Below are 288358 nucleotides of genomic sequence, written 5' to 3' on the forward strand. Positions count from 1 at the left end.
ATTTTTGTATGCATTTCTGTATTCCACAATACCCAAAGCAGTCATGTACATATTTAATTAAGATATCAATGTATTGTTTAGGCCAACATAATCTCCAAAAGCCACAGTCAATACTGTTTTACCCAAACGTGTGTACCTTGTATACTTTATAACAGGGCTTCCCAACCTGTTCAGCTGGCGGACCCCTTCTTCAGTCGAAAATCCATACCCCTAGGCAGTCAAGAGCACAGTAACTTTAAATTTCAGAGCGAAACCCAGGGGAACTGAAAGCTTCTTAATGCAAGCTGCCGCTTGTGATCTGTTCACTTCCACTGTTTGGCTACTGTGGTGTAAGGAGCATACATATTTCGTAACAGTCGTGTGTGTGTGTGTGTGGTTTTTCGTGAAATCCGAAGAAAAATGTTCAAATGTATGTAAAGTCTATGGGACTTAACTGCTGAAGTCATCAGTCCCTAGTCTTACACACTATTAACCTAAGTTTAATTTCCGCTAAGGACAACACACACACACACACACACACACACACACACACACACACCCGAGGGAGGACTCGAACCTTCGGCGGGAGCGGCCGCGCAATCCGCGACGACATGGCGCCCTAGACTACACGGCCATTCCGCGTGGCTGTGAAGAAAAGAGGCAGACCCATGATTCGGGATACAAACACATCACGAAAGAAAAGAGGCCAAGGAATTGCCTTTAAAGGACTGTTGTGACATCTGTTGTGCAATGTGTGGGAATACATTCACCCAGTTTACATGCGTTTCCAAAACCGGATTTCGTGAGCCGATATCCCAGTTCCGCTTTTGGTTGGTCAGGTAAACACTTCAAAATCGATTCTGGAAATCTGCTTTTATAAAGCCGTTTTACAGTTCCACAATCTATTTTCGTGCCCATGTAAACAGCTCGGAAAGTCTAGTTATTTTTACATCTTTGGGTATCAAATGAACAGCAGCTGTCAGTCCATAGCCAGCAGCTAGCAGGCGGCGTTTCAACAGTGTACTGTCAGTTGGTAGCTGGCAACTGGAAGGCGGCGTAGCAACAGTTTAGCCACAACTGGCAATTGCAACTACTACTTGGACAGTACATCGTGGCAGTCAGCCTCGACTGTAAACAAATTAGGAAAACAAACAAACAGACTCTCTTATTTCTATATAAGAAGACAAAGCATTTCACAGAATGTAAGACTTTTTTCTCAAAGGAAACAATTCTGGCAGAGGAGGTTTGCCTTTTACAAGGTGGCACGTGAAAAGTCCTCATTTGTCTACACTCGCAGCCAGTTGCCACAATATAGTGTTAGATTAATAGCAAATAATTGTAATTGAAGTATAGGCAGGCCATACTTTTAACTGAGAGGACGGAATATATTATAAAGAAAAGAAATTAGCTTTAGAGATCATTTTAATTTTCGTAACAAAAATATCAATGCCAACAGAATCCAATTGATAATTATTTAGTAAATGATAGAAGACAGAAACAAAATTCCTACAGATTTACAGTTCAGGTACGTTCACTGAGCATCTACGAAGAAAAATACTTTCTTCTTTACTATAGATGAGTCTGTGGGAATAATAATGGAACCCTAATGTGACGGTTGAGGGTGCTTCTGCTGACACAATTTGGAAAGTTGGTTAAATTCTTGACAACTGGAGACGGATTTCTGGTTCCGCATTTAGACAGCTTCGGTACTTAGTTTTGTGGGCAGCATGGATCGAGGATCCAGATTCATACATGTATGTTGTGGCAAATGGAAGAAGTACACGTTTTGCCTTTTGAACAAGGGGATAGTATTTCTTGTTATCCAAACGGATCCAAAAGTGTGAGTAACTGTTAATGTCAAAACTTGATTTTAAGTTAGGGTCTGTGGCAATTTCTATGAACAACTCATATTCATTTGATGATAGAATGTTCGGCTTTTTGGATACAGTGAATGGGTTGACCACCCATTCGTATTTCTGCAGCTTCTCATTTTCAGCTTTTGGGAAATAATGCACAAACAATGACATCAAGCTTCCGAGATGTTCCAGAATTTGATGAAACAAATTCTTCCCAAGCGCCAATGTTTTGTTTTTCAAAAACTCCTTGAGAAGCGGAAAACACTCGACCTCCCCTTCCTCGACACTCTCTGCCGAAAAATTGATTTTCCTCTTGAATTCTCGAACTTTGTCTATAGCAGTGACCTTTGTTTCACTTTGCCCTTGGAGTGACTTATTCATTTCATTCATTTTGGACAAAATATCCGACAAATAGGCAAGTATACACTGCCAATTTTCGTCATTAATAAGGTCTGCTAATTTGGTGTTATGCTCCAAAAGGAAAGCTAAGACTTCCAATCTTAATTCGTACAAGTGCGAGAGTCCATTCCCACGTGAGAGCCACCTCACTTCTGTGTGGAGAAGCAGGGAACGATGAAGGCCTCCCATATCACCGCACAGTATTGTTAAAAGTCTTGGCTTCAATGGCCCTGATTTTATGTAGTTAATTATTTGAATGGATTCGTCTAAAACTTCCTCGAACGAAACAGGCATTTGTTTCGTAGCTAAAGCGTATCTGTGGAGAGCACAATGACTACTGCGGCAATTCTTGGCGTTTTCTTTTATTTTCGTTATTGTTCCGACTGTAGGACCTGTCATAGCTTTTACACCATCTGTGCACACATCTATGCAATTATACCATGAAACTTTGTTAGTCCTTAAAAAATCATCCAATAAACGGAATATTTCAGCACCTGTTGTGTTGGCAGGTAGTGGTCTGGACAGTAAGAGGTCCTCCTCAAAACATTCAGAATATTCATAACGGACAAAAGCCAATAAAATCGCTAATCCCACAACATCAATGGATTCACCTACCTGCAGAGAAAATGAATTGTGTTGGATGCGAGAAACAAGAGTGTGTTTCACATCATTTGACATGTCAACAATGCGTATCTTGACAGTACTGTTTGATAATGGCACCGAAGATACAAGCTTTACTGCCTTTTCGTCTAGCATGCAAGAAACAATATCATTAACACACGGCTTTATCAGATATTCTGCAATGGTATGAGCTTTGCCTATTTTTGCCACTTGATAACTAACCAAGAAAGAAGATTTTAATGAATTTTCATTAATTGTTTTTGCATGAGTTTTCATGAAATGCTGAGAAGCAGCTAGTTCAGCACTCTTCCTATTGAAGAAATCGATGTCTTAAGGCTGGAAATCCGGGTGAGTACCTTCAAAATGACGGCGCAATTTAACTGGAACCATTGAACTGTTCGAAGGACTCGGGCACAAATTACACACTGAGCTTTACCCTCCTCTGTCTCCATAAAGCCCATTTCTAAATAGCTTTCGTTGTACTTACGCTACTTGGTTATTCCACTTCCACAGGATATTGCAACCAATGGAGTACTTGCAGCGTTTTCACATAATAAATCCGGCCCAAGGAGCTTCTTGTGATTGTTCGTCCTTTGGTCTTCCTCCCTCCTCATTCATTTCAACTGGAAACTTCCCTTGTTGTGAAGGCGATGGAGAAACTGCACTCTTCTTCAATGATCCTGACTTCAGCCACGATCCATGTTGGAAGTAATAAACTGGTCAAAAATCGACTTATGAAATAGGTAGTGCACTGACAAAGCAAGTTTAACATTTAATGATGCGTGGGGCCGCATACGTGCGAGGGAGTGCTGTGATTGGTCGACAGAGTTCGCTCCACGCATGCATAAAAGGTTTCAGCGCTTCTAGCGCCGTGAGCCGGCGCACAAACGACCCTGTATTGTTGCGAAACAGGTCGATCAGAGAAGCCGCATTCTCTGGCACTAAATTGTGAATGCGTTCTCACTTAGGAACAGCAAAGGCTGCTTGGGAATAAGACCTGAAGTAAAAGTACACATGTTTTTTACAAGAAAAAAATAGTGATGAATTTGATTTTCACATTTTTATTCAATAATTTTACTCATTATTTGACACAGTTTGGTGAAAGGTGGCCGCGGACCCCCTAGAAAGAGCTGGCGGACCCCTAAGGGGTCCGCGGACCACACGTTGGGAAGCCCTGCTTTATAATATTCCTCTATATTTTTATGTCCCTTTTTCCTAAATAACTCTTAACAATCTTCCAGTTTTGATAACAGTTTTGATCCCTACAGATATCATTACAAATGCACATAATTTCTTGCTCATCACTTACCCATTTTATATATATGTAATTTTGAACTTTTTCTCGCTCTCGCCACTACTGTGTTCAAAATCGCACACCCCAAACCCCCAATGGAAGTCTTGATAGTGTATCAGCGATTAAGTTGTCTTGTGTTTGATATGCTTAATGGTGTAACTAAAATGTTGGAGGAAAAGTGCCCACCAAGTTATATTACTATGATGTAACTTACACCCCGGTATATAGATCAGTACTTCATGGCCTGTACAGACCACAACCTGATGCCCTTATAAGTAGTTTCTGGAGTTGGTAAAAGCCCAATAAATAGCCAATAATTCTTTTTCAGTCACATTGTAGGATTTCTCAGAGTTTTGTAAAGTACAGCGAGTATAAGCGATAGATATGTGTTCTACATGCTCATTTAATTCTGATTCTTGCAAAAGATGAGCTCTCAGACAATAGTGATTTCTATCTGCCATGACATAAAGGGAATGGATAAATTGGGCCTGTACAGTATTTTGCTGTTACACAATTGTGTCTCAACATTATCAAAGGCTTCTTGGCAACCTTGGTCCCATACTCATATAGCATTCTTCTTGAGACATTTGTTCAAACTGGGTGCATTTAAAACCTGAGTACTCATGAATTTTCGGTAATATCCACACATTCCGAAAAAGGACTTAAGGTGTTTCTTAGTCTTTGGAATTGGGAATTTTGCTATGGCTTCGAGTTTCTCTTGGTCCAGCAAAATTCCCTATTTTGATATGCTGTGGAGAAGAAATTTTAGTTTTTTTCACAGCAAATTTACATTTGGCAAAGCTTAGAGACTTCTCTACTTGCCTTAATTTGTTGCAAACGCGTTTGCCACAACATCCTCGATCCATGCTGCCCACAAAACTAAGTACCGAAGCTGTCTAGATGCGGAACCAGAAATCCGTCTCCAGTTGTCAAGAATTTAACCAACTTTCCAAATTGTGTCAGCAGAAGCACCCTCAACCATCACATTAGGGTTCCATTATTATTCCTACAGACTCATCTATAGTAAAGAAGAAAGTATTTTTCTTCGTAGATGCTCAGTGAACGTACCTGAACTGTAAATCTGTAGGAATTTTGTTTCTGTCTTCTATCATTTACTAAATAATTATCAATTGGATTCTGTTGGCATTGATATTTTTGTTACGAAAATTAAAATGATCTCTAAAGCTAATTTCTTTTCTTTATAATATATTCCGTCCTCTCAGTTAAAAGTATGGCCTGCCTATACTTCAATTACAATTATTTGCTATTAATCTGACACTATATTGTGGCAACTGGCTGCGAGTGTAGACAAATGAGGACTTTTTATGTGCCACCTTGTAAAAGGCAAACCTCCTCTGCCAGAATTGTTTCCTTTGAGAAAAAAGTCTTACATTCTGTGAAATGCTTTGTCTTCTTATATAGAAACAGGAGAGTCTGTTTGTTTGTTTTCCTAATTTGTTTACAGTCGAGGCTGACTGCCACGATGTAAAAATAACTAGACTTTCCGAACTGTTTACATGGGCACGAAAATAGATTGTGGAACTGTAAAACGGCTTTATAAAAGCACAGCATCTCCGAGGTAACAATGAAGTGGGGATTTTCCCGCATGACCATTTCATTGCACGAATGGGACCAACGACAGCTGAAGAGAATCGTTCAACGTGACAAAAGTGCAACCCTTCGGCAAATTGCTACAGATTTCAATGCTAGGCCATCAACATATGGACTTTCAGAGCCAGTGGCCCATTTGTGTACCCTTGATGACTGCGTGACACAATCTTTTATGCCTCACCTGAGCCTGTCAACACCGACATTGGATTGTTGATGATTGGAAACATATCAGTTGGTTGGACGAATCTTGTTTCAAATTGTATCGATGGATGTGTACAGGCATGGAGACAAGCTCATGAATCCATGGACCCTGCATTTCAGCAGGGGACTGTTCAAACTGGTGGAGGCTCTGTAATGTTGTGGAGTGTGTGCAGGTGGAGTGATATGGACCCCGATATGTCTAGATACGACTCTGACAGATGACACATACATAAGCATAATGTCTGATCACCTGCATCCATTCATGCCCATTATACATTCCAATGGCTTGGGCAATTCCAGCAGGACAATGCGACACCTGCACATCCAGAATTCCTACTGAGTGGTTCCAGGAACACTCTTCTGAGTTTCAACACTTCTGCTGGTCACCACACCAAACTCCCCAGACACGAACATTATTGAGCATATCTGGGATGCCTTGCAATGTGCTGTTCAGAAGAGATCTCCAGCCCCTAGTGCTCTTACGGATTTATGGACAGCCCTGCAGAATTCATGGTGTCAGTTCCCTTCAGATATTGGTCGAGTCCAGATGGAACTTCTGCGTGTTAGTGGGGTCCCTACACGATATTAAGCAGGTGCACCAGTTTCTTTGGCCCTTCAGTGTATTTATTCCAAACCGTTTCCAGTATCTCCTCAGACACACTGTCTTTACTATTAACACCCATATCAATGGATGTATTACTGAGCTGCACTGGAAGAATTTGATTCTCAGGTTGAAGATTTTTCAGAATTCTATCATTGCCAACTACCTCATAATCATTAATTACGTCTTCCTTAACTTCAACATATGATGTTCCATCCAGTCCTCCATCAAACTCTTCTATACTACTATTATCATCATTATAGCTATCAAAACAACTCTCAGGTACCACATTCCCATCATCATCTTTATTCAACATTAATACATCATCTACTACTTCCACAAGATCATCTGATCCGCCACTAACAACATCATTAACAACACCATGATGTCCTACAAACTTTTCTGAACTATTCATTATCCTACACAGACCAAATTCATCAAAATCACTGTCTACATTAGTGTCTTCTTCACAACGTAAATTCTTACTCTGATCGTAGAAGTTTGCAATGGTCTCCTCATGTGAAATTATTTCTTCTACTGATTCATGTTTGTATTCATTATTACTGTCTGTACCTTTCCTCACTACGTTCTGGAACTGTTTATTGAACTGAATCTTGTTTCTCTGGTATTTTCTATTGCAACCTCTACTAACTGGTGGTCTAAAATAATTCTGTCTATGAGACACAGGTCCATCATCATTATCATGTCTTATCTAATTATGCCAAGCCTGGTTTTGGTTCAAGTATCATGCCCCAGGCTTCAATGGGATGTCTAATCATTTAAAGTTCTATTCCTGTCATCACCTGGACTTTGGTTATCATTTTGTCTGTTGTTGCCCCCACCCATTCACCCCCATGTTCTATTTCTGTTGTCAGAATCATGACTCCAGTTTTTGTCTCTATCACTGCCATTAAAATTTCGTCTGTTTTCAGCTCAATGTTGTGGTTGTTACCATAATTTCTCCTCCCCTGGTTTCCACCACTGAAGTTCTGATCACATCCTCCATGTGGCAGCTCTCCATAGTTATTCTAACTGAAATTTCTTTCGAAAGCTCTGTTTAGATTGTCCACATACTTGAGGAATTGTTCAGAAGACTTGTCTGGCCCACAGAACAGTCCCCATTGAACTCTTTTCGGTAATCTATATTTCAGTGCATAAATTTGTGTTATTAAGATAAATTAACTTTCGCTTTTCACAGAACGATTTCATAGTACCATAGCTGTATCTATAGACTGGACCATTCAGAAATTCACTTTTAATTCTCGCTTGTTCTGCTGATACCAAAATTTGGTTAATAATGTCTTTTCTAAATCATTAAATGTCATTTCGGAACTGGTATTCTGTTTGGCCCACAGAAGTGCTTCTCCATCTAGCAGATTAAAAAAAATTATATTGAAAGTATTGGTCATGTGATACGTAAAGTTTTCGTTACAGTTTTGAATAAATCATGTACGATGCAGTTCTGCATCCCTGTGGGAGCTTTTGATGGGCAAATCCCACATGCACCACCACAACTGCCATAGAAACTTCTTTGCTTATCCCCTCCTGAAACTCTAAGAATTTTTTGTTAAGATTCTCCATATTGTTATTAACATCTTCTTTGACATTACTAACATGACTACTAATTGCCGAATTTTGCTGGTAAGTGTTAGTATTAAAATTTTTAACCTTTTCCTCAAAAAATCCTTTCGTGTGAACTATTTCTGTTCTCAACAGAGAATTTTCTTGTCTAACAAAAGTGATAATATTCTCCAATTCCTTATCTTCTTCGAAATCTCAAGTGTCAAATTTGACTCTACATCTCATAATTATCTTCCACTGTTTCCACACAAATATTAAGCTGTTTTTGCTCAGACTCGACCGTGGATTTCAGTGCATGTAGTCCCGCGCTTATCGCCACGACCTACATACTGTTTCCTGTTATCTGATCTATTAGTTCCGAGATAGCCTGTTTCATCTTCTTTTCGATCAGGTTTCTTATACTGATTTTTAGTTCACTTTTTGTTGTTTCCAGTTCATACATTACATGTTTTTCTAATTGGGACTGTGAGCTTTCGATTTTTGTACTTAGGTCCCTGAACATTTTCTCCAGTCTTGTGAACATGTCTCCGACTGCTTTTATTTGTGAATTATTCATGGCTGCACTTTTCCCTACTACTGCAGTACTAATAATAACTCCTGTTCCTACTAACGGATTGCTAGTGTCTACAGTTGATGATTCCAAACGGAAACTTTGGTCGAACCCAACGTTTACTGACTTATTTTCCTCACATTCCTGCTTACTCACTTTGAATATCAACATGCAATATTCTTTTGAAATATAAATAACTGTTTCTGATAATACACACATCAAAAAAAGTTTTGCATAGTTCTGGAACCTGTACATAAAATTCGAATAGACATCATCTTAAACGTTACTTCCGCCCTTTTTACTGCTCATGAAAACCACACGTTGCGTGTTGTACCACCATACAGCGAGACCTTCAGAGGTGGTGGTCCACATTGCTGTACACACCGGTACCTCTAATACCCAGCAGCACGTCCTCTTGCATTCATGCATGCCTGTTTCGCCATAGCATACTATCCACAAGTTCATCAAGGCATAGTTGGTCAAGATTGTCCCACTCCACAAGGCGATTCGGCGTAGATCCCTCAGAATGACTGGTGGGTCAGATCGCCCATAAACAGCCCTTATGGATCTATCCCAGGCATGTTCAATAGGGTTCATGTCTGTAGAACATGCTGGCCACTCTAGTCGAGGGATGTCGTTATCCTGAAGGAAGTCATTCACAAGATGTGCACGATGGGTGAGCGAATTGTCGTCCACGAAGACGAATGCCTCGCCGATATGCTGCCGATATGGTTGCACTATCGGTCGGAGGCTGGCATTCAAGTATCTTACAGACGTTATGGCGCCTTCCATGACTACCAACGGCGTACTTCGGCCCCACATAATGCCACCCCAAAACAGCAGGGAACCTCCACCTTGTTGCACTCGCTGGACAGTGTGTCTAAGGTGTTCAGCCTGACCGGGTTGCCTCTAAACACGTCTCCGACGATTGTCTGGTTGGAGGTATATGCGACAGTCATCAATGAAGAGAACGTGATGCCAATACTGAGCAGTCTATTCGGCATGTTGTTGGGCCCATCTTTACCACACTGCATGGTGTTGTATTTGCAAAGATGGACCTCGCCATAGACGTTGGGAGTGAAGTTGTGCATCATGCAGCCTAGTGCGCACAGTTTGAGTCGTAACATGAAGTCCCGTGGCTGCTCGAAAAGCATTATCCAACATGGTGGCGTTGCTGACAGGGTTCCTCCGAGCCGTAATCCGTAGGTAGCGGTCATCCACTGCAGTAGTATCCCTTGGGAGGCCTGAGTGAGGCCTGTCATCGACAGAGACAGTCTCTCTGTATCTCCTCTATGTCCGAACAACATCGCTTTGGTGCACTCCGAGACACCTGGACACTTCCCTTGTTAAGAGCCCCTCCTACAACAAATTAACAATGCGGACGCGATAGAACCGCGGTATTGACCGTCTAGGCATGGCTGAACTACAGACAACACGAGCCATGTACCTCCTTCCTGGTGGAATCACTGGAACTAATAGGCTGTCGGATCCCCCCCCCCCCCCCCCCCCCCGTCTAATAGGTGCTGCTCATGCGTGGTTATTTAGATCTTTGGGCAGGTTTAGTGACATCTCTGAGCAGTCAAAGGGACTGTGTCTGTGATGCAATATCCACAGTCAACGTCTATCTTCAGCAGTTCTGGGAACTGGGGTGATGCAAAACTTTTCTTGATGTGTGGATAATAGAAAATACAGTATTTATCTTTGCATCCGGAGTCTGATCTCTTTAATAACATGATTCCTTAAGATCCTATGTCAGTTTAATTACATATGATCTCATAAAAAATTTCGAATTGTTAATTTGGTTTTACATAAAATAATCGAAACTTAGTGATTAATTTGCTAATTAGTTACAACCTGGAATTTGATGCTAACATTATTATGACACATTCACTTACTGTTTTCAAAAGTTACTTAATCAGTTTTCCGATAACCGTTATCAAATTGCTGGTTCTGAAATAATGTATTACTAGTATTTACCGAATCTGGCTAATTACTTTTGCATTGCAAACCGATAAGCTGATTAGTTATACTACATAATGCATAAAATGTATTGCTGGCTAGTAAGCTAATCATTTACACTACATCATGTACATAACGTTTGCATTACTATCCTATAATAAATTATGAAGCAAAAGATGTTTCATTACATACTGTGTTTTGTGTAATGTGAATTGGTTGATATTCCGAAAAGATATCTTAGTTGGTATTGTACAGTTCATAATGTGTCCCTCACTAGTCCCAATTACAAATGGTGTCCCAAAGTCGAACACTACAGTGATAGTTTATCAAAGTTAAACATAAACGAGAACTGAAATTGATGAAGTAATTTTCACTAAATGACCTTTTTCAGCACTGAGTAGTCAGATGTAATGAAGGAGAAAAGTAGTTGCCTTTGATATCGTTATGTACTTAGAGAGCAAAAAGAAACACAGTGTGTAAGCTAAGCAAGCACTTTACCATACAAATTTCATCAAGAACAAGCATTATGATGTTTCCTTTGATCATTAAGTTTACAGCAGAAGTTCGTGATATTTGTTGGCAGGTAACAACAGGAAATAACATTGATGTAAATAACAAAGTCTCTAATTTCATTGAGAGACTCAATAATTTGTAAAATAAGTATGCTCCCCTGAAAACAGTAAGAGTAAGTGGAAGCCTGCGCCATGGCTCACAGATCATCCCAAATTCCTCATGAGAGTTAAAGGCAGAGCACACAGGTTAATACAAGCGACACCCAACATATAACAATCACACCACATAAAGGCAGCTATGCAACTGAGTAAGTCAATTCATCAGGAAAGTGAAACTCTGGTAAGCCCACTCACTAACTTAGGACTTACACAGACCTACTATACTGTGAAACATCTACAAGGGCTAGGAATAGGCAAACTGAAATCTGCTGGTGAACATCTAGTTCCTATTGAAGACCTAAATGAGTATTTCACAATGCCAACATTTTACTTGACCAACACACAAAGGCGCAACCTATCGATTCCCTTAATGCATCAGTGGTCAGGGGATATGAGAAGTTTTCTCTGCAGATTGTAAGCCCTAACAAGGTCAGGAAGTCAGTTGTTAGAATTCATCATTCAGCTGCAGGACAAGGTAATATTACAGTGCAAATGATCATTTTTCTCGGTGATCCACTGCTACCTATAATTACAGACATTTTTAACAATTCTTTAACCTCGTGCCCATTCCCATCAGACTGGAGGCAGTGACTCATAAAAACACTACGAAAGAAGCAACCTGCCAAAGAACCCTTCGACTACAGACCCACTTGTATTCTACCATCGTTATCCAAGGCTTTAGAATATATAGTTCATGGACAACTCATTAATTATTTAACACCACACATCCTTTTAGATGAGTACCAATCTGATTCCCAGCAAAATCGCAGCATCACAACTGCTTTTATAAAAGTAACTGACGATTTAAAACAGGCCAAGGACAAGCAGCGGGCGACTATTAAGTGCTTTTTAGATTTCAGCAAGGCATTTGGCACTGTTGACTTTGTCATTTTACTTGCTAAATTCAAAAGCCTAAACTTTTCTTCAAATGCTGTAGAACAGTTCCATTTGTTTCTTACATCGCTTCAGCAATGTGTAATGGTTGGAGCAAAAAGATAACAACAGAGGAATGTAGTATCAGGAGTCCCTCAAAGATCAGTTTTGGGCCCACTACTATTCTCATTATAAGTTCTCTCCCACTGTAAAAACACTTATACATTGATGATCTCCTGTTATATCTAACTGCAAACCCAACAAACTTGTACACAGCCATCCAGCATGTAAATGCTGATTTTCGTGCCTTGTCAGACTGGGTGCAAAAATTAGGATTGAAACTTAACACATCTGAAACACAAGCAATCTTAGTCAATCATGAAAGACTCATTACCTGCCAATACAGAGAATCTCTTCCACCATTGATCCTAAACAGCACATAAATAACAGTTTCTTCTTCTTCAAAGAACTTGGGAATAATTCTGGACCATCACCTAGACTGTACTGCACACACAACTGCAGTCGGTAAGAAGATGTTAGTGTCACTTAATTCACTACAGAAATATAAAATATAAAATTTTTTTCCTTTCGAGTTTAACAATAAGCTTGCAGAGTCACTTTATTCCCTATACTCGACTATGGTAACGCTTTTCTCCAAGGACTTTCATACGAAAACTCGTGCAGGTTGCACAGGACGATGAATGCTTGTGCACGATACATTAGTAAGATTCGCTTTTTCGACCACATCAATCCTGCCTAAAAACAATTACATACCATGGCTACATGCCAATAAGAACAGAGACCATCGTACCCTATGCTTGCTCTATTGTCTTCTCAATCACTGCACTTCCTCTTTTTTTATTGTCAACTTTTACACTACCATCTGAATACCACACAAGAAACACCCACTCTCAATTCAGTAAAATCCTCTCTGCACCAGCACATAACACTGCCATATTCTCTAAATCAGTCTCTGTGCCAGGACCCCTACTCTGAAAAAAATCTTTCACAAAATATTAGAGAACCCAAATCCCTTCCAAGCTTCAAGAGACAGCTAATGGCCCATCTTCTATCCCATACTCAGATCCACAGCTTATTCTTGCTAATTACTTCTAACCCCTCTTCTCTGCAGAGTTCTCTATTTGTATTTTATTGTTTCCTATCTTCGATTGTCACTCTCATTTCAATCGTCTCCTTCATCTATATTCCTTTTACTCCTGATAACTCTAATCATAGACTCAAATGCATTAAAATAATTTTATTATTCCATTTGCCATTCACTATTATTATTATTATCATTATCGTTATTATTGTTAATATTGTTATTAGTGTCAACTATTACTATTATTAGTACAGTCATTCTTAATATTATTATGACTATTATTACTGTGAGCTTTTCTAAGAAATCTTTGATATGTTTTGTTCCTGGTCAGATGTGAGACAGAGTCTTAAGGCTCTAATCTACTTAGGCAAAATAAGCTTTAAATAAATAAATAGTTAAGAAACTTTATCATTGCTAGTTTCTTAATTATGGCATTGTATTCCAACTTTTAATATCACAAATGGGAGCTCATAAATTCGCTTTCATACTTTAGTTCTGAGATGAACAAAACAATACCGTGTTGTAATTCTGTCTAGATTGAACATAACAGCATTTGACATTAACGACATCAACTGTTCCATTCCACTGATGTTGAGTGTGAATCAGTCTTTAAGGAGTTCATTTTACTTTTTGAAATGATTCCCATTATTACAGAACCGCTAAAAATTTTTATTTCTTATTCCTCAATAAACATACATTGGGTGAATAAAATATTTCACATCAATTACAAACAGCTAGCGTCTATGGTTTTCTGTGGAATTACACTCCTGGAAATTGAAATAAGAACACCGTGAATTCATTGTCCCAGGAAGGGGAAACTTTATTGACACATTCCTGGGGTCAGATACATCACATGATCACACTGACAGAACCACAGGCACATAGACACAGGCAACAGAGCATGCACAATGTCGGCACTAGTACATTGTATATCCACCTTTCGCAGCAATGCAGGCTGCTATTCTCCCATGGAGACGATCGTAGAGATGCTGGATGTAGTCCTCTGGAACGGCTTGCCATGCCATTTCCACCTGGCGCCTCAGTTGGACCAGCGTTCGTGCTGGACGTGCAGACCGCGTGAGACGACGCTTCATCCAGTCCCGAACATGCTCATTGGGGGACAGATCCGGAGATCTTCCTGGCCAGGGTAGTTGACTTACACCTTCTAGAGCACGTTGGGTGGCACGGGATACATGCGGACGTGCATTGTCCTGTTGGAACAGCAAGTTCCCTTGCCGGTCTAGGAATGGTAGAACGATGGGTTCGATGACGGTTTGGATGTACCGTGCACTATTCAGTGTCCCCTCGACGATCACCAGTGGTGTACGGCCAGTGTAGGAGATCGCTCCCCACACCATGATGCCGGGTGTTGGCCCTGTGTGCCTCGGTCGTATGCAGTCCTGATTGTGGCGCTCACCTGCACGGCGCCAAACACGCATACGACCATCATTGGCACCAAGGCAGAAGCGACTCTCATCGCTGAAGACGACACGTATCCATTCGTCCCTCCATTCACGCCTGTCGCGACACCACTGGAGGCGGGCTGCACGATGTTGGGGCGTGAGCGGAAGACGGCCTAACGGTGTGCGGGACCGTAGCCCAGCTTCATGGAGACGGTTGCGAATGGTCCTCGCCGATACCCCAGGAGCAACAGTGTCCCTAATTTGCTGGGAAGTGGCGGTGCGGTCCCCTACGGCACTGCGTAGGATCCTACAGTCTTGGCGTGCATCCATGCGTCGCTGCGGTCCAGTCCCAGGTCGACGGGCACGTGCACCTTCCGCCGACCACTGGCGACAACATCGATGTACTGTGGAGACCTCACGCCCCACGTGTTGAGCAATTCGGCGGTACGTCCACCCGGCCTCCCGCATGCCCACTATACGCCCTCTCTCAAAGTCCGTCAACTGCACATACGGTTCACGTCCACGCTGTAGCGGCATGCTACCAGTGTTAAAGACTGCGATGGAGCTCCGTATGCCACGGCAAACTGGCTGACACTGACGGCGGCGGTGCACAAATGCTGCGCAGGTAGCGCCATTCGACGGCCAACACCACGGTTCCTGGTGTGTCCGCTGAGCCGTGCGTGTGATCATTGCTTGTACAGCCCTCTCGCAGTGTCCGGAACAAGTATGGTGGGTCTGACACACCGGTGTCAATGTGTTCTTTTTTCCATTTCCAGGAGTGTATTTCTGCATTTACAGTTACCTAATTCTCACATATTTGGAAACATGTAAATAAATTAAAGGGTCATTAAATTCAATATACCCTCAATATTTACATTATTGTATGAGGAACACTAGCTAATGTGAATATGAATCAGACATGATATGTTTAAGGCATTATACTTGGCAGAGGCAAGCCTTTGAAAACACATATGATTAGAAGAAGATTTGAAACTAGTTTTTCCTGAATGTATGTCCACTGTCCCAAGCACATATTAAAAGTTCAAATGAGCCGCATTTGTGTTAATTGCTTTGCATTGATAATGGTTCACGAATGTCCCTGAGAAAAATTTTGATAGCCAGTATGTCGGTAGATGGTATCATACATGATTACTGCGACTTTAGCAGGGCCGCTATGTACACAACTATGCAGTTTCATGATATTTTATCACAAACATTATACATATTGTTCATATTTGCTGCAGATTTCAAGATAGCTCAAACTACAAGTTTTTTATCAAAACTTTCAACAAATGTAAGTAAACAATTCAAAGTATTTCAGCATAAGTCATCTAAGTAAACTATTTAGTGGAAAACAGTAATTATTTTAATAACACACTGTAAGGGTTACAGGCTCGACACAGCTGCCTCATATGAGTATGAGTGTGAGTTGGTGCTATCTTGGAGTGCTGACGAAATGCTTCGCTGGCTGCCTGCAACAGCAGAACTGTTTCAATGCACTTGATCTTGACGTGGAATTCAGAGCTTTTTCAGCTCACAATGGAGTCTTAACAAATCCACATTTATTTGTGATAGGTCGTCAGACATAGTTACATCGGGTCAGGAAGGAGAAAGTGTTATAATAAACGTTCTTATAGATATAACGTGGTGATGGTTAATAGCTCGTATTTGGTGTACTTCTGAAACTCATGGACCCAATGTCTGTGACAGTTCTGGCAGATAGCAAGGGAGGCCCACAGCTGAGGATACAAACCTCATAACCGCCTTCTAGAAATGGTGTCAGCATGGGGATCAGTTATCGAAATGCTACAGTCCTGAGCAGGTGCACCAATTTGTGAACTTCAGAGAATTTCAGAGTCTTTGTCTTTACTCCATGGCGAATCAGCAGCAGCGGCAGCAGCCTGGAATCATCTGACAAGGCGGGGGTATCCAACACTGAAATTCAGATTACTCTACTCAAATTTGGCTACAATGGTGAGAGAGAATGTCGCTAGAGTCCCAATAACTATAACGAGTATGAGTAACGAAAACGTTGTATTGCTATGAGGAACGAAAGTTGCTGAAGTGTCAAGCATCAGTAAACGTGATGTCATACAGATTCCAAATGAAGTTTCAAATATTGCAGTAACAAAGAGAGATTTTTGTAGTGATACTGAAAAACTGCAGTCAGGATTTGAAATTAATTAAGAACTAAAGAACAAGATTTGGCAGAAGATAGATGTTTGACAGCTGAAGAACAGAAATTTTAGCGCCTGTTTTATTGGAGTATACTGATCTTTTCCGAGAGCATTCAAATTTAGCTGTCACTCATCTGATTCAGTGTCATGTACATTCTGGAAATGCAGCACTGGCTACCCAGAAACCTTCCAGAATACCATTCAGTACTGATATAACAAAAGGTTGAATAACAAATGGAAGCTGGAGTTATAGAACCAAGAGATCCTGCAGATCCACCATGGTATCCACTGGTTGTCATTGTCAAGAAGAAAACTATTTACAGGGAACCACAGTTCAGTTTTCGTGTGGCTGAGATCTACCAGACCTGGTAGGAACCCTTGGTTACTCAGGCAGAAGTCGAACTTTTTTGGTTTGCGATCTAATAGATGACTACCATCAGCTGACAGCGCATCTAGATGATCAAGCAAAAACTTTATTTGTTACAACAACAGGAGTGTTTAAATACTCACGTATGGCATTTGGACTTTGCAATGCATCCGACACATTTCAGCACCTGATGAATTCAGTTTTATGAGGGTTCCCACCAACACAAGGTCTTGTATGCCTCGACAACATAATAAGTTCTAGTGAAAACGTGAAGCAGCTTAGACTTCAAGCAGTTTTCGCGCATATTGGAAGCTGAAATCTGTGTTTGTCAATAGATAAATATCATTTCACAAAGCCAAGACAACTACTTTGACATGTTATAACTAGTAGAGGAGTCCATCCTGATCCAAAATTAACTGAATCTGTCAACACCTTCCCGTGCCACAGAAATTAAAGGAATGCAATAATTCTTGTGAGAAGCAATTTTCGATAGCTGTTTAATAGCCGGTTATGCATATATAGCATGTCCAATGACACAGCCACTCAAAAAGGGAACTACATTCAATTTGTCAACAGAATGCACAAAGACAGTGGAAGAATGTAAAACTAACCACAGCTCCAGTGTTAGCCTATCCACATTCTAAAATGTGCGTCATTCTTTCAACAGATGCTTCAAATTGAACTGATGGAGCTATTTTGTCTCAGGTAAATGATGGCCATGATCACCCAATACCGTTTGCACCCAGGTGGTAAAACAAAGCAGAATACAAATGTACTACCTCAGAAAAGGAGCTCTGTGCTTTGGGTTTTGGTATAACATGTAACATTTTTTTTGACAGGAAGGAAATTCACAATGACACAGAACATGCCATACTTAAATGGCTATTGAGCTTAAAGGGCCCAAGTTCCAGACAAACAAGGTGGGCTCTGTGACTGAGTGAGTTTCAGTTTAAATTTATTCATCGACCTGGCAAACTACACATAAATGTTGACGCAATGAGCCGAAAGGTGTATGTATGTGCTACAATAAGTAGTGAGGAAGAGTAAGTGCAGCTCAAGAGGAAGATCCACAACGCAAAATATGGAAAAATTGTCAAAGATTTGTCGAAATAAATGGGTTGCTATACAAAATCACTAGATAAGGAAAATGCCTAGTTCTTCCAGAAAGGATGAGAGAGCAAGCCATGATGGAATAGCATTATTATTATCTGGATTGTTATTGTCTTCAGTCCTGAGACTGGTTTGATGCAGCTCTCCATGCTACTCTATCCTGTGCAAGCTTCTTCATCTCCCAGTACTTACTGCAACCTACATCCTTCTGAATCTGCTTGGTGTATTCACCTCTTGGTCTCCCTCTACGATTTTTACCCTCCACGCTGCCCTCCAATGCTAAATTTGTGATCCCTTGATGCCTCAGAACATGTCCTACCAACCTGTCCCTTCTTCTTGTCAAGTTGTGCCACAAACTCCTATTCTCCCCAATTCTATTCAATACCTCCTTATTAGTTATACTGTGGTAAAAAAGCAACCAACATTGAAATAGCTGAAATATATTAGTGTCCAATTCGCAAAATAGATATCTACACTTTAGGTCATGTAAATGCAGTTGACATTGAGGCCCAAGGTACCATCATATGTGATACCCAAAAGTTTAAGGGTGATAAATCCTTTATAACGTCAATTTACAGTTCGCTATTTAAGTGGGGCATATCTGTACAGTTTTAATACGATATTAAAGCATGTGAAAACTAATATAGGTAGAATAAGATACGACTTTTCCTGTATTTTGCGGAGATATGCTATGCTTTTGAAGAATCCGAAGTTTCCAGTCAGTGCTGTCAACACATAGCACTTGCTAGAAGAACGAACAAGTGAGCTACCACTAGCATGATGTCCTTTGTACATGATGCCACAGCCAGAAAAAGGTCAACTGTATCATGCCCAAGAAAAAAAAATGAAACCTGGAAATACCATATATGATATCTTGGGATTGAACAGATCAAGCACTGCACAACAATGTCTATTTCTTTCATGACTGTAAATAATCTTCACTCGACAGTTTCCCGCAGCAGGAAGGTCGTTCAGATTGTTGACTGCAGTCTGAGCTGGGTCTTTTTTTATTACTATTTTTTGTTTTAGGTTCCACTTAAGAGGAAACAATTTTTCCTTTTTCAATGCAGACATGTTTTGCCAAAGTTGCAATATCATAGTAGGTAGTTTTTATTTTCTTTGGTTTTACTACATGCCAGTTTTCTGTATTTTGCATTATACTTGTTTTTCTTTCATTTATTGTCATTTCTTCTGATTTTCTCACTACCGTCAATGTAGAAACTGAGTGTGTTAAATTTTCGCTGCATGACTGTTTACAGGATACGAAAGCATATACAGAAACAAGCTTTAACCTCAAGACTAATATTTCAGTGTTATACTAGGCTGTTTTGTTTGTTCTGTACTTTTTTCTTGCAGTGCAGCGATGAAAAAATATGTTATATATTGTTATTAACTATTTCACTGTTGTTATACATCTACAGAAGTATGCCAGCAATCATTTGAATAACTATATAAAATCATAACAGCCAAACCTGGCGTAATCAGGTGACAGAGATAAGCGATCTGATGTATTTCTGAAACTTTAAAAAATCTTACATAAAATCTTTTAATTATCTTGATCAAAATAATACATTGCTTTACAATTGATAACTAGTATTGGTTACTAAACAACCATCTTCAGATATGTAAAAGTAATAAGAAACAGGAAATTGCCTTTAGGTTAAAATGACTTTTACAATCTTCAAGAACATACATATTTCAAAGTAATTGCCATTAGGCAGGGAAGTCATATCACTCATGCTATGAAATGTGTTTCCATACACTGCCACCATCTGATAGTGTATTGTGGAATCATGTAAATAAATGGAAAATACCTGTAGGGTGATTCTGAACAATTAACAATTTCATGACACTTATTATCTGTTTATGTTATGAATTGAAAACACATGAAGTCAAGATTGCATATGAAATCTTCTTTATTTGAGCTGATTACGTTTTGGCTAACAATATAGTCATCTTCAGATATTAGATATAAAACAGATTTTTTCCATGTTAGCATCATGTAACAGCTTACAGAACTGCACATACTGTAGCAGAGTTCAAGAGTATATTAACAAATTAATTTCATAATATGTACCATAAGACATTCTTGATTACTGTTAGTGCCATTATGGCTGCACACATTGTTAAAAACTATCTTCAAATGACAACATCCATACATGACAATTAAGAACAGCTTCTCATTGATAGTAGCCAGAGTGTATCTTAGCGATGGTTAAAACGAAAATTATATGTTACTGTAGAGAATATGCAGTGAAAAAAAGCATTATTTGCATAAGGAACTACCCACTAAAATGACTCAATGTAAAAGATGTCCTTACCAGATATGTTACACTATTACAACTTAGTAACTGACAAAATAATTATTTACATCGTTTTGTAATCGTAATAGATATATTGCTGTGATGTGGTACATGTGAATAGTAAGGCAGCTGTTGCCCATTACAATGAACAAGAAACACAACATTCGGCATATACATAGTATACACATGTGTGGCCAATACAGTGGTGACATGGGACTCATAGCTCCTAGTTTATGATGTGTTGACTGAGAGGAATACTGCTGAGTGACGTTAGCAGCAGGCTACAGAAGTTTCATAAAATCTACATGTTCTAATAATAACTTAACAAACAAGATGTAAACATAACCAAATTTAAATAGTCGACATCAGTACAGTTCACTTATCTAAAATCCAACACGACTTTAACGACAGTAGATAGCAAGAGAGGAATCTGCTGACGTTATATAACCAAGCAATCAACTTTTTTCAGAATTTGGCCAATTATAGACCGTTAAACATAAGATAAAGGTACAATCTTTTTCTTTTTATCCTCCTAGAAAAACTTGTTGCATTGGCTGATGGCCTGTCTCTGTTCATTTGACTTCACCCTTTTAGGTTGTGAATTTCATTGCTGGACAGGAAATTTTTAATATTGATCAGTAGCCTGAACCTTTCACTGTTCTGTATGGTTTTTTTTTGCGGCACTCAATTTTCTCAAGTTCTTTCTGGCAACCTACTTTTATGCAATACTTCATTTATTGATAGTTTACAATACATTGCTGGCCTTAACTACTGCCTCAAAAATTTTTATTTTATTTTTAATATGTGTCTACGCATGAATGAAATTATAAGGAACATCTCCAACATCCAACACTATGGGCCACAATTGAGGTGGAACTAATGAAGGACAGTTTTTTCATCACGCTAATACCATAAGATTATACAACTATAAAACTGAAAAGGATGTAAAATGTGTGACAATGCACATGATGATGATGGAATGACATTTTTTAAAACATGTTATTCTACATGACTTAATAGCAAACCATGTTTTAAGCAGCTTTACTCATACACAGTATTAAGGACCTTAATGGCGGTCCAAAAGACTTCAGACAATTTTTATATCCTAGCAATGGTACTATGTAATGACAACGGATTCAGTTTATTAAAATGGAAAAGTGCATATGTATGACACTATAAGTAATATAAAGAGATGTAATAAAAATATAAAAACTGCATTTAGCTCTGTGGCTTGATGCTTACCAAGTTCATACATAAAAGTGCAATACATACATTCTTGGAATTCACCATAATCTTGCACATTCTATGTCATTGTTCGAGATCAACTTACAGAAATACATGTATTTGTAACTAAGTTTGTACCACACTCCATCACATGGTTGGCATTCACTCTCTTATGAGAAAACCTTACATAATCGGGCTTTCTACAATTTCTCCAACGAATCACTGAGATTTTGTCATAGAGTCGTCCCCATCTAGGTTGCAGCGTTGGCTGAAGTCTAAATTCAAATAGATAGAAGGTGGAAGGCATTAACTTAATTATCTTCCTAATGCAAAGCTTACTAATAATATTTATATACCCGTGTACTGTATGTGCAATACATTTATTGGATCAAACCTTTTTAATATTGAAAGGACATGTGTGAGTATACCGATATGTTGACTATGTTGGCAGTTACTAAACCATTACTCCTTCTACAATTACATTGATAGTACATGTATTTACATCTCTAACTTTCATAGGAATGTAAAGCTTATAAATTTATAATATACATGACTAATAGGCAGAACTGGTAAAGACTGAATCAATTATCATTTATGGACATGGAAGTAAAGTTGCCACGGTCTACATAATACCGATCTGTACTCTCCAAACTTTTATTGATTGAAAATGTCAACATACCTGAAAAGATTATTTAAATAGATATTAGAATACAAACAAAATTTATGAAAACATTTTTTGTTCACTAATGAGGCAAATTTTCAGTACACTGTTGGTTATAACAACAAAATTACAGAGTGCAATTCTGGACCCAAGGAAACAAACAAAAAACTTTAGAATCATTAAAATAAAGGCATTTGAACAACTCATACTATAAATTAACTTTCAAGCAAAAGAATACGAAAAATGTAACAAGAAAACAATACCATTCTTATTAAGAACCACATCAGAGTAAAAGGTTGGAATATTTTGTTATGCATCATAGCATGTCAATGGTAGGAACGTAAAATACAAAAAAGAAAGTAAAAATTAGGTCATAGATCTTTTGCTACCATTTGAAGCCATCAGAATACTAACCACTGCATAGACTTGTCACCACCAACCAAATTAGCCAGTAAAAGGTGGCATGTAAGGTGCAAGTACACTCAGTTCCAGTTCCAAGAATCAAATAAATTACTAACAATGTGATAATAAATACAATTTAGAAATAAATAAGAGAACATGAAAAACGTGACTCACAATATAAATGTCAAGTTCGCAGCAACTGTGACTGGATAAGAGCACACAGTAGGTATCAAAAGGTAATCATTTAAACAAGGATTAAAATCAAGTATTCTAACAAGCATTTTTTTAGCCAAATGAGTACAGATAAAAAGTATTACGATCTAAAAATAAAATAACTATTAAAGGCCAATCGACTGCCCTGCTACTGTGATTGAGATGCCACCTCTCAGCATGCATATGCAGTTGAGCCAGTGTCGATGCACACACACAGAGGGCCATAGGGGAGGTGGTAGTGTATGTAACAGACTACTGTGCAGAACACATTCAACATGGTCTATCAGGACTATTGCTTCCAAAACTCCAAACTTGAAATACATTTTTAAAGTAGGTCAGCAAAAGTACTGAAAAAATAGTTTTGATTAAATTCACGTTGCTCGTTTAATAGTAGTTTAGGAGATTTTTCTCTTCTTACTGTATTTTTATTTTTATTTATTTATTTATTTATTGTTCCGTGGGACCAAATTAAGGAGAAGTCTCCATGGTCATGGAACGAGTCAATACATGAAATTATAACACGATATTAGAAACAGATAAAATGAAATATAAAAAAAACATATTCAGGTGACAAGTCGTAAGTTTAAATGAAGAAAATCAACAATGTAACACTGGAATTTGCTTAATTTTTTAGCTCTTCCAGGAGCTCCTCGACAGAATAGAAGGAGTGAGCCATGAGGAAACTCTTCAGTTTATACTTAAAAGTGTTTGGGCTACTGCTAAGATTTTTGAGTTCTTGTGGTAGCTTATTGAAAATGGATGCAGCAGAATACTGCACTCCTTTCTGCACAAGAGTCAAGGAAGTGCATTCTACATGCAGATTTGATTTCTGCCTAGTATTAACTGAGTGAAAGCTGCTAACTCTTGGGAATAGGCTAATATTGCTAACAACAATATTCTATACTTTGCAACAAATCGAACCACCTTTCCTTGGACGCTGTCTAGTCACACACTGCACTTGTCAATGTCTTCTGTGTGCAACACCAACATGATCCTCAAAAGGATCTTCACTTCATGGTATGGTTCCCATTAAGACAAACTATAGCAAGTTGGAACAACAGAGACCATAAAATGCACTGTTCATTTACGAAATGAAATTGGCAGACCTATAAAACTGTGGCATTATTTTTATCTCAATAATTATCCAAAGGGGTACACAGACTGTGCAGGCTCTTCTACCACAATGAGAAAATTCTTCTGATACTAGTAGAAGAAATATGAAGAAATAAAGTACCAAATTTAGAAACAAAGATAATGCTCATGTACTTGCCTTACAGACGAATGGAACAGAGACAGATACATATGGCACACCATTATTATTTATGCAGCAGATTAATTACAAGACATTGAGTACACTGAATGAATAACAACAGTATTAGCAAGGTCTTCAAAACCAGGGAGTAATTATAAACATTAATCAGCAGTGACAAGAGGGTATTCCTTTTTTTCATTCTGAATCTGAGTGGCTTATTTGTGTGTTTAAACTAGCTTCAGAACTCAACTTCCTCTAGGCTTCTTGGACAGGTTATGATAAAAGATGAATTTATGGTGAGTATGAGTGTACAGTATTCCCCTTACACCAGGTATTTCACTATGTCTTACAATAGTGTGGGATCATTAAAAGCTATTGTTAGGTTCAACATGATTTTTGTGGTATTAGATGAGCACATATAATAGCATGAAACCCTCATTTACACACAATTGCACTCACAGTCGGTTCGAAAGTTCCAAAAGAGATATATCACTGTTGCCATTACCAGCATCCTCAAATCTCATTGCATAGGAGTCAACACAATGAAAGACATCCTTTGTTAATTTAATTCTATTGTATATACTGTTGTCCAAGTATTATGTGCAAAACTTTTTTTCTTGTGCTATACTTGCTGTGAATTCTCAAATCTTATAATCAATATAAGATCGATTGTAAAAATTCGCTCTATATGATTGCTTCAGACCATAATTCACCATAATCTAACTCTTCACATGGTAAACGTTCGTTCTTGCATAAACCAACAGACACTTTTCGCTAAAACATGAAGTTAAGTAGCAAATATCACTTATAATTATAATATTCTAATTAATATCAGTTAATTAAAACACCAATAAAATGCAAAAACCTTTAAAAATACTTGGCATCTACAAAATACGAAAACATGCTTGTACACTCCCTAATCAAATGCCATCATTTGATCTACATAAGAATAAAATTATGTTCAACTGTTATTACAATATTTTAAGAAGATTTTTATTTTTGTATCTTTTTAGCTATTCTATCCATATGTCAGTCCATTCACTCAATGTATTATAAACATGGTATAATAAATATTTTGCAGTAACGATGTATATTATACCAGAAACTGCCTCTGCTGGCTTGATCAGACTATTGGCAGAGTAGTGATAGAGTGAGGGGTGTGTTAAATGGTGGTTGTTCTGGTGCTTGTCACTTCAGATGCGTTTTGGGTCATGGTGTAATAGCAACATTAGTGGAGCCATATTAGATTGATTCAGATATATATTTTTGTGTAGAAAATTAAGAACAAGCAATCATTCTGTAAAGTCTTTTGTTTGTTACTCATACCTCAGTATCACCATGGACATCAAAGAAAGCTGTGGACCAATAACTCAGCACTGAACGACATCATTTACGATAAAATATATCCAAAGAAGGTGTAGCTTTGGGTATCTCCTTACTCAATTAACTATCGAGTAATTTGATTAAATGTCATAAAGTAAACATAGGTAAATCTTGTACTCGCCACTCTCAAATACTAACCTTGGATTGAGCATTTAGAAGTAACATAAATTCAGCACTTGCAGGCAAGACAATGTGGTAGTAAAATAATTACCATCTTTCCACTATGTTCTGCAAATAACAGATGTGGTATGCTACATGTGTCAATAATTATCTGAGGGTAACATTACTAAATTTCAACTGCTAATTTGAAATAAATAGAAGCAGTCCAAAGGTGTATCGTCTAGTGACTTGCCTCCCACTACATGCATATTACACAAACAAATGTACAGTGCATGGCAGGGTTACTTTGAACCAATATTATCGCTTTTTTACCTTGTTCCATTCGCATATATAGCTCTTCCAGCTTGCTAACTCTCATCATTCCTATGTAGTATCTACGATGGTGGTAGAAGGATGGTCACAGTCTTCCTCAAGTAAATATTCGCTAGATTTACCAAACAGCTCATATGAGAACTACATTGTTTTTCTTCAAAGAATTCTCACAGAAGTTCCTAACCATTTGTGTTACAGTTTTATAGTAGCAGCACCATTCAATTACGATCATAATAGCAAGTCTTTGAACTTATTCGGTGTTTGTTGTCATGTCTTCTTGATAATGGATAGAAAATACTCTGCCATTGCTCACGTCAGCGTCCAGTAGGCGATTTCGTTTAAACAAGCATTGTACTGTTTCAGAGCGCTTCCAAAAAATCAAGTCTTCCATTCATCTCTCCTCATACGAATTTTTACGTGAACATCACATTTCAAATTGCTTCTTAGTATTGCGCCCTAAACGCTTACACAATATGACTTTACAAGATATTCGACACGCATCTTGTAATCATAGATTGTAAGATGAATGGATGGATTAGATCCCTTTATTGACCTTACAGATGCACAGAACTTTGTAGGATTTTCTAATAGACCTTCTGCCAAGACCTCATAGTGAATATAAAAAGGCGTCACACATGGCCCTTCTTATGAATGCTCAATTTGCTATTAGTTTTCTTTATACTTCCTTGCCATCTCTTTTGAAGTGAGTGCATAGCAGTCTGTTGAAATAATTGCTTCACTTGATGCTGGGTTTTGTACTGGAGACACAGAGTTTCACCTCTTCTAAGAAAAAAGGTACATGCATTTCACTTCACCACTTATGTCATCACTTCCACTGCACAGAGCTCACCTGTCTTATTCAGGACATTTTTATAAGTCAGCACGTAAGTATGGTGTAGGTTGAGGAACATACAACTGACCTGATTACAGAACTAACAGAGCCTCTGGTTTAGATCCTCAAGTCAGTTCCAGTCAAAGGGGCCCTGACTAATCCCCACAACACTGCTGCAAATCAACAGCTGCCCAGAGACGTCATGCGTAAAGCTTGCTGCCTTCACTGTGTTCGCCAGTTTATGGATGGAGCTAGGAATTGCCTCAGAGCCCAAGTGTTGGATGTTTTTGGTGTTGATGTGATGACAACTTGTGCTTTCGACTGTCCCTGGGATGGCCTCTTCCATCTGGCAGATACTTCCTCCTCTGATACACATCATGTACACGTTTTATTCGTTTCGTTCCCAAAACGCTGTTTACCTAAGAAGGGCCATCGCGTAGCTAACAACGGAACTGCCTACAACTAATGGCCCCTTTCTTTCCCCTCTAAGGATCTGAAGATGCCTGGATCCCAAAAGAGGAGAATCCCTTCATGAGCAGGGGAGGCAATGCTTTCAGCATGTAGATTGGATGTTGCAAGATTGTAGCATGGATTAAACATTATTGATATACACTAAAATAAGCAGTGGACTAAGATTTTAGAAGTAACCATCCTCATGAAAAGTCCTGTTTATTCACTATCTGGCATAGTTTCGTTTCAGTCATTTGAAATTATTATTAATTACTGTAACAGCCTCGATTCCTCTTCTGAGGCTGGGATAGGGAGGCGAAGGCCCACATGCCATATTGCCTGTGCTGATGCTGTGGTGTCAGCGCTGATGTTGTTGCGCTTCCCTGGTGAACAATGAGATTTTACCAGCCAGACTGGGCAAGGTGTACCTCTCTCTGTGAGAGGCCTTGGAACTATTCAAGACTAAAGTTGCCTGCAATGCCTCCTCCTATGTAGGACCTCTGTATTCCTTCTTTCCAATAAATCACTTTGGTGTCATTCATGCCTTAATCTTATTACCCCTAAAATCACTGTCTACCCTGTCATCCACACTCCTAGCTTGGCCATTCTGTACATTGGTGTGCAGAACTGGGATCTAACCTGAACCTAACCCTTTAGACTGTTCATGGCTATTAAAAGACATCCAGAATAATACAGTCATGTGGAACACAGGATATCCTCTCAGCACAAGAGCGTGCTGGACTGCCCTACTGTGCTAAGATTTCACTTTTCTCTGATTTCACTACATGCATGCACACTGCAAAGAGCAAGTTCTCGTTTTCGTGCAGCCAAAGGCCGTTCGGAATAATAACTTGCTGCCGTCTGTTCGAATCGGCCGGGCATGACACTGCGTTGCCTATCCATACGTCATAGTGGAAGGTCGATGGGTCGCTTTCTGTTCCACCACACATCAATCACGCATAGCCAACTATCTGTGATCCGCTGTGACCACCACAACATCATCCGTGTCACAGCCTGAAGACGCCGACCGTAAGTGTTGAATTGTTATTATTATAAGCCAGCTTGATGATTGTTGAGCCAGAAAACAGAATAATAGAACCTGAGAATATCTATTTCAAAATATAGCGTCATTTAGAACTTGATAGAGCCATGAGATGAAGCTTAACTACTTCTACTTCATGGAAGCAACATTTGCCTAACAGTATTTGTTTCTTATCATTAGTGATTTGTTGGTTTGTGTAATTGAAGTGTGGCACTACTCTAGTTTTTATAAATTCTCTCTTTGTGTGAAAGTTGAGAAAAATTTTATGATGTGGGTTAAGACAATGAATGTTTATGACTAGAGCTCACGGAAACGGTGCATGGAGCCAAAATACTTCAACTGCGTATGGAATTATTAATAATGATTGTGTTGTGAATGAGGCAATTATGGACAATTAGATCAGTTGCGTAAGTAAATTGTTGCGTTTATGTTAGAAAACAGACAACTGAAGGAAAGTTTAAATCAGGCGATTCGGCTGCAGCAATGTTTAGTGGGGACGCTAAATCGCAAACCGATCCCACTATAGCAAATGTGTCAAATCCACAAGCACGTGTGGCTTCACCACCTGTGACAATGGCAGTTAATCCATTACTAAACGTTTTCTAGAGTCATTTTATACAGTCTTTTTCAGGAAAGTCGAATGAAAATCTACACACATTTCTACAGAGTATTAGAGATGTGAGGTGTATGTACACATGGTCGAGTGAGTTCCAATTGAATATATTCGATTTAAATTTTCTGATGATACCAGGAAGTAGATAGTAGGTTCCCTCAGAAAGGCTTTCTCTTTCCAAAGGATTATGCACAAGTTAGTGGAACGTGTCGCAGACAGAAAAAGGGGAATCATTTGTAGACAGAAGCCAGGAATATTTGTTAACAGAATGCCAAGGACATAATGATGTCTTACTCTGTGAGGCAAAGACAGAGGCTCATGTAGCTGATGTCTTTGTAAAAGGGATTGATCCTAGGATCCGTGGTGAGATGAAGTTCACATCCCATAGTACCTAACAAGAAGTGGTGTGGCTTGTTCTATTAGAGTGAAGGCAAACAAAATAGTAACAGCTGCAAGTCATGCAACAGATGTGCGCCACGCTTTCGTAACCAGTACCAGGTGTAGTCACTGACAGCAACCAGGACATTGTGCACACAATTTCCAAGTGCTGAGTTGCCTGCATTGCAGAGAAATAGGTAATTCGCAATAGGCATATGTGGTGAAATGAAAAAGATTCTCAGGGTGAAGGTATCCTAGTGGATCCAATCCCCAGGAATAAGTTACTCAATGAGTTGCAAGTGTGCGCAAACAGATATATATGTCAACCATCAAATGAATTCGCAATTACGAATGAGGACTACTATCAGCTGTAGAATAGAATGACAATAGTGAAAATTTGTGTCGGACCTGGATCCGACCAGGATTTCTTGCTTATCGCGAGCGGTGGCCTTACCATTTGGCTATCCATGCACGATTCATGGCCAGACCCAAACTCCCATATATCGTCAACCACATGTCTGCGACCTGTGTTCGTACATCCGCACAGGTCAGACGTTGTGCTTGAAATTTTCATTGTCGTCTTTCCATTCTACAGCTGATGGTAGTCCTAATTCGCAACAAATTCTTTTGATATGTTTCGTAATGGCAATGGTCACCGCAGTGCCTGTGCATGTCCAAAGGAACTTTACATCGTAATCAGAATAACACATGCACTGCAATATCGTATATGCCAACCGATTGTATTGAATGAAAAATGTTTTCGCCAGTTAGTACTGATAATTTTGGAAGAAAAGATGCCACAATATCCACGGGAACAGTATTAGCAAGTAAACAAGAGTTGGTGTCAAATGAAATTGTGAAATGAGAAGACAAATGAAAAAAAGGAACAGGTGGAAAGTAAGATGAAAAACAGTATATTTAAATAGTGTAGATGCCACTACACCTTAGAATAGAAATTATAGGAAAAGTTGATACATCTGCCTGAGAAGGATAGAAATTTGTTGTATTTCGTACATGAGGAATTTAGTACCATTTTTGAGCACTTCAGGATTGGTCTGCTACAAATTTGGCGCAATATGAGAATCCTACTGGAGATGCTGGACCAATCAGACAAAGCCATATAGAATTCCACAGCATTTGCAACCTGTTGTTGAACTGAGCGTTAGAGAACAGTTGGAAGTGAGGATAGTGCAAACATAATGCAGTCCCTGGTCTTCATTTACTGTCATCAGCCGTAATGGACGCAAGATAGAGAAAAAGCTTACCAAATACCCATCAAGGCATGAATTTTAATAAGGTAGCTATGCACTTACATCCACTCACAACAAAGGATTAAACATTGGACCACTTCGGCAACTACCAATATTTCTCAACCCTACAAATGCATTCTGGCTGTCGCCAAGTACTCTCGCCCAGCAGATCATGAAAAACCTGTATTTCTAGAATCGTCACGGCTCTGTGAGTATCTGAGAATGCCTTTTGGGTTATGAAATGCACCTGCAACATTCCAGCAGTTTGCGGATTTATTGCTGTGGGGACTAAAACCTTCAACATGTCTAACCTTTTTTGATGACATTATTGTGTCTTTCAGTTCCCCAGAGGAACATGCACAACAATTATGTCGTGGTCTTATGCATACACAAAATGTGAATCTGAGATCCAAACTGGAGATATGAAAATTTGCAGAACCAAAAGTTAATTATTTGGGCCACTTAATTTTGGGCGCTGGAGTTCAACCAGATCCACAGTTAACTGATGCAGTAAAAGACTTCCCCTCCCCTAGTAATATGAAGGAATTAGTCATTTCTCAGTTCAGCAAACTATTACCATAGTTTTGTGCCAGGATACGCCATCTTTGGCAAGTAACCTAATAGCAAACTGACAAGACGGGTCCTTACGTTGAGCGGTTATGGTTATTTAAAGAGGCACAAGTCAGCAAAGCTTCTTCAAAATGCTGACTCCTTAAGTAGAAAAGTTCAGTATGTAGAGGCTGACGAGGTTCTGCTTGCTGAACTAGGGAAAGAAGCACAAGAGGATGAAGATTGAGTGCAATCTGCCACATCCGCAGACATCATAGTTGTTGAGAAAATCCTTTATCATAAAACACCACAAGGTATTAAGTTGGTTATTCCGATATCCCTTAGACAGATAATTTTGCAGCAGTCACATGAAAATTATGGCAGTTTGGTAACAAGGCCACTTATGCATGTGCGAACAGCCTCACAAATTTGGTGACGTGCTCGTATGAAGGACGTCGAAAATTATGTACAGTCTTACCTACCATATGCAGAAAGAGCACAACACGTATAACTAAAAATTCCCCTTTACTCTTCCAGAAGCCACTAAACCATTTGTTTTATAGTGACTAGTGTTGTAGGAATGTTCCCAATTTCATCTCAAAACAATATATCTGTTTCATCAGTTATTGACCACATACCAATCTTTTAATTATGGTACACATGACATGTATCCGCAGCTGTGATTCAGCCATCAGCTGTAAACAACAATGAAAATTTGTGCCAGACTGGGACTTGAACCTGGATTTCCCATTTTACATGAATGCTCGTCTTAACTGCTTTAGTTATCAATGTCTGACCCACTGCTAGGTGCAAACTTCTATATGTCGTCTTTCTTGTATCATGACCTGCACTCATACTCACAAGATATAATTTCCATAAAGGAGAGGACATTGTAATTGAAATGGCTGCCAGGTATCACTGGGTAAATACGAAACTAGAGTGGCTGTGTCGTTGAGAAGAATGATGCAATTTTCCTTTGGATATGCAGGCATGTACAAAGAAACAGGCAGTGCAGCCACCACAGTCGTTATGGAATACATGAAATGTATTTGCAGTAGGCCAATATAAATAACCATCAGCTGTAGAAGAGAATGACTGCAACGAAAATTTGTGCTGGACCGGGATTCGAACCTATATCTTCTACTTCTACATCAAAATCTACATCTACTTGGATACTCCGCAAATTACACTTAAATGCCTGGCAGAGAGGTCATTGAATCACCTGCACAATAATTCTCTATTATTCCATCCTCGAACAGCGCATGGAAAAAACGAACACCTATATCTTTGCATGCGAACTCTGATTTCCATTATTTTATTGTGACGATCGTTTGTCCCTATGTAGGTCAACGTTAACAAAAAGATTTTCCTAGTTGGAGTTGAAAGTTGGTTATTGAAATTTCGTGAGAAACGCCATTGTTTTAATGATGTACACCCCAAATCCTGTATCATGTCCGTGACACTCTCTTCCCCATTTACCGATAACACAAAACGTGCTGGCCTTCTTTGAACTATTTCGATGTTCTCCATTAATCCTATCTGGTAAGAATCTCACACCATGCAGCAGTACTGCAAAATAGGACGGACAAGCGTAGAAGAGACAGTCTCTTTAGTAGATCTGTTGCAGAGAGTGTTCTGCCAATAAAACATAGTCTTTGGTTCGCCTTTCCCCACAACATTTTTTGTGTTATTTCCAATCTGAGTTGTCCATAATGAAATTCCTAGGGATTTAATTGAATTTAAGGCCTTTTGGTTTGATTGATGTATCAGTAACCGAAGTTTAAGGGCTTCCTTTTAGCACTCATGTGAATGACCTCGCACTTCTCATTATTTGGGATCAATTGCCAATTTTTGCACCATACAGATATCTTTTCTAAATCGTTTTGCAGTTTCTTTTGATTTCGGATTACTTTACTAGACGATAAACGACAGCATCACCTGCAAACAACCTAATACATTTAATATAGTGTTATTGGTTAGTTAATTAAAAATATTCTTTATTTAGTTATTATTATAAACACAAATTCTTTATGTGTGCTTCTATTTTAATTATTGGTTTAGTTATTGGTTTTAGTTGATTTAGCTTAGTTCCTTATTTCCTTTTATCTTTACTCTCCTAAAAACCTGGAAAATACAAATATTTCGTTTTAAATACCACAGGTGAGCAAGAGATGTATTTCGCAGCAGTGATCTCACGGAAATTCCTTGTCGTTATCTGCTCCACCTGAAATCTCTAAAACCTTTAATCTCGCTGCGGACAGTTCGGCACAACTGTGTGCTATGTTGTTGAGTTTGGATGATGGGTCCAACAATTTAGCAAGTTAAAGTTTATTAATTCAGAGATAATCTCATAATATCTGTACTGTGACAATTAACTAATTTCAGTATGGAGATATAAACACCCTGAATACTTGATGTAAGTTATTGGATTTTATTTTGTGCAAAAAACTATTTGAATATTTACTTCATACCGTAATGGCGTCTCACAACAATACACTCTCTCTCCTCCTCTCACAAGTCGGACCTCTCCATTTCGTTCACAGAGTCCCTAAAACAAAATCTTTGGTTCGGTAAGACACAGATATGCATTCATAGCACGGAACGTCCGATTCTCGCAGTCGGTATATGCCGTTCACCACAATATCAATTTGTCGCACCCAATTTAGAGTTTTGGATACAGTGGTACACCATAGACGATTGCTCAGATTGTCTCCAAAATCATTTATATCGATAACAAAAAGCAGAGAGCCTACAACACTACCTTCGGGAACGCCAGACATTACTTGCGTTTTACTCAACGATTGTCCGTCAGCTACTTCGAATTTTAAACTCTCTGAGAGGAAAACATCAATATGGTCTCATAACTGAGACGATATTCCATAAGCGTGGAATTTGATTATAACCCATAAGAGGTAAGATGTCCAAAGCCTTTTGGAAATCTAGAAACACAGAATCAATTTGAAATCCGTTGTCGATAGCACTCAACATGTGTGAGTAAAGAGTTATGTTTCACAAGAACGATGTTTTCCAAATTCGTGTTGACTGTGTGTCAATAGACCATTCTCTTTGAGATAATTCATAATGTTTGAACACAATATATGTTCCAAAATCCTGCTGCATATCGACATTAATGATATGGGTCTGTAATTTAGTGTATATTCCTATTGCCTTTCTTGAATATTGGTGTTACCTGTGCAACTTTCCAGTCTTTGGCTATGGATCTTTCATTGAGCAAGTTGTTGTGTATGATTGTTAAATATTTTGCTATTATATCAGCACACACTGAAAGGAACCTCGACTTGCTTTTATTGATTGATGTAAGTTGCTTCCTACTCAGACGATATCTACTTCTAAGTTACTCACGTTGGCAACTGTTTTTGATTCGAATTCCAGAATATTTACTTCGTCTTCTTTGGTGACGGGAGCACTGTCATCAATAGTATTTCCATTGCTACCGTGGAGAGATGGCATTGATTGTGTCCTGTTGCTAACATACTTTACATATGACCAGAATCTCTTTGGATTTTCTGCCAGGTTTTGAGACAGTTTAGCTGTCAAAATATTATAAATATCTCGCATTGAAGTTCGAGCTAAAATTCGAGCTTCTGTAATAGACTGCCAATTTTGAGCATTTTGTGTTTGTCTAAATTTCGCATGCTTTTTTTGTTGTTTCTGCAACAGTGTTCCGACATGTTTTATGTCCCATGAGGTATCAACTCCATCGTTAGGTAATTTTTTTGGTATAAATTACTCAATGCGATCTGATAGTTTTATCATCAACACCAAAAACAGGTATCTACCAGTGCCAGAATTAAGTGGAGAAGAGCCTCAGGTAGAATAAGGTGCAGGAAATCTGCAGCACTCTTCAACCGAGGCCAAGAAGCCTAGGAATGTACAAAGTGTTAGGAAGAAGAAAGTGCTGCTGCTAGGTAAGAGTCATGGGCGTGGTGTAGGCCCTCAGTTACAGGAAAGTTTAGGGGCAGCGTTCCAGGCCACCAGTGTCTTCAAGCCAAACGCAGTGCTAAGTCATGTGATAGAGGACTTAGGGTCCTTATGTAAGGACTTGACAAAAGAGTAACATGTAGTGATAGTAGTTTGGGTGGGAAACAGTTAGGACAGGGATGAGGCATATGACATAGGTGGTGACCTGGAAAAGATAGCTTCCATGACTCATGGCACCAACATAAACTTTGTTGAGCTGTTCCGGGGTCATGATCGACCATGCCTTGATGGAGCTGTGAGGCGAATCAGTGTGGGGTTAGGGTTGGCTCTGAGGGCAACCAACTTTGCTCATGTTTCTGTGGTGCCCGTCGGGACTATCAACAGATGAGGTTTCACTAGGCATGGCCTACACCTAAACAGGACTGGGAAGGGAAGATTGGTACAGCTGATTCATGGAAGTATAGGGGGTGGATTTTGGGCCACACATGGTCAAATACCTGTGTCAGTTAGACCATCAGTGACAGAGCTGCTCGAGTTCCTGCTGCTAATAAGGCGAGTACACTGTTCGTTTATTACATTGAAAGGTCTCTGTTGGATTCCTTTCATGTTTAATTTCTTAAATATGTTGTCATTTATGGAGTAAATTCCTCTCCTAAATTTACTGTGGCGTTTCTGACTATCTGGGAGGAGACTGAGTAGTGGAACGTGTTACTTTTACACATAAACAAGAACGATCTGTCACACTACTACACTTTAAAACACAGTTTATATGTATTTCATGTCACACAGTCTCATACGGAACCTACATCCGCTTTCTTTTATATACTGTATATGATAAGATACTGTCATCCCCCTTCCCTTCTGTGTGAGAGTATGAATGAGCAAATGTATTTGTAGTTGCATGCTTGAGGGTAGCAGACAAGCCTGTCTGCTAGAGAACAGTAGGACCAACGTGGAACAGGTAGTTACGCTTCCTAAAAGCAAAGAGGTTTCTATCGTTAGTATGGTTCTGTCCGTCCGTTGTCATGTTGGTATACGAAGCTGCCCCTCTGGCCACTTCCGTTTGTCTTTGTGAGCCACCCTCAGGAAGCACGCTCGGCAGTAGGCAGTTGCTGTGAGACCGTGGCGAGCGTCTGAAGTGGTAAGATCTCTGGCTAAGCGCGTGTCTGCTAAGTCCATAGGACAATGGATTTGTTAAGTTCAGCCTAACTGAAAATTTAATCATCTTTATTTCGGGTTTAACTCTAAAATATCTCAGGTTATCTTAAATTGCAGCGTAGTGTAATTCTCGTGTGAAGTTCCTATTATTTTGCGGTAGTTGCTTTGTCATTACTTTGTGAGTAAAGTGGAACCACGTGTTGATCAGTAACTCTTAGTTCATCCATCTTAAATGTGAATGCTTGTGTGGTTATAACGTCTCGTCTTGACAATATTTTACAAGATAGCAACTTTTCTTTATGTTCAACCCACGTGGAGTGTACTTTGCGAGACCAGTACCACGTGCTTATATAACTGTTTGACCCATCAGGTTAATAGTAAGACGTTAGTAACCAGTTCACGGTTTTTCTTTTGTCAATTGCTTTTCGATCGAATTTATTTTAATTATCAAAATTACTGTGGAGTTATACACTTTCTGTAAACCAAGTTGACCACGTGGAGCATGTGGTGTAATCATCAAAGTAGCCTTCAGCTATTCTTTTTGGGAAGATTTCACAAATAGTTAATATGAATTTAGTATACCAGTGTGTGGTAATTACATGACAGACAGGATTGTGTTACAAACGTAATTTCTTTGGGTGAAAACTGAATCTGTTGGTTGTGGTTAATTTCTCCTTGCTTATGTTTCAACGTTCTTTGGGTGTTGTTTTGTGAATGCAGTGTTGTACGCAGTCTCCCAATCTTGGCTCCATATTTGATATGTTCCGTAAGATTAAAATCTCACATTTTTACAATCCTTAAACAAGGCACCAACTCAGCTAGAACTCACGTATAATATGCTGAAATTTCAATGAACAATCTTAAAATAAATTTCCAAATATAAACTGATTTCTTTCTTTTTATTTAAATTCTCCTTTTTATATATAGATATATTACCGGTTGTTGTATGACTGTAAAAGATTATAATCAATGTTAGCCTGATTGGTAATGTGGTAAACCTAGACTAGTTACCTGGTGAAACAGTTGCACAGTAATGCACGGTTAACTTCTCCCCAGACAGCTCACAGCTTTTAACCCGCTTTTATTCTACTATTAGCACCAGATTTCAGCATAGCAAATTCATGTAGCAATATTACACATGGCGACCCTGTTCTGTGATTCCGCTAGACTCTGGAATCTCTGAGACGTTAGATTGCAAGCGTTGTATAATCTTAATTTTTTTTTTTCCCTACAGCGCTCAAACAACTTCTGCGTTGTTTCTGAGGAGACTTTCTAAAGATTCACTGTGTTGTTGAGCGGCGTTGTGTTGTTTGTCTTGTTGTTTTGTTTTCTATATTTGTGTGTTTTATATGTGTGTGTGGTTTTTTTTTTCTCGCTTGTAAATTCCACTGTTTCGATCAAAGATAAAAATTTGTTTTGCGTGTGAAAAAGTGAGTACTAGGTTGGGTACCTTTCGTGTAACTGTCGAAATTTTTCGGGGATACATTTACTGTGATTAGTGTGTTGTGTACTGGGTATAAATTGAACTAATGCAGACACGTAACCAAACTAAAAGTAAGCGGTCCGAAACTTAAGCAACATGGACCAAGGGGATAATTTGATTTCGAATGTTAACGCGTCGGGCGGTTCCGAAAATGCAATGCGAAATACTTCAGACGAAATGCAGAACAGCAAGAACGGGCTCACATCAGAGCCACAAATTAATTTGCCTCCTACTAACCAAAATGATTTGGCAGAACTCATGAAAGCCTTATTGCAACAAAATAAAGAAAACGCACAGAAATCTGAAAAATCGATCTGCGAGCTAGGGGAACAAATGACGCAGAAATCTGAAAAATCGATCCGAGAGCTAGGCGAACAAATGACGCAGAAATCTGAAAAATCGATCCGAGAGCTAGGCGATCAAATGACGCAGAAATCAGAAAAATCGTTCCGAGAACAAAAAGAATCATCTGAAAAATCGATCCGCGAGCTAGGCGAACAAATAGACGAAAAACTAATCCAGCAGACAAATAAAGTCGACAAGTCGATGCAGAGAGTGTCCGATGATATCTCACAAAGAATAAACAATCTGGCAAGTGAAATAAAAAGTGATATTATGAAAGAATTAGGCCGTACATTTGAACAAATCGATGATCGTCTGCAAGCCTTAGAACAGAGCAAGCGGAGTCGTGATGCCGAATCTAAAGAAAGCGAAAAACGGCTACTTAGGAATTTCCAAGAGCTGAGGGAAGAATACCAAAGGGAACACCAGCAGGTACTATCGAGGGTCCAAGAGGCAGAAACGCATTGTCCCACGTCCGTTTGCAACACAATAGCGGACAACAGTTTAGCGATCCACGCGTTGGAACAGCAAGTAGAACAATTGAAGCAGACTGGGGCGGAGGACAAGAGACAAATAGATGATAAGATTGCTGCATTAGCGGAGATTGTAGGCACGATGAAGCTGACGGAAAGCGAGAACAATACTACACTGGTAGCGGCCACAGAGACCGAAGAAGTGCGTTCGCTTCTGAGATTTCAGAAGGGACAGTTCGAAGTGAACAGGCAAAACAAAGCTGTAACAGGCGAATTACAAGAACGCGTGGCGCATCTGGAAAACCGCATGGCGTGTGATTCCGAACTCGCCAATAGCACTAAAAATAGCCGTACGAACAGTGCAGAGAGGGACTCCGGCCACGAGGGAGATTTTGACGACAGGGAAGAATGTAATTTAAGGGGCAGACATGAGAGACATAGAAACATTCAAGGGCCTCGCCAGGAGGAACTGCGGGGATTTGATTTCAAACATTTCCTTACAGTAAGAAAGTTTGAGATATTCCGAAATTCGCAAAAAGGAATACATCCACGTGCATGGCTCGAGCAATTTGAGTTTTGTCTTCCCCCCGACTGGTCAAGATCACATAAGATAGAATATATGTGTGGCTATTTGGAAGGCGAACCGGCGAGTCGCATGAGGTCGGCAGCGCGTCACTGCAACTCCACTCGGGAGTTTCGACAAGCCTTTCTCTCCGCCTATTGGTCGGAAGCGGCACAAGACAGGGTCAAACATGGCATAATTATGCTGCCAAATTTGAACCAGTCTTGTTTCAGCAGCCCTGCACGCCCAATCGACCACATGCTGCAGGCAAATCAATTTTTATACGACCCATACGGGCCTGCGGAACTAATTAGGATATGCATCACCAAATTGCCGATGCACTTGCGGCACGTCATTCTTGCGGGACGATGCAAAGAGGACGTGGAAACGTTTAAAACACTTCTCCAAGAGTTGGAATATAATACAGCAGAATGCCCGCCTAATCAGGCACAAAGTTATTACGGGGCACAGCAGCGCGACCGCAGTCGTGGCCGTATTACGAATCAACGGCGTGACTGGTCGTCGCGACGCGAACGAAACAATAATCGGGACCGGCCGTATAGAAACTGGGGTAACAGTCGCGAACACAGGTGGAACAACAGAAATGATCGAGGACGTGGACAGAATCGTGAACGGAACAGTTACGGCAACCAGAATCGATATCACGGTGAACACGGTGGGAATAGGACTGTAGGCGGAGCACCTCATGATGTTGAAATTCGGCCGGCTAACCCTAGACATAATCCAGCAAATAGAAATGAGCAAAACCGGCAATGACAAACGATCAGCGCAGAAGGCGCCCAATCGGAACAAATGAGCGACATGGCAAAGGAGTGCATACGGTATATAGAGAGGGAAGATATTAGAGAGGATTTGTTGCAAGAAACTACGAGTGCTAAAATTTCCGGCGTAAATCCAGTCGTGACAGTTGCAGTAAACGAAATATGTTTTAAGTGTATCATTGACACTGGAAGCCCTTTCTCGATAGTGAGCGAGGCAGCATTTCAAAAATGCGAAGGGACTGGGACCTGGCCCGTTTTTCAAGTGCGAGGAATAAAGGTGAAGGGCGCAATCTACGGTAAGAGCGTAGAAATCCGAAGGCAGACTCGGCTTAATTTTACCTGCCAGGGAAGAGAGTTTGAGTACAATTTCTATGTGCTCCCAATGCTGAATGTGGCAATGATTTTAGGCAATGACTTCATGAATACCCACCATGCAGTAATTGACATGGGTGGAGGAGTAATGACAGTTCAAGTTGGGGATCAGCAAATTAATTTAGTATTTGATGAATGCATATTACGTGCCGAATCAGAAATTAGTTGCCTAAAATTTCAAGCTCAAACCGAGTCGCAACCCAGACTGGAGCTACTCGTGAACTATGTAAGTGAGTCGTGCTCTACGTCTGGTGAGCAGGGAAAAGATGTTGCTTTTGCTGATGCACTGAGAAAGAGCATCGCGGGTGTCAGAACCACGGACAGGGAAAAGGAGAAATTGTATTGCCTACTTAGGAATCATGAACGGGTATTTTCTGAGACTCCCGGGGCGATTAAGGGTTTTACTTACCAATTCAGAGTACGTGACCATCAGAAGTCTTCTGTTAGACCATACCCTATTCCCGTGGCGTATAAAGCCCAGGTGGAGAAGGAAATAAACAAGATGTTAGAAGGAATAATTGAGCGGGCAGTAAGCTCGTACAACTCACCCCTGCTTGTCGTGCCAAAACGCGACAACTCGGTTCGTTTGGTGCTAGACTCGAGACAGATAAACACAATTATTATGTCGGAAACGGACAGGCCTGAGAGCCTTGAGGAACTCTTACAACGTTTCCACGCGGTAAAGGTACTATCATCTGTTGACCTCCGTTCGAGTTTTTGGCAAATCGTGCTACACCCATCTTGTAGATTATACACAGCGTTCCTGTGTTACGGAAATTGTTTCCAATTCCGGCGTCTCCCGTTCGGACTAAACGTCTCATCAGCTGCTTTTATAAGGGGATTAAATAGCATTTTACCTGATGATTTGAAACAGCGAGTGACAATTTACGTGGATGACATATTAATTGCGGAAAAGTCGTGGGAGGACCATAATGACGTTCTAAACAGACTACTGGATGTTTTTGAGAAGGCAGGTGTAACAGGCAACTTAGATAAGTCACAGTTCGGACGAGAAAACATAAAATTCTTAGGCCATATTGTCTCAGCAAATGGAATACAACCTGACCCGGAGAAAATTGCGGCGATAGCGGAGTGTGCAATGCCGACAAATAAAAAACAGTTGCGAGCATTCTTAGGCCTGTGTAATTTTTACAAGCGATTTATAAATTTTAGTGTACTTGGTACACCCCGTCTATGTGGACTAACAGGGAAGAACGCTTTGTGGGTCTGGGATCAAGAGGCACAGGATGAATTTTATAAATTGAAAAAGGCATTGGTAGAGGCTCCCATCCTCGTGCATCCCGACCTGACACAAGAATTCTGTTTAATGACGGACAGTTCCTTGTCAGGATTAGGTGCGGTACTGTTTCAAACGGAAGGAAATGATGATATTACAACTTGGAAAACAATCTCGTTTGGGAGCAGGGTGCTCTCTCGATGTGAAAAAAATTATTCTGTGACGGAACTCGAAGCACTCGCGATAGTTTGGGCATTCTCAAAATTTAGGTATTTTTTATTTGGGAGGACCACCAAGGTGTACACTGACCATCGTGCACTCCAATTTCTTATGAGCACAAAAATCACGCATGGAAGACTAGGACGCTGGGCACTATACCTACAGGAATATAACTTCACTGTAGAATACATTCCTGGACAGAAAAATGTAATTGCTGACGCTCTATCGCGCATTCCTATAGGTTTGGTTCACACTGAAGAAAGGGAACTGGGTGAAAATAATTTTAGCATCCTATACTTACAGAATGTAGCGTTCGAGAATTTTATTACCACCTCTTTAGGGAGTATAGCGGACGAACAGGATAAGCACGCAGTATTGAAAGATATAAAGACGAAGTGGGAGGACAAGGAGAATGTAGGAATACGCCAGTACTACTTAGTGCGCAATAGAATATTATTCAAGAAACGAGCCCCGGACGACTCCAGATGGGTGTTGGTGATTCCGGAGGAACTCGTAAACAAAATTATATGGTACATACACTTGAGTTATGGTCACTTCGGAGCACAGAAATGTTGTGAAAAACTGAAAGAGACATGCTATTTTAATAACATGCTACGGTGTATTCGTGGTGTACTTAGAGTGTGCGGACATTGTCAGTGAGCAAAGGCAGCCACAGTGACTTATGCTGCATCATTGCACCCGATAATACCAAGCAAACTTTGTGACCTCGCGGCCGTGGATCTATTTGGGCCACTAATACGATCTAAAGCAGGTTTTGCGTATGTTTTCGTAGCGGTGGAGCTAACCTCCAAGTTTGTGTGTCTGAATCCGTTGAAGAGAGCCATTGTGTTGCTAACGGACGTGGGACAATGCGTTTCTGCCTCTTGGACCCTCGAGAGTACCTGCTGGTGTTCCCTTTGGCATTCTTCCCTCAGCTCTTGGAAATTCCTAAGTAGCCGTTTTTCGCTTTCTTTAGATTTGGCATCGCGACTCCGCTTGCTCTGTTCTAAGGCTTTCAGACGATCATCGATTTGTTCAAATGTACGGCCTAATTCTTTCATAATATCACTTTTTATTTCACTTGCCAGATTGTTTATTCTTTGTGAGATATCATCGGACACTCTCTGCATTGACTTGTCGACTTTATTTGTCTGCTGGATTAGTTTATCGTCTATTTGTTCGCCTAGCTCGCGGATCGATTTTTCAGATGATTCTTTTTGTTCTCGGAACGATTTTTCTGATTTCTGCGTCATTTGATCGCCTAGCTCTCGGATCGATTTTTCAGATTTCTGCGTCATTTGTTCGCCTAGCTCTCGGATCGATTTTTCAGATTTCTGCGTCATTTGTTCCCCTAGCTCGCAGATCGATTTTTCAGATTTCTGTGCGTTTTCTTTATTTTGTTGCAATAAGGCTTTCATGAGTTCTGCCAAATCATTTTGGTTAGTAGGAGGCAAATTAATTTGTGGCTCTGATGTGAGCCCGTTCTTGCTGTTCTGCATTTCGTCTGAAGTATTTCCCATTGCATTTTCGGAACCGCCCGACACGTTAACATTCGAAATCAAATTATCCCCTTGGTCCATGTTGCTTAAGTTTCGGACCGCTTACTTTTAGTTTGGTTACGTGTCTGCATTAGTTCAATTTATACCCAGTACACAACACACTAATCACAGTAAATGTATCCCCGAAAAATTTCGACAGTTACACGAAAGGTACCCAACCTAGTACTCACTTTTTCACACGCAAAACAAATTTTTATCTTTGATCGAAACAGTGGAATTTACAAGCGAGAAAAAAAAACCACACACACATATAAAACACACAAATATAGAAAACAAAACAACAAGACAAACAACACAACGCCGCTCAACAACACAGTGAATCTTTAGAAAGTCTCCTCAGAAACAACGCAGAAGTTGTTTGAGCGCTGTAGGGAAAAAAAAAAATTAAGATTATACAACGCTTGCAATCTAACGTCTCAGAGATTCCAGAGTCTAGCGGAATCACAGAACAGGGTCGCCATGTGTAATATTGCTACATGAATTTGCTATGCTGAAATCTGGTGCTAATAGTAGAATAAAAGCGGGTTAAAAGCTGTGAGCTGTCTGGGGAGAAGTTAACCGTGCATTACTGTGCAACTGTTTCACCAGGTAACTAGTCTAGGTTTACCACATTACCAATCAGACTAACATTGATTATAATCTTTTACAGTCATACATCAACCGGTAATATATCTATATATAAAAAGGAGAATTTAAATAAAAAGAAAGAAATCAGTTTATATTTGGAGATTTATTTTAAGATTGTTCATTGAAATTTCAGCATATTATACGTGAGTTCTAGCTGAGCTGGTGCCTTGTTTAAGGATTGTAAAAATGTGAGATTTTAATCTTACGGAACACATCAAATATGGAGCCAAGATTGGGAGACTGCGTACAACACTGCATTCACAAAACAACACCCAAAGAACGTTGAAACATAAGCAAGGAGAAATTAACCACAACCAACAGATTCAGTTTTCACCCAAAGAAATTGCGTTCGTAACACAATCCTGTCCATCATGTAATTACCACACACTGGTATACTAAATTCATATTAACTCTTTGTGAAATCTTCCCAAAAAGAATAGCTGAAGGCTACTTTGATGATTACACCACATGCTCCACGTGGTCAACTTGGTTTACAGAAAGTGTATAACTCCACAGTAATTTTGATAATTAAAATAAATTCGATCGAAAAGCAATTGACAAAAGAAAAACCGTGAACTGGTTACTAACGTCTTACTATTAACCTGATGGGTCAAACAGTTATATAAGCACGTGGTACTGGTCTCGCAAAGTACACTCCACGTGGGTTGAACATAAAGAAAAGTTGCTATCTTGTAAAATACTGTCAAGACGAGACGTTATAACCACACAAGCATTCACATTTAAGATTGATGAACTTAGAGTTACTGATCAACACGTGGTTCCACTTTACTCACAAAGTAATGACAAAGCAACTACCGCAAAATAATATGAACTTCACACGAGAATTACACTACGCTGCAATTTAAGATAACCTTAGATATTTTAGAGTTAAACCCGAAATAAAGATGATTAAATTTTCAGTTAGGCTGAACTTAACAAATCCATTGTCCTATGGACTTAGCAGACACGCGCTTAGCCGGAGATCTTACCACTTCAGACGCTCGCCACGGTCCCACAGCAACTGCCTACTGCCGAGCGTGCTTCCTGAGGGTGGCTCACAAAGACAAACGGAAGTGGCCAGAGGGGCAGCTTCGTATACCAACATGACAACGGACGGACAGAACCATACTAACGATAGAAACCTCTTTGCTTTTAGGAAGCGTAGCTACCTGTTCCGACGTTGGTCCTACTGTTCTCTAGCAGACAGGCTTGTCTGCTACCCTCAAGCATGCAACTACAAATACATTTGCTCATTCATACTCTCACACAGAAGGGAAGGGGGATGACAGTATCTTATCATATACAGTATATAAAAGAAAGCGGATGTAGGTTCCGTATGAGACTGTGTGACATGAAATACATATAAACTGTGTTTTAAAGTGTAGTAGTGTGACAGATCGTTCTTGTTTATGTGTAAAAGTAACACGTTCCACTACTCAGTCTCCTCCCAGATAGTCAGAAACGCCACAGTAAATTTAGGAGAGGAATTTACTCCATAAACGACAACAGATTTAAGAAATTAAACATGAAAGGAATCCAACAGAGACCTTTCATAACCTGACCATCGTGCACTCCAATTTCTTATGAGCACAAAAATCACGCATGGAAGACTAGGACGCTGGGCACTATACCTACAGGAATATAACTTCACTGTAGAATACATTCCTGGACAGAAAAATGTAATTGCTGACGCTCTATCGCGCATTCCTATAGGTTTGGTTCACACTGAAGAAAGGGAACTGGGTGAAAATAATTTTAGCATCCTATACTTACAGAATGTAGCGTTCGAGAATTTTATTACCACCTCTTTAGGGAGTATAGCGGACGAACAGGATAAGCACGCAGTATTGAAAGATATAAAGACGAAGTGGGAGGACAAGGAGAATGTAGGAATACGCCAGTACTACTTAGTGCGCAATAGAATATTATTCAAGAAACGAGCCCCGGACGACTCCAGATGGGTGTTGGTGATTCCGGAGGAACTCGTAAACAAAATTATATGGTACATACACTTGAGTTATGGTCACTTCGGAGCACAGAAATGTTGTGAAAAACTGAAAGAGACATGCTTTTTTAATAACATGCTACGGCGTATTCGTGGTGTACTTAGAGTGTGCGGACCTTGTCAGCGAGCAAAGGCGGCCACAGTGACTTATGCTGCATCATTGCACCCGATAATACCAAGCAAACTTTGTGACCTCGCGGCCGTGGATCTATTTGGGCCACTAATACGATCTAAAGCAGGTTTTGCATATGTTTTCGTAGTGGTGGAGCTAACCTCCAAGTTTGTGTGTCTGACTCCGTTGAAGGGAGCCAATATTGGGACACTGCGTACAACACTGCATTCACAAAACAGCACCCAAAGAACGTTGAAACATAAGCAAGGAGAAATTAACCACAACCAACAGATTCAGTTTTCACCCAAAGAAATTACGTTCGTAACACAATCCTGTCCGTCATGTAATTACCACACACTGGTATACTAAATTCATATTAACTCTTTGTGAAATCTTCCCAAAAAGAATCGCTGAAGGCTACTTTGATGATTACACCACATGCTCCACGTGGTCAACTTGGTTTACAGAAAGTGTATAACTCCACAGTAATTTTGATAATTAAAATAAATTCGATCGAAAAGCAATTGACAAAAGAAAAACCTTGAACCGGTTACTAACGTCTTACTATTAACCTGATGGGTCAAACAGTTATATAAGCACGTGGTACTGGTATCGCAAAGTACACTCCACGTGGGTTGAACATAAAGAAAAGTTGCTATCTTGTAAAATATTGTCAAGACGAGACGTTATAACCACACAAGCATTCACATTTAAGATTGATGAACTTAGAGTTACTGATCAACACGTGGTTCCACTTTACTCACAAAGTAATGACAAAGCAACTACCGCAAAATAATAGGAACTTCACACGAGAATTACACTACGCTGCAATTTAAGATAACCTTAGATATTTTAGAGTTAAACCCGAAATAAAGATGATTAAATTTTCAGTTAGGCTGAACTTAACAAATCCATTGTCCTATGGACTTAGCAGACACGCGCTTAGCCGGAGATCTTACCACTTCAGACGCTCGCCACGGTCCCACAGCAACTGCCTACTGCCGAGCGTGCTTCCTGAGGGTGGCTCACAAAGACAAACGGAAGTGGCCAGAGTGGCAGCTTCGTATACCAACATGACAACGGACGGACAGAACCATACTAACGATAGAAACCTCTTTGCTTTTAGGAAGCGTAGCTACCTGTTCCGACGTTGGTCCTACTGTTCTCTAGCAGACAGGCTTGTCTGCTACCTTCAAGCATGCAACTACAAATACATTTGCTCATTCATACTCTCACACAGAAGGGAAGGGGGATGACAGTATCTTATCATATACAGTATATAAAAGAAAGCGGATGTAGGTTCCGTATGAGACTGTGTGACATGAAATACGTATAAACTGTGTTTTAAAGTGTAGTAGTGTGACAGATCGTTCTTGTTTATGTGTAAAAGTAACACGTTCCACTACTCAGTCTCCTCCCAGATAGTCAGAAACGCCACAGTAAATTTAGGAGAGGAATTTACTCCATAAATGACAACAGATTTAAGAAATTAAACATGAAAGGAATCCAACAGAGACCTTTCAACATATTTTTAAGAGCTTCGAACAGGAGTGGCTTATTTTCAGTTATCTGCGTAGTTACTAGTTTGTTTTTGTAATTTCTTGCGTGTTTGAATGCTTACTAGGCACAACCTTTTAATTTAAACACAGTGTAATGTACAGTACAGCCGTTGCTATTGACCCTTGTATTGATCCTCGTATCATACAGGCTTTTGTTTGTTTTGGTTAGAACAGCTCAGTATCGGTTAGACTGTCAGTGACATAGCCCCTTGAGTTCCTCCTGCTAATAAGGCGAGTACACTGTTCTTTTATTGCACATTTTTACGAGTTTCAAACAGGGGCGACTTCAGTAATGGATTGGAATTGTGATTACTGTGTACAGATGCGATCTGAGTTGGCGACCCTTCGCTCACAGCTCCAGGCAGTCTTGATTCCATCACACTGCTTGAGGTTGCTGCCAAGGGGCATCACTGTGGGGTGTCAGACACGGGAAGCGAGGGACATTGACACATCTCACATGTCCCCCAATCGGGCCACTGCTGTAGCCGACCCAGGTACTGCCTACACTGAGGTTGACCCCTCACCCGTGGTCGAGTGACAGAGCATTCCAAAGTCTGGTAGGCAGAAAAAGACTTTCTGAGGGGATGATCGTAGAACCTCCCCCGTTCGTTTGACGAACAGGTTTCGGGCGTTATCTGTGGCTAAAGAAGTCTCTAAGCGAGATGCAGTCGTCCCACCTGTTCCAGAGGAAGCTTCTCAGGCCACAAGGTCTGGGCATTCAAAGAGGATGGCCGTGCTGGTAGTTTGGAGCTCCAACATTAGGGGCATAATGGGTCCCCTTTGGAACATGACTGCCAAGGAGGGGAAGGAAGTCAGTTTTCCCTCCATGTGCATACCAGGGGGAGTCATTCCGGACGTGGAAAGTATGCTCCCGGATGCCATGAAGAGTACAGGGTGCAGCCAACTGCAGGTGGTGGCCCATGTCGGTACCAATGACATGTGTCACTTTGGATCGGAGCAGATTCTCTCTGGTTTCGGGCGGCTAGCGGAAATGGTAAAGATTGCCAATTTTGCTTGCGAGATTAAGGCGGAGCTCACCATCTGCAGCACCATCGACAGAATCGACTGTGGTCCTTTGGTGCAGAGCCGAGTTGAGGGTCTAAATCAGAGGCTCAGGCGATTCTGTGACCGTGTAGGCTGCAGATTCCTTGACTTGCGCCATCGGGTGGTGGGTTTCCGGGTTTTGCTTAATAGGTCAGGAGTCCACTACACACAGGAAGCGGCTACACGGGTAGCGGGGGCTGTGTGGAAGGGACTGCGTGGTTTTTTATGTTAGAGGGTCTCAGGAAACCACAGAAAGGGCGTCCATCTAAAAGAGGGCAGGTAAAACACAGTAAGGTAGTTGTATAAACGATCGGTAATGTAGTTGTAAATTGTCTTAGCTGTGTTAGGAAAGAACCAGAGCTTCAAGCACCAATAGAAAGCACTAAAGCTCAAATAGTTATGGGAATGGAAAGGTGGCCAAAGCCGGAAATAAGTTCAACCGAAATTTTTTCAAGCGACGTAACAGTGTTCTGAAAGAATAAATTAAATACAATTGGTGGTGGAGTATTTATTGCTGTCAGAAGTAGTTTACTTTGTAGTGAAATTGAAGTAGATAGTTCTTGTGAAACAGTATTGTAGAGGTTGTACTTGACAATCTGACTAGACTCTTAGTTGTATCGTTTTACGAAGCCCCCGACTCAGAAGATATAGTTGCTGAACAGTTCAAAGAAAACTTGGGTCTTATTTCAAATAGGTACGCCACTCGTACAATTATAGTCGGTGGTGACTTCAATCTAACCTCGATATGCTGGAAAAATTATACGTTTAAAGCCGGTGGAAGACATAGAACGTCGTCCAAAATTGTACTGAATGCTTTTTCAGAAAATTATTTTGAACAATTAGGCGATGAGCCCACTTGAAGAGAGAATCTTTGCGAAAGCATACTTGATCTCTTAGCAACAAATAATCCTGGGCAAATAGGGAGTGTCATGACGAATATAGGTATCAGTGATCACAAGGCAGTTGCTGCTATGCTGAATACTGTAACACCCACAACCATAAAAAAACGCAAAGTACATCTATTTAAAAAAGCTGATAAAAATGCTCTTAATGCCGTTTTAAGGTACAGTCTCCACTCCTTCCGATCTGACCATGTAAGCGTAGGAAAGATGTGGAATGATATCAAAGGGGTAGTGCCGGCGGCAATTGAGAGATACATACCACATAAATTAATAAGTGATGGTACTGATCCCCCATGGTACACAAAATGAGTCAGATCGCTGTTGCAGGAGCAACGAAGAAAGCATGCCAAATTTAAAAGTACGCAAAATCCCCAAGATTGGCAAAGTTTTGCAGAAGTTCGAAATATAGCACGTGCTTCAATGCAAGATGCTTTTAATAATTTCCACAACGAAACTCTGTCTCGGAATCTGGCAGAAAACACACCAGTGACAAGACGCAATCAATATCTTCACTGCGCGATAACAGCAGTGAAGTCACTGATGACAGTGCCACTAAAGCAGAGTTATTAAACACCGCTTTCCAAAACTCCTTCACCAAAGAAGACGAAGTAAATATTCCTGAATTCCAATCAAGAACAACTGCCAAGATGAGAAACATAGATATCTTCGGTGTAGCAAAGCAGCTTAAAAGGCAAGGACTCCGGTACAGAATGTATAACAGTCAGGTTCCTTTCGGAGTATGCTGATACAATAGCTCCATATTTAGCAATTACGAGTATATACTACCGCTCGCTCAAAGAAAGTTCCGTTCCTAAAGACTGGAAAATTGCTCAACTCACACCAATACCCAAAAAGGGAAATAGGAGTAATCCGCTGAATGACAGACCCATATCACTAACGTCGATTTGCAGTAGGGTTTTGGAACATATACTGTGTTCGAACATTATGAATTACCTCGAAGAAAACGATTTATTGACACATAGGCACCACGGATTCAGAAAACATCGTTCTTGCGAAACACAACTAGCTCTTTATACTCATGAAGTAATGAGTGCTATCGATAGGGGATGTCAAATTGATTCCATATTTTTAGATTTCCAGAAGGCTTTTGACATCGTTCCTCACAAGCATCTTCTAACCAAACTGCGTGCCTATAGAATATCGCCTCAGTTGTGCGACTGGATTCGTGATTTCACTATTTTGATTAACAGTGGCAGTTAAAATACACACATCAAAAAAAGTTTTGCACTATCTCAGTTCCGATAGTTCTGGAACCTGTACAGATAATTGGAATAGACATCAACATAAACGTTGTTTCCGCCCTTTTTTCTGCTCATGAAAACCACACATTGCATGATGTACCACCATACAGCGAGACTTTCAGAGGTGGTTGTCCAGATTGCTGTACACACCGGTACCTCTAATACTCACAAGGGAACCTCCCCATCGCACCCCCCTCAGATTTAGTTATAAGTTGGCACAGTGGATAGGCCTTGAAAAACTGAACACAGATCAATTGAGAAAACAGGAAGAAGTTGTGTGGAACTGTGAAAAAATAAGCAAATTATACAAACTGAGAAGTTCATGGGTAGATAAGCAACATCAAGGACACAGGGACCCCAGGAGCGCCGTGGTCTCGTGGTAATTGAGCAGCTGCGGAACGGAAGGTCTTTGGTTCAAATCTTCCATCGAGTGAAAACTTTAATTTTTTATTTTCAGTTCATGTGACAAACTCTTATGTTTTCATCACTTTTTTTGGAGTGATTATCACATCCACAAGAAAACCTAAATCGGGCAAGGTAGAAGAATCTTTTTACCCATTCGCCAAGTGTACAAGTTAGGTGGGTTGACAACATATTCCTGTCATATGACGCGCATGCCATCACCAGTGTCGTATAGAATATATCGGACGTGTTTTCCTGTGGAGGAATCGGTTGACCTATGACCTTGCGATCAAATGTTTTCGGTTCCCATTGGAGAGGCACGTCCTTTCGTCTACTAATCGCACGGTTTTGCGGTGCAGTCACAAAACATAGACACTAAACTTATTACAGTGAACAGAGACGTCAATGAACGAGCGGACAGATAATAACTATGCTAAAATAAAGAAAGTAAAATTTTCACTCGTGGGAAGACTTGAACCAAGGACCTCTCCTTCTGCAGCTGCTCACGCTTCCACGGGACCACGGCACTTCTCAGCTCACGTTTTCCTTGATGTTGCCTATGTAGCCCTTGGACTACTCAGTTTGTATATTTTGCTTATTTTTTCACAGTTCCACAAAACTTCTTCCTGTTTTCTCAATTGATTTGTGTTCAGTTTATCAAGGCCTATCCACTGTGCCAAGTTATAACTAAATCTGAGGGGGGTGCGATGGGGAGGTTCCCTTGTCAGTAACACGTCCTGTTGCATTGATGCATGCCTGTATTCGTCGTGGCATACTATGCACAAGTTCATCAAGACATTGTTGGTCCAGATTGTCCCTCTCCTCAACGGCGATTCCGCGTAGATCCCTCAGAATGACTGGTGGGTCAGATCGTCCATAAACAGCGCTTATCGATCTATCCCAGGCATGTTCAATAGGGTTCATGTCTGGAGAACATGCTGGCCACTCTAGTCAAGTGATGTCGTTACCATGAAGGAAGTCATTCACAAGATGTGGACGAAGGGGGCGCGAATTGTCGTCGATGGAGACGAATGCCTCGCCGATATGCTGCCGATATGGTTGAAATATTGGTCGGAGGATGGCATCCACGTATCGTACAGCCGTTACGGTGCTTTCCATGACCACCAGCGGCGTACGTCGGCCACACATAATGCCACCCCAAAACAGCAGGGAACCTCCACCTTGCTATACTCACTGGACAGTGTGTCTAAGGCTTTCAGCCTGACCGGGTTGCCTCTAAACACGTCTCCGACGATTGTCTGGTTGAAGGCATAAGCGACACTCATTAGTGAAGAGAACGTGATGCCAATCCTGAGCGGTCCATTCGGTATGCTGTTGGGCCCATCTTTACCGCGCTGCATGGTGTTGTGCTTGGACCTCGCCGTGGACGTCAGGAGTGAAGTTGCGCATCATGCAGCCTATTGTGCACAGTTTTAGTCGTAACATGACGTCCTGTGACTGCACGAAAAGCATTATTCAACACGTGGCGTTGCTGTCAGGGTTCCTCGGAGCCATAATCCGTAGGTAGCGGTCATCCACTGCAGTAGTAGCCCTTGGGCCTTCTGAACGAGGCATATCATCGACAATTCCTGTCTCTCTGTATCTCATTCATGTCCGAACAATATCGCTTTGGTCCACTCTGAGACGCCTGGACACTTCCCTTGTTGAGAGCCCTTCACAGCACAAAGTAATAATGCGGACGCGATCTAACCGCGGTATTGACCGTCTAGGCATGGTTGAACTACAGACGACACGAGCCGTGTATGTCCTTCCTGGTGGAATGACTGGAACTGATCGGCTGTCGGACCCCCTCTGCCTAATAGGCGCTGCTCATGCATGATTGTTTACATCTTTGGGCGGGGTTAGTGACGTCTCTGAACAGTCAAAGGAACTGTGTCTGTGGTACAATATCCACAGTCAACGTCTATCTTCAGGAGTTCTGGGAACCGGGGCGATGTAAAACTTTTCTTGATGTGTGTACAAATCCATGCCAGCATTTGCGAAGAAATAGAGGGTATGAGAGTATTTCTTCGGCATCACAAAACCAGGACTAAACTGGTGCCCCGAAAGCAACTTTTGGGATGCTCATATTTTTTAATACGAAATCGGGAGAGTCCTGGAAAACGGGGACATTTGGCAACCCTATGTCAAACACAACTGTCGGTAATTTTTCACCTATGCGTTAATGGAAATATTTGTTCATCTCGTCAATCCGATTGTGAGATACTGAATAGTGGCGGGGGAATAAAATGTAATATATATTGAAAACGGATTAATGATTGTTGTTTAAATAACTAAAAAAGAGATTTTGAAAGAATAATTTTAAAAAAATTGTTAGGTACATATATCCTGAGTGACCTTTAGCTGGCGTTAATATCAGCAGACCCTCAATATTCATATTCAATAAATTTAAATTTACGTACTTCTTTTCTCGTTAACGCCAGTGTGCATAGAGCTTGGTATGACAATACTGGTTCTGGATCGCCCCTCTTCTGCTCACGCAAGTTATTCTTGTCTGCTTCGATCCTCTTGATGCAGGATTCTTGGCACGTCGCGGAATGATGAACAGTCGGGTTTGGTCGTCGTGAATGTACGAATGAAATTTTCTGTCTCGATCAGTTTCTATTACACCTTTAAATGTACCATTGGAATATACATTTATTAACAATATTAACTCGGCGGAGCTACAACTTACAGAGACAGACAGATGAATATATAGAAATGAATTCCCATGCTGTTTGACAGAGTGTAGGGTAACGACGCGGGAGACCCACATCGTCGTACTAGGCAATGTCCTAATGGAGGTGGTTTGACGTTGCCTTCCTCCGACCGTAATGGGGATGAATGATGATGAAGAAGATGGCAGAAGAACTCCCAGTCATCTCGGGGCAGGTGAAAATCCCTGACCCCGCTGGGAATCGAACCCGGGACCCCATGCTCGGGAAGCGAGAAAGCTACCTCGAGACCACGGGCGGCAGATGACGAATATATAGAGATTAAAAAATTGAAGAGTGTATCTCTACTTGTTTTATTTGTGACCCATTACTACTGCTGGTACAAAAAGAACGAGAGAGAAAAGAAAAGAAAAAATAATAATATGTTACATTAAAATTGCCCCCCACTGTGCACTGACGTCATACAGAGGTGCACAGTTTCTGAGCTTATTTCTCTTTTTATGGGTTGATAACCCCGGCCGGTGTGGGCATAGCCTTTATTTTTCGGCCATTGGAGTTTTCCTAAATGGTTACCAATTTATACAGGGTGAGTTACCTAACATTACCGCTGGATATATTTCGTAAACCACATCAAATACTGACGAATAGATTCCACAGACCGAACGTGAGGAGAGGGGCTAGTGTAATTGGTTAATAAAAACCATAAAAAAATGCACGGAAGTATGTGTTTTAACACAAACCTACGTTTTTTTAAATGGAACCCCGTTAGTTATGTTAGCACGTCTGAACATATAAACAAATACGTAATCAGTGCCGTTTGTTGCATTGTAAAATGTTAATTACATCCGGAGATATTGTAACCTAAAGTTGACGCTTGAAACCTCCGACGTTCAGTTGCGTGTTGTAACAAACACGGGCCACGGTCGGCGAGTAGCATCTGCAGGGACATGTTTACGATGACGACCGTGTTTACGAGTGTGGCTGTAGTGCACTGTTGTGGTTTGGTCTAGCTGTCGCAGTGTCCGCATGTAGCTCTTGCTGCTATTGTTATTCTGCATTCGTCTCCGCACGCAGACCAACTGTAGTACACCGTGTACCGGACGTCTGTGATAGTGTAGTGTTGTAGGAACAGTGACCATGGTGTATTCGAACTCAGAAAAGGCGGAGATGATACTCTTCTATGGCGAGTGTCGACGAAATGCAGTTGAAGCCTGCAGGGTGTATGCAGAACGGTACCCGGATAGAGAGCATCCAACGTGCCGCACATTGCAAAACATCTACCGCCAACTGTATGCAACAGGTATGGTCGTAGCACGCAAACGGGTCCGTAACAGGCCCGTCATAGGAGAAACGGGTGCAGTTGATGTGTTAGCTGCTGTTGCCATGAACCCACACATGAGTACGCGTGACATTGCGAGAGCCGGTGGACTGAGTCAAAGTAGTGTCATGCGCATACTGCATCGTCACCGCTTTCACCCGTTTCATGTGTCGCTACATCAGCAATTACATGGTGATGACTTTAATCATCGAGTGCAATTCTGTCAATGGGCATTAACAGAGAATGCGTTGCAGTTCTACGCAGCGGCGTGATCCTTTGTGAAATCTTCGATGCGGTGACAACTCGTTTCCATAACAGCAGCCCGAGGAATGTATTTCAACTCGTCGCTCGCACTAATTCAGTGGGGACACAGTCCGTGCATCCGACATCCGCCGACGAGGTAGGGTTCTTGCCGTTTCTACGTCGTTGTCGAGCACAGAAAATTCAAGTTTTCACGACGTTGCCGAGCACAGAAGATTCATGTTACACGAAGTATTGTCATTTTTAGTTCATCACGTGCACACCCACATATCTCACACGCATACTTAATACTTTGCAGGCAGGTTTCGTATGTTTTTGCGCTTTGGTTTTGGCCTTCTTTCATACCGTTGCATTACACAAAATTTCTGTAGTGTCCTTTCCACATACTATACACATAACAAGAAAAATACAACCACAAGAATAAACTGCTCCTATTCATTTGCCGACATGCCATTTTCGCTTCGTATATACATTGCAGTCTGATTGTCTTTTGTTTTAGTACATTTTGTTAAATTATAATTTCGTTACATTGTTCAATTCCAATTAGATGAGTAAACTTTTTACTCTCATTTGGTTTTACATTCTTTACATAAGATTCATACAGCAATAGATTCGTTTTTCCTTTATGGCCTAAACTGACACATACATTTCATTTCAATTTACAGTGACTTCTTATCGGAGCATATTTATCAAGTTCAAAGAATTGAAGAAGTAAACGATAGTCGCTACAACAGATTCTACGCGGTGCTTAAATAACTACGTGTGACCTTGCCTCTCTAGTATTCTCCAGGAAGGATCTACACATTACAGGCTTGAGGAAATTTCACGGAAAGGCATTTATGTGCTCAGTTACGTCTCGTTGCTGGTCATAACTGCGTTCTCAAGAACAAAATAGCCTTTAATTGTCTCTTGTTTCGAGGAACGGGGCATCCAGTTTTTTAGGATCTGACAGTATGCCTTCCGAAGAGATTATGTATACTAAAAATTTTACCTTTTCTTATCCGAAATTAGATTTCTTGAGATTTGCTGTTGCTCCATATTCGGAAAAACGTCACAATATTTGTTCAATTAATCTTAAATGTTCTACCCGTCGGGTGTAGTGACTAAACGGTCGTCCACGTATACTGTTACCTTACTCAAAAGTTCGGGTCCTAGCACCCTATCAAAAATAAATACACGTGCACTTACGTTCAATCGAAACGGTAATACTTGAATTTCGAAGCTCCTGCCCCCACACACGAAGGCGGTATACTTCCGACTTTCTTCATGTAGTTTTATTTGCCAATATGAAGACTGGAGGTCGATTATAGTAAGAAATTTAGCACCTGTGGAATTTCATAAGCTATTCCTCTAAATTGTCTGGACGTGTTCGGACTGGTACAGTAATCTTATTAATGTTACGTGTATGAGGACCAAGCGCACCTTGCCATCTGGCTTGCTTACAGCCAAGATAGGACTACAATAAGGGGAAAATGATGGTTGTATTGAGTCCCATTCAAGCATCCTGTTAATCTCTTTCCTTATTGCTTCCCTCTTTGTACATGGTATGGGGTATGAGGTAGAACAGAAAGTTTCGTGAGGATACACTTCCTTAATAATATCTGGTCATTTTTCAAATACATCTGTATAAGCAAGTATCAATTCCGTAAGTACCCACTTGCTGTTCTTTAGACAAGCACTTTGATTCACTTACATTTGTGCTTACTGTGACGACGTTTATTTCTTCTGCTGATGACTGTTCGTTATTGTATGTGTTGACAAACGTAACTATGAGATTTACCAATTGAACTTCAAAGTCATGAGTAACTTCAGTCTTACATCTATTAGTACTTCCCCTGATTAGGTCTATTAGAAATAATTGGTTATTTACAGTGAAATGACATTGGCTTTTTCCTATATCAGTTTGTACTTGGTATGTCCTAACTGTATCCATATCGATTAAACAATCAACTATTAATATCTCTACTATCAAAAGATTGTATCGTACAGAAAACTGTCCTAATTGTACAGGAATTAAGGCTTGTATCTTGACTCCATTTCTGATCAATGGCAGTTTGTACCTAGCAATTTTGCACTGGCAGTGTGAGTATATGTCCACGTTTCTTCAATACTTGAAAGAATCCCTGTGACATCAAATTAGTCGTAGCACCTGCGTCAAGCACAATGGGTACTTCAAGGTCAAATATTTTGGCTTTAATGGTAGCTTGTACCTTGTTCTCTATCAAGGTTTTCTGCGTAACCTCATTACCTTGATACAGATCATCTCTCACATCATTACCATTATCGTGTCTGATAAAGCAAGTCTCGATCAAGCTCGTGTCCCCACTCCCCTCCAAGCTCACAGAACGGGAGCCTCCCGTGACCGGTTCGTTTTCCGGCGTCACGGTGGCATCGATCTCTAGGTTAGGCGTAACTTCCACTATGTTGACCACTGGTGTTTGGTTACGCCAATTAGTGTCCTGAGAGGCTCTTGACTGAAATTCTGTTTGGCTCTGCGTGTTATTCGGCATATTTGTGTTACTTTGCTGGCCGAATGCCGTTGTCTGTGGGCTATTCCGTTGTCTGTTATTGTTACGCGTTTGCCAAGCGATCGGCAGATTATTGCCGGTAGCTTGTGTCTGCCCATATTGTACAGGCTGGCCATAAGCTACTCGCCCATTTTAATTGTTTCTTCTAAATTTTTGCCCATTTCTTTTATATTCACATTTGTATTTACGGCTTTGTCCATTGCCGTTGTGTTTACCGTTACTATTACCATAGGTTTGTGTGGCGTAACTTTGCCATTCGTGTTGCACTACACATCCGTTGTTCACTTGTTGGTCCGTAAATCTCTGTGTCGCTATCGGCGTATTAACAGGTTTCGGCTGTACTGGTCTCTCTTCCTATATTAAATCTATTGAGTCCAGTACAGATAGAAAGTATTGAGTGCCGTGTTCCAGGATGGTAATCAGTTTTTCCCTAATGTGGGCAGGAAGACGGCTCTTTAAAATTTTCAGCATGTCTTCTTGAGATACTGGGTTCGCCTAGTATCTGGTTTTATTCAAATATTTTTCAAAATGACCCCTTAAGCTTTCATACTTGCTATTGAACGTAGCTGGGTTGAATACTTCAAGTCTGAGCCTCTCTTGTACGGCCTCCGACCAATACTTATCCAGAAATGCTCTCTCAAATTGTTCATAATATTGGCAACGTTCCGCCATGTCCGTAGCCCATAGCAGAACGTCACCCTGTGTGTATCCATCAACAAATCTAATTTTCTGGGCCTCGGTCCAGGTACGAGGTAAAACATTTCGAAACGCTCTGATAAATTCCACATGGTGTGTTCTTTTCCCTTGAAAAGCAAATATCGGATGCCTAAGTGATAGCTCATCTACAAGTAATGTTGACAAACACGCCGCACCGTTAGTGACAGGAGTGTCTGTGTTCACTTGTGGGGTGGCGCATGGCAACTGCGCTTGGTCGACAAATGCAACTGCCGGTAACTGTTGTTGCATTGTGCAACCTTCGCTATTTTCCTTCGACGGGCTAACCCCGTATTGTGGGTAACCAGTGAAGGTATCTAACTTCTCTAAAAGCGTAGGTTTGCTATCTGTCATATATTGTTTTGGAATACCAGTAGTTTCAGCAACACTGCCACGTAACGTTTCCTATTTCTTTAAAGCTAGGAGTTGACTTTCTTTCTCCTTTAGAGCTTCTTCTACAGTATCTACATAAATTTTTGCATTCTGAAACTATTTTTTCAGCAAGGGTGCTGCCCTTATCCAGTATCACATCTTCAGCCATTTGAGTTATTCCCTTTACATCTGCACATAACTTAACTCTCTGTTTCTTCACAAATTCTGACTGTAAACTTAACTGATCTCCTCTTAGACTCAACTTGTGTATTTCGGTAGTAGGTGTTTGCGTACGTCTTGCAGCTCGCTGACTACGTTCGTCACATTTTTTTACTGACACATCCACTTGGGATTGCGTCTCCTGAATATGCTTCACTGAGGTTTTGCAACTCCCCTGCAAGTTGTTCCTGTTTACAATATACGGATGTTACCTTTTCCGTTAACGTATTTATATTGCGGGACAAGTCGGTAATTATTTCTTGTTTTAGTTTTTTACCGAGTTCTGTCAACTTCCCGGATAGTGCGTATAGTTTTGCTCACTTCACTGAATTGTTGACTGATGAAAAGTATTATTTAAAGGCAAGAAAACATTTTATTAGCTTTGTAATTACACCCTGGATACGAAAAAAACAAAACACATTTACTGTAAGAAAAAAACACACAGAAGTTACACACAAGCCAAGAATAAAGATATTGACAGCAGAGTCGTGGAGCAGCACATAAATATAGACGTCAAGGAATTTTTTCTTTTCTTTTAACACTTCCTCCAAAAGAAAAAATCATGAAATTATTGCTTTGTCTCTTGCATGCCAATTTCTGAACATAGAAAATTAAATCGAACTCGTTCAAGAGGTTTCGTCAAAATATCTGCCAACTGATTGTGTCCATCAATGTGTTCCAAGAAAATCTCACCGTTCAGATATCTTTCACGAACATAGAAATGTCGGACCTCGATATGTTTAGAACGTCGATGATATTCTGGATTTTTTGCCAACTTCAATGCACTAGCATTGTCAATGTAAAGAACTGGAGGCTGCCCTGACATTTCCACTAATTCTGATAGCAGACGACGTAACCAAACTAACTCTTTTGCTCCTTCACTAGCTGTAATTATTTCCGCCTCGGTTGTGGATGTGGCCACTACTTTCTGCAACTGACTTGCCCATGACACTGCACCACCTGAGTACTTTGCAAGAATTCCAGTTGTTGAGCGCCTTGTCCGGTTATCACCTGCGAAATCTGCATCAGCATAAATCTTTAACTCTTCTTTTTTATTATATACAATTCCAAAATTCAAGGTCCCTTTCAAATACCGGAAAATGAGCTTTACTCTATTCCAGTCTTCAGTGGTTGGTTTCTCCATAGCTCGAGCAGCTTTATTGACTGCAAAAGTGATGTCTGGACGAGTTACTGTTGAAAGGTACATGAGACAATCAATTGCTTCACGGTAGGGTACAGATGACGAAACTTCTTCGTTTTGATTATTGTCCTCACGTCCAATAGGAGTTGAGATTGTATTGCATTCTGCCATTCGAAATCTTTGCAGAATTTCTTCTGCGTATTTCTCTTGACTTATCATTATTGCTCCATCTTCATATTGCTTTATTTTTATGCCAAGAAAATTGTCAAGACTGCCAGTTGTTATTTCGAATTCATGTTGTAAAACATCCATAATAATGCTTGCCTCCAAAAGATTTCGTGCTCATTGGTCCATTTACATCCGCGTGGATTAATTCACCAGTACTGGTAGCGCGTATTGTTCGTGTTTTGAATGGCAGCCTATGCATCTTTCCAACCGCACAGCCGTCACAAAATTCACTCTTGGCATCTTCCACATTAATGTTCATTCCTTTTAAAATATTCTTCACATGTTGTTTATTCTGATGACCAAACCTTTCATGGTACACTTGCAACGTTTCGGATGAAGTCATCAAGCTCATACGATTCATTTTTGCATTTCTAACAACACGCATGTTCAACACATAAACTCCATTTTTTACATAACCTGTCATAACAATATTGCCACTGACTTGTTTTCGAACACAGACATTATTATAACTAAAATTAGTACTGTAGCCTCTGCAGGCAATGGCTCTCACAGAGAACAGATTAGCACTTGCATCAGGGACGTATAAAACATTGTCCATTCTAGCATTGTACCATTTATTGTTTCGTCGGATTTGGATGTAAACTGTTCCTTGACCGTACGCACACATTTTTTCATCAGGTTATGGACCCAGTACACGTGTAAAGGCAAACAACACAGTTTAATTAAAACAATATTTGAAATGAGCGTATGTCTGTAAAGAAACATGACTGCTAGCGGCGATTATAAGGTCAGCATTGATAAGCTTGAAGGACCTGACGACTGGGCCCATAACCTGATGAAAAATATTATTTAAAGGCAAGAAAATATTTTATTAGCTTTGTAATTACACCCTGGATACGAAACAAACAAAACACATTTACTGTAAGAAAAAAACACACAGAAGTTACACACAAGCCAAGAATAAAGATATTGACAGCAGAGTCGTGGAGCAGCACATAAATATAGACGTCAAGGAATTTTTTCTTTTCTTTTAACATTGACTATTACTAATCTTGAAATAATTAAATGCGTGATTTTGCTGTGTAAGCTGTTGCCCCATATTTTCCTGATATTCTGTGAACTGCTGTGTAAACTGTTGTCCTATATTTTCCTGGTGTCTTGTGAAGTGATGTGTAGCACTCTTAAGTTACAATTTCTTGAAACTCCTGTTGTCTGGTAAGCTGTTGTGTTATTAGTTGCATGAATTGTGTCAAATTGTGGGTGTCACTAGTATTTACATTGCCTTTTCGAACTGTTTCCTTCTCTTGCGTTCGCGACGTCGTGAGCAAATAATCAAAGGAATTTTCGCTGTCGCGCGCTTGTTTCACTATTTGAAAAAAATGTATCCCGGTGAGAACTGAAAAATTGTCTCATCGATCGTCATAAAAGTGACATGATGATTAGTTATATTACCAGTGTAACCATTTTTTAATAGTGAGACGCCAACTTAGTTGTTTTGGTAGCCATCGGGCAGTTCACGAGTTGGCTCGTTACTTCCAACTGTTTCCAAGCTCGGGTTTCTGACATCTTGGCATATAGTATTTCGTAATGAGTTTACAACAATGGCCATTTCCTTTGACTCCATTGTGAACAGTGTTTAACAAAATTATGAAAAGAAAAAAAATGATTTTGTTTGTATCGGTACTTTTCAATTAAAGTAGATTTATATGAGTAGTCATTAATGCTCCTAATTATTTTCAGATACGGCCTTACAGAATTTGAATGAATTATTTTGCACTCTAGTGTTGACTTTACACAAATTTTCGTCTTTCCTATAGAAATGCACTTTTCGTAAAGGATATTAATTGGAAGGAAAAGAGATAATCTACTGCTGTATAAGCATACAGCGTAGCAGCTTCCTACATTAACCGCAGAAATTCGCATTCCCGGCGCATCTTATGTGTAGGCAGAGTTTAATTCTAATTTGCTCCTTCAAGTTTTTATTAGTCCCAATCTCACGTACATGTAACAAATGCAACAAAGGCCTCATTAGCTTCTTGTAACGATAAAATGGATCATTTATCACAAAAAAAATTTATCTCAACAATTGAAAGATCTGATCATATTTCGCTCGGCGCCGTCCTTTGAACAGTCGCCATTGAACAGTGGCGGGGGGGATTAAAATGTAATATATTATGGAGACTGACTAATAATTGCTGTTTAAATAATAAAAAAAGATTTTGAAAGAATAATTGAAAAAAATTGGAAGGTACACTTATCATGAATGAACTTTAACTGACATTAATGTCAACAGACCCTCAATATTCGATACACATATTCAGCATTTAAATTTACGCACTTCTTTTTCTTGTTACCGCCATTGTGCATAGAGCTTGGTATGACAATTCTGGTCTCAGCACACAGCCTTAAGGCGGTACTTGTACTGCCTCAGCAGTGGCTACACAGGCGCCCAGCGCCCAAGTTGAACGGCTTGCAGATGGACAGATTGGTTCTTCGTCTATGGAAGATCAGTCCGGCCTCCATCTTCAGTCAGTCACCATTGTGACCAGCAATACTGCGGATTGCTAACCAGAAGTCCCCTGCCTGGTTGGACAGTTCTAGCTTATAGCAATAGACTCCAAGTTTGCGACTGCTTGTACACATTGAATTCAGCAGAGCTGCCCACAACATAATAGAGCTGGTCTTCAATCAGTACCCATGATGCAGATGTAATGGCCTGACTATGAGAATGAGCTTGTGGAGGGTACAGGTTTTGTTGCAAGTGATGACGTGATCCGCTCCCAAACTGGTAACCGAATGTACTCTCGTTTTCTGAGTCTGCCACCGCTCTCAGCTGCTATAATATTTAACTTCAAGGTTTCAGGGCGTTCCTTTATGGGAAGTCTGCATCCTGAAAGGCGTTCTTATGACATCTCTGTATGAAATTACTATATTTAGCCTCGTTACAGTAGAGCGTTCTGTCTGCTCCACGCTGCTGCCAAAGCGCTAAATCGGTTGACCTTGGCTTCCCTCTCACATAGTCTGATGAAACGAGCTCCCAGCTTTTTGTACTTTGGGCTTCCCATGTTGACATTGGTTAGAAACTTGCGCAGCCAGCAGACGTGCCCCATTGAGTGACGTCTCAGTAGGTTTCTAACCAAATTTTATTCCTGAAATTGCTTACTGTTCTACTGTGCAACACTGCATTTCATTCTCGCTGCTGCTGACAAGTCTTCACAACTTTGTTGCTACCCACTACCGAGCATTCACATAGGTTTGTAGTGCATGGAAGCGTACGTGTGCGGAGAGGGCAGTGATTGTCATTGGATAGTATTGCGTCTGCATGTTAATATGACTGCGTTTGAAGACACACAGAGCCAAAAAAGGTATATGCATTTCTTCGCCATCTTAAAGATAATGCCAGAAGAGATGAAATCTGAAAGGCACCGCTGACTGGACTGCAACAGCAAAGATGTATAGTGTTTCACTACGAATCATACAGAAAGTTAATTGCAGAACAACGAGCAATGGAAATCTCTGTCAAGAAATGAAGTTTCAATCTCCGAGAAAAGATATTATGGGAAGAAGAATTGTCATTCGTTTTATTTTCCAGGAAGGCGTTGTTATCGTAGTATATTAGAAGATAAAAGATCTTTTAAATGACGAGACTGCTTGCACAAGAGCTTTCCATTCGAGTGGAAGAAGTCTTTGGGTTTTAGGTAGGAAATGCAATGATGGAAGGCGCATTGTGATGGAGAGATCCGATATTGTAGTAGCTAGGGCTACTTTTCTGCGAAAAAGAAACAACGCCAGGAAAGAAAATCACCATAGCTTATTATTTACCACATGAGACCTAGCACAAACAAAATCACATCAAAAAGAACATCTGGCAGGATTCCAAAGGAAGTGGAGGACTGAAGGTACCGACTGTCAGAGGAAACAGACTTAATTGTGTGTCATGCCAGATCCTCTGAATATGGCTGTATCGAAAGCGCAAAGCTATTACTTACACACTGCAAATCCGGTGATTATCATGAAGAAATGAATAGCGATGTGTTTAAACACAAGTTTTCAGATTTATTACGTGATCCAGAAGAGGTCGTGCGGTCGTCTTGGATAACGCCAGTTTTGATTCAAGAAAAAAGGAGAAAATTCTTAATTCAAGTATAGAGAATAAAGAAAGTGCACAGTGACTGGAAAAGTATTTCAATTTCAGGCAACTACATAAAAATGGAGATGTTAGAGGAATTCAGGCGCCACAAGCACCTTAATCAAGATGAACTCAGCAGTTTATCAACAGATATGTGCCACGAGGTTGTGAGTCTGCCACCTTACCAAAGCTAATACCATGCCGTAGAAAATGTGTGGGGCCTAGTACAAAGAAAAGTCGCATACAGAAACTGCACAGTCAGAATGAAAGATGTGCAGAATGTACTTTTTTGTTTATGTATTACAACATGCTCCTTTATAATATATGTAATACTACATGTATGTATTGTGTGTATGGAGTGCAGCGTAATGTAATGTTTGTGTTGTATGATGATGATGATGATGATGATGACGATGATGAGAGAAGGGAAGGGGCGAAAGCCGGTGACAGGACATAGACTACTCCTCGCCAATAGCACCAAGAGGGCCGCCAAGTTTTACGTCCCCATCCTACAGACGAATCACCATCAACAGTCTCACATAACCTCACTTCAACTCTCTACCTCGTCAGTGACGGATGGAGGGCTGGACAGCCTTATAACTAACGGAATAGTGCTGTTGGGACGTGATTGGATTTCGAGAGGATTAGCAGGGGTCTGTGACTTGGCAGGGGACATCTCTTACTCGTCGAAATCATGTGCATTCAAATGCTATGTATCGAAGAATGGAAGATTCGTGAGAATATGGCAGATAAGCGATATTCTGACGAAAGGGGAGTTGAGATGTGAGCTCTATACCGCTTCTTATAAGTTGTGAGGTAACGGGCGAGTCGTCGTGCCCTGAAAATATAAGTTCGCAGGAAGCAGTGGCCGCACGGACCGCTCGACCAGCCGGGGCCCGGCACCAAACAAGTGGTGCCGAACGTTAGCCGGACGAGAGGGGTAGCCCCAGCGCGTGGTCCATCGAGCAAGTGGCTGGGAATTCCTTGGTGAGGCTGTGCGCCGGAAGGGCCAAAGATGGCGGACTTTGTGAAACCTTAATGGCAGACATTTCACAGTTCGTATCGAAATTAATAATAGCCAGATGAATCATGATACCTCAAAAAGAAACATGAACATTACTATTATTTGCACGACGATTCTGATGGTGTAATCAGATTTTCAATATCTTTATTACATAAAAAGTTCTCTGTTTACTTGCTGCGTCAAATTTGGATAAAAGCCCAAGCTTTTGATGACTACCTCCGTCATCTTCGTTAGGGGTAAGACTGACAGTCGTGGACCAGTGAGGCTTCAGCTTTTATAAGCAGTGGATAGCTTCTCATTGGCTGGATGACGTCACGGTGAAAACGGCGAGTACGGAGCTGGCAGCCTCTCTGTCCATAGGTTTTGTTTGTGCACTGTATCCAGCGTTGCTTGCAGCGCCATCCATCGCAACAGGCGCAGAAATGCGAGGAATGTAAGAAGTCTCCCTCTGCACTCTTTCTTTATCAACTGCGCGCTTCCATGCATTGCTGAGTGCATATCCGAAGTCTCTGTTGAAATTATTTTCACATAGTCTAATTTCAACTGCTTCACTGATGACAGAGTCCCAATAGTTTGAAGCGGGAGCGAGTATTCTTGTTTCATCGAATAAAATCTTATGTTTATTTAACAAACTGTGCTCAGCCACCGCTGATTTTTCTAGATACCGATATTTCAGGTGACGCTGATGTTCCACAAAGCGATCGGCAACAGTTCTTATAGACTGGCCCACATACTTTTTGCCACACTCCCAAGGAATGGTGTAAATTCACGGTACTCTCAGGCCGAGATTATCTTTCATGGGTCGCAACATTTCCTTAATCTTCCTGGGTGGCCGGAAGACTGGTCGGATTCCCTGCCGGCTCAGGACTCTACCGATCTTTGATGGTCGTTGCACCGCAGAATGGTAGCCGCGCGATCTGTTGGTCACCTTAATCTGCTCGAACAGCGTCCTCCCTAGGTTTCTTAGCCAGAGTAGATCTGATATCACGATCAGAATATCCATTTTTTCTGAATACCTTCGTCAGATGGTTAATCTCGGAGCCGAGATGATCCTTGTCCGAAATAGTCCTTGCTCTGTGTACCAAGGTATTCAGCATACTCTCTTCTGAGCTGGGTGGTGAAAACTACGTGCGTTTAGATATAAATTCGTATGCGTCGGTTTTCTGTCCACAGAATGTCCGAGACGTCCATCTGATTTTCGCTCCACCAGCACATCTAAGAAGGGCAACTTCCCATCCTTCTCCATCTCCATTGTAAATCTTATGTTTTGGTGTATACCATTCGCCGGCCGGAGTGGCCGAGCGGTTCTAGGCGCTAAAGTCTGGAACCGCGCGACCGCTACGGTCGCAGGTTCGAATCCTGCCTCGGGCATGGATGTGTGTGATGTCCTTAGGTTAGTTAGGTTTAAGTAGTTCTAAGTTCTAGGGGACTGATGACCTCAGAAGTTAAGTCCCATTGTGCTCAGAGCCATTTGAACCATATGTATACCATTCAAATGATCAACAAACTGCTGCAGTGTCTCATTGCCATGTGTCCTGATTAAAAATGTATCATCAACATACCTGAAGAAGCAGGATGCAGGTAAGGGAGCACTGTTCAACGCTCTTTCTTCGAAATCCTCCATGAAAAAGTTAGCTATGGCTGGTGACAGTGGCGAACCCATGGCTGTTCCATCAGTCATTTCATAATATTTTCCTCCATTCAAAAAATAGATGGTCGTCAAAGTGTGTCGAAATAACTTCAGTATTTCAAGAGAGAAATGAGCAGCCAACAGTTTTAACGTATCTTCCACCAGTATCTTTGTAAACAAAGAGACCACATCAAGGCTGACCATGATGTCATTCAGACCTATCCTCATTTGCTTTATGATATCAACAAACATTTTGGAGTTATTAATATGATGGCTACAGTGGCCGACTATAGGTGCTGATAATTTGGTTAAGTATTTTGCCAACTGATATGTAGGAGACCCAATAGCACTAACAATAGGTCTCAACAGGACACCATCTTTATGGACCTTGGGTAGACCGTATATCCTGGGTGGCCTTGGTGCTCTTGGTCGTAGATTCTTGACTAGTTCTTCTGGGAGGCCAGAGTTCTTCAGTAGCTCCCCTGTCTTCCTGCTAAGTGCTGCTGTGGGATCCCGTTTAAGAGAAGCCGTCCACTGCTTATAAAAGCGGAAGCCTCACCGGTCCACGACAACCACAACAGTCAGTTTTACCCCTGACGAAGATGACGGAGGTAGTCATTGAAAGCTTGGGATTTTATCCAAATTTGACGCGGCAAGTAAACCGAGGACTTTTTATGCAAGGACTCCGTCGTGAAAGACTTCGTAGTAATATCACTATTAGTTTAAAGTTTAGTATCTGACGGTAAATTATACAAATAACACCCAGCAACGAATTTCCAAAAATCTAAACAGTTCTTCCGATTTCGTCGATCTACGTGTCTTTAGAAAGCTGTTAGTATAAACCTAAATTGGTATGAATTACAGGCATGTAACTTAAATAGTACATGAGTTATTGGAGGTCAAAGTCACCGATTACTATCGATCGCGTCAGGCCATAAGCACTCCACAGTGACAAGAAAAAACGGTAGCAGCATGCTTGTTAATATATTTATTCCTCTATGTCTTTGTTTACATTCGGTATATACTAGTGATGAAGAAAAGGGTTAAATATTTACTGTTTTTTAGAAATCACAGAGACATTAGGCTACTGGCCTACCTTTTGTTCTATTTCTTTGATACATGTTTATTTAATTTCTTTATGTATCTAATAATATGTGTTAGAGCGTGTTTATGGTCCAGCCATAGAAATATTTATTTAATTTAAAGTTATTTAAATGTACAGCTTCTACAGTGAAGACGTAGTGTGCGTTTAGAATTGAATATCTCGCGAGCTGTGTTGTTGTTCATAACTAATTGTGTGCTATAGGAATCTATTGTTTCCCTGTTATTCAACTTATATTTTATTTAATTGCTGGACCATCGACGCCAATAAGTGTTTTGCAGAGATATACCGCATTCTCAAAAGTACTTGTGCTACCGTTCTCATCATTTAAAGTCGTTAAGATAGTACCTGCAGATTTTATTCAATTGCAATCTTTCATTTATAAATTTATATGTTACATTCATAATTCGCAATTGCCGAGTGATAGAAACATTCGACCATTCGATTCATGTGTGTATTCTTATCGTATACTGTAGACTCAGCAGTATTTGGCTTGTAATGCGGCAACTACATATCCCAGCCCCTAGACGACGACACAAGCCAAAACTTTTAATGTTGCAACTTTGAGTTGGAGGGTACGTAGTTGAGGGCCCACATCCTTTCATCATTTTATTGTTTGAAAGTCTGCAAAGTGTTGTAGTCTAACATATTAAAACCTCCAACATACGTCTCGCAAAGTGACTGCAATAAGAAAATTGGGGGTTAACATGAAGATTTCTACAGAAAGACAGCCAGTAGCAGAAGTTGCGTCGTTTGTTTTCTCGATAAATAAGAGGCAAAAGTCTTCTGTGAGTTTTGTGTATCTATCTGACATCTTTAACAGGTAGACTAAATTTACATCTACATCTGTATGTGTACTCCGTAAAACAACGTATGGTGCGTGGCGGAGGGTACCCTGTACTACTAGTAATTTCCTTTCTTATTTCACTCGCAAGTAGAGCGAGGAAAAAAAAGGCTATCTATATGCCTCTGTCTGAGCGTTAATTTCTCGTCTCTCCTCTTCGTGGTCCTTACTCGAAATGTATGTTGGCGGTAGTAGAATCCTTTTGCAGTCAGCTTCAAATGTCGGTTCTGAGTAGCATTGCTCGACAAGAACATCGCTTTCCCTCCAGGGATTCTCATTTGAGTTTTGAAACATCCAACCATTAATTTTGCGGGAACCAATAGGAACGCTTCTACCGGGCTGTATTCTGAGGGAAGCCCAGTTCTGCAGGCTCATATACATTTCAGACGGGACAGGTATTTTACTATTGTTCACTGGGTCAGCCTTTCTGGCATATTTCGGAAACACTGTTCAGAAAATTTCGGTTTGCAGGTGGGTGGAGAGAAAGCATATTGTTCAATGTCTTGGTATTTACCCCAGCGACATTTAAGCGCTCAGTCCTTCTGAGAAGGACAGGACAATTTTCGCGAGTCTGAAATCATTAACAACTGTCTGGAATGGGAAGCGGTGTCTTGTTGGCTGGGTGCAGTACAGTCCCGACATGCGGGCAGAGGTTTGTGACCCAGTGGGTGCGGTTGCAGCTGTTTGCATGCGACGCGGTGGCGGCGCTAGGGACGGGGTGGAGGCATTGGAGGAGTGGAGAAGAGAGTGAAACATCCAACTGCCCCCATAGACCGACAGGTCTCAGCAGGATTAGTTCGGGAGCAGTATTCCGGAATTCTAAGTGACTTATTTCCACCAGGATGATAAGGCCGACATACAGAACATAATTAGCGTTGGATATCTTCAGCTATTTGACGACGGTTACCACAAAGTTTGGTATCGGAGGAAAGGACTACTTAGCCTGTGGGAAGCCCCTAAAGAAGCCACAGACGCGTCTGTTACTGTAACTAGAGAGTGTAACCCGACTACAGGAAAATAATTAAACACCATGTAAAGGGACTCCCATGATCAATTTAATTAATTAGTCAATTTTCGTTGGGCGGGTGGGAGTGAGGGCGAGAGTACCACGGATATCATTTGCGAGTTGGTGAGGTAAACAGACGTTTTATCGTTGCAGTGAGATCTTTTAACGAAATTTCAATCTCCCACCTACTCATGGAGAGATGGCCGCCGTAATGAAATCAGCTATATTACCGAATTTATAAACAGATATGAAGTAATAACCTGACATTTACAACTCCTCTGTGCAGCTAATTGTCTACCTGAAGAGACTTTGTGGATGATGAGTCACTGGTTATCTTAAGAGAGTTAGAAAGTGAGGAGGCATCCTGTGGCAGAGGTAGAGCATCGTCTCAGCAGTCAGTCGTGAGCCAAAAATGATTTTAGTGTTCTAGTCCTGTGATGCAGGACGTAACAGCTGACAAAAAGAAATTTTTTTCACGTGATGACGGAATACTAAGGGGAAATATAGCCTTTGCCATACTGTTGTACAAGACTTTCACAAGTAACGATACTTTAGCGATTTGGAAACGCGTGTATGCTTCAGTATCTTCTGTCTTCGAAAATAACTTTGTATAAAAGAAACGAATCCACATTTCGCGAGAAATTCGAGATATGTGATCAACAACATACCTGTCTCGTATTTCCTAATTTGGATTTTTTAAACTGGGGAGAGCCTATGTCGGAGGGGAGGAGGAATTGTATTTAGAAATATATGTCCAAGCCAGGCCTGCTTGTCTCGAAGAGTGCCGCAGCCTGTAGCAGGGATAGTCAAATGGGCTTGGCCGACGGAAGCAGAGTCTTAGCCTATGCTGACTGGTTATGTACAAAGAAAGGCTCCAGTTAGTCAGGACTTGCCCACAGCTGTGGGGACAAGTCCCGGCAGCAGTGCACGTGTCGCCATCTGGGTGGCTGTGTTGTGAACTAACCGGTGTGCTGGTTGAGCAGCAACAGAAGCAGACGCTTGTGTCGTGTTTATTCTCTAATTTTTATGTGGGAATTTGGGAAGATTCAATATGATGAGTATTTGCGCTGGACGATTATTTCCGCCATGTAAATTGATTGGCCTACAACCGGGTGGTCACGGTGACAGTATCTCCGGCCTCCGACCATCTGGTATGGCCAGCATGTGGATACCGGGAGATGGGCACACAACTACCGGCGTGGCTGTTACGTGTGCTGGTCTCAGTTCTTTCCTGATCGGGGCGGCCGTGGGTCTGGACAATCCTACAGTCGATATTTCACGATCATGAGTGTGTGCAATTGGAAGGTTTTTCTCCAGATATGTTCATTGTAAGCTGGAAACGTTGTGGTGGTCGTGGTGGATGTGCAGTACGTGAAGGAGGTGGCTCGTATTCTCAAATGTCGGTGGATACAAGAGCTCGGAAACGTACAGTGCTACAATTTATTTTTTGCGGAATGTTAATTACTTGATTTTGCAAAACGCATGTGCGTCATTCGCAGACGTTGAAAACATGTTCTATTGTGAAGAAGAATCATCAGAAGGTGGTGGTGAGTATTTTAAGCGATCTATTTGACTTACACTTTCGAGAGCCCTTTTCCCTACCTTGTGTCCTGTAAATTGTTAAGCAGTTGAGTGAAGTAGCCACTTGAGAGAGAGAGAGACAGAAAGGAAGACAGGCAGGAAGCGAGCTGGAATTTTCCAACCAAAGAAATGCTGCCGCCTGTTGCTTTGTTCAGGGCCACAAGAACAAAGGGTGGTCTCCCAGCCAGGTACGCATGTATTAGCACACAAGACTCCTATCGACAGACTGTGCAGCTCCTGACAGCGGTTTCTCTGCATGCAGTGTGGTCTCACAATTGGTGTGGCAGTGGACTGTGCAGCCCCTGACGGTGGTTTCCTTGTGTGTGGTGTGACCTCGTAGTTGCTGCAGTACGTCCTCATTCCATCCCACTGCATTAACATTATTTGCTGAAAAGTATTCCCCCCTACTCTCGTCCATTATCATCTCCTTCCATTCTTCGTGTAACAGGCTATAGATGCAGTCATATGTTGTACACTTGTGAGTAACACACATATTAAATCCTCTCTGTCCAACAACAAATAAGACCTTCCTTTCCGACCTTTCTCCTGTCAATTCACAAGTGGGGGAGGACCCCTGTCTCCTACAAATTGTTTAAATAAAGAATATGCAAACTGAATTTTGTGTCATAAGATTCTTCCTCTCCAGCAGCTCAGCATAGACAGAGAAGACTATTTGCTCTTGCATCAACATCCCACCAATTCCCAAGTGGAAGAGGGGAAGGAGAGTGGGGGTGGGGAGAGGAGGCCTGGGGGGGGGGTATTTTTCAGGAGGAGGAAAAGTAGCTCAGAACTGAACTGGTGAGAGGAGACAAAAAGAAGTTTCCCAGGATTGACATCCCTTTTCCCAGAGTGGTGGGGGAGGAGGATAGGGAGGGGGAGGGTGGGGGTTTCTCAGAAATGTGGATTACCTCCAGGAGGTCATAAATCAATCTCCAGAGACTCATTAACCAATGAGCATAACAATAGTTTAAGGGCAGAGGGAGGGGGATAATTTGCCCTTGCATGTATGCGTGCCCCTGAATTTATGCAACCTGCACAAACAAAATGCACCATACTCGGCTTTGCGTAGCTACCCTTCTTCACCTGTGCTGCTCAAAGAAATTGCAAGTGAGGGCAGAATGCTCCCCTGAAAAGGTGGACATGGGGAAGGAGTACAATGTCACAATAATGTTGACTGGGAAGTGTACCAAGCTCAAAGATTTTGAGATCAGGATCCCCATGCAACATTACATCTCCCCAAACCAGAACACCTCGACCACTGAAACGATCACGTTCCGACAATGTTCCTGGGTGCATTATTTTGTGTCCCTCCTGGAAGACGGCACGTGGGTCTGCTCCTGAGATCTGCAAAAAAGGTCGAATGAAGGAAGCGAGTAGGAGCAGGTGAGGCCAAGCACTTTGGTACTGCAAGTAAAGTTAAAGCACTTTTCCTAATGTATAAACATATGCAAACATATTACTTAACTTTTGGTACAGATGAGCACGTAGGTGTGAAGCTGTTCATGTATCAAAGCTAACAGTTACTAGAAGTTAGCCGGCCGCAGTGGTCTCGTGGTTCTAGGCGCGCAGTCCGGAACCATGCGACTGCTACGGTCGCAGGTTCGAATCCTGCCTTGGGCATGGATGTGTGTGATGTCCTTAGGTCAGTTAGGTTTAAGTAGTTCTAAGTTCTAGGGGACTGATGACCACAGCTGTTAAGTCCCATAGTGCTCAGAGCCATTTGAACCATTTTTTACTAGAAGTTACAAAGGCAAAGTCTGTAATGGCAAGCCTTCCTACAAGTAGAAGCTAAGGTGCTAGGTCGTCTTCTCTTGGTCAACTGGGCTGAAAGTGGAGTGGCGCTTGTTGAGCTCCACAGTGTTGGCTAGATGGCGCTGTGGTCAGCGTAGTTCGTCCGCTCTCGTAGTGCCAACCTACGAGCGTGAACCTACGCTGTGGCATCGGAACTACCGATACCACACATTATATGTTCCCAGCTGTCACCAGTTGAGAGTAGGTCCATAATTACTCCTCATACTGAATCAGCTCTGATCCAAAAAAATCACATGACTCCACACCTCATTGGTCGACTCCCTGTGCTCTTGGTACCATAGCAAAAGGTGCTACCAATGTGCAGGTATTACCAGAACACAATGTACCAGGTGTCAAGATCAGCAACATGCTGTCACCATACCACTGTAGAGCGTGAGATTCTATGCCTTGCAGTCCTGTTAAATGTAGTTCCAATTGCACCTGCTGTTTTATGTGGATCCCTTCTTGCCTGTAGTACAATGTAGCGGTCATCTGCTGCTGTATTTGCTATGAGCACTTGCTCATCTCCGCTACACTGTAAAACACAGCTCCTTTACTGAACAAGTGCTCGTAGCTCTTTAGGTAAGCATTTCAGAGCCTATGTTTACTAAACAATTTTACCTTGTTTTGATCCATACAATCTACTCCCAAAACATGGAAAACAAAGAGCTTGCACTAGAAGTGAATTGTTTCATAGTATCAAAGATGAAGAAGTGCTCATAGCTCTTAAGGTACGCATTTTGAACCGATGTTTACTAGAATTTTTGCTTCGAATGATCGTTCCTATCGTATCTGCGAATATTGGTCATTATTTCTGGAACACTCCATATACCCTACAACCTAGAATGAAATTGTTCATGTTGATGACGTAGTTATTGTACATAAGTGCTATATTTTAGCTGGGAAACATTTTTTCTCAATCCAGCACCAGTCGTGAGTAAACCGGAAACCTTTTTTGTATCACGGTTGATTGGTGGGAAAACCTCTTTAAAGCTGGTATCCAGATATTATATAAAAATGTAACCTTCAGGCAATGACGACACGAGAAAGAACAACAAATAATATCAACATTCTTAGTCATGAACTGAAAGCAAAAGTAGATAATGAGGAAAGAGCGAGCAAGTGATTTAAAAAAATTCAAAAAGCTAGCGAGCTAGAAGAGCAAATTTCATCACATGCAAGGATTATAGGTATCTGCCAGATGAAGTGGAACATTTACCACCTTGCAAGAGAAGGGAAAAGACGTGAACAGAGATATATACGTAATTACCTGTTTACAGACGGGAATGAATATGAAACTTCCTGGCAAATTAAAACTGTGTGCTGGGCCGAGACACGAACTCGGTAGAGCACTTACCCGCGAAAGTCAAAGGTCCCGAGATCGAGTCTCGGTCCGGACAGTTTTAATCTGCCAGGAAGTTTCATATCAGCGCACACTCCACTGCAGAGTGAAAATCTCATTCAGGGAATGAATATGTTAGCCGGGAGGGGATCATTTCCAAAGTCTTTATGGAGCATGACCGTCTGATTATACAAAAACAGCTCAGCTGTTACAAGATCTTATGCGCTCATATATATATATCACATGAAAGTGTTATTACTTTGTCAGAACCTGTATCTGAAGAAGAAACAGGAGGCATAATAAAAGTCATGCCAAATCACAGGAGCCTAGGAGTAGACGGTACCTCCTATGAATTTTATAGAACTTTCAGCCCAATCATAAAGAACGAGTTCTCAGAAGTAGCGAGGGAGAAACAACGCTGTAAATATTTACATTCTGGAAATGAACTCGGAATTACCCGGCTCGTCCCGAGAAAAATAAGCCACAAAGAATAATGGACTTCAGACCGATAACGGTGTTATAAGCAGACTCGAAATTCGTATCACGTGTCATACACTCAAGATAAAAAAGGACGCTTACAGCATTTGAGAGAATGGTTTAGTAAGAGAGAGTTCTCAAACACTTTAAGGTACCACCGAAGAAGTATGGCCGGCCGGGGTGGCGGAGCGGTTCTAGGCGCTACAGTTTGGAACCGCGCGACTTCGAATCCTGCTTGGGGCATGGATGTGTGTGATGTCCTTAGGTTAATTAGGTTTAAGTAGTTCTAAGTTTTATGCGACTGATGACCTCAGAAGTCCATAGTGCTCAGAGCCATTTGAACCAAGTGTACACAATAAAAGCATCATAAATGAAATCTGTTCCTTAAGAGACATAGCCTTCTACTGGCGGCAGCATCATGCATACAAACATTAGGGCTACTGAACACAGGTTTAGAGAAAGATTGCATTAAAGTCAGGCATCAGTACCTAAGGAGTTTGTTGTAGCATTTCACATTTCCATGAGCAACAATAGATTTACAGCTACCAAATGAGTATGAAATGGTTTCCAAAGTGCAAATAAATGGATATCTTGTAGCAGTATTCTCAGTGCAGTGTCCTGTCGGACATATCAGGACTACACAATGGTACACGATAGTTCACCATCAATGTCTATGATGATGATATTTTCATAATACCTGCAGAGCCCCAAGACATCCTCCAAAATCTTGGACAGCATGGATGTTTACGAGATAGCACTGTGAGGAACTATGAACAATGATGGAACACAACTCAATGAAAGTGTGATGAAACATAACTCAATGAAAATCCGCGTCCCTTGCTAAATCATTTTAACGAATGTGTTGAAATGGAAGTGATGGTTGCGAAACTAGCTGCAAGACACAAACGACCTAATTGACGTCAATTACAAGGGAATGGTACAAAAAATAAGAGTAACTCTAAGAGCGAATAGGGAAATTGAACATCATTCAAAGGACTCAATGCACTAACACATGGGCCCTGTCCAAATTGTTGCATGTTGCACATGTCATACCCACTGATAGAAAATATATAGCAAAAATAACTAAAATACATAGATTGGTTCATTTGGAAGGGTGTATTTTTCCATGTAGCGAAGGGATCAGCTGACGACATCACCTACAGAAAGTGGCCTAGGTTTCATAGACTGTGAGACAAAGTCTTCAGCCCTTGTCGTGCAAAATCTATTAAATACACTGAAATTGCCTGCAAGACGATCGGATTTACTAAAGAGTGCCTGAGAAAACGTGACAGGAAAACATAGGTTACTGACAGATGCCAGCAGCTGTATGTCGGGCATTACAAACTGCAACATATGTATTAGAGAAGATTCCTAATGAAATGTTAACGACTGGGACAACGGTGTGCTGACACACGCCCCTCCTATCCGCATCCTCAGCTGAGGATGACATGGCGGTCGGATGGTCCCGATGGGCCACTTGTGGTCTGAAGACGGAGTGCTTGCTAATGAAATGTATTATAGGTCAAAGACAATAATGGAAACATTTAGAAGAAAACTCCATGTGCAAGATGACATGGGCAAATCTTACCAACAAACCCATCAGCTCACATACATGCTCACTGGCATGCATGTTTGTAAATGATCCAATCCCAACAGTATTGTGTCGCCACAAAATGAAACAGAGTAGTCATCCAGTCCTTTGGGGCAGTTCGAGATAATTTTCCCACACAAGCAACTTACCGTTTGGCACCCAACTCCTGGCCCCTTTCCCATCTAACACTTTCACCCGCATCAAGTTCTCGTTACGAATTGTGATCTACAATGTATACAAATCTTGGATCTAGGTTCCCCTCTCAGGTTTGCACCCTAAGCGGCCGCTACTAATTCTGATATGTGCTGTATGGCAGTCTTACAGATGCGCCTCTGGCGCCCCTCTTAGCTCGGTGCCCAGAGTGGCGGCTCTTGTCGCTTGGACCTTAAACTGGTCCTGCATAGCGCCAGAACTGCGGTATAACTGACACACCCATACACTGAATAGCAAGTTGCCACAAAATTACAGGTCTGTGGAAAAGGGTAAAGTTTGATGTAGCAAGAGTGTTATCAACGAGTGTTGACGAAATAAACATGAGGAAAATAATTTATGCTACGGTTTATCAGCATGGATGATATTTGCGCCCACAGATTTGAGCAACTTTTCTCAAACCTACAAATTCCAGGTTTGCGCATGTCTCAAATTGCACAAATCTTCTGTTCACATGGGCAGATGTGATGTGTACAGACAGAACGCTGCATGTGGACTAGTCTTTATGGAAAACTTTGAACTACTTATTTGTGCATGTCAAAGAGGTGGTGGGGACATGCACATGTATAAGTTTTAATTGTCAACTGTCTGTTGGTTTCCTGTAGCACTCAGCACTTTTATCTTCCAGTGCTGTAAAAGTGTTTGTGGTCCCTAATTTATCCCTGTGCGAAATTAATTTCGGATCCAACTTTCACCTTTCATCTTCCTAGTATTTAGGTGTCACAGCTCTAATGCCATAATCTGATCTATAAAACATTGATAACCGTCAATGTGATTTCAGTTGACACCATACTGAAAGCTGTGCGAGCACATAGAATTTGTGGCATGCCATGATCTGTTAGGGATCACAGAACATCAAAATATGAGAAGTGCAAGGCCCGTGTTCAGGCCTTGGTAAACGAGAAAATTTGTTTATCAACTTCGTCTTCGTCTAGCCACGGATTTGTCAAACAAACCAGTACACATGTTCCGAAGCTGACATTGTTCGTTTCCGTGAGTATTTTGACAATAGTGAGAATGGCTACAAATGCGGACAAAGCATTTCTGGCCTTGTCTTGGGCACTGTGTTTAAAGAAGAAGAGGAAGAAGAAGAAGAAGGAGAGAAGAAAACAAGATGCTGATCCAAGGAATGACTTAAGACGAGAGAGAGATTTAACGATTAAAATCTGCTAAAGAAAATATGACTCTCAGAACCCAATGATAACATCAGCTTTCTTCGACTGGGCAATGAAGTTTTTAATATCTTGTTAAGGCCCTTGTAGAAGAAGAAACTCATTTCTCGATTCGCTCTTATCTAGCCACAGTTGTGTCAAACAAGCTTGTACACATACCAATAAAGCTTGTCAATGTAACCTTAATTCTGCAGCAGATTCTTTTTCTGTATGCTGTATTTTGACTGTAGTGGGAATAGGCTACAAATGCAGGTAAAGCATTTCTAAAACATTGACTCTGATACTGTGTTTAAAGAAGAAGAACAAAACAAAACGCTGGTCTGGGGAGTGATTTAAAATGAGAGATAAATGTACACACGAAAACCTCTTAAAAGAAATTACACTCAGACCTTGATGATTACATCAACTTTCCATGGATGGACAGAGAAACTTTTAATAACTTGTTTGGTATTACTTTGTCCTTAAACTGGAAAAGAAGACACAAGTATTCGAAAATTTATTCTCTTGTACTTGGTGTTCTAATTACAGTTAGTTAAAATATCACTATATGGGAAAATATAGCTCACATCATCAGTGGAAGAACTGGAGAAGAAATTGTTGATTTTCTCCTTAACCTCTTCCTGTATAATATAAGGCTGGGAAAGATGTGACACCACCACTATTTTGGTAACTGCAAGTGCTATTATGTTTTTATCTTTGATCGCAGTTACCATGCTTTTTGAAACTCACAATACAGTCAGATAAATTGTAATAAAACTATTTTTCACTAAACATACTCAGCGAAACGTCGAATCAAACAGCGACCGCCATCTTATCAAACTTTCTGTCAATCAAAATTTCTCACAAACACAGCAAACACGATTTAAGCTGTTGTAGCTGTTATCAAACGGAAATTATGTTCTGATTATGACCTTATTGTGCATGCTATGTTCTTTGAATTGCAATGTAACTGTGTTGCTCGAATTATGATTAATTTTTGCTCTCATCTATAAGATTGGGTGGGGTAAATGATACCATATTTGTTTCTGCTTCATATGAAATAGAACAGGGCTGGCCACAACAGGGCAAACTTCATGCATGTCGCATGTGTGGTCTGCTGGTGTGCCACAGCCCGGCCTGTCTCTGCTACAGTCTGGGACCGCGACCGCTACGGTCGCAGGTTCGAATCCTGCCTCGGGCATGGATGTGTGTGATGTCCTTAGGTTAGTTAGGTTTAAGTAGTTCTAAGTTCTAGGGGACTGATGACCTCAGAAGTTAAGTCCCGTAGTGCTCAGAGCCATTTGAACAATTTGAACCGGCCTGTCCCTCAGCTTTGTTTGGTCCTTCTCAGAGGTACTTGGAGCAGTGTGCCATTTCGTTTAGCATTATGGTGCGCCATTTCTCGGTAGGTACAACTCTCTGAGTTTAGCAAAATCGTGCTGTCAGCGCTGTTTAACCTTCGCTGTTTGTTCATGCTATGAACGACACGCACAGGTCCAAGGGCTATTTGTGTAAAAAGAGGAAGTCTAGAAATCTCGCGTTGCTGTCCCTTAAAATGAATGGGAATGACAGAAGGGAGGGATGAGAATTCTCAATTCGCATAACGACAGATACTGCATATTTACTATGAAATGACATTACAGTACTATGAAGAAAGAATTTAAAGGTTTAGCTGATAAAGCAAGAGCAAAAAATTTCAACGATTGACAGACAGGATTCATTGTTCTGTATATAAAATGCACTTTGTGCTAAATATGCAGGCCTGGATCACTTGAAGAAATTGGTCGTTCAAACTGTAAAATTTCTGAAGTCGCATTGTCAGTTGTAACTGATTTCAGTGGAAGAGTATGGAGACTTCATATATTACTGCAAAGTGTGTTGATTAAGTTTTGGTCAACTACATCTTATCTCCATCCGATGAAGAGATGCAGTGTTGTAGTGAAGCAATAACGTTTTATTTTTTCTCAAGCTCGAACACCAATCAACTCAAAACACAAGTAAATACAAATAATACTAATAAAAATCAAAGAGTAAAGCGGATCGTCTGTGCGCTCTTCGGCACAGAATAATGCTGCGTTTCTTATGCATTCACAGGTGTTCTTCTGGCGACTCCCACACAGCCTCCCCCCCCCCCCCCCCTACTGTAGAGCAGAGCTCCAGGAATGTAGGGGTATTTATATTTCACCCGACGTCCAGCTCTCGTGTGTACTGAAGGCACTGCTTGAACTTCTTCAGTGACAGTGACAGTCCTGTTACCTCTTGTGGCACTGAGACAGTGTCATTCGTGTCCAGTACTGTGGAAGGTGACACGTCATGTTCAGCGTGTACATCTTCTTTGGTCGGTAACATATGTGCAGGTTTTAAACGTTCCAATGGAACCACTTGGGTCTTCCCATTTTTATCTATACGTACAGTATGTTCATCCTGGGAGAGAACTCTGTAGGGCCCTGACTATGGGGGCTGCAGCGGTGACTTGATAGCGTCTATGTGTACATCACATGTGTACATGGCCGTAGGTCTTAGTGCACGAACATTGTTATCGCCCCATGTCTTGAGACAGCAGATGGGCGAAGTGTGGCCATATGCTTGCGCACCATTTGTAGTACATAAGGCAATTCAGTCTGTCGTGCCCCAGTTTGATTGGTGAAGAATTCTGCAGGCAGTCTTAAGGGGGTCACCATAGAACAATTCTGCAGTGGATACCCCTAAATCTGCTTTTGATGCTGTACAAAGGCCCAACAAAACCAGTGGCAATGCTGATGATCAAGACTGTGCATGGCACATTAAAGCGGCTCTTAACATTCTGTGCCAACGTTCCACCATTCCATTGCTTGCTAGGTGGTAAGCCATGGTACAATGATAGTGAAAACCGCAGAGGTTGGCCAATTCTGAGAACAGCGTCGATTCAAATTGACGCCCCTGGTCTGTGGTGACATGTAGAGGGCAGCCGAAATGTCCAATCCATGACGAAAGAAAAACCGTGCCACCATTTCCATGGAAATGTCCGATAATGGAACCGTGTCTGCCCATCTGGTGAAGCAGTCCACTACAGTGAGGAGGTAACGGTATCCTTCTGATGGCAGTAGAGGTCCCACGATATCCAGGTGCACATGTGTGAAACGTTGTAAGTGGGAAGTCTCCCACTGCTTTGTGCACGTGTCGCCCAGTCTTGGCCCTCTGACAATCTAAGCACGTATTTGCCCGACTATGGCAGACCTTCTTTATGTTGGGCCACACAAATCTTTCCATCATCAGCTTAACGCTGGCGTTTATTCCAGATGACCCAGCCCATGGATGCTGTCAAATAATTGCCATCGCAATTTCTTAGGTACAAAAGGTCTCGGTTTTCCCTGTGATGCACCGCACCAAACTCGCAAATATTCACCAGCAGGTTGTATCTGCCGCAGACGTAACCTGGATGTACTGTAGAAACGGAATTCGGGGAGTTATTGGTCTGTCTCTTGCACAGCAACCAGCTCCTTGTGGTCAATAGCCTGAGAGGTCGATTCCAACCGAGGTAGGAAATCCGCCATGACGTTCTCAGCTCCTTTTATATGCTGCAGGTCTCTCGTGAATTGGGCGATGAATTCAAGTTCTCTACATTGTCATGGTGAACATCCATCCTTGTTCCTGCTGAAGGCGAAAGTAATCGGCTTGTGGTCTGGTAAGATCGTGAATGGCCTGGCTTCCACTTGTGGCCAGATATGCCAGACAGCTTCATAAATTTATCTTAGAAGAAAGATTAAGGAAAGGCAAACCTACGTTTCTAGCATTTGTAGACTTAGAGAAAGCTTTTGACAATGTTGACTGGAATACTCTCTTTCAAATTCTAAAGGTGGCAGGGGTAAAATACAGGGAGCGAAAGGCCATTCACAATTGGTACAGAAACCAGATGGCAGTTATAAGAGTCGAGGGACATGAAAGGGAAGCAGTGGTTGGGAAGGGAGTAAGACAGGGTTGTAGCCTCTCCCCGATGTTGTTCAATCTGTATGTTGAGCAAGCAGTAAAGGAAACAAAAGAAAAATTCGAAGTAGGTATTAAAATTCATGGAGAAGAAATAAAAACTTTGAGGTTCGACGATGACATTGTAATTCTGTCAGAGACAGCAAAGGACTTGGAAGAGCAGTTGAATGGAATGGACAGTGTCTTCAAAGGAGGATATAAGATGAACATCAACAAAAGCAAAACAAGGATAATGGAATGTAGTCTAATTAAGTCGGGTGATGCTGAGGGAATTAGATTAGGAAATGAGGCACTTAAAGTAGTAAAGGAGTTTTGCTATTTGGGGAGCAAAATAACTGATGATGGTCGAAGTAGAGAGGATATAAAATGTAGGCTGGCAATGGCAAGGAAAGCGTTTCTGAAGAAGAGAAATTTGTTAACATCCAGTATTGATTTAAGTGTCAGGAAGTCATTTCTGAAAGTATTCATATGGAGTGTAGCCATGTATGGAAGTGAAACATGGACGATAAATAGTTTGGACAAGAAGAGAATAGAAGCTTTCGAAATGTGGTGCTACAGAAGAATGCTGAAGATTAGATGGGTAGATCACACAACTAATGATGAAGTATTGAATAGGATTGGGGAGAAGAGAAGTTTGTGGCACAACTTGACTAGAAGAAGGGATCGGTTGGTAGGACATGTTCTGAGGCATCAAAGGATCACCAATTTAGTATTGGAGGGCAGCGTGGAGGGTAAAAATCGTAGAGGGAGACCAAGAGATGAATACACTAAGCAGATTCAGAAGGATGTAGGTTGCAGTAGGTACTGGGAGATGAAAAAGCTTGCACAGGATAGAGTAGCATGGAGAGCTGCATCAAACCAGTCTCAGGACTGAAGACCACAACAACACTTCATAAATTGCCAGCAATTCCCTATCGTAAGTGTTCCATTTCACTTGTGATTATGTAAGCTTAAGGGAGAAGAAGCCCAGGGGCTGCCAGTGGCCTTCGACATGCTGGTGTAGAGCTGCATCAATGGCTTGCTGACTGGCATCCACAACAATTGCCAGTATCGCCTTAGGAACTGGGTGTGTCAGCATGATTGCCTGACATAGACATGCCTTGGTCTTATCAAATGCCATCAACATATCTGGTGTCCATTGCAAAGGTCGTTTGCCCACTGCTTCCTTGCTGACTAGTGCTGATGTCAAAGGTGCCTGGATGGCCACTGCATTAGGCAGATGTTGTCTGTAGAAATTAAATGCTCCAAGGAACCGGCATAGTTGATGATAATCAATGGGGTGAGCCATCTCTTCGATAATGGCAAGTTTATCTTGCAGTGTGCTGATGCCAGCTGCTGTCACTGAGTATCCCAAGAACGGCACCAGATGTCGCCGAAGTAAACACTTTGATTCATTGACCGAAATGCCATATGCATTAATTCATTGGTAAACAGTCTTTCAATGCAACTCGTGCAATTTCTCAGATGCCGAAAAGACGAGGACATCATTGAGGTATGCGAAGCACTACATTAAACCTCTTAGTAATTCATTGATAAACCGTTGCCAAGTTTGTGCCATATTTTTCAAACCAAACAGCATACGGAGGTATTCGAATAAGCTGAATAGTGTCGTGACGACTGTCTTCGGTATATCAGCAGGCGCTACTGGTATCTGGTGATATGCTTTCTGGCAATCAATAACACTAAAAATGGTCGCGCCTGCCAGCACATGCATAAAATCCTTAATATGTGGTATCGGACAGCGGTCGGGAATAGTACGGGGACTGAATGCTCGGTAGTCTCCACATGGTCTCCAGATGGTTAAGCGCCTGCCAGCACATGTGTAAAATCCTTAATATGTGGTACTGCATAGCAGATTGGAATAGTACGGTTATTGAGTGCTTGGTAGTCTCCACATGATCTCCAGGTCCCGTCTTTCTTCTTTACTAGATGAAATGGTGATGACCACGGGCTGTCGGATCTACGGTCGATTCCCGAGCGCAAGAGTTCTTCGAATTCTGCCTTCGCTGCACCGGTACAATTAGGAGCTAACTGCCGCGGGTATTGAGATACTGGTTGACTGGGTGTAGTCCTGATGTGATGGACCGTGTTGTGCTTAACTGCCCACGCACATGGCACGGATTCGCAGTTTGCTACATGTGGCGTCACTTCCTGTCTGTCATCATACGTAGGCAGAGAACCTCGTCCTAGGGTGCCTCTAATACTCTGTTTACCAAGGCAGATGCTCGACGAGCCAGCATCTTCTTCAATTGTGTAATGAAACAAAAAATCCGCACCCAATATTGCGTCTGACACATCGGCATTCAAAGAAAGTCCATGGTAAATGTTCTTGGAAACTGGCCTACAACTGTCTGGCATTTTCCATAAGTCATTATTGAAGTCTCGTTTGCTGCTGTGAGCTTTGATTGAGATGGAGGAACCTTCACTTCGCAACTTTCAACAGGCAATGCACTGATGTCCGAGCCTAAGTCGATTACATAAGCGCGGACGGGTTTAGCGTCTGTGACAAGAAGTCGGTGGGGCAGTGAAAGCAAAGAAGAAAGGTTACTCACCAGTAGTTTCCTGTCAACGCTCTTATCTCGCAGTGGTAGGCGCTGGTGCTCGAACTCGCAACTGGTGGCGCCTATCGCCGGCCTCTGTCGCCATTTGGGTGAGTACGAGGTGATGTCCATCGCGTCGCCTTATTTCCGAAGCGACGTTTGTACCAGCAGATACGTTCTTTTGACACATTGCCACCTCCCTTGCTCTTCTTGCATGCAGCTGTTGTGCCTTCCGGCAATGTCGATAGCTGTCGCCGCAAGTGGTCAATGTGATTTCGTAGTTCATCCAATTGTTGAGTAACGTCCGTTTGCTGGCGTTGTTGTATCGCTGCAGCTTCCCGAACGTATGTACTGTTGCGTTCGAACGTCACAGACGACGTATGCCCTGCATCTAACGAGACATAGACCTTGTCGGCTAGTGAGAGAAACGATGAAATACCGCGTGCGTCGAAAAGCACTACAGCTGTTCTAACTGCCTGTGGCAACTGTCCGTGCCGTACATGTTGCAGTGTTGTATCTGGCAACTCGGTGTCGTCAACTAAGCTTCGCAGGTGCCGCCAAAATTCCGAAGGCGACATGTCTCCTCTCTTTTCACCATGTAGTGCTTGTTGGATACGTTGCTCCACTTGCCGATGTAGTCGCTCAAGGAGTAACTGTTTAAAATGCGTATACTTATGCATGGAGGACGGGTGGAGTATTATATTCGTGCTGATCGTTGCTGTTTTACTGTCGAGCGCTCTAACAGCGATCAAAAATTTAGTATCTTTGTTTACAATGCCGTGGTGCTGGAAAGTGAGATACAGCATTGCAAGCCATAATTCTGGTTTATCAGGAATGAATTGCGGTGGGCGTATCTTGATCTTGCTGGTGTCATCCGCAGACGGCTGTTCCTTGACGCAATAGAAAAGTTCAAAGCAGCATTTTCCTGGTTTTCAATGTCGCGTCGTAAATCTTCGATGTCTTTCAACAAAATATCGCGCCGATCCGTAGTACTCTGTGAGTCGAGCGGACGTGCCGACTCTGAGGCAGATGACACCGATCGGTACTGCATTTGCTCGTCAAAAACGGAATTCAATATACAGGGTCACCACTTTGGTCAACTACAGATTATCTAGATCTGCTGAAGAGATGCAGTGTAGTAGTCAAGTAATAACTTTTTATTTTTTCTCAAGCTCGAACACTAATCAACTCAAAACACAAGCAAATACGAGGGTCACTCCAAAAGAAATGCACACTATTTTTGTAAAAATACAGTTTTCATTCTGCATGTGTGAAAGTTTTACAGTATGTAGATACATCCTTCCCGCTTGTTTTCAAACTTCGTTCAACCTGTTCCCGCGAGTGGCGACGTCACAGCATGTCTTCAAGATGGCTGCTACACTTGACGTTCGTCAGAAGCAACGTGCTGTCATAGAACTCCTGTGCTGTGAAAACGAGACAGTGAGAACATCCACAAGAGATTGAAAGAGGTGTATGGAGATGCTGCTGTCGATCGCAGTACAGTTAGTAGGCGGGCAAGCAGGTTACATGATGAAAGTGGGCATGTCAATATTGAGGATTGTCCTCGCAGCGGCAGGCCTCGTAGTGCACACACTGCCGCGCGGGATTAGCCGAGCGGTCTAGGCGCTGCAGTCATGGACTGCGCGGCTGGTCCCGACGGAGGTTCGAGTCCTCCCTTGGGCATGGGTGTGTGTGTTTGTCTTTAGGATAATTTAGGTTAAAAAGTGTGTAAGCTTAGGGACTGACGACCTCAGCAGTTAAATCCCGTAAGGTTTCACACACACACACACACACACACACACACTGCACACACTCGAGACAATGTGCAGAGAGTTAACGAATTGGTGACTGCTGACAGACGCTTCACAGTGAACGAATTGTCACGCTACGTTGGGATAGGGGAAGGAAGTGTTTACAGAATACTGAAAATTTTGGCGATAAAAAAGGTTTGTGCCAGGTGGGTTCCCAGGATGTTGACAGTGGCTCACAAAGAAACGAGAAAAACGGTACGCAGCGAACTTTTGCAACAGTACGAGAATGGTGGAGATGAATTTCTTGGAAGAATTGTGACAGATGATGCAACATGGCTCCATCAGTTTTCACCAGAGACGAAGAGGCAATCAATGGAGTGGCATCATGCACATTCACCCAAGAAAAAAAAATTTCAAAACCACACCTTCTGCTGGAAAAGTTATGGCTACGGCGTTTTTCGATTCCAAAGGACTCTTGCTTGTGGACATCATGCCAAGTGGAACCACCATAAATTCTGATGCATATGTGACGACACTGAAGAAACTTCATGCTCGACTGAGACGTGTTTGACCACATCGGCTGGATGTTTTGCTGTTGCACGACAATGCATTGCCACATGTCAGTCAAAAAACCATGGAAGCGATCACAAAACTCGGATGGACAACACTGAAACACCCACCTTACAGTCCTGACCTGTCTCCATGTGACTATCATCTCTTAGGGAATCTGAAAGACTTTCTTCGTGGAACAAGGTTTGAAGATGATGATACCCTTGTGCACGCTGCCAAACAGTGGCTCCAGCAGGTTGGTCCAGAATTTTACCGTGCGGCTATACAGGCGCTGGTTCCAAGATGGCGTAAGGCAGTTGAGAGGGATGGAAATTATGTGGAGAAATGAAAATATTGTTCCTAAAGGATATGTCTAGACACTATAAAACTTTAAAAAATGTAGAATAAAAGATGGATTAAAAAAAAAAATAGTGTGCATTTCTTTTGGAGTTACCATAGTACAAAGAATATTAATAAAAATCGAAGAGTAAAGCAGATCGTCTGTGCGCTCATAGCTGCAGAATAATGCTGCGTTTATATGCATTCACAGGTGTTCTTCTGGCGACTCCCACAAAGTCAAGGGACATGCCTGGAACGATTTTTCAATTTAAAACTCGATATTGTTGAATTTGTGATGGAAAAGGAGTATAGGAACGAAAATTAGAACATCTGGAATGGAATTTTAAGTGGACTAGGCAGCACACTGCCCACAGTAAGATATTGGAAAATAACTTCTTTCTGATTTGAGGGAATGCATTTAAAAAGAAAATAGCGTTGTAGAAGGGTCATATTCTGACAAAGACACTCCACTACCCTAAGCTCACTACCATTAAATAAAAGGCGAGGTCTGCGGAATTCATTGTGGCCTTGCAACAATTACAAGAATAGATTTATAAAAATTTTGAGTACGGTGTCAATCTTACATCGGTTTCTGTGCTATTTTTGTGATCATTTGCTGTTTCTGTTGCAAGCAACCCTGTGCATATGCCGATGTAACTGATTGACCTACAAGGTAATTCCAGTTGTAATATACGCGCAAACAAAGTTGACTCTCGGCACGGTGGCTGATGGGAGCGACCGTAAATGGGAAATGCCTTTACAGTCGCTACCATCAGCCACCGCACCGAGTGTCCACTTTGTTTGTGCGTATAGTAATGACAAACATTTTCACGTCAAAACTGTCCAGGACGTCTACATTGCTTTCCTCAGGTAGTGTTTCCAAGTCTCCATAACGAGATTGCAAAAGTACTACAATATTTCGATGGACGTATTTGCGTGAAAGACAATTTCGATTATGAAACTTAAAACTTCACGACTACGTGGCAACTTGGGGGCGAATCTCTTTGAAACAGTCTGTGTTTATAAATACTCATGCCTACAGTTCTGATGAAAATTGTATTATGTCTTCAGTACGCCAAAAATAATGAAATAATACTGAAAATTTGTTTCGTTTGTGACATATGTTGTTGAGAAATGAGAAATATAAGATCAAATAATATGCAGTGGGACTGCACTGCTATTTAACGCCGGCCGGAGTGGCCGTGCGGTTCTAGGCGCTACAGTCTAGAACCGAGCGACCGCTACGGTCGCAGTTTCGAATCCTGCCTCGGGCAGTCACATGGAGCCAGGTCAGGACTGTAAGACGAGTGTTTCAGTGTTGTCCATCCGAGTTTTGTGATGTGTGTGGTGTCCTTAGGTTAGTTAGGTTTAATTAGTTCTAAGTTCTAGGCGACTGATGACCTCAGAGGTTAAGTCGCATAGTGCTCAGAGTCATTTTTTTTGCTATTTAACTGCGAGCGTTCGCAGTTTTCTGCTATTCCTCCTTCTCGCGCTCTGACAGCGTGACAGAGCGGTGGGGGAAATGAGAAGCGAGGCCGAGCACTTTGGGACTCGCGCCGGGAAAAGCCACGAGCCGAAATCCTGCCCGCCCCTGAAATAGATACTGTTTTGTCACATGATATTCTACGGACTCATGTTTTTTTTTTTTTTTTTTTTTTTTTTTTACTAGTTACGTATCATATGTGAATAGGTAGATCTAAAAACACGGTAAGTATAGTGATCGTATTCTAAATTTTTGTTGCCACACGTTTTTCGTACTGTAGCATTTAAGGGATACCATAGAAATTTTCAGTGGCTTGTGCTAAGGTGTCCTTATTGCATAATTGTAGTATCTGTTAAAAACATGTGAAAACACTTGTGTAATTACTGTCGCACTTTTAGGATTGCAAGAAAGACTGCTCTACTCACCCAGACAACAAAGCGTAGGGCCTACTACCTACATCTCCTTACTCCACCAGCCACTGTGAAATGCATGGCCCTCATGGCAACAAGCAACACCATTCAAAGCAGAATTACATATTCATTCCGTGGTAAGATATAATAAGGCTGAATACCAGTACTGTCAAAATCTGCTAACAGTGAATTCTACATTAAATTTGTGAAAGTACGGGAAATGGACGCAAACAAAATATAGAGTACAATACTAGCAATATACTTGCAATCCTTTTAAATAGAACAATCGGCACTCAGATTCGTAAGTAATAACAGATACAGACCACTATGCAACGAAAGCAGCTTCTTTTATACAACAAAACAAGTTTGGAATCGTTTACACCATCCAATACTGCGAAAGCAACCACAATACGAGTAAAATATTTACAACGCAGTTCAGCGTGTGCAATACACACGAGAAGTCTTAAACAGGTGCACACTGTGATGAAACCAACGTGGAATACTAAAAATCAGCCAATAAGAAAACTAGGTGATGGATTGATATACATGCATCGCTTCAGATGGCGTGGCATCGAACCAAAGGCATGTTACCAAAGGTCATATTACTCGCACAAACAAAATTGACACTCGGCGTGGTGGCAGATGGGAGTGACCGTAAAGGCATTTGCCATTTACGGTCTCTCCCATCAACGACTGTGCCCGGTGTCAACTTTGTTTCCTCGAATATTACACGAGTTTCTGTCTCGTGTGAGCTCTCACATTACTTGTGTATATAATTTCGGCGTTCAAATTCATGCCTATGGAAATCCTACTTCATATTCTAAACTCTTTGGGCAGGGGATGTGCGATCTCTGTGCAATTGTACTATGATTGAGAGTCTCTGAATTGCCTGTCAGTGTTTGTTTTGAAAACGTAGACCATGTGTTCGAAAGAGCTTCGTAATAAAGTTTTGTTCTTTTTAGAGAACAGAAAATATGCAAATAATCTGATCGACATACTTTCCTTAATAGATGTTAGTTCAAGATTATGTCTGATTCGAGCGTTGTTTGTGTGTAGGTGGTGATGATTTTATTTTTTAATGTATGTTTCTCGTATGGCAGGGCAGTGAGAAGAAATCACAGGCAGCGATACTTGCGTTGGAGCTTGCATTTTCAGAAGTACTAAAACGAGGAGACTTGCATAATGTGCCCCAGAGTATTACACTAAATGGTAAGTTCAGCTAGTCTTCAGAATTAGTCTGAACGGACAGGTAGTAGTGCCCTTACTTATCATAGTTTATTTACACAATAGTTGAGAAAAGGCATAAACTGAAAGCTAGAACCTGTCACGTCATCAGAGGAGACAGATGTCGATCTCTCTGTCAAGTATCCTGTATGACATTGGTAAGAAGCATGTGAGTAAATTTGCTCAGGGTTTAATATTTTCACTGGGCGATAAATTGTTCTGTGCTCACTTGTTTATTTAAAGCATTAAACATTTAGATACAATGTAATTAGAAAGGTTTAGATAATTGAGGCGGCGTGCCATATAAAAACTAAACATCCTGCTGACTGAAAATGTGGAGAATTGTAATTGGATCAACATTGTGCATGTGCAACAGCATAATTAAACCTTAGGTTTGGATTGAAAGTTTAGAAAAGTTACGTGGTGGTGACGCATTGTTTGTAGTTTATGTGCAATATATTATGTACATAATGTGCTCAAAATAGTTGCCAGAGATTGGTCTATTATACAGGGTGTTTATAAATGAATATAGGAGTTTTAACGCTTTATTATATTTATTATATTAAACTTGCAATTACAAATGATATGTCAAATGAAAGAGCTACTCAAACAGTTTTACCAAGAACCTTATAAATGTTCAATGTGAGCACCATTTGTCACATGCCCAGATTGGAGTTAATGGAAACGTCCAATTCCACCCATCTACTTTGACCAATGACGTCACCAATATAGCAGAAACGACCATTCACAACTACTCCCATATCGCGACTATGACATCATTACGTAAACATGACAATAAACATGAAAATAGATCGAAAAACCATCAAACACATATTTCTCTAGTAATATAATGAAACAAGTGGGGGAAGTTGGGGGTTTTTGGGTGGGGACAAACAAAAAATAAACACACGCCACTAGACAAAACCAGTAAAATAAAATGACCACAACCTTCCCAAAATCATGTAGAAACAATATCTACTGGAATCGAACATTTCCCGTGCCCTATATAGCTCAACAGAAACTACCAATACCAATTCATAAAACCCAAACCTACAACCACTTCCACAATCATCACCACCTCAAAAACCACAAGAAAACATCAAATTTGGAATTGAACACTTCCCTTGACCTATAAAGATGAACGGAAACTCCCGATACCAATCCATAAAACCCATATGTACAATCACTTCCACAATCATCACTACCTCAAAAACTAATAAAACACCAAATTTTGAATCAAACACTTCCATTGACCTCACAGGTCAACAACAACATACAAAACCAACTCACCAATACCAGCAACACCCTCTCCCTCCCCCCCCCCCCCCCCCCACACACACACACTCTCACAATCCACGAATCATCTAACCAGATAAAAACATGAACAAAAAAAGAGACAACTCACCACATGAAAGCTCCGGTGCTGTCTCCTGTATCGGACACCACAAATACACACACACACACACACACACACACACACACACACACACACAAAATAAACCACAACCAAATAAAATTCCCAACCTCCCCACTCCCAAAAAATCAAAACTGAAGAAACAAATACTAAACAAAAACAAAAAAACATACACAGCCTAAGAATCCTCCACAACAAAAACAAAAATCCACAACTACCCCCCACCCACCTACCTCCCCAAACCTCACCAACCCCCCTCCCCCTCCCTAGAGCCACAGCCACACCCCCCCCCCCCCCAAAAACCTTACTAACTCACAACCCTGGGCCTGTACATCTTCGTAACAGCCCTTAAGGAAACCCTAAACATAGGATACCCCTCAGGGATGCTCTTTCGCCAACAATACTCATCTAAATGAAACTGAAGGTTGGAAGAGTGCCTCTTCCCCCTCCCTATAACAGATTTAACAGCCCCCCCAAAACCCCTCTTTAGTATTTGTACAGGCCCCACTCATAATTCTTAAACTCTACATTGTGATTGACTACTAAGTCATTGTAATGCTCCCAACCCAACCCACTATAAGAAGCAAGCCCATTAGAAACTACAGTGCTCCCCTGTTCTACATACTCCTGAATTAACTCTACTAACTCCCTCTTTGTACGATGTTCAGCAACCTTAAACACACTTTGAGAAGACCCAGACCCCGATACCACAGCCCCCCCCCCCCCCCCCCCCCCACGCACATAAACCAACCACAGGCGTACTCCTCCCATACTTCCTCCTACCAAACTGTGACTCATGAATCTCAACCACTACTCCAGGCCCACCCAACTGACCCCTGTATTTAATGTACTCTGAACAAACCTCGCGACAAAAAGAATACCAATCAAGGACCGTTTGCTCACTCACACCCACCTCATGCGCACAAAAACTGTGAGAGGACTGAAAACAAAAATGATAACTCATCAACACAATTTCACGCGCGCCCAACCCAGACTTCTAGAACCAGGTACCAAGCGAATGGAGCGCTAAATGTTATCATGCCGGCTCCTCTACATATAGCCGTCCCTGGCCCAAGACACCAGAACTTTCCTTAACTTTATATATTCACCACATGCAGCACATTTCACCAGCTTGGCCATAAGTCCAAACAGTTGCAGGAATTTGATAAGCGACGTAGTACTGTCACCCATCGTGCCCCACAACTGAAAACTGTTGACTTTATCGGTCATATCCATTCCTAACAATGACATAAGAAAAGTAATGTAAAAAATTCAAAGACTACACACCACATACGACACTACATTAACATAGGAATAACCAAAAATTAAACCATCAACTCACTGCAAAATATTCCACTAGAACTTCACTAATCACCAGAAGAACACCCGACAATGTCAACAACTCCAATGAACCCAATATGACACACAACACACAAACCCCACCAGAGAGCACCACCAACCACAACCACACACCACCTACAAACACATCACAAGTGCACACTAAACCAACAGCAAAACGATACCCGCAACCCATGAACACGCCACCAGAGAGTACCACCGACAGCACAACAAGACATCTGCAAACACGCAACACTCACAAACTAAACTTTGCGCCGTTGTGACGTCACACACAACAATAGACTTATGTCATGGATCGAAGCCAACGGGTGGTATTGGACCCTTCTGGTGACCCCAAAATTGTATGTCCAGCTTGACTGGTTGAATGCTGATTATGCCCTCTGCTCTCGATTGTGATGAGGGCTAATCTGTGGTCTATGTTTACATCATAATTAACACACTCATTGGTATAAAAATTAAAACTTCTAGATAAAATCAGAAAAGGTGTGTTATATAGCAATCAAATCTCTGAGAAGCCTTTCGTTGCGTATTACGTAAGTAGGGCCTACATATATTTTGCATCAATTATGAGAAAGGCAAAGGGACCACTTCATCATCCATACAGTGTATGTGTACTGTGGCACAACAAGCAATTACAGTATTCTGCATTGATACTCTACAAACCACTGTGAGGTGCATGGCGGTGAGTATATCCTGTTGTACCAGATATAAGGGCTTTTTCCCTGTTTCACTCACATATGGTGAGCAGGAAGAATGATTGCTTAAAAGCCTCTGTGCACACTGTAATTTGTCCAATCTTGTCTTCGCAGCCGCTATAGGAATGATTCATAGTGGGTTGTAATACATTTCTAAATTCATCTCTTTGAAGTTGGTTCTAGAAACTTGTGACACTCTCCTATGGCTCAAACAAAACTGTGACCAGTTGTGCTGCTGGTCTTTGTCTGTGTTTAGTATCCGGGATTTTCCACGTAAAGTAGGACACACTTTCGATATGCGAAAGTTTAAAATTTGGTACTTTTTATAAATTTTTAGGAAAGGCTGAAGTTTTTACTGTTTGGCAACAATGGTTTGTCACCCATTATTGCTTTCCCTCCACAATTTGTAGCCATTTTTATAACACCATGTATTTTTCATGCGATGAGAGTGTGAATTATTGGAGATTTTGGAACTTCATTTCAACTAATTGAAAGGTAAGAATTAACATATCATTATTTGTATTACTGTTACATATCCTAATGTATTGCATAAAGAGTATAAAACTGAAGTAGGTAAATTATAGGTTCGGGTAAATAATATAATACAACAGCATGAACTTTCATGTAACATGAGTCACTTTCATGTAATTAAGTTTTTATACCAAGAGAGATGTTAGAGGTAACTTTATCTTGTTCAGTAATTTCCTTCTTAGTGTGAATGTGTAACTAATATCACTACTAAAAATTTCCCAATTTCAACCAGTAATGTAAAGCAGAAAATTAAATGTGTATCATGAGTCACATAGTCTGAGTCACAGTTTTATTATTTTAAGGTTAGAAGAGGAGGATGCTCTTAGCAGCAGCAGAAAGGCTGAGTAAGAGGAGGGAAAAGTTAAGAGTCAAAGAAAATATGAAGAATTTAAGAATCATCTGGAAGAAGCTCAAAAAATTCAGCAGAAGCAGAAAGAAAAGTCTCTACAATTGAGTCAACATAAGCAAGGACTGTTGTTAGAAGAAAGAAAAGCTAAAAAGAGGGAGAGAGTTAGAAAACATAGGCAGCATAAGATGCAAGATCAGCAACCTAGTAAAGCAAGTTGGTCACTGTATAAGCCACATAGTGCTCTGGATAAAGCCATGACTCAAGTGCTGCAATTACTTACATTATCATGTACTGTCAACTATACCTGAAAATGTAAAGGTACTTCCAACCTGGTCAGATGGACTTGCCTCACAATTTAAAAACAAATATGTTACTGCTGCTGTACCCCAATTTTAATCATATCTTAATGTGGAAATCCATTGGAACTTATTTGCTACAACCCATGGTAAAGGAGCCATAGATGGAATTGGTGCAGTTGCAGAACGGCTAGGGGGTATGCAGTAAAAAAGCAAAAATGTATAGTAGGTGATGCATCAACTTTCGCTCAGGTAGCTGCAGGTACCACAACTATGCAGGTTTTTCATGTGTCTATTGATGAAATTCAAGGAATCAATACGAAACTTAATCTGGCTTAAATATTTTCTTCAGCGCCTCAGTACCAAACATAAAAAGCGTTCACTGCTTTCACTACAAGAAATGAGTACTACAAATATATCTGCTGTCTCCAAAGAATTGTGCTGCTGCAGATCATCATACTGAAGAAACTAAAGAAAGTATGAAAATTGGAGACTGGTACAAAGTAGAATATAACAGTAAATATAATGCTGGAGAAGTACGTGCAGTTTTTGGAAAACCTTACTTAATTAGTGCAATGGAGTGTGCTGGTTACTATTGGAAATGGCCTGTAAAATGTGCTGAAATTATAAAGAAAATTAATCGACTTGATGGTGTCAGTGCAAGAGGACATTTTCAGTTTTCTGATTTTTAGTTGAATTTACAGTTCATTTTCCCAGATTTGCTCTTATAATTTTTCATAATGTTTGAAAAGTGAAATGTTGATGTTAGGTTTATCTTATTTGGCACATAATGTCATATTTTCATTTCTCTGCTAGTAAGAAAAAAGTTTTTCGAACAAGAAGTAGCAAGTAACATGAGTCATGTAACATTGAGTCACACATCTTTTTTAATATATTACAATATTTCACATGGTATAAATATTTTTAGAAATTTGTAATTCTGTCATTTGAATGCCAACTTAATATGCATTTTCTGTGATCAAAACCAGATCCATACTCGTAATAGTTTGAGGACACTTTTGACCTGAAATGCACATTAGGAATAGGATGTCCCAAATTTGTAACGTGAGTCACAACATAAATTACATTGTTATTCTTTAATTTTAATGCTCTGCCCTGCTTAAATAACACTTCAAGATCTTTGCCTGAATAATGCAATTTATAATGATGATTTGCATAAGAAAATATGGGTTTATAGATTGATAACAAGTCAACCTAATAAAACAGTGATTTCAAAATGTAACGTGAGTTACCATGGAATCTCCCACCCCATTAGTCCAACATGGTATGAGCATGACAGATGAGCAGTATTCTAGAATGGATCGCACGAGTGTTTTGTGTGCTATCTCCTTCGTAGGCTGATTGCATTTCCTTAGTATTCTGCCAATGAGCCACAGTCTGCCACTAGCTTTACATACGATAGAGAATATTATGTGATCGTTCCATTTCATGACACACACACACACACACACACACACACACACACACACACACACACACACACACACACCTCCTGTGCATCTACATGGTGCTGGCTGGATGGACAATGCCAGGATTGCAGTTTGGCAGGTGGCAGGTTGTAAGGGGTGGGTGAGTAGATGGAGAGAGAGGTGGGAGGCAGGATTAATGGTTTGGGGATACATAGCTAGCGGCTGGGAGAGAGACAACCAGTTTGCTGGCTAGGAGTGTGGGAGGGGTGGCAGATGCACAAGTGTGGCACATGATATATGGGTGTTGGAGCTGTTGGGAGGTGACAAATGATGGTGATGTGGAGGTATTAATTGGGAGTGGGTGCTGCTACTGAGTCATTCTCAGCCATCGACCTACCTCCCTGCTTTACAGCCCTTGCAGACTTTCTTCAGTGGGAAGTCATTGACAAACTTCATTCCAGTGACCACTTTCCTTGTCACATTAACCTACTGGATGGAGGATTGCTTCAACAGAACCCACCACAGTGGATGGTCAGCAGGGCTAGCTGGTTGTGTTTGAACACCGTAATGGCATCCAGGAGTGAGTGGACCACATTACGAGAGTGACCCATCATGCTGCTGACTTATCCATCCCGAAGTCTTCACGTCATCTTAGGAGGCGACTTGTATGTTGGCGGACTGATGAGTGCCCTTCGGCAATCCAGTATAGGCATCCAGTTCTTTGATGGTTTAAATTCTGCCCAACTGCAGACAACATCTTAGCCTTTCAAATCTTGAGAGCCAAGGCTCAACATATAATTAAGGAGATTAGGAAGAGGTCATGGCAAGCATTCCTGGACTCTATCAATGGTTCCACTTGATCTGCAAATGTTTGGGAAGCCAGCCAGAGGATTTGCAGTAAATGCAGTCATTTGCCAATAGCAATAGTCCTGAAACAAAGGTGTCTCCAAACACCTCCCAGGGACATCATTCAGACACTGGCAGAGCATTTTGCAAAAACTACAGCCCATTCCAGCCAGTAACAGATGTTTCGCCACTACCGTGTGATGTAGAGAGGGGCAAGTTGGACTTTGGACCCAACAATTCTAAGTCCTACAACTCCCCTTTCTCCAGGTCACTTCCCCAACTCATGGTGAAAGGCAGTTTTGATACCTGTCCTCAAACTAGGAAAGGATCTCGTGTGTATCAGTAGTTACCGGAGTATCATCTTAACGTGCTGTGTTGGAAAGGCCCTGGAGTGGATGGTCAGCTGTTGTCTGTCATTTTGTTAGAGACCAGACAACTCCTTAGCCACTCTCAGTGTGGATTCCGGAGATTTCGGTCCACCGTCGACAACCTGACCCTGCTAGAGGTGGTCATTCATCAGTCTTCCCTACATAACCATTACTGTATCAGCATGTCCTTCAGTATCAGTAACGTGTGCGATACTACTTGGAGACACAGTACTCTCACGCAGCTGCTTCAGTGGGGCTTTCATGACCACCTCCCCATCTTCCTATGGTCTTTCCTGTGTTAGCAGTTTTTTAGGACTCGTGTTGGTGACACACTGTCCAATCGTATTAAACAGGAGAATGACATCCCTCAGGGCGGTGTTTTAAGTGCTGCCCTCTTTGCCATAGCCATAAACAGCTTCATGTCTATGGTAAGGTTCTTGTACAGTGCTCCTTATTTGTCGACAATTTTGTTGTTTTCTCTTCCTCCTCTAGTATTGCAACAGCGAGCAATCAGTTGCAGCTTATGTTGTGGAGCTTAGATGAGTAGGCTGCAAAGACAGATTTTCAGTTTTCTGCAGATAAGAGTGAGTGAGTGTGTGTGTGTGTGTGTGTGTGTGTGTGTGTGTGTGTGTGTGTGTGTGTGTGTGTGTGTTTGTTTTCATTTTAATCATTCTCATCATATTTTTAATTTACCGAACTTGCATATGAGGAACACCACCCTACATTCTTGAGTCTCAGTGAGGTTTCTGGGACTCATTTTTTGCTCCAGATTGTCGTGGTTGCCACACCTGAGAGACCTGAAAGACAGAACTCTCAAGGCACTGAACATTGTAAAACGCCTTAGTCACAGATCTTGGGGAGCGGACAGGGTACATCTGTTCCAGTTTTACAGGACTTATGTGCGTTCGCTTCTGGACTGTGGGTGCACAGTGTCTGGATTGGTGAGGCCTTCTTATTTGATCATTGGCGCTGTCCACGGCGAGGGAATTGGGCCAGCCTTTTCTCCACTTATTTGTGTGCAGCATGTGCTGGAGTCATTTGGTGTGGAGCAAGTACAACATCAAACCTAGGCTTTTAACCGTCTACCACCAAGGTTAGGGCAGAGGCCCAGAGTAATTTTAGATTTGGTGCAGTATAGGAGAGATTGCACTCCTGCTTCTGTTTTTCATGCGATATTATCTGACATTTTATATGAGCATCACAACTATGAAGCTCTCTTTACAGAGGGTCTAATCAGGAGGCCTCAGTTGGTTGCACTGTGTTTTGCCAGATTGTGTCCTCAAGGTCTGACTGCCTGAGACTTTACTGTCTTCGATGCAGGTTGATTCATGAAGATATGCAAATATTTTAATATGTTATTCTACAAGTAAAACTAAAGAAAAAAGTTCATATAAACATAGGCCCGCAAATCTTTAGTCACAGAGTTATGTCTAATAAAAGATTTTTCCTGAAATTAGCAACTTTGCTAATATGAAGCCATCAAAAAACTGTACGATGTTAAAGTAAAGCACAGTTTCCATTTATTTTGTTGTTATTGATCTTATGAATCTAATAAAACATGTCCCAGACGTGTATCTGCAGTAGTTTTCCATAACATCCAGAGAAGCAAAGACGTAATTTTGTAAAATTTTTAATTTATTAACTACTTGGCCCAATTTGTTTTTTTTAAATTCCAGACAATTGCATAAAGTTTCCAACAGAAGTTGTAGAGAATTTAATTTTGGAAAGAAGATGGTAATAACATTAACTGTAACTGTATGAATGTGTCAGATAATCTGCTTTTATTAATACCATAGCACACTTGAATTCATGTTAAACCATAAAAAACAAAAGCTCAGTGTTAAGGAAGTTGTACAGTGTACATACAATTTCACAATACATTCACAATAAATGTTCAAAAATGTCTCCACCGAGGCATCCCTATTTCATAAATAACCTTCAAACTACAACAGTTGCTATGTGGCTTCACTTAAATACACTGTCGTTATTATGTTCTTTCACTGAACGATACAGAAAACTAACTGTTTCAAGGTCAGGAAACAACTGAAACAACTTGCTAATGGTTGCCAACAGTGACATAAATGTTTCTACATTCTTAATGGAAAGTAAACAAATTTACCTGTATAATAATCTTTGCTTCTCTGGATATTCTGGAAAACTACTGCAGATACACATCTGGGACATGTTTTATTAGATTCACCAGGCCAATAACAACAAAATAAATGGAAATCATGCTTTGCTTTAGCCTCGTACAATTTTGTGATGGCTTCATATTAGCGAAGTTGCTAAATTTCGCGCAAAATCTTTTATTAGCCGTAACTCCATAACTAAACATTTGCAGACCTTTGTTTATATGAACTTTTTCTTAAATTTTACTTGTAGAGTAACATACTAAAATACTTGCATATCTACAACCAATGTACCCAGCAGATAAAGTAGTCCAGAATATCCGGGATGCCCTGCTCAAACTACCATGATTGAGGAAGGTGGTGTCTTTCTGCTGGGTACCAGGGCAAATGGGTATTGTGAGGAATGAAAGGGCGGATCTAGCAGCCAAGGAACTGTGTCATGATCCTCAGCTGTTTCAGCATGTCATCCCCTGCATCCTGTAGTCTCGCTGTTGTGCTCCAGAGTCTGGCATCAGTGGTAGGATGAGCGACCGGAAGTGAAAAACAATAAGCTCTGTGTAGTAGAGTCCACAACTCAGCCGTGGCATACCTCTTTCCAGCCATGTCGATGGGACAAAGTCCTCGTTACTCGTCTTTGTGAAGGTCACAGCCCTATGATGCATGGCTTCTTGCTCCAGCGTAGGGCCTTCCAATGTGTGGTGCTTGTGGCGTACAAATCTCTGTGCACCACATTTTTTTGGCCTGTGTTTTATTTTCGGGACCAGCGGGCCATGGTGGGCTTGCTGATGGATCTGCCCTCTATTTTAAGTAACGTTCAAACAAATGTGGTTCTAGTTTTAAAGTTTTGTGAATTGTCCAACATTTTTCCCAAGATTTTTGGGAGGTGGTTTTAATGTATTAACAGGGTAACTGTCTCACCCATATTTTTTCCAAATAGTCAGCTAGTGACGTTTGCACGTGCCTTTCTGTTACCTCCCATGTAGTTTTACTTGTATTTTAATCTGATGCATCGTTAGTTTTAATTGTGGAACAATTTTTGAGTTTTTAGCCACATCCGTCTGTTTTGATGAGTGTAAGGGCACTGATAACCTCACTGTTGAGCACCCATAACCTCCAAACACACACGCGCACGCACACACACACACACACACACACACCATAAGAAGTTATGCAGTAATACCAGCAGAGTTGGTAGATGACAAGGTTGCTTTCAAAGGTGGTCCTACCTCTGATGGAGTAGTATAAGCCTCTGACCTGACAGGAGTAGGAAGCGCAGGGTGGGTGGGTTGGGGAGCTTTTGCACCTGGGTCTTCCAAAGGTATATTATCCCAGAGGCAAAGGTTTAGGAGAGGCGAATGGTGTAGGGATGGACTAGGATGTTGTGTGGTTTGGGTGGGTGGGGTGTGGGAAGGATCTTGGTAGGATGTTCCTCATTTCAGGGCATGGTGATTGATAATCAAAGCCCAGGCGAATGACGAAGTTAATTTGTTTCAGTCCATGTTATATTAGATGATGGGGTAGGTGCTCCTTTGTGGCTGGTTCTGCGGGGTGAAGGGAGGATTAGGGGTGTGTGAGGAAATGCCACTGGGAATTTTTTTATGGGCTGGGTTTGGGGGGGGGGAGTCTCTCCAGGCTCTTGTGAAACTTTAAGCATACTGGGCAAGGGAGTTCTCATCACTACAGATAAGCCATTTGTGGGTGGCCAGGCTGTGAGGGAGGGACTTTTTGGTGTGGAAGGGACGACAGCTGTTGAAATGCAGATACTGATAGTGATTAGTGGATTTAATGTACAGAGGTGTGGATGGAACCATTGGGGAGGTGGAGTTCAGCGTACAGGAACGTGGCATGTTGGATTCAGGAGGACCAGGTGAAGCAGATGGGAGAGAAGGTGTTGAGGTTGTGAAGAAACAGTGACACTTGAGTGGATATCATGAAGATATCATTTGTGAAGCTGAACCAGACAAGGGGTTTGGGATTTTGGGAAGCTAGGAAGGTTTCCTCTAGATGGCCCATAAAAAGGTTGGCACAGGAGGCTGCCATACAAATTCCAATGGGTGTGCTGCAGGTTTGCTTGTATAATCTCCCCTGAAATTGGTAGTAGTTGTGCGAGAGGATATAGTTGGTAAAGTGTATGATGAATGAGATAGTGGGTTTGGAGTCTGAAAGACATTGGGAGAGGTAGTGTTTGATAGTAGTAAGGCCATGGGCATGAGGATGTTGTGTAATGAGACAGCATCAACATTAGGGATCAGGAGGTGAAGGGGTGGGGACGGTAGAGAGTTGTTGAAGAAAGTGGTTAGTATCCTTGATGTGAGGGGCTAGGTTTTGGGCAATTGATTTGAGACGTTGATGAACAAGAGTGGAAAACTTTCAGTAGAAGCACAATAACCATTTACAATAGTGCATCCAGGATTGTTGGGTTTATGAATTTTGGGGAGCATATAGAAGTTGGGTGTGCAGGCCATCGTTGGGAGAGGTTATGGGATGGACTTAAGGATCTCATAAGGAATTGGAGGTTATGTTGGACTTCGGGAATGTGATCACTGTAGCGGAGCTTTTAGGTGGAGGGGACAGATGGCTGGCAGAAGCCATCTGTCAGGTAGTCTCTGTGATTCATCATAAAGTGGCAGAGCCTTTGTCTATGGGGAGGATGATTCAGCCAGGATGTGTGGCTGTTCTTTCTCCTGCTGAGAGATTGGTGTTATTTTGATGGGGCCTAGGGAAGGATGGTAAGGCCAAGTTGGAGGTAAGGGATTCCTGGAAGGTGAGCAGGAGGTGGCTGGGGGGGGGGGGGGGGGAGACAAGGTCATGGTTTGATGGTAATATGAACTGGAGAAGACAAGGTTCATTGTTTGGATTACATTGGCTTTGGTTGGTAGGATTGGTGACAAAGATGTGTTCTCACTGTGGGGATCGAGAGAAAGGGAATAGGTATCTGTCAAGTCCAGTGTGATTACACTTGGGTGTGGGGCTGAGTGACGCATTTGGCTATGACTGGATGCTGCGAGGGGTGGATGAAGAGCTTTGCAATGGTAGGCATAGGAGTTGATGGGTAGCAGTGCTCCAAGCAGGGAGTGGGATGTCAACAGGTTGCACAATTTATTGATGTATTGTGTGGAATGCTCTTCCAGGTGTTAGAAGGCAAGGGTTTCAATTTTGAGATGTGTTTGGGATTGCATAGTAACATTATCTTGCAGAGGGAGCAAAGTTGTTTCTGGGATGCCTGTGCCATGGAGATATGTTTTTGCAGTATCAGGTATGTAAGGGGTACTGAACTGCCATTATTGGAAAAGGTGAAATGAAGATTGTTGCGAGAGGAGGGATGGGATAAAAAAAAATAAATAAATAAATAAATAAATAAAATAAAATAAATAAATAAAGTAAATAAAAATTATTGTATGATCAAAAATATTATAGTTAGGCTTTTGATTGGTGGTCCATTGCTTAGGCAGCAATTAAGAAACAAAATGTGGAACTGGGGTCTAGCTATGGGGAGTGACACTTTACGACTGATGACCATAGATGTTAAGTCCCATAGTGCTCAGAGCCATTTGACACTTTACTGAACAGGTGCAGATAGATGGAGCAGGGGTCCATTTGGGTTAGGTTGGTGCTAGGAAAATGGGAAATGGGCAAATGAAAGCTTTAGGTGGCTGTAAAGGTTTCTGGATAACAGACTGTGAGTTTGGAGATTGAAAAGGATGGATGAAATTGTTCCGAGGGCAATAGAATTGTTACATATAAATATTTGTATGAGATGACAGTTTCCAGCTGTGACTCATTGATACCGTAGTCATAGGATACCTTGTTGTTGTTGTTGTTGGTGGTGTTTTTTTGAGGTACACAATATTACATTTCTAAATATTTTAAAGTAAGCTACCAATTTTTGCATCACTTTGAAATCTTATCAAGATCTGACTGAATTTGTGCAACTTTTCTCAGACAGTACCTCGTTATCTGCATAAAGTCTGAGGTTACTATTAATATTGTCTCAAAGTCATTAATATACAACACAAACAGTAATGGTCCCAGCACTCTTCCCTGGGGCACACCTGAAGTTACTTCTATCTGTTGATGACTCCCCATCCAATGTAACATCATATGCCCTCCCCTCCAATAAATCCTCAATCCAGTCATGGATATCACTTGATACCCCACATGAACATACTTTTGATAATAAGCATTTGTGCAGTACTGAGTCAAATTACTTTTGGGGGGTCAAGAAACATGGCATCTTTCTGACTGCCTTGATCCGTGCGCAAGGAAGACCCCCCAATGGAAAGGCAGAGGGGGAAAGGAATAGTGGAAGTTTAGACTTGCAGTGCTGAATGGGAAGTATTGCTTGCCAAGGTGGTTTCTATTCATACCTATGAGGTGGGGCACTTATGCCTCATTGACTGCTTGAGGGGTTGCGGGGCCACTGCTCGCCTGCTCTGGCCCTGGGGACTCTGGCCTGTCTCATAACCTTCTCACCTTTTTGTCCTTGTTATTTTTTTATGGTTGTTGTTTTGTCTATCCTAAAATATTATCATCTTGTGTGAGCTGCACGTTTTTATGGGGTAATGGAGGGTGAGGTACTGGTGGTTGGATGAAGAGGGTGCATCTCCCACTGCATGCCGTGTCCCAGGGACCTCCAGCTGCATTCTGGGCAGGTCACCTCAGCCACTCTATTCCCTCTCACTCCTCTCCTGCATCTCCTTGCTTTTATCTGTGTCTTATTGCATCTTGGTTACAGTTGGGCTTCCAAGGATTTGCCATTTGTGTCCTTTTTCTGAGAGTTATTCCTGGTTCGATACATATAGGAAGAGGAGAGTTTTTGCCTCTGTATATGTCTGCTTGTGTCTGTATATGTGTGGATGGATATGTGTGTGTATGCGAGTGTATACCCATCCTTTTTTCCCCCTAAGGTAAGTCTTTCCGCTCCCGGGATTGGAATGACTCCTTACCCTCTCCCTTAAAACCCAAATCCTTTTGTCTTTCCCTCTCCTTCCCTCTTTCCTGACGAAGCAACCGTTGGTTGCGAAAGCTAGTATTTTGTGTGTATGTTTGTGTTTGTTTGTGTGTCTATTGACGTGCCAGCGCTTTCGTTTGGTAAGTCACATCATCTTTGTTTTTAGATATAAAAAACCTAGTACGGTATATAAATTAAACAGTATGACCCATTATCAAAATTATAAATATACTGAAAGGTACTAGAATAGAGTACCACACATGTAGCTCCAAATTTAGTTTTGCATAATACCTTAGATTCAATCCATCTTAAACCTAAATCCTCAATGGAAAACACCTGGTACAGTGAGAACGAAGGTTATTCATTCTTCATTTAATGAACCAATACCTGGCACTCGTGGCAAAATGAACTTCATTCAAAGTATCCAGAGATATTTGACATTGTATGTTATACCTGAATCACCACCTGGACCACAACAGCTGGCAGTTTGATCTATGTATGACTGACATTTGCTTTTCTTAGTTTTTACAATTACAAATGAGTCTTCGTCTATGTACCGATGGTGGCCTTAGCAGCCAGAGACTGCAATCGTGTGTGTGTGTGTGTGTGTGTGTGTGTGTGTGTGTGTGTGTGTGTGTGTGTGTGTTTCTATCTCCGAGGATGACCATGTTGGCTGAAAGCTCATTTTCTCACTCTTTTGTTGTGCCTATCTGCGACTCAGCATCTCCTCTCTATGGTGAGTAGCAACTATACTTATGCAAGATGGTTAATTTTTGTTTTCCTCAGTTCCACACTGTCATGGCATCAACACTTTCATAAATTGTGTGTGTGTGTGTGTGTGTGTGTGTGTGTAATCCTGGGGTAACAATGACCAGTGGTCCAAGTAAATCCAGATTAGATTAGATTAACACATTACAAGAATGTAATTAGAAAAACTTGAGTTTCATTAATTTTAATGATCCTCAGTCAATAAACAGTAAAATTATGTACATGAATTAAATTCAAACTTCTAATATTTACAACCAAGCATTGTCAAAAGTTAAAGTAAATTATTCATTTCAGTGATCCTAAGTTAAGAACAGTCAGATTTTGTACAAGATTTAAAATTAAACTTCCACTATTTACAGACTTAAGACTTCCATCTGCTTTCCGTACATCCATCATTTACACAGTAGGTGGTTACTTGGCTGTTGCAACCAAGTATTGTCAAAAATTAATGTATAATAAATGTTCATTAAAATGGTCTACTGCACTTGTTGAGAAACTCAAGGATGGAATAGGAGTTGGCCACCAAAAATTCTTTTAAATTATGTTTAAATTGTGCCTTGTCTGAAACTAAACTCTTAATGGTTGCTGGTAACTTATTGAAAATATGCTTTGCTGAATACTGGACTCCTTTCTGGGCAAGAGTAAGTGATTTTAAATCTTTATGTATATTGTTCTTATTCCTAGTATTGATACTGTGTACTAAGCAATTAGTTGGAAAAAGAGATGTATTATTTACAACAAACTTCATTAAGGAATAAATATACTGAGAAGCTGTGGTTAATATGCCCAGTTCTTTAAATAGGTTTCAACATGATGTTCTGGGATTGGGCCCAAACTCTTTGCCTTTGCATATGTCTGCTTGTGACTATATATGTGCGGATGGATATGTGTGTGTGTGTGTGCGCGAGTGTATACATGTGAGGTAAGTCTTTACGCTCACGGGATTGGAATGACTCCTTACCCTCTCCCTTAAAAACCACATCCTTTCGTCTTTCCCTCTCCTTCCCTCTTTCCTGATGAAGCAACCGTGGGTTGTGAAAGCTTGAAATTTGTTTGTGTGTTTTTTATTGTTTCTATCTACCAGCACTTTCTCGTTTGGTAAGTCACAGCATCTTTTATATAAATCCTGGCATGAAATGAGATCCATCCCTCATGAAATCCTCCCCACTCCACCAAGAGTGTCTTTCCACCGTCCACCTAACCTTCGTAACCTCTTGGTTCATCCCTATGAAATCCCCAAACCACCTTCCCTACCCTCTGGCTCCTACCCTTGTAACTGCCCCCGGTATAAAACCTGTCCCATGCACCCTCCCACCACCACCTACTCCAGTCCTGTGACCCAGAAGGTGTACACGATCAAAGGCAGAGCCACATGTGAAAGCACCCACTTGAGTTACCAACTGACCTGCCTACACTGTGAAGCCTTCTATGTGGGAATGACCAGCAACAAGCTGTCCATTCGCATGAATGGACACAGGCAGACAGTGTTTGTTGGTAATGAGGATCACCCTGTGGCTAGCACATCTTGGCACAGTGTTACACTGTCCAGGTTATCTGGATTCTTCCCACTGACACCAACCTATCAGAACTCTGGAGATGGGAACCTGCTCTTCAATATATCCTCTCGTCCCGTTACCTACCTGGCCTCAACTTCCGCTAATTTCAAGTTGCCGCCCCTCGTACATCACTTATCACTCAACAACATATTTGCCTCTGTACTTCCGCCTCGACTGACATCTCTGCCCAAACTCTTTGCCTTTACAAATGTCTGCTTGTGTCTGTATATGTGTCGATGGATGTGTGTGTGTGTGCGCGCGCGAGTGTATACCTGTCCCTTTTTCCCCCTAAGGTAAGTCTTTCCGCTCCTGGGATCGGAATGACTCCTTACCCTCTCCTTTAAAACCCACATCCTTTTGCCTTTCCCTCTCCTTCCCTCTTTCCTGATGAAGCAACCGTGGGTTGCGAAAGCTTGATATTTGTGTATGTGTTTGTGTTTGTGTGTTTTTCATTGTGCCTATCCACCAGCACTTTCCCATTTGATAAGTCACAGCATTTTTTAATATATTTTTCCCATGTGGAATGGTTCTTTCTTTTTTTTTGACAACATACTTTTACTCATCCTCATAATTTTGATGGTCCTTCTCAAAGTAGTCTCCCATGAATGCGATGCACTTGTCCCAACATATCTGACAGTCTTCAAATACATACTGGAAACCATTTTTTGAGAGGTCCTTCAAAATTGCCTCCGCAGCCTTCACCTCTGCTTCTGATGATTGATAATGCCTCCCACGAAGGTGTGTCTTCATGTTAGGGAACAGAAAAAGTCCAGACTATAGGGAGGGTGAGGGATGCATTTCATGTTTATTTTTGCAAGATATTCAGCAACAACATTGGCAATATGCGGCTGCGCATTGTCGTGGTGCAACATCCAGCCTGCTTCACGAAAATGTGGTCTTTTACACCTGATATGGACTTGCAATGTTTTCAGGACATCCCTGTAGTATTGTCCAGTTACTGATGTGTGTGCAGGTACAACATGCTGATACACCATTCCATGAATATCAAAGAATGAGATGACCATAACTTTTCCAGCAGAAGCAACCACTTTTGCTTTTTTGGGGGTTGTTGATGAAGGAGAGTTCCACAGTGAGCTTTGCTGTTTGCTTTTAGGATCAAAATGATGTAGCCAAGTTTTATCAGTAGTGATTACATTTGAAAGAAACTCCGGATCTTGCTCTAACATCAACTTTAACTGCATGCAGACCTGCACATGAATGTCCTTTTGTTCGGGAATCAACAGTATTGGAACCCGTTGTCCACAAATATGTGTCATTTGTAATTTTTCTGTTGCCAACATGTGGATGGAACCCAATGAAATGTTCAGTATTTCAGAAAGTGATCTGGTAATTCATCAATCTTCTCTCACAGTGACAGCAGCACTGCTGATGTTTTCTTCCACAAGAGCAGTAACAGGAGCACCGGGTCCACTTCCTTTGAAATTGATTGTCTCCCCTCTTTAAACATTTTAAACCAACTTCGAGCTATGCTGTAGGGAAGAACAGACTCTCCATAGACCTCCTGAGCGTCGGTGAGCTCTACAGCGGCATAAGTGCCACCCTTCTGTAGAGCACCTAATAGCCTTTAAGCAGCTCTGTGCCCGCATTCACCTGCTAATACAACGATGGAAAGAGGAGTGTTGGGAGAGGTACGTGTTGAAATATGCTCACTATTTTTATTTACTTAAATTTGGCATATTTCGTGACAGTACCTTTTCCGTAAAATGTTTACAAGGCGATATTTGTCTTGGCTTCAGTTGTCTAGTGGAAGTATGATTCCACAATGCAGTTTCGTCGGCTGCAGAAATGACCTGGTTCAATGCGTTTGCCTCATTTTTGGTGCTTCAAATACCATTTCTTCGAATGTTGTTTCTTCTTAAAGTTTATATAAAAAAAGTAGTAACATAATTCATTTTTTTCTGTTCACTTCCAAATTATTATGACGGCAACCTGCACATTGTTCTACCGTCAACACACACCAAGAGTTCACTGCCGACTGACTACAGTCAAAGACGACTCCAGCGTCAAAGACATTTTACACAACACACAAGCTTCCACTTGTAACCAGTCTCTTTGATATTCTTTGTCACATTTACTAATAGTAATCAATATGCTTTCACTCTCAAAAATATAAGTAAATTAGCATATAATAAGGCAAATTACAATAAAAAAATTCTGACAAAAAATATAAGAAAACATTTACAATTTGGTATCCGGTAGAAAATAACACATCTCCCAGATCCATTACAGTGTCGACCATTGGGTGCCATACGTCACCTTCCCAAGTCCGGATGAAGATAAGACATCTTTTTGGGTATCAGGCCCCAACAGGTGTCCGTACCATTAACATCAATAGCGTGCTCTGTACCGATGCAAACGTGATTGCCGAGCACTTTGCTGAGCACTATGCTCGAACCTCTGCGTCGGAGAACCACACCCCTCCCCCAGCCTTTCACATCCTCAAACGGTGGATGGAAAGGAAAGTCCTCTTGCTCACTATATGCCACAGTGAACCCTATAATGCCCCATTTACAGAGTGGGAGCCCCTCAGCACCCCTGCACATTGCCCCGACACAGCTCCTGGGCCGGATCAGATCCACAGTCAGATGATTAAACCTGTCTCGTCTGACTATATCTCCTTGTTGTCTTCAACCAGATCTGGTGCGACGGTGTCTTTCCACCACAATGGCAAGAGAGCACCATCATTCCGGTGCTAAAACCCAGTAAAACTCCGCTTGATGTGGATAGCTATTGGCCCATCAACCTCACCAATGTTCTGTGTAAGCTGCTGGAACATACGGTGTGTCGGCGGTTGGGTTGGGTCCTGGAGTCATGTGGCCTACTGGCTCCATGTCAGGGTGGCTTCCACCAGGGTCGCTCTACCACTGATAATCTTGTGTCTCTTGAGTCTGCGATCCGAACAGGCTTTTCCAGATGCCAACACCTTCTTGCTGTCTTTTTTGACTTCATAAAGTATGCGACGCAACCTGGCTACATCATTTCCTTGCCACATTGTATGAGTGGGGGCTCCGAGGCCCGCTCCCGGTTTTTATCCAAAACTTCCTATCGCTCCTTGCTTTCCAAGTTGGTGCCCCCCATATCTAGGAGAATGGGGTCCTGCAGGGCTCTGTATTGAGTGTATCTCCATTTTTAGTGGCCACTAACAGTGTAGCAGCAGCTGTTGGGTCGTCAGTCTCACCTTCTCTGTATGCAGACGATTTCTGCATTTTGTACTGCTCCTCCAGTACTGGTGTTGCCGAGCGGTTACTACAGGTAGCCATCCACAAGGCGTAGTCATGGGCTCTAGCCCACGGCTTCCAGTTTTCAGCCACGAAGTCGTGTGTCATGCACTTCTGTCGGTGTCATACCATTCATCTGGAACCTGAAATTTGCCTTAATAACAATCCACTCACTGTAGTGGAGACGTATCAATTCTTAGGACTGGTTTTCAATGCCCGATTGACTTGGGTACCAAGCTCCCACAGAACTATCTCTGCCTACGTAGATCAACACCTTCAACCCATTACATGCAGTCTCCCATCCTTCATCAAAGACACCAACCACTTTCTCGAACGCCTGGAATCCTATTACCCCCGGAAACCATCCATGTAACCATTGATGCCACTTCCTTATATACAAATATTTCGCACGTCCAGGGCCTCGCTGCGATGGAGCACTTCTTTTCACGCTGATCACCTGCCACCCTACCTAAAACCTCTTTCCCCGTTACCTTAGCCTGCTTCATCCTGACCCACATCTTCTTCACTTTTGAAGGCCAGACATACCAACAATTAAAGGGAACAGCCATGGGTACTAGGATGGCCCCCTCGTACACCAACCTATTCATGGGTCGCTTAGAGGAAGCCTTCTTGGTTACCCAGGCCTGCCAACCCAAAGTTTGGTACAGATTTATTGATGACATCTTCATGATCTGGACTCACAGTGAAGAAGAACTCCAGAATTTCCTCTCCAACCTCACCTCCTTTGGTTTCATCAGATTCACCTGGTCCTACTGCAAATCCCATGCCACTTTCATTGACGTTGACGTCCATCTGTCCAATGGCCAGCTTCACACGTCCATCCACATCAAACCCACCAACAAGCAACAGTACCTCCATTATGACAGCTGCCACCCTTTCCACATCAAACGGTCCCTTCCCTACAGCCTCGGTCTTCGTGGCAAACGAATCTGCTCCAGTCCGGAATCCCTGAACCATTACGCCAACAATCTGAAAACAGCTTTCGCATCCCGCAACTACCCTCCCGACCTGGTACAGAAGCAAATAACCAGAGCCACTTCCTCATCCCCTCAAACCAGAACCTCCCACAGAAGAACCACAAAAGTGCTCCACTTGTGACAGGAGACTTTCCGGGACTGGATCAGACTCTGAATGTGGCTCTCCAGCAGGGATACGACTTCCTCAAATCCTGCCCTGAAATGAGATCCATCCTTCATGAAATCCTCCCCACTCCTCCAAGAGTGTCTTTCCGCCGTCCACCTAACCTTCATAACCTCTTAGTTCATCCCTATGAAATCCCCAAACCACCTTCCCTACCCTCTGGCTCCTACCCTTGTAACCGTCGCGGTGTAAAACCTGTCCCATGCACCCTCCCACCACCACCTACTCCAGTCCTGTAACCCGGAAGGTGTACACAATCAAAGGCAGAGCCACGTGTGAAAGCAGCCACGTGATTTACCAACTGACCTGCCTACACTGTGAAGCTTTCTATGTGGGAATGACCAGCAACGAACTGTCCATTCGCATGAATGGACACAGGCAGACAGTGTTTGTTGGTAATGAATATCACCCTGTGGCTAAACATGCCTTGGTGCACAGCCAGCACATCTTGGCACAGCGTCCGGGTTATCTGGATACTTCCCACTAACACCAACCTGTCAGAACTCCGGAGATGGGAACTTGCCCTTCAGTATATCCTCTCTTATCGTTACCCGCCAGGCCCCAACCTCTGCTAATTTCAAGTTGCCACCACTCATACCTCACCTGTCATTCAACAACATCTTTGCCTTTGTACTTTCGCCTCGACTGACATTTCTGCCCGAACTCTTTGCCTTTGCAAATGTCTGCTTGTGTCTGTGTATGTGCGGATGGGTATGTGTGTATATGCGAGTGTATACCTGTCCTTTTTCCCCCCTAAGGTAAGTCTTTCCGCTCCCGGGATTGGAATGACTCCTTACCCTCTCCCTTAAAACCCACATCCTTTCGTCTTTCCCTCTCCTTCCCTCTTTCCTGATGAAGCAACCGTTGGTTGCGAAAGCTTGAATTTTGTGTGTATGTTTGTGTTTGTTTGTGTGTCTATCAACCTGCCAGCGCTTTTGTTTGGTAAGTCACATCATCTTTGTTTTTAGATATATTTTTCCCACGTGGAATGTTTCCCTCTATTATATTCAGACATTTAAATCTATAGACATGCCTAATGGTGATGGTGATAGCTTCCCATGTATGTAATTTCTTATGTGTTGCATATTTAAAAGAAAAGCAATTATCAACCAGGAGGTTGTACTGAGAAAAACTGTAGTTACAGTAACAATATTATGCAAAGGAAAGTTGCTACTCACCATATAGCATAGATGCCGAGTCGCAGATAGGCACAACTTTCCTTTTCATAATATTGTAACATTCCACCCTGGATTTTCCGTTGCAGTTACAGTAAGGAAACATGAAAAAGAGTTACAGCTACAATTACATTCGTACTGATGTTGATCTTTGTGGTACACTTGTTGTCATCTGCTTATAGTGTCTTTTGCATTGCATTCATTCTTCATTTAATGAATCAGTATCTCTCTCTCCCTCCCCCCCCCCCCCCTTCCCCCTATAAACCATAGATCTTGCGATTGGTGGGGAGGCTTGCATGCCTCAGTGATACAGATAGCTATACCTTAGGTTCAACCACATTGGAGGTTTATCTGTTGAGAGGCCAGACAAACATGGTGTCCCTGAAAAGAGGTAGCAGTCTTTCAGTAGTTGCAGGGGCAACAGTCTGGATGATTGTCTGATGTGACCTTGTAGCATCAACCAAAACGGCCTTGCTATGCTGGTACTGAGAATGGGTGAAAGCAAGGTGAAACTACAGCCGTAATTTTTCCTTAGGGCATGCAGCTTTACAGTATGGTTAAATGATGATGGGGTCCTTTTGAGTAAAATATTCCAGAGGTAAAACAGTCCCCCCATTTGGATCTCCGAGCAGGGAGTACGCAGGAGGACATTGTTATCAGGAGAAACAAAACTGGCATTCTACGGATGTCAGGTAGATTAGAAAATTTGTAAAGGTACTAGGTTAAAGTTATAGCGGAATTGGTGAAGTTCAGTGGCAGGAGGAACAAGACTTCTGGTCAGGTGAATACAGGGTTAAGAATACAAAATCAAATATGGGTAATGCAGGAGTAGGTGTAATAATGAATAAAAAATAGGAACCCAAATAAGCTACTATGAACAGCATGGTGAACAAATTACTGTAGCTGAGATAGACAAGTTTATATGCCAACTAGCTCTACAGATGATGAAGAGATTGAAGAAATGTATGACGGGAGAAAAGAAATTATTCAGCTAGTTAAGGAAGGTGAAAATTTAATAGTCATGGGGAACTGGAATTTGTTAGTAGGAAAGGAAGAGAAGAAAAAGTTGTAGCTGAATATGGACTAGGGGTAAGGAATGAAAGAGGAAGCCTCCTGCTAGAATTTTGCACAGAGCATAACTTAATCATAGCTGACACTTGGTTTAAAAATTGTGAAAGGAGGCTATATATGTGGAAGAGGCCTGGAGACACTGGAAGGTTTCAGATAGATTATCTAATGGTAAGAAAAAGATTTAGGAACCAGGTTTTAAATTGGCAGGGGCAGATGTGGACTCTGACCACAATTTATTGGTTATGAACATTAGATTAAAGCTGAAGAAACTGCGAAAAGATTGGAAGTTAAGGGGATGGGACCTGAATAAACTGAAAGAACTGGAGGTTGTTGAGAGTTTCAGAGAGAGCATTAGGGAACAGTTGACGAGAACAGGGAAAAGAAATACAGCAGAAGAAGAATGGTAGCTTTTAGAGATGAAATAGTGAAGGCAGCAGAGTATCAAGTAGGTAAAAAAGACAAAGGCTAGTAGAAATCCTTGAGTAACAGAAAATATATTGAATTTAATTGATAGATGAAAAAATATAAAAATGCAGTAAATGAAGCAGGTGAAGAGGAATATAAACGTCTCAAAAATAAGCTCGACAGGAAGTGCAAAATGCCCTAACTAGATGACAGATGTAAGGATGTAGAAGTATACATCACTAGGGGTAAGACAGATACTGTCTACATGAAAATTAGAGAGACCTTTGGAGAAAAGAGAGCCATCTGTATAAATATCAAGGGCCCAGATGGAAAACCCATCCTAAGTAAAGAAGGGAAATTAAAAAGGTGGAACGAGTATATAGAGGTTCTATACAAGATGATGTATTTGAGGGCAATATTATGAAAATGGAAGAGGACATAGATGAAAATGAAATGGGAGATACGATTCTCCATGAAGAATATGACAGAGCACTGAAAGACCTAAGTCAAAACAAGAAGGCCATGGGAGTAGACAACACTACATTAGAGCTACTGATAGCCTTGGGAGAGCCAGCCATGACAAAACTCTTCCATCTGATGAGCAAGATGTATGAGACAGGCAAAATACCCTCATGCTTCAAGAAGAATATAATAATTCCGATCCCAAAGAAAGCAGGTGTTGATAGATGTGAAAATTACCGAACTATCAGTGTAATAAGTCACAGTTGTGAAAAACTAAAACAAATTCGTTACAGACAAATGGAAAAATTGGTAGAAGTTGACCTCAGGGAAGATCAGTTTGGGTTCTGTAGAAATGTTGGAACATGGGAGGGAATACTGACCCTACGACTTATCTTAGAACATAGGTCAAGGAAAGGCAAACATACGTTTCTAGCATCTGTAGAATTAGAGAAAGCTTTTGACAATTTTGACTGGAATATTCTCGTTCAACTTCTGAAAGTGTCAGGGGTAAAAATACAGTAAGCAAAATGCTATTTACAATTTGTACAGAAACCAGATGGCAGTTAAAAGAGTCGAGGGTTACGAAAGGGAAGCAGTGGTTGTGAAGGGAGTGAGACAGGTTTGTAACCTATCCCTGATATTATTCAATCTGTATATTGAGCAACAAAAGAAAAATTTGAAGTGGGAATTAAAATCCATGGAGAAGAAATAAAAACTTCGAGGTTTCACGATGACAGAATGATTCTGACAGTGACAGCAAAGGACCTGGAAGAATAGTTGAATGGAATAGACAGTGCCTTGAAAGGAGAATATAAGACAAACATCAACAAAAGCAAAACAAGGATAATGGAATGTAGTCGAATTAAATTGGGTGATGCTGAGGGAAAGAGATTGGGAATTAGATTAGGAAATGAGACACTTGAAGTAATAGATGAGTTTTGCTATCTGGAAAGCAAAATAACTGATGATGGTCGAAGTAGAGAGGATATAAAAGGTTGACTGGCTATGGCAAGGAAAGTGTTTCTGAAAAAGAGTAATTTGTTAACATCGAGTATAGATTTAAGTGTCAGGAAGATGTTTCTAAAGTGTTTGCATGGACGGAAGACCATAACAACAACAACATCTGATACTTGTGGTCAAACAAACTTCATTTTTTGTATCCAGAGATATTTGACATTAAATGTTACACCTGACTCACTGCCTGAACTGGAACAGCTTGCAGTTTGCATATCAGGACCAGATATAGATAATTTTTGGGGTATGATAAAGACATAAAAATATGATTTTTGCATATAATGTGTTGAAATCAACTGTTTCTAGAAGTTAAATGAAATCTGGAATGGTAAATGTAGTTGCTTGTAATCAATCTGTTTCCAGTTTGATAATACATTTGTAGGAGAGCTATAATTAATTATAGAATCTGAATTGACAGGTATCAAAATTACCCACAAACATACTAAACCTCATGTTGTATGGTTATGCCTATATTATTTTACCTTTTAGCTATTCTTGAGAAGATAAAAATGAGGGAAGACAAAACAGTCATCTGAAGGTGAGATAGGTGGGTGCTACATAGACACAGATCACATAATAGCACTAGATTTGTCTAGTCTGCCAAATGCTTGCCAACCCACTGCCCCCTCCACCCTTCCTCATGTACAGATAGAGGCTAGAGAAAAGCAGAAAGCTTGAAAGCTATTCCAATTTTTGCATTAACTGCAGCCTTCAGTATTACTTCCGAAACTCTCAGACTGTCACCTTTCAACCTAACGTAGACCTGGGGCAACATTACAGATCAGTATGTCACTGCAACAGTGGGATGCCACTTCAACACATAACCTATTCTAGTAATCCCACCGGAGAAAGGAACCTTTGGCTTAATGTGGAATGCAAACAGCATATTGTTCCTGGTGAATTGAGGGGAAAGACTAGGTTAAAGGCAGACAAATATTCTGTGGTCTCCTACTACCTTTGGTTTCCAGGCAAGCACTTCATCACTAGACTATTGAACCTGACTGTTACATTCCAAAAAATAATGTAGACCCAAAAAAATGACAGTATTGTGTTCTCTTTCTGTTGGCATGCATATAACGTCACATACCACAAAACTCCATTACATCATGAGACGAAGTTAGCATCTGGACTCAGTAGGTTCATTTCACCCAAACTTTTTTGATGTGTTAAGTGTATATACACCACTTGTAAATGAACTGTAAGCTGCAGGTTGGTGCTAACTTTCCCTTTCCTCTGTAATCCGCACTTAAATATTCATTATCAAACTAACTGTGATTTAACCAGTATCATTGAGTGAGAAGAACAGTTTGTACTAAGAACTCAGCAATGCTGAACTAAATGTGTTACAAATTCAAAGCCAAGATGAGAAAGAGGAGGAGATGTCATTTTTCAAAATACCACTTCTTTTCACAAGGTGTGATGGTTTAAATGAAAACAGAGGCCCAGCATCATTTTAGATTTAGTGCAGTACAAGAGAGATTGCATTCCTGCTTCTGTGTTTAATGCGATATTTTTTGACATTTTATGTGATCACCTCAGTTATGTAGCTGTCTTTACGGCTGGGTTGAAGCAGGGGGACTCCATTCATTGCTCTGTCATTTTCCTGGATCGTGTCCTCAAAGTCAGACTGCCTGAAGAATTTACTGCCTTTGATGCAGAATTATATGCAATCTTGCGGGCAGTGAAGCATATGAGACATTCTTCCAGTGCTGAATTTCTTGTCTGTTCCAATTCTGAGTGTGCGCTTCATTCTCTACAATATTTGTACCCAGCAGATAAAGTAGTCCAGAATATCCAGGATGCCCTCCTCCAGCTACAACAACTGGGGAAGGAGGTGTCGTTCTGCTGGGTACCTGGGCACAGGTGTATTGCGGGGAGTGAAAGGGTGGATCTAGCAGCCAAGGAGGCATGTAGTGATCCTGAGTTACTTCATTGTACCATCTCCCTGCATGCTATAACCTTGCTGTTGAGGTACAAGGCACGTGTCAATGGGAAAACGATTGGCTGAAAGTGACCAACAATAAGCTCTGTCTAGTAAAGCCCATAACTTGGCTGTGTTGTACCTCCTTCCAACCATGTTAATGGGACAAGGTCCTTCTTACTCGTCTTCGTGTAGGCCACAGCCCTATGGTGCATGGCTTTTTACGCGAATGAGATAACCCTCCAGTGTGTGGTGCTTGTGGTGTGCAGATCACTGTGCACCTCATTTTATTGGACTGGATTTCATTTTCCGACCAGTGGGCCCTGGCTGATTGGCCAACGGATCTGCAATCTATTTTAGGTAACATTCAAATATATGTTGTTAGAGTTTTAAAGTTTTATGAATTCTCCAACAGTTTTTTCAAGATTTTATGGAGATGGTTTTAATGTATAAACAGGGTGTCTGGCTCACCCATATTTTACATAAGTGGTCAGCCAGTGACATTTTCCTGTGCCTTCCTTTTAGTTCCTTTGTTGTTTTACTTGTGTACATTTTAGTAATTTTATCCACATTCGTTGCTTTTAATGTGTGTTTAAAGCTGTTGACAACCTCGCCATTGAGAGCTCGTCAGCTCAAAGTCGCACACATAAGCACACAGTTCAGTTGAACATTATTGATGACAGAAATACTCTGCCTTAAACTGTGCAGGAATGTTTCAATTTTCTCAAATTAATTCAGAGACAGTTCACAAATGTAGGACATGTATTGTGTAATTAAGTATTAAAGTAACCATATACTGTAGTGCAAATGGTTTTCGTATTCAGACCCCCCCATGAAACATGGACCTTGCCGTTGGTGGGGAGGCTTGCATGCCTCAGCAATACAGATAGCCGTACCGTAGGTGCAACCGCAATGGAGGGGTAGCTGTTGAGAGGCCAGATAAACGTGGGCTTCCTGAAGAGGGGCAGCAGCCTTTTCAGTAGTTGCAGGGGCAACAGTCTGGATGATTGACTGATCTGGCCTTGTAACACTAACCAAAACAGCCTTGCTGTGCTGGTGCTGCGAACGGCTGAAAGCAAGGGGAAACTACAGCCATAATTTTTCCCAAGGACATGCAGCTTTACTGTATGGTTAAATGATGATGGCGTCCTCTTGGGTAAAATATTCCGGAGGTAAAATAGTTCCTCATTCAGATCTCCGGGAGAGGACTACTCAGTAGGACGTCGTTATCAGGAGAAAGAAAACTGGCGTTCTATGGATCGGAGCATGGAATGTCAAATCCCTTAATCGGGCAGGTAGGTTAGAAAATTTAAGAACGGAAATGGAAAGGTTAAAGTTAGATATAGTGGGAATTAGTGAAGTTCGGTGGCAGGAGGAACAATACTTTTGGTCAGGTGAATACAGGGTTATAAATACAAAATCAAATAGGGGTAATGCAGGAGTAGCTTTAATAAGGAATAAAAACATAGGAGTGCGGGTAAGCTACTACAAACAGCATAGTAAACGCATTATTGTGGCCAAGATAGACACGAAGCCCATGCCTACTACAGTAGTACAAGTTTATATGCCAACTAGCTCTGCAGATGATGAAGAAATTGATGAAATGTATGATGAGATAAAAGAAATTATTCAGATTGTGAAGGGAGACAAAAATTTAATAGTCAGGGGTGACTGGAACTTGACAGTAGGAAAAGGAAGAGAAGGAAATGTAGTAGGTGAATATGGAATGGGAGTAAGGAATGAAAGAGGAAACTGCCTGGTAGAATTTTGCACAGAGCATAACTTAATCATAGTTAACACTTTGTTCAAGAATCATGAAAGGAGGTTGTATACATGGAAGAAGCCTGACGATACTGGAAGGTATCAGATAGATTATATAATGGTAAGACAGAGATTCAGGAACTAAGTTTTAAATTGTAAGACATTTCCAGGGGCAGATGTGGACTCCGACCACAATCTGTTGGTTATGAACTGTAGATTAAAACTGAATAAACTGCAAAAAGGTCGGATTTTAAGGAGATTGGGCCTGGATAAACTGACTAAACCAGAGGTTGTACAGAGTTTCAGGGAGAGCATAAGGGAACAATTGACAGGAATGGGGGAAAGAAATACTGTAGAAGAAGAGTGGGTAGCTTTGAGGGATGAAATAGTGATGGTAGCAGAGGGTCAAGTAGGTAAAAAGATAAGGGCTAGTAGAAATCCTTGGGTAGCAAAAGAAATATTGAATTTAATTGATGAAAGGAGAAAATATAAAAATGCAGTAAATGAAGCAGGCATAAAGGAATACAAACGTTTAAAAAATGAGATTGACAAGAAGTGCAAAATGGCTAAGCATGGATGGCTAGAGGACAAATGTAAGGATGTAGAGGCTTATCTCACTAGGGGTAAGATAGATACTGCCTACAGGAAACGTAGAGAGACCTTTGGAGAAAAGAGAACCACTTGTATGAATATCAAGAGCACAGATGGGAATCCAGCTCTAAGCAAAGAAGGGAAGGCAGAAAGATGGAAGGAGTATATAGAGGGTTTATACAAGGGCGATGTACTTGAGGACAATATTATGGAAATGGAAGAGCGTGGAGATGAAGATGAAATGGGAGACATGATACTGCGTGAAGAGTTTGACAGAGCACTGAAAGACCTGAGTCGAAACAAGGCCACGGGAGTAGACAACATTCCATTAGAACTACTGACGGCCTTGGGAGTGCCAGCCCTGACAAAACTCTACCATCAGGTGAACAAGATGTATAAGACAGGCGAAATACCGTCAGACTTCAAGAAGAATATAGTAATTCCAATCCCAAAGAAAGCAGGTGTTGACAGATGTGAAAATTACCGAACAATCAGCTTAATAAGTCACAGCTGCAAAATACTAATGCGAATACTTTACAGATGAATGGAAAAACTGGTAGAAGCTGACCTCGGGAAAGATCAGTTTGGATTTCATAGAAATATTGGAACACTTGAGGCAGTACTGACCCTACGACTTAACTCAGAAGATAGATTAAGGAAATGCAAACCTACATTTCTAGCATTTGTAGACTTAGAGAAAGCTTTTGACAATGTTGTCTGGAATACACTCTTTCAAATTCTGGAGGTGGCAGGGGTCAAATACAGCGAGTGAAAGGCTATTTACAATTTGTACAGAAACCAAAAGGCAGTTATAAGAGTCGAGGGGCATGAAAGGGAAGCAGTGGTTGGGAAGGGAGTGAGACAGGGTTGATGCCTATCACCAATGTCATTCAATCTGTATATTGAGCAAGCAGTAAAGTAAACAAAAGAAAAATTTGGAGTAGGTATTAAAATCCATGGAGAAGAAATAAAAATGTTGAGGTTTGCCGATGACATTGTAATTCTGTCAGAGATAGCAAAGGACTTGGAAGAGCAGTTGAACGGAATGGACAGTGTCTTGAAAGGAGGATATAAGATGAATATCAACAAAAGCAAAACTAGGATAATGGAATGTAATCGAATAAAGTCGGGTGATGCTGAGGGAATTAGATTAAGAAATGAGACACTTATAGTAGTAAATGAGTTTTGTTATTTGGGGAGCAAAATAACTGATGATGATTGAAGTAGAGAGGATATAAAATGTAGACTGGCAATGGCAAGGAAAGTGTTTCTGAAGAAGAGAAATTTGTTAACATCGAGTATAGATTTAAGTGTTAGGGAGTCATTTCTGAAAGTATTTCTATGGAGTGTACCCATGTATGGAAGTGCAACATGGACGAAAAATAGTTTGGACAAGAAGAGAATAGAAGCTCTAGAAATGTGGTGCTACAGAAGAATGCTGAAGATTAGATGGGTAGATCACATAACTAATGAGGAGGTACTGAATAGAATTAGGGAGAAGAGGAGTTTGTGGCACAACTTGACTAGAAGAAGGGATCGGTTGATAGGACATGTTCTGAGGCATCAAGGGATCACCAATTTAGTATTGGAGGGCAGTGTGGAGGGTAAAAATTGAAGTGTCCATTTGAACAAAAATAAATATTTTCTGTTTCCTCTATCATTCTACTTCAGTTATTCTTTATGTGTTCTTTGCAAGTTTTAACACAGTTCACAGAAAAGTACTCGAATACTTCCATAATTCACAAATAGTCTTGGGCACATTCGAGTAATTTAGGAGTCCATTCAACAAATAGCAGAAGCATTGAGCTGTTGACAGGCACACAAAAAGAGAAGAAAGATTTACTAGCTTTCAGAATCAATCCTGTCTTGAACTAGAGTACAAATACACACACAAAAACCACACATACTCACATGCAAGCGCACACACATATGTATGGAGTGCAGCCATGTATGGAAGTGAAACGTGGACGATAAATAGTTTAGACAAGAAGAGAATAGAAGCTTTCGAAATGTGTTGCTACAAAAGAATGCTGAAGATTAGATGGGTAGATCACATAACTAATGAGGAGGTATTGAACAGAATTGGGGAGAAGAGGAGCTTGTGGCACAACTTGACTAGAAGAAGGGATCGGTTGGTAGGACATGTTCTGAGACATCGAGGGATCACCAATTTAGTACTGGAGGGCAGCGTGGAGGGTAAAAATTGTAGAGGGAGACCAAGAGATAAATACACTAAGCAGATTCAGAAGGATGTAGGCTGCAGTAGGCACTGGGAGATGATGAAGCTTGCACGGGATAGAGTAGCATGGAGAGCTGCATCAAACCAGTCTCAGGACTGAAGACAACTACAACAACATTCAGACATTAGTCAATTTGATAACATGAAGATCATTTTCTGCTTATGGGAGAGGGTGGGGTGGGGGCCACAAAGGGATTGATGGGTGGGGGAGGGGTGTTTTTTCCAATTGAATTGGGTCCAGCACTGTTGACGTGCATAGTGTTAGTGACAGCAGTGTGAACAATGGTGCTCACTACAAATGGTTTATAATTTTGAAGGGTATTCATAAATATTACAAGGTGTACAACTTTTCTTCCGCTGTTTGCCGATAGGTGGCGACAACGGTAAGTAGTGGTCAAAAGAAACAGATCGCAGATATCAGGCAGTTAACTTGGACCTCAGTCAACATAACATCATTCAAACATTACTCGATTTGTGTCTGCATCATAAAGTTGTTTTTGATTGAAAATGTCAGTTTACGAGCGTAATTCTCGTCATTTGTGGGAGGTGTTACTGTTTTGTTTCAGTATGAGGAAAACTACGGCTGAGTCTCATCAAATGCTCTCAAGTGCGTGTGGTAAGGACGCTGTTAGTGAAAGAACATATCGTGAGTGGTTTCAGTGCTTCAAGAATGGTGATTTTAACGTCATAGACCAGCATAGTGGTGGAAGAGAGAATGTTTTCAAAGATGCAGAATTGGAGACATTACTGAGTGAACACTCGCTTCAAATTCAAGAAGAATTGGCACGATTAGTGGTAGTGACACAGCAAGCCATTTCAAAATGTCTCAAGGCTATGGGCATGATTCAGAAAGAAGGAACTTGGATCCCATGTGAGCTGAAACCAAGAGACGTTGAACGGCATTTGTGTGTTTGCTTCAAAGACAAAAACGAAAGGGATATCTGCATTGCATTGTAACCGAGGATGAAAAATGGGTTCATTACGATAACCCTGAACGCAAAAAACATGGGGATATCCAGGCCATATTTCCTCATCGACAGCCAAACCAAATGTTCACGGCTACAAGATCATGCTCTGCATTTGGTGGAACCAGTTCGGCATCGTATACTATGAGGTGTTAAAACCAAGTGAAACAATCACAGGTGCTCATTATCGAATGTGTTTGAGGAGAGCAGTAAAAGACAAACAGCCGCAATACAGTGAGAGGCACGGTAAAGTGATTTTGCAGCATGACAACGCTCAACCCCACGTTGCAAAAGAGGTCAAAAGATACTTGGAAACTTTAAAATGGGAAGTCCTACCCCAGCTGCCGTATTCTCCAGACATTGCTCCCTCTGACTATCACGTGTTGAGATCAATAGCACATGGCCTGACTGACCAACACTTCCTATCTCATGAAGAAGTCACAAATTGGATTGATTCATGAATCGCTTCACAAGATGAACAATTTCTTTTGTGCGGGATTTGTACACTGCCTGAAAGATGGGAGAAAGTAGTGGCCAGCGATGGAAAATACTTTGAATGATACATATGTAACCAATTTGTTTCATTAAAGCCTCAAATGTTGGGGAAAAAATGGTGAAAGCAAAGTTATATACATTGTATTATTTTAAATTATTCACTCCACACTTTGAATATAGATGCTGTTTTGTACACATCTGCATCTCGAATTGTAGAAATCTTTCCTGTGTAATAGAAAATTTAATACAAATTGTAGTATGATACTACACTTGACAGAATTCCACTGTATATGTCAGCCAGTGTGTCTTGAATAAAATTGGTGCTGGTACTTTGTATTCTGCTACAAATACTGTTTTTCCTATTCTGTAATTTTTTTATGAATTTTACAGAGAATATTTTTTTCTTACATTCTGACATTTTGAAACAGACGCTGCATATAATCAACATAGTTGTGCTCCATAATTTGGTATTACATTGCAGTCATATCAAAGACAGCAAAAAGTGGAAGCATGTATAATACATAGTTTTCTCCCATTACCATTAAAGTATGATTTGGCCCTAAGTATAAACTTTTTGAACTTGGTATATAACTCACACACTTGTGACTGCTGTTGAAGTGTGTTTTGTTATCTCAAGTGGAAAGCAAAACCTCTTGTCATCAGTAAAGTACCACATGAAAATATTGTGTGGAGTTATGGGTTTCTGAATGGGGCACCTTTTATTGGGCAGTTGAATGACCAGTCCATTGTTGAAGCAGATTTATGGGAGCTTCCTTTGCTACTAACTTGGAACTCATTAGCACATTAGCAGAAACAAAGTCTGCATTATCATGTTGGCATTGAAGTATCAAGCACCCACTGAGGATTATGAGGTAAAGTATTCCCTTCACTATGTTCTGTTCAAGAAGTAATGACCCATACAACTTATTTACCAACACTGCACGAATACATTAACTTTTTGCGAATTATAAAGTTTGTAAATTCATATGACATTGTTGCCCGAGATAGCTTGGTCAACAAATTCAAAAGGCAGACACTATGAGGTAGTGGTTTTACTGTATTCTATAAAACTGTTCTTCTCAGGCAGCATTGCCTAAGGAAAGACATTAACAATTATGAGAAGGATAGATTGGTATTCACCATAAAGATGACACGTTAAGTTGCAGACAGGCACAACGGAAAGACTGTTACACACTGAGCTTCCAGCCAAAGCCATCTTCAAAAAAGAAGAGAAAACACACACACATTCACATGAGCAGGCACTCCTCATGCACATGGGACCGCTGTCTCTGACCTGAGTCTTGCCTTAGTGACCAGAGATTCGACCTGAGTCTGGCTTGAATGGCTGCAGATAGGGCTCATGTGTGCAAGTGTGTGCCTGCTCATGTTAGTGTGTGTGTGTGTGTGTGTGTGTGTGTGTGTGTGTGTGTGTGTGTGTGTGTGTGTGTGAGTGTGAGTGTGTGTGTGTGTGTGTGTGTGTGTGTGTGTGTGTGTGTTTTCCTTTCTTTTCTGAAGATGACTTTGGCTGAATGCTCAGTGTGTAATGGTTTTATTGGTGTGCCTGTCTGCAACTCAATGTGTCATCTTTACGGGAGTAACAATCTATCCTTTTCATGCTTCTTGGTATACAAACCTGGACTTTCCAAAGAAAGACATTCCTGTTTCACTAATAGCTATTGGGTGTAAATAAATTCTTTATTTGGCATTAGTGCCCAATTTTGATCTTAGGTTATTGTTGAGCTATGCTATAGGTGTGATGAAAGTGACCTTCTAAGATAAAAACCAGGCGGAAGTGTAGAATAAAGCTCAACCAAACTTCCTTTTTCAGAAATTTTGATGTCTTTGAATATGTGTTGCTATTCAGTGTAGATATCTATGATAGGTGTAGTGTTGTAATTGTGTTGAAATGTTGTCTTGTCACCAATGTCTTAGTGTCCGTCTGCATAAGACACTAAAAAGAAGAGCTACACACTAAAAAGAAGAGCTACGTGGCACCACCCTTCTCTATCACGTTTTTACTACACTTTATTCAGATGTTATAAAACTCACACTGACTAAGCAACATGATTTTTTCTTTTTTTCTTTTATGTATGTACAGACAAATCTTCCATCACCTTAGACAACTTGTGTTTTGCTTTTTTGACTTAGTTTTCAACCTTTCAAAACATACAACAAACACTGTGTTTTGGCAGCTTTCTGCCATCCCCTTCTTGCCCAAATACAAGTCATCAAAATGTTTTCCACATAAAAGATTTGAACCAATTTCTACTTGTTTGAAACCTGTTGCACCAACAGATGTTAGGAACCAAGACTGATTACAGCACTCCGTACAAAACGGCCACTGGTTTTAAATACTGTTTTGTCACAAACATTCTTTTCTGTTTCTTGAGATACTTAATTGTATAGAATGGTGATTGATAACCCAAAATAAGCCAAACAAACAAATCATTTTTCACATTTCACTGCTGCAATTCCACATGCAATAGGACAGGTAAGTTTTTCATCCTAATGTAAAGTTTGTAGAAGCTGTGGTTTTCTACCCTACTCGGTGTAGATAACAAAAGTTCAGTATCAGTCTGCTCACAGTGACTACTGGAATAAATTGCAGTTTTGAATGGTTGGTAACAATTAAGATCATGCATTGGACAGCTGGCTTGTAACAGAGTCCAAAGTGCGGTAAGGTGCTCATAAATGTACAAGATCAGTTCAGAGTGAATCCAAAAGAAAGAAAACCGTGAAACAAGCAACTGCCAATCTCAGTATCAAATGGTAACAAGCAAATGGCACTATCTGGTCGTATGCTGATATTTAAGTGGAGAACTTAGCAAAAGGGCATACCCATTTTGCTTTCGGGTTGAGCCACTGCAGAGCCACGAGTAATTGTTACTATTGCCAACCATAGCATTTCATACTCTGTATCAATTCTGCAGTAGGGCAAGGAACCCGAATAACTGTCGAACACAAGATGTATTCTATAGGCTAACATTTTCTAAACTGCTTTCATTGTTTGAAAGGTGGTTTGTAGAATTTCAAACACTTTTTGGAGCAATGTAGGTAAACTTCAGGAATATAATTCTCTGTTAACCATACAAGAACATTTGGAGATCTGAAATGTCTTGCTTTGTCCATAGTTGGAATTCCTTGTTGATGGGTATTAGATATATTATGTTGTGAAAGTTCTCAGTAGATCAGAGATTGATTTCATTTTCGCCACTTCCAGCACATACATAAAAGGAAAAAGGTAACTGCAGTAACTTCATGCAGTTATGTGATATTACAATAAAAGAGTGAAGTGACCAAATCATTTCTTCTCTACAGCAGAGTAGTTATTACATTCTTGCCAGTCTGATTAATATCTTTTTTTGAATGTCTGAAACTGCCCTTTTTCTGCTAACTGTTTGATTTTTTTATGGCAGTTTGTATGTTGTGTTTTTTTATGTACCAACATCGAGTGTCTACAGCTTTTTTCATTTTTTGCATTGACTTTGCTGTGGGAACCATCAGGTTTTGTCTTCTGAATGGAAAGGGTGCTACAGTATTTTATGAAACAAAGTGAAGCTTCACCGGGATTTAGAGGATGTGTGATATTATGTCAGTGATTACAAAATTGAGTCAAATTTACAAAGAACTTGGCAGTATGAGCCCACTTATCAGTACGATGTTGCACTCCCTTTGCCATGAATACGTATGGTTGGGAAGTGCATCGTAAATCCATTGTATCTTCTCCTGATGAAAACTCTCCCACAACTGTTGTATTTGGTCCTTGATATCCTGTATACTGGAATTGGGGTGTAGTTGACATCCAAGCTGATCTCACATGTTCTGTTGGGCACAGATATAGGTATCTTGGTGGCTGCAGGAGTACCACATCACGTTCACAGAGAAAGTACCATGTGTGGACAAGCATTATCCTGCTGGAAAATGACATAACAATAGTGTTGCATGACAGGTAACGCATAAGGATACAAGATGTATGTGACATAAGATTGTGCCATCTGAATTACCACAATGTATTTGGTCCTTGATATCCTGTATACTGGAATTGGGGTGTAGTTGACATCCAAGCTGATCTCACATGTTCTGTTGGGCACAGATATAGGTATCTTGGTGGCTGCAGGAGTACAACATCACGTTCACAGAGAAAGTACCATGTGTGGACAAGCATTATCCTGCTGGAAAATGACATAACAATAGTGTTGCATGACAGGTAACGCATAAGGATACAAGATGTACGTGACATAAGATTGTGCCATCTGAATTACCACAATCACTTCCAGCCATGTCCAGAAATCATACTCAGTGGCTCCCCACACCATGTTGTCGGAAGTAACACTGCTGTCTGTGCCTCTCCAAGACAATGGACGAATGAGACGTCTTCCGAGGTTGCCACAGCCCTCGCTGGCAATGGTCATGTGAGGTAGTGCACAACTTCATCGATGAACACAGTGCACTGCCATTCATCAGCAATTCGTGCTTTCCTGTCGTGACACCATTGCAAACACAACCATTTGTGTTGCAACATTAATGGCAGTCTATGCATTGGACAGTAATTCCATAGTATGGCTGCTGCTAGTCTCTGACTGACGGTGCAGAATGACATAGAATTTTGCCGGGAGTCTATTACTTGCTTTGAGATGGTAGGTGCAGATGAGAAGAAATTACAATGTGCTTGGTGCACAGCGATCCTCCCTTGTCTTGATCAGATTTTGTCAACCAGATCCTTGATGATGAGTTTGCCTGCCCTCACATATCCATACGGTCCAACATTGGCCGTCTGTCACATCTGGATGTCTCAGAATTTTGGGTATTGCGGGATTTGACCATTGGACCAAATGGAGATACACAATGGGGCTCCTTTCAAACTTTGTCAGGTGCTGGTAACACTGTCTCACATGGTATGTGGCACCTCCACGTCCTTCTCAGAGGTCTCTCAACAACTGATGCTGTTCATGCCCCACATATACTGGACCAGACCTAGCAGCAACACTAAACACAAACAACATTAATGTACTCTGGTAGCCATTCTACCTGTTACAGAAAATTGCAACTCTAATCATTTACATATTCGCTGACGGTGAAGTTTCATTGACATTCAACCATGTCTTCTGGGTGCTTCATAGGCAGGGTAATTTATAAATGTTACCTTAGCAATGTATTTAGCTCTTTGTGTAACCAGTGCTCTCAAACAGGTCTTTCCCAGACAGACAAATATTCAGTGATGAAGTGTCTAAACAAGAAAAAGAGAGAAAATTATAATCATCATAAATTGCAATATACAATAGTATTGTTGCTTGTTTCTTATAGTGGAGCTCTGGTTTAGCAATGGATTTTCTAATGTACAGACAATGTATTCCTTCTTCCTCAACATAGTGAAAGATATAAATGAAAATAGCTGTGCCTATTCATTATCTTTTATGACTTAACAAAGACTTTTCGACTTTGTAGACCACGAAATACCACTACAAAGACAAGGCATAAGGAGTTAAGGGCAAGGCATTCAGTTAATTTCAATATTATTTGATCAGCAACATTAGTTGATCTCATGTGGTGCAATATTTAAGGCCAACTCAATTCAGGAACAAAGAATACTTTTTGGGTGAAAAATGAGTATGTGATGTTAGTTAATAAGTTTGTGAATGTTTATTTAGTGACCAGAATGAGATTTTCACTCTAGTGAGTTGGGGATTCTTGCATTGGCATCTAATATGAGATCGTTTATCCCGCCGTGATTGTATTTATTAACAATCAAGCGACAGATCAGTTTTGACACCTTGGTCATTGTCAAGTGAACATGATCAGTTAGATCATATGTCACTCCTCATAAAATAAACATGTGTTGGTGACAGTGCATGATAGCGAACAAAAAACATTAAAGCAGTGGCAGATACAGAAAAAACTCAAGGAGGTGGTGCTAAATATTTCTGAATGTAAACTAGCTTCCTAATCTGCAGTTAGTTCATATTTATAACGCTACATATCGAAGGTTCTGTGTACAAGAAAACAATAGAATATTCATGACTTCTCTCGAACAAATGCCAGACGGAATATCGTATCGAGATCACTAGAATGGCCATGGCTTTTCTCGTAGGTATGTGTTAGCTACCAGACAGAAACGTTTAAGATACAATGACGCATGTGCTACATAGGAAAGTACAACTACTCGATAACTCAATTCAGTCGAGTCGACTGAATTGAGAAACAAACGAATAGCATGTGGGATGACTGATGAGGGCGGCATGGGTAACGATGGGGCTGCCCCCCCCCCCCCCCCCCCCCCAATAAGTATCCACCACTGCATTAAAGACAGCACTTTCAGTGGTTGACATGTATTGTCATGTCTTAATACCTTCAAATAATTTTTATTTTATTGGCTTGATCTTTTTCTAGTAGGTCTTGTATGATGAGTGACAAGTAACTAGCATAATTATTAATAAATATTGAGTAAATACTGTTGAGATATTCATTTTGTCCATTTATTGAAGTACACAAAGTACAATACATCCACCTATGAGAGTGATTGTTAAAAACATGAAATTTGTAGATGGCACAGCAAACAGTAAATATAAGACATAAGAGTATTATCAAATTCCTTTCAAAAAACAGTGCAACACTATGTCACCTACCTTTTAAACTGTTTCCAGCAGAGCTTTTAGTGACAAACCACAGGGTTTCATACCCAAGTTGAAAGCTTTTCGCCTGATAATCTGTTTTCACAGGAATGCTTTAGGTTCACTGAATAGTATTGCAACAGTGTAACTCACTGCCATTAATGGAGGAGTATGCATTGCACTTATTGCATAATATTTTCTCTGCTTGATTATGTTATGGTAACTGTTCAAATGAATACGAAAGTGAAAAAAACTGTTAATGTAAAGTGAATACAGACTTGTTTACTTGATCCAGCCATCCAGACCTTTTTTTTACCCATAGTTTTTCCTATTCATTCCAGATGAATGATGAAATAGTCCATACTTATAGACCATCGCCAGCACATTCCCCTTCAGTATCCCTTTTAAATGGAAATAAATTCTTAACCTAGCATGCCTGTTGTTGTTATATCACGGTCACTCTGTAATTTCATAATTGAGCATTTCATTATTCTGATATCTTTCTTTTAATAAGTTGCAAGTGTATTCTGTGACCTTGCGCCATTGATACAGTAGTCCATTTGAACAAAAATAAGTATTTTCTGTTTCCTCTATCATTCTACTTCAGTTATTCTTTGTGTGTTCTTTGCAAGTTTTAACACAGTTCACAGAAAAGTACTCGAATACTTCCATAATTCACAAATAGTCTTGGGCACATTCGAGTAATTTAGGAGTCCATTCAACAAATAGCAGAAGCATTGAGCTGTTGACAGGCACACAAAAAGAGAAGAAAGGTTTACTAGCTTTCGGAATCAATCCTGTCTTGAACTAGAGTACAAATACACACACAAAAACCACACATACTCACATGCAAGCGCACACACATATGTGCCCCTACATGGTGCCATCTAGATGCGCAGTGCCATGACTGTGGTTCTGCAGGTGGTCTGGGTGGAGTGGATATTATGTCAGGTGGGGTGGGTAGAGGCAGAGGAACATGGGAGGCAGGAGAAGAAGTTGGAGCGGAGTAGCTAGTGGCTCAAGGCGAGGTATCTAGTTTGCTGGCTAGGAGTCCAGGAGGGTGGGGGAAGAATGGCAAGTGTCTGGGGTTGGCATGTGATACATGGCAGCCAGCTAGTGGTGAGTTGTGCATGATGAAGATGCCATAGTGACATTAATTGGGAGAAGGTGCTAGGACAGAGAAATAGGTAACTGTTGGGTGGAGGGCATGGGGACAGTCGGTTAATACAGACTGAGGCCAGGAGGGTTAAGGAGCGAAGGATGCACTGCAAGGATAATGCCCATCTGCAGAATTCAGAAAATCTGGTGGTGGAGGGAGGAATGCAGATGACCCGGTTTGTGCAGCTGCCTTGTAATCGAGTATTTTGTGCTCAGCTACATGTTGTGCCACTGACTTGTCAGCTCTGCTCTTGGCCATAGATTGGCAGTGGCCATTCATTCTGGTGGACAGCTGCTTGGTTTCATCATACCAACGTAAAAAGCTGTGGAGTGATTGCAGTAGAGTTAGTATATGGCATGACTGCTTTCACAGGTGGTCCTGCCTCTGATGGGGTAGGATAAGCCTGTAGCCAGATTGGTAGAAAGTGCTGGGTGGGGGAATTGGGCAGGTCTTCCACCTGGGTCTTCCACAAGGACATGTTCCTTGATGCAAGGGGGGTTGGGAGTGGCATACAGATGTACTAGGATGTTGTGTAGGTTGGGTGGTTGTGGAATATCACTTTAGGAATGCTGGGAAGGATTTTGGATATGATGCTCCATTTCAGGGCATCATGATTAACAATCAAAGCTCTGATGAAGGATATGGTTCAGTTTTTCCAATCCAGGGTGATAATGGGCAACGAGGGGACTACTCTGTTGTAACTGATTCTTGGGAGTGGTGGGAGGATTAGGGGTGTGTGAGGATATGGCATGGGAAATCTTTGCAGACTATGTTTGGAGGCAATGGCTATGCTTAAACGCCCATTAAGTGATTCTGAATTACTGTATTAACATTTGTCTGTCTTTTTGCAGAGACTGATGCAGAACAAATATATAAATTGTGGCTGCGAGAAAGATATGAGGAATACTTCGACAAGTTGTTGTGGACCATAGAGAAAGGAAAACTTGCAGCACAGTTACAAGCTCTGTCGAGTGCTGTGAAACTTTACATTGTACTGGAAGGAAGATACCCATTGGAGAATACAATAAATAGTGAATACTATTTTCCTTTGAACAGGTTAAAGGTAAACCTACTTTTTTGCTTTTTGTGGCTTGCTGTGCAAGTACTATTAATCTCCCAAATTTCTTTCTTAGTGAAGAGATATTGTTTTATGTCATGCTGAGAAAGTAGGAAGATTTTCTCTCTACGCTTTTCACACTGGATCTTGTTTAGTCTATTTGTTTGACTCAGGTATTTAAATAAGTAAAAGTAAAATGTTGTGTAAGGGGTGACCAAAAAGTTTTCATTAAAGGTGCTGCTGCATTGTATATGCAATGTAGTGTAACTCTAATGTGTGTATATAAGCATTGACACGTAGTCATAGGATTAGCGTGTGATTCATGTCTTTCTGATGTGCATGTGGTAAACCCAGAATCATAAATTAGGGTGACATTATTACCAAATGCATCCATACAGGACCAAAGTACTATTATTATTTTCTGCTAAAGAACAAACATCGGAGACATCCATTAGAGAATGAAGGATGTGTGTGGAGGAGCACATCTGTCAAAAATCACTGTTGTGGAATGGTGAGACAGGGGTGATCTCCCCCATGCAATTAAAAAAAGTCCTGAAGGGTCGATGATTTCTGTCGGACAAGGATGTGCAGCAGGCACTTACAATCTTCTTCACACAGCAGGACACAGTGTTTTACCAAATGGGTATCTTCAATCTTGTGCATCGGTTGGATGATTGCTTCATTGGACATGAAACATTCTGCCTGATTGGCGTTCCGATTCTGAAGTGGAAACTTTTTGATCACCTCTTATAATTCACACCTAAAACTAGCGGAAATCTGTTGTGCCATACAGTACAAAATCTTTCAAGCATTATAGATGACTGATATATTTGACGTATTATTTCCGACTCTTGTTTTCATTACTACAAGTAATAAACAATGCTAATTAAAATTCTAATCTTGTTCTGATTTCCATGGGAAACTCTCATTAAAATTAAATAATACAAAGGTGTAATATATATGATTCTAAAAGAATGAGAATTACTTTTCTGAAAAAGTATTGTGTTTTAACTCTGCATAGATACTGGGGATAACAGTTGCTGTATTACATAGCTTGAGACCTCTATTATGCATCATACATGACAAACACAGGATATTTCATCTATTAGTGTTGCCCTGTATTACTGTATCAGCTTGCCCATTCCACCCAGATTGAGTATTAGTGTTTCAGTGTGTTGCATTGTGGCATACAGTTGTCAAATGTGAATACATTCAATGAAGCACAGGCAGTAGACATTTCAACAGCTTACAAGCTACAAAGGCAGTCACTTCGGTCCAATAAATGACTTTAAATGGCGATAATTGACATTTTGTCGTGTATGCTTCAGATCTGTCTGTCTGTCATTCATCAGTTGTGGAAGTGCTAAAGTGACACAGGTCAGGCCACAATTTATGTTGGACAACATTCGTGACTCATTACTGCCCACAGGAAGACCAATATCATGGCACACTTGTTGTGGCATTATACAACTTCTGCAAGAGAACTGCAACTACCCAGTAGGATGACCACTGATGCCATTGTGTTCAATTCAACTGTAAGGAGTGGATAATGAAAATTGATTTTACAACCCTATTAAAGTTCTTCACTCAGGTTGGCAACATAGCTCATATTCTGTTGAATTGTACCAAACCAGTGGGCAACTTGCAATAAATGACTCAAAATGTCTGCTGATTCACATTATGTGCATGTGCAGGGGAATGCATAGTGAAGTTTTAATGCAACTTGTTTCCAACAGTTTTGCAGATTTGAGCAAGATTTTATGGTGGTGTCACATGGCATAAGTAGTTCTGGCTGTTTGGATCTTGCTTTTGTCCATGTTGAGTACATCAAGGACTACTGTACTGTATGTGTTATCTACTAAGTATACTGTCTGTGCTGAATTTTTTCTACTTACCCTATAATATCTGGGCACACATCTGCACCATTATCAACAGTTTACAGAACTTTCAAGTGATACAATTCAAGTGCTGCAAAGGTCAGTGATGAGTCCTTTATCAGTGACACTGAATACATGCCAGACAGATTTGTCAGATATTGTGTTGCATCACTGACTCCTGAAGATAGTATTTCACAGACATGCAGAGGTATGACATTGAAAGACTCCAAGATGTGATGATAAGAGGAATGTAGACTAATGAAAATAACAGCAATGGGAAACTTTATATGCTACCTGTTTTGAAACTGGAGTTTGCGGCAATGGGCAGACAATACAGTACAATGCAATGCAATACAATACAATACAATACAATACAATACAATGCATACAAGGGAGCAAATGATTGTTTACTTACTGAATTTTCATGCTCCTCAGGAAGATGAAAGGATACCATTAATGTTGAAGATAAATTAAAAGTTCAGATGCAACACTTCGTAGGATCAGCAGTGTAGAAGGGGCTTGATTTCCTTACAGCATTTTGTGTAATGAATAGCTAAAAAACTGTTACTGTTATATTCAAGATTGTACTCAGGACTTGTACTTTGGTGCCACGAATGTTCACATGTTTATTTGACTCAAGAAAACAAAAACATGACTTGGTGTACCCTACAAGATAGATGTCAGTCCTGTGAAAGCCTACGTACAAAGTTTCAAGAGCCTGTGTTAACTACAATACTAGAGAAGGAAAGTTGCTACTCACCATATAGTGGAGATGCTGAGTCGCAATAGGCACAACAAAAAGATTCGCACAATTATAGCTTTCGGCCATTAAGGCCTTTGTCAGCAGTAGACACACATACGCACACGCGCGCACACACACACACACACTCACACAAACGCAACTAGCACACATGTCTGCAGTCTCAGAGAACTACAGAAGTACAGGATCGTGAGGTGTTCTTCAGCACCTATTGTCACTTCCATAGGGATTGTGAGGACAAGATTATACTAATTACAGCATGCACAGAGGTATTTAAATAGGCATTCTTCTCTCACTTCATATGTGAATGGAAGCAGAAGAAACCCTATCATGTGGTACCATGCTAAGTGCCCTGTGCCATGCATTTCATGTCATTGTATGTAAATGTTGTTAGGTACAACTCATATTATATTCATGGTGAATGGCAAAATATTTTTGAGATTTCACAACAAATGCTTCTTGCTACACTTGTTACAGGTTAACATCTATTACATCTTTTGACTTTCTTCAAACTTATATTTCTGTCTATGTGCCAGAACAGATTTGAGATCACATTTATATTTTTTGGGAGGGGGGATTGCTGTATTTTTCATTTTTTACAAACACAGTTGGATCATATAAATATAAAATTTTTCCAACAATGGAATATCCGGGATGGAATAAGCCCCCGCATCCAGAGATGTTAATGGCCATGTGGGTTTTTATATATCTGACAAAGGACTTTGTCCAATAGACTCTACTTATAAATGTGCCTGTCTGCTACTCAATGCCTCCTCTATGAATTATAGAATGTTTTTCATTCATTCATTCGTATATTTAATGAAGAATCTAAGCACAGAACCCTGTCCCATTTACATAAACTGTTATTAAGCAGTGAGGTCATTTGTTATTTGTGCAAAGCACAACAGAATAGCATTTTAACAAGAGAAAGTCATAGTCTGTTCAGCTAGAGTGATTTATATTGTTGCTCTGGGAGCATTCAGGACCTAACTTGTGTGTGTAAACTACAAAAATACTGCATTCCACAACAATTAAGTCCTTAAGTGTTGGTAGCCCTGCGCCTGCTGTACGGGCGTCTGAGTCACAGCTCTCGTACAAGATAAGTAATTTAAGTAGTAATAAACTGTTTTTAACACTTTAAACTAATTTATTACGTTAATTATAGTGCTCTTCAAGCGTACCATTAAAGGTTTTTGTCTTACTCGCGTATTTTCACAGTAATCACGTAAAGTTCGTTTTGTTTACATATCGCAGCCAGGCCGAACTTTTGAGCTTTCAGACTAAACTTCATACTGCAATTTTAAGTGCATTTACTGATAGTTTAGTGTGCTAAATACGTTTGCTGCCCTTTTATATCTGTAGAGTATCGTCATCTCTTAAGTATTTTCCAGTAATAAACTTCTGAACCACTGTTTACATTGTCGCGAGTAGGCCTAATTTTTCGTACACGTATTTTCATTGTTTTCCGGTAACTTAATTGTCTTTCTGTCACTAAAATCGATTTGTACCATGAGTGTAAAGTGCCTGACGTGCCGTAGAATCGTTAGCTCCGGGGTCTGGTGTGATGGATGTAGTAACTTTTTTCATTGGGGTGATTGTAGTGCCGTGGGAATTTGGAAAATGAGCGAGACTCAGCAGTGTTCTGTAGGCTATGCAGTAGAGACAGAAAGATTGTGGAACAGGAGGGGAAAATTGCTGCCCTTCAGGCTGAGTTAGATGAGGCTAGGTGAGAACTGGGCGGGTTAAGGGGGGAGAAGGGTAAACAGGGGTGGGAAGTGGCAACAGGCATAAGGAACAGGCCAAGAAATTCTTCTGACAGCTTTGTTATTAATGTACAAAATAGGAGTGACCTGTTGCCTCAGTCAGAAACTGATGAGCCACTCACAGAAGTAGATGTAGACAGGGCTCAACAAGCTTTCAGCAGCAAATTGAATAAGAATGTAGGGAAGTCTGCAAAGAAAAAGAAAGTCTTGTTGCTAGGTAGTTCGCATGCTAGGGGTGTGGACCAACTTCTGCAGGATGAATTAGGGTCAGAATACCAGGTCACAAGTTTTTTCAAACCTAGTGCTGGACTGGGGCAGGTTACAGAGGATTTAGGTTCACTATGTAGAGGCTTTACTAAGGAAGATACCGTGGTTATTGTGGGTGGTCCGGGCAACAGTATTGACAGAGATCCGGGGTACAGCATAGAGTGTGACCTGGCAAAGATTGCATCAACATCGAGTCATACCAGTGTTGGGTTTTGTGTCGGTTCTGGAGCGCCACGACCGACCTCATTTGAGCTCTTCTGTCAGGAGAGTTAATTTGGAGTTGGAACGGCTACTTGGATCTGGTGCAGGGTCACACATTGGTGTGGTTCCTGTTGATTCACTCTGTAGGTGGGACTATACTAGACATGGCCTACACCTCAACAAGAAAGGGAAGGGTAAACTGGCTGGGCTGATAGCAGGAAATTTAAAGGGGGGAGGAACTACATCTCATGGTGGAAACTCTTTTTTAGTGTAAGATCAGTGTCCAGTGGGAAACTCAGCCAGGCAAGTACTAAAGATGCTAAAAAAGTTCAAGATACTCACAAAAGTAAAGTGAAAAATAATGTTAGTATATTTCATCAAAATATTGGGGGATTGAAGAATAAAATTGATGAGCTTCTGCTTTGTTTAGAAGATATAGAAACTGAGAATGTAATAGATGTACTATGCCTGTCTGAGCATCACATTGTCACTGATATGCAAAAGGTTAGCATCAATGGGTACAAATTAGCTGCACATGTAAGTAGAGATAATATGATGAGAGGAGGAGTTGCCATATATGTCAAAAGCTTCCACAGTGTAAAAAATTTAGAAACTAAAAAATTTTGTGTAGAGCAACATATGGAAGCATGTGCCACTGAACTAAAACTAAATGATGGCAGTTTCATAATTGTAACAGTGTATAGATCCCCCTCAGGGAATTTCCAGCTATTTCTAGAAAACTTGGATGCTTTGTTGTGCTATCTGTCAGTCAGGGGGAAGCAAATTATCATTTGTGGGGATTTCAATGTTGATTCCCTGAAAGAGTGTAATAGGAAGAATGACCTTGTAGTATTACTAAGTTCTTTCAATTTGAGCTTCGTCATTGATTTTACTACTCGGATAACAAAGAACAGCAGGACATCGATAGATAACTTTTTTATAGACCAAGATAAGTTTAAGAACATAAATGCTTATCCTGTTGAGAATGGTCTTTCAGATCATGGTGCACAGCTAGTTACAGTACATGACATAGCTCCATGCAGTATATCAAATCAGAATTTCAAAGCAGTGCGTTCAATTAACAATATAAATATTGCAAACTTTAGGGAAAGCCTGCAGCAGATAGACTGGGATGAAGTGTATAAGGAACCCGATGCAAACTTGAAATATAACTTATTTCACGATACATTTTTAAGGGTATTTGAAAATTGTTTTCCCAAGAAAATAGTTAAACATAATTCCAAGAAAACATATAAAAAACCTTGGCTAACTAAAGGAATAAGAATATCTTGCAACCGTAAAAGAGAACTGTATCTAACAGTAAGAGGGAGTACTGACCCCGAAATTGTTCAATATTATAAAAACTTTTGTGCGGTACTAAGAAAAGTTATTAAAAAGTCCAGAAGCATGTGTATCATGTCTGAGATCAGTAACTCTGATAATAAAATTAAAGCAATTTGGAATATTATTGAAAGGGAAACATGGCAACCAAGAGCAGAGGAAGACTTTAGTGCCATAAAACTGAATGACAAGTGTACTAACAAACAATCAGAAATTGAAAATATTTTCAATAATCATTTTTTAAATGTTGTGGAGAAAATAGGATCTAGATCTTCACTAGAAGAGGCAAGGCTACTAATAGAAGAGGCCATACCTGTGCAGTTTGAAACAACTGTATTTCCACCGACCTCTCCCTCTGAAATCAGTAAAATAATAAACTCACTGAAAAGTAAAAGCTCTTACAGAATTGATGGCATTTCCAGCAAGGTACTTAAAGCCTGTTCCGCACAGATAAGTTGGATTCTCAGCCACGTATGCCATTGTAAAACCATTGCATAAAAAGGGGGATACGTCGGATGTCAACAACTACCGCCCAATCTCTCATCTGACAGCTCTATCAAAATTTTTTGAGAAAGTAATGTATTCAAGAGTAGCCTCCCATATTTGTAAAAATAAAGTACTAACAAAATGTCAGTTTGGTTTTCAGAAAGGCTTTTCAACAGAAAATGCTATATACACTTTCACTGATCAAATATTAAATGCTCTGAATAACCAGACATCACCCATTGGTATTTTTTGTGATCTCTCAAAGGCCTTTGATTGTGTAAATCATGGAATTCTTTTAGATAAGCTAAATCGTTATGGTTTGAGGGGGGCAGTGCACAAATGGTTTAATTCGTACTTAACTGGAAGAATGCAGAAAGTTGAAATAAGTGGTTCATGTAATGTTAAAACAACAGCTGATTCCTCAAACTGGGGGGCTATCAAGTACAGTGTCCCACAGGGTTCGGTCTTAGGTCCTTTACTGTTCTTGATATACATTAATGACTTACCATTCCACATTGATGAAGATGCAAAGTTAGTTCTTTTTGCTGATGATGCAAGTATAGTAATAACATCCAAAAACCAAGAACTAAGTGACGTAATTGTAAATGATGTTTTTCACAAAATTATTAAGTGGTTCTCAGCAAACGGACTCTCTTTAAATTTTTATAAAACACAGTATATACAGTTCCGTACAGTAAATGGCACAACTCCAGTAATAAATATAGACTTTGAACAGAAGTCTGTAGCTAAGATAGAATTTTCAAAATTTTTAGGTGTGTCCATTGATGAGAGGTTAAACTGGAAGCAACACATTGATGGTCTGCTGAAGCGTCTGAGTTCAGCTATGTATGCTATTAGGGTTATTGCAAATTTTGGTGCAAGAATCTCAGTAAATTAGCTTACTATGCCTACTTTCATTCACTGCTTTCGTATGGCATCATATTCTGGGGTAATTCATCGTTGAGTAGAAAAGTATTCATTGCTCAAAAACGTGTAATCAGAATAATTGCTGGAGCCCACCCACGGTCATCCTGCAGACATCTATTTAAGGATCTAGGGATTCTCACAGTATATATATTCACTTATGAAATTTGTTGTTAATAATCCAAACCAGTTCAAAAGTAATAGCAGTGTGCATAGCTATAACACCAGGAGAAAGGATGATCTTCACTATGCAGGGCTAAATCTGACTTTGGCACAGAAAGGGGTAAATTATGCTGCCACAAAAGTCTTTGGTCACCTACCAAACAGCATCAAAAGCCTGACAGATAGCCAACCAACATTTAAAAATAAATTAAAAGAATTTCTAGATGACAACTCCTTCTACTCATTGGCTGAATTTTTAGATATAAATTAAGGGGAAAAAAAACAACTTAAACATTAGTGTCATGCGATATTTTGTGTAATGTAATATCTTGTACAGACATCTTTTATTAACCAGACACGTTCCACATCATTGCGAAGTGTCGTATTCATGATCTGTGGAACAAGTATTAATCTAATCTAATCTTCATTTGACATTGTAATGGTGTGTCAGTACAAACTAATGAATGTCCACAGAAAGATCCAACATGTCTCATAAATTGTTTATTCTGAAGACTCAGCAAATTTTTGAAATATGAACTTACCATTTTCAGTGCAGATTTACTCATTTTTTACAACACAAGAGCAAATGAAACAAGATTATCAGCTGAAAATTTTGGTAGCACATGTCGAGTTAGTTAGCGCACGTAGCATTGCAGCCAAGGCAGTTATTGATGATCCAGAGATTCTTTTGTCATCAGGAGAAGGAATTCTTTGAGGCAAAGAGAAGTCACCCACTAAAACAAGAGGAAGCTCTCTTTTAATCTATATATGACAATAGATTTTTGCTTTTGCTCAAGAAAAGTATCAAAAGTGTTTACTGTTTATGACTCACTGATGTCAGTGGCACAAATTTAACATTATTTTATCTTGCTGCAAAGTGTGCATATTACTGGCCTCTTTTGTGTGTTGATGTACTGAGGGACATATATTTCATTTTAAACTTTTTATGAAAAAATGTGGAACATATTTTAAAGTTTTTGTTGTTATCAGGATTTTTCCCACAATGCTTGCCAAAGTCCTATGCTGTAAACATTGCTTGGTTCATCCTGTTTCTCTTGAAGAGAAAAGGAGACTGCATGATCAGCATACTACAAAGATTTTTGTTGGAATCTTTTTACTATTCTTTGTCCAATTAATTCAATGATATCTATATAATTTTATTTTTGTGAAATATGTGTGTAACTGATTTTGTCATTCCACATTGTTTATTAACTGTTTGATCTACACTCATTTATCCAAATACTTTCTTCTCAGATATAGAAAAGTGAAACTTAATTGTTACTATGAATAGCAGACTTACATCTTGGTAGATTTTAGTACAGTGATTACTTTTTTTTATTGAACATTATGAATGTTGGGTAGCAGCCAAACTTTTAAAATTATGTTTAAATTTTAAAAATATGTGCTCTTCTTTTACAGTTTATCATCAGCAAACTTCTGTCAAATGAGAGGGCAAACAGTCAACTAATTACCAGGCTACTTGAATATACATCTTGCAAAGACTTCTTACAGTTTACTTGGAAGGTGCTTCCTTCAATAGTTGTTATGGAAAGTAAACCCAACGAGATTTTTCTTAATAACTTAATTGAATTACTGGATAAAATTCCAATCCCAAGGAAGGAAGAGGAAGGAAAAATGACTTTGTTGCTATACAGCAGTGAAGGTTTGCTTTCCTGTGTCCTTATTTCTAGAATTATAATTCAGTTAACAATTCTAAAACCCTTACCTGCTATTTTTATAAAGATATGCAATCTAGAAGTTTTCATTTACCTTGGCATCCGTATTATGTGAAGAGATGTCCTGCAAACTGTTCAGAAGTGCCATTAGTTATATCATGTATCTCTACATCTGTACTCCTATTCATATTCAGCAAAGCATACCTGCTTGTACTAAACAGGTCTTCAGACTGTCGATAGTTATATGCACCTTTCTCAGATAATATGTGGAAGACCATTGCTGAAAAATGTCTTGCTAGGAAATGTAACGTGCTTCTCTACATTCTTCTCTATTCTTGTTTATCGGGATGAGCTCAAGTAGCTTAATTTCTTTCTGTGGCTTATTTTCACTACTTTGTTTTCGTAACAGAGACTTTGTGAATTTTTAACATGTTTATAATTCTGTCACTTACTTTATTGAGGAGCAATTACCTACAAGTCTGCTTATCTAGTACTGCATGTCCTCAAATATCCATTACCTCTCATTTTTGATAGCATTGCAGATTTCAAACAAGTGAGCATAGCAATCAATTTATGTACCAGGTGATCAAAAAGTCAGTATAAATTTGAAAACTGAATAAATCATGGAATAATGTAGATAGAGAGGTACAAATTGACACACATGCTTGGAATGACAGGGGGTTTTATTAGAACCAAAAAAATACAAATTTTCAAAAAAGTCCAACAGGTGGCGCTTCATCTGATCAGAATAGCGATAATTAGCATGACAAAGTAAGACAAAGCAAAGATGATGTTTTTTACAGGAAATGCTCAATATGTCCACCATCATTCCTCAATAATAGTTGTAGTTGAATAATGTTGTGAACAGCACTGTAAAGCATGTCCGGAGTTATGGTGAGGCATTGGCATCGGATGTTGTCTTTCAGCATCCCTAGATACGTCGGTCGATCACGATACACTTGCGACTTCAGGTAACCCCAAAGCCAATAATCACACGGACTGAGGGCTGGGAACCTGGGAGGCCAAGCATGGCGAAAGTGGCGGCTGAGCACACGATCATCACCAAACAATGTGCGCAAGAGATCTTTCACACGTCTAGCAATACTTTTTTTTTTTTTTTTTTTTTTTTTTTAAACCCCCACGTTATTCCAAGCATGTGTGTCAATTTTTACCCCTCTATCTACATAATTCCGTGGTTTATTAAGTTTTCAAATTTATACTGACTTTTTGATCACCCGGTATGTTGGGTTCCACAGCTGCTTTGAATTTGTTGTTAGCTAAAAAGCAAGGAAGGAAAATGGGCACACTTCAAAGAACGCCCTGTGGGGCACCATTGTCATGTTTTAAAGAGACAGCGAGTTACAAATTCTCTATTAAATGAAATGTTTGAAGTTGTCAGAGGGGCCTCATGTTAAATGCTGCCTGAGGATAATTTACCTACGAGTGCCAATATAGTTCTTCTCATTATTGAGATAGGGGGATATTCTATTGCGTGAAGTCTGTCAACGAAAGTTTTGTGTAGCTGTCTGCGATAGAGTTCAGATATCATTGGTGGAGGGATATTTTCTGGATCCACATGAAAACAGCTGAGAAACTATTTGGACTCCCAAGATCCAGATGAGCCAATGTCTTTCATTCCTTACTTCTCTGTGTGAGACGCACAACATGCTGTAATTCGTGCTGTTGTGACTGCGTAATGTATCACTGGCCAAAAACAATGCAGAATCCAGATCTCATATGGAAATGTATGATTTTTTGTTAAACTAATCAAAGTCCAGCTGCCACTTGAGACCCGACCCCTCACAATGTGCAAGCACGTTGGAGTGCCAGAAAGCTGGATACTGACTGAGTCGATAACTCTGACGAAATGTAACACCAGTAACACCAGTGATGGCCCATTGTCTTTGTTCAGTAATGCACCACCTGGCCACAATAGGATCAATTACAGCAAGTTGTGCACCTCACACAGAGACTGATAAAAGCAGAAGAGCAACAAGTTACAGTTACTGGAACTAACTACACAGATTCAACCGAAATGTGCACTCCATACTGCAATGTGATTAAAAGGCGAATGATATTAAGTATGATGTATTTTCCTTTGACATGGAGGTGCACCAGTTACCATAGGAACTTGGTATACCATATTTTAAAAGAACAAATGTAACAAGGGAACCTACTGATTGGCTCTCTTCAATTTTCCTTGTACTTGGAGAATTTGAAGCTCGGTGCCCAGAGAGCAATATCCAAAGCATTACAACATAGCTCTAAAATATAAATTATTTATATAGTCACCTGTAGCTAGTGCACCACCAAAAGTCTTGTGTTCATTGTAATCTTTAATGAAAATAATGTCCTTTTGTTTTTAATTACTTTTATTTATTTATTTGCATCTAAATGTAACAAAACATGCATTAGCAACAATTTTATGAAAAAGATTGCTACTTGCCATAGAGAGGAGACTTCGAGTCCCAAACAGGCACAGCAGAAAGACTGCCATACATTTTAGCTTTTGGCCGAAAGGTCCTCTTCTGAAGTAGAAAGCACGCATGCAGTCACACAAGCACAATGTGCACATGACCACTGTCTCTGGCCACTGCAGCCAGACTGATTTGTAAATGTGCATGATGGAAGCAGCAGTCTGGTGGTGGTGGTGGTGGTGGTGGTGGTGGTGGTGGTGGTGGTAAGGAGAAGGCATGGTGCAGGAATAGGAAGGGCTAGCAAGGTGGGGTGGGGGAACATATAGTATCGCTTAATGTATCATGCAAGGACAGTGTAGGGCTGGTAGATGCAGTCAGAAGGTGTGAGAGGAAGGAAAAAGAGACATAATGAAGGTGAAAAGGAATAGTGGATGCATTGGTGGAACGAAACACTGTGTTGTGCTAGGGTTGCAGTTAAACAGAGAACCGACTCGTGGCGATAACATATTAGACCTTCTGGTGACAAACAGACCCGAACTATTTGAAACAGTTGACGCAGAACAGGGAATCAATGATCATAAAGCATTTACTGCATCGATGATTTCAGCCGTAAATAGAAATATTAAAAAAGGTAGAAAGATTTTTCTGTTTACCAAAAGTGACAAAAAGCAGATTACAGAGTACCTGACAGCTCAACACGAAAGTTTTGTCTCAAGTACAGATAGTGTTGAGGATCAGTGGACAAAGTTCAAAACCATCGTACAATATGCGTTAGATGAGTATGTGCCAAGCAAGATTGTAAGAGATGGAAAAGAGCCACCATGGTACAACAACCGAGTTAGAAAACTGCTGCGGAAGCAAAGGGAACTTCACAACAAACATAAACATAGGCAAAGCCTTGCAGACAAACCAAAATTACGCGAAGCGAAATGTAGTGTGAGGAGGGCTATGCGAGAGGCGTTCAATGAATTCGAAAGTAAAGTTCTATGTACTGACTTGGCAGAAAATCCTAAGAAATTTTGGTCTTATGTCAAAGCGGTAGGTGGGTCAAAATAAAATGTCCAGACACTCTGTGACCAAAATGGTACTGAAACAGAGGATGACAGACTAAAGGCCGAAATACTAAATGTCTTTTTCCAGAGCTGTTTCACAGAGGAAGACTGCACTGTAGTTCCTTCTCTAGATTGTCGCACAGATGACAAAATGGTAGATATCGAAATAGATGACAGAGGGATAGAGAAACAATTAAAATCACTCAAAAGGGGAAAGGCCGCTGGACCTGATGGGATACCAGTTCGATTTTACACAGAGTACCCGAAGGAACTTGCCCCCCTTCTTGCAGCGGTGTACCGTAGGTCTCTAGAAGAGCGTAGCGTTCCAAAGGATTGCAAAAAGGGCACAGGTCATCCTCGTTTTCAAGAAGGGACGTCAAACAGATGTGCAGAACTATAGACCTATATCTTTAACGTCGATCAGTTGTAGAATTTTGGAACACGTATTATGTTCGAGTATAATGACTTTTCTGGAGACTAGAAATCTACTCTGTAGGAATCAGCTTGGGTTTTGAAAAAGACGATCGTGTGAAACCCAGCTCGCGCTATTCGTCCACGAGACTCAGAGGGCCATAGACACGGGTTCACAGGTAGATGCCGTGTTTCTTGACTTCCGCAAGGCGTTCGATACAGTTCGCCACAGTTGTTTAATGAACAAAGTAAGAGCATATGGACTATCACACCAATTGTGTGATTGGATTGAAGAGTTCCTAGATAATAGAACGCAGCATGTCATTCTCAATGGAGAGAAGTTGTCCGAAGTAAGAGTGATTTCAGGTGTGCCGCAGGGGAGTGTCGTAGGACCGTTGCTATTCACGATATACATAAATGACCTTGTGGATGACATCGGAAGTTCGCTGAGGCTTTTTGCGGATGATGCTGTGGTATATCGAGAGGTTGTAACGATGGAAAATTGTACTGAAATGTAGGAGGATCTGCAGTGAATTGACGCATGGTGCAGGGAATGGCAATTGAATCTCAATGTAGACAAGTGTAATGTGCTGCGAATACATATAAATATAGATCCCATATCATTTAGTTACAAAATAGCAGGTCAGCAACTGGAAGCAGCTAATTCCATAAATTATCTGGGAGTACGCATTAGGAGTGATTTAAAATGGAATGATCATATAAAGTTGATTGTTGGTAAAGCAGATGCCAGATTGAGATTGTAAGGGATCCGTGATCCCACAAACATAGATGCTAGTATCCGATGCCCAGGTCGATAGCAGACAGGACTGGATTGTCGAGCGCTGCAAGAGGCAGTGAGACCTAGTGTCGAGTGCAGAGTAGTACTAGAAAGTGTCGAGTGAGCTGTAGTGTGGGAAAGACGGGCAATAATGGTGGTCGAGTGAGTTGTAAACGTTAAAATTCACCGGAGTATGACGAGTGAGCACGTCCCCCTGATCGTCATGGGGTTGACCCTCACTAATACCGATTCGCGAGTGATATGAAACCAAAAGTGGCAAGTGCCGAATTACGTGTTTCGTGTCAACCGCGTCGGCCAGCAACAACCATGGATTGCAGTGAGGATTGTTGTGGATGTTAACCATCATCATTGCGTGTGACGAAATACCTGAAAATCAGCAACCAATAAGGGATATAACCGTAATTAGATGTGTAAGGCGAAGGTAGCAACTGCCTCAGAATTTGTGTGTTAGTAGAAAATATACAGTTTGTACATCGCAACCTTTATGGTCCTTAATAACAGACAAACTTTCAATCATTCCACTATTCAGTTGCAAAACAGCCGCACTCGGTTGAAATGCCCCAAAACTACAGCAGAAAGCCGATAGCCTTTCATCCATTAAGCACACGGTCATATAATCATAATAATTAACTGTTTGGCGGCTGCGATAAGCTATACAAAATCCAGTAAAGGAATTTAAACGGGGGTGTTTCAAGATTCATTGGAAGAATCCTAAGGAAATGTAATCCGAAAACAAAGGAAGTAGGTTACAGTACTCTTGTTCGCCCACTGCTTGAGTACTGCTCAGCAGTGTGGGATCCGTACCAGACAGGGTTGATAGAAGAGATAGAGAAGATCCAACGGAGAGCAGCACGCTTCATTACAGGATCATTTAGTAATAGCAAAAGCGTTATGGAGATGATAGATAAACTCCAGTGGAAGACTCTACAGGAGAGACGCTCAGTAGTTCAGTACGGGATTTTGTTGAAGTTTCGAGAACATACCTTCACCGAAGAGTCAAGCAGTATATTGCTCCCTCCTGCATACATCTCGCGAAGAGACCATGAGGATAAAATCAGAGAGATTAGAGCCCACACAGAAGCATACCGACAATCCTTTCCACGAACAATACGAGACTGGAATAGAAGCGAGAACCGATGGAGGTACTCAAGGTACCCTCTGCCACACACCGTCAGGTGGCTTGCGGAGTATGGATGTAGATGTAGATGTAGAAGGGGATAGATAAGTACAGGACAGGGTCTAGTTAAGATTTCAGGCCAGGGGGCTACAGGAATGTAAAATATGTTGCAGGTAGAGCTCCCCCTGCAGAATTCAGGAAAGCTGGTGTTAGTAAAAAGGATCCAGCAATCATTGAAATGAGGTACATTGTGTTGGGCAGTGTGTTCAGCAACTGGGTGGCCCAGCTGTCTCTTGACCACAGTTTGTCAGTGACCATTCACATTAACAGACAGCTTGTTATTCATCGTGCAGTTTAGTTTGTAGATCAGATGATCCCTTTCACAGGTAGTGCTGCCTTTGATGGGATAGGAGGTGCCTGTGACTGGACTGGAGTACATGGTAGTGGGAGGATGTATGGGGCAGGTCTTGCATCTTGATGCATGGACACAAGCCATGAGGCAAGGGTTTGGGGGCAGAGGTAGAGCAAGAATGGACAAGGATATTGTGTAGTTTTGGTGGGTGGTGGAATACCACTGTGGGAGGTGTGGGAAGGATAGTGGGTGGGGTATTCCCCATTTCGGGGCACAACAAGAGAGAGTGAAAACCCTGTCAGAGAATGTGTTTAGTTGCTCCAGTCCTGGACAGCACTGAGTCACAATGGTTCTGCTCCTTTGTGGGCAGGTGGTGGGTGTGTGACAAGTGGTAGGTGACTGGAGAGACAAGGCACAGGAGATCTGTTTCTGAACAAGGTTAGATGTGTAATTTCAGTCTATAAAGGCCTCAGTAAGACCCTTCCTATATTTGGAGAGAGACTGTTCGTCACTGCAGATCTAACAACCACGGGTGGCTAGGCTGTATGCAAGGCGCTTCTCAGTACAGAATGGATGACAGCTTTCGGAAGTGGAGGTACTGCTGGTGGATGGGTGGTAGATTGAATACAAACAGAGGTACTGATGTGACCATCCTTTCGGTTGAGGTCTAAATTTTGGGTTGAAGATGGACTGGAGGATCGACTAACAAGCTGTCTGTCTCCATGAATAGCCACCGGCAAACTGGCCAAGCAACAGCTGGACCACCCAGTTTCTGAACATGCTGTCCAATACAATGTGTTTCAGTTCAGAGACTGCTTCAAAGACTGTGTCATGTGGATCCTTCCTACCAGTACCATCTTTTCTGAACTGCACAGGTGGGAAATCGTTTTGCAATATATCCTACATTCCCATAACCCTCCCTGTCCTCAACCATCACTAGTCCCTGTCCTGCACTTACCCATCCCCTTCCCTGCTGCCACTCCAGCACAACATAGCCTTCCATTCCACTAACGCATCCACTAGTCTTTTTCCCTTTCAATATCACCACAGGGCCCCAGCTTTATCTATCCTCTTGCTATTCTTTTTCCCCTTCCTTGGGGAACATGTCTGGGGTGTTATTGGAAATGTTCTGCAATGTCTGTCGCTGACATAAGAACAGTCTCAGCTTTGTATTTTCCCTCCCTTTTCCTTTCTTTGTTTCCCTTCTCCCCTCGTTGCCCCGCTTCGATGTTTGAGGTTCCTCTTTCTCTTCTTCCTCCATGTGCACTTCTGAAGGCTGGTCCGCACATCTGATGTGTAACAAGTGACTGGGTAACACGTAATTCTCAGCCCCAAGTCGACATGAAGGGTTCACACGTACCCCGTGGTACAGGCCAGGCCCAGGGAGGGGTGACTGCCTTAACTGCAACCTTCCCAAATTGCCATTTGGTCCCTCTGTCAGGTGTTCGGGAGGTGTGACCTGAGGTGTGAACAATCACCTAAGGCGGATGCACCCCCATGTGAAGGGGGTGCCCCAGTTGGAAGGAGAACCCCATTGGAGACGCTGGCAATCATGGGGTATTTTCTTGCAATGATTCAGTCATCTTCACACTCAATGCCTCCGAAAGGTAAAGGTAATGAGGCTAATGATTCAGAGACCCTTCCCGCTGCACCACGGTTCCTTGTGGTCTCACGTACTGAAGACGGTCAGTCCTTTGCCACGGTAAATCCATTTATTATTCAGAAAGGTGTTGAAGCAATTGCCAGCCCTATGAAATCCTGCTTTCGTTTATGAGATGGCACTTTGCTTTTGGAGACTACTTCTGATTCTCAAGCACAACAACTGCTTTTCACCTTGCTTCTCCACAGCTACCCTGTTCGTGTGGAGGCCCATAGAACTTTAATTCTTCCTGTGGTGTCATTTACACTAGGCTGCTTGATGGTCTAACTGAGGCTGAAATCCAATCTTACCTATCTGATCAGAGTGTCATTGCCGTCTATCGTGTAATGAATATGGTATATTCCTCCTTAGTACCCAACTGCACTCTTTTTCTCACTTTTGATAGAGTGGTGCTTCCATCCAAGATCAAAACAGGCTATGAAATTATCACAGTCCGGCCATACATTCCGAACCTGATACGCCGCTACCAGTGTCATCGTTTCAACCACACTAAGATGTCTTGTCAACACCCAGCCAAATGTATCACCTGTGGTAGGGATGTGCACGAGGGTGATTGTCCGCCTCCTCCTCCTCCTCGCTGTATCAACTACAATGGCGGCCATGTTGCCAACTCTCGGGATTGTCCTGTGTATCTTAATGAGCGGGCAGTCCAAGAGATCTGAGTAAAGGAAAAAGTGCCTTACCCAGTCACTTGCAAGTTATTGGCTAGTCGCAAACCCTGCGTTCTCCCGTCTGGCACCTATAGTTCTGCTCTTGTTACCCCTCAACCCATGAAGGACATCGCCATGCGGACATGTGACGTCCAATTCAGCTCTGAGGCTGTGAAAACACCCAGTGTCAAGGTAGCATTGCCATCCCCCTGTTCAGTTGTGAAGCAAGCCATCAGACTGTCCCCCCTTCGGGTTCGGGGATCAGACTAGGCCCGCAGTATTCCTGCCTGTCGTAAGAGGCGACTAAAAGGAGTCTCAAATGTTTCGGCCTTCTGTGATGGTCCCCTCTCGGGTTTGACCTCCATCTTTCTAAATCATTCCGAAGAGCGAGCCATTTGGGGAAGGGCGCCTTACATGGTGCACTGTATCCGTCGTGCGATTAGACCTTTAGCCGGCTTTCTCGTCGTTGCAATGGCGTCCCGCTCGTTTTCGATCTCTTGGGCGAGGATACATCCCTGGGTGCGATTACCACACTGCACTCTGCAGTGTTTCTTTTAACTGCGATGACGACCTTGGACATTTTTGCACCTAAGATCCAGCACGGTAGCCAGTCCGTTGTGGTGGGGCCGCCAGGTACCCTCTTGGTTGTAGCCCCCTGACAACACAGGGATCGCTCTACTGATGCCTGCGCCGTTAACTCCCTACGTATGCCAAGGAGTAGATGCCTATCCTACTGGGGTATCGGGACTCCCGGCAACGGCCATCCTGCCAGGTGGCCTTTGCTGTGGCTGGGTGGCGCCCTTGGGGAGGGCCCTTGGTCGGAGTATGTGGCATCAGGGCGGATGACCCGCAATGAAGCGTGGTACATCATCTCTCGCTGGTGGCCAGCCGCCAGCAGTCTCTAAGCGTTCTCGAGCTCAATTTAATGCTCAGAAGTACGATCCGAAAACGTTCCCCTCCCTGGCCACGCCGTGGGAAGAGCGTAAGTCTCAGGATGGAGGTAACAGTTATTCGCCCCGATTCTTAGTTTGCACGAGAGCTGATGGGGAGTCTTTTCTCTCCACAAAGCCTCAGTTCTTCGTCGAGCATTTAGAGGACAAGTTTGGGGAGGTGGAGGGCTTGTCTAAAATGCGCTCTGGGTCAGTACTGATACAAACGGCATCCTCCGCCCAGTCACGCAGGTTACTTGCTTGTGACAAGTTGGGGGATGTTAACGTTACTATTACACCACATAAGAGTTTAAATATGGTCCAGGGTGTTATTTTCCATAGGGACCTCCTTTTGCAGTCTGATGACGAGCTGCGCGCTAACTTAGAACGTCGAGGTGTTCATTTCGTCCGGCGCGTCCATCGGGGTCCGAGGGACAATCAGGTTGCTACTGGTGCCTTCATCTTGGCCTTCGAGGGTGATACGTTACCGGAAAAGGTCAAGGTGATGGTCTACCGATGTGACGTCAAGCCCTATATCCCTCCCCCGATGTGGTGCTTCAAGTGCTGGAAGTTCGGCCATATGTCTTCCCGCTGCACTTCCAGCCTCACATGTCGAGATTGCGGACGCCCATCTCATCCCGATACTCCATGTGCCCCGCCTCCCATCTGCGTCAACTGCGGGGAGCACCATTCACCTTGCTTGTCAGACTGCAGAGTGTTCCAGAAAGAGCGCAAAATCATGGAATATAAGACCCTGGACCGGCTGAGCTATACTGAGGCCAAAAGGAAATATGACAGACTCCATCCCGTGAGAATGACATCTTCTTATGCAGCTGCTACAACAACTGTGCTAGCCCTATCAGTTTCGCGACTTCCAGCCAGCTCGATCAGCAGTAAGACTCCTCCTGCCCCCTTGCCCGTGGGGGGCTCTACCCAACCGGTTGCTCCTGCACCACCTACCTCAGGAGCAACCTCCTCCCACCCGTCGGGGACGTCCGTCCCCGCTTCTCAGCCGGAGAAGCATCTACCTTCTTCGGCTACTCTCGCCCGTAAGAGTTCCCTTGGGATCCTCCCTTCCCATGGTTCCACCAGCGGGAAGGATGACGGCCGCCAGTGGCATAAGTCCTCACCAGCGGCCGGGCGTAGGGCTTCACGATCCTCCTCTGTCCCAGAGACTGAATCGGTGAAGCCTTCCCAGCCGGTGAAACCCAAGGTTCAGTGAGAGAAGTCCAAGAGAAAGACCTCTAAGGCCAAAGAACTTATGGTGACACCAACCCCACCGCACCTTTCGCGCTCTGCGTCTGAGGATGAAGTCGAGATTCTGGCGTCCGCTGAGGACCTTGATCTCGCTGGTCCCTCAGACGCCATGGATGCCTCTTGCACAGGTACTGAATCGGTGGCAGTGGGTGAACAAGCGGCGTAAATTGCCTTCCCAGTCCTTTCACGCCTTTCTCAGCCATGGACAATATCATCCTCCAGTGGAACTGCGGCGGTTTTTTCCACCATCTAGCTGAGCTCCAACAACTTATCAGCCTTCGCCCTTTCTTCTGCATTGCTCTTCAGGAAACTTGGTTTCCAGCAATGCGAACCCCCGCCCTCCGTGGCTATCGGGGTTATTATAAGAACCGGGCAGCATATGAAAGGGTGTCAGGTGGCGTCTGCCTCTATGTCCTTCACACTCTGCACAGCGAGTCTGTCCCTCTCCAAACACCTTTAGAGGCTGTCGCTGTTCGGGTGTGGACGCCACAGGCTGTGACCGTCTGCAGTCTTTACCTTCCACCGGATGGTGATGTCTCGCAGCTTGTCCTGGCTGCACTGATAGCCCAATTGCCGCCACCTTTGTTGCTATTGGGCGACTTCAACGCCCACAACCCTCTGTGGGGTGGGTCAGTGGCAACAGGTCGAGGCGCCATCGTTGAGCATTTATTGTCGCAGCTCGATCTCTCGATTTTAAATGACGGTGCCTTCACACACTTCAGTGTGGCACATGGCACATACTCCGCCATTGACCTTTCAATCTGTAGCCCTAGCCTCTTACCGTCTGTCCAATGGAGTGTGCATGACGATCTGTGTGGTAGTGACCACTTTCCGATCTTTCTGTCACTACCACAGCGTCACTCTTCTGGGCGCCCTAGCAGATGGGCTATGAATAAGGCTGACTGGGACTTGTTCTCCTCCACTGCCGCTCTTGAGCCTCTCTCTAATGACGACATTGATGCGGTGGTTCAATCGGTCACCACCGGCATCGTTACTGCCGCCGAATCTGCCATTCCCCGCTCCTCTGGGTCCCCTCGGCGGCGGACTGTGCCTTGGTGGTCGCCTGAGATCGCTGCAGCGATTACAGATCGCCGGCGGGCGCTACAGCGTCACAAGCGACATCCCTGCATTGAACACCTGATCACCTTCAAACGGCTGCATGCGCGGGCCCGCCGCCTTATCCGCCAAAGCAAGCAGGAGTGCTGGGAGCGGTACGTGTCCACCATTGGCCTCCATGTCACTCCATCGCAGGTCTGGGCCAAGATTCGGCGCGTCTACGGCTATCGGCCACCTGTCAGCGTCCCTGCGCTCTCACTGAATGGAGCAGTTTGTACTGACTCCGACGTCATTGCAAACCACTTAGCAGAGCATTTTGCTATGAGTTCCGCTTCTGCGAATTACCCTAAGGCCTTCCGCTCCATTAAAGAGCGGATGGAACGTCGGAGCCTTTCGTTTCCCACCAACCAACCAGAATCGTACAATGTTCCATTCAGTGAGTGGGAATTCCGCAGTGCCCTTGCCGCTTGTCCTGATACCGCTCCTGGACCAGATAGCATCCACTGCCAGATGCTGAAACACCTCTCAGTGGACTGCCAGCGACGGCTCCTCGACCTTTACAACCGTATTTGGGTCGGGGGTGAGTTTCCGTCGCAGTGGCGGGCAAGTATCGTTATCCCCATTCTGAAACCAGGCAAGAACTCTTTGGCGGTGGACAGCTACCGCCCCATTAGCCTCACCAATGTTCTTTGCAAGCTTCTCGAATGGATGGTGAGCCGGCGCTTGACTTGGGTACTGGAGTCTCGGGGCCTTCTGGCTCCATCTCAGGGTGGGTTCCGTAAAGGCCGCTCCGCCGCCGACAATCTGGTGAGCCTGGAGTCGGCCATCCGTACTGCCTTTGCCCGCCGTCAGCACCTGGTCGCTGTCTTTTTCGACATGCGGAAGGCGTACGATGCGACATGGCGTGATCACATCCTTTCTACGCTTCATGGATGGGGTCTTCGGGGCCCTCTGCCAATCTTTATCAGAAATTTTCTGTCGTATCGTACCTTCCGCGTGCAAGTCACAGCCTCATATAGTTCCACCCACGTCCAGGAAAACGGTGTGCCACAGGGTTCTGTTTTAAGTGTCTGCCTGTTTTTAATAGCCATTAACGGGCTCGCTGCGGCCGTGGGAAATTCTGTCTCTGCTTCCCTGTATGCTGACGACTTCTGCCTTTATTACAGCTCTACTGGCATTGCAGCTGTTGAACGTCAGCTACAGGGTGCTATCCGCAAGGCGCAGTCTTGGGCTGTAGCTCATGGGTTCCAGTTTTCGGCAGCCAAGACCTGCGTAATGCATTTCTGCCGGCGACGCACTGTCCACCCGGAGCCGCGGCTTTATCTTGCCGGCGAACTTCTTTCAGTGGTGGAATCACATAGGTTTTTGGGGGTGGTTTTCGATGCCCGGTTGACTTGGCTGCCTCATATCCGGCAGCTGAAACAGGCGTGTTGGCGGCATCTAAACGCTCTGAGATGCTTGAGCCACACCCGCTGGGGCGCCGACCGATTTACCCTGTTGCGGCTCTACCAGGCGCTAATCCAATCCCGTCTGGATTATGGGAGCCTGGCTTATGGCTCAGCATCCCCCTCTGCGTTGCGGGTGCTGGACCCAATACTACACAGCGGGATCCGACTTGCCACTGGTGCCTTCCGCACCAGCCCTGTGGACAGCATCCTTGTTGAGGCAGGTGTCCCTCCACTGCAGGTACGACGCCAACAATTACTGGCTGCTTATGCTGCCCATGTTTTTAGTTTGCCCGGGCATCCAAATTACCGTGTCCTGTTCCCGCAGTCGGTCGTCCATCTGCCGGACCGTCGGCCCCGGTCGGGTTGTCCGATCGCCGTACGCGTCAAGGAGCTTCTCTGCGGGCTTGGGTTTTTCCCTGTTCCACCTCCTTTTCAGGCGCCTCTGCGTACACCCCCGTGGTGTGTTCCTCGCCCTTGCCTTCGGCTCGACTTGGCACAGGGCTCGAAGGACTCGGTCCCTCCAGAGGCCTTCCGCCGCCGCTTTTATTCCATCCTTGCCACGTATCAGCGCTCTGGAATTGTTTACACCGACGGTTCGATGGTTGCTGGTCGTGTTGGGTATGCGCTAACTCTAGGGGACCATTCCAAACAACGGTCCTTGGCGGCTGGCTGCAGCGTTTACACTGCTGAGCTAGTCGCCATCTTTTGAGCCCTAGAGTATATCCGCTCCTGCTCAGGTGAGTCCTTCGTGATCTGTAGCGATTCCCTGAGCGGTTTACGAGCTCTCGACCAGTGTTTTCCTCGTTCTCATCTGGTGATGGCTATCCGTGAGTCCCTGCATACTCTTGCGCGTTGCGGCCGCTCTGTGGTCTTTGTGTGGACCCCCGGTCATGTCGGTATCCCGGGCAATGAACATGTTGATCGCCTGGCGAAAGAGGCCACGTGTAAACCATCACTGGATGTTGGCCTCCCAGAGACTGATTTGCTGGCAGTCCTCCGCCGAAAAGTTTTTGCACTTTGGGACGCTGAATGGCGCGATCGGATCACACCCAATAAACTCCGTGCCATTAAGGAGACAACGACTGTGTGGCGGTCATCCATGCGAGCCAACCGCAGGGACTCAGTCGTCCTTTGTCGGCTCCGCATTGGCCACTCCCGGCTAACACACAGTTATTTACTGCGCCGGGAGGGCCCTCCTGTATGTCGCTGCGGGGCGGCTTTGACAGTGGCCCACATTCTGTTGGCCTGCCCCCTTTTAGCTGTGGTCAGGCAGACATTTGCGCTGCCTGATACGCTCCCTGCCGTTTTATCTGATGACCCTGTTATGGCTGCCTTAGTTTTACGTTTTATTAGGGCAGGGAGTTTTTATTCTTTAATCTGAGTGTTTCTGTTTTATTTTATTGTTTTGTGTTGATTCTGGCCTTTGGCCTACAGTTTTAAACTAAGTTTTTAATGTGTTTTCGGTGGATAGCTTTTCCATTTTTTTTTGTTCCTATGGTCGGCCAACCACCGTCACACTCCGTGTCATTTTATTTCGTTTTGTCTGGTCCTTGTCTGTTTCTTTTGTTCTGTGTCGTCTGTGTCCTATACCGTTGAACATTTTTTATTCTCTGTGGGTATTTTTAGTCTTTTGGAAAAAGGGACCGATGACCTCTGCAGTTTGGTCCCTTTGATCCTTAAACCAACCAACCAACCAACCAACCATCAGACTGTCGCCTCAAGAGGCGAAGCCACCAGCTACACAACCGGTAGACTGGAAAGGACAGAAGTAGTACTCCCACGAAGACATCCTCTGTCCCTCCAGCCAAGCACCATCTGAATCTTCCTGTAACGGGAAAGGCTCGAAGAAGTCCACCAAAGGCAAATGGTCTTCTCCTTTGTCAACTTGAAGATCCTCTTCGACGGTGTCGCCATGCGATAACTTAGCCCGGGCGGCCTCTATGTCACCGATGCACACCACCAACCATTTTTCAGTGTTGGACTCCACAGACCGACCGCATAAGCAAGCCAATGCTTCTGTGGACCCCATGGAGCAGGATCCTCCTGCTTCTGTGCCCTGTAGTGGTGATTCTTCTCAGTCTGGCACTCAGCAGCTGCTGAGGTAACACCACTACAGCTCTTCTTCATGGCTCTCCTCCAATGGAATGTTCGCGGCCTTCAGTCCCGCAAAGAGGATTTACAGCTGGTTTTAGCATTGCAGCGTCTCCTTGTATTCTGCCTTCAGGAAACAAAATTGTGCCCTTACGACTGCTCTCAGCTTTCACATTTCTTATTGGTTCGTTTTGACCTTCCCCTGAGGTTGACATTCCACCTGATGGGGGTGTCATGCTGCTTGTACAGGATGACATTCATAGTTAATCCATTTCCCTGACTACCCATCTTCAAGCTAGGGCAGTTCGCCTGTTCCTTCCCACTGACCTTTTCCCCCTGTATCACTTATGTCCCTCCGTCATTCAATGTCACCAGGACAGACTTACTTCAGCTTATTGGGCAGCTCCCTCCCACATTTTTGCTACGCAGTGGCTTTAATCCGCATCATCCCCTTTGGGGTTCTCCCAGGACCTGTCAGAGAGGTGCCCTCATGGCTGACCATCTTAACCAACTTAACCTCTTCTGCCTTAACACTGGAGCACCTACTTTCCTTTCTGACTCCTCGCACACCTATTACCATTTGGACCTATCCTTCTGCAATGCCCAGCTTGCCCTTCGCCTTGATTGGCTTGTTCTTTCTGACACCTACTCGAGTGAACATTTCCCCCCGTGCTATCCATTTGCTGACTCCTACCCCATGTGCATGCACATCCAAATGGCAGCTTACTGAGGCTGACTGGCAGCTTTACTCCTCCCTGGTGACCTTGGCAATCTCCAAAGAACAAGATTTCCCCAGTTGCAATGACCAGGTGGAATATCTCACAAACGTTATCCTTACTGCTGCAGAACGTTCCATTCCTCGCACTTCCTCCTTACCACATTGTGTCCCAGTCCCTTGGTGGACTGAGGCATGCCGCGACGCAATTTGCGCATGGGGACGTGCTCTCCGCATTTTTACCTGTCATCCTACGCTGGCAAACTGCATTCATTATAAACAAATGCATGCAAAGTTTCGTTGCATTCTTCGGGATAGCAAAAGAGCTAGCTGGATTACATTCACTAGTTCTTTTATAAGTTCTACCCCTTCCCCTGTCATGTGGGCCAACCTCCACTGGCTCTCTGGGACCAAGATCCACTCCCCAGTTTCTGGCCTGACAGTAGAAGACGATGTCATTGTAGACCCTATTGCCGTCTCCAACACCTTGGGCCACCATTTTGTGGACATTTCGAGCTCTTCCCACTATCGCCCTGCCTTCCTCCATCGGAAATGAGCGGAGGCGGCTCGGCTGATACCGTTCTCTTACCCAAAACATGAGTGTTAGAATGCTACCTTTACTATGAGGAAGCTCAGTTCATCCCGTTCCTTCACTCCAGGGCCAGACACCATCCTTATTCAGATGTTGCAGCACCTTTCGCTTGCGGGCAAGCACTTTCTGCTTAACACATACAACCGCATCTGGGCAGAGGGCAAATTTCCCAGATGTTGGTGTGAATCCACCATCATACCCATACCTAAGCCCGGTAAGGAAAGAAACCTTCCTTCGAGCTATGCCCCATTTCTTTCATCAGCTGGGTTTGCAAGGTGATGGAACATATGATTCATACCCAGCTGGTATGGTGGCTCGACTCTCGCAAATGTGGATTTCAAGTGCGGTGTTCTGCAGTTGACCATCTTGTTACTTTGTCCAACCATGCCATGAATGGTTTTCTGTGGAAATCCCAGACTGTGGCCATGTTTTTCGATTTGGAGAAGGCCTACAACACCTGCTGGAGAATTGGTATCCTCCGTACTCTTTACGGATGGGGCTTCCGTCGCCAGCTGCCCTCTTTCATTCAGGAATTTTTAAAAGACTGATTTTTCAAGGTGCGTGTGGGTTCTGCCTTGTCGGACACCTTTATCCAGGAAAACGGTATGCCTCAGGGCTCCATCCTGAGCTTTGCCCTCTTTGCTTCCACCATTAACCTTATAATGGCTTGTCTCCCGTCAGGCTTCTCCAGCTCCCATTTTGTTGACGATTTTTCCAATTGTTGCTATTCTCTACAGACCTGTCTCACCGAGTAGCATCTTCAGAAATGTCTTGATCATCTTTCCTCCTGAAGCATTGACAATGGCTTTTGTTTTTCCACTGATAAAACCGTCTTTATAAATTTCTGGCAGCACAGTTGGCTTCTCCCACCATATTTACATCTTGGGCCTGCTGCCCTACCATTCATTGAAAATATGAAATTCCTGGGGCTCATGCTCAATAGGAAACACTCTTGGTTCTCCCATGTGCCTTACCTGGCAGCCCACTGTACGCGGTTCCTTAGTGTCCTATTTATTATATTTTAATTAATTTATTTATTTAAGAAATTTGTTTAAGAAAATTCTCTGCTTCTTATTTATTTTTGGTATTTTTAGTTATTGGTTTTTATTCAGATTTTAGCTTCAGTCTTTTGAAAGCTGAAGAATATAAATCCTTGGTTTTAAATACCACAGGAGAGCTAGATATATGCCCCGCAGCGTCAATCTCACTGATACTCTTCGTCAGAACTGCTCCATCAGAAATCTCTAAAATTTTTATTTCGCTACGAAGATCATTCAGCACAACTAGGTGCTATGTTGTATGATGTGTATGGATTGACGTGTCTAACTTTTTTATCAACAAAAAGTTTGTTGCTTCTTCTCTCGAAGAATATTGACCATGAAAAGATGCAGACCTTGAATGCGTATTAATTTCTTGAATTTGTTTATTGTGCCATTGACTAACTAAACATTCACAATGAGCTTAATAGCGTCACACAACAGTAACAAAATCTCTCCAACGTAAAACACATCCGATCTCTGTAATCACTTCACACAGAGTCCCCAAATATACATATGTGGTTACTTATTCCAGAGAGGTGTGTCTGTAGCATGGAACGTCCAGTTCTCGCAGGCAGTTTATACTACTCTCGGCATTAATAATTTGCCGCACCTGAGTCAAAGTTTTTCACCATTTATGATCCATTGCACCTACATTTTCTCAATGGTACTTCCTGGGGTGCCGATCGAACCACCCAACTCTGTTTGTACCGGTCCCTTGTCCATTCAAAATTTGACTATGGGTACTTTGTTTATGTGTCTGTGTGTCCATCCCTCTTATGCCGTCTCAACACTATCCACCATCCATTTGGCCACTGGTACCTTTTACACTAGCCCGATTGCCGATTGAGAGTCTGTATACTGAAGCTGCTGAACTACCACCGTCCTACCACTGTGACTTTCTCCTCAGCAGGTATGCATGCCGTTTGTCTGCCATGCATGGCCACCCATCCTATGCCTCCTTCTTTGATGATTCCTTTGATCGCCAGTATGGGGCGCGTCCCTCTTCTCTGTTACCTCCTGGAGTCGGTTTTCGGCTCGTGATACAGCGACATAACTTCACACTACCTGCAACTTTCCTGGTGGGTGTGAACCCTTCACCAACTTGGGTTTGTGGTGCAGCCCACGTTAACCTTCATTCACTTCCTAAGGACACTACTCCAGCCTCGCTCTATCACCTTCAGTTTCATGACCTTCGCATGGAACTGTGCGATAGTACCTTTGTATACACTAATGGCTCTCGGACTGACCGTGGGGTTGGGTGTGCCATCATCATTGGCACCCGTGTCTTTCAATATTGGCTTCCGGCACACTGCTCAGTATTTACAGCCAAGCTCTTCGCCCTGTGTCAGGCCATAGAGTACATCCAGCGACACAGACCTTTCAATTGTGTCCTCTTCTCAGACACACTCAGCGCCCTTCAAAGTCTATGTGCGCTGTACACCACCCATCCCTTAGTGCAGCGGGTCCATGAAAACTGTCACTTGCTCAGTCTTGGTAGAGCCAGTGTGATGTTTCTGTGGGTTCCTGGTCATGTCGGTCTGCCAGGAAACGAGGCTGCTGATGCTGCTGCCAAGGCTGCAGTCCTCGTACCTCAGCCCACTAGTTCCTATATTCCCTCCCATGATCCTTGTGTTGCTGTCTGTCAGGAGGTGGTGTCCCTTTGGCATTGCCAATGGTTCTCCCTTCACAGGAATAAGCTCCGGCTTATCAGGCCTCTCCCAGCAGCTTGGACGACCTCCTCTCAGCCCTCCTCTCGGGAGAAGGTCATTTTAACTATGCTGCATGTTGGGCACTGCCTTTTTAGCCATCATCATTCGATAAGTGGCACTACCCCACCACTTTGTGCACACTGTGCCAAAGTTTTAACTGTCCGCCACTTCCTGATGGAATACCAATTTTTTAACCATTTACATTCCAGCTTGGTTTGGCCGTCTGAGTTATCTGCCATTTTAGCAAATGACGCACAGGCTATCGACTGCATTTTACTTTTTATCTGCCAAAGTAATATTGCGAAGGCTATTTAATTTTTAGTTTTGGACCTCCATTTCTGTACAGTGTCTTTCTTAGCCCTTTCTCCACGTGCCTTTTTTTAGCTGTTTTCTCTTATGTCAGTTGGGACTAACATACAGTCACTTTTTAACTCCTCTCTGTCTTCGTGTTCTATAGTTTTGACTTGGGTGTGTATGACCCCAGTTGTTTTTTGCGCCCTAAAGCAAAACAAAACCAAACCCACTACTGCTTGCATCATGAGCAGTTACACCTCAGTATGGTTGCAGCGCCCAATGACAGTGGTCGAATGTGTGCATGTTGTGCTTGTGTGACTCTGTGCGTGCTTTCAACTTGACTAGATCTTGTTGCTTGAAGCTAAAATATATAGCAGTCTTTTTGTTGTGCCTGTTTCCAGCTCAACATATCCTGTATATGGTGAGTAGCAATCTATCCTTAACATAATACTGTTCTTATTCCATCCTGTATTTTCTGTCATTTGAATTTATAACATTATACATTTAATTTTTTCATGCACAGGTCACTAGCACAATACTCTGCATTTATAGTTGAAATATTCTTTAGTTGCATGGGCATATGTAGTAATAATGAAAAACACTAATAACACAATACTTTCGATTTTACTTTTACATGACTCTGTTATTCATTTCTGGCCATATGGACACTTTGCTGTAAGCCATATCTTAAGGTCTCTCTTTTGTCTTTTGGCCGTTAACTTTTTGAATTCACTGTGCTTCTTTGATATATGGACTCCTTTCCATTAGTCTAAGTGAAAAGTCTTCCTACCTCCTTGTACTTTAACCATGAAATTCCATCTTTCTGCTAGTACCATGCAATGAGTCCAATATATATTATCTGTAATGTTTCTGATTATAGATGTTGCCTATAGATGTAGATGTTAGATTAGTACACACACTTGATGTTTCCAATACCCAATTAAAGTACTACTGACCACAGGAAAATATGAGTATTCACTGGAAAATAAAATTTGTACAAACATGTGAAACATCAGTAGAAAATAAAATATTTTGTTTGTAGAGATTTAACAGTATTATTGATGTATATAACTTTTTCATTTTAACAACAAGGCCTTTTGTATGTCTGTATACAGTTTTAATTTATTTTCATATGACCAGTAATAAAAATAAAAATGTTGTTTTTACTAAAAATTATTATTCAGTATTTGTTAACTCACACGGAATTTAAATAAAAGTAAGAAAAAGGTTATTGTTAATTAAATTTGAACAAGTTACTTTATGACTGCATAACTCTTACTCTGTACGCTAAGTTACCTGTGGCAGTGTTTAATAAGCTGCAGTCCAATTTATGAGTGATGGCAGTTTACGCAGGTCGAGGCACAGGCGATAATTGCATTGTTGGCAGTTCCAAGTGACAGTTGCAGTATGCACATGCATGTGCTTTGTACATGAAGAAAGTCCTTTGAATTATGTCTCTTTCACTTGCCTATGTAGTATTTCACTCTTACCACAACCATCAGTGGTGTCAAATTGCAAAAAATTGAATAAAAATTTACTAAATAACTCACTCTCTTCACATTGGCTACTACATTCACAGCGATTGCTCAAAACACTACTGAATGCTCATTGACAGTGCAGAACAAGCTGAAACTCGAATGCCTTTGTTTGTGATTCAAGCTATAGAAACGTTTTGTACTTAACTGTACTCTGAAATATTCCAAATTTAAAAGCAATTTTTTGAGATTGTGGTTATAAGATTTTAGGAAATTGATGTATTGCCTTTGACCGTCAAGTCCTATAAGCATCAAGAAAATCAAAGATTACCAGTCCATGAGGTCCACTTGTAAGTTTATTTCAAGATTCAAGTATAAATGTGAATCAGACCACACTCCATATTTTGGCTGATGGTTGATGAAATATGGTTTTACCAATTTGACTAAGAGGTTGAGTAGCATTCATGCATCAAGATATTTCACAATAATGTTCGTTCAAAGGAATTGTAGAGGCCAAGGAGCATAGGTAAAAGAAGAGTGTCCTTATACATTGCGCACTATTGTATTTAAAGGGAATACGAGGTCTGTTCAAAAAATTCCAGAACATTTGTAATTTAGCACCAGTGGTGTGTTGGAGCAAAATATTGTTGATATCCCTGGACACTCCTGTGTTTAATGTGTAACTGCTGGAAGTTTCATTGTTGTATGTCAGTTAGTTATTGTTCAGTGCTGTATTGAGTATAATGTTGTGTTGCACAGTTTGAAAATTTCGAGATGGCTGAGTTAGAGGAGCAATACGTATGCATTAAATTTTGCATGAAACTCCAGAAAACCTTTACACGGACATGCTGAAGTTGCAGTAAGCCCACAGTGATGAGTGCTTAAGCCATACTCGGTGTTATGAATGGTTCACACAGTAACATTTCAATTGGATCATGTCATTAAATCCTGACACAGCATCTTGGAATGCATTGTGTTGCCACAAAATTCATCCCACAGCTCATTAATCAAGACCAGAATGACCTTCACCTCACAATCTGTGAATAGGTTTTAGATCACACAAATGAGAACAAGATGTTCTTTAAGAGAATCATAACTGATGATGAGACATAAGTCTACAGTTATGATGTTCAGACAAAAGTTCAATTTTCACAATGGGTCAGGGAAGGTCCTCAAAGTCCAAAGAGAGCTCATCAGGTGAGGTCTTATGTCAAAGCCATGCTGATAGTTTTCTTTGACTTTGAAGGATTAATTCATCATGAAATCGTACCACAGTGACAAACTATCAATCGATGGTACTATCAAGACGAGTGCGAGAAAATGTAAGAACGAAACGGCTTGAAATGTGGCGAGACAATTCATGGCTCTTGCTTCACGATAACGTGCCTGCACATTCATCCCTGTTGGTGCATTACTATTGCACAAAAAATGAAATTACTGTGCTGCCTCATCGTCTGTACTCTTCAGACCTGGCTCCTGGGAAAATTTTTATTTCCAAAGTTGAAAACCTGTTGAAAGGATGAAATTTTGCAATGATAGATGAGATAAAAGAAAATTCGCAGATGGCGCTTCGTGCGATCCAGCAAGAGGCTTAGCAAGACTGCTGCCAGAAATGGGGACGGCAGTGGGAGCTGTGTATCAATTGGGAGGAGAGTACCATGCACAATAAGTAAAAGGTAAGCATAGAAAAATTTTGTGGATAAAGTTCCAGAATTTTTAGAACAGACCTCGTATTATAGTAAGTTTGATTGGTGTGCTGATTTATACTTTCCTAATCGTTCTGAAACAAGTCCAATGTTGTAGCTAAAGGGTGGTCTTTTACAACACATTCTTACCGTATAAGTGCGAAAACAAAGCAAAATGTTTATCAACAGTCTTCCAAAGAGAGGATGTTATGGCTCTCTATGTATGTATGTATGTATGTATGTATGCATCTATCTATCATGAGGGAAGCTCTGGTATGTGCGACTTGAAGGAGTACACATAATGTAATTCAGTAGATAAAAAATCTACTCACCAAGTGGCACAGAACCCGTGCTTGAAAGGAGGTGATAATTATGCAAGCTTTCAGAGGCAGTGGCTCCTCCCTCCGGCAGCAGGGTTGGAGGGGAAGGAAGAGGAGTGAAGGGAAAGGACTGGAGAGGTCTAAGAAAAGGGGCAGATTTTTCAAAAGTCATCCACAACCGTGGATCAGGGAAGACTTACCAGACAGAATGAGATGGAATTTTAGCAAAACATTAAAAAATAACCCTGTATATTGTGAGTGGCACAGTGATCAAAACATTTGATTTGAGTTCAGGAAGAAGGGGGATCATATCCACATGAAGCCATCATTGTGTAGATTTCCTGCTGCTCCCCTCTGTCACATGAAGCAAAGCCAGGATGGTTCTTTCAGTGAGATCATGGCCTTCTTACACCATTGTTCATTTGAAGTAGTACTCAATCTCTATCAATTTCAGTATCAGAATGGTGTTGAACTGGAAGCTTTCTTGTTTTCTTGAACAAGGCACTCCTAATTCATGTTTGTCTCTTGTGATTACCTTCCATCTAGTGGGGTATAACGTGTTCTGCGTGAAAATAAATTTCTACTACAGTTGCAATGTTATTGATTCTTTTGTGAGTGTTTCTGTACTAACAATAGTGCGGGATTGTTTTTAAAGCCTTCCAGTGCTGGAAATATTGTGCCCCCTTACTGATATTTCCCATAACATTGAGTGTGTCGTCTGTAAGTAAAGCAGTGTCTGTCTCACAGTACTGCGTGGGAAGTATCTCCATCTATAGTGCCACACTTGATGTTTTATCTTTGGATTATTTCATTGAATAGTGGAATGAAATTACCTAGGTTATGTGGAAAGAAGGTATTTGCAGTTATCTCAACCCTTGACATGTTATTTTGATTAATATTACAGGACTTGAGTAACCATTCTGATAGATGCTCACACATTGAGATAGTGAACAATGTCAGAATAAGAAGTTTCTTATATAATGTAAAAGTATTTGTTAAAGGAAGTATTAATTTTTCATGTTTCAGAACAGAACTGTTTTGTGCCTAAAACTCAACTTATGCAGAAGTGGCTTAACAAAGTTTGGAATTGTATGAGCAAGTGGGAGTACTGGAATTACTCTCCAGTAACTCAACGGCATTTGCTTGTAGTTTTGCTTGAGAAACTCCTTCCACATTTGGAAAAACCACTGCTTCTTACAGACTATTTTATTGACTCTATGGATGTGGGTAAGTATCCAAATGTACTTTCCATATGAAATGTGCTTGTGCTTCTAGCATCCTAGTTGGTGTCAGACAATGGAATTAAATCTATGTGAATGATATTATCTGTTGACAACTGTGTATATGGGTGTGGGGGGCATGCATGGTAGAACCAACCTCATTTGACACTTGGAGAAATTTATTTTCTAATAATTAAGTCTTTATTGCTTTGTGTTTTGTATACAAAAAAAATCTGAAGTGTACTGTTTCCTGACGAATAACTTATTTGATCTGGTTAATTAATTTGAAGTGAAGTAACCAAATCTAGTTTCACAGAACGACATTTTTTCAATGACAATCTGTTTCAAACCTGTCAGTGAACACAGCGCCATTTCAACCAGTTTCTGAGCAAACTCGCTAAGGGAACTGCATGAAACATGTGTTTGGAATCGGGTATACCTCAGAAGGCCATTGCTCACAGAAACATATTAAGTTGCTTGTGTTCAGTAGACCAAACAACGTAAAAATTGGATGTAGCTGACTGAAGGCAAGGAGTGTGGACTAGTTTTCAAATGTTTCAAGGCATTGAATGCGCCAGTGGGCATTTAACCCACAATACTTGTTGTGTGTAGTTCAGGCAGAAGTGTGCTTTTTTTAGGGTGTTTTCTGGCCCAGTCATTCAGGTTTCGTGAACATGGACCTGGGTGTTTATTTCAACATTCTAGTGTTGCCCATTCTTCTGTTTCTTCATGATGACTACTCCTTTCTTCCAAGATGATAAAAGCCTTGTTCAGCAGTCTGCATACATACATTTATGGTTTTACAAAAAGACATGCACACTATGACATCTCAGTTGGACAAATTAATCACTCAATCTTAATCCCATAGAAAATGACGGGAATTATTTGGAACAACAGGTGAACGTAGCAGTCAAGACACCTGCAATTTAGTGGTTCTACAGGGCCTAATCATGAGTGTGTGGCTTCACCTAGATATGGTTTACCTGAAAAAACTATTGGACTCATTTCCTCTTCAAATTTAAGTTGCTATCCAGACTTGAGGTGGTGTTACGTAGTATTAGCATGATGCCTTTTGGGGGGACTAATCTTTTATCCAGTTTGCTTATAATGGTAAAATAAATGTGTAAGTCACTTGTAGAAGATGACTGTCTCCATGAAGCTGAATGAATCAAGTGTTTTTTTTAAGACAGGGAAATTTATTTGCCTTTACACAAACTTTCCCCTTAGATTTATCATAGTTGCGAAGTTTGTGCATTTCAGTCTGAGCAATAACTCTATGTGACCAGATAGATATTTCTGTGCAGTTTTCATTACATCTGTTTTATTTCGTCCACGTATTGTCTCCACATTCCTGTCTTCCTAAAGGCACCGATTTCGCTCTGGAACTCTGTCACTTTTTACTACCTCAGTAGTGACCAGTAAACTGTTTAGTAGATGTAAACAATATTTGTGTAAGCTTTCGCCATTTATATTTGTTGAGATATGTACCTTTCTTTACAACTAAGCACCTGTTGTGGATGTTTAACTAAGTTGGGGGACACCCACACTTGCCAGTACATTTTTTACAGTTAAAAATCGCAGTAAAACACTTTGAAAGTTTGTAATACCTGTATTTCTACTCTTTAGACACAAAGCAATTAGGTCTGGGACAACACAAAATGGAAGTTATGGTATATTCTGTGCAGAAAGTACAATTTCCTCCTGCATCTTTAAGAGAAGTGGTTACTTAGAAGCCTAGTAGCCGTAAATTTTGAAGCAGCTGTTGAAATCAACTGTGTGATGTGTTATAGGTAGGGACAGGAAAATATTGTTGGATTTCATGACTAATTTCAGTGTTATTTTCTGCCAATTTCAGTGTTGTTTTTGCTAAATTTGTTGTTATTTGTTATGACTGGTAAGGGTTCTGCAGAACCCTCATTCTCCTTATTCTTTAGAACATAACTACACACACATTACTCAAGCCTATTTGAGTAAATAGTCATTACTTGAGAGTAACAATCTAATTTATTGCCATATTTAGATGCAATAGACCTTTTCAATGTAAAGGATCTCAAACAACTCTGTTATGTAATATCCAGCAGTGTTTTTCTGTGGAAGGCTTCTGCTTAAAGGATTCCCTGGAGTAACAATGGTGTTTGAGGTTGCTCTTCTACATTGGTCCTCATGTCAGAGCATGACCCACTGCATTCACAACAGTACATGAAAGCCAATGAATACCTCAAACAGAAATTACAAAATACAGCCAGAAACTTAATCTAGTACATGTTACAAATCAAGTTCACTGCATTTATTGACATCATAGATCACATTTATTTAAATTATTAAAAAGGAGTAATATATGTTAGATATAACCAATTAAATAAAAGTATTAATTTGCAATTTCAGTAGAAAGCATTGTTATAACTGCAAAGTTCTGTTCTGAGACATTATGTTACTCATCTGTCAACACTTCACTGTAGTCTGGAAACAGCCACCCAGAGTGTAAAATTGAACACAGAAGACAAACTACCTTCATCACAGCACCTGACATTTGACAATGCCCATATACCCTTCTGATATGGGAAGTTGCTGTTTCACTAAATTATGAAGGGAGTCGTACATGGCTGAGATTTGCCATTCAAGGTATGCATAACAGTCTCACTGCCATGTCAGCTTTAGTAAAGTTCATCATCATCATCCTATAACTAAAAGAAAAACTTAGAACTGTGAACACAGTTTACATAGATCTGCAGCAGTAAGAGTTGTTAGCCTAATTTGAAGGTGCAACTGTTTCCTTCACCTTTGCCTGAAGTATTCGTCCCTTCATAGTTCTCAAAAGTTTCCTGGTTTATCGCCAAAACTTAACTTTTCCACAATAATGCCACTGTCTTCATTTTTAACTTGGAGTACAGATAAAGTTCTGACCTGGCAATTTCATATTTCCTGATATTTTTGTGGAACAGATTGTGCCACAAACAAAGCAGTCTGGGAAGATCTGTAAGGTGAACTGCACACTTTTTGTAATACGTGAGTATAAGAATGAAACTAACCAATTACAACACTTCAGCTTCACTATTAAGTTACCCGACATAGCACCCACACCTTTTAGTTCTTTCAGCCACTCAGAGAATTGGACACACAAAATCATGCAAATGTGTTCCTGGCAGTAAAAGAGAACACTAACAAAGTTTATTTCAATATGTATCCAATTTTATTTTTACTGTTTAATGACTGAAGTTTGTGTCGACTGCATGATTTGTTGGGTAGACAGGGGCCTGGGTTAGGTCGAAATGTGATCAGATACCTTGTTGATTTACATGATTCAATAAATAATGTGCTGAATTTGGTGTTTTTCGTATTTATACTTGTATACCATGTAAATATGTAGTTTAATTAATGCGTCACATTAACAATTTCTCAAAACAATATGACTTTTTTGTGCAATCAGACTATGCAAAAGAGTCAGGAGATTTCATGGCGGTAACTAAAACCCTTACTGGAATGGTGATCGTTGGAAACTGAATATTTTCATTTGAGGTCACATCTAAAGCCATAGTTCTTTACACAGAAAATCAGCTGTCATCATACACAATTCTCAGCATTGATTACACACAATTGTTAGCATTCACAAGAAGAGACAAAATCCACTTTCAGCATTCAGTAATTGTCTGTGGTGTCGCCGCCAGACACCACACTTGTTAGGTGGTAGCTTTAAATCGGCTGCGGTCCATTAGTACATGTCGGACCCACGTGTCGCCACTGTCAGTGATCGCAGACCGAGCGCCACCACACGGCAGGTCTCGAGAGACTTACTAGCACTCGCCCCAGTTGTACGGACGACTTAGCTAGCGATGCAACACTGACGAAGCCTCGTTCATTTGCAGAGAAGATACTTAGAATAGCCTTCAGCTAAGTCAATGGCTACGACCTAGCAAGGCGCCATAGCAATTGATAGTTATCGTATGAAGCATGTCTCATCAAGAACGATACCTCACGCCATCCTGCGTGAGTTTAAGCGCGTGCCTTTCGGTTACCCGTCACTGTGGACTGGCTGTCTTGTCAGTCCACAACATTGTCAGTTACCAATATTAGTAAACTGCTATCCTCAGATTTACATTTTGCTCTCGGAAATAGGGAAAAGCCAGATTTTGTAAAAAAAAAAAAAAAAAAAAAAAAAAAAAAAAAAAAAAAAAAAAAAAAAAAAAAATACTGATTTTGCATTGTGTTGATATAAATCAGAGATTTCAAAGAATTTTTTCTTAATTGTTGATGCAAAATTTTCCTATTCCTAGTTATACGATACTGTAGAAGTGAAGAGAATATTAGTTCACCACAGCACATGAATACGTCAACAGCTGTTCTTGAATTATATCTGTGAATTAAAACAATTTCTTACCTGTTCTTCTTGCATTAATTTTTTTAAATGACCAGTACTGGTTCAACATGAACCATTTTCAGATTCATAGACAACAATATAATAATTAATTAGCAAATATTTTACGAAATACAAAATGTTACCATACTATGCCAACATCAAATGCATCGAAACTTTCCTGAATGTATTGGTTACAAGAGTCCAACTATCAGCAGCCACATGATAAAACAGTGACTTGGTAGAACCCACACTTTAGCATAGCTGCTGACATATGGTATATTTGTCACATTTGAATAACACAGCCATACTGAATTAATAGTAAATTTTGTTGTTTGATGTGAATAGTGTTCTTGGACGTACTTAATTAAAATTTATTTATTTTATTTACACGTCAAGTTCCATAAGACCAAATTTAGGAGCAAATCTCCAAGGTCATGGAACGTGTTAGTACATAAAATTACAACATAAAATTAATAACAGATAAAAATAAAATTTTTATGAACCCGAAAAAAGTCAATCCATAAGTTTAAGTAAACACAATCATCAATACAACAAGAATCTGCTTAATTTTTCAAGGAACTTCTCTACAGAATAGAAGTGACCCATGAGGAAGCTCTTCAGTTTCGAGTTGATAGTGCATGGATTACTGCTAAGATTTTTGAATTCAAGTGGTAGCTTATTGAAAATGGTTGCAGCAGTATACTGCACACCTTTCTGCACGAGACTTAAGGAAGTCCAGTCCAAATGCAGGTTTGATTTCTGCCGAGTATTAACTGAGTGAAAGCCTCTTATTCTTGGGAATGAGCTAATATTGTTAACAAGAAATGACAGTAAAGTATATATATGTTGAGAGGCCAATGTCAAAACACCCAGACTCATGAACAGGGGTCGACAAGAGGTTCGTGGACTTACACCACTTATTGCCTGAACATTCATTTCTGAGCCAAAAATATCCTTTTAGAATGGGAACAGTTACTCCAAAATATAATACCATATGACATAAGTGAATGAAAATAAGCAAAGTAGACTAATTTTCGTGTCGAATGATCACTCGCTTCAGACCCGTTCACATAGTAAAAATGGCAGCATTAAATCTTCGAACAAGATCCTAATCGTGGGCTTTCCATGACAGTTTCCTGTCTATATGAACACCTAGAAATTTGAAGTGTTTGGTTTGATTAATCATATGCCCATTATCTGAAATTAATGCGTCAGGTCTTGTTGACTTGTGTGTTAGAAACGGTAAAAACTGAGTCCTACTGTGATTTAGTGTTAGTTTATTTTCTGCAAGCCATGAACTTAGGTCATGAACTGCACTATTTGAAACCAAGCCAATGTTGCACAAAACATCGTTTGCTACCAAGCTAGTGTCATCAGCAAACAGAAATATTTTATTACCCGTAATATTAGAGGGCATATCATTTATATAAATAACGAACAGGAGTGGCCCTAATGCTGATCCCTGTGGCTTGTCAAGATTAAGATATATTATCTGTGATGTTGCTGTGGGACTGTCTTCTCTATGGCTTGCTTTTTCATGTGATAACTGTTTTGATGTTGTGCTGTGAGACTGCCAGTTGCCTGCCAACGACAACCATAGGCAGAGGGCCACATAGGAGGGCCCCCACCCATCACCGTTGTCAGGCACAGCACATACATTCTAGCTGTCCCACCACACATTTCTTGTCCCCTATCATCTTGGATATCCATATGCAACAATCATCACTGTAGTAAGTCATCATAAATGTTAAAATAGACATTACGATTGACTTCAGTCTGTTCATTCAAGATCGTATTTTGATCTTGCTTTTTGCGAGTGGAAATTTCAAGTTCCTCCAAGACATTAAGGAGTCATCCCTTTTTGGACCTGTGTATGATTTCCAAATTTTGCCCAGTGTTTGTGATTGAGTGCTGTAAGGTTTCTGTATACGCACCAAATTCTGTTTTGTTCTGAGAGTATGTGTGGTCCTTCCCATTTGCCCTATGTACTGTTTACAGTAATCATTGCATTTAATCCTCAGCACACTTGAATCCCGAAACTCATTCCTAATATTACCAATTTGATGGCAGAGCTTGTTGGTGTGTGACAAGCATCATAGGACATTCCTGTGAAAGAAATAATAGAAGTCACCAAAAAAAAAAATCTCCTCACATACAAAAAATAGCAATAGGTGAAGTGACTGAACTAGTGGAAACGTTGCAAATGGTATTTTTGTTCAATTACTTCACATTCAGTGATAAATTTTTTTAACAGAAATGTGGGTTGACTGTGCGTGACAGTTCAGTTGGAACCTTGGCCAATATTTTTATAAACTACTGAGAAAACTATTTCTTTGATGAAAATTACAAAATATCATGTGTTACATGAAATATGTAGATGATTCAATTTTATTACACAAAGGAGATAAAAGTGACATTAACCCTAGAACAGGCATCTTTTTAGTGTTGCAGAAGCAGGCATGTAGTGTATTATGTACACTTTGATGATAAGTAGCTATTTATTGCTATTGCTTCATCATTTATTGCAGTAATTTACATTACATCATTTAATGTGTACAAGTAATATTTAAGTACAACAAAAAACCAGTTCAAAGTTGCAAATTTCACTTTTTTTATCCACTCAATGACTAGTTTCAGGCCAAGACACGTTTTCAAATCATTGTACGTAGTGAGAAATGGTATTTCTGAAAACGTAAAAACCATGTCAGAAATGTGCAAACAAACAGTTACAGCACATACAAATTGTTCATTTGCACATTTTTGACATTGTTTTTACATTTTCGCAAATACCATTTCGGAGTACATTACAGTGATTTTCAAATCTGCAACTTTGGCCTGATTTTTTGTTGCACTGATTAACAGAAGTTCCACAGCTATTCCAACATGCTGGACGTTCATAGTAACATTTATGCTTATGCTCAACAATAGATTCATACATGTTATAAATGCTAGTTTCATACATACGAATAATTTACTTGCAAATTAATTGTCTTCGACTTTGGATGAATGCACACTACATTTTTGGCAGAGAACTGTTGTCTAGAATGAGAGAACTGTTGTGTAGAATGATTTCTGCAAACAAAATCTTTGCGAAAGCTGCATCTTATTGCCGTAGAGCTATTCTGTGCCCTTTCACAAATTCCACATCTACCTTTTTTCTACTTTAGTTGCTCTTGTATGTGTGTCTCTTGAACATCGAAACATTGCAGGTGTGAGGTGCGATCAGAAATACACATGAATTTTTTTTTAAGTATCTTTATTTATTTATCAACATTAACATTGTCCTCTTCAGAGCAATCCCCCTCAGATATAATACACTTGTGCCAGCACTTTTTCCAATCTTGAAAGCACTTCTGGAACTCACTTTTCATTATGGTCCTCAGCTCGTTAAGTTCTGTGGATTGCTTCGCACGAACCACATTAAGTTCCAGGTAGTATACCTTCTTGATTGTATAGTCATAAGGCAGGAACTCATGATGCACTGTCCCATTATTATCGAAGAAGACACTGAGAAGAACTTTCATATGTGATCGAACTTGTGAAGTTTTTTTTTCAGTCTTGGCTCTTCAGGCAGTTTACAGAGACTTGGTTTTGCCCTCATACACATATACCCATGTTTTGTCACCTGCTGCTATCTTCTTTAGAAGTTGTGGATCATTGTCGACTTCATTCAGCAATTCCTGAGCGATGTCTATTCAATGACGTTTTTGGTCAAAATTCAAGAATTTCAGAACAGACTTCGATGTTACACGTTTCATGCCCAAAACATCCAAAAAAATGGCTTGCGTGAGCCAAACGGTATGCTGCATCATCAGCAACATCTCTGATGGCAATTCGGCAATTTTCGAGAATCATTTTCTTTACTAATTCTATGCTGTCATCAGTAATTAATGTGCTGTGCTGTCCAGGACGGTCGTCATGTTTAAAGTCTTCTCAATCCTCTTTGAAACTTTTATGCTACACATAAACTGTTGTCTTACTCACAGTAGATTTTCCAAAAGCCACAGTCAACATTTGGAATATGGTGCCGCACTTTATTCCATTTTTCAAGCAAAATTTAATGCAAATTCTTTGATCAGTCTTGTTGGAAAATAAAAGTTTGTTGAGCACTCGAGAACAGCTATAACTTTTTCGGCTGTCAACATTAAACTAAACATTTAAAATGGCTGAAAATACAAAAATCATCAGGAACATGTGTACCAACAAGATAAAAAAAAAAAAAAAAAACGAAAATATTATTTATAAAGTCCACAAAATTAAAAAATTCCCATTACTTTTTGATCATACCTCATACATGCTAATATCACCTGGTAAACTTGGTATTGCAAATTTCTTGTTACAATGTGTTTTCATGAGATGTGAGAAGAAACTTTCTTTAGAAAAACTCAGCAAGGCCGTTTCTCATTCTTTTGATTTGCTTGAAACATCTGCACATTGAATAAGAGCCACATTAAACTAGGTGTACCACATAGCTATTGTCCATCTTCTTGTCATTCATGTTACTGGATATTATTGCGCATTTGATCAATGGCATCAACTCTACCCTTTGCCATATTATAAACTAGTATAATATGAGGTTTGTTAGTGACCGCACCCAGGCAGGATCCGTTATTTGGGTTACAACACAAGTGATTTAGTTTTGCAGCAGAGAGAGAGAGAGAGAGAGAGAGAGAGAGAGAGAGAGAGAGAGAGAGAGCGAGCCATCATTGAGCTAGTGTACCAGTTATTTATTTTCGCTTTTTTATTTGTCCTTTTTATCGGCTAGGTTAGTCTACATATCAAATGTCTTATTATAAACACAGAATGGTTCTTGTGTCTTTTTGCCACAATACACTTCCGACACACTAGTGTAAAATGAATTAGCACCATGCAGAGCAAATATTTTGATGTCATATTTAGCTGGTTTGTTGGGAAATGTATTGTATGAAACTGCAAAGACCCTAGAATGCTTCTAGTTTCTCACCAGTAATAACAAATTCTCGAAGATTGTAATTATTCATGTATTTCTCACAAATGCGTCCAGAAAGCTCCCAACAGTTGCTCATCTATCTGTCTCACATCCCTAATTTCTTTATCATCAAATCTAGTACACCTGAGAAGCAGTAAAAATATCTTGTCACTCATGCAGTACCTCAGAACAATCATTCTTGCTCTACCATTTGATCAAAATTCCAATTCATTTGTGTGTTTTCCAACTTTTGAGGCCAATCAAATAAAGAATGCCTTATTCTGCACAAATTTCGTTTCAGTCTGTTAATGTGGTATCCGTATCTCTAGAATAATTTTCTTCTTGACTTTTTCTGCAAATGTATAGATTTGTTAAATGCACAGTTTCATCTGTCATATCAGTACTTATGATTTTATGGAATTATTACATTTACTGTACATTATCTCTCACTACCATTTTAGGACCTGGAATGATCTTGACAATATTTATTGCTGGTACACAATCTGTCTTTTTATGCACATCAGTTTTCATCCATTTTGTTTGTTTCTACCAGTAAATATATTTTTTTCAGTATCAGAGGAAGGTAACCTTCCATCATACTCAATTTCAGAGTCACTAACATCACCGCTTTATAATATTACTTCATCCTCTCCATCAGAACAAAAATCATCAATATCTCCACATTTGTTCTCTTCCACAAGCACCTCTAAAAAGGTTTTGTTTGAATACTCCTCTATCGAGTATTTTTTGGCCCTAAAATTACAAACACAAACTGTTGTTAGTGACTAATGGAGTATAGTAATGGAGGCATCTAAGAGATACCATTTTTAGCATACCTCTTCATGTAAATGCACAAGAGATAATGTTGACAGTTTGAAGTAGTGCTTATGTGACCAGGCATGTGGTGTATACAGTACTCAGGTGCTGCGCATCCAGAATAAGTTATCGTTGCCCTTGACCGGTTGATGCAGAGATCACTATGACACAACTACATATAAGCTAAACTATGATTAGAAAGGTATCAACAATTACACACCTATAAAGCTTAGCATTTTTCTGGTAGAAGGCAAAAGGGACTCTGGTGTAAAAGGTGATTCTGGTGTATAAAATAGACCAGTTAATGTTAAAAACTTAGCACATAAAATGAGTTCACAGTAACTGAAAGTTATATTTACCATGGACTTTCAGGAGGATAACCTATTTAACTCTAAACAATGCAAGTGGGTGTATTTTAATGCAATGGTGTATAGGTTATAAAAATTGCTGCTCAGCCAGCAGGAAGTATAAAAAGAAGTGTGTTAAAGCAAATGGGTACAGGAGCAAGGACACGGTGAAAAGTTATAATAATGTAAAGAAGCAGCAGCTAAAAGAAATAAATGAAAGTCACATTGCAGTTGAGAATAACAACAAGAAAAGATTTGTGGCTGTAATTTACAATGAAATGGCTTGCGACAAAATTAAGAGATGTTTTCATAAAGCAAGTATTAAAATTGATTTTTGTACAAACAACATGTCAAAATTGAAGCTCCACCAGAAAACCAGTAAAAAACAACTGCCTTTAAACTTGATTTCGAAGAATCAGTGAAGTGTCCACAATCTCAGGGCTGTGAACATGACACAGTACTCCAAACAAACTATTGATGTCACTACAGCACAGTCTCATTGGAGCAAGAGAAAAAGGCTTCAAACTCACTCTGGCACCTTGCATGTGAAGTTGCTTTAACACTCTGAGTGAGCAAATTCCGTCTTTGCAATTGCAAAACCAGTAAGTCAGGTTGTGTGTGTGATAACCTAAAGTCCCTACAGAGTTCATTAAGTTTACCCTGAGTATTGTGATGAGGTGATGTTGGTTATGGTAGCTACACTCGAATCTGGGCCAGTAAGTGCTGTGCTGGTTGCTGCTGCTGCTGCTGTTTCATTCTCACTGCTGTCAGATAGCATCACTTGCTGGCTTAGGAGGTGGAGAAGCATTATGAGGAACTGGCTGCGTATGGCTGAGGGCAGGTATGGATACTGAATAGCTTGTTTTGATTTTGCAGAATACTCTTTCATTTTGGTCAAGCAGAAATAGCAGTAGTGGCATGATCCTTCTGTTGTGCTACACCATTGATACCATTAATGGCACTGATGCTTAAGAACTCTGCAGCATACACACAAATTACTTGCACGAATGTTACAACAAAGATGAGGAGCAAAAGGCTTATTGTGGTTCCCAACCTTATAGTCAAAATACAACTTATGTGCCTTCTTAACTAAGGAAGTAAGGTTATCCCTTTGAATCTTCACTGTAAATTCCCCACAGATGTAATAAAACATGTTTGTCTAGACATTGTGCAGAAGTTTCTGTCAAAATATACTCGTATATCACAAGCTTCACATAATGACAACATGCAGTACAGTAGGAACTGCCGTTGCAGTGTAGCACCAACTCTCTGTCTTCGAAATTGCAGGAAAACTTACCAGGTGGCAGCACGAGGCACAATTGTGACTTCTGTGCGATGGCTAACACCAGATGGAGAAACACAGAGATCGAAATACTTGTTTAGAAGAAAGCTTCCATGTTGTATGTGAAATGAAACTTCCTTCAGTTAAATTAAAACTTATTTCCGTACCAGAGAAAAAAAGCCTGATATCCAGAAGAAACTGTATGTAATAGAGAAAAACTATAAACAGATAAGAATTTAACAGAAGAATATTAGTCATAATCATCTATTTTCATGCAGAGGGCAAAAAGTGAGTTGTGCAATGTTGTTGGTACACCATTCATTACTTTGAATAACTACAAATTATTTTATGGCCATTTATAATTTCATACACCCACAAATAAATAATTCATATCTTAAGTGCTCCCCAGGGAAAAAATTGTTTTCTGTGTGACAACAGACCAAAAGAGGAATGGGGCTACGAAGAAGTGACAGCATACAAATCTATGTCATCTCCAGGCAGTATCTCATGTATTTCCTACAGGTATTTACTTGAAAAGTACTACTTTGCTTACAGTTGTGTTGCACCCCCCTTTCAAAAGGATCTGTTAAAGCATACTGTCTCAAATTTACTCTGTAAACACAAAAATAAAGTAGAAGAAAAAAATGAATGTTTTTGAGGAAAATTTATAGGACAGAAACGAATGCAAATTAGCTTGTTTTTTTTTGTATATAATTTGCATATTAAAACTGGATATTCTGAAGCTTCTTGAAGAAAAAAGTGAGTCAATCTTGCAGAAAATTTTGCTAAAACAGTATTACTATTTTTTTTGTCCAGTGATCATTTTATTATTATACTGGCTATATCGATTTAACATAAGGTTGTTACAATCCATCCTGGATTTTCCATGGTTTGATTTGCGCCACAGATGAACATTGAAATGTCAGCAGTTGACAGTAAATGGATAACTGCTGGTATTAAAAAGTCCTCTGAAACTCTCAAATGCTTCTGACATTTTTTTTTAAAAAAAAACCACTGTGATAATCAAGAATTCCTAAATTATAATGACAGTTACAAAAATTGTACAGTAAGGTACTGCTTGCTGCAAATAAATAAATAAATAAATAAAAAGGAATGATGTATAGTGCACAAAATAAAAATAAAGTAATATGAGCCATAACAAAACAAGAAACCAAAAAAGACAGAACCACATACAATTACATAAAAATAAAAGAAATGGAACCAGATTGGTAGAAAATATGCAAGAACTAGCAAATCTGAATAATGACCATTTTTCTGCTGTACCAAAGAAACTGCAGGAAAATGTCGCTAAAATAGGTGTAGCATTGAAAATGAATTATGTAGCTGGTACAATGAGAGCAAATAGTTGGGAAGATAATACAAAAATTAAAAAATAAAAAGTCAACAGGGGTAGACGACGTACTAGTCTCTGTCCTGAGGACTGAATGGACAGCTTAGTAACTCCATTACCAAACATAATAAATGAGTATTTTAGTTTAGGCATTTGATTGCATTGATTGACTGTTTTGTCCACTTTTGGTAGAATATTTTATACATTATGAATGAAAACATGCACGACACTGTATAGTATTCTACAATATTTATTGTATATTTTACAAACCAGTTTTTGATTGTTACACCATCATCAGATTCAAAGATAAATGTGTGTTTAAAGCTCACACATACTAAAGAAAGCCAGTGGTAGAAAATATTGTAACAACAGACGAGGTTCCCTGATCTCATCACTCTCAAGTAATAATAGTAGTAGTAGTACTAGTACTAGTAGTAGTAGTAGTGGTAGAATGAGTCATGAAAGACACACTAATGTATTATCTGAGTAAATACAGCCATCTTATCGAAGCACAGTTTGAATTCCAAGTTAGCAGAAGTACAGCATTGTTTGTAGCAAAGTTCAGAAGAGTGGTATGTGAAGATCTCAACAGAGTGACTGTGTTATATACTTATTTTTGGACCTGTCCAAGGCTTTTGACAATCTTGGCCAGTTAATAAACAAAATAGAAGTGCTCGGTATAACACAAATGGTAAAAGAATGGTTCCAGTCATATTTTGGAAAGAGGGTGCAAAAGGTAGACATATCCCACACTTTAAATTATCCCAAATTTTAGTGAAACATTTATCAAGCCCCAAACATATTAATATAGGTGTTTATTAGGGAACTATATTGGGGCAATTCTGTTCTTAACATGCACTGTCCAGTTGCATTAATGTGACCACCTGCCAAAAGCCTGAGTAAACACCTTTTGCAGTGTGCACCACCGTGAGATGTGCAGGAAGAGAATCAGTGAGGTTCAGGAAGGTAGCAACAGGGATGTGGAACCATGCTGACTCCTGTGCTGTGGCCAGTTGCACTAGGTTTCTCGGTTGAGGATCAATGGTGTGAGCAGCCCGATCAGGTTCGTACCACATATTCTCGATTGAGCATAAATCCAGGTAGTTTGGTGGCAGAGGAGTATGGTAAACTCATCCTGGTGCTCTTTGAACCATGCAGGTACACTGTAGGGTGTGTGAGAAGGTGCATTGTCCTGCTGGTAGATGCCATCATACCGAGGAAAAACAAACTGCATATAGGAGCGGATGTAGTCCCAAAGAATAGATGCATATTTGTATTGATCCATTGTGCAATGCCAAGGTCACCCAGGGAATGCCATGAAAATGTTCCCCAGACCATAGTGTATCCTCCTCAGCCCTGGACCCTTCCGGCCAATTATTACAGGGTGATTGCTTTCAGCCATTTCATCCTGTACAAGCAAAGGCCTTCTGTTTGATTGAACCTGAAACATGTTACATCTGAAAAGGCCACTTGGTGCCACTCAGTGGATATCCAATTGTGGTACTGCTGTTCAAATTCCAGCCTTTGTGACTAGTGAACTGCATGGGTGCATGAACCAGGCGCCTGCTTTAGATGCCGATACACAGTAGTGTTCGCTGAATGGTCATTGAGGGGACACTGTTCGTTATCCTTTTTTTCATCTGGACAGTCAGCTGCTCAACAGTTAACAGTTGCATGTCTGTCTGCCTATATACATCTCTGCAGCTGTTGTTCACCCCTGTCATCTGTGGTCCATGGTGCACCACAGTTGCCTTGGCACCAGTTTTTGAAAGCAACATTTTGCCATGCGTGTTGTCCTTCAATCACAGCAGCACACAAACAATTTACAGATTTAGACATTTCGGAAATGCTTCCACCCTTGGCCCAAAAGCCAATGATCATGCCCTTTTACGACAATGACTGCATTGTTTTCCATGTCCTGTCTTGTCTTTCTCCCCTCCCCCCCCCCCCCCCCCCCCAATCCCCTTGCCCCCTACCCCCTCACCTAACACACTTTACATACTCTCCATTGCTGGTGCTGCCACCTGTCATCTGTAAATGTTTATTGCATGTTGACATTGAACATAGGCAGTGGTCACATTAATGTGACTGGACAATGTATATCAGTGACATTCGAGATTATGTAACACATATCTCTTTTATGATCACAGCAACATTATAGAGACTAATAAAAATCAGAATTCTTAGCTGAGAAGGCAAATGAAAACCTCAAGAATATGTACAATCGGATGGTATGTAATAAATTAATACTGCATATAAAGGAAAGAAACAGCATGAATTTCAGCTTAGAGGGAAAACAACTCTATAACTTTAAGTGTAAATGATAAATCTGCAGATTGTATAGCAAATGCAGAGATTACAGGGATGAGTGTTGATTGTCAGTTACATGGAATGTACACACAGAGATACTGCCAAATAGAATATTATTAACATGTTATGTTCTGTGTTCCTGTCATCAGTGTGTAACTTTCACTAATGTTATTTCATCATTTGCATTTGCAGTTTTGGTCCTAATTGTCTTCCTATATATTTGATAGACTATATTAGCATTGTAGCTATTATTTGTGGCTACAGTTTTAACTGTATCCGACTCTGTAGTCATGCTTTCTCTAGTAAGGGGAACTCCAGTGAAGCGATCTATCATAGCATGAAAATACACTGCTTTATGTACTAGTGGGTGACGTGGTGAATTGTATCTTATATAGGCACTTGTGACTGGCTTGCAGTGTGAGTCGGGTTTGTGGACACCATTACGATTAGCTATTTTTATATCCAAGAAGTTGATGCTGTTGTACGTTTCATAGATTACGGTAAATTTGGGTAAATTTGATGCTGTTATTCATTTTATTGATTTGTTGTTTAAATTAATTAATTTTGTCATTATTTCCATTGAAGGGATGATGGTGTCACCAGTATCATGTCAGTAATAATGGATTTTATCAGCCATTGTATTTACATACAATATAAATCGATTTTTGTCATAGATGTAAATTTAATAACAAACCATATCTCTGACACACAAACTGATATTGTAATAGTTGTACTCAAATACAAAAAAAATGGTGTGTGTGTGTGTGTGTGTGTGTGTGTGTGTGTGTGTGTGTGTGTAGGCGCGTGTGTGTTCGTGCGCGTGCGTGTGGTGGTAAATAAAATATAAAAAAGCAGCTCTGGTGGATTATTATTGCAGTAGTATGTGTTTCATACAGTATTTTGAGGCTACAGAATAGCATACACAAGTGCTCTTGCTCAGATGGTAGAGCACTTGCCCGCGAAAGGCAAAGGTCCCGAGTTCGAGTCTTGGTCTGCCACACAGTTTTAATCTGCCAGGAAGTTTAATATTCAAGACATTGCCCAACCAGGCTGTAAGTGCTGTGCCAGTGTGCCAGTGAAGAAAAATCAAGCTAAAGAAAACCATAAAAAGTATTCAATTCAACAGCTGTGTATAATCAAGAAAGTGATAACTAAATATGCAGTTGTAAATATTAAAGCCACTGAAAATGTGGCAAAACCTGTTAAATAAAAAAAGTGAACAGTGGTATTTGAGAGAAGAAATTCACGAAAAATATAAATGTAAAGATTTCTCAAATAAACAGCTTTACGTAGCACATATGAAATTAGGAAAGCTTTAGCCCACACTCATTTTGATTAATAATTAATCAGTGACCAAATATGTTATCTGAATCAATTAATAATGCTAATGTTAAATTCATAATTGGCCATGGTAAAGAAGCATTGGGTGTAGTAAATAAAGTTGCTGATAGTTAAACGAAATCTCGTAGGTAGCAAAACTACAGGCTTTGTTGATAAGGAACTACAGCTGAACAAAAGCTTGAGAAATAATAATGATGATGATGATGATGATAATAATAATAATAATAATAATAATAATAATAATAATAATTCCTGTGGAGGCCCGGGAAAGGAATAGGCCTCCGGTATGTTCTGCCAGTCGTAAAAGGCGACGAAAAGAACGAACCACTAATAGGGCTAAAACCCCCTTTTAGTGTGATTAGTTGGTTCAGGACAGAATTAAAGAAGCCTCGGACAAGTGCCATCATGGTCGGGGACGACGCTTGAACCCTATGCCCGCCCACAATGGTAACGACACTGCTAGCCAACTGGAAAATGATTTAAATCCAAATAGAGGTGTTTTGCAGGATATGCTTCCTGCAACCACCCTAGAAGGAAAACAAAGACAGAGGATGAGATGGTCAGATGAAATTAATCGACACCTCATGTTCTGTTATTACCAAGCAACAAACCTAGGAACCAACACAACTGGATACAGATCACAAGTATACACAACATTTATTACCAGATACCCAGAATTAAAATTTTTAACAGAACAACGACTATCAGATCAGATCCGTGTAATAATCAAAAATAACAGGATACCCCAGTCAGAATTAGAAAACATCAAACAACAAGTACAACAAATACTGGAACAAAATAATGTGCAATCAGAAGAAGAAGAAAATACAGTAATGGACTCAAACATCCCAGGGCAAACAAACAAAGAACTACACACACCAATTAAACAATCAGAGGAAAATGAAATCTTATGACAGCCACCAGAACAAGCACAAATAGAACACAAAGTGACACACATGTTAAACCTAGAAGAAAAATTTCAGCTGACATATATAGAATACAAAGATTCATGGAACGCTTCTGGAGCAATATATGGTCAAACCCGGTACAACATAACAGGGATGCACAGTGGATACAAGCAGAAACAGACACATACAAGATGATGCCACAAATGCCTGAAGTGATAATTTTGCAACACGAAGTCACCCAAGCAATTAATTCTACTCACAATTGGAAAGCCCCTGGAAAAGATAAAATAGCAAATTTCTGCCTAAAGAAGTTCACCTCAACACATTCACATCTAACTAAATTATTTAACATATCTAAAAACAAAGATGATGAGACTTACCAAACAAAAGCACTGGCAGGTCGATAGACACACAAACAAACACAAACATACACACAAAATTCAAGCTTTCGCAACCCCTGGTTGCTTCATCAGGAAAGAGGGAAGGAGAGGGAAAGATGAAAGGATGTGGGTTTTAAGGGAGAGGGTAAGGAGTCATTCCAATCCCGGGAGCGGAAAGACTTACGTTAGAGGGAAAAAAGGACAGGTATACACTCGCACACACACACATATCCATCTGCACATACACAGACACAAGCAAACATTTGCTTGTGTCTGTGTATGTTCGGATGGATATGTGTGTCTGTGTGAGTGTATACCTGTCCTTTTTTCCCCCTAAGGTAAGTCTTTCCGCTCCCGGGATTGGAATGACTCCTTACCCTCTCCCTTAAAACCCACATCCTTTCATCTTTCCCTCTCCTTCCCTCTTTCCTGACGAAGCAACCAGGGGTTGCGAAAGCTTGAATTTTGTGTGTATGTTTGTGTTTGTTTGTGTGTCTATCGACCTGCCAGCGCTTTTGTTTGGTAAGTCTCATCATCTTTGTTTTTAGATATATTTTTCCCACGTGGAATGTTTCCCTCTATTATATTCATAAATTATTTAACAGTTACATTACAGACCCATACACATTCCCTGATACGCTTACACATGGAATAACTTATCTGAAACCTAAAGATCAAGCAGACACAGCAAACCCAGCAAAATATCGCCCCATAACATGCCTACCAACAATATACAAAATATTAACTTCAGTCATTACACAGAAATTAATGACACATTCAACACAGAACAAAATTATAAATGAAGAACAAAAAGGCTGTTACAAAGGAGCACGAGGATGCAAAGAGCAACTGATAATAGATTCAGAGGTGACATATCAAGCTAAAACTAAACAAAGGTCGCTACACTACGCATACATTGATTACCAAAAAGCTTTTGATAGTGTACCCCACTCATGGTTACTACAAATATTGGAAATATACAAAGTAGATTCTAAATTGATACAGTTCCTAAACATAGTAATGAAAAATTGGAAAATCACACTTAATATCCAAACAAATTCAAATAGTATCACATCACAGCCATTACAGATTAAGCGTGGAATATACCAAGGAGACTCATTAAGCCCCTTCTGGTTCTGCCTTGCTCTGAACTCACTATCCAACATGCTAGATAATACAAATTATGGATACAATATTACTGGAACATACCCACACAAAATCACACATTTGCTATACGTGGATGATCTAAAACTACTGGCAGCAACAAATCAACAACTCAACCAATTACTAAAGATAACAGAAGTATTCAGCAATGATATAAATATGGCTTTTGGAACAGACAAATGTAAGAAAAATAGCATAGTCAAGGGAAAACACACTAAACAGGAAGATTACATATTGGATAACCACAGCGACTGCATAGAAGTGATGGAAAAAACAGATGCCTATAAATATCTAGGATACAGACAAAAAATAAGAATAGATAATACAAATATTAAAGAAGAACTAAAAGAAAAATATAGACAAAGACTAACAAAAATACTGAAAACAGAATTGACAGCAAGAAACAAGACAAAAGCTATAAATACTTATGCTATACCAATATTGACTTACTCATTTGGAGTAGTGAAATGGAGTAACACAGACCTAGAAGCACTCAATACACTTACACGATCACAGTGCCACAAATATAGAATACATCACATACATTCAGCAACAGAAAGATTCACATTAAGCAGAAAGGAAGGAGGAAGGGGATTTATCGACATAAAAAACCTACATTATGGTCAGGTAGACAAGTTAAGAAAATTCTCTTTAGAACGAGCAGAAACTAGCAAAATACACAAAGCAATCACTCATATAAATACATCGGCTACACCACCGCAATTTCATAACCACTTCCACAACCCTTTAGATCACATAAAATCAACAGATACGAAGAAAGTAAATTGGAAAAAGAAAACACTACATGGCAAGCACCCGTATCATCTAACACAGTCACACATCGATCAAGACGCATCCAACAAGTGGCTAAGAAAAGGCAATATATACAGTGAGACAGAAGGATTCATGATTGCAATACAGGATCAAACAATAAACACCAGATATTACAGCAAGCATATTATGAAATCCTATAATTCTTCTTCATTTTCACTCAGGTTAGCAATGTCATCAGCGAATTGTATAATTGATATTGTTTCACCTTGAATTTTAATTCCACTCCTGAACCTTTCTTTTATTTCCATCACTGCTTCTTTGATGTATAGATTGAACAGTAGGGGAAAAAAAGACAACACCCCTGTCTTACATCATTTTGAATCTGAACACTTTGTTCTTGGTTGTCCACTCATGTGTCCACGAATGTGTCGTGATTTTTATTTAGTGTTGTTTTCATTATCATTCACAACTTCAGAATTGCCTTTCCAGTGCCTTTACCTTTCCCAAAGCCAAACTGATTGTCCTCTAACACATCCTCAATTTTCTTTTCAATTCCTCTGTATATTATTCTTGTAAGCAACTTGTATGCATAGGCTGTTAAGCTGATTTTTCGATGATAATAATAATGAGCGTATGGCATTGGTGGCCGGGAGACCCCTTGCGGGACGGTTCGACCGCCGCCCCACAAGTTCTTTAACGCCACTATGGCGACTTGCGAGTGAATGAGGATGAAATGATGATGAAAGACACACAACACCCATTCATCTCGAGGCAGAGAAAATGCCTGACCCCGCCGGGAATCGAACCCGGGACCCCGTGCGCAGGAAGTGAGAATGCTACCACAAGACCACGAGCCGCGGGCATTTTACGATAATTCTCACACTTGTCAGCTCTTGCAGTCTTTGGAACTGATGGATGATATTTTTCTGAAAGTTAGATGGTGTGTCGTCAGTCTCATACTTTCTACACACTAACCTGAATAATCATTTTATTGCCACTTCCCCCAATGATTTTAGTAATTCTGATGGAATGTTATGCAACCCTTCTACCTTATTTGATCTTAAGCCCTCCAAGGCTCTCTTAAATTCTGATTCTAGTGCTGTATTCCTTCTCTCTTCTAAATCGACTCCTGTTTCTTCTCCTGTCACATCAGACAAATCTTCCCCCTTATAGAGGTCTTCAATGTGTCTATCCTCTCTCCCCTCTGCATTTAACAGTGGAATTCGCATTGCTCTCTTAATGTTACAACCTTTGCTTTTAATTTCATGGAAGTTTGTTTTGACTTCCCCATATGCTGAATCGGTCCTTCCGACAATCATTTCTTTTTAGATTTCTTCACATTTTTCATGCAGCTACCTCATCTTAGCTTTCCTGCACTTCCTATTTATTTCATTCCTTAGCAAATTGTATTTCTATATTCATGACTTTCCCGTCAACATGTTTGTACTTTCTTCTTTCATCAACCAGCTGAAGTATTTCTTCTGTTACCCATGGTTTCTTTGCAGTTACTTTGCCTTTGTTATTTTTTTCCAACTTCTGTGATTGCCCTTTTTAGAGATGTCCCTTCCTCTTCAACTGTACTGCCTTCCGAACTATTCCTTATTGTTGTATCTATAGCCTTAGAGAACTTTAAGTGTATCTCGTCATTCCTTAGTACTTCGGTATTCCACTTCTTTGCGTATTGATTCTTCCTGATTAATCTCTTTAACTTCAGCTTACTCTTCATCACTACTACATTGTGATCTGAGTCTACATCTGCTCCTTGGTACACCTTACAATCCAGTATCTGATTTCAGGATCTCTGTTTGACCACGATGTAATCTAACTGAAATCTTCCCGTATCACCCGGCCTTTGCCAAGTATACCTCCTCCTCTTGTGATTCGTGAACAGAGTATTCACTATTACTAGCTGAAATTTATTACAGAACTCAAGTAGTCTTTCTTATCTCTCATTCCTTGTCCCAAACCATATTCTCCCATAACCCTTTCTTTTACTCTTCCCGTTACAACTGCGTTCCAGTCCCCCACGACAATTAGATTTTCTTCTTGCTGTACATACTGTATTACCCTTTGAATATCCTCATATAATTTCTCTATCTCTTCCATCTTTAACGTGTGACATCGGCATGTATACCAGAACTATTGTCATCAGTGTTGGTTTGCTGTCGATTCTGACAAGAGTAACACTATCACTGAACTGTTCACAGTAACACACTCTCTGCCCTATCTACCTATTCACAGTGAATCCTACTCCTTTTATACCATTTTCTGCTGCTGTAATTGATATTACCCTATACTCATCTGACCAGAACTCCTTGTCTTCTTTCCGTTTCACTTCACTGACCGCTACTGTTTCTAAAGTGAGCCTTTGCATTTCTCTTTTCAGGTTTTCTAGCTTCCCTACCATGTTCAAGTTTCTGATATACCATTCCCCAAATCATAGAACAGTATCCTTTCGTTGGTTATTCAGTCTTTTTCTCACAGTCACCTCGTCCTTGGCAGTCTGCTCCCAGAGATCCAAATGTGGAACTATTCAGGAATCTTTTACCAGCGGAGAGATCATGATGACACTTTTTCAGTTATGGGCCACGAGTCCTGTGGGTACTCATTATGTGTCTTTAATGCAGTGGTTTCTGTTGCTTCTGCATCCTCATGCCATTGATCATTGCTTATTCTTCCTCCTTTATGGGCAGCTTCCCATCCCAAGCACAAAAGAGTGCCCTGAACCACTGTCCACTCCTCCACCCTCTTTGACAAGGCCATAGGCAGAATGAGGATGACTTGTTGTGCGGGAAGTTTTCAGCCACCAATGTTGATTATTAATCGAAATTTAAGTATTGGTGGGTTTTGTACCTGGGACCAAGGATGTTCTGATTACTAATCAAGGACACTACCTCTAGATCACAGATGCATACTCTTACTTAAAATATGCTTTTTTTAAAATTATTTTACTTATCTAGGAGCACCCTGCTCCATACTGTGTATCATCCTCTTCATCTTTTTCGAAGGTTCTTACTGTTTTCTACTGTCTGGACTCCTTAGTGGCCAATTGTGCTGCATAATCTGCTTTATTGGTGTGAACCTTGTCCATCCATTCAATTTCTCAGATGCAGTTTGCTCCAGGATTAATTCCCATATGCTGTAGCACTTTCAGCATACCAATGTTGCCACCATTAAAAGCAATGATAGCATCACTGACCCCACCCCCCATTTTAGTGTATTCATTCTAACAAAAAAAAATTTGGTAAGTGAATCCATGTGAGATTACTGAAAGATTAATTTGGATTTTGAGTCTGACCTTGCAGACACTTCATTGATAATTCAGGATTTGCCAGGTCTCTGTAAATATGTTTTATGACATTCATGACTGCTGCTGCGATTAAATGTTTCTGGCTGTGTGAACTGGTGAGTACTGGGCATTGTGGTAATTGCACCTTGAATCCGGTCTGGGTGGGCAAAGTTAATATATTGGTTTTGTTCATCTGTTGCAGTCTGTGGAAGAAGATATCCATATTGTAGTTCATCAGTAATTTTGTCTGCCAGCCAGTCTCTTATGGTTTTACCATCAGAAAGTTTCTTGTCTTTCAAACTTTATTTCAGCTTTGTCAACCTGGTGTCCATCCTCTTCTGGACATGGCCAACACATTCCAGTTTTGTGACACTCATATCACAATAAGGCTGAGTGGCTATTACACTGTTATATTCTTCTGAGTCCTCATCACTTAAGAACTTAGTGTAACAGATACCCCTTCCATTCATAGATCAAAAAAAGAAGAAAAAAAAAATCTGTAGCTGCAGAAGCCTCCACACCACCACTTGTTCCTTCATAATTTCTGTCACAGATACGTTCTTCTTCATTTTGTGATTTACATTTATTGCAATGTTTTGGTACAGTCTGGAAGTCTATTACCTTTCCAGTATCCGCACTGGTCACCATAGCAACAGAATTCATAGAGCTGTAGCCATACTTCTGCCAAGTGCCATCAAAAGCTGCTGGTATGTGAGTCATACCATAATTTGTTTCAACAGCTTCATTTGCAGCACCCTTCATTTACCCACAGGCAACAGATCCCACAGCAGCTCCAATAAATCCTGTGTATTTGTTTATTTTACAAGGTGGGCATGGTATATTCATCACAGCACACATCATTTCTGCTGTAATGTGTCCCTTGCAAATAGCTCTCAATCCATAAAACCTAAAATTTACTTTAAAAAAAATCTGTACACTTATCAGAATTCCAAAATGAATGAGCATGTTTACAACTAGCACAATTGCTATCTCAGTGGACATCCCAGGATATGACAATAACTTAACAGGCGAGAGGGTGGTGCAGGGTGAGCATTTGTTGCTTCACAGTAGTTCGTAATCTTTTATTGAACAAGGTATACTGAAAACACCAATATCATACAAATAAATAGTAACTGTTTGAGATTGATTTCAGGGCAACAAACCAGAAAGACCAAACTTACAACAAAGTAGCCCTGACAGAACAGGAAGTTTAAGGCAAGTTAACACAAGTTACGTAAAGTAGTTTAAATCCCCCTTAAGCAGTTGCAATATTTTTTTACAGGACAAGTAATGCCTCTATAAAATAACAAGTTCAACATTCATAAAAATACAACTCGAGAGCCCATTAGTACACATAAAATTTCAACCAGGCAAATGCGACTTCTCTACAGTTGGAGAAAGAGCATAAACAGTAGTACCGTAGGGTAGGGCAGGTGGTTGCCAGAGAAATCATCGTGGTCACAGCACCCACATCAGCAGTTTGCTACTCCCAAATCCAGATAGTCAACTGGGTGAAACAGTATAGAACACAGCACTCCACACCAACACGGCCCTGTAGTAGTCGTCCACTTGGACGAGCAACCACTAATCAGGCTCCGTAATGGCATGCTCAGCGTTCATCATCCATTCCTCTCTCTCATTGTCCCATCATCCATCAACAAGCTGCCTCCAACTCCCTCTAACCAAAGAGCCCAACTACAAGACGACCGAAGCACCACCCACTGGTGTTGTAGGAAAATGGATTGCGCCAGTAAGTGAACGTATAACAGCAGAAAACAAACCAACATGGCTCAACAATCAGTGATATGTTTCCTGGCTATTCCATTTGATACCTCACTGTCTTCATGTAAACTAACTAGCCCTCCCATGCTTCACCACACACACATTCACCCAGCACCTTTGTTAGTATGTTTAACTCTATTGGAATATAACTTAACATATCTTTTACATCAGTTCCTTTTTCAGAAAACTGTGTTTCACAATGTTTTATTTTATTCTTCAAAACACTAATGGGTACTTCTCTAGATACTGACAATTTGGGCTGTGTTCTGTGATCTGTAACTTCACACGCCACATGTTCAACACAGTGTTTCCCTTTCTTTGAAAATATATTGTCACGAAACCCATGTTTCTTAAAAATACCTCATTTTGGTGTCACACTTTATTTTTTTAGAGATGTACCTGTTTATTCATCACTTTTCCTCAAGAAAACATTAGCACTTCCACATACAATGTGTGTTTATACTACAAAATTGTATGATACTGTTTTCAACAGTGCTACCAGTTCACACAACGTTATTTCACCTTTATAACACTGTAATCCACAGCCTTGTACATAAAAAGTTACCAATACTGTTAGATCTTGGGGTAATGCATGTAAAAATTTTAACATTTTCAACCGATACAGACAATATTAAAAAAAAAAAATACTTCCCATGCAAGTTTGTAAGTGATACATATACCATTTTATTCAGAAAATTGCAAATGTTTTAATGAAATAAAAAATCCAAAAAATGTGAAAAAAACCAGTAAGTGATGAAAATTCATTTCTTTAGATGTCATTAGTCTCTAATCAAATGTTCTATGTATTGAAATCACAAGAAATAACATACCAGAATTTGGCAGATTAGCCAACCAGAAATATATGAACTGGCCAATCTCCCAGAAATAGAACTATCACAAAATTGCTTCAGTTTCCAAGGAGAGATATACAAACAGAATGATGGATTGCCATTGGGGAGCTGCCTTGCAGAAACCCAAGCAAGTTTTTTTTCTGAGATACGTACAAAATAAATGAAGCATAAGAAAATAGCATCAGATTTACTGTAGAATTTGAAACAGACAAGAGCATAAACTTCTCATACAAAAAAATAGCTAATGAGAATAGCAACCATAAATCTGACATATTTTGTAAACCAACCACAAGTGACTGTATAACATATAATTCATGCCGTCCACTAGCACATATAGCAGCTTATTTTCAAGCCACGGTAGATCGCATCATTCAAGTTCCACTTACCAAAGAAAACATGAACACCGAATTGGATACAATTAAAATTGTAGTCACAAATAATGCTTAAAATCCTAATATAGGTGATTAAATATACAGAAAGAAAATTAAGGCCAAATTTGCAAATGAAAATGATGAAATAGCATTAGCGAAAGAAGAAAGAAAACTTCATTACCCTATCACCTTTTGAGAAATATTTCTCAAAAAATGAGAAACACATTTTGTCATAGTAATTTAAAATGAGCTTTTGCACTGAAAATAAACTATCAAAGCAAAGCTCCACATTCTGGCCCTGATGGGCCAATAGTGACCAACCAGTTGCCAAGTCATTCTACCAATTGCATCGTTTAATACAGAATGGAGGATGTGATGTCAGCTCACAGTCTTCCAGTAGTTGTCGACTTTCATGGCCTTTGAGCCATCACTTCTCGTTCACCTTGCTCCTATGTTGGCTTCAAGAGCCTAAGTGCGCTCCATTCCAGTCATCCTCCAAATGAAAAGTCCCTAACAGTACCCATAATTGAACCAGAGTCCTCAGCATAGCAGCCAGACAAACTAACCATTGATCTGCAGAGCTAGATGAAAATAAACAGGGACTAAGTATAAGAAACGGAACAGACAAAACTAAAAAAAAAAAAAAAAAAAAAAAAAAAAAAAAAAAAAAAAAAAAAAAAAAAAAAATGACCAATCAGGAATATATAAAATTAAATGTAATGACTAGTGTGTGTGTATGACAAAGGCCTTGTTGGCCAAAAGGTTATTGTATGTCAGTCTTTTTTGTTGTACCTATCTGCAAGTGAGTATCTGTGCTATATGGTGAGTAGCAACTCGCCTTTTCATAATATTGTTAAATGTAATGGCTGTAACATTTCTACACCAGACAAGCAGGATAAAAATTCACTACAAAATACAAAGAACATGTGATATATTGAGAACTTTGCCAAGATTCTTAGACGACAGAATTCAGAACAAAAGACAGTGCTAAATATTACAGATAACATAAATCAATTTTTATCAAACATATTTTAATATATAACCATATCTCTTGCCACAAATCAATGTTGTAACAGTCATACAGAAATATGACAAAACAAAAGCAGATCATAACTGAAAAATAACATGTAGGATCTTATACTGAAAGTAAAAATTACACATACGGTATGTATATAATGTGTAGTCAAATGAAAATGAAATGGATGGAAAAAGTAAGTAAACTGTGTATTATTTCAAAAGTAATCATCATAATTGTTAATACATTAATCCCACTGTGAGACAAGATCGTCAGTGCTTTCATGGAAAAATACTTGCAGTTTGCCTACGGAACTATGATTGTACCCAAGCATGCACCTCTTTGTCCAAAGCAAATTGATGTCCACAAATGTCTTCTTCAGGGCTCCAAAAGTATGGATATCATTGTGATGTTTAAAGCTTTCCTGGCGTACTGATTGTTCCAAAAAAACACGGGAGAACTACCGGATGTCAGTAACATCCTGCCACAATATTTCAGCGCAGTCTTCTGGCCATCTTCAGGTGAGAACTTACTGTAGTAGTAGTGGTGAGTACGCGCTGAGCTCTGATATTTAAAGCCATACTGAGGTGACATTGCACATGCACTGCTCAGTGTCGCTTTAAATAGCAGAACTCAGCCTGTACTCGCCAGTACTACTACAGTGGTACTCACCTGAAGATGGCCAGAAGACTCTGCACCGAAATATCGTGGCAGGACGTTACTGACATCCGGCAGTTCTCCCGTGTTTTTATGGAACAATATGGATATCAATTGACATTATTACATTCAACTGGAAGTATGAGGGTGTTTCACCTGTCTCATATATCTTACACATCATTTGGATTAGTTTTGTCATGGCTGGATTTCCTAAGAACATCTATAATTCCAAGGGAATGTCATCTACTCCAAGGGCCTTGTCTCAACTTAGATGTTTCAGTGCTACTGTTTTTCCTTCTCTTCCTTGGAATTTTGATATGAGCCATGAAGAGACTTAATGATCAGTTTATAATTGTTTTGTATGCTATCGAGCTAACTTTTTCCAAGTATATAAGGCATAAGATTGCTGAATGTTTGAAATAGTCATGTGAGATAATGCATTTTTTGATACAAAGGCCTCTAATTTGGGAGAATGAGAAGGCTCATGCTCTGTCCAGCCATCCTGGCTTATGTTTTATCAGGAGAGCAGATGAAAGTTTTGTACAAAAATAGCAAGCATGAAGTGAAAAATGTCATATACTATGTAAACAATCTTAATTTATAAATTTTGTACAGTTTTCAAGTGCTTTCTGATATGGATTGTGGAAAGTGATCAATTTCTCAAAAGCTGTAAGCACTAATTTTGTCAAAATAGAGCAGAAATCTGTCTCAAAATTATATCAGTCGTTGCCAGCATGGTAACTCATAATCATCATTCCTATCCATAGTATATCTTGATCAGTTGGTTGGGAGACTTACTGCTCATTTCACTTTAATTTATTCATTTCATACTTTTTTTGTGATCCTTTCTATCTTAATTTCTCATTACAAGTTCTGAGGCCATCTTTCAGATGAAATGTGCTTAATCCATTGAATTCTGATATGCAATGAAAAATCTGCAGTTACTAGATTTCTGTACTAATACTACCTCTGTAGCTTAAATTGTCTTTCTTGGACCAAATAATAATTATCTTTTAATATTTTTCTAGTATCATCTAAGAGGGAAGGCTGAAATAATTTTGTTTGATGAAGCTGTTTCTTATATGGTTCCATGTGCCTCACACATGCATTTTTTTCTTTTAAAAGGCTTTAATTTTTTTTTGTTTTTCTCTTCTCTATTAGGTGGTCCTGTTAGTTTACTGGCACTACAAGGAATTTTTACTCTCATACAACATCATAATCTGTAAGTGACTACATTATAACAACTTTATGTTGCTGATATTGTGTGCTGTAATGAGAATAGAATTTTATTTTTTATAGGGAGTATCCTAACATTTACAAGAAGCTATATTCATTATTTGAGCCGGAGATATTCCATACTAAATACAAGGCTCGGTTATTCTACTTATCAGATATTTTTCTGAGTTCGACGTAAGTATGGCCATATCTGTTTTGTTTCTTTCTTCTTTTAGTGCTGATTTGAGCTTTATTAGGATAATACTTTTCTTCTATCTGTTTACAAAGTGCTTTTATTTTTTCGTTAATCAAAATTATATTACTTTTCTGACCTCCATTTAGACATCTTCCAGAGAACTTAGTTGCAGCATTTGTGAAACGTCTCTCAAGGCTTGCTCTTCTGGCACCACCACAGGACATTTTGATCATATTAAGATTTGTGGGAAACTTGTTAATACGCCATCCAGGTCTGCAGATACTTGTGAACTGTATGCAAGGACAGCAAGGTATGCATTATAGTAACTGTTGCAATATGCTAAAACATCATTTATTTTGCACCACATTTTTCAGTCCCTGTAATTGCAGAGGTTGCGTAAATTTTGACCATAGCTCAAGAACCATATTTTTTTTACACTATACTGGATGTCCAACAAATGAGAAGTTACTGCTCGTATTCTCCTCCCCCTCCTCCTCCTGGAAAGATTGAAGAAATATGACCTATAAAGGAGTGTGTCCACCAGCAAATAACTTCTGAGACGTTTGCTGAGGTGTTTACATTAGAACAAAAGCTTGTGCAAGTTTCCTTCTGCAAGTCAATTCAGCAAGTTAAGCCCAGGAATTTGCAGCAAGCACATGCAGAAGTGTTTCCACGAGAGTTGCATTGTAAGATAGGCAGGTGAAAGTTTATATTGTCATGCTTAAGAACAAGAGCAGGTGGCACTGGTGTTGCATTATTATTATTGAGGAAAAATCATTATGAAAAACGAAGTCAAGAAAAAAAGAAATACTTGGGTGAAGAAATGGATACAGAGTTATGTATATTTTAGGTTGTGAAGGGACACTATTGAATGGAATAAATTCAGAGAACATCACTAAGCTTGAAAAAGCTTTCTGAGAACGTCATGTACTAATTTTGAACATCTCTTTCCTGTTGTACAATCAAATATTCAAAAACGGGATGCAGAACTGCAGCAAGCTCTATCACCAAGAGATGACCTTTTCTGTACTCTTCGATTTTTACAAACAGTATTTATTAATTTTGTGACAAATGTATCACATTTATGTTTCTGCCAACAACAACAAAAAATCAGGTAACATTTAAAGATATCTATACTGCCATTCCACTTTCTCTTCTGGTAAAACAAAGTAATTGACAAATTCATTCTGCAGTGCCTTGCCTATGGTGGTCAGCTATGTATGTTTAAGGGCTCCACTGGTACAATTGCTTTGGCCCAACTCTCTTTGCACCAGTCTTCTTTTTGACACTGACAATTCCATAGTGGTAGGGAATTTGTGCAACTCCTGCAAGCTGAATAAAAACTTCCAGCAACTGGCAAGTTCAACACCTACTTGCAGCAAAATGTTAAGAAACTGTTTCCTTTAACTCCCAGAAGCTACTTCTGTAAGATGATGAAATTTGCATAAGTTGACTTGCTGGTGCTACCTCCATGTGAAAGAACTCGCAGAAGCAGCTGTTGCAAGTGACTTACAGGAGTTTACTTGCCAGTGGACACATGCTATGATACATGACAATCCCTGAAGCAAGTGACTTTGATCCAGTAATGGTAAGCCGTGGTAGAATTTAAATAATCTAGGAATATAAATAACAGCTCACTGAATAGCACACATGCATGCGTGCGTGCACGCACCACACACACACACACACACACACACACACACACACACACACACACTTACTCTCCTGTTTATTGTCATTGAACACTTCTCAAATTCACCTGTACCAATGCCCGTGTAACATTCCTAGCCAAGAACTATCCTTCCCCAACCCTCCAGCCCTCTCCCTCCCTCCTTTCTTCACTTGCCCACTCCACCCAATACACTCTGTCAAGCTACTGAACTGAAACTAGCAAAGTTTCAGTGTTGTTTATTTCCCTGTCGATAGCTCAATGCACCTACTGTTTGGTGAATTGTTGCCTTTATTCCTAAATTACTTGACTAAGACCATTCGATACTATTAGAGAGAAATGAGACTGAGATCCACATCTTCCATTTTGTGATTTATCTTTAGAATAACTTTCCTAAATTATGTCACGTGAGTAGCAAGATAGTTCCTTAAAGTGCACTGTCAATGTCATTTTCTTATTCCAGCTGTAAATTCAGAAACAGTCATTTCCAGTTTGTTATCATCAGCACAGTTCTAGTAGCACTCTGTTAAAACCAGTTCTTTTCCCCACTGTGGCTTTCTATTATCACACTTAAAGATGCGTTGAAGCAGAAAATGAGTCAATTTTGTATGCAAGCAGAGTTTGTTCTAGATGCTGCATTTATTGATATGCATTGTTTTGTTAGTTTCCAATGAATGTTGGGTAGATCCACTTAGAAATCATATGATTTAACAGAAGCTTACTGGTGATGCATTAATAGTAAATTTACTTGTCGATGTATAAGCTTCATAGCAAACACAACTACCAATACATTAATATAGCTGACTGTGAAAACTCTTTGTTTGTCAGTTAAAGATAAATGTAATTTTTTTGTTTTATCAGTTTTCTTACACAATATAGTTTGTTTTTCAAGGCAGTTCATAGTTTTTCACAAACTGATTCCTTGCTGCAGGGGATTATTGTCTTCTAATTTAGGGGATCCAACATGATCATTTATTTGGGTGTAAAAGTATGTCAAACTTTGGCTCAGTTTGAGTTAAACTAGAAAATAACATGGTGTCATGTGGTTAAGCAAAAAAGTGTTGATTTTAAGGTTAAAAAAAATTGAAAATATAAGCACAGTAAAGTCTGAAGAAATTCTAATTTGAATGTAAAAAAGAGCATTATGTTGTTTTAAATTACAATTGTTATGCTGATAATGTTTGAAGTCACATCAGAATGTCAATTTCTATTTATTTTCCTTCCACTTAAAATGAGGGATCTTCGAAATGGTGCTCTAGAGTCAACGTGAAAAGTTAATGAGCCACTTGATGCATGACATATATAACCTGCCATGAAACAAAGCTATTCTTGGAAATTCTTATGGAAGTTCTCCCCTTACAGCAACAAGAAATAGAATCAGTAGCATTTACCTGAACTTTTCCAGTATTTGCCTGCCAAAGTATCATTTCTGTAGAAAAAATGTTGAGTTTACTTCTACAGGAGTCCATATTAGACTTTTATGGTGGGATTTCTTTGCATATGGGAGATGTGGCTGTTTAATGTTTGCTTGATTCAAGTGTTGTATTGTAACAACAAAACACTTCACTGAAAAAAAAAATTAGGCGGCTGTGCAGAAACATATGATTTTTTAGTAATTGTTCTCTGTATGCCCTCCAGTACAGCTAAAAAGTAGTCGATTCTCTGGACATGATATTGTGCTAAACTTAACTTCTGAGGAAAGATATCTGGTAAATTTTGTAAAGTACATAGTATTAGAACTTCCAGACAAATTATAGCTGAATGCTGGACTGTGATTTGAACCTAGGACCTTTCCTTTCACGAGCAGTTTGCTTACCAGCTGAGGTATGCAAACACAACTTACAACCAACAGGTCATGTCATGTTTTGAGTAGTGCCTTTGTGTCTCCATTGTTCTCATGTTCCAGCCATGTGTAGTTTGTAATACACCCATTACTTTGTAATAATCCATGTTTCAAGTATTTCTATTCTCTATACTTTATAGTTCGTTGTTATGCATTCACACGCTGATAAACATACTGGTCTTACCACTATGGTATAATGGTTTAGTTTTGTATTTTTAGAGGTGCAGTTCTTGTAGTAGATTATTTTAATTATACTGTATGCTCATTCCATTTTACTAAAGTTTACCTCTATTGCAAATATTTCTAATCCATACTGCTGTGTTGTTATTCCAATATATTTAAATTTACTAACTTGCTTGATTTTACCTGTTCATGTTTCTATTTTGTTGCATGTTTAGATTACTCATGAAAATCCCCTGCCCCCCCCCCCCCCCCCTCCCCCAGCTCAACTTATGGGACTAGTTTTATTGCCTATTCTCTGATATGTGTATGTGGTAACACTTAAGAACCACAGTAAAATAACAAATAATGGAAAATGTACAAAAGGAGAGTTGTGCTTTCACTCATCAGTTTGGCATTAATTTGTTGCTGTGTTTAATGAAACAAAATTCATTTTCTGTTGCTTTATGGTTTATCAGCTGAATCATAATCTGTCTTTACCGAGTTCTAGTGCATATTATCTTTTATATTGTAAGTTACTATCCAATAACTACTTGTCGTGTATGCTCCTTTTTAGTTTTCCCTTGCATTTAAGTGACAGGTGATCCCTTCATTATGGAAGAAAGTGATCCAGTAAAAAGCCATGCAATTGAAAGCTCATTGTGGGAAATCCAGGCTCTGCAAACACATCATATTCCTAGCATTGCATCTGCAGCTAGGTTTATCAACTTTCCTCTACCATCTCTGGAGTGGGATCTGTCAGATGTGTTGGAGGTGTCAGCAGATGATGTAAGTTCTCTCTCTCACCGAATATGAATACTCTTTCTTTTTTTTTTTCATGTTAGTATCGTATCCATTGACTGTAGATCACATTTAAGACAATGAATGATTTCCGTAAGTGTTTGACTGTGCCTCTTTGGTTCCATATATTTTAATATCCATTATGCATACACAAAATACATCTATTACCTTATTACATGAGTAATACATCTGACGATAAGAAAAATTGTAAGGGCATAAAGTGCAGGTAAGTGTTAACAGCTCATATCAACAATTTGAGATATCTTGTCATAATCACAATTAGTTTAAATTGTTGAGTGGCACAAAAGCTAAAGAATAAGACAACAACAATATTTCATTTGTGGTATTATCTTCTGACAAGGAATCTAGAAGTGATATAGAAGCTCTGTGGGAAAACACAAATTATCGATATGGTTTACAATCTCTTATGAATTGCACCCTTATCCTGTAAATTGTTCCTTTTTAGGGTTTCGTGTCTCAGTCATAAAAACGGAACCCTTATAAGACTGCTTTGCCATCTGTCTGTCAGTTAAAAATCCTTTTTCTCGGGAACGGCTACATGTATCAAGTTGAAATATATGTCTCATATTGAGGTCCATGGTTCCTTGGCAGAGTAAAATATTGAAGCTTCTAAGTCAATGCAATTAAGAGATATAGCAATCTATGTCACATATTTTGATACTCGCGAACCCACCATCAAACCCTATAGGTTACTTCCCGTTGACATAGAATCATGAAAATTGGCAAGAAGCAACATTTCACAGTAAAAGTACAGGAAAAATCCAAAAATTGTTAATTTGTAATTATAACACAAGAAACAAATATATTTTTTTGTCTTTTGTTGTGTGTCATCAAACTTGAGATTATAATGATCAGTAGTTCCACATTCAGTGGTACCACTGCAACTCAGTCAGCCTGACTGGAGAACTACTGATTATTATAATAATGATTGCCTGTGCCCTGCATGACTTTTTGTCAGATTTATATCACTAAAATTAAAACATTCTCAAAAATCTTGGATTCCCTGGGACTGATATATTGCTTGTATCATTGTTGATAAAAGGCAGAAATGGTCAAGATTCTCGATTCATAGAACGGATGAACTGTCTATATATATATAATTAAGTTTGTACAGAACCCTCAGTGTGCGAGTCGTACCTGCACGTGGCCAGTTTTTCTGATGTGAGGGTAGTTCTAACACAAGTGGATGTCAGTGTTTCAAATTGTGTAGTCTCATGGATAAAGTGACCTGCAGGTTACAATACTGCTCATAGCATTTGAATCACCTTGTGATTTTGAGGTCTCCCACCTGCAGATACGACCAAGTAAGTTGTCAAGATGTTAGTGCATCCTTATGGTGGACATTACGAATTGTCTGTTGCATGTCCAGTTTTTTAAACCATACACAATTTGTAGGAATAGTTGAGCACTGTTGGTTTCTGTGCTGTCATGTTTCTTCCCATTATTCCCTGTGTTATATGCCCTCATTTAAATTTAAAGATATGGCTGGGTACTTTGAAATGGACCTATGTCACTTGTATTGTTTGTGAAAATGTCCATATACTAATTTTGTTGACTGCATTGGTGTCCAAAGAATGTTCACCAAAGTTCCATACCACTGAAGCTCAATCACCGGCATTACATACATAAGATGAACATAATTGTTTCTCCGTATTGCTTGAGTATTGAGCACTGATAGTACACTTAACAAGTTAGATGTGACAGGAGCTCATTCACTCGTAAGGGCCTGACAAACTGGGGAGCTGACGTTATGCTACTGCCTCTGTGGTAGAGACTTACCTCATCTAAGGAATGGAGTAAGCTGTTACTGCTTATACTTTAGGGCAGAAAAAAAATCTTAACCACATGAGGTTGATCAACTTTTTTTCCTATCTGTCAGTGAATTTTTGAATCACACCTGAAATTGGGAATTACCAGGATCAGGAAAATGAAATGGAAGGACTAGACCCCTGTAACTAATGTCATTTATCCTTGGACAACAACATTTACATTTACCGTATTTACTCGAATCTAAGCCGCACTTTTTTTCCAGTTTTTGTTATCCAAAAAACTGCCTGCGGCTTAGAATCAAGTGCAAAGTAGGCGGAAGTTCTGAAATATGTTGGTAGGTGCCGCCACAACTAACTTCTGCTGTCGAATATATGACTGGCATCAAAACCTCTGCGTCAGTAAATAAACTAAAAAAAAAAAGGTGGAAGACAAGCTTTTTCCTCCACTCCGAGTTTCGACCACTGCATTTTCATACATTATCCAACGAAGTGAATACAAATTCCGTATTGTTCATCTTCGAATGTAGCAGCATTTCAATGTACTACGAAAATCCAACTGGCAAGACTGTTTGGGATGTTTGTCAATATGGCCAACTCTACGTTCTGAATTTTTTCCTACCTGTGAGAAGAGATGGTTACTAATAGGAACTTATATGAATTGTGAATCACATGCAGTATTCTCTTCACCATAAGAATATAAACATTTTGCAATGTATTCTTTCGTGTTTGCTGCTATCTCATATAAATCCTGTCTGCCTAATAAACTACGAAACTAGAGTGAGACAACAGCAAACGCGGAAGAATATACATATCATGTCATGTTTATATTCATATTATTCTTATGCCTAGTAGTGATAAAGTCATAAATGAAGCACGGCTATTGAATAGATTTTTAAATCTAAGATGACCCTAATTTCTGTGCAGAATGTAATGTACTAAAGAGGCGTCTGCAAAGATTTTTAAACGGAGAAAATTTTTCGCTAAACTCGTGTTCAGAACATCTTCTATAATACGCAGTCTGTTATTTGGTTCTTGTTGATCATTATCAAAGTAAGCAGTAGTGTAAGTAACAACAAATAGCAGTTTATTGTCATTGTTTCGCTAATGAGATGATTCCTCTCTCTCTTTTTTTTAATTGTAAGCGGCGGTAGTGTGCACAAAAGCAAGCCATGCTGCGGGCGGCGACAGGCCGTAAACACTCGTTATCACAATGCGACAAACAATGCATGACACAGTACAGTAATGCATTTTCAGCTTAGAGTGACGTAAACACCTATAACAAAGAGAACGGCACTTATCAGATCAAAGAAAAATAAGCAATCAGTTCAAACCAGACGAAGCACATGAAAAAGGAAAGATACCCATATAAATATGGACGGAGCGCCTGATGCATAGCAATGGCTACCTGCTGAAGCTTAACTGCTAAGCTTATGACTCCAACCAAACTACTGTAGCTGTATCGTCATTCATTCGACCTAAATTGTGTCTCATATTACAATGGACCAACTTTGTTTCGATTTGGAGGTGCGGCCTAAAACTTTTCTCTCCCCTTGAATTTCGAGTCTCAAATTTCAGGTGCGGCTTAGATTCGGGAAATTTTTTTTTCCTTGATTTCGAGTCTCATTTTTCAGGTGCGGCTTAGATTTGAGTAAATGCGGTACATTTTTTTTAAACAGGTAGAAAAAAATTGAAGTTAATTTGGCATTACAGGCATTCAAAATGGTGAATGAGACAGCCATTAAATTACAATAATCGTAACCTCAAAGACATTCAAGGAATAAGACCTTCATAATATTGGCTATTTAAAAATTTTTAATTTATACAATTTTAAATAAACCTGCCAGTTAAAATAATTACAACAGTTCTAGATAAATTTCTTCAAGCAAATTCAAGTCTAAGATATTAGGCAAACCCCCAAATGATATATATTAACAAACAAAACACAGGGATTACCCAAAAGGTGTACACCAAAAAAATTTCAATAAAATTTGGAACAGGGATACAATATGTATTAAAGACAAAATTTCCTGTGTGAAGCCACTTAATCAATGGCTGACAACAAAATTTTGTTCGTAGTGCAAGTCAAATAACATAAGATACTCAATTCAGCAAAGACAACCAGGACACTTGACTGCAAACAAATAGCAAACCTTGCTAGGAAAAACTTGAGAGCCATGCACACGGCCACAAGTAAGCCAGGTCCACGGAGCAAGAAGCTGCTGAAATGGAACACCCTCTCTACATTATAGTAAGTGCTATTAACAAACAAGAAAAATAAATTTCTGATTGGCTTATACTACAAGTAAAGTTGTGGTTTAACAACAATTGCACTTTTAGAGTGTTTCTAATAAGTTGATATACCATAGGAAATAAACTTCGCTAACAGAGAACTACAGAAAGAGAGCTGGAAATTCTTCTGGAAAGGGGTATGATAAACAACTGGCTACAGTCTTACCATTAGCTGAAGCTCACAACATGCTTAAAAGGACTGGATAACAGTAATATCAGAGCACACCAGCTTCTAAAACATCATGAAAACAAATATTAAAACCAAGAACTGGTTCTTTTGCATAAATCTTTTAAAACAAACTTCTTTTTTAACTAGATAAGATGTAGGCCCTCGAAGCATGAAAACTGGGCACATTACATAACCATGTTGTTGTTGTTGTGGTGGTCTTCAGTCCTGAGACTGGTTTGATGCAACTCTCCATGCTACTCTATCCTGTGCAAGCTTCTTCATCTCCCAGTACGTACTGCAGCCTACATCCTTCTGAATCTGCTTAGTGTATTCATCTCTTGGTCTCCCTCTATGATTTTTACCCTCCACGCTGCCCTCCAATGCTAAATTTGTGATCCCCTGATGGCTCAGAACATGTCCTACCAACCGGTCCCTTCTTCTAGTCAAGTTGTGCCACAAACTCCTTTTCTCCCCAATTCTATTCAATACCTCCTCATTAGTTATGTGATCTACCCATCTAATCTTCAGCATTGTTCTGTAGCACCACATTTCGAAAGCTTCTATTCTCTTCTTGTCCAAACTATTTATCGTCCATGTTTCACTTCCATACATGGCTACACTCCATACAAATACTTTCAGAAACGATTTCCTGACACTTAAATCTATACTCGATGTTAACAAATTTCTCTTCTTCAGAAACGCTTTGCTTGCCATTGCCAGTCTACATTTTATATCCTCTCTACTTTGACCATCATCAGTTATTTTGCTCCCCAAATAGCAAAACTCCTTTACTACTTTAAGTGTCTCATTTCCTAATCTAATTCCCTCAGCATCACCCGACTTAATTCGACTACATTCCATTATCCTCGTTTTGCTTTTGTTGATGTTCATCTTACATCCTCCTTTCAAGACACTGTCCATTCTGTTCAACTGCTCTTCCAAGTCCTTTGCTGTCTCTGACAGAATTACAATGTCATTGGTGAACCTCAAAGTTTTTGTTTCTTCTCCATGGATTTTAATACCTACTCCGTATTTTTCTTTTGTTTCCTTTACTGCTTGCCCAATATAAAGATTGAATAACATCTGGGATAGGCTACAGCCCTGTCTCACTCCCTTCCCAACCACTGCTTCCCTCTCATGCCCCTCAACTCTTATAACTGCCATCTGGTTGCTGTACAAATTGAAAATAGCCTTTCACTCCCCATATTTTACCCCTGCCACCTTTAGAATTTGAAAGAGTGTATTCCATTCAACATTGTCAAAAGCTTTCTCTAAGTCTACAAATGCTAGAAACGTAGGTTTGCCTTTCCTTAATCTTTCTTCTAAGATAAGTCGTAAGGTCAGTATTGCCTCACATGTTCCAGTATTTCTACGGAATCCAAACTGATCTTCCCCAAGGTCGACTTTTACTAGTTTTTCCATTCATTTGTAAAGAATTTGCATTAGTATTTTGCAGCTATGGCTTATTAAACTGATTGTTTGGTAATTTTCACATCTGTCAACACCTGCTTTCTTTGGGGTTGGAATTATTATATTCTTCTTGAAGTCCGAGGGTATTTCGCCTGTCTCATACATCTTATTCACCAGATGGTAGAGTTTTGTCAGGACTGGCTCTCCCAAGGCCATCAGTAGTTCTAATGGAATGTTGTCTACTCCCGAGGCCTTGTTTCGACTCAGGTCTTTCAGTGCTCTCTCAAACTCTTCACACAGTATTGTATCTCCCATTTCGTCTTCATCTACATTCTCTTCCATTTCCAGAATATTGTTCTCAAGTACATTGCCCTTGTATAGACCCTCTATATACTCCTTCCACCTTTCTGCTTTCCCTTCTTTGCTTAGAACGGGGTTTCCATCTGAGCTCTTGATATTCATACAAGTGGTTCTCTTTTCTCCAAAGGTCTCTTTAATTTTCCTGTAGGCAGTATCTATCTTACCCCTAGTGAGATAAGCCTCTACATCCTTACATTTGTCCTCTAGCCATCCCTGCTTAGCCATTTTGCACTTCCTGTCGATCTCATTTTTGAGACGTTTGTACTCCTTTTTGCCTGCTTCACTTACTGCATTTTTGTATTTTCTCCTTTCATCAATTAAATTCAGTATCTCTTCTGTTACCCAAGGATTTCTACTAGCCCTTGTCTTTTGACCTACTTGATCCTCTGCTGCCTTCACTACTTCATCCCTCAGAGCTACCCATTCTTCTTCTATTGTATTTCTTTGCCCCATTTGTGACAATTGTTCCCTTATGCTCTCCCTGAAACTCTGTACAACCTCTGGTTTAATCAGTTTTGTGCAGGTCCCAACTCCTTAAATTCCCACCTTTCTGCAGTTTCTTCAGTTTTAATCTACAGTTCATAACCAATAGATTGTGGTCAGAGTCCACTTCTGCCCCTGGAAATGTCTTACAATTTAATACCTGGTTCCTAAATATCTGTCTTACCATTATATAATCTATCTGATACCTTCTAGTATTTCCAGGATTCTTCCATGTGTACAACCTCCTTTTATGATTCTTGAACCAAGTGTTAGCTATGATTAAGTTATGCTCTGTGCAAAATTCTAGCACACAGCTTCCTCTTTCATTTCTTTCCCCCAATACATATTCACCTACTATGTTTCCTTCTCTCCCTTTTCCTATTACCGAATTCCAGTCACCCATGACTATTAAATTTTTGTCTCCCTTCACTACCTGAATAATTTCTTTTATCTCATCATACATTTCATCAATTTCGTCATCATCTGCAGAGCTAGTTGGCATGTAAACTTTTACTACTGTAGTAGGTGTGGGCTTCGTGTCTATCTTGGCCACAATAATGTGTTCACTATGCTGTTTGTAGTAGTTTCCCGCACTCCTATTTTTTTATTCATTATTAAAATTACTCCTGCATACCCCTATTTGATTTTGTATTTATAACCCTGTATTCACCTGACCAAAAGTCTTGGTCCTCCTGCCACCGAACTTCACTAATTCCCACTATATCTAACTTTAACCTATCCATTTCCCTTTTTAAATTTTCTTACCTACCTGCCTGATTAAGGGATCTGACATTCCACGCTCCGATCCACAGAACGCCAGTTTTCTTTCTCCTGATAACGACGTTCTCTTGAGTAGTCCCCGCCTGGAGACCCGAATGGGGGACTATTTTACCTCCGGAATATTTTACCCAAGAGGATGCCATCATCATTTAACCATACAGTAAAGCTGCATGCCCTCGGGAAAAATTACGGCCGTAGTTTCCCCTTGCTTTCAGCCGTTCGCAGTACCAACACAGCAAGGCCGTTTTGGTTAGTGTTACAAGGCCAGATCAGTCAATCATCCAGACTGTTGCCCCTGCAACTACTGAAAAGGCTGCTGCCCCTCTTCAGGAACCACACGTTTGTCTGGCCTCTCAACAGATACCCCTCTGTTGTGGTTGCACTTATGGTACAGCCATCTGTATCGTTGAGGCACGCAAGCCTCCCCACCAATGGCAAGGTCCATGGTTCATGGGGGGAAGTACATAACCATAACAACATTAATCATGGCGAATTTTTTGAGAGAGAATGCTAGCCCACAGATTAACTTAAGGTACTTCAAAATCACACAGGGCAAACAGGACAATACACTAGTCCTGGAATCACAGAACCAAATAAGGCATCCATGATGACTCAGTGAAGCAAACACAAACATATATTCAAGCAGCTTGCAGAGTGAGAAATCAGTGTATAGAGCTGATCAACTAGTTGCACACAACATAAGCAAACCATACCTTTGTGTTCTGCCCAGTCCTGGTGAAGAAGAGTGAACGACGACCCGGGAAAGATGTCTTACTGGTTCGTGCTGCATGTCCGTTGCTCTAAGCACTGCTGCTGTCCCCGGCTCCACTCTGTGCAAAAACTTCCTGCGCCGTGATCTTCAAAGGCTCATCCTTAGGTGCGACTCTAGGAGATGCTTTTGAAGACTAGGTGTGACATGGTAACTACACAAGGGAGTAACCCACACCCCCTGGTGGGACACTAGCTAGAAGTTATTGATAGTGACAAGGAGGAATGAGCCATAGCGATGGCTCAGTCTCTCACTCTCAAACCTAATACCCTACCCCCTGTTTTTTTTAATGAGAATAGGAGAGAAACACATTACTTAGCTAGTTTTTATGTCGCTCACATGAACCTTCAAGATTTTCCCAGTCCCCAGGTTGTGCACTAGCAGATTAACGGAACTTAACAATTGCACATGGTCCTACAAACCTAGGAGCAAGCTTCATGGTGATAGCATTACCCTGATTACCACCCATGCTAAAATTCCAAATAGAAACCTTATCTCCAACTCAGTCACAAAAGGGTCTACTTCCCTGTTTATACCATCTTGCTTGATGGTGATGGGCAAGGTCAATGTCCTTCCTAGCTCTATCCCAGTTTTTCTTCATCGGGCAAAGGGTAATCCAATCAGGCACCAGATCCTTTATACTCCACAAATCAGCCAAGAGTGAATCCTCATGCTGTGCTGAACTGAAGGCAGCAGTCATCCAAGGGATGGAAATGTTCCATTTGTTCCGATTCTTAGCACGATAAATAATTCAGGCAGCCGTAAGATTACAATTAACCCTCTCCGAAAAGGAAGACTGAGGGTAATAGGGGATGATCGCAAAGTGCTTAAAGGCAAAACAAAACTGCTTAAATTCTTGTGACATAAATGCAAGGGCATTGTCACTGACAAGCACCTTTTGTGTAACAAAACAGGAAAATATTTGAATTAAATGGCAAATAATTAGGTAGGCAGTAACCCCTCTATTTAGAAAAAGCCACAGAAAATGAGAAAAGTCATCCACAACAATGACATAAAATGGTTTCTAGCTCTTGTTCAAGGCAGGGGACCCACATAATCAATGAAGACTTTATCCATGGGGCCTTATTCCCATTCAGAGCACAGTAAGACTTTATGTGTGTTGGAACTGGGCTTCACCATTTTGCATGAGTCACACTCCTGAACCAATCATCAAATATCTATGTTATATGAGCATGGACCTTAGCAGATGTTTTATAGAGGCCCAGATGCCCACTAATAAGAGACTACAAAAATAACAAGATTCAGATGCTACGAGTTCAACAGGTAAACAAATTTTTGGCTCGGCAAATTTCCCAACTTCATGAGGAAGTATACCCTTTCTCAAGGAATAACTGGGAAGTCGCTCACCCATTAACAACCAACTCCTTATAGGACCTAAATAAGGATCTTGGTCCTGCTTATTCCTGAGGTCAGAAAATAATTGAGGTATCTCAGTTAAGACTTTAAAAATGGGTTCGTGGGCACCCTTCTCAAATATACAGCTGAGCACATCGGTCACCTGCTTATCTGAACTCCTAATACGGTGGGGCAGTCCTGCCTGTCTTCCTTGGGTGAGCCAAAACCCAACTTAAGGCTTGGTTGTTAGTCTCTCAGTCAAATTCTCTGTTCAAGATAAAACTGAAACTTTTGAAGAGTGAACAGAACTGCCAGAGCCTCACACTCATACTTAAGTTCAGGTCCCACCAGTACTTGCGAGGCAAAGGCAGAAGGTCATCTCTCACTTGCATCTTCCTGCAAAAGGACTGTGGCCACCCCAGCGTTACACACAGCAGTTTGGAGATTGAATCTCTTTTCAAAATTGGGAATCGCTAATACCTGCAGGTTACTTAGAGCTGTCTTAATCGCCTCAAATACAGTCTGCTGGCTCCATCCGCAAACAAATTCCCATCCCTTCTTATGAAGATTGTTAAGAGGGACATCTAACTGCCAGAGAGCCCACCAGCTTCTAAAACATCATGAAAACAAATATTAAAGCTTAGAACAGATGTTTCACATACATAAAAATTTTAAAACAAACACAATTAAAAAAAAAAAAACAACTGGGTGCATTACATGACCATGACATCATCAACCACGGCAAATGTTGTGAGATAGAATGCTGGCTAGTGATGAAGACAAGTTTCTTCAAAATAACACAAAGCAGACGGGGCAATACACTGGTCCTAGAATCACAGAACCAAATAACAAGGCGTGCATGATGACTTAGTGAAGTAAACACTAACATCTGTTCAATGAGCTTGCAGAGTGGGAAATTGGAGCATGAAGCTGATCAACTAGTTGCAGACAACATAAGCGAACCAGACCTTTACCTTCTGCCCAGTCCTGGTGAAGAAGAGTGAAAGACAACCTGTAAAAGATGTCATGCTGATCCGCACCATGTGTCTGTTGCTCCAAGCACTGCTACTGCTCCCGGCTCTGCACTGTGTGAAAACTGCCTGCACTGCACTCTTTGGAGGCTCCTTCTTTGACGCAATTCTAGCGGACACTTTTGAAGACTAGGCAAGGCAGCAATAATCACACAAGCGAGTAACTCACGCCCCCTGGTGAGATGCCAGCTAAAGGTTATCAGTAGTGACAAGGAAAAATGAGCCACCTCGGGCCACACTGAATTTGCATGGTAGTTTTGAATATATAGCAAATGTTCAGTGTTCACATTTGGGGAGAAAATGAATGCAGCACAAAACAGGCAGCTGAGAAAAGGTAATTTGAATTGTTGGTTCATCTGACAAATGATTAGTAGAGAAATGTTCTAATTGAGTAGTGACTACTATTCAGTAGCACACTTTTTGTTTACGTAGCAGGATAGTTATTTATTTGAAGAAGCTCCTGCAGAGCTGCTAGTTTCTGAATAATTAGGGGCTCCAGAGTTTTGATCCTTCACCACATAAATTTATCCACAAGGAACTTGGACCAGATATGAAGAGGTACTTCAACTGCTTTCAAGAGCAAAGCATTGGTTGATGTAGAAGGTATTGCTTCAACACAGATTCTAACAGTGGTACTATCTAATTTGGTGAGTGTTAAATTGATGCCACTGCAGTAGAAGATCATGGCATTATCTAATTTGAGGTTATGCCAGCAACTGATCCAGGGTGAGCATTGTTAAGCAAAGGCCCACTCCTTTCCTGCCCATTAATATGAGCCAGTGCACAAAGAACTTTTAACACTTGTAGCCTCGGGAAGAGATTTGATTCGTAAGATAGTCCCAGGAATCATATAGTCAAGGTCAATCTATCGAGAAAACTGCTGTTCATTTTTGCAAATAACCATCGCTACTTAGGGTTTGTGAAGTGATACTGCTAGCCAGTTTTTTAGGGTTAGTGCAGTCAGTATTATGTCAGTAAGATCAAAACTGTGGCAGCTGTAATGTACATCACAGTTGGTAATGACTGTGGCTAGGATTTTGACGATTGGGCTTACATTTTTGGTAAGATTAACATGTTTCTTAAACACATGTAAATGCTTGTTGTGAAAACACTAAATAAGTTACTGTAATTTGTTACATCATATTTGCACGTACATGACCATTTCTCTCTGACAGATAATATTTTAGTTAGTAATAGACCACATTAATTATATTTTTACTCTTTCAAGAAGTAAAGAACTTTTCTTGTGCAATTTCTTTCTTCCATGTTACATGTCTCAGAATTACACATCTCATTTTGTTTCCTGGAAAATGGCAGATATCTACCGCCCTACCCTATTTTGCTTGAAATGACACTGTGGGCTTCACCTTTACACAACAGTAGCCTATTGTTGTCCTAGAAACAGGTAGTTGCTTAAGTCATCTGTACCCTGGACTACAGACAGGTGCCTCATTTTGTTAGTCTGTCTTGTTGAAGTTCAAGGTTTGTGCAGTATAGTTCAGAAAAAATGCATAAAGTAAAGCAGAGTATTCAAGTAAACTCCCAACAGTTGGTGTCTCACTATAGTGAGAGAGTATTTACAACTGGTGGTAAAATACTGTATTGCAAAATGTGCGACAGAAGACTTACTACGGAGAAGTCATTTAACATTCAGCGGCATGTGCCCACAGAAAAACACAAACATGGAGTGCAACAGATTGAAAATGAAAAAGACACTACAGCAAATGATCCTTGCGGTATCTTGACAGTCATATTCACCATTCTGTAAAGAGCTTTTTACATATTTCCCTTGTACAGACATTCACTTAAGTAAACTGAACCATCCAAAATTTCATGACTTCTTAGAAAACACACAGACAAATTTCTTTCTGATTCTTCCACACTTTCAAATTCCCATTCAGCCATCTACATTTAAGTTTTTTGTGATTTCCCAAAATCACTCCAGTCCAATGCTGAGATGGTTCCTTGGCAAAGACACGGTCAGTTTCCTTCCCCTACCTTTTGTAATCTGAGCTTGTGTTTAATTTCTAATGATCATGCTGGCAATAGGAAGTTAAACTCGACTCTTCCTTCTTCCACGCTAAGAAAACCACACCAGCTGAAGCTATGAGAAAACACTGTAACAAATCAGACAACGGGTTGCAAATTAAAAAATACAGGTATCACTTGGTGAAAATAAACTTTGTTGGAAGATATATTGCAAATGTCATTGTGGGAACTTTGGAAGAAGATAGCCCAGATGAAAAATTTCTAATAAACTGTGAACATTTAGAAAAAGTAAATTGTTCAGTGGATCTATGAATGCCATGTGGCCCAAAGACGTTAAGCATGCCAGTGTATTGTATTTGTAATTGATGCTGTGCCTTATATGGTGAAAGCTGCTGATTCACTAGAAGCATTATACAGTAAAACTGTGCATGTGACTTGGTTAGTTCACATGTTACAGAGTTGCAGAAGAGATCTGTCATAAATCCAGTGACACAGTGTTCCATTTCAATGATTTGTGTGAGTGTAATTTCTCTTTTAATCATTTACATTTAGAGTCAAATGATATTGTCCATTTTAAATGTGCTTGTCTTGGGTCAGCTGAAGTGGGAAGTAGTTTTTCGAAGTACAAGGATTCCATGACCAACAGTAGGAAATCTCTTTTATTTGAAAATTTGCACAAGGTATTCATTGTTTATTGCAACTAGAAATTGAAGAAAAATGAAGATGTCCAAAAAATACACCATAGGTTAACTATGTTCCGATACTGTTAATAGAAAGCATGCACCAACACATCAAATTCCATAGTTTAGCTTGCTTCTTATGTACATTTTATTCTTAAATAAACATTTCATTATCATAAACTGACTTTTTATTTTACAAAGAAATTTAACCTTATTTTAATATTGTTAGGTCGTATTCTTTCTGTTAATGTGCATATTTTTGCAAATTTTTTTACATAACATTTTGGTGCATATTGTGAGGATTTTTTAGGTCATAAAAATCCTAGCCCTAATAATGACCATGGTGTTAAAATTGGCTGATGGTAATAAATAAAACATTACACACACACACACACACACACACACACACACACACACACACACACATCGCAGGCCACCATACAGGGCTTGGCGGAGGGTACCCTGTACCACCAATAGCCATTTCCTTTCCTGTTCCACCCCCAAATAGAGTGAGGGAAAAAACAACTGTCTATATGCCTCCATATGAGCCCTAATTTCTCATATCTTATCTTCATGGCCCTTAAACACAATGTATGTTGGCGGCAGTAGAATTGTTTTGCAGTCAGCTTCATGCGCCGGTTCTCCAAATTTTCTCAATAGTGTTTTCCAAAAAGCATGTCACTTTCTTTCCAGTAATTCCCATTTGAGTTCCTGAAGCATCTCTGTAACACTTACTTGTTGTTCGAACCTACTGGTAAAAAATCTAGCAGCTCGCCTTTGAACTGCTTCAATGTCTTCCTTTGATCCCAGACACTCAAGCAATACTCAAGAATAGATTGCACCAGTGTCCTATTTGCAGTCTCCTTTAAAGGTGAACCACTCTTTCCCAAAATTCTCCCAATAAACTGAAATCAACCTTTCGCCTTCCCTACCACAGTTCTCACATGCTCGTTCCATCTCACATCCCTTAGCAACATTATGCCCAAATATTTAAACAACTTGACTCTGTCAAGCAGGACACTACTAATACTGTATCTAGGTTTGATATTCCTACTCATTCGCAATTATTTACATTTTTCCACATGTAGGGCTAGCTGCCATTCATCACATCAACTGGAAATTTTGTCTAAGTCCTCCTGTATCTTCGTACAATTACTCAACTTTGACACTGTGGCATCATCAGTAAACAGCAGCAGATTGCTGCCCACCCTGTCTGCCAAATCATCTACATATATAGAGAACAACAGTGGTCCTATCACACTTCCCTGGGGCACTCCTGATAATGCCTTGACTCTGATGAACACTTGCTGTCAAGGACAACACACTTCGGAAATCTAGAAATATGAAATCTGCCTGTTGCCCTACATCCATAGGTCGCAGCATATCATGTGAGAAAAGGGCAAGCTGAGTTTTGCACAAGCGATGCTTTCTAAAATCATGCTGATTCATGGACGTAAGCTTCTCAGTCTCAAAAAAATTTATTATATTTGAACTCAGAATACATTCAAGAATTCTGCAGCAAACAGAAGTTAGGGAAATTGATTGGTAATTTTTACCCTTCTGATATTTTGGTGTCACCTGCACATTTTTCCAGTCACCTGGGACTTTGTGCTGGGTGAGAGATTAACGATAAATGCAAGCCAAGTATGGGGCCAGTGCCATAGAATACTCTTTGTAAAATCGAACTGGGATTCCATCCAGACATGGTGATTTATGTACTTTTAAATCTTTCAGCTGTTTCTCTACTACTAACTTTCGTGTGTCATCTTTTGATCCGAGAGTTCAGCAGCCTCAGCATCCTTAGCGTCCTCTGAATTTCATTATTAAAGAATGGTGGGTCTCTTCCATCCATTACCCACTTACTAGGCACATAACTCTTCAGACCACGATCTACAGTCTGCTTAAACCTTCCCATAATTCCTTTACATCCATCTTACTGGAATTAAGCGATGCCAATTCACTGTCTAAGTGAACTGCTTATCTGCTCTATGTAGCAGAAACATTCTCCTAGCCTTATTGACTGATTTATTAACTTTCGTAATCATAGTTGTTATAATGACATCATCATCGATAATCCCCATTTCTGTACTGACATTATCAATAAGGTCTGGCCTATTTGTAACTACAGAGTCTAAGATATTTCCATTGTGTGTGGGATGCCGAGCTGTCGGCTCAAGATAGTTCCCAGAAAACACATTCATAACTATTTCGTTTGACTGTCTGTCTGTACCCTCCCTCTCCTCCCTGCACCACAATGAATACATAGACATCTCGGTCTACACTCGGTAGTTTAAAGTTGCCTCCAACTAGTATTGCATGATCTGGGTATTCACATGCTATTGACCATAGATGTCCTTCAAATGACTCTAGAACTTTCAAAGCAGAATTGGGTGGGCGGTAAAAACATCCAACAATTGATCTGGTTTCACCTACACCTGATATTGCGTTCAGGTAACTTCACTGTCACACTCCACTTCAACCTCATTAGAGACATTATTTTTGTCAACAGCAATGAACACTCCCCCTCCAAAGGTCTCTAATCTCTCTTTCCAATATATGTTCCATGACTCGCTAAATATCTTGGAGCTTTTCACTTTGGGTCTCAGCCAACTCTCAGTCCTAAGAATAGTTTGAGTGCGAGAACTTTCCTGGAGGGCAGTAAACTCGGTAACTTTATTACGAATACTTCAATAGCTTACCGATAATATTATAACAGTTGAAGTGTCTTATTATGAAAACTGTTTGACTTCCCTTGCTGGATATTGATTGGTGATTGTTCATTAGAGCACCTCAAACTACTGCCTTGCCTAAAAACACTCGTGTACTCCACAAGTACTCTGCTACCCAAGTATTTGCTTTCTTTCTTTGTGTAGTGCACCCCTGACCTATCAGGGGGAGTCCTACAGATCCCCACAGAGTAACACTGGTCTAGAAATCTGCAGCCAAGACCATCACAGAGTTGACAAAGCAGTTGAGACCTTCCACTCGTCTCCAAACCAAAGGACCTCGATAAACTCTGGCAACAATGCTGCAAATTGCAAGCTCTGCTGGCATCCCACGCACATGGCCAGCAGTCTTAACCACCTCTGCCAGCCACATGTACGAACTGAGTATTGTCTCAGAATCCATGCAACAGGCGTCATTGGTACTGACGTGAGCCACATCTTGCAGACAAGTGTAGCCCGCACGCTTGATAGCCGCAGGCAAGACCTCCTCCGCGTCTCGGATGAGGCACCCCAGCAAATGTACCGCGTGCACATTGGCTTTCTTTCCAGCCCTGAATGCTATCTCCATAACGCGCCTACCATTGGAGCTTTCAGTAACTAGTAAACCCCTCCTCCTGTGTGCCTGCTCGGACCCTTCTGAAGGAGCGGCCACCTGTTCATTCACAGGGTGAATGGGTGAGGCATGAGGACCAAACTATTAAAAAAAAAGTTGAAATCATTGTTGTAAACAATTCACCTGATAGCTTATGTACAGTGTCAAGAGCTAACGTGGTGATCACACAGTATGAAGTAATGTTCTTTCTGGTATGCCATAGTTTCATACATATATAGGCTGTTGCCACCTTTCCTGTCAATCTAAACTTATTGAGTTATCAGTGTGTTTTTACCATCAAACTGGGTAGTTTGGCTTGAACAATGTATCTGCAGTTGCCAAGATTGATGGCTGAATGGTATGTGTCACTTGGAACAGAGCTGGCTTCCTCTATAGGATCTCACTGTTCATACAATCCATTTGACAGTTTTAAGTCTCACTCATTACAATGAAAATATGGATGATTATTTTTATGTTTGTGCTAAAACCATTTTGTTACAACAACACATTAGACTCTCCAAAGGAATAGATAGAGAGACAAACTTTGATAAGAATAGAGCAGTACAGTCGTCCCAGGTTAAGGAGAAATCTGCTTTTGGAATATTTTAAGCAAAACTAGTCCATAGCACAAGCTGTAATACCAAAGAGCAATCTAAGAGAAAATAAGACACTAGTGGAGATCTCATTAATGGCTTAGCGAGAAGTTATAGACAACACTCATGGTAAATACAGCACTGAGTGTATGCTGGAGAGCTAGCCTCTTTAAGCACAGGCAACTGGCAGACCTGCTGCCCTCCAGACTCGACAGGGGCAACACTTGTCTGAATTTGCATAATTGTGGGTGTATAGTTGTGAGCTGCGTATTGGTGCGGGGTAAGGATGTTAAAATTGTATCTCTAATTAATAGCACGGCTTATGAAGCCAGTTGGCCTATGACAGTCTGAAGTATTAGTACTAAAACAAGGTTGTGCATGTCATCAAGCAAGTTTTGAGTTTTATTATGAGCTAGAGTATTGGCCCTTACGTGATCTATATGTGACTGACAAGTGACAGTAGGTTTGAACCATCTACCATGTTACTACGAAATATGGCCTTTGAGCTGTTGGAGGAACTGAAAATTGTGACAGTCAATATAAATGTTGTAAATGGGTCTTATAACTGTTTTGTTGTTGATGGGTTACCAACCCCATATTCCTATCCTCTCCTGCAGTCGATTTATAACAATGGCTCATGGCACCTCGTGAGACATACCCATCTCTGGCTGTGTTGGCCACCATCTAGGGCAATGTTGGCTAATGCAACCTATGGTGACTGCATTGCTAGAAGTGTTGTTGATGTGTTATATCTGAGTTATTGAGTTATGGCTTTGGTCACAACTAGTGGAGCAGGCAAGTAATGTGGAATACTTATAACTGACTAAGAATATTAATGAAGGACTGCCATAGTTAATCCTTCCTGGATAACACTCTATTGCACGTTATACGTTTATGATACTCTATGCATTATTTGTCTGTGATGGAATTAGCTGGTCAGTAGTACCCATCCAGGAGGCAGTGTTCAGAGCACAGAGTTCACTTTGTGAGTTATAACGAGTTTCTATTAACAAGAAGAAACTTATCTTTTTATTTACTGTATACATTCCAGTCTAAAATATTAAATTTCTTGGGTATTTGTGTTTCTAGTGGCCACAATTTAATGTTTTAACTACTGTGTAGTGTATATTTCTGCCATTTGTTTTGCATCAGGTGTTCATTTCATCTCAGTAGACAGTAACAACTGTAGAACTTGTTGGTCGGTCAGCAGCTCCTGTATAGGCAGCAGCACTTTCAGAGCGTAGTGTTTCGTTTGTGAGTTCCACTTTTTACTTACAGATTATTCTATAGTTCCTCTGCCTTTAGGATGGATAGAGACTGTGATTGCAGTGTTTAGATGTGAACTAAGTTGGTGAACCTTTGCTCGCAGCTGCAGGTGGTGCTGGCTTCAGTTATGCAGCTCGAGGCTGTTGCCTCTGGGCTTCTCTGTGGGGGCTGGACATGGGGATGCAAGGTACGTCCAGCACATCCCGTGTGTCCCTGAATCAGTCCACTACTGTGACTTTCCCAGGTTCTGCTCACGTTGAGAATGACCCTTCACCTGTGGTCAACTGGGAATTTCAAGGTTTGGCAGGTAGCGAAAGATTTTCGGGGGAAGGGGGTTATGGAAGGGCCTCTCTGGTTCATCTGACGAACAGGTTTTGGGTGCTGTCAATGGCTGACAAAGCTCCTGAGCCAGATGTAGGCACTTGCCGTGTTCCAGAGGAAGCTTCTCGGCATGCAAGATCTGGGCATTCACACAGGGCAGGTTTACATGTAGTTGAGCACTCCAGTGTCAGCCACGTAATGGGGCCACTTAGGGATATGGCTGCCAAGAAAGGGGAGAAATTCATTGTGCACTCTGTGTGCATACCCAAAGGAGTCATCCCAAATGTGGAACAAGTGCTTCCAGATTCCATGAGGAGCACAGGCTGTAACCAGCTGCAGGTGGTATCTCACGTTCGTATTAACAGTGTGTGTCACTTCGGGTCAGAAGAGATTCGCTCTGGTTTCAGGTAGGTAGTTGAAGTGATGAAGACGGTCAGTCTTGCTTTTGAGATGAAAGCAGAGCTCACAATTTACAGAAACATTGACAGGACCAACTATGTGGACTTCTGGTACAGAGCCGAGTGGATGGTGCAGATCAGAGGCTCATATGATTTTGCAACTGTGTAGGTTGCAGATTTCTCGATTTGCACCATAGAATGGTGGTATTTCTGATTCTGCTTAATAGGTCAGGTGTCCACAACACACAGGAGGCGGCAGCTACATGGGTAGTGGGAGCTATTTGGAGTGGACTGGGTGGTTTTTTTTTTTTTTATATGATAGGGTCGTGGGAAAGTGCAGAAAGGGCTTTAGTTTCAAAGGGTACAGGGAAAAGAGCATAGATGTAGCAACAATCAGTATTGTAGTTGCTAACTGTTGTAGCTGTGTTGGAAAAGAACCAGAGCTCCAAGCATTAATAGAAAGCACTGAAGCTCAAATCATTACCGGGACTGAAAGCCAGTTAAAGGTGGAAATAAGTTCAGCCAAAATTTTTACAAAGGACCTAACAGTGTTTAGGAATTTAGGCAGCAGCAACCAGCCAAGACAGACACAGTAACAGGGAAGTAACCAATTTTGTGATTTTTACAAGTTCCTAACCAGGAGCAAATAGTATAGTATCATCTGTGTGCTTTAATAGTGTAGTTTCTTGAGTTTCTGCATGTTAATTTAATATCTAATAGCCAAAATTCTCGCATTTTTGTTTGCGTTGGAAAGTAAACCAGTTTTGTGACAAATTACAAGTTCCTAATCGGGGAATATTATTTAGTTTCACCTGAGTGCAACGGTAGTTAGGTTTTTGAATCTCTGTGTATTAACCTAATTTATTAGACACAGTTTCTGCATTTTTGTCTCCACCTACGGTAGAGTTCTGCAGCATGTGCCGATAGTCCGTTTATCTGGGTAGTTTAGTTTTCCATGGTCTTTAGTATGGACAGGGACTGTGATTGTTGTGTGTGGATGCAAGTCAAGTTTGTGACTCTTCACTCTCAGCTGCAGGCTTTGATGGCTTCATTTACACTGATTGAAGTTGCAGTGGATGGGCACTACTGTTGTGGTCCAGCCGTGGGGATCCAACGAACGTCCAGCTCATCCGAGTCCTCCGATCAGTCCTCACCAGTGGCCAGCCCAGTTACTGCTCATACTGAGATTGACCACACACTTGTGATCAAGTGGGAGATTGCCCTGGGGCAAAGTAGGTGGCGAAAGACTTCCCAGGAGGCCGCTCATAAGGCCTCCCTGGTTAGTCTGACAAACAGGTTGTGTGTGCTGTCTGTGGCTGACACTGTCGCTCAGCCAGATGCTGTCGCCTGCCGTGTTTCAGAGGAAACCTCTCAGCCTGCAAGATCCGGCCAATGACAGAGGGTGGGATTATTGATATTTGGGAACTCCAACATTAGGCGCATTATAGGGCCCTTTTTGGACATGGCTGCCAAGAAGGGGAAGGTGGAGTCATTCCAGACCTGGAACAGGTTCTTGCGGATGCCATGAAGAGCACAGGATGCAGCCAGCTGTAGGTGGTGGCTCACATTGATACCAATTATGTGTGTCACTTTGGAGCAGCTAACAGAAGTGGTAAAGGCTGCCAGTCTTGCTTGCAAGATGAAAGCAGAGCTGATCATTTGCAACATAGTCAACAGGACCGATTGCAGACCTCTAGTTTAGAGCCAAGTGGAGGGTCTGAATCAGAGGCTCAGGTGACCGTGTAGGCTGTAGATTCCTCAACTTGCGCCATGGGAGAGTTGGATTTCGTGTCCCGCTGAATAGGTAAGGAGTCCACTATACGTAGGGGACAGCTACACAAGTAGCAGGGACTGTGTGGCATGGACTTGGTGGTTTTTAATGTTAAAGGGTCTCGGGAAAACACAAAAACGGCTTAAGTTACAAAGGGTGCAGGCAAAACACAGGAAGAACATAGTTACAGGAACCATCAGTATAACAGCTGTAAATTGTCGTAGCTGTATTGGGGAAAGTGCCAGAGCTCCATGCCCTAATAGAAAGCACTGATGCTCAAATTGTTATAGGCACTGAAAGGTGGCTAAAGCCAGAGATAAGCTCAGCCGAAATTTTTGCGAAGAACTTAATGGTATTCTGAAAGGATAGGCGAAACACGGTTGGCGATGGCGTGTTTGTTGCAGTTATAAGTAGTTTATCTTGTCGCGAAATTGAAGTAGATAGTTCCTGTGAGTTGGTATGGGCAGAGGTCATTGTTGGCATCCAGAATAAAATAATAAATGGATCCTTTTACTGACCTCCCAATTCAGATGGTGCAATTTCTGAAAGGTTGAAAGAAAACTTAAGTTAGATTTCAAACACATACCCAGCTCAAACAATTATAGTTGGTAGTGACTTTTATTTATCCTCAATATGTTGGCAAAAACACATATTTAATTCCAGAGGTATGCATGAAACACCATCTGAAATTGTGCTACACGCATTCTCTGAAAATTATTTCGAGCAGTTAGTTCATGAGCCCATGCGAATAGTAAACAGTTGTGGGGACACACTTGACCTCTTAGCAACAAATAATCCTGAGCCAATAACAAGCATCAAAAAATACAGGGATTAGTGAACACAGGGTTGTCATAGCTAGATTGAATATTGTAACCCCCAAGTCCTCCAAAAATAAACAAAAAATATGCCTATTCAAAAAAGCAGATAAAAATTCACTTGCACCTTCATGAAAGACAATTTCCACTCCTTCCAAATTAACAATAAAAGTGTTGACCAGATGTGGTTTGAATTCAAAGAAATAGTATCAATAGCAATTGAGAGATTTATACCAAATGAATTAACAAACAATGGAGCTGATCCTCTTTGGTGCAAAATGGGTTGGAACACTGTTGCAGAAACAGCATTAAAAAAAACATGCCAAATTTAAACAGAGGCATAATCTCCAAGACTGGCGATCTTGTATAGAAGCTCAAAATTTAGCACAGACTTCAATGTGAGATGCTTATAATAGTTTCCACAGTGAAACTTTGTCTTGAAACCTGGCAGAAAATCCAAGGAGATTCTGGTCATACATAAAGTGTGCTAGTGGTGGCAAGACACAATCAGTGCCTTCTCTGCGCAATTGCAATACTATTGAAGACAGTGCTGCCAAAGCAGAGTTACTAAATACAGCCTTCCGAAATGCCTTCACAAAAGAAGATGAAATAAGTATTCCAGAATTCGAATCAAGAACAGCTGCCAACATGAGATTAGGTTCCTTTCATAGTATGCTGATGCAATAGCTCCTTACTTAACATCATATACAACCATTCGCTCAACAAAAGATCCCTGCCCAAACATTGGAAAGTTGCACAGGTCACACCAACATTCAAGAAAGGTATTAGGAGTAATCCACTAAATTACAGGCCCATATCATTAACGTCGATATGCAGCAGGATTTTGGAACATGTATTATGCTTGAACATTATGAATTACCTCAAAGAAAAGAATCTATTGACACACAGTCAACACGGATTTAGAAAACACTGTTCTTGTGAAACACAACCAGCTCTTTACTCGCATGAAGTGCTGAGTACTATTGACGAGGGATTTGAAATTGGTTCCTTATTTCAGGATTTCCAGAAGGCTTTTGACACTGTACGACATACGCGGCTTGTAGTAAATGGAATATCGTCTCAGTTATGTGACTGGATTCGTGATTTCCTGCGAGAGAGGTCACAGTTCATAGTAATTGACGGAAAGTCATCGAGTAAAACTGAAGTGATTTCTGGCATTCCCCAAGTTAGTGTTATAGGCCCTGTTCCTTATCAGTGTAAATAATTTGGGAGACAATCTGAGCAGTCGTCTTAGGTTGTTTGCAGATGATGCTGTCATTTATCAACTAGTAAAGTCATCAGAAGATCAAAACAAATTGCAAAACAATTTAGAAACTATATCTGTGTGGTGCAAAAATTGGCAGTTGATCCTAAATAACGAAAAATGTGAGGTCATCCACTTGAGCGCTAAAAGGAAGCCAGTTAACTTTGGTTACACAATAAACCAGTCAAATCTAAAGGTCATAAATTCAGCTAATTACCTAGCAATTACAAATATGATCAACTTCAACTGGAAGAAACACATAGAAAATGTTATCAGGAAGGCTAACCAAACTGTGTTTTATTGGCAGGACACTTAGAAAATGTAACACATCTTCTAAGGAGACTGCCTACACTACGCTTGTCCATCGTCTTTTAGAATACTGCTGCGCGGTGTGGATCCTTCCCAGATAGGATTGACAGAGTACATCGAAAAAGTTCAGAGAAGGGCAGCATGTTTTATATTACCATGAAATAATACAGGATTTGGGATGGACATCATTAACACTAGAACAGCAAAAGGGGTCAAAATGACCCCTATCATACACTTTTCGTTCATTGTCATATCCAGTTTATTTACTTCGTTAATCAAATTGTATTACTTTTTCTAATTTTTTCTCTTCTTTCTGAAGATGTATTAAGAAACGAAAGCGTTGGTATGTTGATAGAGACACTAACAAACACAAACACAAAATTCAAGCTTTTGCAACCCACGGTTGCTTCATCAGGAAAGAGGTTAGGAGAGGGAAAGACGAAAAGGTGTGTTTTAAGGGAGATGGTAAGGAGTCATCCCAATCCTGGGAGCGGAAAGACTTACCTTAGGGGGAAAAAGGGTCAGGTATACTCTTGCACACACACACACACACACACATATATATCCATCCGCACATATACAGACACAAGCAAACATATGTAAAGGCCACCTTTTTCCCCCTAAGGTAAGTCTTTCTGCTCCCGGGATTGGGATGACTCCTTACCCTCTCCCTTAAAACCCACATCCTTTCATCTTTTCCTCTCCTTCCCTCTTTCCTGATGAATCAACCGTGGGTTGCGAAAGCTTGAATTTTGTGTGTGTGTGTTTGTGTTTGTTAGTGTCTCTATCAACATACCAGCGCTTTCGTTTTGTAAGCTACTCATCTTTGTTTTTAGATATATTTTTCCCACGTGGAATGTTTCCCTCTATTATATTGAAGATATATTAGTATTTACAAAATATTTTAATTTTCTTCACCATTTCATTCAGTCTATGTAGAACGGCAGAAGGGATCAATTTGACCCCGCTGTAATTTCTCTTCTGAGTACAAGTAAATTATCCAACAATACAGTAGCAACAGTGAGCAGTAACACAGAGTAGTTGCTCCTCATTTTTGCAACTTGGCAGGTGTACATTCCAGTCCGCTATAGCTTATGTTGTGTCACTCAGGCAGTCTTTGTCCGTGAGACATGTTTTCGAACATGTATCGTCAGCATGGACTTTCTGAAGAAGTGGTGTTACATCTTTTAGAGTTTCAAAGCTGAATCAGAAATTGACTTCACTGAAGATATGATGCTTAAAAACCTGACACAAGTGAAGATGAAGACATTGTGAATGAGGGGCAATTAATGGAAGAGGATTCAGATGCTGATACATGTCAATTATCACCTCTTTCATCACATCAGATACAGTTGGAAGCAAGTGCTAAGATGATTTTAAGGGACAGAACCATGTGGGAGATTGGAAATTATTCATCTTCTGGAAGGCGGTCAGCTGTGAATGTTCTGAAGGAGAGAGGAGGTCCAACTGCTTATGCTTGCCACCAAGTAGACAGTTCTGTCATCAGTGCCTTCTCTCTTATTTTTGATGAAGCAATGCTGCATCTTATGAAGAAATACACAGAATCAAATACTCAAAAAGTACTCAAAAACAATGAATGGACTGTATCACCTGAGGAACTGGAGAAACTGATAGCCATCACGTATGTTCAGGATGTACTTGGGCATGAAAGGTATGTTTGTGGATGATCTCTGGTCGCACTCTTGGGGCCTGATTTTATCAAGGAAATTATGCCAAGGGACAGATTTCAGGAGTTTCTCAGATTTCTCCGTTTTGATGAAAAATCAACCTGGGCTGAACACCTTTCAGCCAACAAATACGCTCTTGTACCTGAAATTTGGGGAAAGTTAATTGAAAACAGTATTCGCTCTTACCGCCCTGGAGAAAATTTAACCTTTGATCAGCAACTGTTACCGAGCAAAGCAAGATGCAGGTTTACTCAATTCATGTCCAACAAATCAGATAAATATGATCTCAAATTCTGGTCGGCTGTTGATGTAATGACAAAGTATGTATGTGATGCTGTCCCATACAACAGCAAAGAGGACACACATAGAGAGAAACAACCGCTTGCATCTCGTGGAGCCATTTGTATATCAAGGAAGAAATGTAACCACTGATAACTTCTTTATGTCTCTTCAACTTGCTAAAAAACTCAAAGAAAAGAAAACTTCATTAGTTGCTACAATGGAAAATGGAAATGAACGTTTGGCATCATTGGCCGGGAGGCCTCTTACGGGGCAGGTCCCGCCACCTTGGTGCAGGTCTTATTACATTTGACGCCACGTTGGGTGGCCTGCGCGCTGTATGGGAATGAAATGATGATGAAGACAACACAACACCCAATCCCTGAGTGGAGAAAATCCTCGACCCAGCCGGGAATTGAACCCGAGCTCCTTAGGACAGCAGTCCGTTACGCTGACATCAGCTATCGGGGCGGACAGTTGGTACAATGAACAAGATCTGCCATGAAATCCCCAATGAAGTAAGCCGAATGCTGAAATACACTCTACCACAATACTGCACAGTAGTGACAAAACAGACTGCAACTTGATTGTATACCAAGGAAAGAATAAAAATGTCATTCTTCTGAGTACGCTGCTTGTTGAAGTAGCAATAAGCGAGGAAGGAAAGAAAAAACCTGAAACCGTGATGTTCAACAATGCAACAAAGTACAGGGTGGACGTGGGTGATCGAATGACCCTTAAATATACTATGAAGGTTGCATGTAGGAGATGGCCAGTGCATGCCTTCTTCAACATACTGGACATGGTGATAATAAATGCATGAGTCATCTATAACATAGTAACGAACAAGAAAATGGAAAGGAAGAAGTTCATACTTCAACTGGCAAATGAACTCAGTGGAACGAAAGAGCAAGAACATCAGGCAAAGGAAGAGCATATGGGACTGAAATCACCTAGAAAGTGGAGGAAGTGCCAAATCAGCCTCTGCAAAGATGACAAGACCAGCAAAAACTATGTAAAGTGTCAAAAAGCCACATGCAGAAAATGTGCGCATAAAACAGAAATCACCTGTGCTAAGTGCGTCTAGCAGCTTCAAATGAGTTAAGTGGAAAGTAATACAGAGCTGTTTGTAAAGCATATGTGAGAGTAAAATGGACCAAATATACTAAATGTGTCTAGAAGGTTGTATGAATACTTAATAAATTAAAATCTATTGTTAAGAAACTTGTTAGCAGTAGCAACAATAAATTTGTATAAGACATTGTTGTTCAAATGAGTTAGAAATTATTATTTATAATTGTAAATAACTGTTGTGATTATTAGGAATAAAGTATGCATTAACAAACACTAAAAAAGTACTTGTTTAAGTCAAATATGAAAATATTTTATGTGCAGTCAAAAGATCCCTTTCCACCATTTTAGGAATGTCAGAAACTCTGCCGTTCTAGTGTTAAAACAAAGGCGTTTTTTGTTGTGGCGGTATCTTCTCATGAAATTCCAAACACCAACTTTCTCCTCCAAATGCAAAAATATTTTGTTGATGCTGACCTACACAGGGAGAAACGATCACCATGATAAAATAAGGGAAATGAGAGCTCGTACGGAAAGATATAGGTGTTAATTCTTTCCACGTGCTATACGAGATTGGAATAATAGAGAATTGTGAATACGGTTCAATGAACCCTCTGCCAGGCACTTAAATGTGACTTGCAGAGTATCCATGTAGATGTAGATGTAGAAATATAAATATAGTTGGTGGTGGTATCTCTGATCTCTGTTCTTGTTAGAAGTAGTTTACTTTGTAGTGAAATTGAAGTACATAGTACCTGTGAGTTATGATTAGAGTTTACACTCGACAACCAGAATAAAATAATAGTTGGTTCCTTTTACCAACCCCCCCCCCCCCCCCCCCCCCACCACCACCACCACCACCACCACCAACTCAGATGATAAAGTTGCTGAATAGTTCAAAGAAAACGCAAGTTTCATCACAAATAGGTATCTCATGCACACAATTATAGTCGGTGGTGATTTCAATCTACCTTCAGTTTGTTGGTCAAAATACGTATTAAAAACTGGTTGTAGGTATAAAACATTATCAGTAATTGTAGGTGTGAAACATCATCAGAAACTGACCAAATTGCTTTCTCCGAAAGTTATTTTGAGTAGTTAATTCAGGAGCCCACTCAAAGTGTAAATGGTTGCGAAAATGTACTTGATGTCTTAACAATAAATAATCCTGAGCAAATAGGGAGCATCATGATGCGTACCATGATTAATGACAACAAGATCGTTGTAGCAAGACTGACCACAACTACTTCCAAATCCACCAAAACTAAATGCAAAAAGTATCTATCTAAAAAAGCAGATAGAAATTCACTCAATGCCATCCTAAGAGAGAGCCTCCACTCCAACTAACTATGTAAATGTAGATGAAATAAGACTTAAGTTCAGAGAAAGAGTATCTGAGGCATTGAAAGATTTATACCAAATAAATTAGTAAAAGATTATGCTGATCCCTCATAGTACACGAAAAAGATGAGAACACAGTTGCAGAAGCAATTTTTAAAAGACCACAAAATCTCCAAGATTGGCAATTTTTACTGAAGCTGCAAACTTAGTGTGGACTTCAATGTTCGGCACTTTTAATAACTTCCAAAGTTAAACTCTGTCTCAAAATCTGACAGAAAATACAAAGACACTGTGGTTGTAGGTGAAGTACACCAGTGTTAAGAAACACTTAATCCCTTCACTGCACTTTGCTAGTGGTAATATTGCCGATAGCAGCACCACTAAAGTGGAGTTATTGAACACAGTTCTCAGAAATTCCTTCGACAAAGACAATGAAGTAAATATCCCAGAATTTAACTCGGAATAACTTTCAGCATGAGTAACTTAAAAGTAGGTATCCTTCGTGTAGCAAAGCAGCTTAAGGCATTCAGTAAAGTCAAGTCTTCCTGTCCAGACAGGATATCAGTAAGGTTCCTTTCAGAGTATGCTGATGCAATAGACCCTTACTTAGCAACAATATACAGGCGCTCACTCAAAAAAATGATCTGTGCCTAAAGACTAGAACACTCCATGGGTCACACCAAAGCTCAAGAAAGGAAATAGGAGTAATATGCTGAATTACAGACCCATATTACTAACATTGATTAGTAGTAGGATTTTCGAACATTACGAATTACCTCAAAGGTAACAGTCTATTGACACACAGTCAGCACGGATTCGTAGTGAGTGCTATTGACATGTTTCTACATTTTCAGAAGACTTTAGACACCGTAGCGTCACAAGAGACTTTAAATAAAATTGTGCCCCTGTTGGGTGCAACTGGATTCTCTCAGGAAAGTTGCAGTACATAGTAGTTGATGAAAAATCATCAAGTAAAATAGAAGTGATATCCAGCATCCCCCAAGGAAGTGTTATAGGCCCTCTGCTGTTTTTAATGTACATAAATGGTTTAGGAGGTAATCTGAGTAACCCTCCTAGATACTTTGCAGATGATGCTGTCATTTACTGTCCAGTAAAGTCCTCAGAAGATCCAAACCAGTTGCAAAATGACTTAGATGTGAGATCTGAATGCTGTGAAAAATGGCAGTTATCTTTTGATATGGAAAAGTGTGAGGTCATTCACGAGTACAAAAAGAAATCTATTGAATTTTGATTGTATCATAAATCATGTAACTCTAAAGGCTGTCAATATTGTTACCGACCTACAAGGGAGAAATGATCATCATAATAAAGTAAGAGAAATCCTACTCCATACAGAAAGACTTAAGTTTTCATTTTTCCTATGTGCTGTTAGAGTGTGGAACAGTAGAGAAATAGTGTGAAGGTGGTTCGAAGAACCCTCTGTCAGGCACTTGTGTGAACTGCAGAGTAGTTATGTAGATGTAGAAATGTTACCCATTGCAGCTGGCACATTTAATATATGAGACAGAATGAATAAAAGTGGTAACTTATTGCCACTGTTGTTTGGCTTGTCTGTCAAGCACGCAGTCAACGAAGAGAGAAAATTTCAAGATAAAAGGGGGATCAGGCACCAGTTATGATTCAGAGATGACATAGTCCATCTGGCTAAGAGTAAGGAAGGCTTTGAAGAACTGTTGATTAAAATTGACAATTCACACCAGAATTTGGACAGAAGATAATAAAAACAAAGATTAAAATATAGATCAGGAGGAAGGAAAATAATTTGTTTAATAGCAAAGCAAGGGTAGACACAGTAATACTGAAAGATTACACACTATCTGATCAGAAGTATCCAGACACTTATTAGTGGGCATTAATACGAGATGTGTCCACTCTTCTCCTTTTGACGGTTTGAACCCTGTTGGGGTCACTTCCAGTGAGGTGTCTGAATAATAATAATAATAATAATAATAATAATTTTATTGTCATTCGGCCATTACAGCAATAGACAACGTCATATACATACTAAAATACAATTAATAGTTTGAAAGAAACAACAGGTTTCTTGTTAACATTATAGTATTATATTACAGTTGATAAATTCTCTTATGTCATAGAATGGCTGGAGGACTAGCCAGTCATGAATTGTTTGTTTGAATAATTGTTCAGGTAATTCTTGAACAGATTGAGGAAGATTATTAAATAATTTGCACCCCATGATTTCGTAGCTGGTGAGTGACTTTGACAATCTGTGGTAAGGAATATAGAGGCACCTATTCCTTCTTGTATTGTGGCTGTGTACATTTTCTCTGGTTTTTGTTTCTGGTAATTTCTTCTTCGTATAAATTAGAACATAGTATATGTACAAGTTTATAACAGTCATGATTTTCTGTTCACAGAACAATGGTTTACAGTGTGCCTTATATGCAGAACCAGTAATTATCCTAATAGCTTTTTTTTGCAGTATTAATATGTCATGTACACAGCTAGAGTTCCCCCACAAAATAATACCATATGTTATTATACTTTGAAAGTATGAAAAGTAGGATGTTCTAACATATTTTTCAGGAGCACAATCCATAACTTGCCTTAACAGGTAAATAACTCTTGACAATTTACCACTAATATATTGTACATGTTGACCCCAAGATAATTTATCATCAATGTATACCCCCAAAAATTTGACATAACTTGGATCATCTGACAGAAGCTTGCCTCTAAGACTACAGACCATCTGCTGTGTTTTGTTTTCATTCAGCAGGAATCCATTTGCCTTGAACCAATAGGATGCTTGGTCAATTGTCTTTGCTGCACAAGTTTTAAGGCTATTGAAATCCTCACTAGCTTGAAGAAATGTTGTATCATCTGCATACAACACAGTGGTGGACTTGATAAATGACGGCAGATCATTTATCATTATCAGGAACAAAAAGGGGCCCAGCACAGGCCCAGCAGAGGAATCGCAGCCCATTCTTCCTTTAGCCAAAACCAGACAAGATAGTGATGTTGTATGCTGGGGTTTAGAGTGAAGTCAAAGTTCTAACTTACCCCCAAGATGTTCCGTTGAGTTCTGGTTGGGACGCTAGGCAGACCAGTCCATTTGAGGAATGTTATTTTCCACAATCCGTTGTCTCAAAGATGCTACTTTGTGTCATTGTCTCACAGACGCTGCTTTATGACACGTGTGTTTGCGTACCGATCCAACCAGTCATTGCCTCAAACTGTTCGTCAACTGCAGGCAGTACACAATAAAATAAAATGTGTTTATGTTTCATTGCTTTTAGCATTTTTGTAAGTGCAATAAGGGCACCACTCCTTAACCAAGAAAAATATATCTCCATATTGTAACACCAACTTCTGCACACTTCACTTGAGTTCTCCTTACTCATATCCTTCGATTGGGTTACTACAGGGTATAAGGTGATATGTCACTCCAAATCACTTGCTTCTAGTCATCCATTGTCCAGTGGCATTGCTCTTTCCACTACATGAAACGTCACTTAGCTTTGATGAGTGAAGTGTTTGGCTTAAGAGGAGCTGATCATGATATCCCCTTGTTTTATTTCCTACACATAGTTGTTGTGCTAGCTGGACTGCTGGGAGCACTTTGGAACTCACGAGTCATCCTTCCACTGATTTCATACCATTTTTTACAACCACCTTGAGCAATGCTTGGCAGTCGTTGTCCATCAGTAAAAGATTGCATCAGGCCATTGACCCACAGAGTATTGTTATAGAAGTACGTGAGGTCTGCCTGATCTTGGTTTAGCCGTGTTTGTTTCTTTATGTTTCTGCTTCACAGTTGCTTCAACAGTCGAATGGGGCAGCTTTAGAAGTGCTGAAATGTCCGTATGGATTTGCTACTCAGGTGACATCTAGTGATCAGTCCACATTCAAAGTCAACTGAGCTCTCTTGACTGATCACCATGCTGTTACTGCTTCTCTACAAACAATACAATACTGCCCATCTCCTTTTTTCCTGCAGGTCCCCCTCTCAAGTCATCTAGTGATCAATTCCACTTAAAATACTGATTTCCAGAAACATTTGCTCAGATACTGTTTTATATAAGAAACATGACTGCTGAATATGCCTTAAGTAAGGTAAAGAGAAGCTACAGATTGGCACGAAAAAGAAAACTTTCTCATCAAAAGAGATCACATGGAAATTGAGGAAGGTGCTTCTGAAGCAATGAGTCTGGAATACAACATTGTATGAGAGGTAAATATGAATTGTTGGGAAATCAAGAAACAAGAAGTTGATGTTTTCAGTAGTGGATGTTAAGTGTACCATCCTTTGAACTAATCTTTGTGGCTTTTGGGTGTAATTCTGTTGTTTTTTATATTCAAAATGGTTAATGTTGTATCTAAATGCAGAATTATTATAGTTTGTAAAAGTTATGTACATCATTCACTTCAAGAAAATTATTATAAATATTCTGTTAATATGACAAGACTGCGCTAACCCTTATGTTTTTCCTTTTCTTTTTCTAGATGTTCGAAAGAGAATTGAAGAAGAAAGTTACAGATGTCATATTAACTTTTGAAAAACCAACATCTCTTTCATTACCAAGTGGAGAGAGGCTATCGGATTATTGGTCTCTTGTATGATTATCGGGTGTTCTGGACAGGGTGACTTTTGTGACATTGCCCGTGAGGACATGAAGTATATGTAATAGAACCTTGACATGCATTCCAAGATTTTTTTTGTCTTACACACAACAAATTTGAGATTGCTAATGCGTATTGCTAAAAACTTTGGCTGTACTTTGATCTGCTTTTGTATGCTTGTACATATAACTTGAGTAACAGATGTTCTGTATTGTATTAAAGCTTCTCATTCACTTACACTTGTGATTCCCATTTTCCTAGAGGATGATCACCAATCCATTGGTATTATTTTGTTAATGATTGTAAAATGTTAACTGAAATGATTTGATAATTTTCAGAGGTATATAGTTTTGCTATTACTCTAAAATTATAAGAACTGTACATGTGTTTATTTTAGAATTTTACTGGAGATATCAATAATATGTGGAACTGTGCCACTGATATGTTTGATGACAACTCATTGGCACTGAACTGACTAGTATTAAATGTACTATTGATATGTTAACCAAAAAACCACATATTTTAGACATGTGAAACTATTGCTTTGAGTTTAAAGTGTAAATGGAATAATGTGTAAAATATGTAATAAATTATGTAACATTTTATATATTATAAAAGCACAGAATTCCTGTAACACTGCACATAAAATTTGGTAAGCATTTAACTATTTTGCATCTGGGAGTAATAACAGCAAGGCACAAAAACTGAAATAAAATGTACATGTTAGAAGCCTTATAGTTGCATGACTTTGCAACCAATGTTTTAACATAAAGTAACCTGACAATGTCTCAGATCAGTCAGATGAAGAATGGTTACAGCATATAGATTTTGTAAGACTGTGATTTATACAGTTGGCTATCTTTAATATTTAGTTGAAGAGCGGTATAGTGCCAAGAGTAGTGGTTTGAGTATAAAGTGTTGGGTACGAAACTATGGATATTCCCTTCAGTTGTGTTGGACAACTACATGACCCATTTGTGGTTCCAAATGATGTTGTTGACATTAGCAGACTTAACCCTGTTAAGTTGTGTGGCAATAAGGTCAGATCCCTACTAAAATTCCAAATTTTACATAATAATCCATGTAAACCCTTCTTTGTTATTCACATGCTATGTACTAACTTTTTCTTGAACATGAAAGATGGTTCCTGTCACATAATATTCCCATTCCTCCTTTTCACCATTTTGTGGCTTGACTTCTAAGTGTGTCACCTTACATAGGGCCACAAAATCTCACCTTACATAGGGCCGTAAAACCTCAAGAAAAGCCTCCACAGTTCTGTTGTCACTTTGTCAATACATCCTACTCCATCATCGATAAATATATATCCATTAAGCTGCAGAAGCTATACAGTCTCTTTATGGTCCAATTCATTGACATATAGTAGGTGGGACAGGATGAAAGATGAGTCTGTGGTAACAATGCATACCAACAAAGAAACATAAATCAGTACTACAGAAACCAAGCTTGGGGCTGAGTCTTTAGTGTCATCCAAAATTCTTATATCATGGAGGAAATGAACATTAGTCCTAAGTCTCCATCATAAAGACTTAGATCTGAAGAACCCCTTGCAGGTTAGTTTCTTAGTTTTTCTAAAAATGAAAATATATTTGATTCTGATATGAACTGTAGGTCTTTATCAGGAATTAACGCACGGTACAAACCAAAAGGGACTGACAGTAGTTTCAACACTAAAACACAGTATATAAATACAGTTACCCAACACATGGACATGGAAACACACAAAAGTTGAAGCTGAGCAGTTAATTGCAGTGGGGCCAGTATTACACATGGAGCTCATTCAGGTGACACACAGTGCGCACAGGCAAACAAAACAGAAATTTTGAATCATGCAACTATATATTAAAAGAATGAAGTCAGTGTGATTCAGTGCTGAGAAAGATGAGATGACTATTTTACATTTAAAACGTTAGAATAAAGAAGATAAAACTGATAAGTCTTACAGGAATTTCTAGTAGAATGAAAATATTTTAGGATTAAAGGAGATGACTCACCAAAATGCAGAAGAATGGAGTTGTCAATAAGAACACACACAAGGAAGAAAACTAGCCTTTGAAGTTATCCTTTGATGAGCTAGAGTAAAATACACAAACTCCCCCCCACCCCGCACACACACACACACACACACACACACACACACACACACACACACACACACACACACACACACACACACACGATTGGGTGGGATGGGTAGAGGGAGAGGGTCTGGGAGAGGGTGGCTTGCAGCTTGGTGGAGGACACTGATTTGCTGGCTAGGAATGCAGGAAGGAATGGTGGCATAGGTATGTGGGCTGGCATGACTGTAGCGGCCTGTGGGGGAAGTTGCACATGCTGAAGGTGACGTGGGAATATGAATTTCGAGGGAGTGACAGGACAGAGGAAGGAAAAACTGTTGGGTGGAGAATGTGGGGCAATGGCCATTCATCCTGGTGGATAGCTAGGCAGCACCTTCCTGGACATTGACCTCCACCTCTGTGACAGCTCCATCCACAACTCTGTTCACATTAAATCCATGAACCAACTACAATGCCTACATTTTGACAGCTGCCATCCCACCCAGACCAAAAAATCCATCCCATACAGCCCATCCACCCGTGGACAATGATTTGCAGTGATGAGAACTCCCTTGCCACTATAGGGGAATACCTCTCAAAGCTAGCCCACAAACAGATTTCTCGTGCCATATCCTACACACCCCTAATCCTTCCACCACCACCCAAGAATCAGCTGCAAAGGAGTGCCCCCATCGCCCAATATCACTGTGGACTGTAACAATTGAATTATATCCTTCACCAGGAGTTTGATGATTTCTCATCCTGCCCTGAAATTAGGGACATCCTACCCAAGATCCTTCCTATCCATCCTAAAGTGGTGTTCCATCGTGCACCCAACCTACACATCATCCTAGTCTATCCCTATGCCACTCGCACTCCCAGCCTGTTGCCACAAGGATCATATCCCTGTGGCGGACCAAGTTGGAAGGCCTGCCCGATCCACTCACCCAGCACCTCCTACTTCAGTTGTGTCAGAGTTCTATCCTACCCCATCAGAGGCTGGCCACCTGTGAAAGCAGCCAAGTCATATACCATCTCTACTGCAAAGGGTTTGTGTTGGTATGGCTCCCAGGCAGCTGTCCACCAGCATGAATGGCCATCACCATTCAATTGCCAAGAACAAAGTCAACCACTCAATGGCACAACTTGCAGCTGAGCACAATATGCTCAATTTCAGTGGCTGCTTCACAACCTGAGCTATCTGGCTCCTCCCTTCACCACTAGCCTCTCTGAACTACACAGATGGGGATTATCCTTGCATCTCATCCTGGCATCTCATCCTGGCTTCGATCTCGGGAAACCCACTGTGTCTGCGCCCCCCACCCAACAGTTTCCTCTTCCTCTGTCCTGTCCCCCCACCCATTTCACATCCGCATATCATCTTCAGAGTGTGCCACTTCCCACTGGCTGCTACAGTCATGCTAGCCCATATACGTGCAACCCCTCCCTCCTGCATTCCTAGTGGGAAAACCGGCTGCCTCTCTCCGTGGCACTAGCCACCCACCACAGTCCATCTCTCTGCCTCCCTCTCCCTCCACCCAACCCACCCAACACTACACCCACTACGACAGCTCACCAGCCTCAAAATAGCATTGGTACTGATAGTCTAGCTGACACCATACAGGGGCATAGACATGCGTGTGTTTGTGTATTTTACTCTAGCTCATCAAAGGATAACTCCGAAAGCTAGCAAGTTTCTTTCTTCTGGGTGTACTTATCAACAACTCCACACTTTGCTTCTGTTTTTTGATGAGTGGTCTCCTTCGAGAGTGCCCATACCTGGGGCAAGAAAGGGGCATGCTCCCTCCTCCCAACCCCAGCTCTCAGGGAAAGGAACAAAATATAGTATAAGCAGGTATTTTTCTTTTGAGAAAATGATTTAAATGTCGAAATAACACAGATTTTTTAACAGGGTCAGAACTGGAACTTTTTATAGTTGGTTGTAAGTCACCACTCGTCTTGCAAAATATTAAATATACTCCATACCCCTCTCCCCTCCCCTGGTCTTGGTCGTGCCTACAAACTATCATATGGGCACTCTTGATCTCTTTTAATTCTAAAGTATCTATAAAGATGAAACTGAACTATTCATAATATAGTGTAAAATGAACCAGATAAAACAAACCAGAATGCCTGTATTATCTTTCAGTGCAGAAATATTGTAAGTCCATTTAATTATATTATTAGGATGCAGTGTATTGAAATGGTGATATTGTTGATATATGAGTATTTAGAATTGTTTTTATAATTGTAAATAACTAAAATGCATTGCAAAGTGTGAAAGCTATTTGTATAAAGAGAATACATGCTTTTTAGCTGATCCAGCTCACTTTAGTTGCATTTTCCATGGTTTGTCCCAAATGATCCTAGGCAAATGTTATGCTCTGAAGGATTATGGCCAACTGTGTCCACTTTTATTACACATTTGTGAAATGATGTAAATTGTTACACTTCATTTTCCAATATTATTGTCACTATTATTGGTGCTATTTTCATTCTTACAATTTATAGTTCCATGTTTTACAATTTTGTTTTGTTTTCTTTCAGTATTTTCTGTGTATATTATATTGTATCATATTAAATGCTCTAACATGGATGCCCAATTGCATAAATAATGAAATAAAGTCTGATAACTATTTGAGTACAATGTAAATTCTCTCTTCTTCTATGTAAATAAAACTAAATGATGGTATCAACAAATTATAATCTTTTTTAAATTTTAATTTTGGTCTGAGCAGCTCTTTACAAATGAGTTACAATAAATTAAGGGAGGAAACATGTTCTTATAGAACTATATTCAGAGACTGGACAGAATAATATAAATACTTATGTGAAAACTCATATCTGAAATTTGTTTTTTTGATTTCCTAATCCAATAACAATGCAGGATTTTGTCTTCCCCTTTTATTATAACATCTCAAAAAGTGTTCTGAGCCACACGGTAGCGTTCAGCTGATCTGCTGTGATATTACACACTTCCAAATATTGCATATTGTTGACACCTGTTAGTTGTGCAACTTAAGGTATCCTGAGCTATTGTTTCTCTAGTGACATGACAGAACTTGAAATTCATTAGAAATGTGATCAGAAAAAAGCTCAATAGTCAGCTATAGTTAGGCTTGGATAGGGACTGGAGGATATTAAAAAGGATAGTTAATTTTCATGAGAAGATCAATACCCTGAGATTGATTTCTGAGTTTAATATCTAACTAGAAAGTAAAGTATCCCATAGTTCAAAATAAGAAGGTGCCCAGGTAGCACTGAGCAAAGGAAGTTGATATTTACAAAAAAGCAAACAAAAGAAAACATGGACAACAGAAAACAAAAAGAAACATGAGAGATCATCCTGATCCAATACAATAACTTGTCACTCATTCAGTATAGCTCCAGGAAGGTGCGAGATCAGAATCAGTTGCAGTCACAATTGGTGGTTGTACTAGCATAGACAGGGTCCTGATGCAAGGTATTGGAGACTCATCATATGGCACTCAGATTCACGGTCCGTTTCAGACTCGAGAGAGCTGCAGACGGCAGTCCTGTAAGGGCCATGCAATGTATGGATGCAAGGAAGTAGCTGGTATAACATGGCTTCTCAGATGTGAGATAGTGCTAGTTGTGTCATTTGATCGTGGCACCCTTGTTATTGCAGCAGATGTTTCAGTCCAGTTGAGCTGCGTCAGCTGCAGGTGTCTGGCAGAGTGACAACCTGCAGGGCAGTGGTGTGTGGGATGTATGCTGAGTCATCAGGCACCAGCCATACACTATAAACTCCCCTTCGGAGGGAGATAGCTTTGCTATCTCAATGTGTAGACGGAAGCCACGGTGAAAGCAACAGCCAAGAACCCAGTAATCTTCTTCTCCACAGAGGAGACAGAACACTCAACTTGGAGAATCAGACTGGACAACAGGATTGCCAATGAAGAGAAGAGGCCAGTGTTCTGCTGAGAAGAGAGGATCCTTGAGGACAGAGGAGATGTCTGGGGCCACGACCAGTGCTGTACAGTACAGAGCGGCAGTGAGAAGAGGGCACATTGTGCACCACGACAATGCCTGTTGGGAAGAAAACATGGTGCATGTGAGAAAGCAGACGGCTGGGAGTTGATGTAGTTGGCTGGGGACATGTGTGAAACACTAGCAACACAAAGGAAGAAGGATGGCGAGTGACCCATGTGGGCACGCGGATGGTGCCAGTGGCCAGTGCATTGTTCATGATGGCCATGGAGCACACAGGCAGGCCAGCGGCGGCCATGGAGTGCATCACTGGAGTCAGCGGCAAGTGTGCTGACGGCACTGGAGTAACTGACAGGAGAAGCTCGGCATGGGGCCTCAAGGTTTGCAGGAAAAAGCAGGTAAAGGTTGTCTGGGAGGAGGCCTGGAAAAACAAAATACTTAGAGAGTCATCATCAAGAGGCACACGCAGGTATCCAAAGGTGTGGCCGAGCCTTGTGGTGTAACTTCCACTCGCCATGTATGGGAGAACGGGGAAGTCTACGAGGCTGCCAGCGAAGGCCATGAGGAAAGACAACTGATGAGTCAGCATGCTGTCCAGGACCCCACTGAAGGCCGAGTGAAGGAAGAACCATCAGGAGGAGACAATCCCCTTAGCTGCGAAAACAGGAGGAGGATGAGCCATGGTGGGAGCAAAAGAGCAAGAAAAGCCACATAGTGGGTGGGCACCAAGGGCACTAGGAGGCCAGGAGTTAGACAGAGAGGGATGCCAATGGGGCTGGTTGCAGTGCAGGAGCCAGTGATATCAGAGGCAATGGCAACGAGGTTCTACGGGAGGGTGCCATGGGCATGAGAGCCAGCACCATTGCATCAGGTGGGTACCCCATTGGGTGGCAGTGCCACATATCGAGGGGGTACAGGAGCAGACTGAGGCTCCGCACTGGGATGTTCCAGAGTGGGGGTAGGAGCTGCATTGAGAGGCACTGGAACGGGCACTTGAGCTGCATCCAGAGGGTCGGAGCAGGCGCAGAAGCCACATTGGGAGGTGCCAGGTTAGGCTTAGGAGTCACAGCGGAAAGTGGCAGAGCTGGTGTAGGTTGGTGGCCAGGGCCAAGGTGGCCAGTCGAGAAGCATCCGGAAAAGCAGGTCAGGTGGTCCAGCGCAGCAAGGAACGCAGGCCAAGAAACCACAATCCCTACGAAGTTGGATGGAATTGGGGATAATGACATGTCAGGACAGGTGAGGTGCCAACGTAGGAGCTCTGAGATGCGCAGGAAGTGCCTAGCACAAAGCAGAAGTGGTAATGTCGTTGCTGTAGCACCCCTCTGAAGCATTGATATTTCCTGGTTCAAATGAAGCAACTGCTGACCCTGCAACTGAAAAAGCTGCAGAAGCAAAAGTTCTGGTGCAGAAGAAGCCTTCACAAAAGACTAAGTGAAAAGAGACCAGAAGGGCATCAGTCGAATGTGCATGGAAGTGCACAATGTGGAGAGAGGGCTATTTGGTTCAGTGTTGAGCACAGACACTGGAACAAAGTTCTGAAGAAAAGGAGTCATAAAAAGTTTACCCTTGTCGCAATTGAAGCATCCTGTTGTGGGATGGTGCGTGCAGTAAAAAAAAAAAAAGGTGTCCATGTATTATTGAGAATGGAAGTTTATTTTTACAAGAAAGTAAACAAAAAAATATTAACAGCAGAAAACAGGTTCAACACAAAAGAAACATAAGAGATCATCGTGATATAAATAGAATAACTGCAACTCATTCAATAAAGTTCACAGTACGCGTGAGAGAAAGCACACAGTCTGTCACCATAAGTTACTTTGCTGCAGACAAGGTCGGAATTGGTTGCAGTCACAGTTGGTGGCTGCACTAGCATAATCCTGGACCTGGTGCATGCTATCAGAGACTCCCCGTATGCCACTCAGGTTCACGGTCGGTTTCTGTCCCTGTTCCACTAGTAGTGTTAGCATTAATACGTCGCAGACTGAACAAACAAAGGTGTATCTTGGCCATCTTAGTGAGCCTGATGCTATTCAGTTAAGAGATCATTTGAGTGAGATTCCTGATGTGCTAACTGATCAGTTGGGGTGACCAACAAGATTCAATACAAGATCCGTTTAGTGGATGATTTTTCCAATTTGCCAGGCTCCTCATCTGTCAGCGCATAAAATGAAGATTTTAAGGCAAAAGGTCGAGACCAAGCCAGTAAAGGAGTGATTAAACCTTCAGCTTCTCCATATGCCTCACCTATATTTTTGATGACTAAGGGACAGCACAAAGAATTTAGACTGGTTGTTCATTATAGGATCCTCAATGAAGAGAATCATTTCCCATTCCGGATCTCCATAACTGTTTTACTTGGTTTGCTGAAGCCTCCTCTTTTTGTGTACTTGATTTAAATAAGGCTTGTTATCAGATACCATTGAGTAAGGATTTGAAGTCAGTTACAGCCTTCTGTACAGACTGTGATTTGTATGAACTCAGACATATACCCTTTGGCCTAGCCACTGGAGCTGCCATGCTTTCACAGATTTTGTACCATGTTTTGGGGAATTTGAAGTTCAACTGTGTTTCTAATTTTCTTAATAATGTTGTTGTGTATAGTCAGTCCTTTGCTGACCATCTTTTGCATCTTCAATAGGTCTTATTGAGGCTTCGGTGTGCTGGTTTGATGATCACGAAGCAGCAAATTTTGTTTTTGGGACATCTGGTTTCTAATGATGGAGTCAGAATCGATCAAGAACATACTTCCGATCTTAAGAAGTCTTCTACCCCTAAGAACAAAAGAGGAGTTGCTGAGTTTATCGGGTTGGCCAACTACTTTCGGAAGTATGTTCCTGATTTTGCTCAGTTAGAGCCACCCCTCTTAATGATCTTCTTAAGAAAGGACAGGAAATTGTTTGGGTTGAGAGCCAGCAGGCCACATTTGAGGGGTGAGTAAGATGGCTATAAGTAACCTGCCAGTATTAGCGATTCCTAATTTCAAAAGAGATTCATTCGCCAGACCGACAAGTGTAATGCTAGGATAGCCAAGGTCCTTTTACAAGAAGATGCAGGTGAGAAATGACCTATTGCCTTTGCCTCGTGAAGGTTGGTGGGACCTGATTTTAAGTATTTGGTGTAAGAGTGTGAGGCTGTGGCTGTTCTGTTCACTCTTGAAAAGTTTAATTTTTATCTTTAACAGAGAGAATTTGACCTAGAGACTGATAGCCAGGCTTTAAGTTGGGTTTTGACTTGCCTAAGAAAGACAGGCAGGATTTGCAAGATGGATGATCCTTATATCTGCCTTTCATTTCAAGGTTTACCATATCAGGGGTTCAGATAACCATGTGGCCAATGCGCTCAGCAGCATGTTTGAGGAGGGTGCCAACAAATCCAGGAAGTGTTGTTCAGCCGTCAGATCTTCTGGTTTTAACATCCTAACTGAGATACCTCAATTATTTTCTGATCTCAGGAATCAGCAGGCTCAAGATCCTTATTTAGGTCGAAAAAGGTGTTTGTGAGAAACTTCCCAGTTATTCCTCAAGAAAGAGTATACTCCTCTCTGTGGGACATCACCTTGACTGAGCTCTGTCCATGCGGTTGGAGAGGCTTGCGTATCCACAGGAAGCTGTGAGCTATGCCGAAGGTAGAGGACCTACTGCCGGAAAGGCCACAGCCAATGGAACAGACTAAGAGTGTCCCACAATGTCCCATCTTCCCTATCCACTCCTAGTCCTACCCTATTCCCTGACCCAACCCAAGGTGTGATGCGATCCGTGCTGAGGGGTGCTTGGTACATGGGAAGATGGTTCACAAACGGAGACTCAGGGATACCGGGTGACCTCTCTGAGTAACCAGCCTTACACTGCATGGGGTATTCATGGTGTGGATCTTCTAGATCCCCAAATCTCGTGGTACCAATATGGACATGATTATAGACAATAAAGAAAAACAAACTGAGGGCAAATTGAGACCTCAGATAACCAAACATTGGGGACAGAACCGATGTAAGGCATTCCCACTACTGATTCAGGGTCTAGACCTGAGTCAGAAGTGGGAACTGTAACCGAGAAGCTGGACCAGATTAAAATCAAAGGCTTGTCTGTGGCCCAGAGGAGGAAGCTACTCAGGAAACAGAGGAAAAAGGAAGGGAAAGAATGGCTTCCTAAAGACAAGTGGAGGGAATTAAAGGGACTAGAACCTAAGACCCCCAGGAAGAAACTGTCTCAGTTTGAAGAGGACACACAGACCCCCACAACGTCAAAGACAGGTAGTAAGCAGATAATGGAGGAATCAAAGCCTCACTCCTCCCTGGATAAGTGAGTCCAAAAAAACTGAGGCAAGAAATAGGGAAACAGACCCATGGTACTGCAGTCTTGGTTTTTAGGATGGCAGTTATCCAGGAAGGTTATCCACTGGTAGCCATCACTTCGCAGCAGGAGGAACTGGTACAGATGGCCCTCTTTGAGAAGATTGGGGGGGGGGGGGGGGTTGCTGGCCCAGGACCCAACTTCAGGAGGGTCTATCTAGATCACAGTGCACTCATTTTTGTCTGTGAGGGGGTGCACGTGGTAGAATGACTCAAGAACAAGGTGCCCATGATATCCCCGTGGGAAGAAGCGAAGCTGCTGGTTAAGACGGTACTGGACCTTTGATTCCATGATGATGGGTAGCTATGTCAAACAATGGCATGTGGTGTTGGAGCCATCCTCATCAGACCACATGTACATCAAATTCAAGGTTGAAATGGGAATCGGACAGACCATGATCTACAGGAATCCCATGAAAACAGACTGGGAGACATGTAGGAGGGACCTTGACTTAGGCTTATCGGAAATTAAAACCTCGATAAGGAATCCAGTAGAATTTGAGGAAGTAGCAGATGCTGTTACCTCTGCCATAGTGACCTCATATGAGGACAACTGCACAATCACCAGGAAGTGTACAAATAGGAGTGTTCCTTGGTGGAATGACAAACCGGAAATGCAAAGAAAACAGGTACGGAGACTGTTCAATATTGCGAGGCATAAAGGACAATGGGCTAAATATCATGAGGCCCTTGTCAATTACAATCTTGCAATCAGACAAGCAAAGGAGGCATCCTGGAAGGCATTCTGTGAGGAAGTGGAGGGCACAGCTGCACAAGCCAGACTTCAGAAGATTTTCACTAAAGTACCAACCAATCCAGGAGGTATGTTAAGGAAGGAGGATGGGGACTATACAAAGGCAGCACATGAGACGCTGGAATTGCTCCTCAAAACTCACTTTCCTCAATATGCTTCGCTAGACAACACAGACCAGTATGTGACCCCAGAGAGATACGGTTCTCAGGCACTCGAAGAGAGGACTGGGAATCGGCCAAGGGGTGTGTGAACTTCAACAAAATCCAGTGGGCAGTGGGAATCTTCTAACCATTCAAGTCACCTGGCCCAGATGGAATTTTTCCAGCTCTCCTGCAACAGGCAGGAGGAAAGCTCATTTAGAGTCTTATGCAGGCTATTTAGAGTTAGCCTAGCAATAGGAATCATTCCCAATGCTTGGAGGGCAGTGAAGGTTGTCTTCATTCCAAAGCCAGGGAGAACTGATCATATCAAGGCCAATGATATGAGACAAATCAGTCTGTCCTCCTTCATTCTCAAAACATTGGAAAAACTGGTTAATGTATATGTTGGGGAGAGGAGGCTAAGTAGGGTACCTCTACACTTGAACCAACACGCATACCAACCAGGTAAATCACATGAGACAGTTCTCCACCAACTCGTTGGGAAGGTGAAAATAGCACTTCACTTCCAAGAAATAGCCCTCTGCATCTTCCTGGACATCAAGGGGGCCTTCAGTAACACGACCGTCGATTCCATGGTAAGGGCAGCAGAGGTGCATAACCTGAGCCCACTATATGTAGGTGGACCAGGGCCATGCTTAGTGGAAGGAAGGTAGGGGCTACCATGATGAATGAAAAGATGGTAATTAAGACCACTAGAGGCTGCCCACAAGGAGGAGTTTTGTCTCCTCTATTGTGGAATCTAGAGGTGAACGAACTCATTGAGGAACTAAGTTCTACACAATGCTTCTGCCAAGGATATGCAGATGACCTTGTCATAGTAATACTTGGCAAATTCATTGACACAGTTAGGAATATGGCACAAGGAGGATTGGAAATTGTGCAAAAATGGTGCATTAAACAGGATCTGAGAGTTAATCCTAAGAACACTGTTGTGGTGCCATTTATGAAGAGACGTATTCAACGCTCAAGTTGGAATCTAAAGCTCTTCGATGAAACTCTACCTGTGAAGGGGATAGTGAAATATCTATGGGTAACCGTGGATGAAAAGCTAACTTGGGCCCCACACATTAAGAGCATCTGCTCCAAGGCAAAAAGTACTCTAGTGATTACTAGGAGGGCTTGTGGCAAAAACTGGGGCCTAAGCTCCAGTGGTATGCTCTGGATTAGACCTAGGATTTCCTACGGGGCTGTAGTGTGGTGGAAGAAGGTAGAACAGCGGGTTGCTGCTAAGGAGCTTGCTAAGGTGCAGAGATTGGCCAGCTTAGCCATAACAGGCGGAATTAGCAGCACACCAACTGCTGGAATGGAAGCCATTCTGGATATGCCTCCACTTCACCTTTGGGTCAAGATGGAGGCAGGAGCTGGGGCACACAGACTTAAAACTGGCAAAAATTGGGTCTCATTTGGATATCCAGAATCAAACACTAACATAGTGAGTGAGGTAAATATAGGAATGGCTGAGGAAATGCCTGCTGACTATATAATAACTCCCAACTGCTTCGACAAGCCTTACAACATTATAATTGGAAGTGGGGAGCAGTGGGGAAAAAACAGTTCGACACCATATGGGGAACATTGTTTGGTTTGCCAATGGGCCAAAAACAGACCAAGGCATTGGGGCAGGTTTATACGGGTTTCAGGCAAGACTGGAGAGCATCATTTCGCTAGGAAAACTGGCCTCTGTATTCCAAGCTGAAATTACTGCAATCAGGGCATGTGTGGAGAAGAATATGCATAGGTGCTACAATGATCATAGCATCTACATCTATTCAGACAACTCTGAAATCATTGACAGCTCCTGCAACAAGATCTAAGATTGTTTGGAAAAATTCCGTCTTCATGAAAATACATTTAAGATTGGTTAGGGTGTTCGGGGTATAAGTGGATGTCCCACGATATTCAAAATGAAATCGTTGATCTACAAGGAAAGTCAGTGTTGAGAAAGGTATTGGCTTCAATCAAGAAGACCAAACATTTTTCTATTATGATTGATGAAACAAGTGATTCCTCAATTCACGAACAAGTGTCATTTTGTGTTCATACTGTCGATGATTCCTTAATCATGAATGAAGACTTTATTGACTTATATGAGACCCCAACACTGAATCACAAACTCTGTTTAGTATTTTCAAAGACATTTTCACTCGTCTTGATTTGTTTATGGATAACTTAAGAGGACGTGCTGTGATGGTGCCTCAAATATGAGAGCTAAGTTCAAAGGACTAAAAAAGTTAGTTTTGGATGTACAACCAAAGGAATCCTTTTCAAGGAATCAATTGGCTCCACTCTTTACCATAATTTACTGTAGATCATATGGTAAGTAGCTGTCACGAACAAAAAAATTTATACAGGGTGATTCAGCTGTCCCTACCGATAAGTTTTATGCAACCCGCAACACCTTCAAACACCACACAAGATTTTCATATTCTCTCGCTCCGTACGTGCAAATTACTAGTCTTACAGAAAAATGAATGGGGCATTTTTGTAGGAAATTTATTGTAGTTGAATTTTATACTGAGATACATTTTCGCTAGCGGTCGTAGATTCCTAATTTAGTAATTAATTAAAACAGATTTGAGGGTAGTCATTGCTGACTGAAACCTGTAGTCTAAGGACCTAACAAGTTTTTATTCACAGACGGAAATAAAGAAATTTATTCTACACTTCCTGGACCACTGTTCTATGTGGGACCATGAGGTAGTTTGTGAAATTTAAGAAAAATATACAAAAGTGAGCTCCAAACGTGTTTTTCTCGAATAACTCGAAAACAGTGGTCACCAGCAAAAACGTATCCCAGATCAAAATTTAATTATATTACATTTCCTACTAAAAGGTCATGTTCATTTTTTCTGTAGGAGTAATAATTTGTGTGTAGTGAGCGAAATAACATGAAAAATCTCGCGTGTGGGTTTTGGATACATTGTAGATTGCATAAAACCTATAGGTAGTGGCAGCTCAATCACCCAGTGTACCGTTATTTTACAGTATCAGTTGCACATTTTTTTTACAATCTGACTAGATTCGACCTCCATGGATTAATTTCGGAACAATGCACATGCAGAGGCAGTCAAATGTGAACATTTAAAAAATTATCACAAACTGGATACTTAAAACAAATTTTATTTCTGTTTTTGACGTGAATCTATAATACACGAATGAAAATTAATAGTTTAACTTACTGATCTCTAAACATGGTATCGATCAGATGGTGTCTTTGATTTCGCACACATTCTCAAAATCTGAGGGTGAATCTGGTCATGACGTTACATAACATCTCCAAAGTAGTGGCGCTGCTCACAGTTTGGACTTTTCAGTTGTAGACAGTCTCTGCCATCTGATGTCTATGACGGATGTTATGGCTTTAGCCAAGGACTTTATAAACATTGTAAGGGAATCCAACAAAAGGGTGGGACTTTTCAGAGGCATACGCTGTTAGAGCATCAACAACCAAGCTGGTCTATGACCCCTTTGCCTGACTTGATGGACTGTGAGCTTCTAGTATCTTGAGAACATTGAAAAACTTTGAAGAACTTCTAGAGTGTTTTGAAACATTTTCTGCAGAGGACAAAACGGAGGCAGGTTACAAATGTGCAGGCTACCTTGAGTCAATGTTACAATTGAAGACTTATTTACGTCTTTATTGCCAATCAATGAACCCAGTAGAGGATGTCACTGAAAAAATTCAATGCCCTCATCCAAGTGTTGCCGATCTGAAGAAAATATATGAGTATTGAATGGAAGGCGTGATAGTTATGAACACTTTTGGGAATTATGTTTAAAAAAAAAAAAAAAAAAAAAAAAAGAACCTTCACAAGTCGATGATCCTTCGCTTCCTGGGAATCGAAGTATACCAAAGAAGTATGAAAACAATGGAGCCAGCTCTCCTTACACTTTCAAAACACCAAAGGAATATTAAAAAGCTATTTACATTGAATTTTGTGAAATGGTGCAATCTTGCATTACTGAGCGATTTGCCTCAACTGGACTCACGTAGATCATTGCAGTGGAACAAGAGTGCTTGCTTTTAGTAAGCAGAGGTGAAAAAAATTTGGAACAACCAATTGAGTTTTTCAAAAATGACCTAGACATTGAGAGACTGTGCTGACACTTGAAAATGTTAGCCAATATCGCTAATAAAAAACAACTGGTATTAAAAAACAGGCGTGAAGTAAGAAAGTACATTACACAAGAGAAATGTTATGTGAAGTAGTGAAGAGCACTAAGCTTCTCGAAGTAGTTCCAATCATGACAGCAACAGCAGAACTGTTATTTAGTGCCCTTAGGTGTCTGAAGTCATATCTCCAATCAACAATGGGACAGAAGCGATTGAGCAACTTGGCTGTTCTTCATGCCCAACAATATGTTTTGGATGAATTGGATATCCAACCAGTCATCAACAACTTCATACTCAGTAATCCAGTCAGACAGTCGACATTTGCACCTTTCTAAAGACACTCTGGCCCTAATAATGACATTTAGAGCAATATTAAAAATCTTTATAAAATAGAGAATTAAATACATACATGTAAGGGTCTATGGGTTTGCATGTAGTCGTACAGTATGTAACACACACTTGCCAGCCGACCTATCTTGGAATGCTGACAATTTGCTTGGTCAGTAGACATGTGTCCGACCACAGGGGAGTAAGCCACTGGCTGCCATCCACAGCCCGCAGTACATCAAGCATGGCCTCGGGTGCGAATATGTCTCTCTTCTTAGCTCACCATGGAGCCCTTTGATACAACCATAATTAGCCAGTGTTAGGATGTCAGACACAGGGATGATGGGTGCACGTAGCGAGTGTGTTTTACAATCATCCTTTTGTTAATAAACTCTTTAAATGTACTTCTTGGTGTTCACGTATTTCTGTACCTCAGGGACCCACTGCTTACAAATCCTGACAAATATTTCATGTAATTATCATCCGGGGGCAACAACACAAACAACCTCCTTATAAAAGTGCTGTCAGAAATGGGGATAATTGTGGAAAATCTACACTCCTGAAGAGGTGCGGTACAACGTGAACTTCGAGCAGCAGCAGCATGAACACCTTCTGACTAGGTGGGGACATCGAATGCTGGAATTCAGATTGGCCTACTGCAGTTTGACTAGGATACAAAAGGCAGTGATGAACTTTTATTTTAAGTTAAATTAGACGAAATGCCGCAATCCAGTCAGAGTAATGTTGTCGATCTACAAACTGTTATTAATTAACTGCGAGAAGAGATTCAGCAGTTCAAAGCAGAAAGAAGCGAGTGTAACATTCCAAAAGACTTGTCAAATGATAGTTCATGCAGTACAAGTATATCTACAATAAAGAATTTTTCATTATTGCCGTCGGTACCAGTGTTTAGCGGGACACCCAAAGATGATGTGAAAATGTTTTTTCGTAAGCTTGAAGGTGCCACCTTGTTAGGATCATGGACAGATTCCGATAAGCTAGTAGTTGCCAAATTAATAATTCGGGGAGCAGCACAATATTTCATTAGCGTGGAGCCTACTTGCGTGAAAACAGAAGATTACAATGAGTTTAGAACGTTATTGTTCGAGGATTTACACATAAAAACATGATCAGATTTTACAGAGAGCAGCTTTACAGTTTGCAACTGTGACGAGACAAATTTATCAAGCAGTTTGCTGATACAATTCAAAACATCAACGCTCAAACGTATGAGTTAGTAGAAGATGAAAATGAAAATCGCATTCACTTGTTCGAGCAAACCAGAGAGCCTTGGACACATTTATTCATGGGTTGTATGGAGAGGAAGTAAGCAAAGCTGCTAGATTGGCATGATGTAAAACATTTCAGGAAGCATTAGAACCAGCTGTTGGTTTCGTTGAAGCACTAAGACAACCAAATGAGATGCAGAAACAAGTACGCAGAGTTTTCAACACAACAGTACAATGCTATAGATGCAATAAGCTGGGTCACAACCATAAGGATTGTAAAGAGAATCGAATCTGCTATCATTGGGGAATGTAGGGTCATGTTTCGAGAGATTGTTGCAACAAGAAGAAAGGTAATATGAACAACAGACAATCTGCCAGATCTTTAAATGAGTACGGGAACGTATGGGCCACAACTCCATCTGCCCCCTGCCAGAGACAGTGATTTCTGTTAGTTCCAGCAAAAATCAGATTGAAAATCACTTCATGATAGGTGCTGTATATCGTGGCAGAAACATCAAACTACTTATTGACACAGGAGCACAGACCTCATTAATGTGGTGTTGCATAGATGAATGGGATAAATTTAAACTGCCGCTATTAAAAGTGGGAGGGTTAAACAGAGGAAAACTACATAACTACAGTAAAGTTGATGTAGAATTAATTCTTGGCCAAGGCCAAGATGAAGATGGAAATAAAGATAAATACGCAGGAGGGGTGCAAGTAGTTTCAAATAATGAAATGCGTTACGACGGTGTACTTGGATTTGATTTCTTGTCCACTAGCGAGGCAGAGATATTAGTCACAGAAAGAAATATCAGACTAGGCTGTAGCAACCTAGGAAATTGTTCTTCAGATCATACTCAAAGGAGCAGCAATACTGACGACACGGGAATGGACCGCCCAAATGATGCATCAGCTCAAACCATCCGAGTCGATGTTCAAATTGATCAGCCTCAGCAAATTCCCAAGGGAGCAGGAAAGACAATGTACATTGAAGTTAAGTCATCCCAATGCAAGGAAGGAACTTTGTTATTAACTGAACGATCCGAGAAAAATGAGTTACTGGATACAATGCATTGTTATGTTGCTAGAAGTGTAGGTGTCGCTACAATGGTGAGATAGAATGTTGCAAAAGTCCCAGTTACAATAATGAATATGAGGAACGAGGATGTTGTTTCGCCCTCGTGGAACGAAAGTTGCTGAAGTGCCAAGTGTAAGTAAAAGTGAAGTAATACGGATTCCAGATGACGTAACAAATGCTGCAGTTATAAACACAGATTTTCGTAACAGTACCGCAAAATTGCAACAAGGAGATGAAGTTAATAATGAACTGAAGAAGCACAAGATTTGGAAGAAGATAGAACATTTGACAGTTCATGAACAGTAGATTTTAGTGCCTGTGTTGGAGTACGCAGATTTATTCCGAGACGTGCAAATTTACCTGTAACTCATTTAGTTCAGCATCATATCCATACAGGGAATGCAGCCCCAATCACACACTAATCTTACCGAGTTCCATTCAGTCAAAGAGAGTTGGTAGAAGACATGGTTAAAGAACAATTATTAGCTGGAATTATAAAATCAAGAGATCCTCCAGACCCAACATTGTGTTCACCTGTTGTAATTGTAAAGAAGAAATCAATTTCTGGAGAACCACAGTTCTGTTTTAGTGTTGATTTTCCAATCCCAAAGAAATCAATTTCTGGAGAACCATAGTTCTGTTTTAGTGTTGATTTTCCAATCCCAAAGAAAGCAGGTGTTGACAGATGTGAAAATTACTGAACTATCGGTTTAATAAGTCACAGCTGCAAAATACTAACGTGAATTCTTTACAGACGAATGGAAAAACTGATAGAAGCCGACCACAGGGAAGATCAGTTTGGATTCCGTAGAAATGTTGGAACACATGACGCAATACTGACCCTACGACTTATCTTAGAAGAAAGATTAAGGAAAGGCAAACCTACGTTTCTAGCATTTGTAGACTTAGAGAAAGCTTTTGACAATGTTGATTGGAATACTCTCTTTCAAATTCTGAAGGTGGCAGGGGTAAAATACGGGGAGCGAAAGGCTACTTACAATTTGTACAGAAACCAGATGGCAGTCATACGAGTCGAGGGGTATGAAAGGGAAGCAGTGGTTGGGAAGGGAGTGAGACAGGGTTGTAGCCTATCCCTGTTGTTATTCAATCTGTATATTGAGCAAGCAATAAAGGAAACAAAAGAAAAGTTCGGAGTAGGTATTAAAATCCGTGGAGATGAAATAAAAACTTTAAGGTTCACCAATGACATTGTAATTCTGTCAGAGACAGCAAAGGACTCGGAAGAGCAGTTGAACGAAATGGACAGTGTCTTGAAAGAAGGGTATAAGATGAACACCAACAAAAGCAAAACGAGGATAATGGAGTGTAGTCGAATTAAATCGAGTGATGCTGAGGGAATTGGATCAGGAAATGCGACACTTAAATTAGTAAATGAGCTTTGCTATTTGGGGAGCAAAATAACTGATGATGGTCAAAGTAGAGAGGATATAAAATGTAGACTGGCAATGGCAAGGAAAGTGTTTCTGAAGAAGAAAAATTTGTTAACATCGAGTATAGATTTAAATGTCAGGAAGTCGTTTCTGAAAGTATTTGTATGGAGTGTAGCCATGTATTGAAGTGAAACGTGGACGATAAATAGTTTAGACAAGATGAGAATAGAAGCTTTCGAAATGTGGTGCTACAGAAGAATGCTGAAGATTAGATGGGTAGATCACATAACTAATGAGGAGGTATTGAATAGAATTGGGGAGAAGAGGAGCTTGTGGCACAACTTGACTAGAAGAATGGATCGGTTGGTAGGACATGTTCTGAGACATCGAGGGATAACAAATTTAGCATTGGAGGGCAGCGTGGAGGGTAAAAATCGTAGAGGGAGACCAAGAGATGAATACACTAAGCAGATTCAGAAGGATGTAGGCTGCAGTAGGTACTGGGAGATGAAGAAGCTTGCACAGGATAGAGCAGCATGGAGAACTGCATCAAACCAGTCTCAGGACTGAAGACCACAACAACAACCGATCTTTGAATGCTATGACCACACCCAACATTTACCCCTTACCAAATTTAGTGGAAACCTTGGATTACTTGGGCTGAAGTCAAATTTTTTCAGTATGTGATTTAACAAGTGGCTTTCACCAGTTAACAGTGCATCCACATGATCAACAAAAACTTCATTTGTAACTGCAACAGGAGTATACAAGTATCTTTGTATGCCATTTGGACTTCGTAATGCTCCAGCTACATTTCAATGCCTGATGGATTCAGTTTTACGAGGGCTCACCCCAACACAAGCGCTTGTTTACCTTTATGATGTAATAATTTTTGTTGAAAACATGAAGCAGCATACTGAGAGATTACAGATTGTTTTTGAGCATATAATAAATCCAAAATTGTCTTTGTCAATAGATAAATGTCATTTTGCACGAAGTAAAGTTAACTACCTTGGTCATGTTATAACCACTGAAGGTGTTCGACCTGATCCAAAATTAATTGAAGATGTAAAGAATTTTTCTGAACCACAGGATTTGAAAGAACTGCAATCATTCTTGGGATTGTCAAATTTCTACAGACGATTTATAGCTGGTTATGCGAATATACACTCCTGGAAATGGAAAAAAGAACACATTGACACCGGTGTGTCAGACCCACCATACTTGCTCCGGACACTGCGAGAGGGCTGTACAAGCAATGATCACACGCACGGCACAGCGGACGCACCAGGAACCGCGGTGTTGGCCGTCGAATGGCGCTAGCTGCGCAGCATTTGTGCACCGCCGCCGTCAGTGTCAGCCAGTTTGCCGTGGCATACGGAGCTCCATCGCAGTCTTCAACACTGGTAGCATGCCGCGACAGCGTGGACGTGAACCGTATGTGCAGTTGACGGACTTTGAGCGAGGGCGTATAGTGGGCATGCGGGAGGTCGGGTGGACGTACCGCCGAATTGCTCAACACGTGGGGCGTGAGGTCTCCACAGTACATCGATGTTGTCGCCAGTGGTCGGCGAAAGGTGCACGTGCCCGTCGACCTGGGACCGGACCGCAGCGACGCACGGATGCACGCCAAGACCGTAGGATCCTATGCAGTGCCGTAGGGGACCGCACCGCCACTTCCCAGCAAATTAGGGACACTGTTGCTCCTGGGGTATCGGCGAGGACCATTCGCAACCGTCTCCATGAAGCTGGGCTACGGTCCCGCACACCATTAGGCCGTCTTCCGCTCACGCCCCAACATCGTGCAGCCCGCCTCCAGTGGTGTCGCGACAGGCGTGAATGGAGGGACGAATGGAGACGTGTCGTCTTCAGCGATGAGAGTCGCTTCTGCCTTGGTGCCAATGATGGTCGTATGCGTGTTTGGCGCCGTGCAGGTGAGCACCACAATCAGGACTGCATACGACCGAGGCACACAGGGCCAACACCCGGCATCATGGTGTGGGGAGCGATCTCCTACACTGGCCGTACACCACTGGTGACCGTCGAGGGGACACTGAATAGTGCACGGTACATCCAAACCGTCATCGAACCCATCGTTCTACCATTCCTAGACCGGCAAGGGAACTTGCTGTTCCAACAGGACAATGCACGTCCGCATGTATCCCGTGCCACCCAACGTGCTCTAGAAGGTGTAAGTCAACTACCCTGGCCAGCAAGATCTCCGGATCTGTCCCCCATTGAGCATGTTTGGGACTGGATGAAGCGTCGTCTCACGCGGTCTGCACGTCCAGCACGAACGCTGGTCCAACTGAGGCGCCAGGTGGAAATGGCATGGCAAGCCGTTCCACAGGACTACATCGAGCATCTCTACGATCGTCTCCATGGGGAATAGCAGCCTGCATTGCTGCGAAAGGTGGATATACACTGTACTAGTGCCGACATTGTGCATGCTCTGTTGCCTGTGTCTATGTGCCTGTGGTTCTGTCAGTGTGATCATGTGATGTATCTGACCCCAGGAATGTGTCAATAAAGTTTCCCCTTCCTGGGACAATGAATTCGTGGTGTTCTTATTTCAATTTCCAGGAGTGTAGTATGTCCAATGACACAGCTACTGAAGAAAGGAGCCACATTTAATTGGTCAACAGAATGCAAAAAGGCAAAGGAAGAACTTAAAACTGCTCTAACCACAGCCCCAGTGTTGGCCTATCTGGATTTCAGTAAACCACTTATTCTTTCAACAGATGCCTCCAGTTTTGCAATAGGATCAATCTTGTCTCAAGAAGTTGATGGTCATGAACATCCTATCTCATTTGCTTCAAGACAATTAAACAAATCGGAATGTAATTATACTACTACTGAGAAGGAGCTTTGTGCTTTGGTCTTTGGTATAACACATAACAGATGTTTCTTAACAGGAAGAGAATTTACAGTTATTACAGATTATGCCACACTTAACTGGGTATTGAGCTTAAAGGATCCAAGTTCCAGGTTAATAAGATGGGCATTAAGACTGAGTGAGTACCAATTTAAGGTTATTCACTGACCTGGTAAACAAAATGTGAATGCTGATGCAATGAGTCGAAAAGTCAATGTTTGTGTTACCATAAGTTGAGAAGAAGAGTTAAGGGTAGCTCAAGAAGAATATCCACAATGCAAATTATGGAAAAATGATCAATGGTTTGTCAAAGTAGATGAATTATTGTACAAAATCAGTCGTAAAGGAAACCATCTAGTTATTCCAGAAAGTATGAAAGCGCAAATCATGAGAGAACAACATGATTCTTTATTATCGGGACATTGCGGTAAACAAGCAACAAACATTAAAATAGCTCAAATATTTTGGTGGCAGAGCCACAAAGCTGTCATTTTTGAGGTTGTTTCACAATGTGTAAAAGATGGAATAATGTAGGAAAAAGTAGAGCAGCAGTACAAAAACTCCCAGAGACAAGTGAACTATTTGAAAGAGTGGGACTAGATGTTGTAGGACCATTGCCTAAGACTAAACATGGTAACAAATACATATTGACAATGTTAGATCATTTCTCTAGATTCCTTCTCATGATACCAATACCTGATCAGAGTGCTGAGACTATAGCTAAAGTTTTTTTTTTTTTTAAAGAATGGATTCTTAAGTTTGGATCACCATTAAGTATAATTAGTGGTCAAGGAACGAATTTTATGAGTGAATTACTTAAACAGACTTGTAAGCTCATGCAGATAACTCAGTTAAGGACTACACCAGCACACCCTGAAGGAAATGGAAGAGTTGAGCAAGTCCACAGAACAATTATTAAAATGGTTAGGCATTATGTGGGCAGCAAACACGACAATTGGGATATCTGTTTACCGTACTTGGTAAGTTGTTACAGTGCCAAAATGCACAGCTCAGCTGTCCGAAGTCCATCTGAGATCATCTACAGAAGGAGAATGCATTCACCCTTGGACTTTGCATGAGCGACTGCCGGAATCAGCAATGAACACGTAAGGGATCTAGCATGCAAACTAAAGGAAGCACGGAGGGGAGTTAAACAGTGAAACCATCAATCCTTTCTTCAGTAAGCAAGACAACATGACTGCCAAGGAACAGTGCCACAGTATCAAGTTGGAGATCTTGTGTATCTGAGCAACACGGTGTTAAAGAAGAGTCAAGTCAAAAAGTTTAAGAAGTTTTGGAAAGGACCATATCCAATCTTGGAGGTGTTGTCACCAGTCACTCTTAAGCTCCAACTGCCCTTTCATTCAATTGTCATTCATGTCAATCGTGTAAAGCCATTTCTGGGTGGATTTCCTGTAGCAAGATGATGAGGATCGACTGAGTGGCAGACCTGCTGTTCTCAAACCCAGGAAGCGAGAATCGCGAGGTCGCAGTCCAGACTTCGAGGCCGAGGCATTGCCATGTTCTGAGCAATCCTGTTCCAGACACCCCTGCAATCTGCGTAAACGTGTATATTGTGTGAGAATGCAATGTGTGTGTTTATTTCAGCCATGTGCTCATGGTTCAAATGGCTCTGAGCACTATGGGACTTAACATCTGCGGTCATAAGTCCCCTAGAACTTAGAACTACTTAAACCTAACTAACCTAAGGACATCACACACATCCATGCCCGAGGCAGGATTCGAACCTGCGACCGTAGCAGCCGTGCGGTTCCGGACTGCGTGCCTAGCATGTGCTCATGTGAATGTATTGTGAAAATTTAGTATTGAAGCTATTACACAAGTGCACAAGTGAAACTAAACCTTTTATTCCATATGTTACCACAAGAAACTCATTTATTTTATGTTCTTTGTTAACTTTAGTATTTAGAACTAATTAACCATGTTCATTTTTATTCTAATGTTTGCTATGGTAGTGTATTCTACCAGTGCTGTAGTCATAGTATCACAGAGTACAGGTGTTTTGTTTAAAAAACAATCAGACATAGTAGTTTCAACAAGTAAAGCAAAACTTGTACTCAAGTACAATCTGAGTGAAATCCAGCAACAGTTCAATTCTGTGAAGAAGCAAATTGATCTAATTCATTCTGTGAAGGGTAATGATACAAGTTTGGAAATGGGTGCATTTTGGTATAATAATTGGATTACAGCCAAAGTTCAGGTAGAGTCTACACTTGCTAATTATGAACAAGAGATTTACTTTTTTTTTCAAGGTTTTGCCACATAAAACCTTGTTTAGGTGTAAAAGTGCCTACTTTGATTTTGGAGGGAGTATCCTTTGTACTGTATTTGGCTCTTTAACTAGTCGAGATCTTCTGGAAGTTAAAGGCAAAATGTTAGCTCTTGAACAACAGTCCAGAACAAATTCAACTAACCTCTCTAATGAAATTATTGTATTAAAGAATATGCAAAGAACCATTACTAACCACACAGTTTTCATTGAACAGATCGTAAAGCAATTTATCTCACATTTCCACATAATTCGTAATGAAATGAATGCAAATATCGAAGAACTATTCCAAGGATTAAATGCTGTGAGTGCACACTTAGATTTAAACACTCTTTTGGTAAGGATTTCTGATAGTTTATCAAGTGCTAGAATTGATGCCCTTAATTTAAGAACAGCCTTAGAAAGTAGTTCAAATGATTGTATGATTGTTTGAGCAGTGTACTACTACATACAGGACAATTTTGACAGATCCTACTATCAATCGAACGAAAGCTAGATGCAACATATACTGTGATTGTTCCATAAAAACACGGGAGAACTGCTGGATATCAGTAACGTTATGCCGCGATATTTGGGCGCAGAGTCTTCTGGCCATCTTCAGGTGAGTGCCACTGTAGTAGTACTATGATTTACCCTGTTAACTTTTACAATTTATATGCTTACTACTCTACCCCCATGAACCATGGACCTTGCCGTCGGTGGGAGGCTTGCATACCTCAGCGATAAAGATAGCAGTACCTTAGGTGCAACCACAATGGAGGGGTATCTGTTGAGAGGCCAGACAAATGTGTAGTTCCTGAAGAGAGGAAGCAGCCTTTTCAGTAGTCCCAGGGGCAACAGTCTGGATGATTGACTGATCTGGCCTTGTAACATTAACCAAAATGGTCTTGCTGTGTTAGTACTGCAAATGGTTGTAAGCAAGGGGAAACTACGGCCGTAATTTTTTCCTGAGGGCATGCAGATTTACTGTATTGATAAACAATGATGCTGCCCTCTTGGGTAAAATATTCCGGAGGTAAAATAGTTCCCCATTAGGATCTCCGGGTGGGCAGGTAGGTTAGAAAATTTAAAAAGGGAAATGGATAGGTTAAAGTTAGATGTAGTGGGAATTAGTGAAGTTCGGTGGCAGGAGGAACAAGACTTCTGGTCAGGTGAATACAGGGTTATAAACACAAAATCAAATAGGGGTAATGCAGGAGTAGGTTTAATAATGAATAGGAAAATACGAATGTGGGTAAGCTACTACAAACAGCATAGTGAATGCATTATTTTGGCCAAGATAAATACGAAGCCCACACCTACCACAATAGTACAAGTTTATATGCCAACTAGCACCACAAATGATGAAGAGATTGATGAAATGTATGATGAGATAAAAGAAATTATTCAGATTGTGAAGGGAGACGAAAATTTAATAGTCATGGGAGACTGGAACTTGACAGTAGGAAAAGGAAGAGAAGGAAACGTAGTAGGTGAATATGGAATGGGAGTAAGGAATGAAAGAGGAAGCCGTCTGGTAGAATTTTGCACAGAGCGTAACTTAATCATAGCTAACACTTGGTTCAAGAATCATAAAAGCAGTTTGTATACATGGAAGAAGCCTGGAGATACTGGAAGGTATCAGATAGATTATATAATGGTAAGAACCTGGTTTTAAATTGTAAGACATTTCCAGGGGCAGATGTGGACTTTGGTTATGAACTGTAGATTAAAACTGAAGAAATTGCAAAAAGGTGGGAAACTGGGGAGATGAGACCTGGATAAACTGAGGCTTTGAGAGATGAAATAGTGAAGGTAGCAGAGGATCAAGTAAGTAAAAAGATGAGGGCCAATAGAAATCCTTGGTAACAGAAGAGATATTCAATTTAATTCATGAAAGGAGAAAATACAAAAATGCAGTAAATGAAGCAGGCAAAAAGGAATACAAATGTATCAAGAATGAAATCGACAGGAAGTGCAAAATGGCTAAGCAGGGATGGGTAGAGGACAAATGTAAGGGTGTAGAGGCACATATCACTAAGGGTAAGATAGATACTGCCTACAGGAAAATTAAATAGACCTTTGGAGAAAAGAGGATGACTTGCATGAATATCAAGAGCACAGATGGAAACCCAGTACTAAGCAAAGAAGGGAAAGCAGAAAGGTGGAAGGGGTATACAGAGGGTCTATACAATGGCGATGTTCTTGAGGAAAATATTATAGAAATGGAAGAGAATGTAGATGAAGATGAAATGGGAGATATGATACTGCATGAAGAGTTTGACAGAGCACTGAAAGATCTAAGTCGAAATGAGGCCCAGGGAATAGACAACATCCCATTAGAACTAATGACAGCCTTGGGAGAGCCAGGCCTAGCAAAACTCTACCATTTAGTGAGCTAGATGTATGGGACAGGCGAAATACCCTCAGACTTCAAGAAGAAGATAGTAATTCCAATCCCAAAGAAAGCAGGTGTTGATAGATGTGAAAATTACTGAAAAATCAGTTTAATAAGCCACGGCTGCAAAATACTAACACAAATTTTTTACAGACGAATGGAAAAACTGGTAGAAGCCGACCTCGGGGAAGATCAGTTTGGATTCCGTAGAAATGTTGGAACACGTGACGCAATACTGTCCCCTACGACTTACCTTAGAAAATAGATTAAGGAAAGGCAGACCTACGTTTCTAGTATTTGTAGCCTTAGAAAAAGCTTTTGACAATGTTGACTGGAATACCGTCTTTCAAATTCTAAAGCTGGCAGGGGTAAAATACAGGGAGCAAAAGGCTATTTACAATTTGTATAGAAACCAGATGGCAGTCATACGAGTCGAGGGGCATGAAAGCGAAGCAGCGGTTGGGAAGGGAGTGAGACAGGGTTGTAGCCTGTCCATGATGTTATTCAATCTGTATATTGAGCAAGCAGTAAAGGAAACAAAAGAAAAATATGGAGTAGGTATTAAAATCCATGGAGAAGAAATAAAAACTTTAAGGTTCGCCGATGACATTGTAATTCTGTCAGAGACAGCAAAGGGCCTGGAAGAGCAGTTGAATGGAATGGACAATGTCTTGAAAGGAGGATATAAGATGAACATCAACAAAAGCAAAACGAGGATAATGGAATGTAGTCGAATTAAATCGGTTGATGCTGCCGGAATTAGATTACGAAATGAGACACTTACAGTAGTAAATTAGTTTTGCTATTTGGGCAGGAGGAGGAGGAGGATATTAGTGTTTAACGTCCCATCAACAATGAGGTCATTAGAGACGGAGCGCAAGCTCGGGTGAGGGAAGGATGGGGAAGGAAATCGGCCGTGCCCTTTCAAAGGAACCATCCCGGCATTTGCCTGAAGCAATTTAGGGAAATCACGGAAAACCTAAATCAGGATGGCCGGAGACGGGATTGAACCGTTGTCCTCCCGAATGTGAGTCCAGTGTGCTAACCACTGCGCCACCTCACTCTGTATATTTGGGGAGCAAAATAACTTATGATGGTCGAAGTAGAGACTGGCAATGGCAAGGAAAGTGTTTCTGAAGAAGAGAAATTTGTTAACATCGAGTTTAGATTTAAATGTCAGGAAGTCGTTTCTGAAAGTATTTGAATGGAGTGTAGCCATGTATGCAAGTGAAACGTGGACAATAAATAGTTTAGACAAGATGAGAATAGAAGCTTTCGAAATGTGTGCTACAGAAGACTGCTGAAGATTAGATGGGTAGATCACATAACTAATGAGGTGGTACTGAATAGAATTGGAGAGAAGAGAAATTTGTGGGACAACTTGACCAGAAGTAGGGATCAGTTGGTAGGGCATATTCTGAGGCATCAAGGGATCACCAATTTTGTATTGGAGGGCAACGTGGAGGGTAAAAATTATAGAGGGAGAACAACGGATGAATACACTAAACAGATCTATAAGGATGTAGGTTGCAGTAGGTACTGGGAGATGAAGAAGCCTGCACAGGATAGAGTTGCATGGAGAGCTGCATCAAACCAGTCTCTGGACTGAAGACCGCAACAACAACATGCTTACTGCAAGTTAACCACCACACCCTCTTTAATGACTGAAGATAAATTAACTGTTATTGTTTCTATACCCATTGCTAGATCAAAGCATAATTTTGAAATGTGTAAGATTTATACTTACCCTGTAAAATGGAGACAGGCCGGTATTCATGTAAAGTACAATCTAAATGATTATCTACTGATCAGCAAGGATCGAACATACTTTGTGTCCCTAAATGAAAATGATTTGCATAAGTGTAGACATAGTCATACGTTAATTTGCCCTGTATTGGCAGTATTTCTTAAACGATGTTCTGAAGGAATAATTTTCTCATTTAACTTCACCCTTGATGTCTCATTTACATGTAAAAATTGTGATACACCTGAGCTACCCTTTAAACTCAAATTGAATAATAGTGGATTAATCTTGAATGTCACACATTGTGATTTATCATGTGAAGTATTTGATTTGCCTAGTGTATTGCCAACTACATTTCATGCAACTGGACTTTTACCATTAACAAGAATGTTATCTGTTTATTACAATGATTGGTACATATTAACATATGGAAAGCATTCCTTATCAAGTTTTTCTAAAGACAATGATTTAATTAAGGATATCCATGAAACTATAATTTCTTCCGATAATGAGTCAAACTTCATTGAAGCAGCAAATAGATTCCTCCGATTCATCCAGTAATGTTAACACATACTTGATTGGCAGTATTGTGTTTTTATTGCTTTTACTAATTTGTCTTTTGTCATCAGCATTTTGTCATGTATGAAACTGTCATTCTCAAAGCTCCCTTTTCTGTGCTGAATGTTACTGCATCTGCAAACGAAATATATGTTGCAATGCCTTCTGATGTCACAAATGGTGAAATAGATTCATAACACCCAGGAGGTCATTTTGAGCCACCTATGGTTGCACGTTTTCTCTGATGAGAGTGCTGTAAGGGTCTACGGGTTTGCACACAGCTGTACAGTACGTAACACGTGCTTGCCAGCCGAACTATCGTGGAATGCTGACAATTTGTTTGGTCAGTGGACATGCGCAGTGTGCCACAGGGGAGTAAGCCACTGGCTGCTATCTGCAGCGCACCATATAACTAGCGTGGCCTCGGGCGAGAATATGCCTCTCTTCTTAGCTCACCGTGGAGCCTTTCGATACGACCATATTAGCCGGTGTTAGGATGTCAGACACAGTGATGATGGGTGCGTGTAGCATGCATGTTTATAATCAGTCTTTTGTTAATAAACTGTTTTAACTTATTTCTCAGTGATCGCATATTTCTGTACCTCAAGGACCCACTGCTAACAAATCCCGACAAATATTTCATGTAATTGTCATCCGGGTGCAACAACACAAACAACCTCCTTATATATATAACGTTAAATTTTCTGTTTCGAAATATTAGTACTAGTTTAGTACTGTATAACTATATTACTGTATTAGTTATTTCAAATACTTAAATATTTTATGGTGTAAGACTCAATTAAGTATTAGGCATACTGTATTAACTTTATTAACTGTATTAAAGATTAAAGCAATCACTTTGAGATATTGTTTTTATTTAATGAATCCTGAGCCTTATTCAAAGTAAGCTTAAATTAGCTATTTCACTTAGTAATCAAAGTGCTATTACTGTGTGACAGCAATATTTTATGTTTTATTCTTTTAATTATAGTTTAGGATTTATTTAAATATGATTTCAGTCTTTTCAGAGCTATATATTCACTGCTCTGTAATAGTCTATAACAATGATTATTACTGTAAATGAAATTAGCTTTTTACGAAAATATTGTCTGTGTTTGTGTTTTGTTTCTTTTTTCAAAGCCAAAAAATGTGTCAGGCTTGTTGAGTTTCCTGGAGTGCCAAGTTATTAAGAGTTCAGTTTTTGGGGCTCTAATATTAATCATATGACTCTAAAAGGCTTAAAAAGACTTTAAGACTCACTATTTTTCATATAAAATTTAGAAAATTTCCCAGAACAAGACCCTCAGTATGCGGCCCCCCAATATTTTTTATAAGTCAGCGCCCCTGAACACAGGTGGTAAATCAGGGTAACGGTATTATGAGGATGTTTGTGGGACCCTGTGTAAGTGTTAAGATCTTAAGTCCTGTTAATATGCTAGTGTATAACCTGGTGTTGCCTGGTGACTGGGAAAATCTTGAAGGTACATGTAAGCCAAATAAAAACTAATTGATTTGTTTCTCCCCCAAACTCATTATAAAAAAAAAGAAGAAGAAGAAGAAGATGATGATGATGGGTTTTTTGACTTGAGTGGGGGAATCGTCATGCACAGCTTGTTACTTGACTTTGTGATTTTGTGAATAGTTTATTGCCGTGCCTGCTCTGTGCAATTTTGAAGTAATTTGTCTTAATCTGCTGACCAGCATTCTCTGTCAAAACAAATTCACCATGGTTAATGTTGTTATGGTTATGTAATGCCCCCAGTTTTCATGCATAGCTGTTTCAAGGGCCTACATCTTATCTAGTTAAAAAAGAAGTTTGTTTTAAAATTCTTATGCAAAAAACCAGTTCTAGGTTTTAATATTTGTTTTCATGATGTTTTAGAAGTTGGTGGGCTGTCTGGTATTACTATTATCCAGTCCTTTTAAGCATGTTCTGAGCTTCAGCTAATGGTAAGACCGTAGTTAGTTGTTTATTATATCCCTTCCCGGAAGAAATTACAGCTCTCGTTCTGTAGTTCTCTGTTAATGAAGCTTATTTCTTATGGTATATCAACTTACTGGAAATGCTCTATAAGGGCAATCATTGTTAAACCATAACTTTACTTGTAGTGTAATCCAGTCAGAAACTAATCTTTGTCAACAGCACTTACTGAGTTGCTGGGATAGTGTTCCATGTCAGTGGGTTTTGCAGCAAGGGCCGGGCTTACTAGTAGCCATATGCGTGGCTCTCAAGCATCTCTTAGTGCTGCTTGCTATTTGTTTGCAGCCACACATCCTGGCCTTCTGTGCTCAAGTTGAGTTTCTTATGTTATCTGACTTGCATTCTAAATTAAATTTTGCTGTCAGCCAAGAGGCCTTTGACTGACTGGCTTCACACAGGAAATTCTCTCTTTGATGTTTAATACATACTGTATTCTTGTTCTAAGTTTTATTGTAGATTTTTTGTGTAATTCTTTGGGTAATCTCTTTATTATCTTTGTTAATGTCTGTCTCTTGGGGGTCCGCCTAATGTCTGAGACTTGAATTTGTTTGCACAAATTTATTTAAAACTGTTTTAATTATTTTAATTGGGTGGTTTATTTAAAACTGTATAATTTAAAAAGGCCAGTATTGTTCAGGTCTATTTCTTGATTTTGTTTGATTTTATTATTATTGTAATTTAATGAACTGACCTCTAAAATCACTGAAAATCATCATCTGAACTTTCTCCTCCTCCTCCTCCTTCCTCTGTGTCATCATCATTGTCTTGTTCATGTATAATATGGTCTTCACTGCAACTGAGTGTGTTGCTTATGCTGCAGTTCATGAAAGGTTTAACAATAATCCTTTAACTCTAGATCACGATTGTTTTATCCACTGACACATTTGTTTGATTATAGATCATTTTAAAGTGGCATAAATTCATGTTGGGTTTCATCCATCATCCATTTGTTCCATTCCTCTCTCACATACACTTAAATGGTTTATTTATCCAGACATCAAGAGGTTGCAATTGTGAAGTAAGTCCTCCCGGAATAACAGCAAGGTCTGTATTTCCGTGTCTCAATTTCTCTTTCACAGGATTTTTCAAATGACTGCTAAACTGATCTAGCACAGGAAGAGAACTCTTATTCAATAAAGCACCTTTCCTTCTTTCCCACACGCTATTAATCCATAATTTCATACCTGGCTTTTCTATGTAATCCTTGGCATGTATGTGAACACCACCACCTGGTGGTATCTCAGAAGTTTTTGGCATTGTTTTGTACCTGAAAATGATCAATCAATTGAATTTAGTACCACCAGCACAGCTTGAAAGGACAACAGTGAATTGCATCTTTTCATGTCCACTTGTTTTTATAGTTACAGTTTCAGCAGCTTTCATGGTGACCATTCTCTTGCTTGGCACTTCAAATGTTAGAGGAGTTTCATCCATATCCACAATTCTTAAAGTATGTTAAGTCCCACTGTAGCACTAGCTTAAAAGTGTGTATCTGAATTATTTTTTTATTAATTCCAATGCCATTTTGACAGTGTCCTTGAATCCATTTCAATATGTCTTCTAGTTTCAGACATTTTGCATTCAGTCCTCTATTTGCACATTTGGTGTTCTTCATTTTTTTTCAATTCTTCTTTACTAGCCTGCCAATTGCAAATGGTTTCTTTCAGTTGGTGGAGAGCCAAAATGCCACTCAGCTGCTCTTTTTCCATGTTGTTTTGCATATACTATTACTTTCAATTTATAGCTCACATCATATGAATACCTTTTACTTTTTTACCATTACAAAACTAGCTACTAACAAAAATATTGTACTCTTACCAATAACATAAATCACTTTAAAGTTCACTGGCACTGTAGATTACAGTCATGCATATAGGCTAGACAGTGTTCTGGGTTTGTGACAGTGGGGCAGTGTCATTTTTAAGACTGGTGGTTATTTTAAATCAAACACTGGATTTTTTTGCATATTAATTTTGAGTATAAATTGCACCTGAATCTTGGAGACAATTTTTTGAAGAAGAATGCTTTCTGTTGTCTGTAAAATAAGGTATGTGAAAGGATGCTAACACGTCATAATAAACATATTGATTAACTTTCTATCTATCTACATCATTGATGTTGAATTTTAAAACTGCAAAAGAATTAAAGATTTTATTTACAACTGAGACTTGCTTATAACATAATATTGCATTAGTTTGTGCATATCTAAGATTTTGTGCTGAAATTTGTAATAATCAAGCCATATTATTTCATATTACAAGAATCTAAATTCTGAGCAGGCTCTGCTGCAAGATCTTCTCTACACTATCAGAAGTTCTTGTGTCTGACATTATGGCGTAAGTGAAAAATATTCATGGCATCACTTACATACTAAGCATATCTATTACATGAGAGAAGAAAATAAGAACACTTAAAACTACATCCTCCCACCATCACCTACTTCAGTTGAGCCACTAAAATCACCTATCCCATCAAAGGCAAGGCTACCTGTGAAACCAGTTATGTGATCTACAAGCTAAGCTGCAACCACCGTGCTACATTCTATGTAGACGTGACAACCAGCAAGCTGTCTGTCCACATGAATGGCCACTGACAAACTGTGGCCAAGAAACAAGTGGATCGTCCTGTTGCTTAACATGCTGCCAAACATGACAACCTTCATTTCAATGACTGCTTCACAGCATGTGCCATATGGAACCTTCCCACCGACATCAGCTTTTCTGAGTTGTGCAGGTGGGAACTTTCCCCGCACTATATCCTATGTTCACATAACCCTCCTGGCCTCAACCTTTGTTACTCACTGTCCTCACCCATCCAGCCCCTTCCCTGTTCCCATTCCAGCACTACACAACCGTCATTCCACCATCACACCCAGTTTTTTTACTTCTCTCCTTTTCCGGTACTGTCTCCCCCCCATCTTCCACCTGTCCCTTGCCCTCCATATAAACTGCAGCACTTCACTGTCCACCTCCTTCATCATACCATCCTTTCCCCACCCCACCCCACCCTCCTCCTTATCACCACCCAGTCACCACTCCCATCACGCACTGGTGCTGCTGCTCGCAGTGTAATTTCAGTTGCCTGAGACTGCAGTCATGTGAAAGTTGCGTTTGTGTGTGTGTGTGTGTGTGTGTGTGTGTGTGTGTGTGTGTGTGTGTGTGGTCTATTGTTGACAAAGGTCTTAACGGCCGAAAGCTTTATTTGTGACAGTCCTTTTGTTGTGCCTATCTGCAACTCAGCATCTCCGCTATGTGGTGAGAAGCAACTTTACATTTCATAATGTTGTAACACTTAGAACTGTTATGTAAAATAGTAGAACTACTGCATACCAATGGTGATCATTGAATATGTTTATTTCAAGTCTTTATAAGGGTATAGGCCCTTTACTTTGCCATTTTCTTCTGTCTGCTACACATCTCCTGTGCAGAAAGCTACATAAATAATAAATTTTAAATAATAAATTTTGTAATGATGTGGAACATGTCATTTTAACATAAGTTTTCTTTACACAAAATAATTAATTAATTTTTTTTTTTACAGTTACTACTTCATATCTAAGAATTCTTGTATTGAGTAGAAGGAGTTGTCATTCAGAAATTCTTTTAATTTGCTTTTAAATGTTGATTGGCTATCTGTCAGACTTTTAATACTACTCAGGAAATGGCCAAAGATTTTTGTGGCAGCATAATTGAGCCGTTTCTGTGCTAAAGTGAGATTTAATCCAGAGTAGTGAAGGTCATCCTTTCTTATAGTGTTGTAGCTCTGCACTTCGCTGTTATTTTTGAATAGGGATGGATTATTAATGACAAATTTCATAAGAGAATATATGTATTGCAAAGGTACTGTGAATATCTCGAGTTCCTTAAATAAATGTCTGCAAGGTGATCTTTGGTGGGCTCCAGCTATTATACTGATTACATGCTTTTGTGCAATGAATACTTTCTCTCTTAATGATGAATTGCCCCAAAATATGCTGCCATATGAAAGCGGTGAATGAAAATAGGCATAGTAAGCTAAATTACTGATTTTTTTCTCACCAAAATTGGCAATAACATTAATAGCATAAGTAGCTGAACCTAACAATTTCAGCAGATCATCGATGTGTTTCTTCCAATTCAATTTCTCATCAATGCACACACCCAGAAATTTTGAATATTCTGCCTTAGCAACAGACTTCTGTTCATAGTCCATATTTATCAATGTTATGCCATATACTGTATAGAATTGTATAAATTGCCTTTTCTCAAAATTTAGTGAGAGTCCATTTGCAGAGAACCACTTAATAATTTTCTGAAAGACATTATTTACAATTTCCTCAGCTGATTCTTGCTTGTTGGGTGTGATTAATATACTTGTATCATCAGCAAAATGAACTAGCTTTGCATTTTCATGAATACAGAGTGGCAAGTCATTACTATATATTTAGAACAATAAGGGACCCAAGACTAAACCATGTGGGACACCATTCTTGATACCTCCCCAGTTAGAGGACTCTGATGATTTTTGCAGGCTATCTGTACTGTTAATTTCAACCTTCTGCAATCTTCCAGTTAAATATGAATTAAACCATTTGTGCACTATCCCACTCATACCACAATACTGTAGCTTATCTAGAAGAATTTCGTGATTCACACAATAAAAAGCCTTTGAGAGATCACAAAATATCCTAATAGGTGATGTTCGGTTATTCAGTGCATTTAACATTTGATCAGTGAAAGCATATATAGCATTTTCTGTTGAAAAGCCTTTCTGAAAACCAAATTGACCTTCTGTTAGTACTTTCATTAGTAATATGAGAGACACTTTTGTGTAATAATAATGATAATGATAATGATAATAATAATAATAATAATATTTACTGTGGGCTATAACAAAAAATAAGACATGTACTGGTGTTACATTAATCATACATAGAACATTTAGTTATTAATATCTGAGACTTTCATGCCGTTCATATTATTAAGAGCACCATTAAAAAAAGTTAGATATTTCTTTTAGTGGCTGCCTCTGTGATCGGTTGAATGTATCAGGATGTGTTCATAGTGGCACAGACAGTGGTCACGACACAATCACCATAGGTCGCCCGATAACTTCAGCTGTTTGTATGGTCATAGTGTGCCCGATTTCCTTCATCAGTTTTTGGCAGGGTCAAAGGAATCTATTCTATATATGAAGTTGATTAGATTTTAACCTCTTAGGGTGGAGTGGATACCAAGATGCCTTTGTGCTTGGATACGAATGCTGCATGGCGGCTTTTGCCATTAAAGAGACGCCGAATGTGTGTGAATGAGCTTTCCTATCTTGTAAAGAACGTGGCTAGTACTATATACTCTGTCCTAAGTTATAGGAATACCCAGACAAATTTTAAGAATATAAGAAATGACGGGAGAAACGATCTCTTACATATTCGAGGTAATTTGTGGTGATCTTAAAAAGCAAGTTAGAAACACTGCTCTCGCAGGAGAGCCTCTGTAAAGTTTGGAAGGTAGGAGACGAGGTACTGGCAGAAGTAAAGCTGTGAGTGCCGGTCGTGAGTCGTGCTTCGGTAGCTCAGTTGGTAGAGCACTTGCCCGCGAAAGGCAAAGGTCCCGAGTTCGAGTCTCGGTCGGGCACACAGTTTTAATCTGCCAGGAAGTTTCATATCAGCGCACACTCCGCTGCAGAGTGAAAATCTCATTCTGGAATCACTTAATTGATTGTATATAAGAGTTTCAAGTATTTTGGAAATTACAGGAACTATTGAGGTTGGTCAATAATTTTAGGGGAGATCTTTGCCTCCTTTTTTAAAAATTCATATAACTTCAGAAATGTTTAATGATGCGGGGGAAATTCTGAACTGAAGACATTTGTTCAAAAAGAAGTCTAAAGGTTCACAGATGAGAGGAGTACTTTTCTTGATATAGTAGTTGTATTGTCAATAATTATCCATAATTTTAGAGTTGGAGGATTTTTTTTACTGCTTTTATTATATCAGTGGATGTGATAATTTTCTGCTGGAAAGGCTGTTTCACTGACAGCTACTTACCAAGTAATTCACTTCCAGATGTCACAGTCAAATTAATTCCGTTTACAGTTTCTTTCATTGAAGACACAAAGAACTCATTCAGTTGGTCTGGTTCAAGTTATACATCCTGTGTGGTTAGGGCAATAATCTTGAGTGATAATCTGCCATGCAACTTTGCAATTGTTTCGTACAGTTTCTATAAACCTTTCAAATGCTATTTTTTTCTCATTAAGCAGCTTAGTTTTATAATTTTTTTATAATTACGATACTTCCTATAATCTATACCATCTTGTTTAGTGTCACTGTTATTTTTATATGCATTTCGAAATAATAATGTTTGTTCCCTAATGTTTTCAAGTTCCTTAGTATACCAATGTGCTAACTTTGTTTAACATTCTTTAACATTTTTCTTAGATGGGAACAAGTGTACCACAATTCAATACATTTGCTAAAGAATCTGCCAAACACAGTTTCAAGATTAGTTTGTCCAATCTGTGTTTCATGTAGCAAAAAAGTTCACGAATTCGTAATCCTGATCTCTCACCTAAGTCACCTCATTGTTGTAGTGGGTGATATTACTGGTGTGACATGACAATTTTCAGCAGTGTATGAGGTGTAATGGTTCATAGCCAGAGAAACATCCATCTGCCTGACTTATAGTAAAAATCTCGCTACAGAAGTTAAAACTTATATTATTTAAACAGGCTACTCTATGAATAGCACTTTTATTTGTACAGAATAAATTTAATGACCTTAAGATATAGAAAAACATTACTGATGCTTGTTTGTTAGAGTTTGACATCTCTATATTGAAGTCACTGCAGATAGCGAACTTTTCTTTTTTCCTTGATATTTTTTACCCAAGAAGTTCAAAAATTTTCAAGAATACTTCTACCAATCCATTCAGAGATCTAGAGAGACAGAAAACTATCATATTCTCGTCTACGAGCTATATGCAGTTTAACTCACAATCTGCTTCAGAACAAAACTGGCTTACATAAATTTTTTTGAATTTCAGACTATCTTTGGGAAAAATTACATCTCAACGAGTTTTTTTCGCTTTTCTACACATAATGCTGATCACAATACATCCTTGAGGAACAAAAATATCTATTTCAGATTCAGTTAACCAGCATTCTGATACACAAACTACATCCACTTTCTTACTTCTACAATAATGTTCTAATTCTAGTATTTTATTCCTATTGCTGCACATGTTGATTTGAAGCACTGTGAGTACTTTGTGAATTCTTGGATCTGTTGATCCTGATGATGTTATTTCTTTCTTTGCAGAGAAGGGGGATTTCTTATAAAGATAATGACACTGATAATTTTTAGGCTAACTTACATATGGTATGAATCTCTCCTCATCCTTTATTGTATGATTATATGATAGCGGAACAAACACTGGTAGCAGTTACTTCTGTAAAATATCTGGGAGTATGCGTGCAGAACGATTTGAAGTGGAATGATCATATGAAATTAATTGTTGGTAAGGCGGGTACCAGGTTGAGATTCATTGGGAGAGTGCTTAGAAAATGTAGTCCATCAACAAAGGAGGTGGCTTACAAAACACTCGTTCGACCTATACTTGAGTATTGCTCATCAGTGTGGGATCCGTACCAGATCGGTTTGACAGAGGAGATAGAGAAGATCCAAAGAAGAGTGGCACGTTTCGTCACAGGGTTATTTGGTAACCGTGATAGCGTTACGGAGATGTTTAATAAACTCAAGTGGCAGACTCTGCAAGAGAGGCGCTCTGCATCACGGTGTAGCTTGCTCGCCAGGTTTCGAGAGGGTGCGTTTCTGGATGAGGTATCGAATATATTGCTTCCCCCTACTTATACCTCCCGAGGAGATCACAAATGTAAAATTAGAGAGATTAGAGCGCGCACGGAGGCTTTCAGACAGTCGTTCTTCCCGCGAACCATACGCGACTGGAACAGGAAAGGGAGGTAATGACAATGGCACATAAAGTGCCCTCCGCCACACACTGTTGGGTGGCTTGCGGAGTATAAATGTAGATGTAGATGTAGATGTAGATGCCATCAAAAACTCCTCATCCTGCACTGTGGCTCTTCTTGGTCTCAGCTGCATTCTCTGTTTCCTTGCTGCTGTTGTCCCAGATGATAATTTTACTACATTTCTTCTGGGTCTGAGGGCCATTTTTTGGATTTATGGTGGTGCTGGTGTTGATTCTTCTATGGAGTTTTTGAGATTTAGATTTCTTTTTGCTGATGATTTTAGAGGACTCACTTATTCACTAGCAGGTATATTTTGTGTACTGTCCTTGTTTGATTGACATCAGTCAGTGGGGAAGTGTCCTTTTGGTAGTGTTAGCATTAATTGCTTGTTGCAATTTGTAAAAGTTGGTTCATTGCTTTCGACATTGTTTTCGTCCCACTTCTTCGTTTTCTTGCTATCCAGTTAGTAATCGGCAATTGCTTACTTGCTGCTTTCTTTTTTAATGTGATCCTCAGTTGTCCTAAAGCAGAGACTAGTTTCCTTGCCACTTCCTAGGCAACTGAGGTTTAGTTCATGCTTTGTATGGAATCTTCGTCCTAAACTGCCTATTTGTACAATTTGTACGTTCTTAAAAGTCCTACACTCATTTCTTATTTACAGGCTTGTGCTGCAGTTTCATTGTCAACACACGACCATGGCGGTAAATCCTATCATTGCGCAATTTTTATGATTATCACATCTGTACGTTTTAGGTTATCGAGACATTTGATTTTTGGTGCAAGTGACAGCCATATGTGATTGGTTTCTGTATAGGTCATTTGAACCCCCTATTAGCACAATAAAGTTCTTCAAGTTCATCTTCGTTATTTAAGCTGACTTGGCCCCAGGTTCAGTGAAGCTAATGACCTTACACTAGAGTTTCTTCTAATGCTTTCGGTTCTACCACGTTCATGACTATCACCCAGAATAATCTTTGCCCCTTCGTTTTTCTTGTGTTTAATGTTGTTCTTTTCGTTCGTGAGTCTGCTTCGTCACTAGAAACATTTCATTAATTTGATCCAGACCTAATACCGTTGACTGTTTATGTATCTTTTCTATTTTGTTCTTTACCTACAGCTATTTTTGTCATCTTTGTATTGTTTTGGCACTTTCTTTATCATCATATATATCCAGAACGTTGTACTTCTTGCTGGCTCCACATATTTTCTGATTTACGTGAAAAGTCTCCTTGGTGCTTTGACTTCTGATTTGTACACTTTAATAATTGTTCTTGTTCACTGACGTATTTGTTGGCTTCTTTTCTATTCCTTTGTAGTTACTGTATGTCGCCACCCTTAAAGCCAACACTAGTATTTTTCAGGTCAATGATTTCAACAGTTAACACTGTGACTATTCCATTTATGCTATCTTTCTTCAAGAGCTTTCGGCCTATGTGAGCATCACATTTTATGGATACCTATATTTTCCGTTTTTGTTCAGCATTCACACAACTAAAATGTTGTTTCACTTTGCACTTAAACTTATTCAATTCCCTTTATCGAACGTTTTCCACGTCTTCTTCCAAAACATGCGAGTAATTGTGCCACTGTGACCGCAGCATAATTGGTAAAGGCTATTATACAACAAAACGTGTGTAAAAGATACAAATATTTTAAGCGTTGAAATTATTTAATGTATATCAGTAGCATTACTTGTCAAATAATCCTTCCCTTTTTAGAATTTAGCTCCATTTGCAGCTTCACAAGGATATCATTGACGAGCTGCACCAGCACCCATTAAGCGGTACATGTGAAATTACGCAAACTGCGTGAGACAAGTGCAACTTGAAACAAATTAATTTAAATATTTTCTCTTTCAGCACTGCGGCAGATGAGAATATATGTCTCAAATTAGTTGTTCAGTTGAACATAGAATTTTGTTTTCATATTTCTAATGTTTTTTTCTCAGTTAAAAGCATTTACGTAATGAAATCAGATTAACAACAACAGAATGTGTGGTATTTTCAGCTTATTTAACAAGAGCAAGCTTTATACTTCTATTTAACTTACGCATATTGTGCACCACGTAAGAAATCTCTCTATAAAATTAATACATTCTTTTCGTTAGAACAATCAATCTCGTGCAGAAAAGATAACAGTACTTTTTATTTCAGTCAAGGTTAAATATTATTTTTCAAACAATAAAATTAAATTAAATAGAAACAAGAGAGACAGTATAAAATGTCACCCAATAGCACAGAGATACAAATAATTTTCTTTCACGAAAATTATGTAGCTTATAGTTGTATGTTTTTTATGTATATACAGATTTCATGTATTAATTGTGACGTACGTTTTTTTACATGTATCCCAAGAGAGGTGTTGAAACGAGGAAGAATTTTTAAGGAAGAAAGACGAAAGTAAACTATAAAACCCTGACAAGGAATCCCTTGAATGCGAGGTCGTAAGCTCAGTCTTTAGTGACGATCATTTGAAAGTGTTGTGTTCACAATTATGACAAGAAAAATATTAGCTGTGTACGTCAGGAGACAGACAGAAAATGAGTGTCTGGGAGGTGCACAGACCAACCTTCTACGGGATGTATGTATTACATTTCACAAAATGCACATTGTGAACATCCGAGAAATGTTTGAAACAAATCATTAACTTGCACGTCACAGGGATCACAAAGGTTCGCACCATAAGATTGACGGCGAACGTCTCGGGCGCCGTTGGCAAGCGGGATGCGCTCAGCCCTTGTGAGGAAAATTGAGGAGCTGCTTGACTGAGAAGTAGCGGCTCCGGTCTCCTAAACTGACAACTACCGGTTAGAGATGTGCTGACCACATACGTGTCCATATCAGCATATGGTGAGGCGAACATCTTGGGCGTTACAAACGGCACAGGACGTTTAGCTAGGTCTTAAACTAAACCAAACTCCGTCCGAACACGCCTCAGAAAGCCCAACAGTACTGACCGACCACCCTGTCATCCTAGGCTGAGGGCCTCACTAGACAGGACGATCACCCATCCCAGTGCTAGCCAAGCCCAATCGGCCTATTTGACATCCTACCTCCCATAAAAAAACTCAATTAATACTGGGTGGGATTATATGTGACGGGAGAGTAAGAACTTTCCAATAAAATTACACTCTTTATTGCCACTTAGCTAATAACTTTCTCTTTTGTGTGACGTGTAATTAAATTCAGGAAACATAAAAGCAGTAAAGACAAGAGACAAGCAAGATCGTACACATTTCTTCAAACCTTAGACTCAGCATTTTTCTCTCTCTAATCTTGCTACGGCTTGACACGACATGCTTTCCTTTCTGCAAAATAATCTATTATCTCATCAAAGTTCGTCAAACGTTTTGCTAAATGAAAAATCAAAATGTTTTCTAATACCGAAAAAGCTGTATGGTACCCACGACTGCTGTGGCTTCTTGATTTGATTACGTTTATTTTGTCACTGTCTGCTAGATAAAACGAAATAGGCTTTTCTAATATTGCAGCAATTGTAACACATGCCAAATAAGCGAGACAATTTTAGCACAAATGGTCATTTTTATCTCTCTCATTTACATGAATAATACAACAGAGTATACCCCACGAACCACCAATATCAAATGCCTATTAGGCCTACCACAAGCAAAAAGTTTTATATTAGAAAACAGTTTCACATTTCATTCACATGCTCCAGTTTCTCAAGCATGAGATCGAGAGGTGCTGGTAGTACGAAATTATTATATAATTTTGGAATTGCCATATTCTTCCACATAATTTGCTTTATGTCCCCATTTCTTCTCTTTCCTCAATCCAAAAAAACAATCTTGCAATCACTAATTCTGTAACTATTCCTGCCACAGTCAAAACTTTCTCTGGTTAACTTCAATAACTATGCCACAATCACCGGTTTAGTTATCTCACGTTTATTCTCCGGTTCGTACAACGCGTTTTCTGCGCTATTTCAAGAATAGAATTAAGCGGCTGCTAACAGGGTACTGTACAACTGGCCGTTAGTAGTGCAGCGATCCGGCAAAAATTTTCTGTCAAAATTTCGTTTTCTTGGATACACCGGAAAGATGTGTAATCTTTGTTACCTGTTATTCCTGTTAGTCGTTTATTTCCACTTTGATAATCTGAATCTATGGATTTCTCTAGTAATTATAACAATGATTATCATTCGTCCACCAGTCAACCACCTAAACAAACAGCGATTGGCATTCACCCGTTCGGGTTTCTTCATATCAGCTCGTGGAGCCCTATCACCTTTTGTCTGCGGTAAGTTTTTTTATTTCTACACTGTAGAGCCAAATAAACTGGTACACCTGCCTAATATCGTGTAGGCCGTCGCGAGCATGCAGAAGTGTCGCAACACAATGTGGCATGGACACAACTAATGTCTGTAGTAGTGCTGGAGGGAATTAACACCATGAAATCTGCAGGGCTATCCATAAATCCATTGAGTACGAGGGGGTGGAGGTCCCTTCTGAACAGGACGTTTCAAGGCTTCCCAGATATGCTCAATAATATCATGTCTGGGGAGTTTGTTGGCCAGTGGAGGCGTTTAAACTCAGAAGAGTGTTCCTGGAGCCACTCTGTAGCAATTCTGGACATGTTGGGTGTCGCACTGTCCTGCTGGATTTCACAAGTCTGTTGGTATGCACAACAGAGATGAATGGATGCAGGTGATCAGACAGGATGCTTACGTACATGTAACCTATCAGAATCGTATCTCACACCATTACAAAGTTCCACCAGATTGAACAGTCCTCTGCTGACATACGGGGTTCATGGACTCATGAGGTTGTCTCCATACCTGTACATGTCCACCTGCTCGATACAATTTGGAATGAGACTCGTCTGAACAGGCAACATGTTTTTATCATCAGTCCAATGTCGGTGTTGACGGGCCCAGGTGAGGCATAAAGCTTTGTGTCATGCAGTCATCAAGTGCACACGAGTGGGCCTTCGGCTCCTAAACACCCTACCAATGATGTTTCGTTGAATGGTTCACATGCTGACACTTGTTGATGGCACAGCATTGAGATCTGCAGCAGTTTGTGGAACGGTTGCACTTCTGTCACGTTGAATGATTCTCCTCATTCGTTTTTGGTCCCATTCTTGCAGGATCTTTTCCGGTCACATTTATGTTGGAGATTTGATGTTTTACCAGATTCCTGATATTCACGGTGCAATCATGAAATGGTTGTATGGGAAAATCCCACCATGAAATCTGCAGAGCCATCCATAAATCCGTAGAGTACGAGCGGGTGGAGATCCCTTCTGAAGAGGACGTTTCAAAGTTTCCCAGATATGCTCAATAATGTCATGTCTGACTATAACACCACGTTCAAACTCAAATCTTCACAACCTGCCATTGTAGCAGTAGTAACCAATCTAACAACTACACCAGACACTTGTCATACAGGCATTGTCGGATGCAGTGCTGTGTTCTGCCTGTTTACATATTTTTGTATTTGAATATGCATGCCTATACCAGTTTCTTTGGTGCTTCATTTTAAATGCGATGGGGATTCCCCTGGCAGGGACACCACATACACTATGCGCACATTCAAAAATCGCCTTATGATTCCTTCAGGTATCAGCTTAAAATGTGTTCAAAAATGTTCAAACCACAGGGATACGGTTCAATATCATCTGAACAATTGATAGACCAATGTGCGCCGGATGCTAGGCGCTTTGTGAAACAAGGTTTCTTGCTTAAAGATTATGAATTTGGCACCTATTCCTGATCCTTTTGAGGAATTTTTCTGTAAACTGGAAGAGGGCGATAGGGAACACGATAGGCAACTCGCCCTTAAATTGGAAGTGCAGGAAAGGAAACAGGCACAAAAGTTGGTGTACGCAATGAGGAACGAGAATAGGCATTAGATCAAAAATTAGCTGAATGCAACCAAGCTATGGTTAATCAATTAAAAGGAGAATCATCAAAAATGCGAAGTGAAGTAAATGAGATGAAAAAAGTGTGCAAGTGTCGAATGAAATGCAGAAATTGCAGGCTGTACATACTGTGATGAAAGATGAAGTGCAGAACTTGTCTAGTCGTTTAGAGAATCTAGAGCCTGAGGCTAAACAGAATATTGATCAGCACCTTTCTGACCAGGTGAAAAAGATAGAGGAAGAAACAAATCAAAGGTTCCAAAACAAAGACACTGAAATATTGACACTGTGCTAAAGAATACCAATCCAAAAGTCAACAGTGATGGACTTTGGAAATAAGAAAATGCTGAGACTATGAAGGCTGAAATAAATCTGAATAAAGATAAATTAAAGACTGGGATTTCTTGTTGGCAGACATGTCGCGAAATGCACTCAGAACTTGAAAAGGAAGGAGTAGACAAACAGCAGATACTGACGTCAGTGTTGTCAACCCGTGGGATCTGACAAATATTTTTCAGGAACAGACAAAGGGATTTTTTTGTTGTTGCAAAAAGTGAGATGAATATGAGACATTTAATTGCCGCCTGTAACATAATGTAGTAATAGATGTGTTACACACAACAGCAAAGATGAACATGTCACAGAAGTTAAGAGCACAACACCCACCAACTGCCATTTGTACAACCAGCAATCAGTGTTCTCACTGTGGTCGCCATAGGTTTGCTTTCACAGCAATAACACACATGCACTGTTATAGGTATGATTGTCACATGTCACGAAAATAAGGTAAAACAGCTCATGGAAGTAATTATACAACACCCACTGACTGTCATTTGTTGAACTAGCAGTCAGCACTTCCATTGTAGTAGCTATTCTTAGTTCTAATTTCCGATCGTATGCACAACTTAAGTGCACCATTATTTACAAATGAGTAGCGCGTGTGAAACATGAATTTTCGAATATACAATGCATCTCAAACTGCAAGTTAGACGGGAGGACAATTCCAGCGCCACGTTAAGCTGTAAAGTAGCCAGTTGTTATACGGTATTGTCTGAAGTGGCTTAATTTGCTCAGTTCAGTGTCATTCAGAGGCATTACCCGTTGGCTCTTGGTTGGACTTTGATTCTTGTGTGCGAATCTCGATACTGTTAAATAATAATTGTTTCTAAGTGGTTTGTTTTGTACACATTAAGACTGTCAGACTGCGGTTCTTCGAGTGCAAAGAAATCGAAATTTGTGTGCAGCGAATTAGAGCCAGAAAATTGTACTAAAACTTTCCAATACTCTTGGCTTCAAATATAAAGGGTGGCTGGAGGCCGTTGAAGGTGACAGAAAGGTGCGGTGTAGAGCATGTAACGTGAATGTTACTTGTGGTAAAAGCGAAATCGAAAAAGCATGCTTCTCTCTGTTGTTGAGTGTTTTCCGAAAATGTGTGATGAAAGCAAGCTTGTGGAAAAAGTGAAAACAGTTTAAATAAGATTATCAACTTTTTTTGTGGAGCATGATGAGTTTTCAACAGTGCATCATCTTTTTCCTGTGTTAAAAGATGTTTTCCCTGTCTCCAAAATTGCATTCAGAGGTGACTTTAAGTCGTACAAAGTGTACCAATATAGCAAAAAATGTTATTGCATAGGTGAAATTGAAAATTTGTGTTAAGGTCTTACGGAACCAAACTGCTGATGTCATCGGTCCCTAAGCTTATGCACTACTTAATCTAACTTAAACTAACTTACACTAAGGACAACACACACACCCATGCCCAAGGGAGGACTCGAACCTCTGATGGGGGAAGCCGAGCGGACTGTGACAAGAAGCCTTAGACCACACGGCTACCCCGCGCGGCCTGCGAAGGTGAAAAACTGATAAAACAGTTCAGTTACTGAAGGATATTAAATTTGAAGAGTTATGATATATCAGATAGCAAACATATATGCATTTTGGCGAAATACTGTTGCCAATCGATGGGCGTGTGAAAACATTACTTCTGGAATTGATCCCTTTGAATGCCGAAGACTGCTCGGCAGAAAACCTGTTCATAGGTTTGGAGAGAGTATGATGGAAGAGAAGGATATTCCAATTACAAATGTAATTGGGATGGTTTGTGACAATGCGTCTATAATGGTGGGAAGTCATAATTCAGTCATAAAAAGACTTGGAAAAGTAGTATCAAATCTGATTTTTCTCAACTGTATATGTCATGCATCTGCTTTAGTTGCAAGCAAGACATGTGAGAAGTTTCCTAGATTCTGTGAAGAGTTAATAAAGTCTGAAGCAAGCTACGTATATGGTAGTGCAAAGTGCTGCGCTATTTTACAAGAATTTCAAGAATTTTTTGGAGTCGTACGTAAAAACAGGTTTAAATTATCAGCTACGCTATGGCTTGTTTTACATGTATGTGTTGTTTGCCTGCTGGAAAACTGGGATATATTTTTGCACTACTTCCAATTAGCAACTGCTGAAGATAAATCAAAGCCTGCAGAAATGATTCGTCATGAAATAGAAAATTCGTTTACCACAGCTTACATGTTGTTTCTGTAGTATGTTTTGGTTTGCTTCAGCAGGTTTGACACCCTTTTCCAGTCTGCATAATATTATTTCACAAGCTCTCTGAAGATCCTTTGCATCTGTTTCAAAGCATTTGTCAGAACTTTTTAAGCCCTCGTGTTCTCACTGAAATGCACAAGATTAATACACTTCAACCATGCCATTATCTCCCATCAGAATCCCTCTATCTTGGCCTCAAATGTGAAAAGTTATTACAATCTCTCCCTACAGAATGTGGAAAGGGAATTAATCAACTGAGGCTTAAATGCTTTGATTTCTGTACCGAATAAATGGTTACCTGTATATGACAGTTTTTTTGGAAACTTAAAATTCATAGAAACAAATATTGCATTAACAGTTGACGCAAGGTCCCAGATAAAGGCTGTATCATGCGTTGAATCAAAGTTTGGAGGATCTGATTGAAATACTTTAGCAATTGAATGGAGAAGTTTTCCGTTTGTGCCAGAGGACAGGAGGAAGGAACTTTCAGAATGGACTTGGATTGTATGTGGAGTGAAATCTCAGAGTTGAAAGACTTTCAGGATCAACTGTGGTTTCAAAATATCAGTAAAGTTGGTAAGGTGGTTCTTTCACTTCCACATTCTAATGGTGAATCAGAAAATATATTTTCTGTTGTATGTGATAAAAAACAAGAAAATGGTACAGAATTGGAGGTGAGAATTTAAATTCCGTATGTGTTGTGAGATGTTCTTTTCAAGCAAATGGAACGATTGCACAATTTATGAAATAGAACAAAAACATCTCAAGCTTCACAATAAGAAAAACTTGTATCAAGTGAAAGTTCAAGTGTGTGATGGGGACTATAGGAAGGGAGAGTAATATTTCTACAAAAGGAAAGGTGTCTCTACTGAAAGGAGAAACAAGCGCTTCAGTAACACAAGTCTGATTTTACAGAAATGTAAGGTTGCTAGTAAATATTGTAGATCTGCACCCTAAACTCTACTACAGTACTAGTTTATCATCCTGCATGTGGAATAATAGTCCTTTTTTTCCTTTTCTTAAACCTACTCTCATTTTTTTCTCTACTGTGGGACGCTTTCCACAGAAAAAGGATATTTTGGGTACCTGGATGGAACTTTTGAGCTTCAGATATTGGCATCACCTACTGATTTGCCAAGACTAACATATTTGGAAATGCGCATCGCTCTCCACCTTCAAGAGCATATGAGCATTCGTAAGCATTCATTACTAGAAAGGCTATGCCAATAACATAACAACAAACTCATGTTGTGAGACCAGTGCCTAGTATATCTAACATTATGGTGGAATAATGTCTAATCAAGAACAAAAAATCACAAATTTTCACAGCTGAGAAACATTCAGCTCACCTGGCAGTATTCATAAAGGGAGAGAAAAGATTCAGTTTATTGTTTCACTTTTGGGAATCGTACCTGACTCCAAGAAGATGACAGTAATAGAAGAATTCCCCAGACCGTGGACGAAAAACCAATTAAAAGCCTTCATCGGGCTAGTTTCATTTTTTCCAGATTCGTGCCAGACCAAACACTAAATAATGATGTACTGTTAAACCTGTTGCATGAAAACATGCCATAGGTTTGATCGACTGAATAACAACAAGAATTTGAAAGTATTAAGCAAGCATTGTTAGATGCAAATATCTTATATCATCCCAAAATGGAAAACGATTTTTGCCTTGCTATAGGTGCGTCTTCTTGTGATCTAGCGGCGTGTTTGTTCCAGACAGAAGAGACAGATAACAGAAAAGAGAGATCCGAATAATAGGTTTCACACGCAAAGTGCTTTCATCAGAACAATTTTCACAAGCAAGGTGCTTTCATCAGGTTGAAGTATTTTGTGACCACCCAGCATTGCGCTTTTTGTTTACTTGCAAGCTATTGCATGCTAGGTTAGCTAGGTGGGCACTAATGTTGCAAGAGCATAGATTCCAGACTACAACGTCTGTTAGAAACATTCCGGAACATTGTCCACAAAATTTTTCTATGCTTATCTTTTATTTATTGTGCATGATCTCCTTCGAAATACTTTCCTCCACTCCCAACGCTGTTTCCGCTTCCGGAAGCAGTCTTGGTATGCCTCTTGCTGCATCACTTGAGGTGCTGTCTACAAATTTTCATTTATTTCGTCTATCATTGCAAATCTTGGTCCTTTCATTGGGAATTTCAACTTTCAAAATCAAAAAATCAAAAAAATCCTCAGGGGCCAGGCCTGGGGAGTATGGAGGATGGGGCAGCACAGTCATTTCGTTTTTTGTGCAGTAGTCATAGACCAACAGGATGAATGTGCAGGTGCATTATCGTGAATTGTCCCACTACATTTCAGACCGTTTTCCTATCACGTTTTCTCACAGGCGCCATAACACAATCCAACAGTACCATCGTTTAACAGTTTGTCTCTGTGGCACGAATTCATGAAGAACTAATCCTTTGATGTCAATGGGAACTTATCAACATGGATTTCACATGTGATGTGTCCTGACCTGATGAGCTTTTACTGGTCTTAGAGGAACTTTCCTGAACCACTGTAAAGATTGAATCTTGGTCTCAACATCATAACCGTAGACCCACGTCTCATCACCTGACTCTTCTAAGGAACATCTCGCTCTCATTTGCGTGATTCAAAAGTTCTCCACAGATGGCGAAGTGAAGGTCTTTCTGGTCTTGACTCATGAGACGTGGGACGAACTTGGCGTTAACATGATGCATTCCAAGATACTGTGTTAGAATTCATGACACGATCCAACTGAAACGTCACATTCTTCTGCAGTCTCCCAGACAGTTAGTCTTCGATTGGCACACACAATTTCGTTGTACTTTCTGACAAGAGCATTGTCATTAGACGTCGAAGGGCGTCCTGAACAAGGGTCATCTTTAACTTATGTCTGTCCATTTTTAAAACGTGTGAACCATTCGTAAGATCGAGTACAGCTTAAGCACTCATCACTGTGGGCTTTCTGCATCACTTAGTGTGTCTTTTTTTTTTTTTTTTTTTTTTTTTTTTTTTTTTTTTTTTTTTAGTTTCATGCCAAATTTAATGCAAATGTGTTGCTCCTCTAATTTCTGCCATCTCGAAATTTTCAAACTGCGCGACACAACATTCCACTCAGTACAGCACTGAACAAAAACTAACTGACATACAGCAATGAAACTTCCGGTACTTACATATTAAACACAGGCATTTGCTGGGATGCCAACCAAATTTTGTTCCAACGCACTATTGACGCGAAATTACAAATATTCCGGAATTTTGGAACAGACGTTTTAGTTTATAAATGGCAAAGACAAAGTGACTGGATGCATTATTGTAGAGGCTTGCCAGAGCTGACTGAACTAATAAAGCAAGCATCAGAATAAAAAATTTCATTAGTAAAAGACCAGACATATAGGCGGGGATTTCTGCAAATGTGAAAGAACATTATACCATTAAAAGCTGCAGACCCTACCTGGGTAACATAACATAATCCATTGGACAGGATCCAACCAGGGAATATAACAGACAGTACAGAGTAGATGGTAATGTTTTATTTTATAGAAAGGATGTAAACTCAGGTATATTGTGCATGTGCATTACTAGTCCATGCATTGAGGATTTTGTATGGCACACATACTTCATATGGGGACATAGTGGTATAAGAAAGTGTGTATCAATTATAGATACTGTTACTTTCCAAATATGAAAGGCCAGGTACCAAATACTGGGAACATTCCAGTCTTGTGAAAAGACTAAACATCCTAAAGATGATGTAATACATAACTACAACCTGTAGTTCCTGCATGTCCACTAAATTTAACTTCCGCAGATATGCAGGACCCTTGCAACTTTCCTTTTTATAATATTGTTGAAAATTTCAACAGTTTATATAGCAAAGACAACAGAATTGTATAATGTCACCTACTGTACTGGGTATAAATGGAAAGCATTTCTCAATGAATAGTAAATCAAACCATATTTCAGTATTCCGTTTCCGTCTGGAATCTAGTCTAGTTGAAAGTTGATTCAGAGACTTCAGCCATTTCAAACAAAGATATATCCCTAATCAACATACAAGGCAGGTAGATTATGTGCCAGCTTTCGAAATGATTCAAATAGTTTGTCACTTTCAGCTACTGGGCACATCGTAGCTGAGATGATGTTGGGTATCGATGAGAACAATGAGTAGATAACACAACTATCTAAGCCACCTAGACCAGTGAAAATCAATAAACCTTTACTAAATCATTTACTGTCTAACGAGGTGTACACAAGCCAGTAAAGGAAAATATGACAGACAAGTAAAGAAAAACAACAGTTACAAACTTGCAACTTGGTTATACTTAGAAGAAATACGAAGTTGTCTGTGCTTAATAGAAAAAAAATGGTAATTAATCTACACAGCCACATGGATGCAGCTATTTCCTAGCATCTACATCTACATCCATACTCCGCAAGCCACCTGACGGTGTGTGGTGGAGGGTACTTTGAGTACCTCTATCAGCTCTCCCTTCTATTCCAGTGTCGTATTGTTCATGGAAAGAAAGATTGTCGGTATGCCTCTGTGTGGGCTCTAATCTCTCTGATTTTATCATCATGGTCTCTTGGCGAGATATACACAGGAGGGAGCAATATACTGTTTGACTCCTCGGCAAAGGTTTGTCTCAAAAGTTCAACAAAAGCCCGTACTGAGCTACTGAGCATTTCTCTTGCAGAGTCTTCCACTGGAGTTTATCTATCATCTCTGTAATGCTTTCGCAATTACTAAATGATCCTGTAAGGAAGCGCGCTGCTCTCCGTTGGATCTTCTCTATCTCTTCTATCAACCCTATCTGGTACGGATCCCACACAGGTGAGCAGTATTCAAGTAGTGGGCGAACAAGTGTACTGTAACCTACTTCCTTTGTTTTCTGACTGCATTTCCTTAGGGTTCTTCCAATGAATCTCAGTCTGGCATCCGCTTTACCAACGATTAATTTTATATGGTCATTCCATTTTAAATCACTCCTAATGCCTACTCCCAGATAATTTATGGAATTAACTTCTTCCAGTTGCTGACCTGCTATATTGTAACTAAATGATAAAGGACCTTTCTTTCTATGTATTTGCAGCACATTACACTTGTCTACATTGAGATTCAATTGCCATTCCCTGCACCATGCATCAATTTGTTGCAGATCCTCCTGCATTTCAGTACAATTTTCCATTGTTACAAACGCTCGATATACTGCAGCATCATCCACAAAAAGCCTCAGTGAACTTCCGATGTTATCCACAAGGTCATTTATACAGGGTGGTCCATTGATAGTGACCGGGCCACATATCTCACGATATAAGCATCAAACGAAAAAACTACAAAGAACGAAACTCATCTAGCTTGAAGGGGGAAACCAGATGGCACTATGGTTGGCTCGCTAGATGGCGCTGAAATAGGTCAAACGGATATCAACTGTGCTTTTTTTTAAAATAGGAACCCCCATTTTTTATCACATATTCATGTAGTACGTAAAGAAATATAAATGTTTTAGTTGGACCACTGTTTTCGCTTTGTGATAGATGGTGCTGTAATAGTCACGAATGTATAAGTACGTGGTATCACTTAACATTTAGCCAGTGCAGATGTTATTTGCTTCGTGATACATTACTGTCGTAAAATGGACCGTTTACCAATTGTGTAAAAGGTCGATATCGTGTTGATGTACGGCTATTGTGATCAAAATGCCCAACGGGCGTGTGCTATGGATGCTGCTCGGTATCCTGGACGACATCATCCAAGTGTCTGGATCGTTCGCCGGATAGTTACGTTATTTAAGGAAACAGGAAGTGTTCAGCCACATGTGAAACGTCAACCACGATCTGCAACAAATGATGACGCCTAAGTAGGTGTTTTAGCTGCTGTCGTGGCTAATCCGCACATCAGTAGCAAACAAATTGCGCGAGAATCGGGAATCTCAAAAACGTCAGTGTTGAGAATGCTACAACAACATCGATTGCACCCTACCATATTTCTATGCACCAGGAATTGCATGGTGACGAGTTTGAACGTTGTGTACAGTTCTGCCACTGGGCACAAGAGAAATTACGGGTCGATGACAGATTTTTTGCACACGTTCTATTTAGCAACGAAGCGTCATTCACCAACAGCGGTAATGTAAACCGGCATAATATGCACTATTGGGCAATGGAAAATCCACGATGGCTGCGACAAGTGGAACATCAGCAACCTTGGCAGGTTAATGTACGCTGTGGCATTATGGGAGGAAGTATAACTGGACCCCATTCTATTGATGGCAATCTAAATGGTGCAATGTGTGCTGATTTCCTATGCAATGTTCTACCGGTGTTACTACAAGATGTTTCACTGCATGACAGAATGGCGATGTACTTCCAACATGATGGATGCCCTGCACATAGCTCGTGTGCGGTTGAAGCGGCATTGAATAGCATATTTCATGACAGGTGGATTGGTCCTCGAAGCACCATATTGTGGCCTACACGTTCACAGGATCTGACATCCCCGGATTTCTTTCTGTGGGGAATGTTGAAGGATATTTGCTATCGTGATCCACCGACAACGCCTGACAACACGCGTCAGCGCATTGTCAATGCATGTGCGAACATTACGGAAGGCGAACTACTCACTGTTGAGAGGAATGTCATTACACGTGTTGCCAAATGCATTGATGTTGACGGACATCATTTTGAGCATTTATTGCATTAATGTGGTACTTACAGGTAATCATGCTGTAACAGAATGCGTTCTCAGAAATGATAAGTTCACAAAGAGACATGTATCAAATTGGAACAACCGAAATAAAATGTTCAAATGTACCTATGTTCTGTATTTTAATTTAAAAAACCTACCTGTTACCAACTGTTCATCTAAAATTGTGAGCCATATGTTTGTGACTATTACAGCGCCATCTATCACAAAGTGAAAATAGTGGTCCAACTAAAACATTCATGTTTCTTTACGTACTAGGCAAATATGTAATAAAAAAGTGTGGGTTCCTATTTAAAAAAAAAACGCAGTTGAAACCCGTTTGACCTATGGCAGCGCCATCTAGCGGGCCAACCATAGCGCCATCTGGTTTCCCCCTTCAAGCGAGACAAGTTTCGTTCTCTGTAGTTTTTTCGTTTGACGCTTATTTTGTGAGATATTTGGCCCAGTCACGATCACTGGACAACCCTGTATATATTGTGAATAGAAACGTTCCTATGGCACTCCCCTGCGGCACACCTGAAATCACTCTCAGTTCAGAATACTTCTCTCTATTGAGAATGACATGCTGCGTTTTGTTATCTAGGAACTCTTCAATCCAATCACACAATTGGTCTGATAGACCATATGCTCTTACTTTGTTCATTAAATGACTGCGGGGAACTGTATCAAACGCCTTGCGGAAGTGAAGAAACATGGCATCTACCTGGGAACCCGTGTCTATGGTCCTCTGAGTCTCGTGGACGAATAGTGCGAGCTGGGTTTCACATGATCGTCTTTTTTGAAACCCATGAGATTCCTACAGAGTAGATTTCTGGTCTCCAGAGAAGTCATTATACTAGAGCATATTACATGTTCCAAAATTCTACAACTGATTGACATTAGAGATATAGGTCTATAGTTCTGCACATCTGTTTGATGTCCCTTCTTGAAAATGGGGATGACCTGTGCCCTTTTCCAATCTTTTGGAATGCTACGCTCTTCTAGAGACCTACGGTACACCGCTGCAAGAAGGGGGGAAGTTCCTTCGCGTACTCTGTGTCAAATCGAACTGGTATCCCATCAGATCCAGTGGCCTTTCCTCTTTTGAATCATTTTAATTGTTTTTCTATCCCTCTGTCATCTATTTCGATATGTACCATTTTGTCATCTGTGCAACAATCTAGAGAAGAAACTACAGTACAGTCTTCCTCAGTGAAACAGCTATGGAAAAAGACATTTAGTATTTCAGCCTTTAGTCTGTCATTCTCTGTTTCAGTACCATTTAGGTCACAGAGTGTCCGGACATTTTGTTTTGATCCACCTACTGCTTTGACATAAGACCAAAATTTCTTAGGATTTTCTGCC

At 40.5% G+C, this 288358-nt stretch overlaps 1 protein-coding gene across 2 annotated transcripts; it reads left to right on the plus strand.

Annotated features, from left to right (window-relative positions):
* Window positions 1–90587: 90587 nt before the first annotated feature.
* On the plus strand, window positions 90588–237381 carry LOC126413612 (nucleolar complex protein 4 homolog A). 2 transcript variants are annotated; one of them, XM_050083278.1, is made up of 11 exons: window positions 90588–90723; window positions 90812–90920; window positions 132745–132956; window positions 142151–142394; window positions 166503–166703; window positions 195798–195858; window positions 195936–196046; window positions 196194–196357; window positions 200314–200507; window positions 218906–218989; window positions 232551–237381. In XM_050083278.1, exons 1-11 carry the CDS (start codon window positions 90631–90633, stop codon window positions 232665–232667), a joined length of 1590 nt encoding a protein of 529 aa, XP_049939235.1. In that variant the 5' UTR covers window positions 90588–90630; the 3' UTR covers window positions 232668–237381. The 2 variants fall into 2 exon arrangements, with proteins under 2 accessions (XP_049939235.1, XP_049939236.1); XM_050083279.1 differs by lacking the exon at window positions 218906–218989.
* Window positions 237382–288358: the final 50977 nt, after the last annotated feature.

This window comes from Schistocerca serialis, chromosome 1, assembly GCF_023864345.2.
Source record: "Schistocerca serialis cubense isolate TAMUIC-IGC-003099 chromosome 1, iqSchSeri2.2, whole genome shotgun sequence".
Taxonomy (NCBI): Eukaryota; Metazoa; Arthropoda; class Insecta; order Orthoptera; family Acrididae; genus Schistocerca; species Schistocerca serialis.

Bases quoted from the DNA above. Each gene is read 5' to 3' on its own strand.
- LOC126413612 (XM_050083278.1), top strand. From the start codon at position 90,631: ATGTGTTCGAAAGAGCTTCGTAATAAAGTTTTGTTCTTTTTAGAGAAC. The intron at 196,358-200,313 runs GTATGCATTATA...CTTGCATTTAAG, and splicing joins CTGTATGCAAGGACAGCAAG to TGACAGGTGATCCCTTCATT. The intron at 218,990-232,550 runs GTACGTCCAGCA...TTCTTTTTCTAG, and splicing joins GCTGGACATGGGGATGCAAG to ATGTTCGAAAGAGAATTGAA.